General features: G+C 41.6%; 7 protein-coding genes across 10 annotated transcripts in view; 6 read left to right on the top strand and 1 right to left on the bottom strand.

Moving 5' to 3' along the window:
* The window catches only part of LOC139922566 (tumor necrosis factor receptor superfamily member 11B-like), a 29,065-nt gene extending 24,671 nt beyond the window's left edge, over positions 1-4,394 (bottom strand). Inside the window, exon 1 of the mRNA XM_071913089.2 lies at positions 4,333-4,394. Coding sequence (XP_071769190.1) covers positions 4,333-4,380 — 48 coding nt within the window. The 5' untranslated portion in view covers positions 4,381-4,394. The remainder of the gene's footprint in view (positions 1-4,332) is intronic.
* Positions 4,395-55,122: 50,728 nt separating this feature from the next.
* colec10 (collectin sub-family member 10 (C-type lectin)) lies at positions 55,123-76,454 on the top strand. Its single transcript, XM_071913067.1, has 7 exons — positions 55,123-55,244; positions 66,369-66,440; positions 70,499-70,570; positions 72,895-72,948; positions 74,001-74,096; positions 74,916-75,127; positions 76,197-76,454. Exons 1-7 carry the CDS (start codon positions 55,127-55,129, stop codon positions 76,452-76,454), a joined length of 882 nt encoding a protein of 293 aa, XP_071769168.1. The 5' UTR covers positions 55,123-55,126.
* A 28,581-nt stretch (positions 76,455-105,035) lies between these two features.
* Positions 105,036-107,405, top strand: LOC139922554 (CD209 antigen-like protein C). The gene is made up of 4 exons (XM_078287286.1): positions 105,036-105,135; positions 105,610-105,778; positions 106,132-106,250; positions 107,044-107,405. The coding sequence occupies exons 1-4, from the start codon at positions 105,036-105,038 to the stop codon at positions 107,403-107,405; spliced, it is 750 nt and encodes a 249-aa protein (XP_078143412.1).
* Positions 107,406-134,628: 27,223 nt separating this feature from the next.
* Positions 134,629-138,144, top strand: LOC139922567 (uncharacterized). Its single transcript, XM_071913091.1, has 4 exons — positions 134,629-134,785; positions 135,453-135,554; positions 136,047-136,442; positions 137,746-138,144. The coding sequence occupies exons 1-4, from the start codon at positions 134,668-134,670 to the stop codon at positions 138,132-138,134; spliced, it is 1,005 nt and encodes a 334-aa protein (XP_071769192.1). The 5' UTR covers positions 134,629-134,667; the 3' UTR covers positions 138,135-138,144.
* Positions 138,145-141,119: 2,975 nt separating this feature from the next.
* On the top strand, positions 141,120-154,746 carry mal2 (mal, T cell differentiation protein 2). The gene is made up of 4 exons (XM_071913094.2): positions 141,120-141,242; positions 143,063-143,233; positions 147,666-147,866; positions 152,751-154,746. The coding sequence occupies exons 1-4, from the start codon at positions 141,126-141,128 to the stop codon at positions 152,820-152,822; spliced, it is 561 nt and encodes a 186-aa protein (XP_071769195.2). The 5' UTR covers positions 141,120-141,125; the 3' UTR covers positions 152,823-154,746.
* A 1,827-nt stretch (positions 154,747-156,573) lies between these two features.
* On the top strand, positions 156,574-225,724 carry LOC139922559 (protein MTSS 1-like). Of its 4 annotated transcripts, none has more exons than XM_078287235.1 (16): positions 156,574-157,084; positions 159,868-159,929; positions 167,244-167,317; positions 201,484-201,568; positions 202,600-202,691; positions 202,910-202,984; positions 213,481-213,638; positions 214,066-214,173; positions 214,542-214,639; positions 216,916-217,045; positions 218,556-218,669; positions 219,065-219,331; positions 219,590-219,820; positions 220,506-220,665; positions 221,155-221,427; positions 221,669-225,724. In XM_078287235.1, exons 1-16 carry the CDS (start codon positions 157,013-157,015, stop codon positions 222,238-222,240), a joined length of 2,571 nt encoding a protein of 856 aa, XP_078143361.1. In that variant the 5' UTR covers positions 156,574-157,012; the 3' UTR covers positions 222,241-225,724. The 4 variants fall into 4 exon arrangements, with proteins under 4 accessions (XP_078143361.1, XP_078143360.1, XP_078143359.1 ...); XM_078287234.1 differs by having other exon boundaries at positions 216,784-217,045; XM_078287233.1 differs by having other exon boundaries at positions 216,781-217,045.
* Positions 225,725-233,421: 7,697 nt separating this feature from the next.
* LOC139922552 (transmembrane protein 65-like) lies at positions 233,422-282,950 on the top strand. The gene is made up of 8 exons (XM_071913065.2): positions 233,422-233,585; positions 233,876-234,193; positions 256,189-256,233; positions 260,576-260,643; positions 262,746-262,800; positions 271,628-271,670; positions 281,851-281,956; positions 282,804-282,950. The coding sequence occupies exons 2-8, from the start codon at positions 233,902-233,904 to the stop codon at positions 282,948-282,950; spliced, it is 756 nt and encodes a 251-aa protein (XP_071769166.1). The 5' UTR covers positions 233,422-233,585; positions 233,876-233,901.
* Positions 282,951-288,358: the final 5,408 nt, after the last annotated feature.

The following is a 288,358-nucleotide window of genomic DNA, read 5'->3' as shown; positions in this document are numbered from 1 at the left end:
GTCAAACATGAGAAGGACTTGGCTTATCTTATCTTGCGAGTGTGTGTACGGAGGCTGTGCGCGTTTCAAGCAAAACAAATGAAACCCACCGCAAGTCGCCGGGTTCAGCGTGCTTCAGCGTGCTTCAGCCTCGCTCTGTCTGTCCAGGACGAGCTGAGATAAACGGATCGCCCTGCAGGAATTTGCATCAGATCGCTCATGCTGTTTTTAATGTGACTCATACAGTAGCGACATCAAACAAAGACGGAGGCCTGTACTGTATATCACTGTGACACAAATACAACAGCAGGCTCTCTCTCTCTATCTGTCTCTCTCTCGCTTAATCCCCAACACACACACACACAAACACTGGATCAGTGCGTGCATGCGTGGCCATGCGCACACTCCCTCTCTCTCTCTCTCTCTCTCTCACTCACACACACACACGCAGATGTTTGCTATCAGTACTACTGTTGATGGAAAAGGGGAAGTTAGTGTGAGGAAGCAACTTTCACAATTATTCGTTGCTTTCTGAATAAACGTCTGTACCTGTCCCCCCCCCCCCCCTCCCCCCAAACCTTCCACCAGCCCCCAGACTGTGTGTGACTAACAAAATCAAATCCTGTTGATTCTGTACCAGCAGTTTTTATCTCCCCCCCCCATCTCTCTCTCTCTGTCTTTCTCTCCCTGGTTACTGGATCTCATTGTTCTGCCTCCCTCCATCCCTCTATCTCTCTCTCTCTGTTTGCTTAAAACACAAATAATGTTGATCCTGTACCTGTACACCCCCCCCCCCCCCTCTACTTCCCCTCCCTTTCTCTTTCTCCATTGTTTGTCTTGAAAAAAAAAAAAAAAGAAATCCTGTTGTTTTCTGTTTGGCCGAGTGACCTCCCCATAGCCTCTGCTTCTGTCTGCGTGTGCGCCTGCAGCGAGCTTTTAGGGAAGTTGGTGCGGCTGATGCCAACGGCCACCGCAGAGAGAGAAGGAGCGAGAGGCGTAAAGATAAAGAGAGCACAGATAATAGATAGACAGAGGCAGATAGAGCAGGTTCGTATGTAGGGATGGATGGATGGACAGATGGATGACAGGCAGGCCAGCTAACTGCCTGATAGACCGGCTGGTTGACTAACTGATGGGCAGACTAATATAAGGGGATGCTGTCAGTTACACAGAGTGGTGCAAGTAGTGTTAGTATAGAAATGAAAGGGTGGATGATTGATTTACTGGCTGCATACTGACTGTCCAGCTGGTCAAATGAGTTACTGTCTGACTGACTGACTGACTGACTGACTGTCTGACTGACTGACTGACTGCCTGACTGTCTGACTGACTGACTGACTGACTGACTAACTGCCTGCCTGACTGTCTGACTGCCTGACTGTCTGACTGCCTGACTGCCTGACTGTCTGACTGACTGACTGTCTGACTGACTGTCTGTCTGACTGACTGACTGTCTGTCTGACTGACTGACTGACTGACTGACTGCCTGTCTGACTGACTGACTGTCTGACTGACTGTCTGTCTGACTGACTGACTGCCTGCCTGACTGTCTGACTGCCTGACTGACTGACTGACTGCCTGACTGTCTGACTGACTGACTGTCTGACTGACTGTCTGTCTGACTGACTGACTAACTGACTGACTGACTGCCTGACTGTCTGACTGACTGACTGTCTGACTGACTGTCTGACTGACTGACTGTCTGACTGACTGTCTGACTGCCTGACTGACTGACTGACTGTCTGACTGCCTGACTAACTGACTGACTGCCTGACTGACTGACTGTCTGACTGCCTGACTGCCTGACTGTCTGACTGACTGATTGACTGTCTGACTGACTGTCTGACTGACTGTCTGACTGCCTGACTGTCTGACTGCCTGACTAACTGACTGACTGTCTGTCTGACTGACTGACTGACTGACTGACTGTCTGACTGACTGACTGACTGACTGACTGACTGACTGTCTGACTGACTGACTGACTGACTGACTGTCTGACTGCCTGACTAACTGACTGACTGCCTGACTGTCTGTCTGACTAACTGACTGACTGCCTGACTAACTGACTGACTAACTGACTGACTGTCTGACTGCCTGACTGACTGACTGCCTGACTGTCTGACTGACTGATTGACTGACTGATTGACTGTCTGACTGACTGTCTGACTGACTGTCTGACTGCCTGACTGTCTGACTGCCTGACTGACTGTCTGACTGACTGTCTGACTGCCTGACTGCCTGACTGTCTGACTGCCTGACTGACTGACTGACTGACTGACTGACTGCCTGACTGACTGACTGTCTGACTGTCTGACTGACTGTCTGACTGCCTGACTGCCTGACTGACTGACTGTCTGACTAACTGACTGACTAACTGACTGACTGTCTGACTGCCTGACTGACTGACTGCCTGACTGTCTGACTAACTGATTGACTGACTAACTGACTGTCTGACTGACTGATTGACTGACTGATTGACTGTCTGACTGACTGTCTGACTGACTGACTAGATAAACTCAAGAACACAGACAGATACTGGATATACAGTACTGTGACTGAGTGTTAACATAGAGTTTACTGACTGACTGGCTGTCTTACTACCTGACTGGGTGGCTGATTGCAAGGCTAGTTGACTGTCTGAATGCTTGATTGCATGGCTAACTGGCCGACTGCAGTACCGACTGTATTGAGTTAGAGGAACTACTCTATATGGATGATAGGACACACACACACACATTGATATTCCGCTGCCTAATACACCTACAGTGCACACAAATCTAGCTCCACATCTTACAAAAACAAGATTACTGACTCTGTACAGTATTAAATAGGATCTCTCTCTCTCTCTCTCTTTCTCTCTCTGACACACACACACATGCACGCACGAACACACACACACACACACACACACACACACACACACAGACCAAAAGGATAGATAGTGGCTCCAATGTTATGTTCCCACAGTGTACGGTGTGTTTCTGCCCTGATACGCATCTCTACATGAACATATGCAAAACCCGCAAAGGCCCGACACAGCGCAGCATGCAAAACACACCGAAGGAAATAACTACGCCTGCAGCCCCAGGGGCGACCACTTCAAAACACTTGAGACGAGCTGTAGTACCAATGAGTCTAATGATAGAGCTGTACTCGACATAATATGCTGGGACTTGAAAGAAAGAAAGAAAAAACACTTGGGATTCCCTTTTGAGTGTAAAAAGTTTCATCATAGGAACTCTCCAACATTTCAAAGCAATGAAAGATGACCTAATGTAACCTTTGATGCACTGGAGCAAATTGTGGAGTGCAGTGTGTTAATTGGCGGGTTATGGGTGTCCAGTTAATGCAACTCCATTTGTTGTTTTCTCTTTTTTCTTTTCTTTTTTCTTGTTTTCATTGCCTATACTTTTTTTCCCCTTTATTTTACTTAATTGTGGAACTTTCTACATCACTGTCTTTCTGTGTTTAATGATATGTAAATCACTTGGTAAACAACGTTTTTAGTGCTATACAAAAAAAATATGATTATAAGGCAAACAACCACCAATACAAACAAAAATCAATTTGCAAGAGAGCAATAATTCCTGGCTGTTTTTTTTTTTTTTTTCCTTAAAATACCCTATCCTCATATAACTATCATGCATTTAATACTTGCTATAATGTATTCTATAAATGTACCTCATAAAGATTCAGATTCAGATACCTGCTGGGAGGATAAAGCAGAAAAAAAAGTCTCCACAACCGGTTTATAACAATAAAACCCCTCTACTAATCATATTATGCAAATGCCGATTAGCAGCTGTAGTCCATTTGTAGTCTTAACGGCAATAGAGGAATGAAACCATATATGAGCTTTTTAAATGTTTCACACGTTTGCCGTTCTGAATATGATAAAGCGCTATTGGTCAAATGGCTCATATAAACTTCAAAAGTTAATATTGACTCAATTTCTGGGGCGCAATGACTGATGACTGACTAGATAATACTGTTTGGTCAGTGTGATAAAGTAGACATAGGTCACCATGCTGTCCTAATATGATGTGCTGTTCAGATATGGCTTCCAAATAGATACATTTACAGCATCTTTAATGCTCTTTGCTCTCCGTTATAATAACAACTACCGGATCACGTTTGCACTCAGGCGCGTGCCCATACCTGGACAAACCCAACCGACTCCGACTCTTATCCTCACCATCATAACAAAGCGCGTCTCGCAAAAATCATATTCCTCCGGAGCCGTCAGAAAATGACAATCCGTTCAAGTGTCCGCTGGTCCGGCGGAGCGACACGGAGCAGCGAAGCCAGCAGTCAGAACAGGCAGAACAGCTCGGGAAAATATTGGTTACTCACCACTATCAGTTTCATGGCCGGGTTGGATTTCGCTATCCGAGCGCTCATCTCTACTGCGTAAAGTGAACTGCGGTGTGATGGGGTCTCCATCAGAGATCACTACTTATACAGTACAGAGGGGGGAGAGAGAGAGAGAGAGAGAGAGAGAGAGAGAGAGAGAGAGAGAGAGAGAGAGAGAGAGAGAGAGAGAGAGAGAGGAGAGAGGGAGAGAGAGAGAGAGAGAGAGAGTTTGCCCAAGTGCCCACCCACCTCGACAGTATTTCCCATTCCTCAGCCTCTCTCTCTCCCCCTCTCTCTCTCTCTCTCTCTCTCTCCAGTCCTAAAAATAAATTGTTGCATCCTCACTACTTTTGCGTTGCGATTACGCACAAAATGTTGTTCAAAGGAAACAAGCGGAGGTTTGTTGCGCATCATATGATGTATTACACCCCCAGAAAAAGGGATTATAACGATTAAAACGCACATCTCCAGTATTCAAATATTTCCAGACAAACAGGGACTGTCAATCCCTTCCGAGAAAGAACTATAGTAATCCTATGATACATTTTAGAAGGATAGGTTACTGTGGAAATATTAAATGTCATGCAGCTACTATTGGGAAAACAAATCCCACAGAAAATCCCACAGTAAGGAGATACAATACTATAAAGTATGATAAAGTCACTATAAACTCACTATTGTGTATCACATATGAGTCCCTATAGGAATAATATAGTGATACCATAAGAGATAAAAGACGCACTATAAGACCCTATAGGAATATTATAGTGATTTTTTTTTTTGTTGGGGATATGAGTTTTCCTAATTTTGAGTGGAAGAAAACCCACATATGCATCACATTTTCCTAACTACTGAAACACTGTGGTGGAATAATAATGATGCAACACTTACAAATAATGTAACATTTTCCATATGCATGTCCTAACGTATCAAATGTTTCTCATAATGTGTATTGGACAAATATGTGCAGCAAATTTCAAAAAGAAAAAATCTCTTCCATAAAATATATAGCATAGAAATCCATGCACTAACCAAACCATAGCTTTAATCAATGTGAATAAAGGAACATTTTCCAGGATAAATATTTTTTGTCGAACTCATGAGGCCTGGTTTGACAGCACATAAATACAATGAGTGACAGCTGTTTATTTGAACCGGTCGAAGCATTTAAAAAGACTGGGTCGGCTTATTTGAACATCCATTGAAGGAATTTGGTAACAGTGCTTCAGTATGGATGGACAGCAGTATGCATGTGCAGTGTAGAATTGATTTAGGAATCTGAAGCTTGAGATGTCAGACTGTGAAGTGTGTTCTTCTCAGACTATGATAGGGGAGAGCGGGGCATGTTGTCACACTTCTTACTCATTGGTGTATTTCTCAGCAGTGCCTTACTACTGAGATTAAGGCCTTTTTACATTTTGAATAATTTACTGGAAGAAAAACGTATCATATTTATTCAGAAAAGAATGAATGTAAAGCTGTTTCTATTTTTAAAAAAAAAGGATTTGGATAGTTATGACAGCATATCCCGAAAGCAATGTGACAACATTCCCCACCCAGGCATTCTTGACAAACGTCCCTTCCCTGAGCACACAGCTTCACTAACCATTCAAATTCATTATCAGGTTATAGCTGACCCTTGCTTTTATGTGTCACAATGTATAATTGAGTGTTTTGACTTAGGCTGTTGTATTTAGAGCCCTGTACTGGCCTCAAATTTAGGCCCGAGCCCTATGGCTTATGAGAATTTTTTTTTTTTTACACATAAACCTGATGTGTTTGATCAATTTCGAATAACTTATTAAATCAACACCATACCAAACATCATACAAAACCCTTCCAAAGTATTACCAGTATTAAATGTGTCAGTTCTGGCCGAGTGCAAAGTAACACAAAGCCGGATTGGAGCCGCAACTCTGGAGATACGCAACACTTATTTTTGACAGACTACGCATCCGCCTGTTCAGTATTTTAGCCATATAAATGTATATAAATGGCAATAGTTTGCTTATTGTAGTCATTTATCACCATGTCAGTTAACAAAATAGAGGATACATGAACCAATGTCACCTAAATAAATGTTGGAGATGAAGTTATCCACGGAGAGCTGCCGAGAAGCCTTCTATTTGGCAACGGTATACCTACACTCAAAAAAGTGCCATAAGTACTCCTCTATGGTGCATTAATGTTCCTCACAGTACAACGTGAGTTGTTTATAGGACAATAAGCAAGAATGCAGGGCTCTAGTTGTATTCAACATAGGTAACCTCTTATTAAGAAAGTAAACATTTGTGTAATTGGACTTTTGGCTCTAAAATATTTCAGAAATAAAGCCACTGAGACAACTTACCCACGTGACAACTTGCCCCGCTCTCCCCTACTGTCTTTACAGGAGCGTTTCTTGAACTTGTGGGCTGTCTGGTGGGTAAAAAAGAGCTCTGGTATCTTTTAAAGAGCCTGGATCCCAGAGTTACACTGAGTTTGTTCAATACTGGGACTGTGCTGAAAACATCTGCCATAAAGTGTATTGGCAGGTATTTGTTCCACCGGACAAGATTTAAACCCTTGTTCTCTAGAAAAGCAATATTTTATTGTCGCATCAGGGCCCAGAAATGATGTTACTGGCTATTGCACAGTCGACTCCTGTAGTAAAATGAGTTGTTTTGAGGCTCCGCTCCTGCTGCCCTGCCGTGTTTGATTCATCTTATATTATATTCCAGGGACTTGGGGTGGCTTTGGGAACGTAGCGGAGCCAGAAGCTTTGGATAGCAAATCTTCCAGTGACTGACCTTTTGTGTGAGGCTCAAAATGAGCGCATTTGCATATTATTGTGTGCTAAACAAACTCTGGTGACACATCACCTGGCTGTAGTGGGAGTAGTGACATTTGGATGCAAAGGACTGTATATGACGTTTTATTTATGTTTGCATGAAGTTGAACATTGGTATGTTTATTTATGTGTATGCGTATGTGCTGAACATAATGTGACAAATCGATATGCCACCTATATATTTCTCCATCATCAGTGGACTTGGCATTCTATTGTTCCAACCGTCATTAAAATATGTATCCAAGGCAGAGGCAACAGAGGAAAAAAAATGTGTTGTGATCAGATTGGAGACCAAATTCAAGTTATTTTTCTACAAATGAATTGATATGCATCTCCATTCTCTACTGACTAGGCTTAGATCACGTTCAATGAGTGAAGAGAATGAAGGCTCCTGCAGTGGTGAATGGATTGCATTATTGAACTGGAGGTGAATTGATCTCCACTCTTCCCTGTGAATAGTACGTATACTGTAGTTTTTATGATGTCTCAGATCTTGAAAAGTGTGAGCACTCTTGACATTACCGATCAAAACATGCATTGCAACTCTTCGTTTTTCCTGAAAAGAGCAATTTTACGCACATGAATACATACCAGGGTGCCCTAGTTTATCAGTAGGCTAAACCTGCACAGTGCACTAGTGACATTGTGGGCTTGAAACCAGTTCACAATCTTTGTTGCATGTGATCCCCATTCTTTCTCTCCACTCCTTTTCCCATCACTCTCCTCTGTGTGGGTATCTTAAAAAAAAAGCATTCCAAAAGATTTGTTCACTAAAACATTTGAGTGACGTACTGCACGACGTCCCCTCACTCCATCACCATTCCCCAGCCTTTCAACTAAAAAACCAGCACTCCCACACATAGATTGAAACGCATGAGGCGGGCACCAGCCGGCTCATGCAGACGACTTGAGGTCTACTCGGCGTACTGTGAAAACACTCGACATCTGCATCACGACCTCTTCATCCTTTCAAAGCGAAAGGGCACTCCCACGCAAAGATCCGAACGCGTGTTGATACAAGGCCGCTGACGTAAGAAGATACCAAAACAAATGTGTTTCTCCATCACCGGTGTCGCGAGTTCCTCCTCTCCCTGCATTGTGCGCGGCGTGACGAACGGTCAGACGCGGCTGACGTAGAGAGGCGCAGGGCCTCGACGTGGTCAGAGAAAACACGCGCTCACCCACCTACTGCTGCGAGGCTGCAGAGGCGTGCGAGGGAAATCTGAGCGGTGAGGTCACAGCTCACCACAGGATGACCGAACACACACACACACACACACACACGCACAAACGGAGCGCAAATACACAGAAATACACCTCAGCATCGAGGTCAGGGAACACTGCAACAATGGCGGAACGGAAGCTGGAAGTGCACTCTCTCTCTCTCACTGACACACACACACACACACACACAAAAGTAAACACACACACACACACACTCTCTGACGCGTGAACCAGTCGGCAGTGAGGTCTGCAGCGTACGACTGGGGGAAACGTGGGTGTAACGAGGTGAACCAGATACTACTACAGCGTGACCGCTCCACACACACACACACACACACACACACACACACACACACACACACGCACAAGCCCAACCCACATGATCCACACACCAGAAAATAAATCAAAATAAAGCATAAGTTGCGCTGGCAGCTCGTTGATTTATTTCCATAAACTGTTGGCTGGCTTCGGCCTGTGAGCATTAAATGCTACGACTATATAGTATGAGTGTGTGTGTAGGTCTGAATGAAAAACAATTGTGATTTATTTTGGACTCCTTTCAGAATGTGAAAAGGCTACACTGACCGCTGAAAACCCAGGTCAGTGTGCAGTGAAGGTGTGTTACTTCTCCTTCTACAATGTTCTGTTATGATAAATCATTTCTTTTGATTCAGCCAGCAATTCCTCATTTAAATAAAATGCAACTGCAAAGATGTCGAGATTAGGTCCTTGCCATCTCTTGCCATCTTGTTTGCATACTACAGGAAGATAGAAGATCTCTCACTACAGTTGCCTATTATTGTTCAGCTCCCTGGTTACCTCTGTGTATGTGTGTGTGTGCGCCTGGTTGCGTGTTAACCAGAATTACCCATGTATGCATGTGTGTGTGTGTGTGTGTGTGTGTGCGCGCATGCATGTGCTGGTGTGTGTGTGTTAGCCAGCAGTGAATCCATCCAAATCCCACTCATTTCCATAACAGATCTCATAAATGCATGCATGGAAAAAGGAACCGATAACTGTTGTTGTGTTTGATGATGATGACCTGAGAGAGTGAAAGGTGAAAGAGAGAGGGAGAGAGAGAGAGATAGAGAGACAATAAGAGAGAGAAGAACGAGAGAATCCGAGCAACAAAGGATCAAGCATCACTAAGAGCCTGGAATAAACAGTAGAGATATGGACAGCAAAATGAAATAGTGGGGTAAAGTGTTTCAGTAGGAACATTGTGACATGACAGTAGCAATATATCACACAATACAATATTTTAAAAAGTTTAGGTTTTGAAAATAGTATGAAAGTAAGTAAGAAAGTATGTTTTTAAGCTCAGAAGAAGGTCAACTATCTCCATGTGCTGATGTGGCTAAGAGACTGTAGGATTTTCATTAGGTCCTTGTTGAACTGCACATGTCTGAAATACCTGTGGTAGAAACCTTTACAGGCCAGCTGATGGTTACTGCTGCTAATGTTAATTTCAGTGCAGTTGCATTGGAAGATTGTTTTTTCCATTTCACGTTTATATATAATTTCAGCATTTAGCTAGCTAGTACAAGATTCATTTCACTTTCCCTGGTTTCCTGATTAGGTAAATCGTGTCATTTGACAACATTAGAGTGTTTGATTTAGGTTTTGCATATTGTTAATCGGACTAGCCGCAAAGTCAGTTGTTAAGTTGTAATAGTGAGCTATTATCGGTGATTTCATTTCATTTTTCAGTGTGATGTTTTCATTTGCCAAGACGCCCACAGCTGTAACTGTTATGGTAGTTTTCACTTGTTAACATAAAACCCTGTGGCCATGAAGTCGTGGTCAGAGCCACAGACCGACTCTGTAGCTCCGGGCGTGGCACATTGTCTATTTTTTGCATCATTTTATTCATAAAGGGTGTGCATGATGTGAGGATGTGTGCATGTTATCCCCTCTCTCTCTTTCCTAAAGCGTGAATACCATTAAATGCCCCACCCACACCAACAACCCTATGAGTTAGACTTACAATAACTTACAATAGAGTTAGACTATGTTATTAGCTTAGTGTAACTCTCTCAACACACACCCACACACACACACACACACACACACACACACACACACACGCACTGCATGGTGTAATAATTCTAGAATTACACTAAGCTAACACACAGTAGTGCCAGTTTTTGTTGCCTATTTGAATTTAAATTGCCTATTTTGAAAGTTGGTCTCGACAAGGTCTGTGGCAACTATGGCTCAATGGTGTTCAGACATGCAACAGACTGTAAAAACCCTTTTCACTTAAGGGCAACGTAGTTCTCCTGTAAGTCAATGGGGTAAGTTGACCTTAGCGCAAAGAGGCTTTCAGGAAACCCAGGCCACACCACTTTAATCTGTGTTGTTGTACAGAATGGAGAAGAACCATGTTGCCATGTTAGGTTCTTGACCTTCTCATGTTCTCCTCTCCGCCTTCCTGCGGTCCACCTCAGAGTTCCAGTTTCAGTGTGTTTTATATCTCTCACTGCCCGGGCCCCTCAGATGTAAATCACAGTGGACAAGTCTTTATTTTACTGACTGATGAAAAAGCCTCAACAGGATACTGAAATGATCAATATGGGGCATAGATATGGAGAGAGAAGCAGGGGAAGGATGGAGTGCGAGGCAGATTAGAATGAAAGCGGAGAGAAAGCGGAAGGAGGAGGAAAGACATAGTGGTGTGTTTGATGAAGGCCAGAGAGAGTTAGAGAGAGAGAGAGAGAGGTGCAGATAGACAGAGCAGAAGCAGAGAGAAATAGAAATAGAGAGGAAGGCGTGAAAGAGGGAAGAGGGTGCCAGTCAAAGCAGTGAGTCACATGTCACCCTGAGAGAAGAAATAACAGCAGAGAGATGCCTGGACTTCCATGGCAGCTGATGTGGTCGCCTGTGTTTTCTCTTGCGGGGTTTCTGACAGCGATTTAGGGGAAACCATATGGAGAGCGACGCATGCAGTGAGGATCATTCTCAGGACGTCCTCACTGCGTGTTGCAAAAAATCTCCATCTTAACAAGTCACTCGGTCTATTATTGAGTGCTAAAATCGCACTTTTCTTAAAACAAGTGAAAACATCTGCCAATGGGGTTAGATCATTTCAATTGCTTCCAAAGAAAATCAACTTGTTTCAAGAATTTTGTAGAATCAAGTGTCATTTTCTTGATAGCAGTGCAGTGATCTGCCTTATTCTGACTTGTTTCAAGATATTGACAGTAATTTCTAGAAAATTCCTGAAACTGCATTGGAAACAAGTGGAGTTATCTCACCCCACTGAAAGAATTTTTCTCTTGTTTTAAGAAATATAATATTTGAAGGTTGAATATGAGACTAAAAGACGTTTTTTGCAGTGAACGTAATAACATGCCAAATATATCAGCATTCAAATAGAACAGCATTCTATATCACAACATATCTATTGTATATTGTCTTTCTATCTATCTATTTATCTATCTATCTACCATCACTTGTTAAGGCAGAGGGCATTAATTTGCTCTTGAATGTGATCGCAAGCAAAAATGGTGTGTTCACTGTTACGAAGCACCTTTCACAAACAAGGAAACTGGAAAAAGTTACCAATCCATACCATCCTACACAGTGAAGTCTGATAGAGTGAAGCAACAAAAAATCACAGTGAGCAGATCAGTCAGGAAAGAGGCTGTTACACTGTAAAATCATAGAACTGATGGAAAGGCCATGATAGACACTGGTAACACTGGTTATCTAGTAGAGACTGGGACTGGCAAATTAAACAAAATTCAATGTTTATCACAGAATTAGAATCACTTCATTTAATCAAATTACAACCAAGTACAATAATGTTTTGACAATGGCGGAGAGACTTATTGACAGTTTATACATACTGTAGTTCAACAGCACATTCTGACACACCTGCTACAAGGACAACAGCACCTCACATACAGTGCAAAAGGGGAACAAAAATGATGAAGCAACCACTACTGTTCATATTTTCATATTTTGTTGAAACACAGCCAATTGTGTGTTTTACAGCATAACAAGATCAGATGCTCATTTGATAGACTGTGGAATAAAGAGACAAACCCTACAATGAAAATGAGAGTGAATAAGAATTGTCAAAGCTTGGAGCAATTTAGAAATGTTTATGGAAATTGCTGGAGTTCAGCAACAAGATTCTTTTTTGACCCGTAACTTCACTGCCATGCTTCTCCTGCTTCTAGCTGACCTTGACATTCCCTGGCATGCAGCGCCGCAACTGAATTAATATGCAAAATGAGAAATATTTGAAATATCCGAAAACAGAACATTTTTAACATTCCTGCTGCTGGTTGACAAGCTAATAAAGGCTGTCTGGCAGTGCCACATATTAAACAATTGTGAGAGCCAATAATGTGTTTCAAAATGAAGTCTTATCAGGCAACAGAGAGAGAGAGAGAGAGAGAGAGAGAGAGAGAGAGAGAGAGAGAGATAGATAGAGAGAGATTACGTAATTAAAGGAGACTGAAGTTGACGTCGCTGAAACAACCCGTGTATTGTTTTGTGTGAGAAATGTGATATCGAAGCTCTTGGCCATGATAAACTTTGCTGTGAACTAGACCGTGGACTATGCACCAATAGGTATTTCGATTTAAGTTAAAACTGAAATCCAACGCAGCGGCGATATTTATGAGGTCCGTAAAGTCAAGTGCACCGTAGCATTGCAGGTCCCAGATAGAGCTGGGAGAGAGAGAGGGCTAGATTTCACCCATTTTCAAGAATGAATGAACCATTTGACAGACAATTCTTTGCCGGGAAGCTGCCGGATACTGTAATATGCATCTCAAACAAGCTCACAGCTGGATTACAAGGGACTTATTTTACAACGCTCGGGGGAAAGTCAACAGACAAGAGGCAGCCGCCTGGTTTCCGTGTTTGTCCAATTCGTTTCATGAGCGGAGCGCTGAATGTGTGTGTTTGTGCCTGATGTTTACCGTCCAAAACGAGCGCGTGGCGGAGAAGTTCCTACTCGCCGGCCACAATCTACAGTGGCCCGGGCCCAAAGTAAAGACTCGCTCACTGTACGACTACTGTACACACACTGTACGCTACAAGGCCTTCACCCCTGGAGACCTCAGCTGCACTTTAATAAAATCACTGGAGTAAAAATAAAGCGCGCACCGCAGGGAAATAGGAAATAGATTTTGGCCACGGGCCTTGAATCGCACATATCATTTTGGACACCTTCTGCCGTTGGGGGGAAATGAAAATTGCCATCATGTAAGAATGGTAAGAAATTTGCGGTTCATAATTTATTTGTTTTTCAAATTTATTTTTTTTACGTTTGCTTCTAATGACCCATGAAGGAACACTAGACTACCATGCAGGACGGTTTCCAAGACGTGTACCCTCTGTTTTAAAACATTGCACTTTTGTGTTATTGGATATTAAAGTAATAAGTGACAGGGAATACAGGAGAGAGAGAGAGAGAGGATGACATGCAACTTAGGGCTGAAACCTGGAGTCAAAGTCACAATGTACATGGAATGCAACAGGCCACTAGAAAACACGAGGCATTTTCCTTGGCAGCGTGGGAAGGCCTCTGAAACAACACTGGGACCATGTGACCATAAAACCTACCATTGAAACAAATACAGCTGCAATTGTTCTTGGCAGGCTGAGCCACCATGCAGTAAGGGGAAACACTTGGATGCACCTTACCCTGCGATGCTACGGAGGGCCCCATCTATAAACTGGGTGCACTTATAAAATATTCACCAAAAACGAGTTCATAAATGACATTGACACTGATTCTTGTCTTTTTCCATTATTATCTCAAAGCCTACTATAATGTACTTGTATTATACATGGAATGCATGACCAATGCTTATTTAAAAATGACCTGATTACCACTTGTAGACAGGCTTCTCTCAACTTTCATTTTTGCTTTGCTTTCGTTTTTTTTTATTGCTATCCGAGACCCACTATCACCCCGTTATTATATATTTAGCGTTGAGTATACTTGCTCAAAAATGACATAATCAAGACTTGACAGCGGGGTTTCCACTTGGGTCGTGCATTTTCGCTTTGTTGTCTTTTTCCGTCATTATCTCCGTGAGTATTTTCCACAGCGCTAATCTCCTGCAGTCTCTGGTTACCTTGGAAAAGATGACAAACAGGCCAGCAGCCTCTGAAACAGCAGCGTGTTTTCCTGCTCGCTCACCAGGACGCCACCGGCATGTTCGCCACTGGGCTTTCCCAGCACCGGGCATTTAGCTCTGTTACAAGGAACGGCCTGCCCGCCTGTCTGCATGCATGTGTGTGTGTGTGTGTGTGTGTAGGTGGGTGTCTGTGTCTGTGTGTGTGTTCCAAAACGAGAGCCATCAGAGAGAGTGTTGAGTTTGCATGTATGGAGTGGGAAGGGGCTACTGTGTGTGAGTATATGCATATACACTGCAAAAAATGACAAGTTTTCAAGTGATTTTATCTTGTTTCCAGACCTATCAAGCTTATTTCATGATATTTTTAGGCAAATTATCTCACTGCACTGGCAGATAATCTTGCTGGTCTCAATACATTTCACTTGATTCATGCCAACATGACTTCTTTCAAGAAATCATCATAAAACAATGAAGAAAATCTGGAAACAAGAAACTTTCTCCAAGACAGTTTCACTTGTCTTGGAGAATGTCCTGAAACAAGTTACATTATTCTGAAAAAAAGTCAAACTTGTTGAAACCGGTAAAATTATCTGCCAGAGCAGTAAGATGATTTCACAAAAAAAATCCTAAAATAAGCTTGATAAGTCTGGAGACAAGACAGAATTTTTGCAGAAAGTTTTTGCAGTGTAGAGCTGATGCACTCTTGGCCTGCAGCAGGCTGGCTCCAAAGCAAGCGTTCAAGGTGTGGCATCGCCTTTTCCTCACCTCTCTGTGTTGTCATCGTCTTCACCCCTTCACCTTCTGTCAAACTAAAATGAAATGTCAGTATATTAATAGGTAGGAGGGGGGCCGCTGAATGAAAGAAGTCTGAATTCCTCTACATCCCTTCACAATCCCTGAATAAACATTACAGTGTGTGTAACGGCATCAGGTCACACTCCAAAGCAAGTCAAAGCTCAATATTCCCATAATCACTGTGATTATGACTATGGGAGGATGTGGGGTGATGGGCTGCAGCTACTTCAGAGGTGCTTGTGCTTAAATTGCATGTAGGGCAAGTCTATACAAATCATTTGTCACACTCCAGATGTAGCCATTGTAGAAGTCTCACTTCTACTCCATGCATGCTACTTTACTGATGTACTGATGCATTGATTCAATGTTTGAGATGTATAAAATTAAAGAATGAATTGTCAGCAATTGCTACAGCAGCAATTATTCCAAACGGCTGCATGATGGGGGGCCTTCTACACTGTCTACCACTGTACAAGTAAATCGGTGAAATTCTCCTATATTTCCCACAGTGCCTGTCAGACACAGACATGTATCCGCACATTTCTGAGTCAACGACATGTGAAGTTTCATGGAAAAATTAGGAATCAGATATTGCAGCATGGAATTCCAAGAAGTGCAGCAACACAATGCACAGTTTAATCTCTGTGACTCACACTTAATAAAAACTTGGTGGAAAGTTTAATCACTTTCAAGCAATGGTGCTGACCTCATACGAATCACTTGACTCTGAATAGAGTAGGCTACCTTATTGCTCAACATGCATGAGTGTGCTTATCCATTTTGAAATAAATCTAGTTTTTACATCTTAATGACATTCAGCTGCACATCTTTGTTCTCTAATTTCTGGCTTTGGGAATGAGGTGTTCATGTTTATAAGTATTGACTGAGCTGATTGGAATAATGTGAATTATCAGATTGAGTGGTGTAACTGGAGAAAGCAAGAAAGACAGTTAACTAGCTTCCTGGTTACCGCTAGTTAGCTTAGCAGCCAATTCATCAAGCATTGTTCGGTATGCTTTACAGGCTCATAAAGCTGAACTGGAATGCTTATTTGACCAGATGGACCATCGCTTGATTGGAACTTGTATAAAGGTTAGTGTAACTGATGACAACGCTGCTAAAATGCTCAAAAGGTACTCAGTATGTCCTCAGTATCATAGGAAAGCCAGATGTTGTATAAAGGCAGGGTATCATTCCAATAGCAAAGGCTTTCATTAGAATCATCAGTAAGAGGTGGGTGGCTGGTCTGCACTCTCATGTTTGAATAAATAAATCACAGTAATATAGGACAGAGAATTTCTGCATGTTTGTGGTGTTAGAAGGTCGAATTAAAATGTATTCAAAGCGTGCAACAAGCATGCCAAATGGTATCTGGCTCTGTACTAGCTGTAAAAATAGAAGCCCCCATTTTCACTTTTTGCCACAGAGTTGGGGAGTATCAGAATACAGGATTAAAGTAGAAAGTTAATTTAACTGTAATCTTTTACCCTTAATGTAAAAAACTACAGTACTCCAATTAAATATACTTTTGAAAAATAAGTTGATTACCTGTCGGATTACTCAAAACATACTTGAAGGGGGAAAAAACATGAAGATTTTAAGATTATACTATTAAGTTGATACTGGTTGTAGATAATGATAATGATACTAGATACAGATTAGGTTACTACATTTGAGCATTCCAGTGGATACTCAAACTGTAACAGATAACATTTTGACAATATCCTCCCCATTCCTTTTGTCTGCACTGCTGTTACATTGTTCCACCCACAAGAGGAACAGTTTGGAAAATCTTGCAGTACTAATGCAGGATAGTTGCAGGATCGCGGATCTTCAGTAACTGTGTGAGTAGTAAGAAGTGAGTAGAAGTGAGCTGTATATCATTTAATCGTGTTTATGGGTAGAATATTTGTTGATATGAAATCCAACCCCTAGTCGTCTTTGACATAAAATCTACAAAAAGCAGTTAGCCTACTGCCGTTTGACTTGTAGGGCAGAATAGCTAGTGGTGTAATTTGCAGGCAATTAGCAATAATCCCCATACAAATATTTGTCTATCATATGCTATAAATGAGACCCAGACATAGTAGTCTGAGATTCAGAATATGAGGTCAAGAGGCCCACACAGAGATTCCAGTCAGCCTCTCTCTTTCACTTTACAACCAATTATCCCTGTTTGCGTTTCTTATGAGACGTACTTTAGGCCAAGGCTAATTTTACAGTGATAATGACCCATGCCCCGGTAGACACACACACACACACACATTAACAGAGCACACTACGAGATTATACTCAAATGCACAGCTGGACAGATAGACAGACACATGATTTCTTTTTTTTTTTATAACTTGTCAAACTACCGCCCAGCAAGGAGCGTGAGCTAAATCCACTGATGGATTCATTGCCAGTAAAAGGGCGTTGAAAACTATATTTGTCTGAGCCGGGGTCTGACTGACTGGAAACAGAACAGAGGAAACCGTTGAATCCTTCAGGAATGAGAAATTGATAGGTGCAAGGATGGAAATATGCCTCAAAAAAATTAGAGAGAGAGAGAAAGAGAGAGAGAGAGAATGAGGTGGGGGGAGAATAAAAGCAAGAAAAGTTCATCCGATCCGTAGATCCTCATCTCAAAGATGACGAATAAGGAAAAAAGAGACTGGTGGAGAGAGGGAATAAATAAATATCGCTGAATGCATTCCTTCGGGCCCTTCGCCACACCGTACCGTATTTGTTTAACAGAGGTTGTCAGGAGGAGAATTTTCTTAAGCTTTGCCCCATCCATCCACGGGAGGTTTTCTTTTCAGCAAGGTCTCCCTCTCTGACCACAGCAGCGGTCTGCTGACGGTCACGCTGTGGCCAAGCTCTCGGCCCGCTCAACTTTCTTGGAAGCGTCATCGCGACCACATGAAGAGAAGGAGGGAATACCAGACCGCTCTGTTAAAGGAAGAAGAGGAGGACCTGTGAGCATGTGTGCAGGGCAGGCAGACAGGCAGGGAGAAGACGTCTACACGCACACACACACACACACACACACACACGTACACACCGATCCTAAGAGGACAAATGACCTCTTACGCCAGCAACAGGAGATGAGATGGGAATCATCATGAGAACAGCTGCCTGCCAGGAATAGGATCACCACTGTGTGTGTGTGTGTGTGTGTGTGTGTGTGTGTGTGTGTGTGTGTGTGTGTGTGTGTGTGTGTCTGTCTGTCTGTCTGCGTGTGTGTGTGTGTGAGAGCGTGTGAAAAAAAGAGAGTGTATGTGTATGATTTAGTATCTCAACTGTTATCCTGTCTGTTGTTTGTCTGATTGCTGCAAATTGCTTTAATTACTTGGAGTGCTGTTGGTAATTGGTTCAATTGACAGCAGATGTGCACTTCCACTTGTTCCTGTGTGGATCCCAGGGAGGAAGAACAAGGAAAGTGTCCGGCTGGCTTTTGTTCCTCCCTGGCAGTTCATAAGCCACACCTGGGCTGATTATCAAATCCTAGAACGCCAAGTCGATACTTGTGTCCCATGGAGAACGTTCTTCCCAAGGTGTCTTGGAGAGATCTTCTCATGAAAGTAAGCCCAGAGGCGCTTCCTTCCTCATGGACTGTGTGCTTCACATCACGCGTGATTAATTAAGACACACAGCTGTTAATTTTCCCACCTGTTACAACCGGCTCTGTAGTGTAGACTACAGCGCTGCTCGGACATGATGCGTCATTCTCGCAATGAATCTTGGGACTTGGGACATTCGTTCTCGTAGGTCAAGTCACCATCCGATACATCCTCATCTGGCAAGTTAACTTCCAGGATCTTTATCCGTCCTCCGTACGTTTGTTCTTTTGTTTTGGAATCGTGGTTCGGCGGTTAGATATTATGTAAAACGCATCATGGAGGACACAAGAACGCACAAGAACGCACATGGCGGAAGAGCCGAGAGCAGGAGTCCTCAATTCCGGCCCTCTGGGCTGGTGTCCTGCAGATTTCTGTACCTCCCTGATAGTTAATGAGCGACACCTGGTGTCAGGTAGATACAGACCAGGTGTGGCTCATTAAGCACCAGGGAGGAACAGAACCTGCAGGACACAAGACCTCGAGGACTGGATACTTATGACCTTGTGGAGAAAGGGGGTCATCCCTATGTTCCCTCAGCCCTATGTTCCCTCAGCCCTATGTGTTTAGGCAAGGAGCTCATATGGTTGAGGTTAGGGGTTCCAGGGCAGATGAGGTGGTTGGGTTGAGGCATGAGGTCACTGAGGTTAAGGTTAGAGCAAGCTTGCGGTCAAGGCTGTCAGAAGGTAAGTTGGGATAGGGTTGAGGGAACATAGGGCTGAGGGAACATAGACACGCTCCCGGAGAAAGTTCTTCCCAAATTGTCTTAGAGAGAACGATCTTCTCATGAAAGTAAGCACAGAGAAGCTTCCTTACAGTTTGAGATGGACTGTGTTTCATGTCGCTCACATGATTAATTACGACACACAGCTGTTCATTTTCTCACTTGTTACAACCGACTCTGTACTGTAGACTACAGTGCTGCTTGGACAGATGTGATGTGTCATTCTCACAATGAATCTTGGGGCTTTCCATTCGTTCTCGTCGGGAAAGTCATCATCCAACGCATCCTTGGCTGGCAAGTAAACTTCTGGGATCTTTATCTGTCCTCTCATTCTTTTGTTTTGCAATTGCGCTTCGGCTGATAGATATTACGTAAAATGAGTCATGGAAAACACAAGAAGGCAAAAGAACATGAGGACTGGCATTGAAGACCAATGCACTAGAGCCTAGGTACTCAATTCTGGTCCTCGAGGTCTCATGTCCTGCAGGTTTTTGTTCCTCCGAGATAGTTCATGAGCCACACCTGGTGTCAGGTAGATACAGAAGATGAAAGGGAATTCTGGCACAATTTCACCTACTGACAAGGTCCATGGAATGGACAGGTAACACTGGAAAAGAAGGTTTTACTGGAAAAGGTTTTACTAATAAACCTTTGTTCCCAGTATTGCAAGTGTTGCTGGAATCTATTCTTTTCCAGTCAGATAGATACAGACATGGTGTAGCAATTCTCTGTGCTTACTTTCATGAGAAGAACGTTCTCCCCAAGACAACTTGGGAAGAACGTTCTCCACAAGGACACAAGTATCGACTTGGCGTTCTTGGTTTTGATAATCAGCCTAGGACACAAGACCTCAAGGACCGAAATTGAGTACCTACTCAGCCAGTGGTTCTCAGTCCTGGTCCTCAGGAGCCAGAGCACTGCTGGATTTCTGTTTTACCTGGTAGCTGATTACATTCACCGGGGCTGCGGTCGAATAGTCAAAAAAAAATACACCCTATGTTCTTTTCCTAACCACTTTTCCTTGACCTTGATGGAAAACGTCATGAGGTCAAGGAAAGATGTGAAGGAGAATTCATAAGGACTTAGGAAAAGACAACCGCGGTGCTAAGAGAATCCGACTGTACTTACATTAGGCTACATAATTATGCGACGGCGGATGTTAATGACGTGGGTCTGCTGTTGGTGAAACTACAGTGTTCCGAAGATGGACTACTAAAAGCGCATCTTAGATACTTCGCCCCGTGCGTTCTTACCGTGTTGTTTCATGCAGGCTATATAAACGTGGACAACCCGGTGAAAAATATTGCTTCATCACCAAGGTTGGAATTGAAATAAAAAAGGAATATAGGTTACCAGTCACAAAAGTGAAACGAAATGGTCACATTGAGAATGGTTGCTCACGCTCACCCTCCTGTCCACTCATATTTATCGACATGAATCCCAATTAGTATGATTGTATGAAAATAATTGTTAAATTCATGCAAGATAGGCATAACATGTTAGGCCTACAAATCTACTACTGTACATATCATTCTTAAATTTCAAACATGTTGAATTAAAAACATCATCTGGCTAAAAACGTCTCATATCCCTTTTTCTTGAAAGACAGACTTCTGTGTTATGGTTAATATGCTGATTATGATCTGATTATAAGCCTATGCATATAATAGCTTAAGAACCACCACACAACTCAGTAAACACCTTGAAATGTTGACTTGATTGTGCTTTGAAGTTGTTATGGCTGATACAGGCTGTGGATGTGTAATGTGACAAAATAGTTGATTCCCCAAAGATATTACTATCAGATAATCAAGGGCCCAACACTACTGCACTCAATGACATAAGATGGAAAATGCTTGATAAGCAACGTTAACTTACATGATGATCGTTTGTTTTCGTGAACGGCCGAATGGTGCGTCACTTTAAATGTTGCTGCCGCAAGGAATTGTGGGACGGCATTATCTTCTTTCCTTTCGTAAAGGATGGTCCAGTGTACCCTATGCTAAAGGAGATAAGAAAGGAAGCATTGAAGCACCTTTCCTTAGCATTTAGAGAATTCAACCAGCTCTTATCATGGCTGCCACTTAGATACTTCCGGGTCGTTTCACTCAGTTAGGAACCTTCCTAAGCAAAAAAGACTATTCGACCGCAGCCCTGGTGTCACAGGTCTTATTCAGCCCCTGATTACACCAGGTGAATGTAATTAACTACCAGGTAGAGTAGAAAACCAGCAGGCTTCTGGCTCCTGAGGACCAGGATTGAGAACCACTGACCATACCACTGAGCAGGGATAGGCAACCATCTACCATGGAACCTGCATGCCTCCTGGCCCCAGCCATGGCTTTACCCAAATTACTTTTTTTGGTGCATATTAATGCAGATTTTATTAATGTGCTTATTAATACACATTGATTCATGTTTGATGGCATCAGATAATCTGTTTTTCAGTGTTTCTCAACCCAGTCCTCAAGGAACCCTGTCCTGCAACTTTTGACTCCAACTCTACTCTTACACACCTGATTCAATTAAGGTGTCATGAGAATGTGTGGCCCTTAATTGAATCAGGCATGTAAGAGTAGAGTTGGAGCTAAATGTTGCAGGACAGGGGGTCCTTGAGGACTGGGTTCAGAAGCACTGTTATATCATTAATTGGGTGGTAGCCTGTCCTTAACTGACTAGATTTCCGACTGAGAGACAAAAAACTGAAATCCGTCATTATGTGTGTGATGCAATGTGTTTTCAAAATTAGTTATAGGATTTTATGCTTTTGTTCATGGATGAGGAGTTATGGCCGGGAAATCCCATGATTAGTTTGTGGGCATTCACTCAGTAAAAGTTATGCTTGTTCAAATATGTTACTCACAGCCCAGACAGACTAAAGGCTGACATGATGCCTCACTCTTGGGTCATTTTCCGAAGGGCTTTGTCAATATCCTCTTGATTTCTGGAAAGTTTGGAAGTCATGGGGGGCTTTGGAGGGTGTTTTGTGGTGCGCTTTGTCCACCATCGCTGTGCTTCCAACATGACAAAATCAGTAACCATTATTTTGACAGTAATGTCACAGTAAGTTGCGCTATAACAATAATCGATGTGCGCTAATTTGTGTTTTGAACCCAAGAGTAGAGTAATTTAGACAACATATGTATTATGTAGTCTATGTATTATTTTAAGCCCTGTTTATTTACAGTTCTGACTACAGTGATGATTTTTTTCATTTTTCCGGCTTTTTTGTGAAGTAACTAATTTGCTAAGTGGTGGATGGGTGTAAACATTTACCTTTGAGCCGGGTTCAATTTCCAAGTCATACCAAGAAGATTCCTACTGTGAAGTTTAAATTTTTGGCTAAAAGTTTTCTTATTTCACTAGGGCCAAAGCCTTTCCCTAACCTTAAACAAATTGCTTTAGTTGCCTAAGCCTAACTGTAACCTTAACCCAAACCTTAACCAAATTGTTTTAGTTACCTTGCCTTAAACAAAGTTGTTTTACTTGCCTAAATTTAACCGTTAACAAACCTTTTAATGTGATGAACACGTGAAAATGACGTGTCCAATTCGTGCTATTGTCACATAATGCAATTCGTGCTGTTGAGGAAAGTAATCTTCACATAATTTGTGTCCACATTATGTTTCAGACTTCGTGCTCATTTCACTCATTTCATTTGATGAGACCAGGTTGTTAATTTCTCAACAGAATTTATTTTAGAAATCTCTGAGGTGAGGTATATTCTCTTCAATGATTTTCTCCCCACTATACAATGGATTGTTGGAGATGGATTTAAGTCACACTGAAATGAAAACTAACTTTTTTTGCCTTTTTAGCTCATTCTAACTATCATACCACACACCTATTGACAATTTATGCCAAACAAATTATTATTATGTTCTTGTATTATGTTCTTTTCCTTCCTGAAAAATGGAAAATCTTTAGTGGTGACTTCATTGCATACCAGGAGGCGTACATAAAAATTCCAAACAATAAAACCATCACATCACCTTTGAATGATCCCTCCCTGCGTTATATCCCGCCCCAATATCCTGTTTCAACAGGAAATACATCACATTAAGGAAGCAAGATGCTCTCAAAATATGTTTCATTATGACTTTAAATCGACGACTATACAGTGGATAAACAAATAAAGAGTTGAGAATTGGCTTAAAATGTTTGTGTTCCGTTGACAAACATTTAGGTCATGGCAAATGTGTCTGAGACTTTTCTTTTCTCCAGATTTGATGGCTTGAATTAGATCAATTAGATGTGTTCAAAGGAAGTGTGGGAAGTTCTGTTTAGGTTATCACTAATTGTTAACAAATTCCCTGCTAGCTTCTCCTTGACCTAGATTGTGAAAGGAAAAATTCGCCTCCACACTGACAAGAGTTTTTTATGTTTTAAATATGAATTCCATCGAGAAAGCGGAAGAAAATTATCTGGTTTCCAAACTATTCATGTGTTGTGTTTCTGTTTGCCAAGCCATCTGATATTATTCCAATAAATTCAACCTTGCAGTAATTGTGATTGGCACAGAAATTAGTCTTTCATATTTCTTTAACACCATAAGGATAGCATACCTGAATTCAGTTTACGAGGGGATTTTCCCTTTTATCCTGAAGAAATACAATGTGCAATATTATGTTTTTTCACCCACTTGTATAATATTTATGGCTTGTGAAATGCAGTTGAGCGTAAAGAGCTTTGTTTGCAGATGGGATAAGACAATTTTCCTTAAACCTGCACCGGTCAAACAGCTGCTCTCTTCTCTTTCCAGAATGAGATTATTACTGAGACCTTGAATTACAGAGAGCTATTCAGGGTATTTCCCTAAATTTGTCCTTCTGGTTTTATAAACTTGACCAATCTGACTAAGAAAAAACTCTTTCTCAATGTACAGTAGGACACTTCATGTGGTCAATTTGAGGTTATTCTAGGCATTCCTGTTGTAGAAAATAATTGTAATCTTATTGTCTCACAATCTCTGCTGTCATCTCTCTGAACCGCATAGAGACTATGAATGAGTCTGGGAAAACACGTAGTGTTATGCACACTTGTAATATGAGCTAGTTATGAAATCCCTCTGTTCCCATTTGTCATCAATTTACTGTATGAGCTTACGGTCTATGGATGGATTTACACTGGAACAACAAAATTCAGATTTTTCTTCTTTGCGGCCCAGATGTGATCATTATGGTTGTCCAAACTGGAATGACAAGAAACAAGCAAATGAGCTTCCAACAGGTTTCATTCTATTTAGACAACCTGTCGACGATGACATGCAAACAGTTAAAAATCCGATTTTATGTTCCTGTGTAAATGCAGCCTGAGAAGCCATAATCAGCAACGCTCTGGTGATGCCTCTAAAAAGAGTTTAGCAATCCCTCTCTGGTCGGAAACTATTTATTTCCACATTCAAAAGGCAATAGGAAACATAAATGAATGTTCCCCAGTGGAATCACATAGTGGCTCTGTGCTGGGAAGGCCGTGTAGGCCAGCCAGGAGAACAGGCTGCTCATGGATTGGTGTGTGGGCAAGCCAGTGCCACTGCTGGTAATGCTAAGCAATAGGTGGTAGAGTGGTAAAGTACTTGTGTGTGAGGGGCAAATAAACAGTGTGGTCTGCTCCTGTAATGGTTATCAGAATGTAGCCAATGTCAGAGTTCACCTTTAGTCACTAAATACATCACATGGGAATTAGAATTAGACAGGAATGGAATAGCTATTGTGCAATGCATGGACATGATGGGTCTTTCTTGATAGTAAAGGAATGTGTATGGCTGGCCAGCATGATAAGCAATGGGTGGTAGAGTGGTTTAGGTAGATTAGGTGATTGATGAGTTCAGTAGGTGATCAAACTCTGTGGACTAGCTACTGTAAAGGTGATGATACATGGGCAACACTGTCCACAGCAAGGACAGGAATCTGTAAGTGGGACAAAATCATTGCATGAAAACACAGTGGTCTTTAAAGTAGTAATCCACAAGATCCTTGTTTTGTGTTTTATTGATTTTGGTGACAGTTTTGGTGCTCAGCGCTCATTTCTGTGGTGTTTCTGCACTGCACTTCCCACAGATCACCTGTCAATCAAACAGTGTGTCCAGTACTGTGATGTCTTTTTCCTTGGATTTTCTGCAGTTTGAGTTTCTGTAGGTGGCGCTCTTTTCTTTGTCTGTTCAGCCATGGTGGCTATCACTGCTCATGCTGACTACCCAGTAGCTGCTGCTGGAAAACATCACTTCATGTGGCAGAGGATTTTTCCCAGGAAAGACCTTCCAGACAGACGTTTAGAACAACAAATGTAAAAGCTTTCATGAACTGGATATAGGATGAATCACGATTGTGTTATGTCAGTCGATGATAGAGAGTAGCAAAACAGACATTTATATAAAATGTTGCGGATTATCACTTTAAGGAAAATAAGTGCCATGTTAGTCATACAGTCGTTTGCCATAATTGCCTATCTGTGCTGTCTCAAAATAAGGACAAAGTAAAATAGCATGGCAGAAAGCAGTGCAGAGTGGGCCAAAGCACAGCGTGAGCACTAGCCAGCATGATAGCTCGTAACACACAATAATGGCTGGTAGAGTTAGCTTGAGTAATAGGTGATTAAACAAGGGCTTGCTACTGTAAGAGTTGGCAGAGCTGTGTGGCCTAGCTTGTATAATGTGTGTGTGTGTGTGTGCGTGTGTGTGTGTGTGTGTGTGTGTGTGTAGGTGTGCGTGTGTGTGTGTGTGTGTGTGTGTGTGTTGGAGGGGTGGTTATGCGAAAAGACGGTCAAATTTCAGGCAAATCTCCTTTTCTTTGTAAAGTACCAATAAATGTTACTATTATGTTACAGGTTATTTGGTGTCATGGTAGACATATTAAGTCTGTGTTGATAGTAGAACAGTGTTTGGACAGTAATAACATAGAGGTTAGAGAAGCAGGCTTGTGACTGGAAGGCCACCAGTTTGAATCTCCAGACAGGCTGGGAAAATCTGGGTGGGGAAAGTGAATGAATAAGACTCCCTCTCCCTAAAGAACCACTATCAAGGCAGCCTTGAGCAAGGCACTAGGTATCGGTGGGTGGAACTGTATGAATGTGATGCAGAGCAGTGCTGAAAAAGAGCATGTGTGCTCAGCAAAACCCTTCCCTGCCTTTAGGTCAAAAGGAGGGATTATCTCCCTTGTAGGATGAGTGACTAAACTATCGGTAGAGAAACTAGTTTCAAGGCAATGGAAATGGGAAGTGTGTGAATTGCTCAATTCTAACAAAAGAGACGGAGGAGGAGGTAATGTTTTGATTTGCCCTTCCATAAAATCTGGAGTTAACAACAGGGATATTGCATATTTTAAGCTCATTTTGTGCAAGGTGGATGTCGTTTGAGTGACAACTAGAGACTGTAATGGAACCATTGCTGAGAGATGGATGATATGCTTATCAAGAAACAAAATACTTGGAGCTTTCTTTTAGTACAGCCCATAAAACATGTATTACATTAAATAAATCTGTTTCTAAAGAGAAAGTTGTACCAACACAGTGATGAAACGTAGTAGCAACGCTATGTGTTGATCTCAGGAATGACTGAGCAGTGTGTGTGTGATCATCCCATGGTCATGTGCATTGACTTGCTTGGACATACTCTCATGTGGACACTCCTCCACCAGATATGATGACAAATATCAAATATTAGCCCATCCTTGCCTGCATCCACCTACCCAGCTACCCTTTCCCAACACAATCCTGCCCTGTAATGCCCTGGCTCTGAGTCACAGCAGTTCTTTTCACGCTGGCTGCACATTTACTGTCATGTTTGCGAATGTTTTTAGGGCTAGAGTTAGGAAAACACTTCCAATAGTTGTTTTCCTCACATTTTCCCTGGGTATCTGTGGTGCATTTAGCCTATTTTTGCTAACAAGGGAGGTGCATTGACAGCGCTAATTCTTGTTTAACAAGGAGATTGCTTTCATTGAGTTTTGCGAAGAAGGTGGATGCCATCCCACATCATCACCCCGCAAATCACCTCCGGCCAAGGGGAAGCTTGACTCATGCTGCTACTGCTCGACTCTCAAGGCAGAAGTGATGCAGTATATTGTAGTGCAGCCCTTCATGAGGAGGATCAGTGTGAATTTAGACTTTTTTTTTTTGACTGCTGTGCTTTTTCTGAAAACTTACATCAGCTTTCTCCCTTTCTAGCAAGCCAGTGCCATCGCTAGAAAGATTTGTGGCTCAGAAATAAACATAATTCTGCACAGTCAGACTTTGTTGTCATTGAATTATTTATTACATCGTATCGTGGTTGTATCGAATCCTGAACCCCATATCGCCTATTGAATCGTATCGTGAGATAAGCTTATTGTCCCATCCCTACTGATTGGCTGCTTGATTGATTGCAAACACTGGCAGCTGTGACATACCCAAATAATATCAATAATTGTGACCTGTGATCACTAAATTCACATATGGAGATGCTCCAATTAAAGCAAAAACAACCTCCTCTTTCCTGACCCTAAGCTGGTAACTTTCTCAAACACAAGATGAAGCTCACACCATTTCAGCAAACTGAGCCTAGCAGAGCCAAAGTGAAGCAGGATGAGTTGCAGTGGCCCGGTTTCACTGAGGTGGGAGATCTCTCATGACATCACCATGTTAAGTCTCCACTATGTTTGTATATAGCTCATCTAACCAAGCTTGTACAAGGCCGTCAGTGTGACACAGATTCAGATCACCAGTAAAATATTTAGAATAGGTGATGTGGTGGAGGGGAGTGGTAAGTCTTCCTACTCAAACCAAAAAATTTGCAGTAACACAGCTTAGAACAGCTCATGTGTGTTAGGGTGTGGTTCTCGCAGGGTGTGAATGCCCAAATACCAGTTGACCAAGTGGTGTGAGTCAGTGGCCTAAAATCACTGAGGTAAAACTGTTCTATCTCTTCAATCAGTGGGCCAAACCAGGCAGGATATCCTTGGTGTGTGACTGGACAGAGGCACCAAATACTTATTGGGTGAATCATGTGGTTCTCTATGGTTTAGCATTTTCACACTGTGATGTTAAGTTATTCCCACTCCTATTATACTGCCCAGATGCAGTTGTGTTAACAACTGTGGGCAAGTAGCCGGACCCATCAAGCTGGGTTCAGTTTGATTCAGTTCACTTCAGTTTCCTTCTGCTCAGCTAAGCTCAGTTCACTTCACTTGTGTAAAATCAAGTGTAAAGTCTAACTTCTAATGGTGAAAAGTATGGTGCTGAACTGGCCATCTGCTATTGGCTGGTCTTTGGTGCCAGATGATTTCACCTTCTATAGAGTACAACAGGTGGTGACATCACCTGGCACCAGTTCAGTACTCTACTTTTCTCCATTGGATATCAGGCTTCAGACAGATTTGGGTTTGGGGTTTAGCTAGTCTTTCAGATTGGATCAGCTTGGTTCAGTGTGGATGAGTTTGCCTCTTTGAACAATCTTGATGTGTCTTTGTTTGAAAGATTCAATTGTTTCCAGCATATGATAAGAAAAAAGCTATTGGGAGCAGAAAACCAGCGAAGGGGGCATTCCCTGCTCTTTCTACCACTCAGCCAATGCAACCTGCCACACTACAAAGAGCCTTGCTCGGCCAAGCCTAGATCATCAGCCAGCTGCAATGGGCCTCTGAAGGCAACATCAGAGAGGAGAGTGTGGTCGCTAGTGGCTAACCAGTAACCGTATTATGAGCTGAGCTCCTAAGTCTTTCTCTAAACCTTCTGGAGGTTCAAAGCAGCGGTGAGGTTTAGGGAGAAGGCCACTCCGTCATGCTCCCATTCAGATGGCTGAGTATTGTGGTCCAGCATGAGTGGATTGGCCAGAAAACGGGTCCATAGTTTATCAATGAACATCTGCTAACTGGGTCTGTGTGTGGATGCAGGTTCAAATGGTCAGCGATGGTCTTAATTAAATCTTTTATCATCTTATTCATCTTTGTGTTCTGAGGCAGGACTCATTGAAATCGCATATCTTTGAAAAATGTCAACATGTTTTTTTACCAACCTCTTTTGGCAAAATGAAAAAAGTGCCTTTGATGTGAATTTCTGAGATTACAGTGAGAGTAACAGCTGGAATGAGGTAAGTAACTTCAAGAATTGTGCAACAGTGAGTAAGGACATCATTACGTGACAAATTAAACTCTATGTCAAGAACATTTAATACCTGTGACCCACAACAAGCTTATACTATAGGTTTGCCTTTTTATTTTTTAATAGAAATTGTGCTTTGTTATAAAAAGCTACAGGAGAGATGGAGAGAAGAGAGAGAGGATGATGTGCCAAACGTTGTGAGCTGGATTTGAACCCAAGACATCAAGAGTACATGGTATTAGCCTTGGGCTGCTGATCCAAAAGGACAACCTTATATGTTATTATTGCAGGGACATCATCAGACATCACTTTGTGCGTGTGTGTGTGTGTGTGTATGTATGAGTGTCGTGTAAGGTCATGGCGGCTTTTAAAGGTTTTAAAGCCCTTCAAACTTTAAGAAGTTTAAAAGCCCTTCAAGGTCGTCCAGAACTCCTCCCTGGGTCTTTCATGTCGTTTTCCTCCTGACCGCCGCTGCCCTCGCTTCGATTTAAACTTCCCCTCTCTCTCTTTTTCTCCGGCCAAGATTGTAATAATCATATAATCATCTTGTTAGAGTTTGTATTGTTAATACGGTTTCTGGTAAATGTAGGACACACACATCCTGGAACATCCACTGCCATGCTGTGTGTGTGCGCGCGCGTCCGTCCGCCCATGTACATGTCATGCAAACATTGTGTGTGTTCATTTTGGGGTTCTGTGCAAGCGTTTGGGTCTGTATGTGTGTTTCTATGCGTTCATGTGTGGTTGTGTGTGTGTGTGTTCCTGTCTGTGTTGTATCTGTGTGGTGTGTTTGTGTCCCTGCTACGCAGTAGATCCTTGTCCCTCCTAAAAATGCGGTTTCGATGTCCCTGATTCCTGCCACAGTCGGTCCTCTGGGTAATTTCTTTCCAAGTCTCTATTTCTGTTTTAGTAATTATCTGACTCCTCAGACTCTGTCCCTCCAAGGCACCGTAATATGATTGAAATAGCTAAACGAAGACAGAAATATTTTCTCCATTTATCCCGGTCTCTGTGTTGTATTCTCGGAAGTCAAGATGGCAGATGTGGGTTCACGATCCGCGGTGGTAGCTGCTGGTCATGGTCATGCCTGTTTATTTTAAAATACTTTAAAGTAGGCCTGAGTAGGTACACACAGAAAAATAAAGGTGCAAGCTGGAGCCAAAAATGGTTCTTTGGAGTGATGCCATAGAAGAACCATTTCCACAAAGTACCTTTCAAGAACCTTTAATATCCCAAAGAACCATGGGTTTGTTCTTTGGGATATAAAAAATACTGGATAGTGGGTGATGGCATAAATGTGGAAAATAACCAAACCCCTCCATAGTATATATTGTGCAATTGCAAATGACAACAAAGGCAGATAAACAACAACACAATGCAGGTGTCTAAGCAAATGAGTGCAGAAATGGTTCTTAAAAGAACCTTGGTTCTTTGTGGAACCAGAGATGTTTCTTCTATGGCATCACTCCGAAGAACCATTTTCGGTTCCAACCGTTTTCTGTGTGGATGAAACATAAAAGGCATCTCTAAATCAACCAGTTCCCAGATCATCCATTCCACCTACTGACTGAAAAGAGGACAAAATTTGAATTTGCCAAACAATTTCCCTTGAGGTGGTGCAGTATCGCAGCAGTAATTCACTGTTGCATGCTGACTGAGTTAGATTTGTTACCGTGGTGTTAACTGTGATTTGTTTAGTGACACATATAGCACCCAGATGACACTCCACAATTGGAAAACTGACTACAACTGTTGACAGTATAACAATTGAAGCAAAGACAGAGGGAGAGATCATGCCCCTGCAACCTCCTTGTGAGCGACACACACCCCACCCGCCCTGCACCCTGCCTGCGCAGCTGGCCAGGCCGCTTGCGAAAGAGGCGCTGCCGAAACCCCCTTTTGTTTTTCTGGCTTTCCCCTTCTTTTTAGTGGGCCATATTAAAACCGTCTATGGCCTTTCTGTGGTCACACACTGTTCCAATTTCCTCCTCCTCTCTTTAAGTCCTCCTCTCCTCTTCTCTCCTCATCTTCTCCTCTCCTCTCCTGTCCCCATCTCTCGCTTCCCTCTCCTCTTTTATCCTCCTCCCTTTTACCCCGCCGTCGCATCAAGAAGCCGCCAAATTAGACGTCTGAAGCCGGAGCTCTAATCATACCGCTGGTCCAGTTTCGTTTGGCCAGTTTTGGGAGAACGGCGTGGTTCCTCTCCTAAAGACAGTTACGGGAAATTGGAGGAAATGGAAGTCCGTGCTGGACTAAGAACGGCCTTTATGTTAGGATGGAGAGACATTGACCACAGACACATCAAGGTGTGGGTACTGGCTGGTGGCTTGCCAAGGAAACCCTCCAAAAGTAGTAGGATATTGGCTCTCACCTCGATCAAGGGCTGAAAGAAAATTGGAAGAAAATGGAGAGAGGACATTTGGGAGCTATTGATTTCCAATGATGATGATGATGATGATGATGATGATGTGGATGATAATGATAATTTCTCCCTATTTCCGTCTCATTTCTGTTGTTTCATGAAACACCACTGCATGAAGCACCGAAGAACTAAATCCAGCACTTAAAGGGGAATACCACCCATTTTATCAATTCAAGTATGTTTTTCCTGTGGCCTAGGACAGACAGTAACTCTCCAAAACCAAAACACACAACTTTTTTATTAAGGCCTGTACTCACATCCACAGGAAGTCACCCTTCACACTGTAATGTCCTTCTTTTCCAATTCCAACACTGAAACTGAAACAGCACATTTTAGAGCCAAGGATAAACTCTAGTTTCTAGCAGTAAAGGACAGTGGTGAATGCTCACTGATACAAACTGACCTTTCCGGGGACATAGAGACAAAAACACATTTGAATACTGTATTTCAGGAGTAATCCACCTTAATTTCGTTGATGGATGACTCACACCTTTATATTTAAACGAGTTTATGAATTGGGCCTTTTAAAGAGTGTTAAACTTTCCCTTCGATAGTTGCTGCAAAGTGCAGATGCCCACCACACCCATGAATAAATCGAATTCAGCCAAAAATACCAAAAAGCACAACATGACAATTAGCCAAAGCAATCCCAGGCCTCGGTGATTTAGATGGCGTGAAAACAGATCCATAATATTATATGAAGCTTTGCATGTCAGACAAGCAAAACCCAGCAGATTTATTGAAGTTACGAATTTCTTTAAGTATATGAAATGTGACAGGCCGATTCAGTGGGCCAACTGTTTTTACATGTTTCTCACAGTGTGAGTTTCAGCGCATGCTTGTGTGTGTGTGTGCGTGTGTGCGTGCGTGTGTGTGTGTGTGTATATGTGTTTGGCTGTGACAGGGGAGTTTCCAGACTCCGCAGATCCTGATGAATGGGTCACTGTGTGTGTGTGTGACTGCGTGTGTGTGTGACTGTGTGTGTGTGTGTGTGTGTGTGTGTACAGTGGGTCAACTCTAACATTTGCCCACTCTTTATCTCCTCAATGCAAAATATTCCCCCTCTCAAATCCAGCAAACATGCAGCAGACAGACATGTTCACTGTTGGATGTTGCACATTACACACGTTCATCTCATGTGAACTGTCTGATTCACATGAGCTTGTTATTTCACCTGCCAGACTTCCCTACTCCTTCTAAGCCACGGATAGTTTCTGACCCAGAGCATCATCAACCACCGGTCCGTCTGATGACTCACACCCACCGACAAGTGGCAATCCGCTCAGCCTCCAGACACGCGACCATGACTAAATATCAACAGAGTTCCAAGCTACTGTGGCGAGCCAGATTAACAGGCTAAGACAGGCACAAACCCTTAAACCCCAGTCAAATATGATGTATTGGGGATAAATACTGCCGCCTGTGAACGACGATCCTCGGTCTAAATGAAGTCCACGCATCTGGTGCGAGGGCAGGCTTTGATATGTTCCTGCCACCAGCTACCAACACTGGAAGGCTTTATTCGTCCCGGTAGCGGAGCCAAAGTTCACTCATCTGGCTGAGCGCATGACAGTGGTCAGTGAATCATCTCCTTTACATTTGAAGGGTTTCATCCCAAAACACCATACATCCAATTTAACCAGAATCAGGATCAGAATGACTTTATTCAACAAAGGTCAGCAATTTCTCTTAGTTGCATTGGTGCAACTTTCATGACACAAGTTCTATTGTGGATCAAAACTCTTATACTGATTTGATGATTTGATTTGGTTTTGTTTCTTTTTACTATTCTTACAGTTCTCATTGCTTTTATTTCCTGTTGTTTTATTACCACTGTTTTCTTCTATTACTGTTTTCTTCTTTTACTGTTCTTACAGTTGTCGTTGCTTCTATTTACTGTTTATTGCAACTGTATTGTCTTGTTTGATTTTATGCTGGTCTGTACAGCACTTTGTAAACCGTTTTTAGGAAACTGCTGTATAAATAAAGTTATTATTATTATACTAAAGCTCACCCAAAGGAAAACCATGCATACAGAGAAACATAATAGAATAGAATAGAATAGAATAGAAGGAGAGAACATAGCAGAACAAAATATAAAAGAACAGAGCAGAACAGCACTGCAAAGCAGAAAGGAGGACAGGACTAAACTTTGCTCAGCTGAACAAGATATATATCACTGGAGCAAAACGCGACTTCTCATCGGTTTCCTGAGTTCATCTTTGGTAAGGACTTTCCAACCCCTCTGTTATGCTTTTTTTTTTTTTTTTTCTTTCACTGGAGCAAAGCACTGTTTGTCCCCGGCATCCCGGGTGCATCTTGAGTGACCTTTCTGGTCTGCTTGACGACGTAATGTTTTCTTCCTAACGGTCCCTTTCTCCCAGACAACCTAACTGTAGCTCTGCCAGCACTCTGTCTGCTCCGCTCATCAGGACCAGCGAGACCAGAACACAGTCACCCTCTGTCCCCCTGGTTATATTTTAGCCGTCTGTTTATTTCTCTAACAGGAAAGTGACAGATTTAGCCCATCAGACAAGGAGCGGGAGAGACTGACAGGAGAAAGGAAAGAGGATGTGCATGCGGGACAGAGAGAGGGGGGAGTAGAATGAAACAGGGAGAGAGAGAAAGAATGAAAGAAAGAAATTGTAGCTCCTGTGGCTCCAATTTGTCCCCTGCTAGAGAAGCCAAACAGTCTTTTGTCAATGGAAATGAGGGTTAGGGTTAGTGTGTGTGTGTGTGTGTGTGTGTGTGTGTGTGTGTGTGTGTGTGTGCGTGCGTGTGTGCTGTCAGAGCGATGGTGATGATGTCAGTGGGTCCCAGTCAGAGTCTAAACAAACGAAGATGAGCAACAGCTCTACTGGGAATGGATGAGAGTATGAGAGGACAAGACTATGAGAAAAAATAAGTGTACGAAAGGAGTGGTAGATTGATACATTTGGCTTAGAACGTGGTGAAGATGGCTAGAGAGTTGGAAATTGGAGTTGTAGATGAGGGTTTGATGAACATTAATGGAAAACAAAGAGTCATAGATGAAATAAGTGTTAGGAAGGAGTGATAGATGAAGAATTAGAGAAGTAGTGGGAGATAGAGGAGGAGAGTTGTGAATGATTCAAAATTGCATCAGAGTGTAGAAAGAAAGAAAGAAAGAAAGAAAGAAAGAAAGAAAGGAGGAAAGAAAGAAAGAAAGAGAAAGAAAAAGAAAGAAAGAAAGAAAGGGAAGAAAGAAAGAAAGAAAGATAGAAGGAAGACTATCTGTCAGTCAAATTTGAGCCCAGAGGAGGTGAAGCTCCGCCTCCGACTCTCATCACTGCCTTTGTTTGAAATCTTCATCAGAACAGGGTGTGAATTTTCAACACATCACGCATGTGTTACTTCCAGTGAACAAAGAGAAGAAGAGCTTGTCTGTCTAACATTCTGAAGCAATTTAATGACAAATTTAGTGTCAACAAAGATCAATAAATGTGGAACATTTTCAAAGAGGCAGAGCCAAAACCAGTCTTGGCTCGGCGTTTCAACCTTGACAGATCTGAAAACTTTCAGCACAGCATGTGATAAAGATTTGTTTACAGCAATGGTATTAGCACATGTTGAAAAGTACCTCAACATGTACTGTCTCTCACAGGACACACAGATGTGTAAAATATGACACATCCTTTTGAGGATATGGGAATCTCTTAAATATTCAACACTTTCCAGTGTTTATGTCTTCAGGTCCATTCAAAGCTGTGTGTGTGGTGTCATGCACCAAAAACACTCTCAATCCATTTTTACACATTCATTTTCCAGCATCTCTCTGAGCCTTACCAAGAACAGGCTGTTTCTGTCGCTGTGTCTTTAAGGCTTATTAATATTAACGACCCTCTCAGGGCCGTGCACAGACATTTTGGGGGGCAGGTGCTCAAGCAAAAAAAAAGGGCACCCCTCTCATAATTATTAATAAAAAATAAAGTTACATACAGTAGCACATCTTTTACTTACTTACATATTTATTTATTTCAATACCCATACACTCATGCAGATGTTTAATACTCAACAGATTTCTACAAAATTACTGTATCAATTCACACAGAGACGATGGTCTTTAGCATTCACTATTTCTACATGACTATTTCACCATGACTGTGATGGGTTCTGTATCAGGTGGCAATACATCTCCCTCATCCTCCTTACTGCTAGATGGCCTGATCCAGGATAGAAGAGAGCTGCTACCCTGGGCTGCCTGCTGTAGCTCCCTTTCTTTCTGTTTTCTTAGCCTGTCCTTTTCTGGCATTATGCTGCAATTGGTAAATGAGCAAAATCAATGTTGTGCATGATAATTAAGGGTTAATCTCCCAAAAATAGATCAACAGTACAATATGATGTATATTTGGGTAAGACTGCTTGGTGACAGAGTCGATGCATTACAACAGTAAGCCTCACCAGACTGTAACTGTCAGTGGCCCAACTTCAAGTACCGTACCACATAGCTACTTTTTCTGCAGACAAATTTTAATGGGCTATTTGTCATTTGGCAATGTTTTAATAATATTTAAGGTAAATACATGATATAGATTACTGCAAGTGTTGTAATGTAGACCTAACTTATATAAGGTTAGTACAAAATACTAATATTCAGCTAAAGTAGCTTCATGTCTGATTTAGAATCGCCAAACCACTTTGTGTAGTTAAAATAAATTGTGGGCCTATAATAAGATTTCAATAAAATTTGATGAAGGGTTAAACTTTCAAATCTGAGCTTGTAAAGGCCCTGGACTATTGTATTGAAATGACAATAAATTGGCTTGCCTACAGTAAATTTTGTGTCACAGGAGTAAGAATCAATAATTTACTAAGCTATATCTTAAAGCTTTTGCTAATCAGTATGAGCATGTACAGTGGACGAATCATATATTTGCACATTTTCTTGTGACGGGTGACAGGTCGGCTAACATTTCTGATATCCAAATATGATTGTATAGACTATTAACCACGTAATGCATATTTATTTGTTTCAGTTGCCTGACAAAGGAACTAGCCTACCGGAGTTCACTAGTTTTCATTGACGACGCTATTTTACGCCAGACTAGCTTGCTTGTTGTTAAACTTAATGGTGGGCTATTGCCAAGGCTTAGGGCTTAGGGCAAACACTATCGTTACCTGTCTGTCACCAATGAAGGCAGGTCAGGGAGACGTGATGCTGCTCCACAGGGCGCTTGATTTGCGTGCGTTAACTGTGGTGGCTGTGACAAGGGAAGTGGAAGAGGGAGGGGCAGGGGCTCGTGCGGTCTCGCAGAATTAGAACTCAAATGCAGTTGTCGGGCATTACAACACGCTTTTAATTGAGAATTGATGCCATGGGCCAAATTTAAAAACTAAAATATAAAATTAGAAAAAGAAATAGAAAAAAAAATGTCTTGCAAAAAGGGCACTTATCTAGTCAGAGGCCAAAAGGGCAGGTGCTTGAGCACCACCTGGGGTCTATCTGTGCACGTGCCTGGACCCTCTGTTCTAACCGTTTCAAGAGTGAAACATGAGACACCGCAGCCCGGCAGCTACAGGTAGGGAAAACTCTCCGGTAAATAGACAATTGCAACCGCTCAACCACTTTGAAAAAAACACTAACTCTTATTATTTCTTACAAAAATGATAATGAGCGAACCTTTGTGACGCCACAAAGTTACGGAAGTCCAAACAGCTCGTTTAGAGGCTCGGTGACCGTGCATTTTGATACTTTCACAATGTTTAGATAGCACATTCAACTCCTTTATAATCAAATAGGCAAGGGAAATTACAAATCACAATATGGAACCTATAAAAACACATCACGGTTCACAACTCTAACCCTGCCCAGTATTTTACATATATTTTGTTCATATTTTTTCAAAGAAACACTCTTCATCATGGTAATAATATATGGGAGTAAACAGTTTGCGGTAGCAGTTCCTGTTTTTCCCACCCGAGTCTTGCTCTCAACTTAAGATGGCGCCCAGATGAATAAGGCCAACTGATGACCAATATGAATATCATGATGTTAAGTGGAACGGCAAATGCTCCAGTGCCGCAGAATCATCCAGGATCTTGACAGAAAGCAGCGTAGCCCCAAACCCAAAGCCGACAGCATGAATGAACACTTATACGACGACTCCAATGTTCCAGACAATCAATCACCCATCCAAGTCCTCTTTTCTTCTTTCCTGCCCTACCCCTCCCTTCCTGTCATTTGCCGTATCATATGTTCCACCATATTCTCCGGGGAGAGAGAATATACGTAAACTTTAATCTGTAACTGACGGGCTGTCATTGCTGTTTGGGTGTGGAGGGAGTAGAAGGAAGGAGGGAGGGAGCAAGACACAGAGAGAGAGAGAGAGCGACAGAGAGAGAATAAGTGAAACCAAGAGTCTGAGATGTCACCTCTGTTTAGGTGTGGCGGGAGACAGAGAGAGACACAAAGAGGCTGAATGAAATAAGCACATTGAGAGAGAGACAAAAAGGAGGGAGAGGTAACAGCATTCATTATTTGTTATTTAATAATAGTTAAATAATAGTATTACTTTGCCCCATAAATTTAGCATTTCATCCTCTTACCCTCAAAAATCACAATAGCTCAACTACCTCTCCTGTTTGCTTATGTGGAAATTCCGGGGAATTAAATATTGTTGACGTCCAATGTTCTTGTCATTCTTTTGCTCAGTAAAATCAAAGTAGTGAGAATACTTCCACCTGGATAAAGTAAACTTTTCGTCCAATTCTCTTCAATCTGATATTTAGAGGGGGTGATAACAAAAGTAACTTATTTCTTTGATAGGTAACTGTAACTGTGCGGGCAGAAAACCAAGCTGAGTCTCAGTGAAGAGCTCATGGTCGCCCACACAAGAGAAGTGCTCCAGTACTGGGAGTGGAGTGTCCCCAAAGTCTCTCTGGCTGGCACCGAGGTGAGGACTGGATCGAAATGGAGGGCACACACTGCAGTGAGCTGGCTGAGTCCCAGTTGTGGCATATGGTGCTAGTGGGGATAGTGGCAGAGCAGGCCTTGGCAGCGTTGCAGTGACACACTTTGACAAGGATTAAGGCAAAGACAAGCGCAAGCTAGTCCAGGAGGAAGTGCAAGCAATGGTGGAAAAAATCTGAGCCAGAAGGATGGTAGGAGTGAGACAGCAAGGAGCATGGAGGAGATGGGAGCAGGCAATGGAGCCTGAGCTTTGGAGGACGGAGCCCCAACACAATCGAGTTCAACATCCAAGCTGTCACTGACATCCTACCAAGCCCAGAAAATCTCTGGGGAAACATTGATCCATCATGCCCCTGTGCCAGAGAAGAGGAACCCTAGAGCACATCCTCAACTGTTGCCCTCAAGCCCTGGGAGGAGGGCACTTCCAGTGGCACCATGACCAGGTGCAGAAGACAATAGCTGATACCATCTGTTGTAGCATCACCAACAGCAAGTGACTCCCTGCAGGAAAATGGACCGTCCCATTCCTCAGAGAAGAGCCACAGCTGCAGCTGGAGATGCCTTCTGGGATCCTCACAATAGCCTGAGCCTGGGAGCTGAAGGTCGACCTAGGGAAACAACCGCAGTTCCCAGACGCCATCGCAGTGACCACACTTAGGCCAGACATCATCTTTGTCTCTGAAACAACTAAACGGGTGGTCATGCTGGACCTTGCTGTTCCTTGGAAAGACAGGATGGAGAAGGCCAAATGAAAGAAAGAAGGCCAAGCATGAAGACCTTGGTAAGGGAGGTGGAGAACTCGTTGTGAGCCCATTGAGGTAGGCTGCAGAGGGTTTGCTGGCCTGTCTCTCTGTAACCTGCAGCCTTGGTGTGACAGGGGTTAATAAGAGAAGCCACAGCAAGAAAATCACAGACACCGCAGAAAGAGCCTAGATGACTGTGGATCACGAGGATTGAACCGTGGACTGGTATCACTAGTTGGACACAAGCCGGGACTTGATCAAGTGTGGCTGGGCCGCCTAGGCAAGGGTGTCTGATGTCAACACCTAATGACCTCAGGTTACATCACTGAAGATGTGTCCAAGTGCAACTGAAGATGTGCTATATGATATATATATGTGTGATAAAGACGGAGAGAGACTGAGACAGATAATGAGAAGAAGACAGAGAGAGTATCAGAAGCAGTGAGATCGAGACATTTCCCTTCTGGAAGAGTGTTGAATGGAAGGAAAGGGCAACACATTCTCATAAAATTTTGCTCAAAGAGCGCAAAGTTTTTTTTTACATTACAAACATTATGTTCCTCCATCATGAAAAGATTACATGGCAATAGCACAAATGGGACAGGGCATTTCCACATGTTCATTGTGTGAAAAGGTTAGCTAATGGTCAAGTTAGACAACTAAAACAACTTCGGTTAAGGATTGGGTTAAGGATTGGGTTAAGTTTAGGCGACTTAGACAATTTGGTTATGGTTAGGGTATGGTTATAAGAACCAATTTAGCTAAAAAATAAAACTCCACTCACAGTAGAAAATTCCTTGAGACGAGTCGGGAACCTGGGTCACCAGATGTATCTGCCCATCCATCACCTAAATCTCAATGCTCTTACTTTCCATCGCGTGTTTTCAGTGTCAAACCCCAGCTGTTTTTAGTCGTGTCTCCTCCACGTAATCCCTTCGTGGTGGGGAACATTTTTCTCTCACTTAGCGCTTAGTTACATTTTCAGACGTTGTGCTCATTTCATGTAATTGCGGGAGACCAGGCTGGAAAGGGAGAACGAAGCAATACGACAGACACTATAGGAAGGAGAGGAGAGGGAGAGAGGGAGAGACAGAAAGTGAGGAGGAAGGAGATAGAGATAAAACATGAAGAGATCATTAGTGGATACAATATCTTTAGTCAATCTTGTAGCCTGTAAAAGTGTTATTTTCCCAAACAAGTTCTTAAATTACCTACTCTCCTTAAACGCTCACCATCGCTTTTTTAATTTGATCAATTCAGAGTAGGTATCACTTTTTTGAGATGGACCAGCACTCCAAAACCCCCATTTCAGAGAGAGAAACAAGTGGTCAACTAGACACAGGTGACAGACCGATCCATGTGTAACACTCTGTCACTCCTCACCTCCCTCCCTGCTCTTCAACATCCATGGGAATCTCATCCATTTTACTCCAGCTGGCACTCAACTGTGTATGTGTATGTGTGTGTATCTGAGAACGTGCATGTGGATGTCTGTGTACACACCCACAAGTGTATGTCTGAGTTTGCACATTTGTAAATCTGTGCGTGTGCATGTACGTGTGTGTGTGTGTGTGTGTGTGTGTGCGTATTAGGCGGGATTCGTTTTCTTCCACATGGGACAGCTTAATGCTGATTTATGCCATTCCTCCTCTCAGCAGTCAGGAGAAAGTTTTCCCACCTCACCAGAGAGGGAAAGAGGGAGAGAAAAATAGGGAGAGGCAGAGAGCAACAGATATTACGCAATGCAAAGCAACCTATTTGGAACAATGACAAAAACAAACTATAAGTCCAAGTAGCTTAAAGTGTTATCTGACCCTAAAAAGAGATTCAGATTATGTCCGAGCAGCTCTCTGTTGTCAGGGATAGAAAGCAGAGATGGACTCCAACCAAATACGGCGACCGCCAAAAGTCAAAGTAAGACACAGGAAATCTTTCAAACCAAAAGAAAACAGAGTTTGCGGCCGCTGTTTGACAGGTGAGTTTGAGACAAATACATTTCCTTGTAGAGAAATATACTTTTATGAGTTTGTTTCCCAAATCCCCTATTTCAGAAAGCTTTATGACTTAAAGGAACAAAAATTATACTAGGAGAGAGAAAACTGTATCCTGCCCAATATTTATTGACTTACACAACCTGTGGAACAGTGACCACACACACACACACACACACACACACTCATTTGATTCTGATCTTCTTATCATGTTAAAATATTCTAATATTCATATTCTAATCGTAAGTAATTATTAGTATTTTATTCACATTTAAATGTAATTGTTTACACAATCTCAAATCAGGGTGAAAACCCTCTGAAACAGCTTTAAGAGCATCATGGGACACTAAAACTCTCTGAAACACACACACACACACAGACACACAATATTGTTCTCAAATTCTGTGCAAGTCTCAGTTGAATTCAATCAAATCAAATAGAATAAAATTGAACTGAGCTGTGAGAGGGTGAGAGGTGGAAAAAAGAGCACAGGGCAGAGGAAGAGAAATAGGAGGAGGAAGAAAGAGAGGGAGGTGGACAAAGAGAAAAAGAAAAGATAAAGTATGGTGTTTGATAGAAAAGGAAGGAAGGAAGAGAGGGATGGACTAGCAAGAGAGAGAGAGAGAAAACATGGAAATGTACAGTACATAGTACAGTAGTTGAAAGAAAGAAATTTAGAATCAGCAATTATAGTGGCATATAGAGGCAGGGTTAGATGAGAGTTACAGATGAGAGAGGGGTAGAAAGAGAAGAGGAGAGGAGAAAGTCAGACAACAAGCAAATCATGCAGAAATATAAGAAGCAAAATAAATTGGGAAGGGGAAGGGGGCTGGCATAATGTGAGAGAAATTTCCATGTCTATGCTTTAATTATGTGGTTACCAGATCTCAGTGCTCCGTTCCTGTCTCTAGAAGACAGTCGAAGACAGAGAACCAATCAGAGATAGCTGTCACTTCCCTCTATTTTTCAGAGAGCCAATCATCTAAGTGACAGGAGTATAAACACGTCACCTACTATGCTATTGTGCTACTCACAGAACTATGCTGTATGCTGCTGTCATTCCAGTCGCTGTGTTTACCTTCGTCCCTCCTCCACCCCATCACCACCACCGTCCAGGCTGCAGAGGAACTCCCCAGGGGGGCGGGGCTTCCTAATTCCTACTTCCATCCCGGATGTACTCCTAACTTCACGAATGGGAGGAGTTCCTCCATGGAGCTTACGCCAAAGTTTCCATCATGTTTCATGTCATGAATAAAGTTTTTCATTTGAGCATTCATCCTAGTGTCTCCTGATTGAAATCAGTTTATATTAAATTCTTCAACACATAAATCATTAAATACACCCTCGGTCAATAAAGAAACACCATAAACTACCATGAAAACACCATCAATCGCAGGAAAAATACATAAAGCTGCACTAGATGAGATTTTCATGTAAAAATACCCACATCTTCACAAAGTCGGGCAGCAACAGAGAAGAGCGTTCCATCCCCTCTAATTGAGACCCTGTAAACTTTCCCTGTTTGCCCAAATGAATTTCTGGTGTTGGGTACAGTTCTCCACCACAGGAGATGACAATTCGAAACTTAAGAGTGAAATACAAACTGTAGCAGTGAGTAGTGCTCGGTCCAGAGAAAGCTGGACTCACCAACATTAGATCTTTTCCTCTCTCGTCCCTTTGGTTTTCTTTGGTATAAAGCATCAAGCGTCGGTACACATGAGCGTACTGTGTGCAGTTTACATTGAGGTGCTTAAATTTCTACCATCCCATTGGGAATCACCCGTCCAGCCTCGGTGGTGTTACTGCCATGCTCTGTCTTCTCAGCTACACCGCACCAGGTCTCTGCCGCTCCACCCTTCCTCTTGTCACAGTTTAGCAAATCGTCCATGGGTGAGATTTATAGGGTGAATATGAGAGCAGAAAACAGACTAGGCTTCTCTCGCGAACTGTCGCCGACACGGGCCCATATTTCATACAGCCTCTCAAACCACACATCCCGGTTTCAAGCCACACATCATGATCTCAGCCCACACATCATGGTACATGCTTTAATGCTGTCCATCTGCCGGTCTGCCAGCCCAGATATAGTGCGTTTCATCACTTTGATACCGAAGTCTGATATTTTTGTTGCCGGCAACACAGGGGGGAGAAAACTGTATATGTTTTTCTATGTAATTACACAGCAATCAGGAGAACAAATCTGAGCTGCATACATGAAAAAAAAAAGATTATAGCTGGTACTGTAACTCTAGTCTGAATACCAGAGAGAGAATATCAAATGTGTGCCGGAGACACACACACACACACACACACACACACACACACACACACACAGGACCATGCCTAAAGCAACACCAGTGGCTCCAACCTCAGTCTTCAAAAGCAGTTCCAGCCTTCTGTTGTCATTCCATAAGTCTTCCACCACAAATTAAATTTTCTGTGTCAGTGATTTATGCCGTGAAGAAAAAGCCATAAAAATACTAGATCTCTGTTTGAGTCCAAGGACTTCTAGTCATCTGTTCTAATATTTTTGTTTTTTCATTGTGAGAAATGAGAGAACAACTAAGTCGCTGAATTTCCAGAGGTATTTTCACAGAATCTTGTGATATCAATTGTTTTCCTGCTTGGCAGTTTTATTGCAAAGTGCTTTAATACACATTAATACAGATAAAAATCAGGAGAGAACTAACAAACCACAAATTTGTATGTGTGTGCATGCGTGTGTGTGTACCAATGACGCAACTGTAGGTACAAAGATGGGTCATGTGTATCGAAATGAAACATCCCGAATACAATCACCATGGTGAGATGCATCCATTCATGTAAAATAGGATCACAGGTTATTTAGCAATGCTCATGATGGAAAACCTTAATGCTAATACGTCTGACATGGAAAATAATCATGGGCAAACATGGGTCTGGTAGGAGCCGGACCGGCGAAAAAAATGAGTTGGGAACATTTTTGGATATTTTAAGAGAACACAAGAAGCTAATTCAACTTATTTTGCATATAATGTTTCTGTTTTTGGGGCCGTCCAAGTGTGTGGCAAGCTAAATTAACCACATCCCAAGAAGTTCAGATACTGGAAACACCATAATTGAATACATTTTGGCCATGTTCTGGTACAATATGTATATTATGAGGAGGACTTGGCATTTCCTCTTCGAAGTGACGCGCTCACCCTTCCTAAGGTCAGTCTTTTCAGATCATTGCCCCGTTTTTATCGAGGGACAGATATCAACCTTTTCTACTGTTTTTTTTTTCTATTTTCTATTTCTTTTTCAACAGATGAAACTAATCTTTAGGGGCCGTTAAGTGATCCTGTGAAATTTCATTCAAAACCCTGTTTCAACTGTATACCAAAAAAGCGCCAAATGACAGTGAGAGGTAACAGTTTGAAAAATTGAATGAAAAATTAATGAATATATGAGGTCAAAATTAGGTCTCTTCTTTGTTGCAGCCTTACTTTGTGATTTAGGCTGATGAGACTAAGTGTAAAAATTTTGCCTAGTGCAGCTTTAATGTGAGAATTATCACGCTTATTGGTAAAGTAAGTAAAAAGTAAGATTTTGTACAGTAAGTCTCACAAGCTGAGAACTCCTCTACACACAGATTGGCTGTAGGTGTGAACTGAAAGGTGAGCTGAGGTCATCCTGCAATTTTAGATTCTGAGAACATTCTGAGAAGTGTGTGTGTGTGTGTGTGTGTGTGTGTGTGTGTGTGTGTGTGTATGTGTGTGTGTGTGTCAGACACTGATGTTGAAATCAGTCACCCTCCAAAGGCCCAGTGTGAGACAAACAGGCCATGCTGCCAAGAGACCGAGGCAGGAGACCGGGAAGCATTTAAACTGGAAACGAACCAGGGAACAAGGGGAATTCTCCAAAAGACTAATTTGTCCGCAGTGACATAAAAGCACCATTTAATGTTTCCCCATCATTTTGTTTTCTGTATATTTCATGTAACTACACATGGGCTGTGTTTAACAGACTGTTAAAATGACCAACATGACTAATTATGTGAATCAAGTAACCAAAACAACCATTAGAATGAATGGATGTCCTTTGTGTTCAACCATAAAAATACTAAAATGGATATACTCATTAACTGTGTTAAAATATATTGCAAAAACATCCAAGTTTATTTTCATAAACTTAAAAAATATCTTTGTCCATGCTTGACTACACTAACTCTGTACTGATGCCAAAAATTATCACCACAGGCTCAAACAAGCAAAAATCAATGGAAAAACAGTGTGAAGGTCAGAGTAAACATTTAGAGACTACATTTACTTTTTGGGAGTTTGGCCCATTGGTCATCTTACCCAATGTGTGACAAGAGGATTGGCACCAAAATCAGCTCTGTGTCTTCGTAGATAATAGGTAGCCTAGGTAGATATCTGTGTGTGCATGCTAATGCTTCAGCTTACAGTATGCTAACTATAGCATCGTAAAAGTGAGAAAACAAGAACTTGTAGCAGCTCTCAGGCTGGATGGTCAGTTAATTTTAATAACACACGTCATTAAACACGTCACCTGCCTGGCTTGTTTAGGAGATTGGTAAAATAGAGGTAAAATTTGACAAGTGAATGCATGAATCTCTCGTCCTGCGAGACTTCCAGCACGTTTACACTGGAAGTGAGTGAAGTTAGCCAAAAAGCTAAAGTTTTTATTTTTTTAATGTCCGTATAATGAATTTTTATGTCTATTTTACCAATCCCCTAAACAAGCCTGGCAGGCTTACAGGTTTAGATATGTGTCATTAACTAACCCTCCAGCCTTAGAGCTACTACAAGTTCTCATTTACTCACTTTTAGGATATGATTACTTAGCATACGGTATGCTAAAGTGTTAGCATGCACACCGGACAGAACGAGGCTATCTACTGGAGACAATGGTCACATTTTGGGTAAGGTCAAACCCCCAAATGTCAGAGTAGTCATTATTATGCAAAAGCCCAAATATTTTTTTATAAGTGTGCCACCACAATAAACACATGTTAAACTTAATCATAATTTGGGGATGAAGCATTCTTAAATTTAGTTTAGTGGAAAGTACGCTCAACTTTTGTTGATTCCCAGTTGCCACTTGGGCTTAGTGCATGCAAAAGTTATTTCCAAACCCTTAGGTGGAGTTCAGACACACAGAGAAGGAATTTTAGGGCCTCTAGTTCAAGAAGGCTCAAGTCAAACATAGCAAAGCACTAGAACAGCAAGGATTTCTAATATTAAAGTGCAACCACAGGTCTGGATGAGGTATACTGTAAAAACAGTGTGACATCCAAAGCGGTAAGGTGGAGTCGTGAGAAATGGTAAGGACTCTAGAGGTGGTTTTCTCAACACCCGTCTGACTCATATTATTATACGTTGCCAACGACTTGCATAGGACAATTTGCGGCTTAAGGCCCTTTATTTAATCCCAACGTTTCAACGAGAGTGAGATAAAGACATTTGCGCAATTGATCTTCAGTCCAAAGAGGGCCTTTACGCCCCGAGGGGTGCTGTTGTTAAGAGAGGTTTTTAATCTCACTGAGATCAGTGTTTGATTAAAAGATTTCTAAATTTCTAATAAGGATGGATGTAGTATTGTCTGTCTGTGTGTCGATGGCATAAGACAGCATTACCACACTGTTTGTCTGTTGTTAAGGGGGTGAAAAATGTCTGATATGGTAGTGATTTGTTACTGGAATAGGTTCTTACATAGGCAGCGCTTTCACTGCATCTTATAAACTAATTTTCCTACAACAATTATGGCACAATTTTTATTACCAACCTATTTTAACAGTAGATGTAAACTATCGGACGTTCCTCAACACTCTGAAGCTGTTAGATCACACTTGATTCATGAAATATTTTCCCACCCATCTCCCAAAAGTCTGTTGTAAAACAGTTGCAGTGGAGCCAGTGAAAACACAGCCAGGAATTTCAGTGCCAGGCCTAATAGCCTAAAGGTAATAATGGCGGTGGTTAAGTTCATCATTCAGCAGTGCGCGTGCTCTCTCACTTCTAGACAGTGAGTGTTTCTGTCTGTTTATCTGTTCCTATGACTGTCTATTGTGTCTGTTTGATCATTTGTCTTTATGCCTATTTATATGTCTGTCTCTCTGAATGTCTGCTTGCCTTCCTGTCTGTCCGTCTGTCTGTCTACCGCAAACGTGCTTTATCCGTCTGCATCCGTCGCTCATAATTCCCTCTAAACCTTTACAGATAAAGTAACAGCAATGCTCCATGGAGAGTGTTGGTGCCCGCCCACTCTCCTCTAAAAATGGACACTAACTAGTTCCTTTTAGAGTCTGAAAAGAAAATTACTTAGCGTCCATTTATAGGGTTCAGGGAAGCTGGTGAAACTTCCCCCGGGGACTTTCTCCGGGAAGCTGCGGCTCAAATGATGCAAATGATGGCAAATCAGGCCTCGCATCAGCACAGTACGCTAAAATGATTTTAACATCACCCGCTGGCACACACACACACACACATTTGACATTTACATAGGCATTTGGCTGACACTCTTATCCAGAGCAACTTACAATGCAGCAGCAGTTTAAGCTGGAACTCTTAGATCACCAACATCACAAGCAATAGTAAGGAGTGCAAAGAGTCGAAACCACAACACCCAGACAGCAGATGTGAGAACAACTCTTTCATATTCATTTATTATAGTGTTTGGCAATGAAATAAATGCCATATGCACTGTCACACAAATGCAACACATAAACAAAAACAAACACGCAAAAACACATGCACAAACACAATTTTTCTCCGGGCATGACGAGGCACAATTACTACTATTGCTGCTGTTTATGATGTTCCTGGAGTGTAAATGCTGTGTCCAGAGGGTCAAAATTTTGGTTTCTAAAGATTTGGTTTGATCTGGTGCCATGGAGTAAAGAACTGAAGAGAAACACAGACACAGTCATGGACGTAAAAAAAAAGTTTCTCAGCAAAGCAAACAGATCTTGTTGTTGGGTTGCAGCCTGCCATTTTTTTAACATCTGTTGGGAAGATAAAGTTTAGATGCTTGCAAGAAAATGTAGTACATTTCTTAAAAAAGATTGTGTTTGGTGCAGTACAGCGCTTTAATGGTTTGTATAATGTGGAGTACATTGTGTATTTGAAGTATTCACAATAAGATCATGAAGCAACTGGCTTTCTTCTCGCTTCTCATTTGAATAGCTGGTCAACATTTACTATGACAACAACATTTCTTACATGAGAGTTACAGTCTCATAAAATTTTGGGAAAGCACAAACGTTTTGGCCAGGAATTATGCGAACATTACGTTCCTCCACCACAAATTGGATTATGTGACAATAAAACAAATTGACCATGCCATTTTCACCTGTTTGTCATGTGAAAATATTTTTTTTTAAGTTCAGGATTAAGGTTTGGGTTAGTTGTAGGCATCTAAAACACTTTGGTTAAGGTTAGGGTAAGGTTTCGGTCATGGCCAAATAAGAAAAACATTCGCTAGAAATGAAAACGTCACTCACAGTAGAAAACTTCCTGGCATGAGTTGGGAATTGAACCCAGGTTGCCAGAGTTGAAGGCAGATGTAAACGTCCATCCATCACCCCGACCACACAACACCCTTACTTTCCAGCATGCTGTTTTAATCTCAAGCGGCTGCCTGTTTCTAGTTGTCTCATTCACATAATCCTTTTATGGTGGGAAAACGTCTTCCTCTCAGTTTTCGGCACGGAGCACATATTTGCTTTGTAAGTCGTACGTCGGGCTCATTTCACAAACTTTTGGGAGACCAGGCTCATCTATACATGATGCTTGCCATCTAGATTCCCCCTTGACCTCCAAGACAAAATCCCTAAAACAATATTTCAAAATCTTTAAATATGCTTAGAAATTATGTGTTAGCCGTCAACCTCTGTGTTTGTGCTCACCTCCAGTGTTCAGGCTTTTTTCCTTATTTACATTTACATTTTAGGCATTTAGCCAAGGGCGACTTACAATGTGTACATCAGTTGAATAAACCTAAGTTACTATATCACTTTAAATTACAAGGAAGTCAAGGAGTGCAAGCCAGCAAACATTTGATATTGAATAGATGTTGATACTGCCTGCACCAACTTGCACCAACTACTGCACCTGTGTAAATGTGTTAAAATGAAAGTGAAATGGCTGCTAAATGCATTGTTTTGTGAAATCACGACCTAAATCTTTCTGATATCAAAACATTTTCTAAAGCAGTTTTAATATGGATTTTTACTGAGCCATGTGTCACGTTAAGAAAATTTTGCACCCGTTTGGGTTTGACGTTGAGCCTGCACGTGATGTGGGATTGGACTTGGCCACGTCTTGCACATTGGCGTCCATGAAATGCTTCCTAGGAAAAGCCAAGGCCTTAGTGGGCCTAACAAGATTCCTGTGACCGTAGAACGATCATGCTGGAGCAAGTGCTTGGAAAAGAAAAAAAAGAGAGAGAATTAGAGCTACGGAGAGAGCGGCCTGGTTTCCTGCAATTTTGTGAAAAGAGAACGATGTCTTAAACTGCAAATCTGCGCTCTGTGCATGAAAAATGAAAGAAGTATGTTTCCCCGCCACGAAAGGATTATGTGAAGGAGACTAGAAACAGCTGTGGTGGAAAGTAATAGCACAAAGGTTGGATGGTGTATGGATGGTGTTGGGTGGGTATATACATTTGCCTTAAACTCCAGTGACCCAGTGACCCAGGTTCAATTCTACTGTGAGTGTGAGTTTTCATTTTCAGCAAAAGTTTTTCTCATATAACTCATATAAAATGTTTTAGTTCCCTAACCTTAACCAAAGTTGTTGTGCCTAAACCTAACCCCAGCCTTAATCTATAACCTTAACCATAGTTGTTTTACAAGCCTGAATTGAAATGTTAGCTGCTAACTTTTCCATGTGTCCAATTTGTGCTATTGTCACATAATCCAATTTGTGGTATTGTCACGGAATCCTTTTATGGTGGCGGAACTAATCTTCGCATTATTCATGCCCACAACATGTAATCAGTGTTTCAGTTTGTGGTCATTTCACAACATCTTATGAGACTGTGTTGGAGAGTGATAGGGGTTTTTTAGAGCAATCAAGAGCGAGCGGAGAGGGGAAGTCATCCGGTGGGAAGAGGGTGACATGAGGTTTCGGTCTATGACGGAAGACAGGGAGTGAATCTGCTGATCTGACTGGAGTGAGAGGGTCTTTCCACCATTGGTCAACTGGAGACCGGCTTGAGCGATGACCGGACCGGGTGGTTGCTGGGAAGACAGAGGTAAGCAGTCGGTAGTGGTTGAACGTAGAGCCCAGCCTGGTGTGTAGGGCTGGACCCAAGGCCTGCAGGTTTGGGGGTACAAATGTGTCCCTTGTGTCTAATTTGGGTCAACGACTTGTTAAACCCAAATTACGTGTCGGTGGCACGTAAAGTGTTCAAATTCTGTGTTCCCAACACAAAGCGGTTATGTAAAGGAGGCATGACTATAAACGGGAAGTAGTCTCACACTGAAGTAGTTCAGCGGAAAGTAAGGGTGTTTTGGTCGGGGTGGTCGGCGTTTGCCTTCAGTGCCGGTGACCAGAGTTGAATTCTCAGCTTCTACAGAGGAAATCTTTATTTTTAGTTAAAGTTTTTCTTATTTAACCATGACCAAAGCCTTCCCCTAACCGTAACCAAGTTGTTTTAGTTGCCTAACCATAACCCAAACCTTAACCAAAGTTGTTTTAGTTGCCTAAACTTAACCACAACCACAATCCTACCCTAACCAAAGTTGTTTTAGTTGGCTAACCATAACCTTATTCCTAACTGTAACCAAAGTTGTTTTAGTTGCCTAACTTAACCACTTGCCAACCTTTAGCTGAAAATGCTGTGTCCAGTTTGTGCTGTTGTCGCGTAATCCAGTTGGCGTTATTGTCACAGAATTCAATTTCTGGAGGAAGAACGTAATTTTCACCCAATTCATGTCCACAGCACGTAAATTGCCTTTCAGAGTTTGTGCTCTTTTCACGACTTCTTATGAGATCAAATTGATTTTTTTCAGACGCCTGGAAGCAAAACTTAAGTAACAGCACTACTGATTACCAAGACCACCAGTGTTGATGGTTGACTGCTCAGAAACTCAACTGAGGACATTTGGCAGAAAATTAAGTGCTGAACCAAACTGAAATTTGACTTTAATTGATTCCTGGTAAGATTCATTGACGGTGAAAGTCATCTGACTCATTTGCCCAGAAAGTGAAGTCATAAAAACAAAGACACACATCACACACTGTGAGAGTTTGGTTGTCATCACTGTTTGTTGCGTGCCTCGCAGCTTTCCCAACAGAGGGCTTTGTCTTCATCCGAACCCCACAGCAAATACCAGGACACCCAGTCAGGCACTGCAGTCACTTCCACAGTCGCTGGGTCCATTACCACACTCATGTTCATAACTACTTTAAAAAACTAAAGGTAAGGGGATTATTTCATTTACTGAAGTTGCTGTAGAGTTCTGCGTCTTTGACTCACGAAGGTGGGTCGTTTATAATGCTGCTTCTGGTTTTAAAGTTTAGGTTTAAAAATACAGATGGTACTTCCACTGCTGTAAAATGAGGTTTTAACCAGCAGTGAAAACAAGGCCATTTTGTGGTCTGGTTACCACTATGGAGTCAACCCTCTCAATCCAGGAGTGTGAATCACATTCTTAATGAGAGAATGCTATCTAAACCACATGTAAACAATTAGCCTTCAGGATAGCAGGGCTGTTCCTAGCGCTGTTTTTGTGTGTGTGTGTGTGTGTGTGTGTGTGTGCGTGTGTGTGTGTGTGTGTGTGTGTAGGGTTGTACATAGACTGAGTAGGAATGCTGCACTTTCCCAGACCTCGGCAGAGAGAGAGAGTAACAGAGAAAGTCCACACAAAATGAAAAGGATGATTAATAACTGATACCACACACACACACTCTCTCTCTCTCTCTCTTTCTCCCCCTCTGTTACTATACATGTGAGCCCCTTCCATTACCCACATGTCTACATGCATTCCCTAACTATATCCCTATATCCTTATGTCTAACTCAAAGGCATACTGAGCAGGATTTTCCCCCTTGAAATAGCATAAACTCATCCAAAAATGATCCTACTCAATCATTACTTATGGCCCATTGGTAGTGTGTGACAGTGTGTGTGTCTGCAGAGAGCCTGCTGCCTTCTGCCTGGATTTTCTTATTTCTGAATGTTCAGGACGCTTCTGGGTGTCAACCTTTTGGCAGTAGGTGTGTCCGCCTGCAACCAAAACCACTGCTGAATCCTTTTATATTGAAAAGCCTCGCTGGCTACGGTAGCGGTCCTGAACTCTGATACACATCGTAACTGGAGTTCTGGTCAGAGCTAGTGTTTGTCGTGAGGTGTCAGCTAGCTACCGTTGTTAGCGTAACTTCGTTGTAGTAGAAAAGCTGATAGCTAGCTAGCTAAGCTAACCGTCACCTACCTGTCCAACAACAAACAAGCCAACTCCACGTCGCTCCTCATCCTTATTCTCTCCTCAATACTCGCCAACGGGTGAAAGCCAACCCCAGATTCACTCTCATTTTGGAACGAGCCTTGTCTGCTTGGCGTTTCGCCTCACTGTAGTTTGCGTTTTGTACCGTTCTGGCAACCGCGTTCATGGGGTGTATACTTTGTGTCTCGTTGAGCTAGGGAGGAGGGGTCAACTTTGAAAGCCACAACCGGCAAAATCCTACTCAGTATGCGTTTAACCCTTATCTAACCTAACCCTAATTTGAACTGTAAATATACTAAGCTAAGCCCTCTCTGCAGAATGGCCCCTGTTCAAAGTGAAGACCAGCCAGCTCACTTCCTCGGGGAACAACAACAGCCCGTGCCTGATTAAGACGAATCTCTCTGTTTCTTTCAATTAGCAATCTCTTGATAAGACCGGCCCCTCCCTGCACTTCAAAGGCCAGAGCGCCCTGATGTCCCTGATGACTCGTCCCACTGATGAAGAGCTTAAGACATCCCAGCAAGCATAAATCTGGGACAAGGAAACCCTCTTGGTGCCAAGACATGTGGCTCCGACCGCACTCTTTTCCTCACTTCCTATCCTTCTCTGTTCCTCTCTCTGTCTTCCTCTGTCTTATTCTTTCTCATTATCTCTCTCTCTCTCTCTCTCTTTCTGTTTCTCTCTTTTTTGTCCCCCAGGCTCCTCTAAACCCTCTAATGTATGTTTTCATCCCATAGTGACAAACCAGAGGATGCAATTATGCAAGAATCTGTGTGTGCTGCATGCATTTTTGTTCTTGTGCATGTGTCTCATGTGTGTGTATGTGGGCATTTCAATGTGTGTGTGGGTGCACATACATATATGCACGCATGTATGTATGTGTGTTTTTGTGCTTATGTTTTTCTTTGTGTGTGAGTGTGTGAGCATTCCCACTCGCTGGTTTGCGGTCAGAAGGGTGGAAGAGGAAAGGAGGAGGAGGAGAAGGGAGGAAAATTAGGGAGGCCCCAAGGCACTACTCCCTTGTTGTTGATAAGAAAACAGCTCTGTCTTTTTGTGAGTCAGGCGTGTCCAACGTTACACAGACTGTAAAATCTCCACGTAAATATTTATCATGGTTTCCAGTGGATGCGCTGAAAATGAAATGGCCAATATGTCGTCGTTAACCAGCCTCATCCTGACTATGCTAACTGTAATATGGTGTTAAAGGCTGCAAATTGCACTTTTACAACCGACATGTTACTACCACCACTAACAACTCATTTTCACTTTCCTGAATTGTATTGTACCGCCCAGCTTCACTCAAATGTACAGTTTGTGTAAAAGTGTGTACTTGTGCAGCAATCCCCAAAGTCAAAGTCCTTGTCCATCTGAAAAGGATTAAGCCACCAAATAGAATGTATGACTGACTATTACTATTCCTCCATTGATCTCCCTCTTTTGTATCTATCTAAATCATGTGGTTTTATATATTGCACACCCAATTAAACACAGTCAGAGACTCCAGAGGCAAGAGAGACTGAGGAATGAACTAATCTGGTAAGTGTTGTTTGACATCATGACAAGTGAATGATAAGACTCTGTAAACAAGTGTGTGTGTGTGTCTTTATCTAAGTGTGTGTGTGTGTGTGTGTGTGTGTTCAAGAGTGTCTGTATGTGCGTTCTATAAACAATGGCACAGCTCTGTATGCTCATTAGTGCTGCTCTCATCCAGTCCCATTACACATTTATACAATTAGACAGAGAGAGCAGAGCTAAAGCAGTGTTCCCAATGTTCTGGCTAGCACACATAGCAACCACCCGTTAAAAACAAATCAAGGAGCCGGGACCCTGTGCAGTTGGAAGGTTTTCCAAGCTCTACATGTCAGTGATTACCGTAACCTAACTGTCCCTTGTAGCTGATGCTCTGCTGGACTGGTTTGGGAGATGATGGCGGGAAGATTCAGCAGGACGGTGTTGGTATTCGGTGTGTTTTCAGCTGTGTTCAACTGCCTACACGCCTCTACAGAAGTCTGTACCAATTCTATCCTACCTGGAGCTAAAGGTAAGGCTTGTCTCTCAATGGAAAATCCCAAAGACAAAATACAAGGTGACACGAACCCATCCAATGCGATATTCACACCATGTCATTTTCTTACTATTTAACCACCACCAGTCTTAGAGGGAATGGGTTCAGGCTGTGTGTTTTCTGTTTTACATTTTAAATGAACTATATAATTTTTAATTGTATAGACCAGTCCAAGAATTGTACTATATAGATTTAAAGTAAAGTCATCAAAGTTTCTTTATTCTAGGGAAACTTAGAGGGGGGAATATTTGTTTCATCTTTTGCTATGACTTTGGCCCTTGCAGTCTTTACTATTGTTTGCTTGTAATGTCGGAGATATAGGAATTCAAGCACTTTTCATGCACAATTCATGCACTTAATTGTAAATGGATAGGAGTATCGGCTAAATGGCAAAAACACGAAGGTCAATGTAAGTGTGTAAACTACAAAGCTCTCTGAATGGAAAATCCCGTTGACAAAATACAAGATTGGGGAGGGATTAGAGAGCTGATGAAAAAGGTGCCAAGCATGTAATGTCCTGCAGTTTATTAGCCAGCACTCTACCCCACAGTCTTCTCCCGTTGGTGTGTTTTCTCTTTTACGACATCCAGTAGCTTGTTCCCCTGCTGATTCAGACAGCAATAACTGTGTTGGGACAACAGACAGACCTAATAAACTACACAGTAACCTCCATTATTTTTTTCTTTCTTTTTTTTTTTTAGTTCCATTTACATGAGTGAAATATATGGCTTTCAGATCTGGCTCAAAAGGGAGCCAAAAAGATGTGAACATGTAGAAGAAACACGGTGCAGAAAAAAGATGTACTTTAGGTACCATGGAAAGACACATTTAAGTTACCTTCATTGTATTATATTGGTGTTATTTTGGTTAAACAACCAAGTCCTGTTGTGAATAGTTTTCTCTTCTCTTCTCTTCTCTTCTCTTCTCTTCTCTTCTCTTCTCTTCTCTTCTCTTCTCTTCTCTTTTCTTTTCTTTTTTTCTCTTCTCTTCTCTTCTCTTCTCTTCTTTCCTCTGCTCTCCTCTCCACATCTCTTATCTTCCCTAACTCTTCAACTATCCTATACTATACTATACCCTATACTATAGTATACTATACTATCCCATATGCTATACTATGCTATCCTATGCTATGCTATACTATACTATCCTATCCTATACTAAACTATACCCTATACTATACTATTCTATACTATACTATACTATACTATACTATACTATACTATCCTATACTATGCTATACTATACTATACTATACTATACTATCCTATACTATGCTATACTATACTATCCTATTCTATCCTATCCTATGCTATACTATACTATACTATACTATACTATCCTATACTATGCTATACTATACTATCCTATCCTACTATGCTATACTATACTATCCTATCCTATCCTATACTAAACTATACTATACCCTATACTATACTATGCTATGCTATCCTATGCTATACTATATTACACACTATACTATACTATCCTATGCTATACTATACTATCCTATCCTATACTGCTATCCTACGCTATCCTATGCTATCCTATACTATACTATACTATACTATACTATACTATACTATACTATACTATATACTACACTATACTGTAGTAGTACTCCCTTTAAGTCCATTTGACCTGACAGGTAACCTCTGGTGGGAACACAAGCACAGAGTCAACAGTACCATCACATACTTTATACACACACTCACACACTGAACCACAAGGAGGTTTTGTTAGTTTTCCATTGGATGGAGTCAGCCCCATTGTGAATGTGTGTATTTAGACAGCTGCTACTGAACTGAACTGATTATTTATACAAGACTCATCCAAGACACTATCGGCCAGTCTGTGTGTGTGTGTGTGTGTGTGTGTGTGTGTGTGTGTGTGCAATTACGTCTGTGTGTTTGAATGTGTCGACATGCATGTTCGTATCTTTGTGTTTGATACACACAAATATCCATAATAATCACAACTACTCTAATTATTCTAAATGTTTTATCAGTAACGCTACTTTTTTGAGCATTTTAAAAAGTACTTTTACTTCTACTGTAAAATATTTACCCGTATTTTAACTTGAATAGGTTTTTTGGGTAATTACCACTGGTAAATAAGTAGGTAAATACAGAGAAACTACAGCTGAAATACTAAGAAAAACCTCCACTATTACCCATCAACTCAACTAAGTACCGTGTAGTTGTGACCGTTTTAGGTTGGTAATAACTCAGATATAATTGCATACTTCCTAGGAAAGTAGGCAACCAATTCTTAGAAACACCTCCTCTATTACCCATCAATTCAAGTTACAATTGTAGTTATCCAAGGTTTATGTTGGTAACCGCCCAAGTTTAATTATGCACTATCTAGAAATTAAAATAGTACTTTCCAATAAATTCCTTTTTCTTATATAGTTATTGTTCATGGCTACACCCATTTATAAAGGGTTTATTAGATATACCTTAGAAACTATGGAATTGTTTTTATTTAAGTTGAAAAATTACATCAATACTTACCTGGTAACAACCTCCGCAGGAACAGTTTTCCTGGTACATCTTCTTAAATACTGGATACGTTCTTGCAGATGTTTTTACAATTTACTCAGTAAGCAAGCTGAAACTGTACTGTAAAAGGAAGCCTTGTTTGTTTCCATGGTATTACCAGGCTCTTATCATATAATTTGTAATAGATTATTCCCTTTTCCATGCAATCAACACAAACTTGTACCATATATATTCCGCAACGTTACTAAGTAAAACATGACAATTTACTCAGTAAGTAAGCTGAAACTGTACTGTAAAAGGAAGCCTTGTTTGTTTCCATGGTATTACCATGTTCTTACCATATCCTTTGCAATAGAATATTCGGTAACACTTTCTATGACGCCCATGTCTATAATGCATTATAAACATACTTATAATGCGTTATAATCTGCTTATAGCACTGTATAATTATAGTTATAAGCACTCATAAATATTCATAATGCTTTATAACAATAATCATAACACATTATAAAACATTTTATAATGACTTATAAGGTCAAGTATCATAATACTTCATAATTGCTGGTCACTCACTGACATTTTTTTCGCAAGGATCATAGTGCATTATAAGTATGTTTATAATGCATTATAGACATGGGCGTCATAGACAAACTGTGAACTGTGTGAACTGTGAAGCCAGTAGTTCGCCTGAGCTCAGGCCTGAGGTCCATCCTCATCGCCAGCACCTCCAAAGCGGAACACCTGTCCCACCTTCGGACTCTCTTCAAGCGGCTCAGCCAGCACGGGCTGATCGTCAACCCAGCCAAGTGCCAGTTCGGGCTGACCACCATCGACTTCCTTGGTCACCGCATCACCAAAGATGGGACAGTCCCCCTCCCGTCGAAGGTGGACGCCGTCATGAATTTCTCGCGCCCGCTCACGATCAAGTCCCTGCAGGAGTTCCTCGGCATGGTGAACTTTACCACCGCTTTATCCCCCAAGCTGCTCGACTCATGCGACCCCTGTACAAGGCTCTGAAAGGCAAGGCCCCCAAACACGCGGTGGACTGGTCCGCGGAGAGGGACAAGGCGTTTACGGACGCTAAGACTGCTCTGGCTAACGCCGCAATGCTGGCGCACCCGTCTCCCACGGCCCCGATCGCCATCACCACGGACGCTTCGGATTATGCCGTCGGCGCGGTGCACGAGCAGTGGGTGGGCGGTGCCTGGCAACCGCTCGCTTTCTTCAGCCGCAAGTTACGCCCCAGTGAACGGAAGTACAGCACCTTCGATCGGGAGCTCCTCGGCCTCTTTCTCGCCATTTGACATTTCCGTTTCCTGCTGGAGGGCCGCCAGTTCCCGGCGTTTGTGGACCACAAACCGCTGACGTTCGCCATGGCTAAGGTGGCCGAACCGTGGTCCGCCCGCCAACAGCGGCAGCTCTCCTACATTTCGGAGTTCACCATGGACATACGGCATGTCGCTGGCAAAGCCAACCTCGTCGCCGACTGCCTCTCCCGGGCCATCGTGGGGGCCATTCACTTGGGACTTGACTACGCTCGCATGGCAGCTGATCAGGCCGCCGACCCGGACGTGCAGGCTTACAGGACGGCTGTCACAGGGCTGCAGCTGGAGGACGTGGTTTTCGACGACGCCGGCACCACACTCCTGTGCGACGTCTCCTTCCGTCGTTCCCTCTGGGTGGAGATGGCGTGTGTTTGACGCCATCCATGGCCTCTCCCACCCGGGCAAAAAGCCATCTATAAAGCCGGTTGGCAGCCAGGTTCATCTGGCGCGGGCTCAAAAAAAACGTGAGAGACTGGGCTGGCACCTGCATGGAGTGCCAGCGCTCTAAAGTGCACCGCCACACCAAAGCCCCCCTGGCGCAGTTCCCGGTGCCCGAAAGGAGGTTCGACCACGTCATCGTGGACCTGGTGGGCCCTCTTCCCCCCTCCCACGGTTTCACTTACCTCCTCACCATGGTGGACAGGACCACTCGATGGCCAGAAGCCGTCCCGCTGTCGTCGACGACGTCCACCGAGGTGGCCCGGGCGTTCATCAGGTCCTGGGTCGCCCGGTTCGGCACCCCATCTGACCTCTCCTCTGACCGAGGCCCACAGTTTACGTCCGAGCTCTGGAACGCAGTCGCAGAGGGCCTGGGGGTGAAGCTCCACCGCACCACCGCGTACCACCCACAGGCCAATGGGTTGTGCGAGCTGTTTCATCGCTCCATGAAGGCCGCTCTTCGGGCCAGCCTCAAGGACAGCAGCTGGGTCGACAGGCTCCCGTGGGTCATGCTGGGCCTCAGGACCGCCCCTAAAGAGGACCTCCAGTCCTCATCTGCCGAACTGGTTTACGGCCAGCCGCTGCGGGTCCCAGGGGATTTCATTCCTAACACCACGGCTCCCTGGTCTGCAGCCCACCAACGGGCCATGCAGTTGGAGCACAATGTAAGTTACATTGTGCTCCAACTTACATTGTGCTCCAATAGCCACTAAAGCTTCATCTGTTCACTGCTGTCCTTGTAGAAGCAATGCTGACAGCTCACTGTACTTTTCCACATCTGGAATGAACTTTATATCTTCCATCTTCTTAATTTCTCCCTTTCTTTACAAACTCCCTCATATCAAAGCAGTCACGTTTATTTGTTTGTTATCTCAGCCAGAGTCGTGACTTGTGATCAAGCAATAATTAGGAAAACCTAATCTCTCTCCCTCTCCTTCTCTCTCTCTCTCTCTCTCTCTCTCTCTCTCTCTCTCTCTCTCTCTCTCTCTCTCACTGTTTAAATGACATAGGCCTAAATAAATTAAATAGCCTATTAACAAACCTAAACATGTATCCTTGTTTACTTTTGTGGCAATTCAATAACAGACACAATTTTCAAAAGGCAAGTGATAATTCAAAACCAGATAGATCATCATCCTACAATGTGTTGCATTTAAAACTTGCATCAGTGCAGATGGATTAATCAACAACAACAGTGAAGACCCTGGTAAGTTGATCATTTAATATATTTGTGCTTCTGTGGTGATATAATGTAGATATGACCATCTATAGTGTATTTCTATGGCGTTTTCCTGTGAAATATGCGCCGCAGCACGCGGAGAAAATAGACCAGACGCTGAAACTGGCACTAGAGATTGCAAGTCCATTATGATTCCTAATGGTGAACTTGTAAGCTTGGTGCTCATTTAGCAGTCACTGTTGCCTGAGTGAGTGAATGAAAGGGTGAGTGACCCAAAATAGTGACTATTTGGATACGTCGCAGAAAAAAAATTAACAAGACACCGATTTCTGTGCCACCCCAAAGTAAATACTGGACCCAGCCTGGCCACCCCAATGAAAATTGTCTGGCTCCGCCGCTGCCTGAGCTATGATGAGCCCGGAAATCCTTCGAACCGGCCGTTCACTATCCAACACCATGGGATGGTCATTCAGTTCAGTCTGAACTCAAAACCTGGAGATGACCCTGAAACAGCCTCACACCCCCAGTCTTCAACCTTTTGCTGTAACTGTAAAGTTAGAAAGTACTCTCGAAGGAGAGAGAGAGAGGAGTCAGATGAGGACATCTAGACAATTAGAAGGGGGAGGGTGTAGCCTGTAGCCCAGGGTGAATTTTAGTTAGTTTAAAAAAAATAAGTTATATATATAGTTACTAGTCCATACCCGGGGATGCGCGCGCCACAACTACGTGCAGACTTCCGGGGATGCGCGTGCCACAACTCCGCGCAGATACCCGGGGATGCGCACGCCACAACTACGTGCAGACTGAAAATGGAAAAATCAGCTCCGTCAGTCCCTGCCTATGGCAATGCTCAGTGGCCATGTGCAGTTTCAGATTGATTGGCCAACCCATTGAGGAGCAAAATGGATGCGGACAGACGGACGGATGGACAGAGTTTTCCTCATTTATAGTAGGATAGTAGGATAAAATAATTCTAAATTGGATTGAAATTAAATTGGTTTTGCATGTGTGTAGTACAGCCTAACTCACTGATTGCCAAATGGGTAGATATTTGATATCCATTGGTGGTTAAATTGCTATCTTCCAATCGAAATTTAAGAGAGGTGGGACTTAGGTGGAAGCAGCAGAGAAAGGACTATCCGTCCTGAAAACAGCATCATAATATTCCTAACTGGGTTGATGACAGACCTGTGTGAATGCTGTTAAGGTAAAGCATGACTTTATTATTTTAAGTGTGGTACTCTAGCTAAATGTTATGGTTTAAACCTAAAGAAATGCTAATCGCGGCTAGTGTTATTAGCATAGCAATCGCTTTGGCCATTTGTTTATGTGAACGAGTATGGAGATTTTTTCCTATCTTTATTCAAGAGCGTGGTCTTTCAATTTGAGAGCATGATTTATTGATTTCACGTTCAGATTTTGTAATGCTTTCCCTCAAACCCTGCCCTCGCACTCAAATATCTCCTGCTCGCACTTAGATTTGCTCTGCTTCTGCTCAAACTGTATGCTTGCACTCAGATATAATGTTGCTTGCACACAGATTTCCTGCGCTCCAGCTTCAGCCCTTCTCCTCGCACTCAGGCTGCTTCTGTGCGCTCGTGAAACGTCTGCTCTCAGATTTCTGCTCTGCTCTCGGATTTCTGCTCTGCTCTCAGATTTTTTGTGCAACAACCCTGTCAAAATTCCCCAACCAATAGAATGCCAGGTGTAGTGTTGACCAATGAAATGATCCCTGCCTCGTTGCGGGCGCGTTCGCTTTACTTCTTACAGCGTCCCGTACGGGCGGGTACTGTTTAACCGGGTTCATCCACTCCCGCCCTCCGGGGCTTTATTAAATACGACTTTTGGAATAAAAGGACAGTTAATGTATATACCAGCGCCCGTACTTTTTCTTTTACTATAATACATACTATTACTACATAAAATAGTAGCCGTATAGCACACCGGCCTCCCGTCAGTGTGCTAGAGGAGAAAACGACGTCACCTTCATGACTCAGGAGCGGGAGTCTCGCGGATCACTGGCCAATATGGACCGCCAAAGTCAAGGACCTCAAGTAAGTTTTTTATTTTAATGGTGCTATTACTTCCTTCAAATTGAATTGGTTAAGTCATATTTGCGGCACAAGAATACATCCATGATAATATGCTTGGCTTTCAAGTGTTGTACGTAATGGGAACATTGTTGCTAGGCAACTAACAACAAAATGGAGCCGTGTTTCTTTTTTTTTTCCTGTATTTTAGTGTTTAGGAATGGGAAAAGTACCAACAGCAAAAGTAACCAGCTAACACATTAAGACAGTAGAAAACAAAAGTAAATTCAATGAGCTACTACATTTTAAAAACGCAATTGGTGTGTTGTGTATATATCCTTCTCTTCAAATGATGTTTACCTTTGCTGTGTCAAAGTCTGCTCTATCAGAAAGGTTTCACATATTGGAAATACGGTAAACACGTCCCCACTTGCAGGTATCATATTCATATCTGTAACATATCTAACGTTACAATTAAACCACGCTCTTGAATAAAGATAGGAAAAAATCTCCATAAACGAGCTATCAGATAGCCTGTAAGCTAATAATAAATTATGATACATCCTTGTGTTATGTACTTGATTTTTAGTTGGATTTTATGCATATAGGAACTGGACTGTTGTACCGCATAGGGAGAGAAAGGAGCAGGAAATCCTCCGTGGGCCAGTAGTACAACAGAACTGTTCAAGCCCTGTTTCCACATGCTTCGGGAGTACAATGTTTGCCTGTGTTTGGATCCGCCTGCAGTCGGCCTCACTCGCCGTTTTCCTGCATCGCCCTCATCAGGTCTACCCATCACAAACTCTGTCATCAAGTCATGAGTACTGTCTATGCACTTGCACTGCATTATCTTTGTTTTTGCCTTGCTCGGAGCAAGTGAAGTGGACGCAATATCATCTTCATCTTAAAGGCCTCTACGCACCCCAGCAACGACTCAGGCCTGCAACGATTATTTAATTTGGACATTTTTATTTATTTTAGTAGATCTACTATTATTCCAAAGACTGTTGTTGAGTGTGTGTGTATCCACAATTGCTGTATTTCATTTTGAGAATAAGCTAAAGAAAGTAAGATTGGTCAGTTAATTTTAAGGTACACACGTTGCCTCTGTGGAATGTAAAAGATTGATATTGGAATATCTGGGTATTTGCTTTGATAATTGGAAGTTGTTGGTTTTTATTTTCTGTTTTTATATTTCACATCTTGCTAGTTGCATAACTAAAGGCATTTGGTTTGCATTTAAAGTATCTGGTGTTGAGTTGTGGTAATTTTATACAGTCACATATTTCAAAGGGGGACATTGAGTTCAGGTTAATTGTAGTAATTGAAATTCTTAGTAGATATTGTTTAAATTCTTTAAACACTACTAAGTGGAGACACCGCCATTTATTAATTCAGAGAGATTTACTTATTTAATTTATTGTCAAATTGGAGTACTCAATTTCTCCTGCAGTTCTCCTGTTTCGGCGTACTTATTCAATAAAATGTCATGTTTTAGTTAGTAACACTATGGAACATATGGTACAAGTTTGTTTATATTGCATGGGAAAGGAAACCATCCATTTTGATGAAAGGATGTGGTAAGGACTTTGTAATACCATGGGATTAAACATTGCTTTCTTTTACAGTACAGTTTCAGTTTACTTACTCTGTAAATTGTAATGTCTTACTTAGTAACGTTGCAGAACATACATGGTAAAAGTTTATGTTTATTGCATGGAAAAGGGAATAACCAGTTACAAGGGATATGGTAAGAGCCTGGTAATACCATGGAAACAAACAAGGCTTCCTTTTACAGTACAGTTTCAGCTTACTGAGTAAATTGTCATGTTTTACTTAGTAATGTTGTGGAACATATGTGGTACAAGTTCCTGTTAACTGCATGGACAATGGAATAATCTATTACAAAGGATATGGTAAGAACATGGTAATACCATGGAAACAAACAAGGCTTCCTTTTACAGTACAGTTTCAGCTTGCTTACTGAGTAAATTGTAAAAACATCTGCAAGAACGTATCCAGTATTTAAGAAGATGTACCAGGAAAACTGTTCCTGCGGAGGTTGTTACCTTGGATAACTACAATTGTAACTTGAATTGATGGGTAATAGAGGAGGTGTTTCTAAGAATTGGTTGCCTACTTTCCTATGAAGTACGCAATTATATCTGAGTTATTACCAACCTAAAACGGTCACAACTACACGGTACTTAGTTGAGTTGATGGGTAATAGTGGAGGTTTTTCTTAGTATTTCAGCTGTAGTTTCTCTGTATTTACCTACTTATTGACCAGTGGTAATTACCCAATATACTATAATTTACCATATATTTACCGGGTAAATACTTAGTAATTAGGGGACTGTAAAAGGAAGGGTTACCAAAAATGGTTGAGTGTTTCCAATATAGGACAAAACTGATTAGTTTACTGGAATATGTAGGCTGCATTATTAGAATTTACAGGAGTTTGTTTAATGTGGACTAATCCAAATAGTTTGGATGATCATAGTCAAAAATAGATTTAATTTAAATGTTGTAATATTAAAATTGTAAATCATCTCAAATTGGCAGAAAACTTGGAATGCATGTTAACCCACTTTTTGTCCCGCACATAAATTGGTTGTTGGACTTCACACAGTTGTCCTTAGACTTATTAGCAAGTGAAATCAGCACAGGAATATCATGTGAAAACTCATGATATGCTTGCTATGTGGTCAAAAAAGCTACATCAAAAATTCATAGCCTACACAGCCTGGAGAATTGGATAATCCATTTTCCTAAGTATTCCTCCAGGTTAATATAGAGCGGCTCGTCTCAATCCTTTATTTCAAAGCCGAGACTAGATACAAAGCACTGTTGGCATCGGCGACTAGGGGCTAAATTACAGCTCTAATGGCCACTTGTTCTCTCTCTCCATTTCTTGCCAAGTGCTATTTCAGCCACATGGGCTGCATGGACCCACCAGAGGCTCTCCTCCTCCTCCTCCTCCTCCTCCTCCTCCCCCTCCTGTGCTTTTCACAGCTATAATTATGCCAATGATTTTTTGCTTGAAAGTAACCAAGATCTTGAATACTTTAAGAGAGCCCGTGCTTTTACTTTTACTTGAGTAATATTCTAGACAAATACTTATACGAGTATCCATACGTCGAAAATGATAAATATGCGTATAAATGGCACATTAAGAATCAACTCATAATCACACAAAAACTCACACCCAGATTAGCACTACAGTATTACTTACATTCTTGTAAAGCCTCACACCCAAAGCTCAGAAGTGGACCTCCACTGAAACAAACAGTCATCAAGGTTTACCTATGAAACAAGTACTGTGCAGTAACAATTCTCAGCTTACTATTGATTTGAATGGACTATCAGCACCCTTTGACACTCTATCCATACTAATAGTGTGTGGGAATGTGCAGATTTAAGCCTGAGCAAGCAGGCCAGTAGTATATATTCAGGTGCTTTACCAGCATGCTTCTGGCGAACCCCCTACTGAACTGAACTGTGCACAAAACAATGGAAAACATACGGCACTGTGCTGTTTATGGGTACATCACAGTCTACAAATCTTACACCTTGGACTCGCACACACTCAGACTCCCATTTATTGTGCCTTCTTTCCCTCTAAGGAGACCAAGGTGAGGTTGGAGACGAGGGAGAGCAGGGGAAGCTGGGGAAGAATGGACCACCAGGACCTCCAGGTATCCACAACGTCCAGCCATTGTTGCCATTGTCACTTATGCACGTTTAATTAGTAAATTGCTTTTTTCTGGTTTTCAAAAAGTAGATGATATGGTGGAAAAGAAGGAAGGTGCCTGTCTATACAGGTGGCATTGAGGTTTCAAGAAGCTGTCAGAAATCCTCCCTTAAAAACAGAAAGAACAAGAAATTTGGGTCAAATTGGTGCAAATTTGATACCACACACAGCTTACTTGAGCTCTGGACAAGTTTTTTTCCAATTTAAAGTGCATTTAATTATAAATGCGTGTAAATGTAACCCACATGAAATGTATCCCTACTAGGAATGGGAGGATTTGCTTATCTCACGATTCACGATTCAATACAACCACGATGCAATGTAATAAATAAAAGTTCAAAGACAATGAAGTCTGTGCAGAATTCTGTTTATTTCTGAGCCACAAATCTTTCTAGCGATGTCATTGGCTCGCTAGAATGTAAACAACAATTTAAAAATGTCATTACAAAGTGCAAATAATATAATTTGGATGGAGAGCTTGTGAAATTGTGATGGTCAAGTGTCTCATTTGTGATTACTACAGCAGAATAAAATGGAGCTAATATCACCATTCATTTTTCTGCCCCACAATACGTATCGTCACATTTTTGTATCGCGATATATTGAATTTCAATATATTATCCCATCCCTAATTCCTACAATCCTACACTTAGTCTCTTTATTATCATGCTTCCAACAGACATTACAAGAGCTACAACCAATTGAAAGGAGTAAGACAGAGGGATTTGATTTGCGTTTTATGTTGCACATTGAGCATGAACATTAAGTCTGATTTCATCCCTGTATGACACTTGGTTTCTGGTGTTACACGGACAAACATCAGATCTGACTCTTCCCGCCATAGACAACCAGCCTGGCTTTGTCCCGGCAGCAGGTTTTGCTTTTCCCAGCCTCAGACAGCTTGTTCTCCTTTGCTGTGTGTTAGATAGAAAAGGCCTGCTCTGTTACACACAGACAGCCAGCACTGCTGTGCTTCTCTGGAGGAAGCAGACGTGTTAATTGCTGCTGAGGAAAGCAGTGGCGTCCCGCTTCGCCATATGTGCTCCAACTGGGCTGGTAGACTAGCTGGCCGAGCAACCAGGCATATAATATACACAGATGTCTGCGCACACACACACACACACACACACACACACACACACACATTTATACACACTGAGGCATGCAGATGTACACATACACACATACACACAAATACAGGTAGATACATAGGTGTGTAAACAGACAGATACACACACACACAGTCACACACACACACACACACAAGGCAGGCAGGCATTGGTTCTTGGCTGCCCTCTTGCTCTAGGCAGATGTTTGTTTTATTCAATACGCTTCACACTGAGGTCCTCACACACACACACACACACACACACACACACACACGCATATAGACGCACATCAACAGACACGTCCTTCCTGCTCACACATAGATGCTGCACACACACACCCCATTCCACAAACACACACGTCTCTCATCAGAGTGTGAGAGAGGCAAATGCCAGGATCGGTTGAGTCAGTTCCAAAAAAGAAAAAAAAAGAAAAAAGGAAGGGGTGAAAAAAGGAAAAAAATAAATAAACCCTGGTGTCTGCTTTTTCAACTTTTCAACTTGGAGGCGACTTTTCAGCAGTACGGCGAACCTGATCATTATGGTCTGCTGCGTGTGTGTGTGTGTGTGTGCTTACCGTAGGAATGAACACAGGTTCCTATGATGTCCTCGCGCTGCATTATGTCAGCAGCTCAGCAGGGGTGACGCATGTATTCCCCGTTTTAATTCAGGCCCCTTTACAGGAACTGTCAAACAGTCGCTTAATTTAGGAATGTTATAAAATGGGAATACTTGCCTGTTAATGATGCTTCCAGAGGCACGGTGGGCAACAAAAACAGCTTCTTGCTCACAGTTCATTAATGTCAACAAGCGGTTGTCCTAGATTTGCACATTTGAAGAATTTGAACTGCTCTTAAAGTTGCAGTGGGAATTTTTAGCAGCTCATCTAGCTGTGCAATCGGCACAGCTAGATGACTGTTTCTCAATTCTTTTAAAGCTGTAGCTGTGCATTTGCAACATTGTGGTTCAAATCTGAAGGCCTTTTATTACATATTTAACCCCTTCCACAATCTTTCCTATTATATTTCACTATATACTAAGCAGAAATGGCACATAAATTATCTTAAAAAACTGTTGTTTTAACTGTCAGAGTTGTCACACCACAATGCGTATTGATTTATCTCAGCTCTGCATAATAATACTGTGTTATTGGAAATATGTCCAAATATTTCTGCCACTGTGAGTTGCATTGAAATTCCTAGAGATTTGTTTAAAATGTGCCTTGGGCTCTCTGATTAGAATGAAAAATGCTGCAGCAGCTGGAGATTCCAGACGTTACACCAGTTAAAGGGGTTGGCCAGTTTAAAGAGGAGAGTACAGTGATAGGAGGGACTGTTATCTGGAGGTTTAGATAGACGGTTAAACTGGCAGGCTCTGGGAAATCACATTAATCACTTTGTATAGACACAGAGGAAAACAGTGAGGAGGAGGGAGTCTATTGGACTCAATAGATGAAACCGGTCTAATATAACACACCCCATTTCTTCATACAGCAAAAAGCAAATACCTATAATCACAAAGTGCTCATGTTTCTCCATATGAGGTCAGTTTGTCAAAATATTCACTTATTGATGCTCAATCTCAGGCATTCAAGCAGAAAATTATGCTAAAATTGCATACAAATTACACTGAAATTGTGAAATTACCCATAAACCAGAGCTTTGCAGGGACTATAAGACCTCACACAATCCATAAGACCTCACACCTTCCGCCAACACTTCTCACAAATCAACAAGTACAAAGACAACATGAGAGAGTGGGAAATGGTAGTGAATAGGTGGCTGTGTGTGTGTGTGTGTGTGTGTGTGTGTGTGTGTGTGTGGGGCAAATCCCTCTAGCCACTGGGCTCTCCAGTGCGTCACATATTATTTCAAACGCCATCCATTTGCAGTTGAATGGTTTCCTGAGGAAATACTCATTCAGGTCCTGGCAGAACGCCTCAGTCGTCTCAGTAGTTTTCCCATACACACACACACACACACACACACACACTCTCTCCGTCTCTCCCATATTATCCCTTACACTTGCTCTGTAACATGAATGACACTGAATAATAAACAGAATGAAAATGCCTTGGTTGAGGAGTAACCGATTACAGTTTGTGATTATTTATGGATTACTAGCAGATATCACAAAAAAGCCTTTAGATTTATATCATAATTCTCCACATCTTAAAATATGGTTGATAATCAATGTGGATGATTATCAAAAAATACTCAAATTGCACTCTGTGAATTGGAATACATTGTTTGTGTGACTGCACATTCTATGCAAAATCCAAAAAATAACTAAATATGATAAGACTACATCACTGTGTTTGATATAGAAGTGTGTTACATGACTGATTACATTTTGCAGCAGGTAATCAGTAATGTGTATTGGATTACATTTAGAAAGACTGTCCAACCCTTGCAACAATGCTCACTTTCAGTCTCTCCTCAAGGCCCAAACTGGCACAACAGCACAAACTACTTTAGTTAGTGCCCGAAATAAATCATCATTTTTTCCCCCAATTTATTTACTGGCACAAAATAATAATAACAGTGTCAGTCGAGGAGCAAAACAGTGCGGGAGACGGTCGGAAGAAACCCTCGGGACCAGCGGAGAAAATCTCTAAAAGATGTTGGGAACATGTAATTGATGAGGTTTTGAAATAACAAAATAATCACAAAACGAAAGGAAAATGATGAGAAATGTCATGATAAATGGTAATAATTGTACAAATATGAAGAGCCAGAATGAGAGAAGTAACCATAAAGTGATCTTTGACAACTTTACAATGATCTCTACCATAATCACTTCGTAAGATCAGATCGATGATGAGGTTTTCTTCACCCTCTCTCTCATCTCTTCTTCCCCTCATCCTCTCCTCTCTCCTTCTCTTGTCCTATTCCAGGAGGGCCGGGAGAGACGGGGCTCCGAGGAGAAGTGGGCCACACGGGGAAGACGGGGCCTATGGGAGACAAAGGTATCACAACAATGGAAAATCGGTTGAATCCCTGGAAAGTTCATATGACCTATATGAATTTATAATGCAAACATTGTCTCTCTCTCTCTCTCGCACGAAAGTCTCCACCTCTTCCAATTAACCCTATAGTATAAACATAGGCAATGTCTATTTTCATTAGTATTAATGATTCATATACATTGTATACAGTGCAGTATACAGTAATCAACATTTCCAGTAAGGAGTGTCCTGTAAAAACCATGTATTTCCAGAAAGACAACTCTTTGTGTAAGACAGGTTAACTTTCCCATTGACATCCATATATGTTCTTTACATATATGCATGTACCACATACCTGGCTCATGAAGCATTTTCAACCTGTGGATGAGAATATCAGCTGTCAGCTATAACAAACTCACAAAAATGACAAAAGAAATGGAGGTATGAGGTTTCTGCAGGACCCTAACAACTTTCTAATTGCCTAAAATCTAAATGTAATTGTATTGACAATAGAAAGTCTGTTCAGGTAAACAAGGCATTCCCTGGAAGAGAAGCATTGTTTCCATCACTGTTCAGGTTGCCTTAGGCCTCCTCGGCTTGGACAGCTGCATAACCATCCACCCACACAGAATTAGAATAAGCAGAATGGACATTCCTGCTCAAATTTGACTGGTACACTTCAAGAGAAATTCCAACCCAAATTGGTCGTTAGGTTGTTTTTATGCTTATTAGACAGCTTCCTAAATGGTTTTTTTATTTGGTTTATGTTTTAGGAGGTGAGTTATCACTACCAAAGATAAAAGAAAACACAGTTCTGATGTCATGTAGTTGCACTGCCTGGGATTGTGGAAAGAATTTTTATCTTTTTTTTTATGGGCAGTCATATTTCCCGTACTTTTATTAAATATTTTTTTTTTAAATTCAGTAACCTCCATGTTTAATGTTTCTTTCAACCGTTTCAGGCAGCGCAAGTGATGTCACACGATTGGATTCTGCTTGGAACTTGAGAGCTCATAGCTCAAAGCTCATAAAACACCTGAAAAAAATTGTGGGACATTTTAGGGCAATGACAAGCTAAAATTCACTTTCTCTTACGCAGAACTTTTGATCATGTTGTGATCAGAAACAGTGCATGAGACGGATGCGTTACCAAAGCCAAACACTTTCTGAGGCTTTCTTATTCACATGGGAAACAATGCTCATTTTCAACATCAGCAAAATTGTTTGGTGTTCATCTGAAATGTAAAGAACATTACTGTGACACACCAAGAGGTATCTGTTCTATCTGCTCTAATTCTATACATGTACAGTTCTATACATACATCCGTTATCTATAGAGCTTCACATAGGCTTTGGCAAAAGGGATAGTGTATCTAAAACTATGAACCATAAAACTGTGTCTAATGAGTGAGCTCATATGGAAACGCAGCCAACTGACTGCAGCAGGTCTGTTTAGAGGTATTGTACTGCAAGCTGTGCCAGTAATGAGATGGACACAAACTGTCTGGCAGCATTTTATTTAATGACCTAATGAGCTACTATAATGGGAGTGTGGTAATAACTAATGTCTGAGGCCAAGAATCTCAGTGTTTTGCTTATTTGTCAATATTTAGACATTTGTGTCAGGGAAATAGGTTTTTTACATTTGGGATGCCTTGCTTGTGCCAGCTTAATATCCCAATTATCAATAAAAATAAAATGACTGTATGACGATGCTGATATGTGAATGGTGAGTTGCTGCTTGTATTCAAGTCATTCTGGCCTAAACTGTGAATGTACATTACATTACTATCAAATAAATCCCTCAGGCTGGTCAGGTTATACAGGTACAATATTTCACTCTTCTCACTCTTCCTCAAACAAAACCAACCTAAGGTGATGTTTGTACTGCAGCCCACTTCCCCTAAATTTGCAACTGCCAGTTGGGGAGGTTAAGTTCAACGGTGAGGCTGAAGTACTGACTGGTATTTCCTTACTCTGGAAAATCTACATTGCATTTACACATTGACAACATAATTAACCAAGATCTGGATTTTGCTAGTTTATGTTTTCATGTTTGATAACTGAAAAGATTAGATCTGAGTTACAAAAATCTGACCTGAGTAAATCTAGTCCAGTATAAAATGTTGTGTATCATGTATGGTGCTGCCATCTAGTAGTAATCTTTTGTAACTGCATCATCTAAGAACAAGTCTTGGCAAGAAACAGTTACTTGGTGGATATTCATTGATGCCATGATGTCAATACAATTACATTTATATTTGAGGCAGTTATAAACAAGACAAAGACAGTATATTGTCTGGATTGTGAGAATTGTCTAATAAGTGGTTTCTGTTGTACTGTAGGTGACACAGGTGATGCAGGTTTGGATGGACCTTCTGGTTTAAAAGGAAAACCAGGTGAGAGGGTTCACTTCTAGCTAAGTACATCAGTTCATTCAAATCCTATAATCCAATAAAATTATATACAATGATATACAATTTTAATAGCTTGAGACTTGACTTGATGCTTGAAGAGAAGACTTGAGACTTGACTTGGGTTCTGGTGACTTGTACTTTGATGACTTGAAAAGGTTTCTAAAGTCTTGACTTGAGATCTTGTGTTTGTGTAAATGACTTAGATTGAAAGTGATGAGATTTGTTCCACCAGACGACCCAATTTAAATTCTGTTTTCTGAATTTGTATGGAATGATTGAATTTATTGAAGTTGAAACTGATTATAGAAATCAAAGTCATGATGCTCTTACCAATTTTTATTAACTTCATCCATTAAAACCATATTGCATTGAAAAGTCCTAGATATTTGGGTTTTTTTTTAAGATTGATCCTGGACTGAATACTGTACCTCAAGACTTGAGACTGACTGATTTACATGCCTATAGAAGAATTTATTACAACAATTTTAACAACTATATGTTTTGGAGGTATATTCTATCTACCAGCAGGTATGCTGGTAGAATAAGAGGTGGGTAAAGTGTCGCTGATCACCATAAGGCAAGCAACCACAGATATAAAAGTCTGTTATATTTTCAGAAAACCATCATTTTATGCTTTTTTCCATAAAATACCCTATAAATTGCATTAATTTGAGATTATTTACTATGATGTACAGTTCATCTATAAATTTACATAATTAATGAAGATTACTATGAGCCTAAAAAGATAGGTTAACTCAAGTAAAAAGGTGGGTAAATTGAGTTTAGGTGGGTTTACCCTGCACAAAGAGACTATACAGAGCATGATTTGTACATGGTTTAACCCTGGCTGTCCAGGACTAGCTCATCACCCTGACAGTATAGAATTGCAATGATAAATCTCACATTATCATAACTGACAGAAAAGCTGGGGACAGAGCCTCGTACATGATAACCTATGTACCTATCATGAATGTGACTATTACGCCCTTTACTTTATACTATCATCCTACACTAACCCTTGTTTAATCCATCAGGCACCACATGTGACTGTGGCAGGTACAGGAAGGTGGTTGGACAACTGGACGTCAATGTAGGCAAGCTGAGGAATGCTGTCAAGTTTGTAAAGAATGGTAAGTCCTGAACGGTATGGTTTGTGTGGTTTAGCATACTCTATGTTGAGTGATAGCAGGTGACTAGCATTAGCTCAAAAGTGAGAAAATTACAGCTAGCCTAAATGGTGAGTAATTTTAAATGATATTCGGCTAAGTCTGGCAGTTTTGTATAGGAGATTGTTAAAAATGGACACAAAATATGATACACAAATAATCTACTCTTTTGAACCAGGGACTACTTTATGTGTTTTTATAGGAAGTGGTTGGGCAATGGGAGACAGTGCACAGCCAAAAATCACTGTGCGGCAGATTAACCTGTGGTTGTTCACCTGAAATAGTTTTAAAAATAAACCTAGCCACATCAGCTATATCGAGTTGATATTTCATTTTTACAATTTATGAGTTTGCAGGCCATGGAAGAAAAAAGATTTTTTATTCGGCTACTAAAGTCAGTCTTTCTACTGCTATGCTAGTCACCTACTGTCACTCAACAGTTCATGCTAAAGAGTTAGCATGTAGCACCAGAGTGAATGGGGATACATGGTTGATTTTGGTGCCTATCACTTAATGGGTAAGTTGACCAACGGGTGGTCTTCCAAAAACTTTTTTTATCTTTGTATTCCTTTAACAAATTTAAATGTAAAACCTCCTTAAATATTGACCCAAAATGAGTCACAGACCTATGGTTATGGCTCCTGGGCTGAGAAAGTTTTGTTCGTTCCTTTGTAAGAACTACATAACATAATTTGCCCCCTGAGACACAGTTTGATTAACACTGGCATCAACATACAGCCCTTCTGTCTCCATTCTCCCCTCCCTTCCCCTGTGATTCCCCAGTCATCTTAGGGCTGAGGGAGACAGAAGAGAGGTACTACCTGTTGGTGAAGGAGCCCAGGAGGTTCAGAGAGGCTTCAATGAACTGTAAGCTCCGAGGAGGCATGTTGGCCATGCCCAAGACCAGCGACACCAACCGCCTCATAGCGGACTATGTCAGTCATGCAGGACTGACCACAGTTTATATCGGGCTGCAGGCTCAGGGCAAGGACACAGTAAGTGGACACTACACACTGCAGAAGGTGGCTGTTATTGGTCTTAAAGTTGAGGGAGGTCAGCTGTGTGTTGTTTGGGGCAAACAGAATGACAGAAATGTTGAAGAATAATGAGCATGCCCAGAACAAGTGACAACAACTCATAGGAGAATATGCCAACCAGGCAGGGGGTACCAGGGTCTATAGCAGAATGCAAGCTTTCTGGATAGACACACACACATGCACACTAGGGTTGACCAGATCAAGTAACTATAGGGTCTATATGTCCACCTTCAAGATGATGAAGGTGGACATATGCTCACACACACAAGAGTGTTGGGTAGTAACATATTACTCAGTAACATATTGCAGTAATTTACTACTTCTCCCTATAATGTAATGAATTACTATTTAAAATTCCATAATGATATTCCGGTTAGTGGTTACTTTCATTATTACCCTTTCTTAATATCAGATTCAAGTTGAATTATCCTAGAAGTTTTTGACAACAGGCTTATAATATGTAATTCTATAGTAAAAGTGTACAGCTGTTATGTTTTTAGACTATGTCTATACTGTTTTCTCAAACAATATGAATTGGGAACAAGTGAGGTAATTGAGCTGTCTTTATATTGGAAGATAAGAGAAGAAGCAACTGCCAGTTTTGGAAGTGTAACAGAAGTGCAATATAACGAATCAGTAATAAGTAATGCAAGTAATTTCTGTTTTGAGTAAGCATTGACAGTTTAGAATACAGTGTTAGCATACTTTTTATACTTAAGTATACTCTAAAAGGGGAGGACAAAATTCTGTGATATCAGAGTTATTGAAGTAATTTGTCCTATCTGCCCTCTTTTCCTTTTTCCTGCTGTGATAAACTAATTTGTTGCATGGATGCAGAATCACGTTCATCATGTGTTAGCGACACCCTCTTTTTCAAAATTCCACATGAAACAAAGTGAAACACTTATCAAAGTATCAAACTAACTCGGCCTCTTTCACACCAGAACCAATTTCTGTTGAAACTTTCTTCACTAATGAGGTACATACTAAGTATTATTATTATCTCCCATCTGTGTTTTGTCCTCAGGATGGAGCAAGCGGTTATGTGTATGCAGACTCCAGCCCTCTGCGGGGGTTTGCAGCTTGGAGTCAAGGGGAGGAGCTAAACCCCAGTGTGTCTCCCAACACCAACGCCAGCTGCGTGGAGCTGCTCAGCACCGGGACTTGGGGCCGTGTCGAGTGTGAACTCACCATGTTCTTCATCTGTGAGTTTCCAAAGAGCAGGAGAAGAGGAGGAGGAGGAAGGGGAGGAGGAGGAGTGACTCCTGCCTTGCCATTGTCATAATGATTCACTGATTGATTACTGAATGATTCATTACCTTAGAATTGCATGTGAAAGTTATAAAAATATGGATGTTGTTTTGCATAACAAGAACATTTCACACATGTGTTTAAAGTATTTGATTTTCATAATCAGAATCACCTTATTTGTAGTAAGTAAAATAAATGTACAGGGATTTTTCTTTTGGCAATTTATATAGTATCACAGTACTTACTGGGACATGGATTATTTGAAAATTAATTTGTGGCAGCATCATTTTTGCTGCATTATGATTGGTTGAGGTTGTCTTGCTAAACATGGGTTTCATAGTCTACAGTCGGGGGGCAGACTATGAAATGTATTCATTGTTGAACAGACTACAAGTGAATGTACCTTTTTCTTTTCTGCTTTATATCGTGTTTCATGTTACAGTATATTTCCATTGCAACTTCATGTCTGCCACAGACAGACATTGAGTAGCTGATGAGTGAATGCACTCATACTGTACCTCTCAAATTGTATAGCTCATGAAAATAAATATTGAAATGTATTCCTATTGAATGCAATCCCATCAAGTCTACTTGTCTGACATTGACAACTCTGATATGTTAAAGCCTGTTGACACCTGTGGAATCAATCAAACTCCTCCTTTATATCACTATCACCCACCTGATTATTGACCCACACTCAGTCTGACAGTCACACACAGTCAGCTTAGATGAAGATATGGCGCAGCCTGCTGGTGGGAATATTTGTTACACTCAAAATCACAGAATCCCTGCTACAGTGTATATACTGTATCTTTCAGGACATGAAATTTCCCATTTGAACTTCAAATAATTTATGATTTGCAATTAATGATCAATTGGTCAAAACTTTGTATCAAATTAATAAATATTGTTGCACCATTGGGGCTACTACTAGGTTTCCCCCATATGAAAATACCTTTCTGGCCCTTTTGAAGTGGCATCACAGATATTTTTCCCCCAGCACTATCAATATTGTCTATCCCAGACATAAATAGATGATATACTAGAAGGGCACTCGGAGAGCGCAGACCTCCGCCAAGGTTCGTGCTATTATTGCTTGTTCGTGAGTCAGATCCGGATCCGCTCCAAAATTTAATGGGTTCTTCCTTGGCCCATGCTACACCCTTCCACGAAGTTTCATGAAAATCGGGCCAGTAGTTTTTCCGTAATCCTGCTAACAGACAAACAAACGGCACCGAAAACATAACCTCCTTGGCAGAGGTAAAAATTGAGCAGTTTGATTCACACACAGGTAAATGTTGCAGTCCAGTGCAGATGCTAAAGAGAGAGAGGGAGTCTTGCCCTACCTGGCCTATGGTAAACACATATTCCAAAATGGCAAGGGAAGTAAACAAGAAGAAGTCTTCTTTCCCCCCAGAACAACAACCAAAGTGGGCACCTTTTTGAAAGGTTAAAGGGTATTTTCACCCTCAATGCTGACCTCTATTGTTCAGCAATGTGAATAACAACAACAAATCAAAATACACACATGGCTTGGCCCCTACTCAAGCACATGCCCGCTGCAAAGGCCACCATCTGTTTGTGTTCAGCTGAGAAATCATGCACATCAAATCTTGCAAAGATCTGTTGGCTTCATTGGCATTAACAGCACCATCTTGATGACTAGTAATGCTACTAATGGGCTTCAAAGCCTGAGTGTTGCTGTCCTGCAACTGTCGCTCCGCCTTCTGCTTGCATGCATCATGAGACCACACAAAAACTGCTTTTGTGGAAGTGGAAGTGACAGTTCATTTATTCACTTGTCAATTTCAAGTAAGCATTTCTGAATATCTGAATCTGCTGGTAAACATTCTTGTTCCAGGAAGTCATAAATAAAGTCATATCTTTGTTCCATAGCACCATTAAGAACATGATGACCACACTGGTTTACTCCCTGTACACCTTTGTGCTGGTGGTGTGTTTCCAGTGAGGAGCTATTCCAGCAAAATCTCATCTACCTGCAGAACACCTTTGCTTCCCTCTGGTGTGTCACCGTTGTCATTCTCAGGTTCACTTCTGCTCACCTTGTTCCAGTTACCAAGGATGATACTGAAGTTCCTGTACCACAAGTTTAAGGCTAAACCTCAAATTCTTCATTTATTGTGTGAATCTCCACCTCATGAACAGATGCAATTTCGTGTTCATGTCTCTTCAGTCTCACAGTACAGGCTCTGTGGTCAGGCTGTATTGTGCTGTCTTCACTTTGGATTTTGGATATTCATTGCCTTTACCTGTCATTAAACGGGACATTGTATATTACATTGTTCTGTTACTCAGCTAATAAATGCAATAATAATGCCTTTTGGCAGTGCCTATTACTGTGATTCGTCATCACATGGCCATCTATGGTGAAACCTTCTCGACTTTTAATCTGGTGATGAGGAATATTGACTGGTCTGCTGCGTCTTCTCAACAGCAGAAAAATGCTTCAGATTGGTAACGTGCTGTGTTTGTCCACAAGGTGGCGATACTGGATAGTGGGACAGATGTGCTGTTAACATTTTGCAAACTACTTTCAGTAAGAAAATAAAGCCGTAATGCACTGTGCCTAATTTGTTGGAAAGTGTACGAATGCCGGCTTAAATCCATCATACAACCTTATAAATGGATTTCTTGTGTTCAAGTCTTTCTTCCGTATTTAAAAGATGCAAGAGCAGAGATGCTCCACTCCTGCCTGGGTGCCTCTCTGGTGTTGGAGTTGAAGTTTAAGTTAAAGTTTCGATAACAGTCACATACCGAAGCGCAGCTCGGCCGCCTCCAATGTAGGTCGGCCGCCTCCGAAGCTCCCCTCCTTAGCTGGTTCTCCCTATTTTGGAAACATTTTGGGAATTAAATTTTCATGTGAAACAAATAGTCGTATGTGATGGCAGGTGGAAACATGAAGAAAAATGTTAACATGTAGAAAAAAAAATTTGAAAATGTGCAACATGAAAAAAATGTTGAGATATGAAATCCAACGTGCGTCCAAAAAGCACATGTGCTTTGACTTCACGTGTGGGTTTTCCCATGTAACTTGTTTGTAAGGGCATCCCAGGTTCTCCCTGGGGGACTAGAGGCATTTTTTTTTTCTTTTTTACCAAGGTAAATTTGGTAAATTTTTGGTTTTGTCTGGGACTCTGACCTAATTAGTCATAGTTTTGTTCTTGTCTTTTTGAGCAAGACTAGTCATGACCTTGGTCTGGAATCTAATTCAAATCTACTTTGTCCTTGTCTTGTCTTGGACCCGATTGAGGTGATCCTGACTAAAGCCTTGCAGTGCACATCGGACAAGCCTTTTGGCTTGTCAACACAAACCCATGTTCATGGAATAAGATGCTGAAAATCTATGACCTCAATAAAATGAGATACCAGCCTTTTCCAATGGCAGCATTTCATATGCAGTGAACCTCTCCTGTCCAATAATTAACCACACCCCTTTTTTAAGACTCCCACCTGTTTCCAATAATCAATGAGGAAAGAAGGGACAGTTTAAAAAGAGGCAGAGTTGATCAATTGTGTTACGACCGGTCTAGTTCTGTGAGTTGCAGTTGTAGCTGAAGCCATGGGCCTTTTCCTAAGGTAACAGTTTTGAAGTACTGTTTTGTAATGCAACATGTTTAAGAAACCGTTAACTGTCATACAGTAACTTACGGCTGTGTCTTGTCAAGGGTGGTGCTGTTGTCTTTGTTTGCTGTGGGAAGTCGTCAAACAAATGGTGAGATTAATATTCTGTTGTAAAAAGCAATCTTGTCTTTTGGCTGTATGTATGAACTAACATGTTTGCTCTATAGCTTACAGTATTGGATCTAGGGCCTATGCTCAGAAACATGGCGATTCTCAAGAACCCGTTCCAGGCTACCAGTCTGTCTCCAGTGGGTCTGACACTGGAGGGACGCCGTCATGGAGCGACGAGTTACTCGCTAGTTATGGTTCAAGCTCAGTGTCTCCAAATGGTTATGTTCCTCACAATGAATTGAAACCAGCAGTTGAACCCAACTCTGGAGGTCATGGCTCCTCTGACACTGATGCCATTAAAAACAGTTACCAGCCTGAGTCTGAGAAACCAAGATACAAGTGGCAACCTGTCTCACAACCTCACTCCCAACCGAGCTATCCCCAGCAGCCTAGCTCCCAGCCCCAGGTGCCCCAGCAGCCAAGCTCGCAGAAGCTGCAGGTGCCCCAGCAGCAAGGCTCCCAGCAGCAGCCACAGGTGCCCCAGCAGCCTAGCTCCCAGGAGCCGCAGGTGCCCCAGCAGCCCATCTACTGGCTCCGGCAGCCCATCTATTGGCTCCAGCAGGTGCCCCAGCAGCCGAGCTCGCAGGTGCCCCAGCAGCCGAGCTCGCAGGTGCCCCAGCAGCCGAGCTCGCAGGTGCCCCAGCAGCCGAGCTCGCAGGTGCCCCAGCAGCCGCAGATGCCGCAGCAGCCTAGCTCCCAGCCACAGATGCCCCAGCAGCCTAGCTCCTGGCCCCAGCAGCCAAGCTCCCAGCAGCCAAGCTCACAGGTGCCCCAGCCACAGGTACCCCAGCAGCCTAGCTCCTGGCCCCAGCAGCCAAGCTCGCAGGTGCCCCAACAGCCTAGCTCCCAGCAGCCTAGCTCCTGGCCCCAGCAGCAGGTGTCCCAGAAGCCTAGCTCCTGGCCCCAGCAGCCAAGCTCCCAGCAACAGGTGCAGCAGCCTGGTTCCCGGCCCCAGCAGCCAAGCTCACAGCAGCCGCAGGGGCCCCAGCAGCCTAGCTCCTGGCCCCAGCAGCCAAGCTCCCAGCAACAGGTGCAGCAGCCTGGTTCCCGGCCCCAGCAGCCAAGCTCCCAGCAGCAGCCGCAGGTGCCCCAGCAGCCAAGCTCCCAGCCGCAGGTGCCCCAGCAGCCAAGCTCCCAGCCGCAGGTGCCCCAGCAGCCAAGCTCCCAGCAGCAGCCGCAGGTGCCCCAGCAGCCAAGCTCCCAGCAGCAGCCGCAGGTGCCCCAGCAGCAGCCGCAGGTGCCCCAGCAGCCAAGCTCCTGGCCTCAGCAGCAGGTGCCCCAGCAGCCAAGCTCCTGGCCTCAGCAGCAGGTGCCCCAGCAGCCTAGCTCCTGGCCTCAGCAGCAGGTGCCCCAGCAGCCTAGCTCCTGGCCCCAGCAGCCAAGCTCACAGGTGCCCCAGCAGCCAAGCTCGCAGCAGAAGCCGCAGGTGCCCCAGCAGCCTAGCTCCCAGCAGCCTAGCTCCTGGCCCCAGCAGCAGGTGCCCCAGCAGCCAAGCTCCCAGCAGCAGGTGCCCCAGCAGCCAAGCTCCCAGCAACAGGTGCCCCAGCAGCCTAGCTCCCAGCCACAGGTACCCCAGCAGCCTAGCTCCTGGCCCCAGCAGCCAAGCTCACAGGTACCCCAGCAGCCTAGCTCCTGGCCCCAGCAGCAGGTGCCCCAGCAGCCAAGCGCCCAGCAACAGGTGCAGCAGCCTGGTTCCCGGCCCCAGCAGCCAAGCTCACAGGTGCCCCAGCAGCCAAGCTCGCAGCAGCAGGTGCCCCAACAGCCTAGCTCCCAGCAACAGGTGCAGCAGCCTGGTTCCCGGCCCCAGCAGCCAAGCTCACAGGTGCCCCAGCAGCCAAGCGCCCAGCAACAGGTGCAGCAGCCTGGTTCCCGGCCCCAGCAGCAAAGCTCCCAGCAGCAGGTGCCCCAGCAGCCTAGCTCCTGGCCCCAGCAGCAGGTGCCCCAGCAGCCAAGCTCACAGCCACAGGTGCCCCAGCAGCCTAGCTCCCGGCCCCAGCAGCAGGTGCCCCAGAAGCCTAGCTCCCAGCAGCCACAGGTGCCCCAGCAGCCAAGCTACCGGCCCAAGCAGCCTACCCAGCGGCCGCAGGTGCCCCAGAAGCCAAGCTACCGGCCCATGCGGCCGCTGGTGCCCTGGCAGCCAAGCTACCGGCCCAAGCGGCCGCAGGGGCCCCAGCAGCCGCAGGTGCAGCAGCCAGGCTCCCAGCAGCAGCCTAGCAAATGCTCCCAGCAGCCTAGCCCCCAGCGGTCACAGGTGCCCCAGCAGCCAAGCCATCGGCCCAAGCGGCCACAGGTACCCAAGCAACCAAGCTACCGGCCCCTGCAGGTTCCCCAGCAGCCAAGCTACAAACCCCAGCAGCCACAGAGGCCGCAGGGACCCAAGCAGCCAAGCTACCGGCCCAAGTGGCGACAAAGGCCACAGCTGTCCCAGCAGCCTAGATACCATGATTAACCTGCTATTGCCTAAATGCGAGGCTTTGTTGCCCATGTGGATTCTAATGGGTGAGTGATTCTTGATACATTCCCTTATCTAAATGTGCAGCAAATGACACCTGTCACTTCATTTCTAATGGCAATCTGGTTGACTAAACGAGAAGCTCATTCCCTCACCAGGTTTGCTATTGCTGATGAATTTTATGGTTACAACCACAAGGAGAGTTGATGTGGTTTTTAATTGCCTGAATTTGCAAGATCGGCACAATTGGCAAGGTATGGAAGTAAACTTGTCAGCAATTGTCTAGCGTTCAGTTAAATTCTCTGGAAACTGATTTTTTTTTTTATTTTTTTTTATAGGAATTACAACACTGTCTCAAAGACTTTCTTCAACTGTCAGTCCTTGTATTGACTCTTGTATTGTCATTTGCAAATAAAATCATTTTGCATTGTACTTCCTGGCATGTCTGTTTTCATACTAGGCTTTTGACTGAGAATTATTCCACTCAGACTGGCTGCCTCTAGCTGTGATCAAATTAAGTAGTTTGACAAACTGGCTTCTTTGCTGTTGACTGCAACAAACTTCCACTGCATTTTCCAACTTCAGCTTTGTCCTGACTCGGTTGTTGGCTTGAGTAATAAGAGGCAGTTGAAACGATACTCTAACTGGCAACACAGTGCCAAGAGGGGTCACGGGGGTTCCTGTTGTAGGTCTAACAAGGTCTACAAAGTTATCAAGTCTATGCCATGGAGCAAAATCTAATGTTGCCAATGAAAAGAATGAGGCACATATCTTGTAAATGTTTTGACTGGGATTTTCTCATTTGGTAACATGCTTTTGGTGTTTCACTGTTAATACTGCAAGTGAGTCCGACTGAGTCTACTGAATTGATTAAATCTGGCTGCAACTATATACATGAGGTTATAGAAGTTGATGGATTGAGATTCAATTGCTGTGGTTGTCATTCCTCGTTTGTAATTGTATGCCTTAATATACATTTATGCAGTGCTGGGCAGTAGCGGTGCTACTAGTTTAACTACACTTCTCTGTAGTGTCGCTGTCTTTGAATCAAATGGCGTTTTCAGTAGCGACGCTTTTTATTTATCAAGTAGTGGGGTAGCATCCACAAAAGCTAGATTCCCAGGCATTTCTAAAGCTCAAGTGCAGCAGAGCTTTCTGTTGTGGTCTGGAATAAAACTAAGGATAGATACGTGAAGCCAGTGCCATACACGGAGGAATTGTCTGTGTAGCCAACGGAAGCACTTCCGTACGACGGTGACATCAGACCAATCCTTGGGCTGATGCCTGCGACGTCTCTGGTGCAGGGGAATACAGTTAACACGCGTCAGGTCTTTATTCTTTTGCTACTGTAGTTTGAGTTAAGAGTTTGTTAAAGTAAGTCTCCACACAGTTATCCATCAAATGTGCCCAAGTCTCCACTAGATTGAGCATACACATGCAAACAGGTGTACAGACAACACGCAAACGAACATACAGTAGATGAACATACAACAGTTTGCTTTATGTGGAGCACGTTTTTGTTGATCAGACTGTAGCAGTTATAGCCTGAAACTTCAACCTTTTAATTATAGCACCCCAGTTAGACCAATCAGTGTAATTTTGGAACACCATGTGAAAATTATTCTTCAAAATCAGACGTGTCTGAGATGTCAAATGATCTCCTATTTTACACTGAAATGAAAATAGACCACAATCACACAGCTTCCACAGCCTCCAAGAGCATCAACACAAGCCAACTGAGGAAAATAAAATTACTTTTAAAAATTCTCTTCCTGTTTTATAAGTCTTGAATAATAACTGAATAACACTTAAACATGGTTTTCGATCTTACAAAAAACACACTTAAAGTTGTAATAAGTAAGGTTTTTATTGCCCATAGCACAATATGACCACAACTATATCTGCAGTGGGTTGACAGGGTTGATGATTGAAGGCAGCTTCTCTTGCACTGCAAGAGAAAACTAGCTAGCCAATGTCAACTAGCTAATATCTCCAAATTAACCTAACATTAAGTTATCACTTGTTTGTCCTTACCCTAATAATTCACAATTTAGATTTATCTGAATAAATAACTGGCCAACATTTGTTAATATTGTAATACGGCCACAGGGTAATATTAGCAAGGCCTATGTTGCCACCACATGTAATTAGGCCGCAGGGTAACAAATGTTAGCTAGCCATTTTCAACATAAATAGCTTTAAGGCCAATTACTTAAAGGCCCTACATGTAGAATATTCACCTCGATACACCATTCTCAGATTCATTTTGATAGCATAATATAATGGCTGTAAAAAAAAAAAAGTTAGACCATCGTGGTGAAAATTGGTAATTCTGTGTGTTGCTTTTTATGCATTTATTCTATTTGTCCTAGAGTTTATTCAAGTTGAAATAAATCTGAAATGAAGTTTAAGAATTTAAGTTTGAGTTCCCACTGCCAATTTACATTTATCAGTCTAACTCCTGAATTAAAAAAATTGGCTTCAACTAACAAACAAATCATTTTCAACATTGAACTAATGACAGCTTTGTCTTTGTGGATAAATAGCTGCTGAATAGTTACAGAAAATGGGAAAAATCAATATCTTTGTTCAAACTAGAATACGTAGCTTCTAACTTCACTATCCAGAATGTTTCCTGCTGAAGTAACTTGTTTAATCTGTCACCCCCCTCTAACATTCAGCACTACTTCAGTAACCATTGCCTTTAGAGAGACAGGGCTACCCTGGCCAGCCTGTTGATGATGTATAGCCATGGGGTAACTAGGATTGACACTGCTGATGGTATTTTTTGGCAGGAGGAAGAACTGTGCACCAACTTATCTCTCAAAGTGAAAAACTAGGCATCTCAAGAAATAGGATTGACCAGTTATCTTTAATAATCTTTATTCTTAAAAGCTTGCACACTTTACTGTGTAACAAAACAGACAATCAACAATAATTTGGAGAGAGAGAGAAAAGTATTCTCTCCTACTCTGTATCAGCCTTAGCAAGGTTGTTGTTTGATCTGGAGGGAACGGATGTCAGGTGGAAGCTCTCTGAATTCCCTGACTTGGAGACTTTTCATACGTTTTCTCTTCCCATTTACAGTTGATTGCTATAGTTCATGGGATTAGCCTACATCTTGATTCCAACCACAAACCACTTCATCCTTATGAATTGCAAGTAGTTTTCCAAAGTCACAGTGAGTTCTCTTAAGCACTCCGCATGAGTTTTACTCAGGTGACCAAAGGACACTTAGGAAGGTACTGTCATGTTAGGATTGACAGGCATAGATAGATAGGCATACATCCTTCTAAATGAGGCACATATCTTTCTATCCTTTCCTAATGCTGGCTGGGATTGGTAGCAGAGTTTCCCATTTTGTAAGGCAGATAACTGGGAAGAGGATAAGGGTGGGAGATTTGAATGGTGACACAACCCCCCCCCCCCCCCCCCCCCCCCCCCCCACACACACACACACACACACACTTTTTATAGTTTTTTTATAGTTAGAGCCTAGACAGCCACCGAGTAGCTCCTCTTGTACCAGTACCAAAATTACCTCAACTTAAGTCAATTCCTTAGATCATTACATGATTGCTCACTGTTCCTTTAACCCAATGCCTACTCTAGTCAGATTTTGTTCAAATGTAAAGCCATAATCAGAATCAGTACCATCAGTTTCACTCAATTTGTTTATGTCCTTAACACATACTTGAGCCGGATCCTTCAAGGGGGCTTTGTTAAGATTCTCTCTCGATCAGCTGTTGGGATGTTCCTCTTTTGCTGGTACAGATGTTTCCTGTTTCCTGTCCGTTGGTGGTTACCACTTCTACTACTTCCTCTTCTCCTATCTCTGCGTTGGGAAGGGCAGAGAGAAGTGGACTTGTCCCCCACTGCCACTGAGGGGAAGATGTGGCATGTCCAGTCATGCCTGAAAGAGTTGGCCCAATCATTGCTGGTGCAGTCCCTCTGCTCCTTGGTGTAGGAAGTGTAGGTACAGCAAACATAGAGGATGTTGAGGGGTCCTCTCTGCTGGTGAGCTTGCCTAATCCAGCCTTGGCCTTCTGCATTTCCAAGAACACTTAAGCTTAGCGCCTGTGCAGGTTACATGAGGACATGCCGTAACCCCTACTGGTTGAGGGTATATCAACTGCATAACCCCTACTAAATGAGGGCTTATCAGCTGAAGGCAACTTTGAAAGGAATAGATGGATTTTTTTTTTAGTGACCATCAAGATGTGCACAAGCTGAGCCTACCTGAGTCTGTCCTCCCCACATCCAAACATGAGCCTTCTTGTAGTTTGGGTTGTTCTTGCTTATTAAGAATCTCTTGCCTCTGAACAGAGGCAAGAGATTCTATGCTTTCTATTCAGCATCTCTGAATAGAAAGCTTGTGCTTTTGACTCCACAGTTGAGCAGATGGTCTGGTGGCGGACCCTGAGTCTGCACTATATACCTGATCTGGAGACACAACACAAGAAAGAGAAAGTTATCATTCAAATTATTTCACCCAATAAGCAGACATTTAATTTGTTGACTGAATCCAGGATTAAATGTTTTTTTGCAGTCTTTAAAGAAACACTGACCCATGTCATATTCACATTTCACGGGGTAGAGAGGATAGCCAAAGGGGTAGACAGTAGGGGTACTGACTACCCAGGTGTCCAAACTGAGTGAGGGCAGGGACGTTGAAACGGGGGGCCCATGGGGGCCCGTTTCAACATTCTATCATGAGGCCCTTTCCTCTCCTTTCAACCCTGCCCCAGCCACTTGCCCATATAGGCCTACAGAACAGTGGAATTTGTTACCATTCACAACTGTAATTTATTTATTTATTTATGGTAACGCTTCATTTTCCGGGTCCGCAATTTCCTAATAATTTCCTAGAAAGGAACTGTACTGTATGTTCTAATTATTGGGACAACTAGCGCAGTGCCCGTTCACCTGCTGCTGCACAGAGCGCTGTTCGCTTGTTTATTCAAAGTTTATTAATATTGAACGTGTCGCGTGTCCAAATTGCACCAAATCCGACACTGCACGTCCTTGGTTCCCCAGCAATACACCCGCCAAGTGTGAAGTAGATGGTCGGACGAATGGTTCTTCACCAGTGAGACTAAACTGCGCTTGAACCATAGAAGCAGTTTACGGCCTTCCATTGGTTGATTCTGCTGCCAATCAAACGTGTCTGCGCTCATATTGGCTAGTTTTACTGCCTCCGCCTCTGTTTTTTTCTCCTGTGTGTGCTCGTTCTTCTCTCTCGGGCAGTTTAACTGAGCGGGGCGCACGCCTTTGTCCCGCTCAGCCAGTCAGAGCCCTGAAGCCCCGCCCCACTGTGATGTGACAGTGTTTATATCAAACAGCCCCCGCTGCACTCAGACACAGCTGAGTGGCTCGCTGTTCGCTTGTTTAGTCAAAGTTTATTAATATTGAAAGTGTCGCGTGTCCAAATTGCACCAAATCCAACACTGCACATCCTTGGGTCCCCAGCAATACACCCGCCAAGTGTGAAGTAGATCGGACAAATGGTTCTCGAGATATGCGAAGGACACACACACACACTCACACACTCACAGACAGAGATTCCTGGAATTAGTAGAGAGATGATAGAGAAAGAGGTCAATGAGGGAGTTGGTACCAAAAATATCATCTTCCTCAAATTTCCTACATATAATTATATGAATGACTTGGGTTACCAAATCCACCTCTGCCTCTCATTGCAGTTCTTTTCTGGAAACTATTTTAGAAATGTACAGTCCCTTATCAACTGCAAGCTGACCACTTCAATTTTCTGTATAAATACTACATCATTTCTTAGTTCTTTCTTGGAAACCCCAAAAGAAATGAGCAAGTACTGACCAACCATTGAACTCTATTTTCCCTATAATTAGAAAATTATTTTATGGTTCTTTCCAGGAGGTTTCCTGGAAAGAACCATAAAGACGTTAACAGTTCCTCTTTAGGAAATCATTAAGAAATTGTGGACCTGGAAAATTAAGTGTTACCTTATTTATTTATTGATTGATTCATTCATTCATTAGGATTTTGAAAAACAGACATTAAATGTCAACTGTGCGCGTTTCCACAGCTTTTAGAAAAAAACATGTTATAGAATAATCAAAGAGTTTCAACATATTAAAGCTGACAAAGATACAACTGTTTTCAAGTTTGAACTGCCCGCGCCTCTTACACTGTACATGCTGTGTATGTGTTGCTGTGTACTTGAATTGTTGCAGGCCTACTGACAGGTGTTTGTGGCAGGGTTGAGGGCACAGAATTTGAATGGATAGAATGGCCTTTCCCTTCCGTTGTCACCATAGCATCTAACCATAGACGCCATTTTATGGTGTACCAGCCAAAATACCATAGAAAACAGTGGAAAGACCGTTCTATCCATTCAAATTCTGTGGTTGAGGGTCTATCATACACTGGATGCGCCTATGGCTTTTTTTAGGTCATCATTTAAATAACTATAAATTCTTACTGTTTAACTTTTTCATGGGCGTTTGGGGGCCCCTTTGCTCGACGGGGCCTGTTTCATTTGAAACTGCTGAAACTGCCATGGCACGCCTGTGAGTGAGGGCCCCTAAAATGCCTTATGTGGACCTCAAGTGTATATTAATAAATATTTTACACTTTTATTTCACACTTTTCTGGTTTTGAAATGGGGTTTGGTTGAAATCTACAAAACTGCAAACAAATAAAACATTATTAAAAATTATGATACAGGAACTGTATTTCGTTATCTGAGACAAAATGAAACATGGCAGTCAGTAGAGCACAAACCTCCACCAACACTGATTTCGTTCTCCAACTTCCAAAGTTGCAGTCTGCGTAACAGTTTGTATTTGTTTTTCATCGTATTGTCTTCCAGGTTTGATTTTCCAACAAAATAGCACGTGACTGCAATGTTGTTTTAGCAGGCAACTTGGAAGTCCTGGTCCTATATCTGCTAGAATAGTCTTAATTTTTTTATTCTTCTTTTTTTTGAGAAACAGACTAGTTTTCAGATGTGGTGTTTTGGTAACAAATTGCCAGTGTTCTACAGAATACTTTCATCCCCAATTTTGTCTTTTTTGTAACTTACAGGTGACATCCCACTCCCATGTGTAGAAAATGCTTGAGGGAAAAGTTTTTCAGAAATTTTGACATTTTGGAGGCACAGGTTTTTGTCGGACACAATATCCACAATATTTTTAGTTTAATGAAGACACAACACCTCTATGCATCATGCATTATTGGAGTGTTTTTTTTTGTTTTAAATCTAGTATATGCTACAAGACCACAAATACATCACATGTCCACAAATAAATATACAATCAGACTATTTTTGCACATGAAATATTTATGTAGTCAAACATATTTTTTCACCACACTTGCTGTAACTTTCAGAGGTCATGCATTTTTTCACCCTGTGAGCTCACTATTATAATCAAAATGATGGCCCTTATGTGAAGGCTTATTCAGCAACTTTTCGGGAGGGAAAACCAGAAACCAGAAATTGGCAGAAACTGAGCTTTCTACTTTTTCTCAAAGACGCACCACCTTCTAAACCGGTGTAAGCTCCACGAGAGCCAGGTAAGAATCCAAAAATAACTGCTGACAGATTTTTTTTCAAGATAACATACTGACACCGGTATGATTATACTGTGAGCGTCTTGTTTTGAAAAACAACATTTACCATAGTTTTCAAAGACTGTCGCATGTGCCCCTAGGTTTCTATTGCAGTAGAGTGGGAGGCGGCAGCCCGGTGTTACCGGACGGGCAGAGCAGATGGCTAGCGAAGTTCTGGTTTCTACAAATAGGGATCATGACGGAAAACATGTTATTTGGGCCCAGGGTTCAAAATACTGAACTATTCCTTTAAGTAACGTTAGTGGAAGTTGGTAATTTAACCGTGTCGCAGTGCTTCAGTGCATAGAATTGAACACATGCGCCGTGGGTCTGTACAGGATCTGTGCTTGTTCATTATCTTAAAGCCATTTTGATCTAAAGGCTTATAGACAAATATAAATAGTGAAGTTGATGCCTATGTATGAATTTCTTTCCATTAAGTCAAAGGGCGGCTACTTTAAAGAATCTAAAATATAAGATATTATGATTTGTTCAACACTTTTTTGGTCACTGTATAATTCCATTTGTGTTATTTCATAGTTTTGATGTCTTTACTATTATTCTAAAATGTGGAAAATAGTGTCTAAACTTTTGACTGGTAGTGTACATACCCACAACTGATCTCGGAGCAGTGCTTTAAATAGTTCTTCTCAGTGTTTTTTTTTCCAACCAAGGCGTTGTATTTCCTAAATAAACAATTTCTCCCAGAGGTTTGCGTTAGCTGTTTCAGCAAATCACTGAGTCTTACTAAGAAATGTTTGATGCAACACTCAGGGAAACTCCCGCTCAGTCCTTAATCCTGCTGCAAATAAAAGACAGAACATGAAATCACAGAACATTAAAACATTAAGGGGAGGGTGGCAGAAGCACTGACCACAGACCTGAAAGATGTCAGTGGCGTACAACGGCAACTCAGACGAGGTCAGAGGAAATTATTTGAATAGGATGGCTGTTGATGACGATCTCAGAATTCGATCAGCAAATGGAGGGGCATCTCAAAGTTCAGGTAAGAAAGCACGCCTAACCACATACCCACAAAACCTACAGTGTGCAGTTTACAACACTGTGAAATAGTAGTTGTAACAATTATAAGCTATATTGGATATGATGTACATGAGGCAATACAGATTGGAATTGGTAAAGGGACAAATTCAATGTCGATATCATACTATAGTGGGGTAGAAGGAACAAACATATAATGACTAAATACTATTGCTGACAAAATTGCCCATCTGCATTGCCTCAACATGTTGCCTGTGTACACGGCTTTAAAGGCCCCCTGCTGATAATGTGTGACTCAGTGTGTGTTCAGTGGAGAAAGAGATGGACTGGAGCTGCTGCAGTGTGTCTGGGGCTGCTGTGTCTTCTCCTGCTGGCTGGGATCTTAGGCCTGGTGATCCACTGTGAGTACAGCACTGTCTAATGAAAAAAGTTAAAAAAAAAAAAAAAGCAACTCTGAGAGTGTAAAAATCAACTTAAGGGTTTCTGTAAGTCCACACTTACCAGAGTTAATTAAACACATCATTTTGACCAGCTGCCACAGAGCCATATCAGCTGAGTGGACAAACAACTCTCCAATCAACACTTGTCAACTCCAATAATTGTCACTGAAACACTTATGAACACTGGAAAATTTGCTGGTGTAGGGACTGTTCACACTAAAATTGTTACACTCTGATTCTAATCCACATGTCGTTGCAGACTCAAATGTTGCTGGTCATTATGAAGCTGAAATGCAAGACATGCAGACCAAATGCGGAAACTTGATTAATCAGTGGAGCCAGGTACAGAGCAGCTACAACACCCTGACTGGAGAGAGAGACCAGTTACAGACCATCTACGACACCCTGACTGGAGAGAGAGACCAGGTACAGAGCAGGTACAACTCGCTGACTGTAGAGAAAGACAAGTTACAGACCATCTACAACAGCCTGACTGGAGAGAGAGACCAGTTACAGACCAGGTACAACTCCCTGACTGCAGAGAGAGACCAGTTACAGACCAGCTACAACACCCTGACTGGAGAGAGAGACCAGTTACAGACCAGCTACAACACCCTGACTGGAGAGAGAGACCAGGTACAGAGCAAGTACAACTCGCTGACTGTAGAGAAAGACAAGTTACAGACCATCTACAACACCCTGACTGGAGAGAGAGACCAGTTACAGACCAGCTACAACACCCTGACTGGAGAGAGAGACGCCCTGAGGAACGAGAGAAACCAACTGAAGAGCAACTCCAGCAACTTGGCTAAAGAGAAAGCAGAGTTACAGGAGGAGGTCAACAGGCTCGCTCTCAACATGATGGGTGAGCACATTTATTTAACTGAACCTTACATTAGAATAGAGTAGAATGGACAAGATACAACAAATGCATAATCAAACCCCACAACACACAGTGGCGTCATATCAGAGCTTCAAGTGAAGTATTAAACAGAAAGGTCAGGATTTATAGAGAAATGGGATTTGAATCCATTTCTCTCAAAATTACATGCAGATCATGCCAAATTGTGCTATTACTTATTCTTAACAACAGCTTATGGAACTGCATGGAATGGCTACATGCAATATGAAGGATGTTTGGACTGTTTTGCATCGGTCTGTCTGACACACACGCAGAGGGGAAGTGGATGTGGGTGGATGGGACTTTCCTGGTAGGTGCAGGATCCTGGCAAAAGGGGGAGCCCAACGATAATAATGGAGAGGACTGTGTGGAGGTGAGGCATAATGGATGGAACGACCTGCGTTGTAGTGAGCGTTTATCTTGGGCTTGTGAGGAATCAGGTCCAATGGGTTGAAGTCGTTCATCCCATCTCACAGTGCAACACCATCCAGCATTTATTGTTTCTGAACTGCCGAGAGCCAGTTTGACCTGTAGACACTTTGTCATTTACCATTTTAATCCAGATTATTCTCGCTGCTTTTGTGAATGTATGAGCTGGTAGACAGTTACACTTGTTTTTGTCAAACAAAAAAAACCTCTACCATCTTTGTTGTGCTCCTATTTCATACAATCACTAATAAATTCTAAGTCCCTAGTAAATCCTTTAAATACACTGTAATCTCACACATCACATGTTTAAAATCCTGAATATTCTCTCTTTACATGTTCTTTATAAAAGTTTAACTTTTTTTTACTAACATTATGGATGATTACTTGTGAAAGTTAACCTTTGCTATTCATTTCTTTTATGTGACATACAATGCAAGGTGATACAATGAAATATTGACAGTTTCCTTTGGTCTTGAGACTCTTGCTTATTAACATTTGTTCCTGCTTTCGCCAATAATGTGTAATAATTCAGAATATTGATGTAAAATGTATTGTTGAACAAATTACATATGACATTTGACAATTCAGCCAACCAATGACTAGCGTATTGTACAATACTGTTGCCTCTGGATCCACACTGGCTGTCACATAATTGGGAATATTGAAAACATTTTTACTGATTGGCAGTATTTGATAGCAACCATGTTCGAACATGGTTCAACTTAAGTGTTTTAATGCCATTTTAGAGCAGTAGATTCACAGATTAATCTACTGCTCTATCATCAGTGTTTTGTTAGTCTGTTCGACCATGGTTTCTATCAAATTTTACCTATCAGTAACAATTTTTTCAATATTCCCAATTATTTGACAGCCTGTGTGGATCCTGGTGGCCTCCTGTAAAGGTCGTTATACACAGGCCAACTTTGGAAATAATGGAAATAGGTAATACTCATTATAATCATTGTTGATGTCAAGTCTGCACTGTCATGAAATGTTTTGTGTGTACCATGCCCTTTAACAGCCTGCTATAGGCCTTAATAAATAAATAAATATAATACATACCAATATTACACCTTGTGGTTTCCTCTAGTGTGCCATAAACTGTTCATAAGACGATTCCTGTAAATATACTCACCTGTTAACTGACAACATATGAATGGATCCAGGCAGACTCTGCCATAAGCATTGGTAAACTGAATTTCCCAGATATACAATCAAACTCATACTGCCTTTTAGGGGCGATATCCCAAATTTAATATTGCGATGCGACTAGCCTCTGTACATTACTCAGGCTACTAAATATGAACAGTAATAGCTGATAACTGTACCCAGGCTGTGATGTAGAGGCTGGTACTTGACCTTACTAGAAATAACATGGCAAGTTTACTAGATTTTAAAGGAATAGTTCACCCAAAAATGAAAATTCAGTCATTAGTCAGTCATTTAAGCTGGCATGGGGGTGAGTAGATAATGGGAATTTTAATTTTTGGGTATAGTTTGTGGCATGCTTCGTCTTTGTCAGCAAGGCAGCAACTGCGGGAGAACTGCGCGAGACTGAAAGTGAAAGCATGACTTCTTTAATAACGATTTACATCCACACCGGGTATTATCGCCACCTAGTGTTCATTAGTTCTTTATCTTAAAATAAGTTAGACTTTCTGAGCAAGTTCACTTAATATTATTCTGTGAACTGGTGCTACCTTTATTTTCACAACAATTAACCACTGATAGTAAACTCAACATTTTTGTTAAAGGAATAGTTCACCCAAAAATGAAAATTCAGTCATTATCTACTCACCCCCATGCCAGCTGAAACTCGGGTGAACTTTGTTAGTCCATACAGAGCCCTGAGCTCCACAGTGGAAGGGCGTAGAAGCCTTCTCCAAAACAACTGAAGTTGCTGGGGACCTGACTTGACTTGACTTCACGGTGAAAAAAATAATGGAAAATAACCATAAAATGGCTCCATGCAGCTCGTCCAGCATAATGCAAGTCTCCGGAAGCCAAACGATCCCAAGGTGACTTGACAAGCCCGACATTTACACCATTATTTAGCTGAAATCGCCACTAGCTGTTAAAAAGTTCACGTTTGCACGCACCCGAGATACGAGAACGAGAACTACATGTGTGACTCTTCCTCGAATTACCAGAAACAAGACTTCCGGTTTGGCTGTTTAGCCTTCAAAATAAAAGCGCGAGATTTGAAAATAGGTAGAAATAGTTTTAAACCAATTACTTTGTATTTAATCGTCAAATCCAATAAGTCAGCACCGATATTAATGTTTGATGTCAAAATAACAATGAAAAATGCCATAAAATGTGCCATTTTTAACTATAAACACTGCATGTATTACACTGTGCAGAATAGGCTACATACAGAACAGAGACTTAAGTGGACATCAAACATTAATATATGGGTGCTGACTTATTAAATTTGACGATTAAATACAAAGTAATTGGTTTAAAGCTACACTAATCGATTTTTTCTGACCACTACAGGATGACAGTGTAATGGGTTGAGAAAATGGACATTTAGAGAGATTCAAAAGTAAAGGAAAAAAAAGAGAACCCCTATTTTTTGATTTTTCATGGTTATCTTGTTAATTAAATAGTTTGTACAGCTGCATTCATTTTGTTCAGGGTGCAAGTCTTACACATCCAGGTCACTAGAGGACGTTTTGCACCTGAGGAATGATAGCGATACAGAGGCAAGCACCGCAGAACAATAAAGCCTGCAGTGACAGTGAAAAGAAGCTGATCTTCTCTGCCTCTTTATTTCAAACCACAGGTTCGTAAATATTCCTCAAAATAACAGACAAATGTGATATTCTAAGAGTTAACTATGAACTTTGACATTTAGAAGTGGTTGTAAACTGGTAATGTGTAAGTTAGCATCATGGCGACTGCCTTGTGTCTGCATTAGTTAAGTCCATAAACGATAACTGGTTTAGTTCCAACCAAAGGGAACAAAGCAGCATGCACATGAATGAGTTTCACTTTTATGCAAGCTTTGTTTATTTGTAGTTACACTGAATAATATTAATGACTGGATGAATATTGAGATGTCAAGTATTTGAAATACGGTAATTCAAGTGTCTAGTCTTAAATGGTTTGTACTGAAGTATGGAGAAAGTATTCTGAAGTGTTAATGTTTTCTAAATGTGTGTTGTTGTTTTTTTTAAATAACCGGTATAGAGTTAAGCACTAAGCCTACATTTCTTAAAGGTAAATTCTGCCATTGCATATTAAGAATATTTTGTAGTTTACTGACAGGAATAGGAAAAGTATTTTGATGATTTGATTTTACTGTCAGTGAAGATGTATTTCAGTGGTTTATACATTGCAGAGGAGAAACCATTTCACAGTACATGAGTCTCTTGGTTATGGGTCATTTGTTAAAAGGACATTGTAGGCCAGTTTTAAGTTGAAAGTCTGTCATCACTACATTGTTGAGCATCAATGAAAATAGCTTTATTTGAATTAAGGCTGTATAGTCTTATGCCTATATGTTTTAAAGTAAAGGCAGAACAATAAAGCCTGAAGCTGAAGTCGCGGTGGTGAAGTTATAGGAGCATCGATGACTCCGGGATTTTTGGAGGAAGCTGCCTGAGCACTGAACGGGTGTTGCTGTTCGGGATTGAAAAGGATTCTGCGGTGGTTGCTTGGTCCAGTGCAGGGATTTCGGCAGTGAGAGTTGCACGTTGCATCACAGGAGATACACCAGAGATCGAAGTCATCAGAACTATTTACAAGGCGAGAGATTCCCCTGCCATTCACACAACTTTCTCCCAGCAACTTATCTCACCTCATCTTGTCGTGAGTCATCTCAACAGACTGGTTGGTTATTATTCATTATTCTATACCAGAGATGGAGGTATGTCTAAGTTTTATCATTTATTGAACTGGACAATGGAAAATTGACTGATACGTGATCACAGTTAAAAGTTAAATTTCTTCTATTGTGTCAGTTATTATATTTGTTTATTCAAAGAGTGTGAAGACTTCTTTGAAATTCAGAGATAATCTGATGTTCTTATTACTGACCACTTTGTGAAGTGGGAAAAGTATTTAAGTTAAAATATTGAAGACTTAATGTGAAGTTAGAATATTTTGTTTTGACATTAAGCTTTAAGAGTGTTCATTGATTTCACTGCAAAGTGTAGTGTTTATTGTAAAGATAGGAAATATTGGGCATATATCATTTTCTTGTCATTTTGATGATTTCGGTGAGTCTACTGACAATTCATATTAGACCTAAATACAAAAGAAGGGAATAATTAATACAATCTGATTAAATAAATGTCCTCCATTAATCAATGTTAACTAAGTTTCCAGTTCATGTTATTGAGTTTAGGCTCACCTTGGAGTAGGGGCGTCTCACCCATCCTGTTGAATATGGGGAGGGAGGGTGCTAAGTCTTAATCAGAGTAAGCAAGTGCACATTTTGCAGTTCAGGTAGCTGCCGTGTGAGAGAGAAATCCTGAAACCCACATATTTTGTAGTATTCATACTGGCTACGTTATTGAGCAGGATAGGTATAAACATAGTTGCACGCGTGAGTACTGCGACTAATTGTATTGGGGGTGGGGACTCAGATCCTTCCACTATCACAATCGGCCAAGGTAGGAACACACTAGTTATACCCCTACAAAGCGGTGGCTCAAACCAACGGACAATATCTCACACACCTTCACCCTGGAAAAATGCAACGACTTCCTGTCATTCTTTCATTTCAAAATTGAAAATATACACAATCAGCTAGCCACCTCCTCTCCCATCTCCCCCGACCCTGAGCCTGTCCCTCCCCAACAGACCATAGCCTTTCGCACTTCTCCCCCATCTGACCTCACTAAAGTACTCACCGGCATCAAATCCTCCACCTGCCCCCTGGACCCCATTCCCTCCGCCCTTGTCAAAGCCTGTCTCCCTTCTCTTACCCTACTCATCACTCAGATAATAAACTCCTCCCTCACCTCTGGCACAGTACCCTCTCCCCTTAAGCTTGCTGCCATCACACCCATCCTCAAGAAGCCTGGCCTGGACTCGGATAACCCCAACAACTTCAGACCCATTTCAAACCTACAATTTCTCTCAAAAATACTGGAACGTGTCGTCGCTACTCAAGTCAAACAATATCTCCACACCAACCAGCTATATGAAACATTCCAATCAGGCTTTCGAACACACCACAGTACAGAAACTGGTCTTCTTAAAGTCACCAACGACCTCCTACTCTCCTCTGATTCCGGCTCCCTCAACATCCTCCTCCTCCTCGACCTCGAGTGCAGCCTTCGACACCATCAACCACTCCATCCTCCTCAGTCGCCTGCAATCCTGCATCGGCATAACTGGTTCAGCGCTCACATGGTTCATATCCTACCTTTCCAATAGATTTCACTACATCTCCATCAATAACTGTAAATCCACCACCACCCCAGTCACCCATGGTGTTCCCCAAGGCTCGGTGCTTGGTCCCCTCCTCTTCATCCTCTGCATGCTCCCCCTAGGTCACATCATATGCCGCCACGGACTACAGTTTCACTGCTAAGCTGACGACACCCAGCTCTACATCTCCACCAAAACCATCACTCCTGCCATTCTCTCCACCCTCACGAACTGCCTCACTGAAATAAAAACCTGGATGAACAGCAACTTCCTCAAGCTCAACTGCATTAAATCGGAAATCATCATCATCGGCCCCAAATCCCTCCTCCCCTCCTCCCAGGACTTCTCACTCAACATTGATGGTCACACAGTCACAGCTTCCCCCCTGGTCCGTAACCTTGGCGTCACTCTGGATCCCACCGTCTCTTTCAAGCCACACATCAACCACATCACCAAAACATCCTTTTTCCATCTCCGCAACATTGCTCGACTCCGACCCACCCTCTCCTTCTCAGCTGCTGAAACTCTCATCCACGCATTCGTAACTTCCGGACTGAACTACTGTAACAGCATCCTATATGGCCTCCCTTCCACCCTCCTCCAAAAATTACAATACATTCAGAACTCAGCTGCCCAGTTGCTCACCCACTCCCGCTCCAGAGAACACATAACACCCATCCTTCAACACCTTCACTGGCTCCCAATACAGCACCAAATCCACTTCAAGATTCTCCTCATCACATACAAAGCTCTCAATAATCTTGCTCCCTCATACCTGACAGACCTTCTCCATCGCCACACCCCCACCCGCCACCTCAGACCAACCTCTTGACCCCCATCACCAGGACCAAGCACCGCACCTTGGGGGACAGAGCCTTTGCCATTGCTGCCCCGACCCTCTGGAACTCCCTCCCTCCACACATCAGAAACTCGGACTCACTACCTTCATTCAAAAAGAAACTCAAAACCCACCTCTTCAAAACTGCCTACAATACTTGACCCCCACTGCCTCTCCTAAAAGAACAAACCGTCAACACTGTTTTCTTTCTCTGTCTTAATACTTTATTTTTATTATGATCATTTACTTATCATCATCACTTTTGTACCATTTGCTTTATATATTTTTAATATTTTATTCTCTTTATCCCTTCGCTGTAAATTGTCTTTGAGTGCCATGTTTTAGTTATTGTTCAATTCATCGTTCTTCGCCAGCTAAAGCCCAGCACACATTAGCTATCTAAGATAGCAACTCTTAGTTCTTAGTTTTCAGTTGATTTTGATAACCCCAAGGATTTGCCTACACTCACCCTGAAGCTAGAGTAAGTAGCTGGTGAATGTTGTTGCCTGTCTTATGGTGCTGTAGATTTATGACGGTGTAGCCTGATGTTTTCTATGGTAGGCTACTCATTGGTATGGTAGTATATCATTCTGTTAAACTCTGAATATACTCTATATGAATGCTCACCTTGGATTATGGCACAAGGGATATTAACATCATATCCGGTGTATTGATAAATAATAATGAAAATGCAAAGGAGGCATTGCATCTCCATTTGAATTTTGGCAGGGTAGATGGGTGACCACAAGAAAATGATAATATAAAGGGCGCCAGTGCCATTGAATTTGATTTATGTCACCCTCGTGTCTCAAACACTACACAAAAACATGAAAAACATGTTAAATGGCGCATTGAAGTATGGTTTCCTTTTTGTCATGGATCATGCAAATAAACTGCTATTTCAAATTATGTTTTTTCATTTTCATGTAAATAATGACTTCATAGAGGGCGAGAAAATTAAGTGTGAAATGGACTTTGCCGTTGCATTTTAATACTGGCAGACAATATGCATACCTAAACTTGAAAATGAAAATGCAAACTGGGCTTTTGCATTTGAATTTAGTCATGATTTTTGCACACATCCACGCCGCACTAAGGTAATGTGGATCACATAATACAATGCATTAATAAGTGGGCTTATTGAAAATCTATATTATGTATTGAGTATTTAGACTTGGAATAAACATCAAAATTGTAGTAATTCTGCCTTTTCAGCCAACAAAAGCTGATAACAGATCTCAGTGGAATCTCAATGGATTTTAGGATGTAGGATGAATTCAAATTCAGAAAACCTGAGTCAATGTTGAATGGGAGGGTCACTTATGAATGGCTTTGGGGTCCCAGGTCTTAAAGTTTCAAAGAAAAATTAAAGCTGCAAGCAGCGATGATCGGGCCCTCGCACTTTGCGCACGTAGGGGTGTGCTGCAGCCGCCGCATTGTTACTGGACACTGACCGATGGACGCAGCTCAGAATTTTCACTATAGAACGTGTCATTTCCTGTGTTGCCAGTAGGTGGCGCTATGACTATAACTGAATATTGGCATGTAGGTGTCTTCAGGCCGGGACTGTCATCAAACATGTGAAGTTTGGGGCAGATTTGACCACGTACAGCCGAGTTACAAACCACTTCCTGTGTTGGCAGTAGGTGGCGCTATGACTATAACTGAATATTGGCATGTAGATGTCTTCAGGCCGGGACTATCATCAAACATGTGAAGTTTGGGGCAGATTTGACCATGTACAGTTGAGTTACAAACCACTTCCTGTGTTGCCAGTAGGTGGCGCTATGACCATAAGTAAATATTGGCCTGTAGTTGTGTTCAGGCCGGGACTGGCATCAAACATGTGACGTTTGGGGCAGATTTGACCACGTACAGCCGAGTTACAAACCAGTTCCTGTTTTGCCAGTAGGTGGCGCTATGACTGTAACGGAATATTGGCCTGTAGATGTGCTCAGGCTGGGACACTTATCAAACATGTGAAGTTTGGGGCAGATGTGACCATGTACAGCCGAGTTCCAAACCACTTCCTGTGTTGCCAGTAGGTGGCGCTATGACTGTACCGGAATATTGGCCTGTAGATGTGCTCAGGCCGGGACTCTCATCAAACATGTGATGTTTGGGGCAGATTTGACCATGTACAGTGGAGTTACAAACCACTTCCTGTTTTGCCAGTAGGTGGCGCTATGACTATAACTGAATATTGCCATGTCGATGTCTTGAGGCCATGACATTTATCAAACATGTGAAGTTTGGGGCAGATTTGACCATGTACAGTGGAGTTACAAACCACTTCCTGTTTTGCCAGTAGGTGGCGCTATGACTATAACTGAATATTGCCATGTCGATGTCTTGAGGCCATGACACTTATCAAACGTGAAGTTTGGGGCAGATTTGACCATGTACAGTCGAGTTACATAGCACTTCCTGTTTCGTGGCGAAACATGGAAATTCGACGCCTCGCCACACCCACGCCGTTGGACGAAAACTCAAGCTTATATTAACTTTTAATCGTCAAGGTCTGTTATATACGCTGAGCAAGTTTGAGGTGGATCCGATTAACCTCCTAGGAGGAGTTCGTTAAAGTATGACCCCTGTAAATGGCCAAAAATGCCACAATAAATGCAAAATGGCTGACTTCCTGTTGGGTTTAGGTCATGGCACCCAGTGACCTTTTTTTTAAGTCTGGACATGATACATGTGCCTGGCAAATTTCGTACATGTAGGTGAAACGTAGCGCGACGGGTATTTATTTGAAATTTTGTAGGGGGCGCTATTGAGCCATTTTGCCACACCCATGTGCAAGACCCATAAAATATAAAAATTTTCAGCACTTGTGAGGCATGTGCAAAGTTTCGCAACTATCCGAGCACCTTTAGCCCCTTAAAAATGCGATTCATTGGAGGGAAATATAATAATAATTCCTTGCATTTCAATAGGGCTTCGCACCGGTCGGTGCTCGGGCCCTAAATAAAGTAAAAACATAACAAAAATGTAGCCGCATGTGGAAATGAACGCAGTCCAAGCACAATGTGCTAAATTGTCCAAAGATGAGAAACCTAATTATTCATGCGAGCTTACAGAGAATAGTGCTCTTATGTGACCAAGTGTCTCAAGACTTGGCAAGTCTCTCCTATCCTTGGACACAGTGACGTTCATTTTATGGGAATATAATACTTTTCACATTCATTAGCTCTAACACAGTCACAGTTCACAAAGCCAATGTCCATGTCACTTGAACTGACAGTGACGTTCATTTTATATGAATATACGCACCTTTTTATGCTCATTAGCATTACAGTGACATAGAACTAATTAGGATGTAAAATTGCGAACATTGCAAGTTCACAGAGTGACACTTCGACCATTGGTCATTTGAGCACCTCAGGTACAATGGAAGTGAATTATATAATTATTTTTGCTGCGCCCACCTGGGGTTTGAACTCATGACCCTTGCCTCCAAAGGTAGTTCACATACACACTGAAGGCGCTTTCACACCGCAAAGTCGCTACAACACCGAGCAAGGTAGATTCGGAAACTCTCTGTAATTTGGCTAAAAACAACCCAAACAACCCGCTGTGAAAGAGCAAATCATTACACACATGTTGTAATTTCCTGTGTTTGGTTCGGACTTTATCAAAGTTGCTTTCACACCAAAATGATTCGCATCACGGTCCGAATGGAAGAGGACCGAGACCGCTGATTTTTGGCGAACCTTTTGCAAGATTTTGGTCCGCACCTGAGTCCGCATGGTGTGTTCACACCTGTCAAAATGATCCGAACTTAGCAAAAAGGTCCTAAAGTCAGGACCAAACGATGCTGGTGTGAAAGCCACCAATGACACCATTATTGCATTTCTCACAGTATGACTTTACGAGTGCTCTTAATGTCCAATGGTCTTAATATCCAAGATTATCTTTTGCCTCTGTTATCATGGAATCTGCTTGAACAAAGGATGCAGTGGAAAAACTTTACAATTAAATTGAACTAATTTTGTGGTAGCCTGCAATATAATTTACTACTAACTCATTTGCATCTGTAAGCATAGGGAAAAAATGCAGGTTATACGCAGAAAGGGCTGGGGCAGAGATACCAACCCAGAACCCTTGTCACTGTGAGAGGACAGTGCTGATGACAGGATTTGAACTCACAATCTCATGCACTGTAGCCCTGTGCCTCAACCACTAGGCCACTGGTGTTGGTATTGCACTGTGGGGAAACAAGACAAAGGGACACCAATGTTGAAAGTCAACTGAATGTGACTAAGCCAGTGTGTTGTGGCCATTTAAAGTTAGAATATTGCTATAGCATCAACTATGGACTATGAGGACCTTCACCTCGTACTACTGCCTTAGTGTTACAAAATGTCTGATATATGAAAGTTAAAGCTGTTACTAATTTATAAACAATTATTAAAAATCCCCTTATGTGAAAATGAATGGTGATTTTGTTTTTTCTTTGAACGCAATAAGCAGATGGCGTAAGTTGACACTTTCCCTCCCTGTTACACCAACAGAAACCTCATGACCATCCTTCATGAACCCAGGCAGCTTGAGACCCATAAGTCCCTTACACATCTATTTTCTTTTGTTATTTCATAAAAAGAATTCTGTCATGTGTGCTAGAATAGTCTTCATTTTTTAATTCTTCATTCAATATTCCACTTAGTTCTAACATGGGGGTTATTTGGCACTTGACCACCATGACAACCAGAATATAAACTAATCACCATGATCGGATGCAGCTGGACGAGTTTGTAGCGTTCGGACTTTTACTTCCCATTCATTTGCCTGAGGCCACGAAAATAGACTGAAAACTGACATTTAACAGATTCAACAACAGATCCCGCTTTTAAGACAATAAAGCAAATTGGTTTACACTAAAATTTGTATTTAAAAATAAAAGTACATCCGGTCTCCCACACAGGAACTATCTCTCCACTATTCCAAAATGCCCGACCAAAGGTCCATTAAAAATCACAGCAGCAGGATCTGTTGTTGAATCTGTTCACCAACGTGTTAAATGTCGGTTTTCAGGCTATTTTCGTGGCCTCATTTAAATGAATGGGAAGTAAAAGTCCGAACGCCACAAACTCGTCCAGCTGCATCCGATCTTGGTGATTAGTTTATATTCTGGTTGTCATGGCAGTCAAGTGCCAAATAACCCCCATGTTAAAACTAAGTGGAATATTGCTTTAATCCTGCTGCAAATAAAAGACAGAACATGAAATCACAGAACATTAAATGCATGGCATTGCATTATCTGCTTGATTACCGGTTTATACAAAGACTAACAGGATACAACAGTGAAGTACAACTTGTAAATGAAACTGTAGAATTTCAAAGTAAATGAATATTCTTAAAGCCATTTTGATCTAAAGGCTTATGCTTAAATGCTTGAAATGTGTTTCTTAGACAAATATAAATAGTGAAGTTGATCCTATGTATGAATTTCTTTCCAAAGCCTTTGCCTTTCCGTCAAGGCAAAGGGCGGGTACTTTAAACTCCATTTGTGTTATTTCATAGTTTTGATGTCTTTATTGTTATTCTAAAATGTGGAAAATTGTAAAATTTTTTGACTGGTAGTGTACGTACCCACAGCTGATCTCGGAGCAGTGCTTTAAATAGTTCTTCTCTGTGTCTTTTTCTTTTTTCAAACCCAAGGCATTGAATTTCCTAAATAAACAAGGGGTTTCCATTAGCTGTGTCAGCAAATCATTGAGTATTATTAAGAAATGTTTGATGCAACACCCGGGGAAACGAGTATAAAAGTGTAGGGCAGACCAGGAGGGCGGCAGAAGCACTGACCACAGAGCTGAAAGATGTCAGCGGCGTTCAACAGCAACTCAGGCGAGGCTGGAGAAGGTGTTGAGGACGATCTCAAAATTCAATCAGAAAATGAAGAGGGATCTCAAAGTTCTGGTAAGAATGCACGCCCCCTCACTTCCAACACTCACCCCACTTCATTCCCGTTTTTTTTTTTAGTTGTTTTTGGTTCACATTATTTTGGTTTTGTATTTGTTATTTTCTGGTTTCTTTTGAGTAGGCCTACTCTTTTTTGAAAGTACACTTATGTCTCAGCTACTGTATAGTAAGACTGATTGGCCTTCACAGCAGTCAACCCTTTAACATGAATGCATGCCTAACCACATTCCCACAAAACCTACAGTGTGTAGTTTACAACATTGTGAAATAGTAGTTGTAACAATTATGAGCTATAAAGGCTATGATGTACATGAGGCAATACAGATGGGGATTGACAAAGGGACAAATTCAATGTCGATATCATACTATAGTGGGGTAGAAGGAACAAACATGTAATGACTAAATACTATTGCTGACAAAATTGCCCATCTGCATTGCCTCAACATGTTGCCTGTGTACATGGCTTTAAAGGTGATTCAGTGTGTGTTCAGTGGAGAAAGAGATGGACTGGAGCTGCTGCAGTGTGTCTGGGGCTGCTGTGTCTTCTCCTGCTGGCTCTGATCATAGGCCTGGCGGTCCACAGTGAGTACAGCGCTGTCTCGCTAATGAGCAAATGCACACAGCAAAAAAAAAAAAAAAAGCAACTCTGAGAGTGTAAAGATTAACTTAAGGGTTTCTGTAAGTCCACACCCATCAGAGCTAATTAAACACATCATTTTGACCAGCTGCCACAGAGCCATATCAGTTGAGTGGACAAACAACTCTCCAATCAACACTTGTCAATTCTAAATAATTGTCACTGAAAAATCAACACTTATGAAAACTGGAAAATTTGCTGGTGTAGGGACTGTTCACTCTAGAATTCTTACACTCTGATTCTAATCCACATGCCGTTGCAGACGCAAATGTCGCTGGTCATCATGATGCTGAGATGCAAGACATGCAGACCAAATATGAAAACCTGACTAATCAGTGGAGCCAGGTACAGAGCAGCTACAACTCCCTGACTGCAGAGAGAGACACCCTGAGGAACGAGAGAAACCAACTGAAGAACAACTCCAGCAACTTGGCTAAAGAGAAAGCAGAGTTACAGGAGGAGGTCAACGTGAGAAGTGAGCACATTCATTGAACTCAACTTTACATTAGAATAGAATAGAATCTTCCCTGTTCATGTGGAAATTTGCCTTTGGATTCACTGTGGTAGAAATAAGAGTGGACAACATACAACAAATGCATAATCAAACCCCACAACACACAGTGGTGTCATAACAGAGCTTCAGGTACATATACCATTACACAGAAAGGTCAGGATTTTTAGAGGCTTAATGTAATTACTACTAACGAAGCCTCCTTTCAGGACATCCATGAAAATTTGTCTTCTTGCTTTTGAGAAATTGGATACCAGCCTGCTGCTGAAAGCAATGCACGTGAAAGGAAATGGGATTTGGTTCCACTTCTCTCAAAATTACATGCAGATCATGCCAAATAGTGCTATTACTTACTGTTTTGATGCCCTGAAAAGAGGCTTGGTTAGTGAGAAATCCAATAGGTCTCTTTAAAGTTACACTGATGTATGCCTCTAAGCAACATAAAAGCCATGTATCCAAACAGCAACTCTAATAGCAGATGAAAAAGTAGCTGTAGAATTCCAACTATCCTCAACTTTCTGAATAGTTGTGCTTGTTCTATATTAGTTTCACTTTCTTCTGTGAGCAGGGGTTAAAGTGGAAAGTTGAAGATAGGGGATCCGTGTTGTTTATGATAGTTTATGATAGTGATGAATTTAGCCAGGTAGCAACCTAGACCTTAGCTCTTGAAACTTGTCATCTACTGGCCCCCATCCACCTAAAACCTATGAACTGTGTCAAAGTTTTAATGACTAAAATACACACTTACAATCTCTAGGAAAACCCTGCCGCCCAGGATGGATAAAGTTCAACATCAGCTGCTACTATATCTCCACTGAGAGTAAAGACTGGTTGAAGAGCAGACAGGACTGTCGAGACAAAGGAGCTGACCTGGCCATTATAAACAGCAAAGAGGAGCAGAATTTTCTCACCGGATTTCACGACAGAACCTGGATCGGTCTGTCTAACATACCTACAGTAGGGAGGTGGATGTGGGTGGATGGGACTTTCCTGGTAGGTGCAGGATCCTGGAGAAAGGGGGAGCCCAACAGTGCAAATGAGGACTGTGTGGAGGTGACGCGTGATGGATGGAACGACCAGACTTGTGATACCAGTTTATTTTGGGCTTGCAAGGAATAACGTCCACTGGGTTGACGTCATTCAGTCCCTCTCATCCCATCTCACAGTGCAACACCATCCAGCATTTACTGTTTCCGAACTGCCGAGAGCCAGTTTGACCTGTAGACACTTTGTCATTTATCATTTTAATACAAATGATTCTTGCTGCTTTTGTGAATGTATGAGTTGGTAGACAGTTACACTTGTTTTTTTCAAACAAGTCTGATAAAAAAACAAAAAACATCTTTGTTGTGCTCCTATAAATATTGTTCCCTAGTAAATCCTTTAAATACACTGTAATCTCACTCGTCACGTTTAAAATCCTGAATATTCTCTCTTTACATTCTTCATAACAAAGTTAAATTATACTTTTTTACTAACATTATGGATGATTACCTGTGAAAGTTGACCTTTGACATTCATTTATTTTATGTGACATACAATGCAAGGGGATACAATGAAATATTAACAGTTTCCTTTGGTCTTCACAACGCCTGAAATATAACTTCTTTAAAGTTCAATAGCATATTCTTAAGTGTTTTAATGTAATTTTAGATCAGTAGATTTACAGATGAATCTACTGCTCTGTCATCAAGTATTTGTTAGTCTGTTCAACCATGCTTTCTATCAAATTTGTCCTATCAGTAACAATTTTTTCAATATTCCCAATTATTTGACAGCCTGTGTGGATCCTGGTGGCCTCCTGTAAAGGTCATTATACACAGGCCAACTTTGGAGATAATGGAAATAGGTAATACTGCTATTAGCAGGGGGACAAAATCAATGTGGATAGCATAGTGTGTTATAAGGAACATGACTGTACTAATATCAATCATAAAATACTATAATCATTGCTGATGTCAAGTCTGCACTGTCATCCAAGTTTTGTGTGTACCCTTTAACAGCCTGCTACAGGCCTTAATAAATATAATACATACCAATATTACACCTTGTGGCTTCCTCTAGTGTGCCATAAACTGTTCATAAGACGATTCCTGTAAATATACTCACCTGTTAACTGACAACATATGAATGGATCCAGGCAGACTCTGCCATAAGCATTGGTAAACTGAATTTCCCAGATATACAATCAAATTAAAACGGCCTTTTAGGCTTGGGCAATATCCAAAATTTTATATCGCAATGCGACTAGCCTGTGTACATTACTCAGGTTACTAAATATGAACAGTAATAGCTGATAACTGTACCCAAGCTGTGAGATAGAAGCTGGTACTTGACCTTACTAGAAAGATAAAGAAATAAACACTAGGTGGCGATAATACCCGGTGTGGATGTAAATCGCCATTAAAGAAGAAGTCATGCTTTCACTTTCAGTCTCGCGCAGTTCTCCCACAGTTTTTGCCGCTGTTCAGCTGTTGCTGACAAAGACGAAGCGCGCCAGAAAGAAGAGGATCTCAGACATTAATATCAAGGTAATCTCTTATTATATATATATTATTTGCAGAACGTTTAACTTTTGCTTCATTTGTTTTAGTTATTGTTCAATTCATCGTACTTCGCTAGCTAAGGCCCAGCAAACATTAGCTATCTAAGATTGTAACGATAGTTAAGTATTGTAACTCTAGTTCTATGATCACAGGCAGAGCCCTCTAATGGGCTCTATTGGCTTAGCCACTCATCTAGTCGCCTCAGCGCACTGAAATTTGCATGCACATGCTCAGCCAATCAGGATGAGCCTATACACCCTCTATGGGGCCTCGCACTATAAATGGCGAGCAGCCCCTCATTCAGCATCCACTAAGTCTTCAGCAACTCATGGAGCAGCAGGGCGAGCTGTTAGAGGGCTCCGCCTGTGATCATAGAACTAGAGTTACAATACTTAACTATCGTTCTATTTCACACAGGCTTCGCCCTCTAACGGGCTCTGTTGGCTTAGGGGGCGGAGCCCGATGACTTCACTCCCTGCCGAGACACTAACACGAACAACATGCTGTGTCATAGCCTGGATTGACTGTAACAATGCAATAGGTCAGCCAGATATGGTTCTGCTCACACCCATGTCTATAGAATGGGGGGCATGAAAAACCACCGCTGCACTTAATCATGTTGACAAACAGTAAGGTGTAACGCTGGCCAACGCAGTGGCCGGTCTCCATCGAGCTTCAACACGAGAGACTCAGGCCTAGTAGGTAATTTCTTCACAGGTCTCGTGTACCAGTACTGAGTACAGAACCGGAGAAAGACCCAGACACATCCAACAGATAGAACCTGATGAATGGACAGGGCGTCGACCAGGATGCCGCTGTGCAGATCTCCTCTACACCTGTTCCACTGAACAGTGCCGTCGACGCAGCCACACTCCGTGTTGAGTGCGCGCGGATGACTGCAGGCGGGTCCCTACCCGCCAGCACATAAGCCTGTGATATTCCCTCACAGAGCCAGTGGGCGAGTCTCTGCTTTGACAGGGGCTTGCCAGCCACACTGTCTGCATAGCACACAAAAAGCTGCTGTGTGCGCCTCACCATGGCTGTGCGTTCCACATAACATGCAAACGCACACACGGGGCATAAACAGTGCAGCCTCTCCTCTCTCTCTTCACCATGAGGAGGAGGATAGAAAGCCTCCAGCTGAATCGTCCTAGACCGAAAAGAACTATTGATGTTCTTGGGTGCAAAAGGCGGATTCTGTCTGAGCAAACAGCTGGGACGGACCCAGGGGCGGAAATCACGGGTGGGACAGGGGGGTCCGGCCCCCCCCTACCTGGGACTAACAGAGAGTTGTCCCCCTCAATATATCATTGTAAACATAACTATATAATTTTAAATAATATAATAATATGCATTGAAAGCACTTGTGCTAATTATAGACGCAAAACAATGCGTTTTTAAGTTTCGAAAGATTGAGTCCCTCTCTCATATGCCTCACAGTGGTTTGGTCCACTGCCTACCTGCCTCCCCGAACCCCCACACACACACATTAGCCCTCGGTACGAGTGTGTGTGGAGGATCTCTGGAAGTGTGTCAGTGGTGGCAGACCTCCAGTAAGTAGCTGAGGTTAACTTAAAACAAAGGATGTGTCAGACATTTTTCTTTACTTCTACCACTCAATAGAATAAAACACATTTACAATTGTAATCAGACTACATTTTGTTCCGTTACCTCGCGGTTGAATCTTGTGCGTCAGCGTGTTGGTACGGAGCCGCGTCTCCTCATGCATGTGTGTGTATGGAGGCAGGAGGTCTGTCCACAATTAAAATCCTCATAACTCGCTGAATTTTCGACCGATTTTCAAGCGGTTTGGTTTGTTACAAATGCCAGACATGTATTTATGATACAGGATAGTTGGTTAAATTAAAATGCGGGATTTCATACCAAAATACTTTATCTTTTGTAGATGGTAACAGTAATATTTCTATAATATAATATTTAAGATTAACTTACCCTATGTAATTAGGTTCTAAGTATATTATTTTTTTCTTACTGCATGTAAAATGGCTGCCACTATGTTATTTTGTTCATAATTTTGGAAATAAATGAAGACTTAATTAATAAAAAAGACATAATTACAACAAACATTATGTTAAATATAAGTAAGTTTCTGGCAGGCTTCATAGCGTTCTGGACTTTTACACATTGACAGCAAAACATTAGAGATCTGCTTTTTCGGGAAAACAAAATCTAATTAGGCATATATTAGCTTTAGTTCAGTTAATGGGTGTTGCATCTCACCTACTACTGTAAATAACCTGCATGCTGTGTGTGTGTGTGTGTGTGTGTGTGTGTGTGTGTGTGTGTGTGTGTCTATTTGTCAGCCAGCCAGGTCAGTTAAAATAGCAGAGAAAAGAAAAACAGACATCCGATCATTTTTCAGTGCACCGAAACGCCAAGTAGAAAGACCCCAGTAATATCAAAGGCAATTTGATAAAATCTTCATAAGAAAGGAATGAAGTGCTTATGGAAATGTTTCATAATGGACCTCTATATACATTTAATACAACAGTACTTTTGGCGGCACCTTTGGTGTCCCCTTCAGGAATTGCTCTTGAGAAATTTTTCTGTTTATTGTCCCCCCCAACAGTGAAATGAAATATCCGCCCTTGGACGGACCGAAAGAGCGCACAAGTCACTCACTCTCTTAGCTGAGGTCAAAGCAAGCAGCAGAGCCGTCTTGACCGACAACAGCTTAAGAGAAGTCTGCCTAATCGGTTCAAAAGGCCTTAGACAGATCCTTAGACAGAGCCTCCAAGACCAAAGGCAGTTCCCACTGGGGGGCGGTGGAACGCACCACTGGGTGTTTTCTCCTAGCCCCCTGCAAAAAACGCTTCATGAAGGGGTGGCCGAAAACCGACCTCTCTCCAAACCCCTCATGGCAGGAAGAGATTGCCAACGCATACACTTTAATAGTGGAGTGCGCCAGCCCCCTTTCCAGCAGGCACTGGAGGAAAGAGAGAACAGATCCTATTGAACAGTTCAAAGGATCGATGTTCCGCTCCCCACACCATTTCTGAAAGCCCAACCATTTAGCCTTGTAGCTATTAATGGTGGATTGAGCCCTCGCGCCCTGGATGGTCTGCACCACATCCACAGCCAGTCCAGCGCGCATCAGTCTGTCCCTCTCAGGAACCAAACCCTGAGAGGCTGTCCCAGGGTGGGCATTGCGCCTATCGCTCCATTCACCTGAGACAATGCCCCCGAAAACTGGGGAACTGTCCGGGGCGGAGCCACCAGCAGCTGTCTCATCTCCGCGTACCATGGTGCCGTTGTGCGGGGCCACCAGAATGAGCGACAGTCTCTCCACTCTCACTCTCGCCAGCAGGGGAGGAATGAGACAGAAGAGAGCATAAGCATACAGCAGCTTTCCTGGCCATGGCGCGTGTCCGAACGCGTCCACCCCCAATGGGGGAGCGTCTCGTCTCTGCTGGCATTAGAATCAGCAGACGACGTTCTCGCCATAGACTTTGACGTCCGCTATTCGCTTCGAGGCTGAGTAGGCGGCGGAGAGGGAAAACGGCGCTGTCTTTCACGCTGTGTGAGAAAGACTGTCCTCACACACGTCCGCTTGCCTCTGAGGGGAGGCAACGATGACGTCAGCAGAATGGTCCAATGAGCAAGGGAGCGGAGTATTTTGAAAACTCCTCCACTCTCGCTCCGTATACACTGGCCGGCGTCTAGGAGAAATCAAGCCCGCCGTCGGAGACGAGAGGCGGGGGGGCGACCTCTCGTTCGAGCCAGGTGGGCGACTGATTCCCCATGCTTCACGAAGGATCTGCCGTCTGGAGCTCATCCGCTGGCCGAAATGGTTGAGAGGCCGCTCTGCTGTCATTGAGTCCGCATTCTTGTGGACGAGTGAGGCGGGCCGAAGAAACGGCGTGCCGGTCTGTTGTTCATCCCCCGTTCTTTCATGGAAAAAAGGTGGAGAGTTGGGAGCGAATCCCGTCGCCCCGAAGCACGATCGGGTGGGTTAACGTTGCCGATACCAGCCTCCAACTCATGCCGACTCACGAGACCGGAGAGCGTGGAGTGGTTACGCAACGTATCAGTCGCCCGCCGCTCTGCTGCGTTTTCCTTGTGGAAGACAGGCAGAGCGGTAAAAGCCTTCCGGCTTCCTTCCTGTTGTCCCGTGGGACAGCAGGGTGGGTTGGTGATACTGAGACCATCAGCCGTCCCATTTCAGCCCGAAGACCGGGGGGGGGAGGGGGTTACCGCACCACCGAACCGATCGCTGTTCCGCCGTGCTTCCCATGTGGGAAGAGAGCAGAGAGCAAAATGATGACTGCGATCGCCGCTCTGGCCGGTGTCCCTTGTGGGAGGAGGACAGAGAGCAATCGGCAGTCAGGGTGGGAGGAATAGGCTCTTTATGGAAGAAGTAATTTGTTTTATTACAAACAAAAACATCATTCACACAAGGCGCAATGGGAACATATCCAGGAACATTGTGGGGGGATGCGCGGACAACGCCACTAACACACGGCTGGGGCTGAACAGAAGCCTCGCAAGCCGGGTCGGTTCCCCCCTCCGGCAGTCAGTATCGCTTCTTGCTGGGCGGCTGGTTCCCAGCCTTCCAGGAACAAGCCAGCGGTTGACGGGAGCCCCGGGGTCCTCTCTGGGAGGAGGAGCGTCGCCGTCGGAGCGAGCCAGTGGCGGGGCGGACGGCGGGAGGAGGATGTAGCGGAAGAGGAAGCCACATTACGCCGTCCACCCCTCTTGGACGCCGCCATACGCCATTCCCTTGGGAAGTCTTCTGCTTGGCGGAAGAAGACGCCAACGGCAGATGGCGGCACAACTGAGCCTTTTCCTCCTCTAAGTGTTGGAAACGCTGCGTAGCCAAGGTGACGGATGCACCGAAGAGCCCATCAGGTGACAGCGGAGCACCAAGCAGGTCTTCCTTGTTCTTCTTCTGAAGGTCTGTCAGACCGAGCCACACGTGCCGAGTACCGACGGTAGCCAGAGCCATGGCGCATCCAGCGGCGGTGGCGATTCCCCTGGTTAAATTGTTCATCTGTCCCACAATATGGGATACATGATCCAATTCAGAAGCGGAGAGGGAGGCTTTCCCAGTCGACACAGTGGATAGGGACACCCCTAGCAGCCCCAAGTTGCTGGCCATGGCTGCCATCTGGGCCGCCAGGTGGAAAAACTTGCCATAAAATTCCACCGTCTCCTTGTCTCTGGGTTGAGGAGGAACATGTCTCCTGCTGCCAGACCAGCTGGTTGAGCCAGGAGAAAAATGAGAAGCCAGCGCGTCATTGAGTGGGGGAACACCAGAGCGACAGAAAGTGCTTTTCCCATGGACATTGGAAAAATCAGAGAGGCCGGAGATAGGAGCCTTGCAGCGGAGCGGCTCCTTCCAGGATGCTTCCACAGCCGGGGCGACGAAGACCGGCTTGGTCTCTGCTGCCTGCCAATAGACTCCCTGGGCCAGGCGATCAGCGGCGCGAGTGGGTCTGGGGGGCGGAAGCGGGATCCCGGCGTTCTCTGCGGCCGTCCTCATCACGTTGGGGAAGTCTAGTTTCAACGATGGATGAGGTAGAGCGGCGGAGGTGAAGGATGCAGCCATGACGGAGACGGAGGAGATGTTGTCATCGCTGTCCCCCAGCGGCATCCCTTCTTCATCCTCCGCCACCAGGGGAGGAGCCGGCAGCAGAAGCGCTGTGACAGGGGCAGAGAAGCAGGGCTTGGGCGAGCCGCCGCCGGCCTCTGCCTCGCTGTCATCACAGCGGAGCTCGATTTCAGGGGAATGCTGAAGCTGATAGCGTTCGAAATGAGCCCAACGCTGCCGGCGTCTCACCCTGGAGAGAGCCCTGCTGCAGTCCGGCGAGTCGGAGACACCGTCCGCGGCGTGTTCCGGGCCGAGGCACTCGAAACACGCCTCATGCGGATCTGTCGTCGCGAGCAGCCCAGACACTCTTTAGCGATGTTGGTCTCAGACGATGCCATCCTAGGCAAACTTGTTCGTCAGGCGCATCCTGATTGGCTGAGCACATGCATGCAAATTTCAGTGCGCTGAGGCGACTAGATGAGTGGCTAAGCCTATGTGAAATAGAACTCTTAGTTCTTAGTTTTTAGTTGATTTTAAAAATGAAAATGCAAAGGAGGCACTGCATTTACATTTGAATTTTGTCAGGATAGATGCATGACCACGAGAAAATGATAATATAAAGGGCGCCAATGCCATTGAATTTGATTTATGTCACCCTCGTGTCACAAACACTACACAAAAACATAAAAATAAAAATGTTAAATGGTGAATTGAAGTATGGTTTCCTTTTTGTCATCGATCATGCAAATAAACTGCAATTTCAAATTATGTTTGTCATTCATTCATTAACTAATGTTAACTAATGCATTTACTAACATGAATTAAACATAAATAACAACATTAACAAAGATTAGTTATTGTTAAATTCACATGAACTGCATTAATTGATGTTGTACATGTTTGTTAATAATGTTAACTAATGTGTTTACTAACATGAATTAAACATGAATAACATTTACAAAGATTAGTTAATGTTAAATTCACATGAACAACTGAATTCATTAATGTTATTATACATGTTTGTTAATAATGTTAACTAATGTAACAACGATCTGCTTATCTCACGATACGATTTGTTACACGATATGAGGTTCACGATTCAATACAACCACCATACAATGTAATAAATAAAAGTTCAATGACAACAAAGTATGACTGTGCAGAATTATGTTTATTTCTCATCCATAAATCTTGGCATTGGTTTGCTAGAATGTAAACAACAATGTAAAAATGTCATTACAAAGTGCAGACAGTTTGGATGGAGAACATTGTGAAATTGTGATGGCCAAGCCGTCTCATTTGTGATTACTACAGCAGAATAAAATGGAGCTAATATCACAGTTCATTTTTCTGCCCCATAATACGTATTGTCACATTTTTGTATTGTGATATATTGAATTTCAACATATCGTCCCATCCCTAGTGTTTACTAACATGAATTAAGCATGAACAGTGACATTAACAAAGACGAGTTCATATTAAATGCACAATAAACAACTGCATTAAGTAATGTTGATCTACTAGGCCTCCAATTTTAAGCTGTTTTACCAAAATTACAGATGCAGAACTCTGTAAGATTGTATCACAAACCAGCTCTTCCACATGTGTTCTTGATCCAGTCCCTAGTAACTTTTTCAAAAACATTTATGAAAGTCTGTCTTCCTCTCTTTTAAGGATAATTAACACCTCAGTGGAAACTGGAATTTTTCCTACTGCCTTTAAGACTGCGGTAGTAAAACCATTATTAACAAAAATCAAACTTAGATAATAATATTAGTAATTACAGGCCTATTTCTAACCTACCTTTCATTAGCAAGATACTTGAGAAAGTGGTGTTTAATCAACTCAATACCTTTCTCAATGAAAACAATATCCTAGAGAAATTCCAATCAGGTTTTAGATCCAATCACAGAAACAGCTCTTGTAAAAATAATAAATGATCTCAGACTTGCTGTTGATTCAAAGTGTCAATCCTCATCCTTTTAGATTTAAGAGCAGCTTTCAACACTATCGACCATAATATTTTAATAAACCGTCTGGAAAATTGGGTCGGTCTCTCAGAAAGTGCTCTGAACTGGTTTCGATCCTACATCACAGGGAGAACATTTTATTTTGGTCTTGGTATTTATATGTCCAAGAAATATGACATACAATTTGGCGTGGCACAAGGAAGCTGTCTTGGTCCACTTCTATTTTCATTGTACAAGCTCCCATTAGGTCATATCATTAGTCAACAAAATGTCAGCTTTCATAATTATGCAGATGACACTCAGTTATACATTTCTGTTGACCCAACCAACCCAAATGCCTTATATTCCTTGACCAACTGCTTGGCTTATCAATCAATGGATGAGCGACAACTTTTTAAAATTGAATGAGGAAAAGACAGAGATACTTTTAATTGCACACAAATTCAAAAGGGACAATCTTTTTAACAGACTTGGAGACCTCGCTCACCAGACTAAATCAGACGTAAAAAGTCTTGGTGTAACTTTAGATTCTGATTTAAGTTTTAATGCCCACATCACCAAAGTCCCAGGACACCCAGGACAGCTTTCTTTCACCTGAGAAACATTGCCATTTTTAACGCAACATGATGCTGAAAAATTAATTCATGCTTTTATTTCCAGTTAGATTATTGCAATGCCCTACTCACTGGTCTTCCAAAAAAGTCAATTCAGCAACTTCAACTTATTCAGAACCTCTGCTGCAAGACTCGTGGCAAAAACCAGGAAGAGAGAGCATATTACTCCTATTTTAGCTTCCCTTCACTGGCTCCCTGTTTCTTTTAGAATTGATTTTAAGGTCCTTTTACTCGTCTACAAAGCCCAATGCCCTATGCCCCAAAACTCTGGAACACTCTGCCCAAGGACATTAGACATGCGAGCTCTCTGGGCATTTTTAAAAGCCTACTGAAAACCTACCTATTCAGGTTGGCTTTTAGATAATTTATTTATTATAACTACTTGTTATATTGTTATTATTATTATTATTATTATTATTATTATTATTATTATTTTATTACTACTTATTTGCACTGTTTTATCCCTCTTTCAATGTATAGCCATTGTATAGCCTCTTTCAATGTTTCAATTGTTTCTGTTGTTTTTATTAAATTGTTTTATGCCTTTCTCTTTAGTGCTAAATTGTAAAGCACTTTGAGTTGCATTTTATGTATGAAAGGTGCTATACAAATAAAGTTTATTATTATTATTATTATTATTATTACATGTTTGTTAATGCCAATGTATTGTCTAAACTGAAACCCTAACTCTTCAAAGTATGACTTAAATGTATCCTGGCATTAACTAAAGTGAGTAAGTCATAACAACCATCACCTAACGTGAATAATCTGCGGCAACATATTTGAATGTTCACTTTCAAAATACAAATGTTGGGGTTTTTTTGCAGTTCTTTGACATCTGATGAACCAAATCTGAAGCTTTGCTCCATAGCATTTCCAGCCATAGGCTATTTTTAGTTCTTTCTATTTATTTTCATTTGATCTTATCTGTGTTGTGAAGGGATTTATGGCCAAAGTAAAACGTCAAAACCTTTTTTATGAGAATTATTTTGTACACGAGAGGATGATTTACAAATGATTGTTAATAAACTCTTGTTAAAGGTTGTTAGACTTTGTGATTGCTTACCCACTGAAAGTGGGGTTAGAACATATTCTAACATGTTCAGCTTACTTTTGCCTCACTTTATCCAATTAACCATAGCTTGAATTTTCAGATCAAACACATGTTGAGATAAATACATTTAGGAAATTCACATTACTTAGTAAAGTACAGTTCTTACAGCATGACGCTAACACACACGCTTGCGTACAAAAACACGCCTGCACACATGCCCACACACACATGCACACACACACATAAACACACACGTGCTCATAGACATCCTGTCATTTTCACACAGGAAGTACAGGCAGAGAGTTGTGCTGACTGTCCTGAAACTGGCACCTTTAAAGGCTCAGTCCTTAATCCTGCAGCAAATAAAAGACAGAACATGAAATCACAGAACATTAAAACGCACGGCATTACATCATCTATTTGATTACCGGTTTATACAAAGACTAACAGGATACAACAGTGAAGTACGACTTGTAAATGTAAATGAAACTAACATTTTAAATTTAATGAATACATTTTGGAATGAAAGGCTTCAAATATACATATAACTGATGTAAAATCTCGGAGCGGTGCTTTAAATAGTTCTTCTCAGTGTCGTTTTTTTTTTTCAAACCCAAGGCATTGTATTTCCTAAAAACAATTTCTTCCAGAGGTTTGCGTGAGCTGTGTCAGCAAATCATTGAGTCTTACTAAGAAATGTTTGATGCAACCCCCGGGGAAATTCAGTATAAGGGGCAGACCAGGAGGGCGGCAGAAGCACCGACCACAGACCTGAAAGATGTCAGTGGCGTTCAACAGCAACTCAGGCGAGGCCGGAGGAGAATATTTGAATCTGATGGATGTTGATGATGATCTCAGAATTCAATCAAAATATGGAGGGGAGTCTCAAAGTTCAGGTAAGAATGCACTCCTTAATCACATTCCCAAGGATGTTGTTCTCCTTTTGCCCTCCTATTTATTTATTTATTACTTCTGAAACTCATCTGCCCATCCATCATGTTTTTCTTTTTTTTGTGAATATGTATGTATGTGTGTGTGTGTGTGTGTGTGTGTGTGTGTGTGTGTGTGTGTGAGAGAGAGAGTATTTGTATGTATGCGTATATCTATGTATGTGTATATATACATACAGTATGTGTATGTATACAAATATGTATATGTACTGTATATATGTATGTATGTGTGTGTGTGTGTGTGTATATATATATATTTATATATATTAACCTGTTGTACAGTATGTTATCTCAGTATTTTACATTTACTTTGTTTTTTACACAAATTAGCATTTCATTATTGCAATGCATTCTGTGTATTGCACATATATATGAAAAAACAAAGAATGAGAGTAGTTTACAACACTGTGAAATAGTAGTTGTAACAATTATAAACTATAAAGGCTATGATGTACATGAGGCAATACAGATGGGGATTGGCAAAGGGACAAATTCAATGCAGTGGGAATAGAAGGAACATATACAGTATATATGAACAAACATATAATGACAAAGTACTGTACAAAATTGCCCATCTGCATTGCCTCAACATGTTGCCTGTGTACACGGCTTTAAAGGCCCCCTGCTGATAATGTGTGATTCAGTGTGTGTTCAGTGGAGAAAGAGATGGACTGGAGCTGCTGCAGTGTGTCTGGGGCTGCTGTGTCTTCTCCTGCTGGCTCTGATCATAGGCCTGGCGGTCCACAGTGAGTACAGCACTGTCTAATGAAAAAAGTTTTTAAAAAAAATAATTAAAAAAAGCAACTCCGAGAGTGTAAAAATCAACTTAGGGTTTCTGTAAGTCCACACCCATCAGAGTTAATTAAATACATCATTTTGAACAGCCATATCAGCTCTATGAGTGGACAAGCAACTCCAATCAGCACTTGTCAATTCTAAATAATTGGCACTGAAAAATCAACACTTATGAACATAGCCAGCTAACAACATTAACAAAGATTAGTTAATGTTAAATTCACATGAACTGCATTAATTAATGTTGTTGTACATGTTTGTTAATAATGTTAACTAATGCATTTATTAACATGCATTAAACATGAATAACAACATTAACAAAGATTAGTTAATGTTAAATTCACATGAACAACTGCATTAATTAATGCTGTTGGCCATGTTTGTTAATAATGTAACTGATGTAACTAGGGCTGGAAAGATCTGCTTATCTCACAATACGATTTGTTACAAGATATAGGATTCACAATTTTGTATCGCGATATATTGAATTTCAATATATCGTCCCATGAATTAAGCATGAACAGTGACATCAACAAAGACAAGTTCATATTAAATGCACAATAAACAACTGCATTAAGTAATGTTGTTATGTTAATGTCATGGGCAAAAAAAGGGTAATTCTTGCCTATTTAACCAGTGTAAAAAAACAGCTCTTTATCTCAAAAACTATAAATGGTACAAGTATGGTTCAAAGTTTTTTTTTTAAGTAGAGAAGTGCACCATATTGACCAAGCAGTCAGAGTTCACAGAAATTCAACTAGTGTGCAAAAAAAAAAAAAAAAACGGACAACTAAAATCAAGTTATGGATTGTTTTCCTGATGAGCCACAACAGATATGGAGGAAATTACTCTTGTTCCTGGTTCCTGAATGTCCTGATTACCTTTGGTAAAGATTTGGTGTAAATATCTCAAAGCATTCCAATTCTACAGTGTTTTTGTCAGGATAGCCCTTTTTGGTCTCCAAACTGTGCAAAATTGTGCCACAAGATTCCCTAAAACAGCCCTGCTGAATCAAATAAAGCACATCCTTTCTTTTCATGAGAGCTTGAGACAAACTGTTGCAATGCCAAAACCAACCACTAAGGATCATATAAATTATTAACAGCGATATTGAAACTTTTCAATCGGATTTTCTTGAAGCCTAAATGGATATGGATTTTTCCAAACCCAAGTTTTGTGGAATTACAATCAAGTGGAATCTTTTACCAGATGTTTGTTTATGGTGAGACAGCAAGCTGCAATAGAGGTGAGTGAATAGAATCTTAGCATCTTAAAAACAGCTATAAATGGGCATTTTGGCATCAACAACCACTTTGCCAGAAAGAATGCATTCATCTAAGATATATTTCATGAAAATATTGATGCGATCGGTTGATACATATTATTAAATTAGTTAAATATCATAAATTATTAACTTCCGCCACGCCAGCGTTACCGCTAGGGGGCGCTAGTGGGCGTTAGGGGAAAACAGGTTAAATAACATGAGGTCAGGCCAGATTAGACCAGAGAATGTGGAGGGAACCAGCTTCAGACCAATTTTTCACCCCTTTTCCCTCACCACATAGGGACAAACTTGGAATAACTAGATAGCAAATATCTTCTAGTTTCATCTGGGTTGATGCTATCATATAGATGGAATTATTAACCTTTAAAGCCACCTGTGATGCACCACATTCTGCGCATTTTGTGAATGATATAGCGCCAAGAGGTGGGGGGGCTAAAGCATCCTTACAGCCCTATCTGTGTACATGCCTGCCCACATTCAGACACAATCACAATCTTTCCACACACACACACACACACACACACACTCAATGTGGTACAATCACATTATTCACCCCAGGCTCCATAAGCTGACACCAACAAGTCCTCCAACCCATACGACCCCATAGGTCGTTTGTTCCTATCCTCTAATACGACCCACAGGAGCGTTTCCTAAATTAGCGCCTCTACCGGCGGCAGGAGATGGCTACGTTGGTCTGCGTCCACGTCAAGTTTCTCTCTGCGGCGAAAAACAAAAATGGCTGACATTCCCTTTATTCTCAGTGGAAAATGCAATATTTTAAGATAGTTTCGGCATTAAAATGCGCTTTGATAACATTTCTAGCGAGAAATGTGCATTTTATTTTCATAATCTTTGTTCAGTGAATGTATATGATGTTTAGTTTGTTAGTTATTACGAAGATTCATTCAGGCTTTCTATCGTTGCTATGGTGGTTGCTATGGACGCTGCTATCGCTGAAACCACGCAGTTGCATGTTGTTTGAGTCTTTGCGTTGTGTAGTTCTCTGAGCTGTTATTTGTGTTAGCAGATGTTATCCGATAACACCATATGATCATAAGTTTGGTTCCTGTCAGAACGCTTTTTTGTCAATGGCTCTGGCTCATGTGAAGGACGGTCAACAGGCAACAGCAAACTGCTTCCCCACCTTTTAAACTAAAACAACTCAGTCGCCAGAATAAAATGTTGGCACACACACACACACACACACGTTGGATGACGTGGCTTACGGAAGGGCTGTTGTGGGTGGACTTGCCGCGTTCGACTCCTGTTTTGGCTAAAATATCTGAAATAAACCAACATCTTTACTTTTTCTTAACATAGATCATCTAGATGCAGTGTAATTACTAGTTCGGCTGTACTTGATATTTGATATATTCAGTAGATATATCTTTTTACAACCCTACTTTGCAAACCGGAAGAACTACAACTGTGGTGCTGATTTGTATCAAGCTGCATGGCGCGGCTCTAGGGAATTGTAGTTTTTAAAAAATATTAGCATTTTTCCTACAATTGGAAGTTGTAAATACTGAATTGAGAGTACACTGAGGAGTTTAAGGGGATGGTAAACACATTTGTGTAATCAGATTTTAAATATCTAATTGTTAAATGGGTGAAAATTAATTTTACCCATATTTGACAGCGCCCCCAGTTGTTGACTATACTCACATGATAGCTGAGGTCAAGAGCTCTCTATAACAGTTGGTCCCATGTCTGTAACCCCTTTTGTTGCTGAATTATAAGCCTTCAAACATACACCGAGGTCAAGGTTCAAAGGTCAGTATTTCAAAGCAGGAGCCATGTAGAATCTTCATACTGACATATGTTACTCTCCAGGTCGAGACCTTTCCAGACGTATTTGGTTTAGCTCTACGACAAAGTTTTAATTTTCTCATTTCAGGGACACAAGCCATATCAGGCCTAGTTTCAGAGAGGACTTTGACGCAAGGGCGGATATTTCATTTCACTGTTGGGGGGGACAATAAACAGAAAAATTTCTCAAGAGCAATTCCTGAAGGGGACACCAAAGGTGCCGCCAAAAGTACTGTTGTATTAAATGTATATAGAGGTCCATTATGAAACATTTCCATAAGCACTTCATTCCTTTCTTATGAAGATTTTATCAAATTGCCTTTGATATTACTGGGGTCTTTCTACTTGGCGTTTCGGTGCACTGAAAAATGATCGGATGTCTGTTTTTCTTTTCTCTGCTATTTTAACTGACCTAGCTTTTTGTTTGTTTGTTTGTTTGTTTGTTTGTTTGTTTTTTCAGAGATTACAATACTGCTGACAATCTAGGGCATTACTACAGGCTTGGAGGAAGGCCTGAAGTTCTTGGGTTAGGGTTAGGGTTAAGGCTGAAAAGACCATAGGCTACTATTTACACAACCCTGGAGATTTTTTGTATCTTTATGATTCTTGGTTTTGGGATTTTATGTCAGTATGACATAGCCCATTCAATCAGAATCTGTTTTATTAGCCAATGCAAGCATACAAAGAATGTGTCTTGGCGTTTGCTCCCAAAAAACGCAACACAGAAGAATAAAAATAGACAAAAGTAAGTATATAATAATAAATAATAATAATAATGAAATAAACAAAGTAATATTAAAATCAAATTGAAATTTTAAAATCTATTTACAGAATGGAATAGTAATAGTTTTGAAATGGGATATAAAACTTGAAATTAAATATTGACTGTACAAAGGAAATGGACTGTAGATGAAGGTGACAAGCAAAAATTAAATAATAATTAAATTATGTAACAGTGGAGGTTGAATGCAATGCACAATCTAAAGTCCAGTTTGATGAAATATATGAAAGTGACAAGTGCAGGGATTAAATGAGGGATGTGAAATGTCCAGTTTGATAACCCCGTCTTCATCCCGTTTATATGGCCATGGTACAAGATTTGACACACACCCACACACACACAAAGTTGGAGTGCTTTATTGGATGACGTGGCTCAATATTAATTGAGGAAGACTATGTTTTAAGAAAGATGATTTCATATTAAATATCCTCAGCCACATATTCTTTATTGTATATGTAAAATGAAATGAGCAACTTCACATTTTACAATCACAGGCTATAAAACGCCTTTTCTTAACAGAGATAGTGGCGTTTGGCTTCGGGTTGCGGCCAACCGGCGGGAGTTTGAAATGGAATGAAGCCCACTGATGGCAGACAACCCAAAACAGGAGTCGAACGCGTCCATAGCAGCATCCATAGCAGCGTCCATAGCAGCGTCCATAGCAACCACCATAGCAATGATAGAAAGCCTGAATGAATCTTCGTAATAACTAACAAACTAAACATACATTCACTGAACGAAGATTATGAAAATAAAATGCACATTTCTCGCTAGAAATGTTATCAAAACACATTTTAATGCCGAAACTATCTTAAAATATTGCATTTTCCGCTGAGAATAAAAGGAATGTCAGCCATTTTTTTTTTCGCCGCAGAGAGAAACTTGACAGTCACGTGACGTGGACGCAGACCAACGTAGCCATCTCCTGCTGCCGGTAGGGGCGCTAATTTAGGAAACGCTCCTGTGGGTCGTATTAGAGGGTAGGAACAAACGACCTATGGGGTCGTTTTTTGGGGGAGGACAGTCTCACTGACACATACTCACATCTCCTCCGCCCCTTTCTTCCTCTCTCAGCAGAAACATGGCTGGGGTGATGAGATGTGAGCAGCGATGGTTTCTCTGGCTCGGATGGGCCCGGCCTCCCCCACAGTCAAAACCCCAGCCAAACTGGAACTGGACCTGATTCAGATCCCAGCTCAGCCTGCTCAGCTCGACAAGTCCTGAATGTATCTGGGCACCGAGGATCAATGTATCACTTAAGATAAGCCTTGTAGGAAGTCAGTCCTTTCTAAACAGCGCTGCATGATGTGCGATTAAAGACACTGGATGTGTACCTGCATCCAAATTTAAAAGGTTGTTAGGCTTCTCTAAGGTCTTGAACGTTTTGGGATATATTAGGGAGCGACAAAGACTAATTTATGAGTAGCTACTGTGCAGCCTTATGGAGAAATCCTCACAGTGAGAGAAGCAGCCTCCCCTGAGTCCTTTAGATAAGTGCAGCTAAAAAGGTCACACCCAAATCGGGGTTTAATGTCCCTAACAGTGTTATACAGCATGAGCTGTCCAAATCCCAATGACATGGAGCTGCATCAAGAGATTAGATAGCAGCTACACAAAACAAACAATTTCGGCAAAATAAGTAAACAGTGACAGAAAAAAAGAGGAAGATTACATGTGTACACAGAGGACGACGGGCCAGGATGGCTGAATTAGTGGCGTTTCTCTGTATAAAGTTCACATGCATTTATCATAACCCAGAAGACACTTGTCATATATGACCAGGGGCACAAGATCGACCCCTGAGAGTTACAATATGTTCAGGTAATGTAGCGGTCCCAAGCTGTCAGTGCATTTCGGCATGTAGTCCCCCTTGGTTACACTCACACTTCATGCTCAATTCACAACTGCTGCTCATATCTGTTTTTTTGGGTGACTGTTCATATCTATTCTAGGATGTAACCCATATCCCATACTAATGACAACTGACAGTGATATCAAAAAGACACAACAAAAGAGTCACATCCGTTTTTGTTTCAACACATTTTGGTTACGTTATGAGCACAGAACTTGAATGGATAGAACGGTCCCTCCACTGTTTGTCATGGTAATCTGGCTAGCACAGCATAAAATGCCGACTATGGAATTTTAAGAGTTAATTGCTATGGTGACAACGGAAGTCTGGGCATTAAGGCCGTAAAGTGTGTCACCAACCCGTTCTCATTCCCAACTCGTCCTATGTTAACTCTATGTGGAGTGATAGTAGGCTCCATGCTAACACTCCATGCATACGCTATGATAAGTGATATTTAATCTCAAAAGTCAGATTTTAATTAAAATCTGACTTGATGAAAAGGACAAGGTACAATTCACTATAGGCTGTAAAGAGTGGCACACCTTGCCATACCCACTTCCTACCAATGGCAATTGATATGGTCCAGCAGTGTAAACCTATCTATGGAATTTATGCAGAACTGCTCAAACAATAACAATAATAATAATAATAATAATAATAATAATAATAATGTTTAATAATATTCTTTTCGGGCTGATATTTCGATATCTCCAGTCTATTGTAATAATAATGTGTCCAGGCAGAGACCTGCAGCACGCGCCGCCACAGCCCCGTTCATCACTATGTTCCCTGCGTTTTCTTCGCTTTCGCCTGCAAACGGCGGAGATGTAAAGTGGATGAGGGTTAAATAGCCAGTGTAACGTGAGGGATTTGAATCGCTTTTTTTATTTTTTTAGCCGGGCTGCTTTTATTCACCGCATCGCTTTGTGTGTGCGTGTGTGTATGTGTGTGTGCGCGCGTGTGTGTTTTTTTCTTCCTCTCGTGCAGCTCCTCTCTGCTGGGATCCTGGTCTGCCAGGGGCTGCAGAGCCGTGCTAGTCGACTCATTCAGAACCAAATGCGTGTGTGACAGACTGTCCACCTTCGCCATTTTAGCACGGCTAAATCCCGACATGGTAAATCCGACAACCTCCCTTGACTTCGTTGGTCGTTAATGCCACTACAACCATCACCTAACGTGAATAATCTGCGGCAACATATTTGAATGTTCACTTTCAAAATACAAATGTTATTTTGCAGTTCTTTGACATCTGATGAACCAAATCTGAAGCTTTGCTCCATAGAATTTCCAGCCATAGGCTATTTTTTGTTCTTTTTATTTATTTTCATTTGGTCTTATCTGTGTTTTAAATGGCTTTATGGCCAAAGTAAAGTGTCAAAACTTTTTGGTAACAGTTTAAAATAATTTATAAGCCCTTAATAAACAATGAATTATTGATGAATTAATGATGAGTTAATGTGGATGTAAAGCATCAATTTATTATCATCAAATTATTATCAATGATTTATCAATTATATCTTAATAACGAATTAATACATCATTAGTAATGACATTAATTAAATCTTTGTATTTGATTTATAAGTCAAGAATACTTTTGCTAATACATAATTTGTAAAACATTACCTAATGTAGTGTATATGTAACTTCCTAGGGAGCATGTGAAATCATTCTTGTTCTTAAGAAATGATGAACAAATACTTTGTTGCTCTTAACAGATGATATCTAAATGCTCGACAAAGTATTTACACAGGTTTTATTGTTGTTTTGCAGCCCCCAATCTAAAGTTGCAGCAAATAACATTCATTAAAAATGAAATTAAATTTGCTATTAATTTCTTTCATTTGACATAAAATGCAAGGTGATTCAATGAAATACTGACAGTTTCCTTTGGTCTTCACACTCTTGCTTATTAACATTTGTTCCTGCTTTTGCCAATAATGTGTAATAATTCAGAATATTGAGGTAAAATGTATTGTTGAACAAATTACATATGACATTTGACAATTCAGCCAACCAATGACTAGCGTATTGCACAATGCTGTTGACTCTGGATCCACACTGGCTGTCAAATAATTGGGAATATTGAAAAAAATGTTACTGATAGGCTCTGTTCAAAGATGTAACCATAAACCTTGATGGCTGCTTAATTTCCCAAAGGCAGACAGTCAAGAATCTAGGAGTAGTCTTTGATCCCTCTCTATCCTTTGAACCACACATTAAAAACATCACTAAATCTGCCTTCTTCCACCTATGCAATTTAGCTAGGATTCGCCCAATTCTGTCATTGGCGGATGCTGAAACCCTAGTACATGCATTCATAACATCAAGAATAGATTACTGCAATGCACTCTTCTCCGGCCTACCTTCAACCACAACAAAGGGTCTTCAATTAGTCCAGACTGCAGAAGCTAGAGTCCTAACCAGAGCAAGGAAGTTTGACCATATAACACCAACACTTATATCCCTGCATTGGTTGCCGATACAGGCCAGAGCTGATTTTAAGGTGCTCCACCTTATTCGGCCTTGAATGGATTGGCACCGTCTTACATATCTGATTTGATTAAACCATATATTCCAGGACGGCCTTTACACTCTCTAGGTGCTGGTTATCTGACAGTCTCCAGGTTTAACAAAAAAACAGTTGGGAGCAGAGCATTTATACATTGCACCCCTTCTCTCTGGAATACCCTTCCCTCGACTGTAAGAGAAGCGGACTCTGTTGAAATTTTTAAATCTAGGCTTAAAACCCATCTTTTCTCTCTACACTACGGCTCTCCCTAGTTTCACTGGCTAGGTAAACATACTATCACTTAGTAACAACTTATCAATGTTTTACTATTGTTACTATTATTGTTATTACTACATCTACTATTTCCCCTCGGTCATCTTCGTCACAAGTATGTGTATCCATGTGGATTTTAATTTTAAATTGAATTTTGTCATGTGTATGTATCCATGTTCGGTATAATCCCTGCCATGTCATGTATCCATGTGGGTATGTCTCTATGTGGGCATATCTGTGCAAATGTTTGTGTGGTTATGCATGTGTGTGTGCATACATTCTTAAATGCTTTTATTTTGTTGTGAAGTGTGCAGAGACCCCTTGGGGTGATGTTACACTATAAATCAATAAAAACTGAACTGAAACTGAACTTTGCCAGCTAAGGCCCAGTGTCATGGACTTTATATCATTTATATATCATTTATTATAATAAATGTGCTTCAGTTCATTTATAATGTTGGAAACTGAAGCTAAACCGTGAGGTTATTACTAAATGGATGGTACAGCTTTATTTAAATGTCATAAGCATAAGGCCATGTAGTCATGTCATGGACTTTATATCATTTCTTTCTGTGTGATACTGCCCCCTGCTGACGCTAATTGACATTCCATCTTCTGGGTCTTTATTCTTTATTCTTTATTCTTTATTTGGATCCCCATTAGCTTCCACAAAGTGGTCGCTAGTCTTCCTGAGGTCCACACAAAAACAACAACAATAAAAAGACAATTTGAAATCACACAGTATCAACAAGAGAAAGCCATATAAGCCAAATATAAAGATCAGAAAATAAATGAAATGACTCTACACATAAAACAATAAATAGCAGTAACCTATTGTGCTTTAGAATGGGTTTACAATCGGTTTCAGTTGGTGCTGGCAGTCAAAGGTAGATGCTTCCGTTGTGCTTTGCATTGGGATTATTTTAACGGCTGTTCCCCCTTGTTAATGAGGACCATGCTCGTAAGTACGTTAGGAAATCGTTATGTTTGATAATCATTTATCGTTGTAATTAATTGTAAACTGCTGGTTATTCATTACTTTTTTCTTCCTCTGTGTAATTGTTGCCAAAAGGTGTCTTTTCTGTTGGTAACGTTAGCTACATTCTACACATACACACACATATTAAACTACATATTAGATTAAGCTAATGAGCCATTACTTACTAATAAGCCGCTACAATTTACCTGTTACAGTGATCTATTTATACCCTTTATACCTCCCGTGATTTATAGTCATACTTACCGTAGGATGTTGATAATTAGCTATATATATCTTGTTATATACTTACCTTTGTGATACCTGTAATTACTTACTTTGTAACCTTCCCAGAAACTTACTATTAACGTTACTTCTACAAATACTTAGTTACCTTTGTTATCGGGCAATGATAATATATTGTGTAATGTAGTCTTATACTTATCATTTGTTTACTTACCTTAGCGCATTAATAATTCATTGTAAATTGATTTTATTAAGCTTGAATATGAAAAGATGAGAGTGTTTTTATCAGAATGTTTATTGATGTGTAGGCTATTTTGTCACTTTCTGTTCCAGTTTCACACTTCTATGCAGTAAACTTGATGACAACGATCTGCCGGTCTGAGAGTTCTTGTATTGAAGAGTTGAACTAGCGTTACTGTAGCTGGATCTTTTTCATGGATCTTGCAAATAAACTGCTATTTCAAATTATGTTTTTCATTTTCATTTAAATAATGATTTCATAGAGGGCGAGGAAATTAAGTGTGAAATGGACTCTGCCGTTGCATTTTAATACTGGCAGACAATATGCATACCTAAACTTGAAAATGAAAATGCAAACTGGGCTTTTGCATTTTAATTTTGTCATGATTTTTGCACACATCCACACCGCACTAAGGTAAAGTGGATCACATAATACAGTGCATTAGTAAGTGGGGTTATTGAAAATCTATATTATGTATTGAGTATTTAGAATTGGAATAAACATCAAAATTGTTGTAATTCTGCCTTTTCAGCCAGCAGAAGCTGATAACAGATCTCAGTGGAATCTCAATGGATTTTAGGATGTATGAATTCAAATTCAGACAACTTGAGTCAATGTTGAATGGGAGGGTCACTTATAAATGGCAAAAACATAACAGTAGGTAAGTAAGTAAAAACATAACAAAATAGGAATAAATGCATAAAAAACAAAATGTAGCCAATTTGGGTGTTCACTGGAGTCTGTCCTGTTCAGTATCTATGAAGATAAACTCCAATGAAAGTCTTTCAGGGACTTTCATTTTAAAACCATTTTGTACAGTAGGACAACAACGTTTTTACAGCATTCTACAAAATGATGAGAGATAGGATAGAGGAATAGGATATAAGTATAGGCTAGTATATTATTGTAGTGTGTATATATAGTACTATGCACAATGTGCACATACATATATGTAATTTACATATAGCTACACACTGCATTATGTGATCATGTTTGGCTTACGCTGCTGTTGTGGCACTCCTATATGCTAAGAGTCGTTCTTGTACACAGGTCAGGGGCGGAAATTACGGGGGGGACAGGGGGTCCGGACCCCCCCTTCCTGGGACTAACAGAGAGTTGTCCCCCTCAATATATCATTGTAAACATAACTATATAATTTTAAATAATATAATAATATGCATTGAAAGCACTTGTGCTAATTATAGACGCAAAACAATGCGTTTTTAAGTTTCGAAAGATTGCGTCCCCCCTCATACGCCTCACAGTGGTTTGGTCCACTGCCGACCTGCCTCCCCGAACCCCCACACACACACATGAACCCCCCCCACACACACACACATTAGCCCTCGGTACGAGTGTGTGTGGAGGATCTCTGGGAGTGTGTCAGTGGTGGCAGACCTCCAGTAAGAAGCTACTTTGCAAAGGTTAACTTAAAACAAAGGATGTGTCAGACATTTTTCTTTACTTATACCACTCAATAGAATAAAACACATTCACAATTGTAATCAGACTACATTTTGTTCCGTTACCTCGCGGTTGAATCTCGTGCGTCAGCGTGTTGGCACGAGCCGCGTCTCCTAATGCATGTGTGTGTATGGAGGCAGGAGGTCTGTCCACAATTAAAATCATCATAACTCACTGAATTTTCGACCGATTTTCAAGCGGTTTGGTTTGTTACAAATGCCAGACATGTATTTATGATACAGGATACTTGGTTAAATTAAAATGCGGGTTTTCATACCAAAATACTTTATCTTTTGTAGATGGTAACAGTAATATTTCTATAATATAATATTTAAGATTAACTTACCCTATGTAATTAGGTTCTAAGTCTATTATTTTTTTCTTACTGCATGTAAAATGGCTGCCACTATGTTATTTTGTTCATAATTTTGGAAATAAATGAAGACTTAATTAATAAAAAAGACATAATTACAACAAACATTATGTTAAAATATAAGTAAGTTTCTGGCAGGCTTCATAGCGTTCTGGACTTTTACACATTGACAGCAAAACATTAGAGATCTGCTTTTTCGGGAAAACTAAATCTAATTAGGCATATATTAGCTTTAGTTCAGTTAATGGGTGTTGCATCTCACCTACTACTGTAAATAACCTGCATGCTGTGTGTGTGTGTGGGGTGTGTGTGTGTGCGTGTGTGTGTGTGTGTGTGTGTGTGTGTGTCTATTTGTCAGCCAGCCAGGTCAGTTAAAATAGCAGAGAAAAGAAAAACAGACATCCGATCATTTTTCAGTGCACCGAAACGCCAAGTAGAAAGACCCCAGTAATATCAAAGGCAATTTGATAAAATCTTCATAAGAAAGGAATGAAGTGCTTATGGAAATGTTTCATAATGGACCTCTATATACATTTAATACAACAGTACTTTTGGCGGCACCTTTGGTGTCCCCTTCAGAAATTGCTCTTGAGAAATTTTTCTGTTTATTGTCCCCCCCAACAGTGAAATGAAATATCCGCCCTTGGCACAGGTGTAAGCATATTTAAGTAACAAGACTTTACTTGTGATTCATGCTGATCATGCTGATGAAGGCTGGAGGCCAAAGCACATCCATGAACGGTGCAATAAATATTGAAAAGTTACAATAGTGTGCTAAGATTGGTGACCAGGCGCATTAAGGATATATAACTGAGTTTTCTTTTGTTTGTTTTTAGGCTGAAGATGTTGGCTAGATGCTGACTTCAGCCATGTTGCAGTTGGAGTGCTCACAGTCAACCCTGAACAAAAACTAGGCCTGACTCCAAACTCCCTACATTTTGAATCTGAAAGAGCGATCATTCTGAAGGGGCGGATTGTCGTCGATGATCTGCGAGACCTGCCAAAAACTGTATGTCTCTTGTTTGGGTTGATGGAAGCTCTGAACTTGGACTATCCACACACACACACACACACACACACACAGTCAACATAGTGCTATTTTGCAGTTATTATTTTGACATCTGATAAACCGGTTACTAGGGATGGGATGATATATCGTAGTACGATAATTCGTGATGTAAAATCATGACGATGTACTTAGTGGAATATAACCATGTGCATCGGACATACACCCTGTGAGCTACGTTGTCTGCCGCTTACTGTAATCTGCCTGCCTCTGCCCGTACTTGCTTCCTTCTCCTTCTCCACCCAGTACACAGTTTGCTCTGATGAGCCCAGACATCCGATCAAATGCGAGAGACTGCGGTTACATGATCCATATTTTTTCATTCTGAATGAAATCATTCCGATTCTGCCCCACGATACGTATCGTCACATTTTTGTATTGCAATATATTGAATTTCAACATATTGTCCCATATCTAGTGTTTACTAACATGAATTAAGCATAAACAGTGACATTAACAAAGACAAGTTCATATTAAATGCACAATAAACAACTGCATTAAGTAATGCTGTTATACATGTTTGTTAATGCCAATGTATTGTCTAAATTGAAACCCTAACACTTCAATGTATGACTTAAATGTATCCTGGCATTAACTAAAGTGAGTAAGTCATAACAACCATCACCTAACGTGAATAATCTGCGGCAACATATTTGAATGTTCACTTTCAAAATACAAATGTTGTTTTTTTGCAGTTCTTTGACATCTGATGAACCAAATCTGAAGCTTTGCTCCATAGCATTTCCAGTCATAGGCTATTTTTAGTTCTTTTTATTTATTTTCATTTGGTCTTATCTGTGTTTTGAATGGCTTTATGGCCAAAGTAAAATGTCAAAACTTTTTTTATGAGAATTATTTTTGTACACGAGAGGATGATTTACAAATGATTGTTAATAAACTCTTGTTAAAGGTTGTTAGACTTTGTGATTGCTTACCCACTGAAAGTTAAAGCTAATTGTGGCAACATATTCTAACATGTTCAGTTTACTTGAAAAAAGTTTGGAAACCGGTTGCTTCACTTTATCCAATTAACCATAGCTTGAATTTTCAGATCAAACACATGTTGAGAAAAATACATTTAGGAAATTCACATTACTTGGTATAACAAAGTTATTTAAATTGAAGTAATGGCGTAATAATACTTACAAGTATTATAAGTCTTATAAGTCTTTAGTAAGATAATAGGTCCAATAGTAAATTTACTTAGAATCATTCAAGAATCTTACTTGAAATCTATCTCATACTTACACTTCACCTAACTTTCAGTTGATTATTAAGTTAACTTTAATTTGGCTTTTAAGTTTGCTGGGTAATAGTGAGGCAATCAGTTTCTAAACTTTTTTCAAGTAAACTGAACATGTTAGAATTTAATAGGGAAGGCTTCCTCTGGAGTCAAAAGTAGTCAAAAGCACAACGCTAACACACACTTGTGTACAAACACAGTACACACGCACCTGCACACATGCCCACACACACACACACACACACATGAACACACACGTGCTCATAGACATCCTGTCATTTTCACACAGGAAGTACAGGCAGAGAGTTGTGCTGACTGTCCTGAAACTGGCACCTTTAAAGGCTCAGTCCTTAATCCTGCAGCAAATAAAAGACAGAACATGAAATCACAGAACATTAAAACGCATGGCATTGCATCATCTACTTGATTACTGGTTTATACAAAGACTAACAGGATACAACAGTGAAGTACGACTTGTAAATGTAAATGAAACTGTAACATTTTAAATTTAATGAATACATTTTGGAATGAAAGGCTTCAAATATACATATAACTGATGTAAAATCTCGGAGCGGTGCTTTAAATAGTTCTTCTCAGTGTCGTTTTTTTTTTTCAAACCCAAGGCATTGTATTTCCTAAAAACAATTTCTTCCAGAGGTTTGCGTGAGCTGTGTCAGCAAATCATTGAGTCTTACTAAGAAATGTTTGATGCAACCCCCGGGGAAATTCAGTATAAGGGGCAGACCAGGAGGGCGGCAGAAGCACCGACCACAGACCTGAAAGATGTCAGTGGCGTTCAACAGCAACTCAGGCGAGGCCGGAGGAGAATATTTGAATCTGATGGATGTTGATGATGATCTCAGAATTCAATCAAAATATGGAGGGGAGTCTCAAAGTTCAGGTAAGAATGCACTCCTTAATCACATTCCCAAGGATGTTGTTCTCCTTTTGCCCTCCTATTTATTTATTTATTACTTCTGAAACTCATCTGCCCATCCATCATGTTTTTCTTTTTTTTGTGAATATGTATGTATGTATGTATGTATGTATGTGTGTGTGTGTGTGTGTGTGTGTGTGTGTGTGAGTATTTGTATGTATGCGTATATGTATGTAAGTATATGTATATGTGTATATATGTGTATATATACATACAGTATGTGTATGTATACATACAGTATATGTATGTATATGTACTGTATATTTATATATATTAACCTGTTGTACAGTATGTTATGTCAGTATTTTACTTTTACTTTACGTTTTTGTTTTTTACACAAATTAGCATTTCATTATTGCAATGCATTCTGTGTATTGTACATATATGACAAATTAAGTAGTTGTAACAATTATAAACTATAAAGGCTGTGATGTACATGAGGCAATACAGATGGGGATTGGCAAAGGGACAAATTCAATGCAGTGAGTGAGGAAGTAGAAGGAACATATACAGTATATATGAACAAACATATAATGACAAAGTACTGTACAAAATTGCCCATCTGCATTGCCTCAACATGTTGCCTGTATACACGGCTTTAAAGGCCCCCTGCTGATAATGTGTGATTCAGTGTGTGTTCAGTGGAGAAAGAGATGGACTGGAGCTGCTGCAGTGTGTCTGGGGCTGCTGTGTCTTCTCCTGCTGGCTCTGATCATAGGCCTGGCGGTCCACAGTGAGTACAGCGCTGTCTAATGAAAAGCAAAAAAAAAAAAAAAAAGAAACTCTGAGAGTGTAAAAATCAAGTTGTAAGTCCACATCCATCAGACTTAATTAAATATACAGTATCATTTTGCACAGCCATATCAGCTCCAATCAGCACTTGTCTATTCTAACTAATTGTCACTGAAAAATCAACACTTATGAACATAGATGGCACTCCCTATATGCGAATTGGCAAATGCCTTGGGCCTCACAAATCCTTGAATTAATTTTTTTCTACTTAAAAAATAACAAAACATGAATAAATAAATGTGTTTTACTCAGTCTTTATTGCTTGGTGGTGGGTGGGATTTGTCTCAAAAGGGGGCCTCCACAGAAAAGTTTGCCTAGGGCCTCCAGCAGTTTAGAGCCGGCCCTGCTTATGAACACTGGAGATTTGCTATAGTGTAGGGACTTTTCACTCTACAATTCTTGTGCTCTGATTCTAACCAACATCCTGCTGCAGACACAACTGCTGCTGGTCATCATGATGTTGAAATGCAAGACATGCAGACCAAATACGGAAACTTGACTAATCAGTGGAGCCAGTTACAGAGCAGCTGCAACACCCTGACTGCAGAGAGAGACCAGTTACAGACTAGGTACAACTCCCTCACTGGAGAGAGAGACCAGCTACAGACCAGGTACAACTCCCTGACTGCAGAGAGAGACCAGTTACAGAGCAGGTACAACTCCCTGACTGGAGAGAGAGACGCCCTGAGGAAGGAGAGAAACCAACTGAAGAGCAACTCCAGCAACTTGGCTAAAGAGAAAGCAGAGTTACAGAGCCGATACGACACTGTGGCTGCAAGTCGAGATGAGTTACAGGAGGAGGTCAACAGGCTCGCTCTCAACATGACAGGTGAGCACATTTATTTAACTGAACCTTACATTACAATAGAATAGAATCTTCCCTGTTCACTAGTGGAAATTTGCCTTTGGATTCACTGTGGTAGAAATAAGAATGGACAAGATACAACAAATGCATAATCAAACCCCACAACACACAGTGGCGTCATAACAGAGCTTCAAGTACATACAGGTCCTGCCTAGTACTGCTATTACCCGTATTTCCTCTAATATTGGCCCGGGCCTTTATTTACCTCAACTGCAGAGGGTACCAGGCCTTTATTGGAAGCAGGCTTATATTAGAGACAGGCCTTTATTTCTAATTCCCTCTGTTTGATAAGTATATTTTCTCCTATTTTAGTACGAAGCCTCCTTGTTTTCTGATCTGCTTCTGTTACGGTACGTTAGGTAGACGTTTTTTTGTTACTGCAATGCATTACGATAATTACGGTAATCGACGACGGCATGCTCCAGAGACTTCCGCCGGCCGAGCCATCTTGTGGCACTTGTACGTTACTACAAACTACAGTTACAAACAGGCACCAGGAGTTTACCGGTATCCACCGTTGTTTGCATGTAAGCTGAAGCTAACTGAAGCTAACTGAACCTGGGCACCAATGTGTTCCCGGTGATCCGGCCGAGATTTCGGCGGGGGTCCGGGTCTTGGATCGGGAGGATCAATGCGGGCCGTGGGCGCAGTGGAGAGGCAGTGGCGGAGAGAGGAGACGGACACGGTCCAGCCATGTACTAGGTTTTGACCTAGTTTTTTCCCCCGGCCTGTATTTGAGGCCGGCCTTTATTTGTTCGTGTCGACCACGGCCCCGGCCATTATCGGAGACCCGGCTTTTAATTGACTACAGGCCACTATTAGAGGAAATACGGTACTTATTCTTAACAACAGCTTATGGAACTGCATGTAATGGCTACATGCAATCTGAAGGATGTTTGGACTGTTTTGATGCCCTGAAAAGAGGCTTGGTTAGTGACAAATACATCTCACTGAGGTATGCCTCTAAGCAACACAAAAATCATGTATCCAAACAGCAAGTCTAATACTCAAAGTTTTGCAAACAGCATGCTTTCTGCAACACAGATTAAAAAGTATTAACTGTGTAGCTGTAGAATTCCAACTATCCTAAACTTTCTGAATAGTTGTGCTTATTCCATATTCCATAGTTTCACTTTCTTGATTAGTGAGCAGGGGTTAAAGTGGAAAGTTGAAGATAGGGGATCCCTGTTGTTTATGATAGTTTATGATAGTGATGAATTTTGTCAATTACTTTTCAATGACTAAAATACACACTTACAATCTCTAGGAAAACCCTGCCGCCAAGGATGGATAAAGTTCAACAGCAGCTGCTACTATATCGCCTCTGAGAGTAAAAACTGGGACAAGAGCAGACAGGACTGTCGAGACAGAGGAGCTGACCTGGCCATTATAAACAGCAAAGAGGAGCAGAATTTTCTCACCAGATTTCACGACAGAACCTGGATCGGTCTGTCTGACAAACACGCAGAGGGGAAGTGGATGTGGGTGGATGGGACTTTTCTGGTAGGTGCAGGATTCTGGCAAGACGGGGAGCCCAACGATCACTCCGGTGTAGAGGACTGTGTGGAGGTGTCACGTGGGGGAGATGGATGGAACGACCTGCGTTGTAGTGAGCGTTTATCTTGGGCTTGTGAGGAATCAGGTCCAATGGGTTGAAGTCGTTCATCCCATCTCACAGTGCAACACCATCCAGCATTTACTGTTTCCGAACTGCCGAGAGCCAGTTTAACCTGTAGACACTTGGCCCATTTGTCACTTTGATCCAAATTATTCTCGCTGGTCCTGTGAATATGTGAGCTGGTAGACAGTTTTCAAACAAGTCTGCCAACTTTTTTGTGCTCCTATAAAGATTTTATAAAATCACTAAAAAAATCGAAAACCTTTGTAAATCCTTTAAATACATTGTAATCTCACACGTCACATGTTTAAAATCCTGAATATTCTCTCTTTACATGTTCTTTATAACAAAATTGTACTTTTTTACCAACATTATGGATGATTACTTGTGAAAATTGACCTTTGACGTTGCCATTTATTTCTTTTATGTGACATACAATGTAAGGTAAATATCTAAATATACAATGAAATAAGTTAACTACCTATTGACAGTTTCCTTTGGTCTTCACACACTTGCCTATTAACATTTGTTCCTGCTTTCGCCGTTAATGGGTAATAATTCAGAACACTTGAGGCAAAATGTGTTGAATAAATGATGTATGACATTTGACAATTGAGCGAACCAATGACCAGCATGTTGCACAATGCTGTTGTTTCTGAATTTCTATTTGCCACTGCTTTTAAAGATAGCCAATAAACAAAAGGATAAAAGGACGATGGATTGATTGATTTTTATACTTTACAAATCACAGTTTATTTCACACTTACAGAGTCAGTAGTTTGCTGCATGAAGTAAAATATAAGATTCACCAGTTTAGTTCAGGGGAAGGTTTTTTTCTCGCAGTTCCACAGCTGAAAGCAACGCCCACAGAGATCCACAGTGCTAAGGTTTTTCCATGTAGAGGAAAAGAGGGTAAAATCTGTCACATGGACCAAGGACCCTGCAGCACAGTGAGTCCTCTAGGTGACAACCCCCTTGCCCTTTCTCACCCACTTCCTCCATGCTTCAAAAACAGCAGCTCTGAAAACGATTTCCGATCCCGCGAAATCCCATGTGTCACGATCCAATCCTCTTTTTTATTGATTCTATCTACAGTGGCTCTACTACTAGCCACACTCAGCTTAGCTAAACTCAACGCTGCAGCTGCCCTTTGAGAGGTTATGTCAACATTAGCACATATAAGCCAAATCCCAGCTAAACATTAACAGTGGTTTGGCACCAGAAACTGCTTTTAGCAAATGATCTCATAACAATTTCACTTAAGCATTTTTATATATAGGCCCTACTGTATATATTTGAATGCAGCAAATAGCCTAAATTATACTAGGAGCCTACTTTATAGGATGTTGATTGGAGGTGAATCCCATTTGTTTGGGTTAAAGAGTAATTCCTGTTATTTTCAAGTGATGTTCATATGGTTCTTTAGTCTAAGAACCAGGTGAAAATGAAATGCCTGACTTGGTTCTCTGGTAGGAGCCACACAAATATCAGCAACAAGCCACTGTTAAGGCTAAATGAATGGGAGCCAAAGCAAACATGACATGCAATACAATTCTGGGTGAAATCACCTTAAATAATCTTTAATCAGAGACAGTTTGTTAAATGTTAAATTGTAAGGATTTGGCCCAAAATTTGAAGCATATCAGGGTCTCCTATACCTTATATCTACTACTATGAGAACAAAACCATGCTTTCCAATTTCACCTGGTTCTTACACTATTCTCAAGCCAAAGAACCATCTGAACATCACATGAAAATATCAGGACTTGTCCTTTAAAATTTGAGTCTTCGGTTGAACAGGCCTATACCCGGACAGTGAATGTAGGCTAGCTGTGCTGGTTTGGGAATCAGTAGTGTGCGCTCTCCCCTTGGCAATTCCTTTCACCGTTAAGCTAATATTTACTTTTAAAACTCCTCTCTGCTGCGTGTGAAGGTTAATCAGTACACCTGCCATTGTTATTCAGCCCTCATTTCTTTCCTAACAGTGTAGAAGGAAGAAGGAAGGCCTAGTCTCAATCGTGACTCAACAATTTGATTTTCCCTCTCACTACATTCAAATGCCTGCTGTTCCTGAGCTGTGGCCTCTGCTGTTGGCTGCTCCCCTCCCACACAGAGGAAAGTGCTCCAACGGACTGATAAAGATTTTTTTTAAAAAAGAAGAAAAAAAAATCGGAGAGAAAGTATTGTTGCCTTCAAGTTTGTCAGAATTACCATAATTACAAGCTAAGCCTAACAAAGTGGTAAATAGGCTACAGCTGGGATAGAGAGACCCTGAAAAGGAGTAAGCGGGTAAAGAGAATGAATGAATCAATCAATCAATCAATCAATCAATCAATCGATCAATCAATGAACCAATGAATGAATGACAAAATTAATGAGCTAATGAATAAATGAATGTTATTAGCCTATTTAAGAGTCTGTGTAAATAATTGGTACTGTTTATACATGTATGTATTTTCTATTTTCACTCTTTGTTGAAAACAACTTTTAGCTAATAAATTAATTAAAAGACAAATTACATGCCTGATATAGGCTGCATTTTCTTCTCTCTATTCTGCTACTGCAGCACAAAGTAGCTTTGCACCAAATGATTTCTAAAGTAAAACAACTGATGAAGGCCTGATAGTACACTAAAATATTTTTTATTGTACTTTGCACATGAAACTATGGTTTATGGGCTTGTGAATACTTTTATTTCCTTTAGGAGTGCGGATCACCCAGCACAAGGATAAACGGTGAAGTGAGTCACCATCAACTTTCCGTGCTTGGATGTCGGAGCTTACGTGAGGCACCTAAAGGCAGCATCAGTTTCCAGGGAGTGGCCCCTTGCACCTGTCCGACCTGTTTAGGGGACACATGACTCCGGAGGAATTTCCCCGCTGCTCCCGTCCTTTGTTGAACTGAGCCCTCTGTGTCTTTCAGAGAGGGAGACGGAGGGAGAGAGCTAGAAGAGAGCGGGGGAGAAAGAGAGAAGAGAGAGAGAGAGAGAGAGAGAGAGAGAGAGAGAGAGAGAGAGAAGAAGAAGAGAGATGTCGGAACCAGCCACTAATCCCGCTGCCACCTCTTTCCCGGCGCCAACTATTTCTCTACCTTTGGGACTGGAAATATTGCGGACCTACTCTGGAGCGCTTATCTGTTTAGAGATAGTAAGTTGCTTTTTAGACCAAGTTTATTGCTGATGTTTATCTGCAGGTGACTCTAAGAAATACATCAAGTAGCGCCATGCAGAAGCACTATTCTATATTTCTTTGTTTACCATTGAAAAGGCTAATGACCTTTAGTTCTTCATGCCTAGTTAGACGTTATCTCGTAATAACACACAGACTGTGTATGCCCCCTAATGATGGTGCAGGCTACTCAGTGTTTTCAGTCAATGCATTGATTGTCATAGTGATTGCACTATAGGCTGCGTGTATTGCTTACAGTTTGACAGCCGTAAAAAAGTCACATGTAACAAATGCAACTTTGGCTGGACATGGGGATCAAGACACATACTGTTTCTTATAGTACAGGAAAAAAATGTATTTAACCCAATGTGTCATCATCTCCTTTCCTAATATTAAAAATTAATTAATAGCTCAGCCTAGTCAGTAGATCTGTTCTATATCAGCAGGTTTATTTTCTCTCTCTTCTTTCCAATAATTTGGTGCATGACCTTTAACCCTGCAAGGTGACCTCCACAGTGCCCCATCAAAGCTACCAGTAGTCACCAATATGACTACTTATCTATAGGCCTGTTTCCAGCTGTTTGAAGGACTGGATGGATAGGGGTGGCCTCGTTTTAAGGAGCCATTTTTAATGCCATGAAGTTAGTGATGTGACATATGCTTTTCTCACAATATGATTCGATACTGATATGGGGTTCACGATTCAATATAATCACGATACGATGTAATAAATAAAAGTTCAATGACAACAAAGTCTGACTGTGCAGAATTATGTTTATTTCTGAGACACAAATCTTTCTAGCGATGCATTGGCTTGCTAGAATGTAAACAACAATTTAAAAAATGTCTCATTTGTGATTACTACAGCAGAATAAAATGGAGCTAATATCGCGATTCATTTTTCTGCACAACGATATGTATTGTTGCATTTTTGTATTGCGATATTGAATTTTGATATATCGTCACATCCCTACCATGCAGTATAGGCATTATCGAAACAGCATGTTGCTAATGTTAAGGTATTTTCTCCTTCTTCTAAGGAACATGACTATATTAATATCGATCATAAAATACTATTAATCATTGCTGATGTCAAGTCTGCACTGTCATAAAATGTTTTGTGTGCACCATGCCCTTTAACAGCCTGCTACAGGCCTTAATAAATATAATACATATCAATATTACACCTTGTGGTTTCCTCCAGTGTGCCATAAACTGTTCATAAGACGATTCCTGTAAATATACTCACCTGTTAACTGACAACATATGAATGGATCCAGGCAGACTCTGCCATAAGCATTGGTAAACTGAATTTCCCCTATACAATCAAACTCATACTGCCTTTTAGGCTTGGGCGATATCCAAAATGTAATATTGCGATGGGGGGGTGTCTTTTCCATTTTTTTCCATTTCTTTTTGTATTTTATTTTATTTCTTCTAAATTACATACAATTTCTAGGCTATTAATAATAATAATAATGATAATAATAATCATTCTTAGTATTATTATTATTAATAGCCTAAGAAATTGGATTGCATTTATTAGATTGCAGAAACAATGGCCATTTGATGTAATTTGCTCATTCCATTAAATGACACATTTTTCACTACAACTATAATTATTTTTGTTTTTTATTATCCTACCAGTAGTAGATTATAGGTTTATACGTTAAAAAAATTGCACAATTGTGATCTCCCACTCAAATATTGTGGAAAATATTGCGATATTCGATATTATCGAATATCGGCCCAAGCCTACTGCCCTTGTGACCGATATGAATGTTTCTCTGCATCCCCAGTTATTCGGCGGTCTGGTATGGATCCTGGTGGCGTCCTCCAACGTGCCGGTGCCTCTGCTGCAGGGCTGGGTGATGTTCGTCTCCGTCACCACCTTCTTCCTCTCCTCCGCCTACCTCGCTCTCTTCATCACCGGCCTGGCTGACCGCATCAACACCGACTGGAACTTCCTGGTAGGCTTTTGACGAAAGAGCTAATCCATCTGTCCATAAACCGCTCAGGTCTATCTATCTATCTATCTATCTATCTATCTATCTATCTATCTATCTATCCATCTATGACAAAACTAACTAAAGTATGACAGTGGCAGTATATGAACAAAACAATGTGCAGGGAAGGTAAAAAGAAATCCTCCCTTTGAAGGAAAAGAAAGAAAAAAACACAGTTCAGACATGACATGGATTATAACCAAAATAGAGGGAGTTATCCATTAAAAAGCTTGCAACAGGTTAATCCTTACCCAGGAAAGATCCTTTGTGTACTTCAACAATGTGCAGGGAGTTCAGCATGGGTGTGTGTGTGTGTGTGTGTGTGTGTGTGTGTGTGTGTGTGTGTGTGTGTGTGTGTGTGTGTGCATCCCGACCCAAGTCACAGACAAAAGAAGTTTAATAGACTGAATGGGAATTTCCTTTCAAATTAAAATTATAGCATGATAATTTAGCTGGGGAAAAAAAAGCACAAACCTGAAAAAAGAGGCAACCAAGCGCACTGCTATTCCTGCTACTTGACTGTAATATGTTCCAGTATGATAGTTCATCAGGGCAAACACTTAAGATGGCTGCCGGAGTGTTTGATAACGTTGTCGTGGCAACGGGCATTGTTTGGTGTACGAGGCTCGGAGACGTGGTTCAGTGGCAACGGCATGAATTGACTAAATATTCCAGCGGCATTTTCTGAGTGTTATGAACTGTCCAGTGTCCACACATGAAACAATGACAGCATTATGAAAATTCAAAGCCGGCCATCTTGTGTGTGTGTATCAAAGGACATTACTGTGATCCATCAGGAAGTTCTCTATCAAGCTAGGCCATAATCCATATAGATGATGGCAGGTGTTTGACCTTATCTACCTTATTCCTCCTGATGTGGGAAAAGTAAATAACAGTTTCTGTCAAGCTGATTGCTGCTCGACTATTTTAAAGTCGGATTTTTGGCACGACTGCTATGATACGCTAATGGATATTCCACAAAAGAATAGCCTTACTCCGGATCACACCCACAACATGGCTCTTATCCAAATGTGTGTGTGTAGCAAGTTACAGTGCTAATCATCGTAGAAGTCACCCTGAGTTCACTCTACATTAATGCTGCAGGAATTTTCAAACAGCAGTGCAGCAGCATGATCTGATAGCTGTTGATTAGCTAATAAGGAGTGCTGCTTGTTGAAAGATAGGTTCTTACATTTACTTCACTAAAATGATCACACTTAGACGCTCAACAGCTCATTTATTTACCAGCATTCTTGTATGATCATACAAAGCTTTGTGTGACTTTTTTTTTGTGTGTCTTCCTTGGAATTAACTTATTTAAATAATGACCTCACCACCAAAACACTGTCAAACAATGATATGGTTGCACCGTTACAGCCTTACACCTAGCTGATAAGCAGTGACACTTCCCCATCCCAGCCAAACTGAAACATCTTAACTATGTAAATTGAACCAGCCACATCTCCTGGTGACGTCTGTGGCCATGTATGACTCAATACCACTGTAGACCTCAGCCAGGCTGTCACTGTGACAGACGTTAGTGACCGCTTTAATACACATTAACTACTAAAAGGGGTGTGTTCAAGGTGACTTGAAGGTCTTCGAAACCTGGTAATGGTGATTCAGAGAGGGAACACCGGGATAGCAGCCCTGGTCCATGAGTCCAGTGGGCCAAAAAAAGGCCGGACAATTATCATAAGTAGAGTCATAATAATCAGAGTCATAAGTAGGTTCCATAAAGTCAGGATTTGTTCTGGGACCTGGGAATACATCATCAATCAGAGTCTATACAGGGATAAAAAAAAATTCCATGGGGCAGAAAAATGAATCGTGATATTAGCTCCATTTTATTCTGAAAGCAGCATCACAGTACAATCTCCTGCTACGTCTTTGCAGAGGATTCTACTATAAAGCCGAGGGCGTGCAGACATAGCTGTAACCCTATATGAGAGAAATGCTGTGTTGCGTCATTGTGGAGGACTCTGCTGCTGGGTCTGGGCTCTCAGACAGAGGCTGCAGGCCCCGCTCCCAGGGGCAGCCGGGCATGTGGTGTTGTTTGTTTTCGGCCGAACAATGAGTGACATGGATGATGAGCTCACGGCAAAGCCCAACAAAGGCCCGCCTGTAGGCCCGCCTGTAGCCCCGCCAGGCCCGCAGAGTCCACAACGCAGACTCTCATCAACCTGCTTTCTGACACTCCTCCTCTCCCTCCTCTCTCTCTCTCTCTCTCTCTCTCCTTCTTTCTGTCTCTCTCCACGGTGCTTTCACTCCACATTTCTCCCTTCTCCTACTTTTTCTCCTTGATTCTCTCTTATTCTACGTATGGATGCGTGCGTGTGTGTGTGTGTGTGTGTGTGTGTGTGTGAGAGAGAGAGAGAGAGAGAGAGAGAGAGAGAGAGAGCAAGATGGCGGACGTGACCACGTGAGTGGGACGTCTCGCGAGAGTTCAAGATGGCGGCTGTGACCGCGCAGTTTGAACAAAGGGGGTTTTGGAACCAAGATGGAGTTGGAGTTAGGCAGCTAAACCAACACCATCTAATTCTTAGGTAGCAATGAATGTGTAGTGAGATGTGGGTGTGTGTGTGTGTGTGTGTGGGTTAGTAAGGGAGAGAGAGAGAGAGAGAGAGAAAGGGGGAAACACTCAGGGTAAACCTAGAGGTTCTACTCGCCGTCTAGAGACACAACAATAGCTTTTACCACACAGGAACTCGGGGTACGACTTGGAAATAGTACGCCGGGTTACTGGTCTTTGAACTGGTAAAAGGCAGTATATTGGCTTTATACAGTGGCTACTAACATGGATGCAAGCTCAGCGGCATGCAATTGAACACAAATCAGCTTCACATCAACACAATCAAATTAAGCAGCAAGCATAATGATTGAGGTATTATTCATACAGCATAATATGGACGCGGCGGTCCGATGCGCTTCCCAATACGCACAAATACAGCTTCTGATCAGTAAGCTTAATTAACACACCTATTCTAGTCTCTGCCCAGAACCAAAGCCTCTTACTTGGGAATCACTCTCGAGTGATTGGTGTGTGGTTGAGTCCGTCTTATCGATCCGGGGTTTTCCCAGGATATCTGCGGGACCGTTATCTCTCCGTGCATGGAACAACGGCCAGCTGGCTTTCCTCGTAGGCAGCGAAGATGTCTGCCAGGAGTCGACTTGGTTGACGAAACGTATCCTTACGTTGTCTTCTTGGAGGGAAGGAGTGTCCTTAGCTGTATTCTCTTCCAGTCCACTTCTGCAGGTCTGCTACCCACGGCAGTGCGTGTAAGGAGTTAGATGCACAAACAGCTAATCTAATCCTTCTGGATCCAACAGTGTTATGGTTAACGCTAAACAGTCTGGTCTCGTCCCGCGAGTTGAAGACTGCGCCTCGGCTAAACAAAAGAATAGTTCGAACGTTTCAGGTACCACCTTGTTCAGCAACGGGGTCGCAATAAGGGGCGATGAGGAAAGGTATCTCTGGAATTTATACTCTTGGTGACGTCATGGGGACATCCCGGGGTTCTCCCGAGTCTCGTCCAATGAGAGACCAGAGGTTGGGTTTCAGCCATTTGCACCTAGGTGTGAACTTCAGGGCCTGTTGGAATTTTGGCGCTGCTTTCCTTTGTTTAAGGTCCTAGCCCAGCGGGTGGGCTAGAGTTCAGGTTTCTGATTCCCTTGTTAGGCCGGTGTTTTAGGCTTTCAATCTTACATGTAGGCCTTTCCTTTGTTTGACCACATGGCCTGGCCCAACACTACCTTTTCCCATGTTTGCTATATCTGCCATGTTATGCTTTGCTATTCATTTAGAACGGTGGTTCTCAACATGGGGTCCAGGGACCACCAGGGGTCCTTAAGGGGGTTCCAGGGGGTCCACAGCAAATGGATGAATTCATTTACAAGACATTAACACAATTAGAGAATGTAGAAGAATGACTGTTTTGATCATAGTTTCTCTGTTATCTCTTTACCTACAATACAGATAGTCATGGAATTCTGGATAAAATTGTATCTAACAATAAAAATATTCTCAGATTAGGGTCTCATTTGGGTCTGTGGCCCTAATGTGGACTAAATTAGGGGTCCTTGATATGAAAAAGGTTGAGAATCACTGATTTAGAAGAGTCAGTCTTCATTATATGAATGCTGAAGTACAGATGCATTCTTTGTAGAAGTCCTACATCTGTGCTGCATTATGATAACGACACAATAGGATAAAACTGATATATTGGTCATTCCTTGTTCCCCAGCTACTGAAAGGAGAACAAAACAAGTCCCAACAGTTTGTCTGGGGTGGTGGAGAAGTGGAACTTGCACAGTGCCGGCGTTCCGCGCTCGCAACCTGAAACCCTTGAACTTTCTTATTTATTTCTTTTAATCCATTCTCTCTCCTTTTCCCCAGGATCTGGTGTACCATTTCGCAGCCTTGCTTTTCTACTTTGCCGCCTTCGTGTTGGAGGCGGCCACCACAGCGGCTAATGGAGGAGCCCACATCAAGCCGACCCCTAACAGCACTGAAACGGTCATGTGTATAACCTACCCCCGGGGCAATATATTCACCGTGCTAGACGAGAGGCAATACAGTATTAATGTGGCAGCTACGGTGAGTGCTGTAGATCTTTTTTAAATTGGGAAGTTATTGCACACTATATTACCTATATGTTAGGGGTGTAACGGTACACGTATTCGTACCGGACCGTTTCGGTACAGGACTTTCGGTACGGTGCAGATGTGTACCGAATGCAATCTTAGTAGGCTTGTTTTGCGTGCGGAACATACTTCAAATCAGAGTTCCCACACGAACATATTAAGTGGCGGACCGGACGTTTGTTTAGTCTCCGCCTCGCACTTTGAGCGCACTACACAGACAGCACGCTTAGCTTAGCTTAGCCTAGCCTAGCCTCTGGCTAGCGAACGTCATGACCAATGCAAACGATAAGCCAGAGCTTGAAGACCCTCCCTTACCGTTAAGGTCTCCTTTGTTCAGTAGTGATCGGGTATGTTTCTGGCAACACGTCAAAACTTGATAACTCATTTGAAACGGCACCACGCGAATGTGAATATCACTGCTGCAAGGAAAAAAACGAGCGTAGTGCAAACGCTGCTCCCTTCGCCATTTAAACAGCCTTTCGCTGGTAATTCAGATCGGGCCAAAGCAATAACAAATGCTGCACTTTAGTCAATGTGGAAAAGTTCATTTCCTAAAAAAAGAAAAGATTATTCTAGTTATTTATATTTTTTATTATATTTTATATATTTCTTATTATATTTTATATTTTGTTTAATTTATTTGAGAATATTTTATTTATTGGAGAACTTATTAGTAGTAGTTTGCAGCAGTATTCTATTTTTTATTCTATTTTATTTTTATATATTTTATTTTTTATTGTTTCATTTAAAATTTTATAAAAAAAAATTATAAACTGTTGATGTTTACAAAAGTTCATAATAAACGACAAGCAATTTTATGTTTTGCATTTTTTCCCCTTACTGTACCGAAAATGAACCAAACCGTGACTTCAAAACCGAGGTACGTACCGAACCGTGATTTTTGTGTACCGTTACACCCCTACTATATGTACATTCAGACCACCTCAGATTTGAGGACCTGCCTTGTGTTTTTTTTATTTTTTTATTTTTTTTATTTTGCACAATAAAACAAAGCAGCAAAAACACAACAACAAAAGAGAAGAAGCAAATTGTGCAGGTGAGATTTAGAAAACCCCTAGAGGCTTATAGAAGGAATCTCACCTCAATACGCATTATAAGCAAATACAAAAGTCATGTAATCCAACAAAAATAATCAAACAAGCAACCATAAGATCAAAAAGCAAACATAAAGTAGGCAGGATAAAACAAGAAAAGACAAAAATACAATATAATAATAAAAATGATGTAATGAGGGTGTGGGTGCTTTGGCGTATGTGTGCGTACTGAAGCACACTTGTGTTCAGACAACTCCTTACAAAAGAGAGAGAGAGAGAGAGAAAGATAGTCAAAGATAGATAGTCAGATATGATCAGTTCGGATAGTTAAGTTTGGTTCATTAGACGGGTCTTAAGCCTATATTTGAAATTCTTGAGAGAAGTAGACTGAAATGCAATTTGAATATAACTGTTCCATAGCTGAGCCCCCCTATATCTAATAGAGAATTGACAGAGCCCAGTACGGAACATTGGGAGGTGTAACCATTTGGCATGTCTCGTATTAAAGTTGTGTACATCACCGTTCGGCTGGAAAAATGCTTTACAAGGCAAGGGAAGCGAAGCAGACTGATGCAAAATTTTGAAAATAAAAACACAAGTTTGGTATTTATTTATGTTAAAAAATTGATAGGATCTTGAGCTGATTGAAGAGAGGGGCTGAGTGGTCAGCCCTACTGCTGAATGTGGCAATTCTGCAAAACTTTTTTTGCAAAATATAAAGCTTATGAAGGTGGGTGGGATAAGTAGCTCCCCAAATGATATTGCAATATATGAGGTACGGATAAATTAAGCTATAATAAAGAGTTAATAGACACTTCTGATGAACCAAACTTCGAAATTTGCCGATGATGCCAAAAGATTTGGACATTTTATTGCAAACAAAACGAATATGACTCTTCCAGCTTAGAGTTTCATCAATCAGGACTCCAAGGAAACTTGTGGATGAGACCTGGGTAATTGGGTTATTTCCAATGGAGAGACAAGAGTTAGATTTACAATATTTTTTATTTTTTGATGTAAATATGATAAAATTGGATTTTTTGACATAATTTGTTTAATTTGAACCATTTGGAAATATTTCCTAAATCAGAATTAGCTTTGGCCATAAGTACAGAGAAATTAGTATGTGAGAGAAATAAATTGGTATCATCGGCAAAAAGTACTGGGAATAAGGAGGACAAAGCTGCAGCCAGGTCATTAATATAAATAAGGAATAGGAGTGGTCCTAGAATAGATCCCTGTGGGATCCCACATGTTAAAATGGCACTATCCGATGACCATCCATTAATAACAAACTGTTGTTGATTATGAATATAATTGTAAAACCATTTATAAGTGATTCCAGTAAAACCATAGTGTAACAGTTTTTGGAGTAAGATGTCATGATTAACAGTGTCAAAAGCTTTAGATAAGTCAAGAAATATTCCTAAAGCATATTCATTGTTATTCAAAGCAGTATGAATTTTGTCAACCAGTTGAAGCACAGCCATTTCTGTAGAATAATTTTTCCTAAATCCATATTGGTGTTCATACAGGACGTTCCACTCCTGCAGATGTTTCATCATTCTATTGTAAACCAACTTCTCCAAAATCTTTGAGAAACATGGAAGGACAGAAATAGGGCGGTAATTATTAAATGAACTTCGGTCTCCAGATTTAAACACAGGAACTACTTTAGCAATTTTAAGGTCATTAGGTATTATTCCAGTTTCTAGAGATTTGGTAAAGATATAGGTCAATGGCTTGATAATTGAGGAACTAATTTTGATGATCAAACATGACCTGACCTCATCATGACCAGCTGCCGAATCTCTCATATTGGCAATGATGTCCATGATTTCATGGACATCATTGTTCATTTGTATTATGCATTTGTGCCTCAGTGTATTGGATTGGTGTCCATACACTGACATCTACAGACAAGTTTAAAGGCAATAGTGATGGGACAATATATTGAAATTCAATATATTGCGATATATATATATATATATATATACATATTGCGATATATATATATATATATTGCGATAGATTGTTGACAGTACGTATCGTGGGGCAGAAAAATGAATGGTGATATTAGCTCCATTTTATTCTGCTGTAGTAATCACAAATGAGACGCTTGACCATCACAGTTTCACAAGCTTTCCATCCAAATTATATTATTTACACTTTGTAATGACATTTTTAAATTGTTGTTTATATTCTAGCAGCCAATGCCATCGCTAGAAAGATTTGTGGCTCAGAAATAAACATAACTCTGCACAGTCAGACTGTGTTGTCATTGAACTTTTATTTATTACATCGTATCATGGTTGTATGTAATCGTGAACCCCATATCGCGTATTGAATCATATTGTGAGATAAACATATCGTCCCATCCCTAAAAGGCAATAATGTATGGTCACAGAATAGAGAGGAAGAGGCAAAAAGGAGAAGACATTGACATCCGTAATGCTTTTAAAGGCAATTTCTGAATCTTTTCATACAAAATAGGAATGAAATGCAAGTGTGTTTGTGTATGTAGCCCCATGTCTAATTCCTGTGACTTTAGTGGCGAAGTGATTGATGAAGGAGAACATCTCATAGAATCTCAGTTTGCATTAGAATCCACACCATTTCAAAATAGGAGTGCTAATTTAGGATCACTGTCCAGGCCCCATTGACCGTTCTAATTCACTGTATTCAGAAAGGTAAATTCATTGTAATCAGAAAGGTAAAACTGATTCGACATCAGCGCTCTCTCGCTCAGAGGCTATCAATAAGTACTATTGAAGAACCAGCTCAGTGGGTTTAGCTGTTTACATGCATCATCAATCAAATCAATCAACAGAATAGTCTGAAAAAGAGGTCCCCAAAAAATGAAACCACAGAAACCAGTTTAATACAGAAGTAAGCCAGGCATCTTAACCAGGTTTCTCATAATCAGAATATGAGCCTAGCTGTGTTATTGTAAAGCAGTTATGACGTTTACATGCGTAAGTGGGTTAATAACAGAATTCTCTGTGTATGTAAACGTAGCCAATAAGGATTTCAGCAGAAGACCATGGGATCCTTCAGTTGAAGTTAAAACATGTAAATCACCAAAATTGAAGTTATGATGTTTTCACCCGACAGTGATATGTAGGTTACACAGGATGGCAGAGTCGCAATAGAGCAGAGGAAAGTAACTAAGTACATTTATTCAAGTACTGGCACTTTACTCAAGTATTTCCATTTTGTGAGACTTTCTACTTTTCCTCCACTACATTTCAGAGGGAAATCTTGTACTTCTTCCTCCACTACATTTATCTGACAGCTGGAGTTACTAGTTACTTTACAGAATAAGGTTTTACATGCAAAACATATGATAAGCTCATAAAATATGTTGCATTTTTTAGAGTTTAAACTCCCAACAGTATATGGAGCAGTTAGACGACAACATTAAAATACTTCTTACAGGTTAATGCATCAATAATTTAACACTCTGACAGAATGACGACTTTTACTTTTGATACTTCAGTACATTTTACTGCTAATACTTCTATACTATTACTTAAGTAAACTTTTGAATGCAGGACTTTTATTTTTAATGGAGCATTTTTCCATTACAGAATAGAGTGTACCCTTCTCTTTAACTACACCACTGGATTATGCTTAGTCCTTGTCTTCTAATGAAGATCTCTTGAATGAAATCTTGTAGTCAAAGACTAGGCTTCAAAACAAGTCAGTGACATAAGACATTACAAGCTCAGCGACTAACTACTTGACTGTTATTAACACTCTCTCCTTGTCTTCTTTCTCAGATATTTGCCTTTGTGGTGACGCTATGCTACGCCTGCAGTATGTTCATGGGCTTCAAGAGGTGGAGGATGTAACCCAGCAGCACCAACTATCCACATCGACTCATTTTGCAACTGCTTCATAATGTTGTTCATCATGTATTACACCATCCGCCACACTGTCCAGAGCTCTTACTCATAGAGAGCACTTCCACACTACTGTGCAGTTCAGTTCAGGTCAGTTAAAGCTTTATTTCTTGAGAGGAAACTGATGTCAGCAAGCAGTTGCATAAAACACACACCGCAAAAGAACATATGACAAAACTGCTGCCTCAGTCAAAAAAATCATTGAAGATTTCTGGACAATATGAGCAGATTCAAGAATGTTCTCTTAGGACTCTGACTATTGAAACATCCTTATGACTAATGGATTTTGGTTGGTTTCAAAATAAAGTAAGATCAGACTGGATTCTTAAAGGTCTTTTAAAACAGAGTGTAAGAATAGCCGTTTTTTCTTTTTTTACAACATTTTGCAGCAATGTAGATGGGTCATTTTGTCAACTCTTACATTGTTTCATTATGGTTTTGTTCCTTTTATCCCCTTTGTTATCCACACAGACATTGCCCAATATTTCCCATTTCCACTACAACAAAAAATTGCTCATGTATGACTGACTAAAGGTTATGAACAGCAATCCAATGTGATGGCGCCACTTGCTGGAAAGACCCTGAAAAGCAATGAGATGAAGTTTTCACTATCCTCCAGTTACCTTGGTGCTTAGATCTATTCAGACTCACCCTAGATTTAATACGATCATGTGTGTTATTACATTCTTTTTTTTTAATGTTCATTATTTAAAATGTGACTTGATATTTGAATTTCAAAGTTTCTCATTTCTTATTGTGAGCACTTTTTATCCGTCTAATACTGGCAATGTTTTCTCTGTACACCCAACACGGTTGTTAGGCATGATGTCACTATTTTACATTCTGAATGAGTATTTGTCACTTTGTGATGTTTGTATACCTGAGGAAGCAGTCGGGTTAGAAGCTAGATGCAAATTAGTCTTTGCATTTGTTTTAAGCTGCTTTGTGGGGCCAAATGGGTGGAGTTCACCACCTCAGGACAGATCAGGTTGTAGGTCAGTGGTTCTCAACGTGGGGTCCGAGGACCACCAGGGGTCCTTGAGGGGGTTCCAGGAGGTCCCCAGCAAACTGATGAATTGTTAAACTTCACCATTATTTCATTTACAAGAAGTTAACACCATTAGAGAATGTAGAAGAATGACTGTTTTGATCATAGTTTCACTGTTATCTCTCTACCTACAATACAGATAGTCATGGAATTCTGGACAAAATCATATCTAACAACAAAAATATTCTCAGATTTGGGTCTGAGAGACAAAATCTCATCAAATGGGGGTCTGTGGCTCTTGATATGAAAAAGGTTGAGAATCACTGTTGTAGATTACAGAAAAGTATACTAAGTTGACTGAAAAAAGTGTTATGGGACTCATTGTGTTGTCCTGTGTGGCTAACCCCACCCATCTGGCATTTATTGTATGTAGGCTTAAACAAACCAACAAATTCTTTACAAATATTACTTATTATTACTTATAAAAATCCCTGTTCCACCACTAACTAATGTTTTAATATGATAATGAAAAATGGGCCTTTTATCCCCCAAAGCTCTGCTACTGTGATATGCCATGCCATTGTCACCTACTGATTTATTTCAAATATTTATCATTATTTACTGACTGATCATTTAAGTAGAGGACATTTAGTGTGTGATCCTTCTTGTGAAATAACTGAGGCATCATAAAATTGCCCAAATCAGTAACAATCTTAAACTGGCTACACGTACATGATTCCTAGATGCATTTATACTCTTGTATGCATTAGGCTATTAAGTTATGTTAATATTAATTTAAAATATTTTGTAAAAAAGGCGGTTTGAGGAAGATGTTTTGATTTTTTGCTGTTGTTGACATTTTAAATGCATTGTAGACGTACAGAAATAAAGGTTTTGAAGAAAACAAAAGCACTTGTGTTTGCATCATGATGGAATTTATTAACTGTGTTAACCATAATTTTTCAACAATGCAGATGCATTGAAAAAAAAAAACTACATTGAATCAGACGTATGGACAACCTGTTCCTTCACAATAGTTCTTAACGTGAAAAGTGTTTTGACGTGGTTTTATGGTATTCTTATCTTCTATTCTATAGTTCACACAGTTGTCTAAACTCTTTTGAATTGTGCTGAACTAATGATAATCTAATGAAACTGTTTCCTTGTTTTCACACAAATTAGAAAACTGCAGTGCATATATCATAAATACTCTAGCCTGACAGAAACAAAAGGCTTGATGAGGAATAAAGTCATTGGTTACAGCAGTAAACTTGTGGATTCATCATGTTCATATGACGTCACCAAAGTGGGAGCCTATCCTCTGGACAAAACACACACGCTCACATTCACACCTGGGCAATGGGCAATTTAGCGTCTCCTCCAGTTCACTCGCCCCCATGTTTAATTAACACATCAAAAATCATTTTCCTGCAGTGATTTTGTTGTGTTGTCATTCTGATTTTAGCCACTAGATGGCACCAGTTACATATAAACGCTCAATTTTGTTGAATGGGATTTCCAGAAAGACAATTTCTCTGATGTTTACAAATAAATAGCAAACGTTGACGTCAACAAAAATGCTTTAATGAGGAGGTGCCTTAAAATATTGTGTTTTTAATATGCACACTAACAGACAAAACATATAGGCTAAGGAAGACTTTTCTACTCACTTTCTATGCACTACACTGTTATTGCAGCACAAAGTAAAACACAATCTGTTCATTTAGACTATTTTTTTTTTTTTTACAAAGTTTGCTCTTTTAACCTTGTCGAGTAGCCTAGCCTAAATGCTGAAAAATGAAATGTGCACATCAAAGCAAGTCGTGAACGCGCTTTACTTCCTCCGCGCTCGCCCGCGCTGCTCACCTCTACCTCGCTTGGCTACGTCAAGCTAGACAGAATACCGGAATTTATGTGATTTTTCCTTCAAATTAAAAGACTGAAAGTTTGACTTGACCTGTGGGAAATTTTGGCAGGACTATACTGTATAAGGAAAGCGCAGGGCATTACGGTGGTGGCCCATTCTAGTGGAGTAGGACATTCTGCCACTGCTATGGGTTAACATGGACTGCAGACAACTAGAGACTCCTACAAAAGCTCAGAGATGGGGAAAAATACATAAAAATTACAAATAATTGCTTATCAAATGTATAAAATACATTGGTTTCAAGATGTATGTAGTGAAAATATATTGTATTTTCAAAATACAAAATAAATAAATAAATACAATAAAGAAAGTGTAAACATCCCCTTTAACTTCCAAAACAATTTCATCTGGACCAGTAAGTCTGGCTACCAGGGCTAATATTTGGAAATTTGTAATGTTATTTTCACGCAATACTCAATCGAACAGATGCTAGCACTACAATAAGTTCACTGAACAGTGCCATACTGCGGGGTGGGTATTGGGTATTGTAATTTAAGTATTTTAATATCATTATTATTATTTTGAATAATACAAAAACGCTGTTTCCAAAGTATCTTGATACAATTACATCTTTTTTTTTTTTAACTTCAGCCTAATGCAAATGACAAACTACGCAAAAGTACTACGTATTACACATACACTGATATCTAGTAGCCTAGACTCAAAAAACTCACACGTTCGTTCGAGTTTTATTTTGAAAAAATTGACCGGAAATCGTATATTTTATTCTGGCTGGCTTGGCAGTTGTCTCTCCTCTCCTTTCAGTCAGTGTAGCGAAGGCAGTGAGAGGAACCGTGTGTGTCGGAATTTACCTTTCAAGATACAGGATAACGTTACCCGCTAAACGTTGTGGATTAATACTAGTTTCGAATATCAGGCTGCAACAGAAATTCGCCATGGTCTCAGTTGTCGAGCCATGGACAGGAACGGAGCGGCGTGGAGGAGAGAGGGGGATTTAAATTTCTCTTTCGTCCGAAAAACGGCTTCTTTTGATTTGAAGTGAACGGTGGACTAGAGTAGTAGAGCCGCGCTGTGTTGTTTTTTTTTTACCCTTTTGACTGAGTCAAAAGTTGCATATCGGTTTGAGAAGAGCTAAAATTATCACACACGACCTCGTATTTTTTTGTTGTTCATCCAGATATTTTTGGTTTTCCTGGAGAGCGGAGCTGGCGAGCTGAAAGCGGCAGACTGTGTCGGGACTGACCGTTGGAGTTGGTCCTGAAAATGGAGGCTGTTATCGAGAAGGAATGCGGTGCGCTCGGAGGACTCTTCCAAACTGTTATCGGAGACATGAAAGTAAGCCAAATAAACTTAATAAAGTTGTGTTATCCAAGAACCATTAAACAACTTCCAGAAAGCTAAACCAGCTGGCTAGCTTCCCAACTCAAGTAATTCATAGTAGTTGACTTGGGTACACATAAACAAGAGGTAGAAGAAAGCAAGAAAGTTAGGTTAAGTTTAGCTGGCACCGTACTTCTGAACTCACCCAAGTGTGTAAAGTCTCACTTCTGTGACTACTTAGGTACTTAGAACTAGAGATATAGAATTGAACTGACTGAACTGAACTCTTGTTTCCTATCGATCTGTCTGATAATCCTGGTTGCACAGTGTTTCTATTTTTTCCAGGGTTCCCACGGGCATTGAAAATCCTTGAAAGTTTGTGGATTTGACAAAAATGAAATATGGCCTTGAAAGTTTTTGAAAATGAATAGATGGCCTTGAAAGTTCTTGATTTTCTTTTCTTTTTTATTAAATGATAGCACCCAAGTTCATCATTATGCCGCAGCTCTCTCCGTCCGAGGATGAGCACTTCTCATTCTGCTGATCTACTACCTGACTTTGATGTCTCATGTCTTAGCCCAAAACACGACAATTTTGAATCATGGAACATAACTCAACAAATGAGAATGTCATAAAAAAAGTCCTTGGATTTGATGTTCAAGTTAGTAGGGGAACCCTGTTTTCTCTTCATTTCTATTATATTTTACTTTATTTTATAGTATTTCATTCCATTATATTCGCTTCGGTTCTATCGCATCTATTGGCGTTCTATTCTATTCTATTCTATTCTAATGGGAAAGATCAATCCAAATTAATGTTATTTTATTCCAGTTTGGCCTGGATGCAGCCAGCCCAAAAGAGGTAAAGGCTAAATAGGCCAATGAGTCACAAAAGTAGGACATGTCATTTTGACGTTATTTTTGACAGAGCTTGGCTGATGAGACAATTAGCAGATCTCACAGCTGTCGTACTGTCTGAAGGAATGCTGGGAATGTAGCTAGCAGGGTAGAAAATGACCTGCAGGATCTGAAGGCTTTGACATGTCCGGGTCAAATGGCCAGCCATCAGGTCTACCAATGTCACAAAGTTTGTTGTGAATGCTCCTCAGAGATTCAGCACTTCCCAGCGTCCTGCTTCTCACTTGACTAGGTATTTTTAAGGTCCCCCCTGTCTATTGACTAACTAACTGAGCAGTCAGACTACCAGAATGAAAATGTGCAAATGCTCTGTATATTTGTCTTTTCTTTATGCATTCAAATGAGCTCCAGTGCTGCCCTTTTCTCACATAGGGCCTCTGACTGGGCTCCTACAGTCTTATGCTTGCTCTTAAAAGTTGTTGTCAGCCTCCCTGTCACTTGACAAAACCAAATGCACTTGTTACCACAAATGCCTCTTTAAAATCCAAGGATAACACTGTTTTCAAACTCAGGGCCTTTTTTTGTGGGTTAGTACATCATTCTTTTGACATCTAAATTGGGCTTCTGTATGAATGCTCACCTTGGATTATGGCACATACATTTGCAACATCAAATCCTGTGTGTTGGTAAAGCACTTTCTGAGATCACAGGCAGTAACAGTCTACCAAGACATTTTGACAACTCACTTTGAACTGCGGCGTGTGTCACTTCGGTGGTAACCTGTATTTGAGCCTAATAAGTGAACAGCAACAGCAAATGAGAGGTAGAATGCAGAGCCGTCTTATATGGCACAGCGCTGCGGTGTTTGATATCTGTGTTAGTCGTGCTGAAGCTAGGGCAGAGCAGATGGTGGCCTCTTCAGAGAGCGTGGGGTGAGGGAGCAAAGAGAGGGATGCAAGAGAAAGATATAGAGGCTGAGGGAGAGAGGAGACCGAGATTGAGAGAGAGAGAGAGACAGAGATTGTAAGGTGAAATGGAGAGATTGAGCGACAAAGAGAGTGGAAGAGAGGCTTAGAGAGATAGGTACAGAGTTGAGCTTGCTGTTGGGTGTTATGTTCCACAGCATGAGATGACATTCCTTAGGCCACTGACACTAGTAGCACATCAGCGACAAACATTCCCACGTAGTAGATTCATCCCTCAGTTTGCGGGTCCTCCTAGTGCCATTGTTCATCCTCATAGTTTCCAAGGCCCTTCTTGTTACATTAGGCCACTTGTTCTCTCTGATCGCTTTAGATAAAAGGCTCTTCAACTATTTTCAGCCCAGGACCCAAATTAAGTGAATTTAGTGTCCCCTCGGGACCCAGGCTCATTATAACATATTAGTACTCTTGTTGTGTGGGGATCCTTCTGAAAGAGGCCTGTGACCCATTTTGTGGCCCAACACATGCAGGGCGCTACAATGACATCTTTTCTCCCATGAACATGAGATACTAAATGGAAAAATATGGAGCACAGGAAAAAAAAATGTAGGAGCATGGCATATGAAAATGATTGGAAGTTAGTTGATAGTAGATAGTTGAAAGTTGTTAGTTTGTCTCACTACTTACTCATCTCATCATGTACTCATCTCAGACCTCTTAACCCAGCGTAACTATTTTTCCAAATTTTTCAACAAGTTTAAATTCAGACTCCATTAGGTCTGTTGTCAACAAGATGGGAAAAACATTTTTTTGAGGTGACAGTAAGTGACATAGAGAAGCTTCAGCCTTGGCTAGTCCTGTTTAGGCCCGCAGTGGAAACCAGGTTACTGGAGGTGAGGTGTCAATATGTCCTCACTTTGGTAGTTCTGCTGAACTGTTACGTAACTCTGGGGATAGTGACATTTTATTCTGATGACGAGGGTGTGTCAACCATGCTTCTGTCTATGTGTTCCCACAGAGCAGCTACCCTATTTGGGAGGACTTTATCACCAAGGCCGGCAAGCTGCAGTCACAGCTCAGGTGAGTGTGTGTGTCTGTGTCTGTGTGTGCATGTGTGTCTATATGTTACGGCTTTATTTCTGTGTGTCCTATTTCTGATAGAACTGAAAATGAAAATAGCTTACTGTACATTGACAAAGGTGAAATCAAAATTCAACGTCAACATCAAGTCCCATGATTTCATTCATGAGTTGATTTAAGCTGATTCAGATACAGATACACATACTGTTTCTATTGTACAAAGCATCATAGATTGTATAGTACAAACTACAAGTGCCCACATGATTGTTGTATAACATCATTGACATCCCATATTGCGCCCCAGTATACTCAGAATTCTCACTGGGTCTACCGTCCTTGTGCTCTTGCTGGGCTTGTACAATGGATGTCAGTGTCAATTCCCTTTCCAAGCAGTTTTAAGTGGACACGTGTCCATAGACAAACCAGCAGTGACAGTTTACATAAAAGCCTAATGTCTTAACAATACTGTCCAGAGGTCATTCTGTGTCCTTTTCCCCCATTTAGTCTTCATTAAGGCGGATTTAATTTCCCCCATTATGAAGGGGTTTGTCTGTCCAATGCTGTAAATTTGCACACCTCCTGCCAAAATTATTCCAAGTCTTCTGCGAACAATGGATGTCAATCCCAGCCACCTTTCCTAGTTGGTTTTAAGTGGCCACGTGTCTGTAGACAAACTACCTCTGACAGCCCACATAAAAGCTCATTGTCCCGCAGGTACTGTAAATATGCATGCCCTATAGTCTAAATTATTGTTTGGTTAACAATGCACGGCAGTTTTCTAGTTGTTTTTAAGTGTCCACGTGTCCACAGACAGACAAATACTGACAGTCGTATAAAGGCCCAGGGTCTTAACAATACTTTCCAGAGGCCACTCGGTGTCCCAGTCTTCCATTTTCTCAGTATTAAGGCTGATTAATAGTGATATGTTATTCAAGTGTCTCCATCATTCAGGGGTTAAATATGTGACCCGGCAGTGCTATTACTCAGAGGGGTATTTGTACCCTTGTTGCTAATGACTGGCTGTTTGGCAGTAGGGTGTCTGTGTGTCTGGACAACCTGTGCACTGGTAAGGTTACCGTACAGTATGTCAGTCTGTCAGAAAAAAGTAATTGATCAGACTAAAAGAACAAACCCATTAGTGATGCCTTTTGCAGGTGAAAAGGTGAGTTGGCAAGCGAACACCCGTCAGTGAGTGATGTTATTATGCAGGTTTCTATATTTGTGCCAGAGCTAATGACACAATGTCTGTTAGTAGAGTGTCTGTCTGGCCGTTGAGTCGAGTACACATCGAAGAAACCAAGTCTGCCTTGTGAGTAGTCAATGTGAGCAGGGCAGTGAATTCACCAGATATCAGAGTCAAAAATATAATAGCACAGTATAGGGAATGTGTAGTGTGTGCTTGATGACTGTGGTGCTAACTTACCTGTTCCCACTGGTAGCACATGAAAAGATTTCATTGCGGCAGCATAGGCTCTGCCTTCTGTCCAACATATTAAACTGTTCTAATCTATGATCATAGGCTGCGAAATTCAAAACACAACTGAACTGCCAGTGGCAGATGGACGACATGTCTACACTACGTTCTGCTGACTGCCGCAAATTGGCTCAGACTTTTTAGAACATACTGTACGTTTGACCACTTTCCTGATCCGGCAGTTGGATCTTTTTTTTTTTTTTAATCTGGCAGTTGAAACGGTGATCGATGCGCCCCAAGAAAAGATCAATTCCATCTTTGTGGGATCAATTGGGTATCATTCATAGATAGATGACTATATTTTGGTATTTCAAACCAGCTGTAGCCTCTGTAAACTCCAGGCAGCAGGAGTTGCAGCATATGGCTGGCTGTAACGATGGCCTTTCTGCTGAAGCACTAATAAGAGTGTCTTATCTGGGCCTAACCATGGTGACCTACAAATAAGGCTTTTTGTGTCTACTTGAAGACCAATCTCCAGCCACTTCAAATTTGGCCAAACTAGCCCTTTCAACTACAGAATAACCCCCCCGCCCAGGACTTCTGTAATCTGTTTTGGGACTGGGGTAGATAGAAGGGCACAAATGCACACACACAAAACAAAATACAAACACACCCACCTTTCTTCCTTGGTCTAGCCAGCAGCGTAGCAGCATATGTCTGTCTGTGTATGTGTGTGTGTAATGACGTCCTAAGGCAGACTACTCTGTAATTTAGCCCCTCTGCTCCCCTCTCTCAAAGCAACTAGGAAATAAACCAATTACAGTCTTGGGGCTGTTCTGTCATTTTTGGGTCCAAATATGGTCTTTTTCTGCTGCCCATACTGGCTTTTAGCAACCAACACACACACACACACACACACACACAGAGCTTTGAGGAAAGAGGGCAGGGTGGAATATAGGCTAGCTGATTTCTAATCACAATCTCCTTTTAACTTGTCAGTGTTTGGTGTGTTTGGTGGCTCATGGTTGATGCAGCTGTGTCAGGGCTAGGCTTACAAATAGGCCTCCCTCCTTCCCTCCTTCTGGTTTGAAGTTCATTTTCAGAAGAAACAGGCCACTTCAAAACTGATCAAATCCAGCCTATGAATCTTAGATAGATACATAGATAGATACATAGATAGAAAGAAAGAAATTTGCTTTAACCTTACTTCTGCCGTGAATTTTGATATCTTGCCTCTGAAAGAAGCGGCATCGAACCCAAACACAGAACCTCCCTCTGCCAGGCCGCTTTACTACAGCAACATTCCAGTTGCTGTTGAACTAAGAATAGATGGGGATAGTGGGGCTGAATGTATCATTGTCAGATGGAGCACTGAGCTGTACCGTGCCTGTGCCGATGGGGAGTCTAGATTGGCTTGGCCGAGGCCTTGTGGAATAGATTTGTTGAAGTCATTTGTCTTGACTCCATGACGGGGGCATTTGCAGATGTTAAAGCCAATGGCAGCAGTCATGTTATGGTTACAATGCTGCGCAGAGCTAAGGGCTTGCAGCAGCAATCTCATTGAAATTCTGATGGAAAGGATTGAGGCTTGAAGGTGGGAGCCATGCAGGATAGCTTGAAACTGGGTAAAATGGCTTGTCCATAGAGTTGTTGTTTTAAGTAATAGGCCTACATAAAATTGATTAATTAACTTTTCTGATTACAATAGATTACCACGGCTTGGATTACTTCTGCAATGTGTTTCAGTACACTTGTGCCTATATTGCTTGTGGAAGCCAATGTTGCTTCATGCTTGTTCCTTAGTGCAAGTTTCTGTGAAACCACTTACCACGCAAACCTGTTTTTGGTGAACTAGACTTTTGTTGCAGGTGTTTGTAAAATGTAATCCACAGACCAATGAACAATCGTGTACATGGTATAAATTAGTGGAGGCAGATATCAGTCGAGGTTGCCCTGGTGCTTACTGGGCTTTAAATAGAAAGGAATGTGTGTGCGCGTGCGTGTGTGAATGTTTCTTTTTCCGTTCGCAGGACACACCCATGTGTCTTCTGGTCAGCCCCGAAACAACACAATACGTATTAGCCCTTAGTGCATTACGGGAGTGATGAAGGAACCGATTGTGCTCTCATTTTCTGACTGCTGTGGATCAGCAGTCAGAAACTGTCTGTAAACAGGCTGGCTGTAAGCAGGCTGTAACAACAGTATATTTAGGCCTGTAACTTAGTCAGTTCATTAAATGACGTATCTTAGATCACGGTTATGCTATTTCTCGGCTGACCAGTTGAGTGCTGCGTTTTCGCAGTCTATCAAGTTCGTAGGAGGCCCATCTGAAATGTTAATTTTGAACACCCTAATGAATTAAAAATTTGGATTTTATAGCGTTCAGGCAATTGAGATAAGGTGTTTTTTTTTTGTTTTTTTTTTATCTCACATTGGTTATTAAGAGTGCCATTAATGGGTCCTCTGATTGGGTTCCAATAACTTTTTATGGTTGTTCCTGAAGGTTGTGCTCTTGAAAAGCTGTCACCCCCTTATTCCTGTGCAAAACTGACAATATTGACAAAATTACCAAAGTATCTTTAAAAGTCTGTCAGATCACTGTAGCTGCTGTGAAAACATCACATGTTAGAATCTGGTAAAGCATTTAGTTTATTATGGAAATCTAACTTAATAAAGCATTCAGGCAAGTGGTTAGGTAACACTTAACTACATCGCCTAACTTAATTAAGTAGGAGTTAAGTTAGACTAGGGTTGTTTGTTCGTATCCAGATTGTGTCCAGACATTGGGAAATTTAGGAATTGGGAAATTTAGGAATTAGGAAATGCTTGTAAATATTGAGTCAGTATTGCCCTTTGCATTTGTGTGTGAGAGAGAAAGAGAGAGAGAAATTGCCTCCTTACAGCTGCCACAAGTGGTTGCTTTTCTTTGGCCAGGTACAAGTCACAGCACTGTATGTGCCTTCAAATGGGGGTTCTTACGCTGGCTGACGGGTGCAAACACACTACAAGGGCCCAAAGCAATTGCATTAACTTCAGAAACGATGCAAATTCAAAAACACGTAAAAAAAATCCAAATACAAAGCAAATGCAACAACAGAAACGTGCTGCAGAATGCCAAAGCAAATACATTAACGGGAAATGCGCTGCAAATTCCAAAACGCAGGTATTTCTGCCAAGAGTCACTTCTAAACTCTGCACTGTGTCTCCATTGAGTCCCATAATATTTACAGTCGCCTATATCAGTGTGGATGGCAGTTATGTGACCTCTCCTCCTCTACTGTTTAGTCAAAATATGTATGTGAAGTTTATTCCTGTGATGATATACCAAACAGAGGTCTAGAATTACAGCTCTGTTCCAGGCTATGAAGAAAATGTTGTCAGTACTTTGACTTCCAGTGAGAGCCAAACATCAATTCATACATTACTGAAGTACAGGATTAGTGTTTTATACCAAGGCCTAAAAAAATGCTTGATTCCTTTAAGCCGGAGGGTGTCTATTAAATTAATTTAACAAATATTATAACCGGATAGTTTGATTACTGTTCTAAATTCCTATACTAGCAAGATCTGAGCATTGCATTTGACCCCTAAACTGGCATATAATCAATCGCTTGAATAAATGGATTTTCAGGTTGTTGACAGAATGACAAAATGATTTAAGTCGGCAATCAATGCTCATGGAAACGCACAAGAAAAGTGTTAGTCTTGAGATCACAGTGTAACCAGGACGCCATAATCTTCCCACCCTGGCATCAAGACGCTCAAATCTGCTGACCTGCCGGACACTGTGCCACAGTCATATGAAACCATGACTGCAGTAGCTAAATATATGTGTGGAAATTTTTTTTTTTTTTTTCAAGCAATTATCTTAGTTACAACAACAGAGAGAAGTTTTGTAATGTGTGTGATATTTAATCTGTTTCTGAGGTGCCCACCAAGCATTTGGGCTGGAAAGCATCATTGGTTGGAAGGCTTAAAGAAGCAGCAGTTGTGTGCGCATTGCTAAGCAGTAACAGAAAGTTGCAAAAGATAAAGCAGAGTATTATCTTACCCAGTATTCAGTGTTCTCTGTCAGTGTGAAAGGCCCACCTGGAGGAACAGCTGTGGGTCAGTCCATGGACAAACACACACTTTTCTCAGAATGCACTACTGCACTACATAAAACAACAGTGGGTAAGTTAGAAAAGTCTTGGAAAACGGCACAATGTAAAAGAAAAGCAATAACTTAAAATACAACAGCATTAAAGGACAAAAATGAAATAGGCTTGGGTCTCACAGATGAGGCGTAAAATAGTTTTTACATATTGGAAAGACTTGAGGTGCTTTTTATTTTTTTTAACTGGTCAGATATAACAACCTTACTAGTCGGAAAAGTCACTTGGAAGATCAAATAAATCAAACACTGTGTTCTTTTAGATACCTGAAACATATTGTAAAACTTTTTTAAGTCATTATTTTTAAGTAATTTCTGACATTAGTCATAGTTTACAGAGTAGAGTGACAGGAGAGACAGAGGATGATGACAGATTATGTTACGAGTCAGACCTGAACCCTCAACATCTTGAGTGCATGGTATGTGCCTGAGCCTGCTGAGTCACCAGGCATCCCATACCGAACTATTGTTTTGCCCGGTTGTGAAAGCTATACCTATCTGAAGTGCTTATGGAAATTCACAGGTTGCGTTTAGGAGGTTTTCTGTTGGCCTGTGGAAGGTAACAAGTGCTTCTGACTCAAGGTACTCAAGGTTAGGACAAACAAGCTTTTGTGGCTTTGTTTGCCCTGGAAAATTTCTGGACATTGTGCTTAGATGAATGCCCCCCATGGTTTCTTTTTGCAGCATGCATAGCTGATGCTGTTGACTAGATCAGATATCACACACACACAGTCTTTCATCTCCATACCTGTGATCTTAATTACAAGTGGTCTGTTGATTCTTAAATAGGCCAGTCAGTAAGTTGCCAGTTAACAAGCCAGCCAGACAGACAGGCAATCAGTTGGTAAGCCAGCCAGTTGGTGTCCACAGATCCCATAATGCAATCTTCCACCAAGAGGGTATGAGATGCGACAGCAGGCTAAGAGCTGGACTCAAACTCGTGATGTTGCGAGCGCATGGTATTCGCCCCAGCTCTCTGAGCCACAGCACCCCCCTCTACTTAAAGACTGGAGAGGGTAGATCCCACAGTCCTCATTTCATTGACCTGTAAGTGTGCCAGACTCAGCCAAAGAGCTGCTCTGTCTGATGAGCTGGACAGATTCCAGCGGTCTCTAAGCAGTCACATAGACATTCCTCGCACAGCAGGACGGGAACACATTTAGACTACACACACACACACACATATATATATATGTATATATTTACACACATACTATTCCTTTTTTCCTCTCATTTTCAAATGCACAGGGTTGACAAATCAGAATTGTAATCTTAAAAAAGTATGGTCTCATATTTCAGTAGGACACATAAACACACAGGGATGCACGTAGATGTGCAAAGGCAGAATTTGTTCCACTCTCGCTCGCTCTCTCACACACAAACACAAACACAAACACACACACACACACACACACACACTGGCCTATGCCCTTGCAGAACAAAAGAAGATCAGATAAGTTGTTCTTTCTTAGTCTGACCAGTCTATGCCTTTGGCCGACAGCACCTGTATGTTATTACTGCAGTTAACCAGCCATGAAAGCCGTGCTGTGACCTTTTGTGTGTATGTGCGTGTGTGTGTGTGCGTGTGGGCAACTGTGTTTGTATAACTGTCTTTGATCGATTTGAACTACTGTTTGTGCCATCTTTTTCTCTGGGATTTTTACTTTTTTTTGCATCATTTGTTTCATGCTGATAAAGTTTCATTATTTTTTAAAACTTTTGTTCTTTCTTTCTTTTTTTGTGGCAGGGCGACGGTGGTTGCTGTGGCTGCCTTCCTGGATGCCTTTCAGAAAGTGGCCGACCTGGCTACCAACTCACGAGGTAGGAATACGGACACAAGTATAAGGCTGTGTGTGTTTGTGTGTGCGTGAGCAATGATAGCCACTGGCAAACCCATTCCTCATCAGTCGTCACTTGCAGGAAGCAATGTCATCTTCAATCTTGATGGATTTCAGCCACTGTAGACCTGTGTGTCAGCACATGTGCGTGTGTTTGTCTGTCTCTACTGTTCAGTCTTTCCCCCTGCTGTGCTGAGAAGCTCTGTTGGTTTTTTGCTTTTTTGTCTGGTTAGTAAATCTATCAAGGTGCTGTTTGAAGCTCTGCCACTGGCTTTGTCTTCACCCACCACCCCCTTTCCCCCTGCTCTCTGCTATCTTTCTGTTTTTCGGCGTTTCTGTGTGCGTGTGCGTGTGCGTGTGTGTGTGAGAGAGAGAGAGAGATCTCATCCCTCCCTAGCTTTGACACCTCCAGCCCTGCTCTGTTCTATTAATAGGAGCTGAGACAGACACACACATTCATCACCACACACACTGCAGAGAGGGATGGAGGGGGGTGGTCATCGTTTCAGTTCTCTCTCTCTCCCTCTCTCTCTCTCTCTCTCTCTCTCTCCCTGTCACACATACAGTGTAAATGTTTGCCATGGTTGAGTCAGATTCAGTCAGCTGTACAACGTTGCGTCATCTTTCAACTCCTCTTCCATCACTTCTCTCTCTCTCTCTCTCTCTCTCTCTCTCTCTCTCTCTCTCTCTCTCTCTCTCTCTCATATCTCATATCACATAACACTCTTTTTCATAACTCATTCATTTCTTTGTGCTGCTGCTCAGGTTCCACTGTATGCCTGAGCTCTCCAGAATAGAGACGAGCATGAATTATAATGCATTGTTGCCTGACATGCTGTTATCTGTATCAGAGGCAGATAACTTGTCCACACGACAGCAGTAGCAAGATGTTATAATGAGCCTAGTTTCCAGGACAGCAGACCAGATTTCCTATTTGGGTCCCAGGTTTATAGGTTTATATACTCCTAAATGGTTTATGAGAACCGCTATGCTCTAGTTTGGTGGGACTGACTCTGAGGCACCATGTTTTCACACTACCATAACATAAGTCTTCAGGATATTGACATTGTCTTCTTCTTTATTTCTATTAACTTTTAAATATTGGATGTAAAAACTAATCTCCAGGCTAGTTCGGGTTTATAAACTCCCTACAGTCCACTTTTTTCTTTGTAGTAGCCAGAAGTATTGGAAAAACACTGACTTGGGCTACTGTTTTGATAGAAACAGTAACCTAACTGCAGTTCCATGACACACACACATACACACACACGCACACACACACACACACACACACACACACACACACCCTTTATCTAAGTAATGGTTGTCTTCCTGCAGATAGGGGTGTTTGATTTTCCATAGCGATTAAAGACTTTTTGAATCAGGCACGCTTCAGAGAGCTCTGATGCTCTGTGTCTTAATGGCCACCATGTGTTGGAGAGAGAGAGACTAGCATCAGTGCTGTTAAATAAAAATGTTTTTTATGTTTTTATTTATTTATTTGTTTGTTTACTTGCTGTTTTTACTTGAATTGAAAGTTTACAAGGTCCTGGACATGCTGAGCTGAACCACAAAGCCCTGAACTATTTGCAAGACACATTGTACAATTGCTAGAAGGCATAAGCGTCAATCTCAAAAGTTAAATTATTTCATTGAAACCAGCAGCGGTGTGTTTGCTGAGTGGGGGCCACAGGTGTTTAGTAGCTCAGAGGCCTGAAGTACTGGGCACATTTTGTTAGGTCAGCCCCCACAACATTAGTTTGGGTCCCAAGAAGAAAAACTTAGTCCCGGGAGTAGATGTTTGGAAGCCGCTGACCGAGGACTCATTTATCACCAAACCAATGTGCAGTGTAGGAATCTATCTACAAAGCAGGCCGCGTAGCTGTTATACATATAATGGACTTCTAGGAGTGCCTAGGGTAACTTTCTACCTTATGAAGATATCATCTTACTGTATTGTTCTCCTACAAAGTACAAGAGCAAAGTATATCTTCTAAAAGACATGACGCTGTGTGTGCGTGTGTGTGTGTGTGTGTTTGTGTGTGTGCGCGTATACAGTAGCTTTGATATTGAAGAGCACCTGCATGGCTTGTATAGATATCAGATACAGTACAGTACAGATACACACATACACACACACACACATTCACACACACACTGTTCTGTGTGTTTGCTCGTCATATTTAGCCAGAGGCTGCCTAGGCCGTGTTATCCATTAACTAGGTGCTGACTTTCCCCTCTTTTCTCCTGTCCTTGTCTATGTCTCTTTCTTTCTCTCTCTTTCCATCTCTCTCTCTCTCTCTCTGTCTCTCTCTCGCTTGCTCGCTCGCTCTCGCTCTCTATCCACCCCCCCTCCTTCTCCTTCTCTCTTTCCTGTGTGTCTCCAAGCCCTAACCTGCTTGCTAGAGCCATCACCATGGTAACGGCATGGAAATCAAGTGTTCTGGGATGAAGGAGGTGTGTGTGTGTGTATGTTGGGGTTGGGGGTGGGGGTGGGGGTGGAGATGGTAAAAAAGAAGAGGCAAGAGGTGAAAGAAGGAGAAGGATCTGAGGGATGGGGAGGATGGGCGGAGGGTGTTAACCCTTCTTCTGCCAGCACCACACCATATCAGACAAATAACAGTATGCTGTTGTTAGCATAATAATGATGATTATATGACAACAGTGATAATGCACAAGTAAACAGTAGACAAGTATAAAAGTAACCAGAGGGCATTATGCCAGTGCATATATTAAAGTTCAGTTCACCCTGCCCTTGTTGTTCATGCAAACAAAAGCTTCAACCCCCTTTGTAGATTGTTGTTGTATATTGTAGATTGACTGTTGTATAGCCTTTCAGATACTGGCACTGATTAAGGCAGCCCATAAAGATTTATTGGTTGGTCTATAGTCCCGGCAGGTCTATAGTCCTGGATATCTGGCAGCAGTAGTTAGGCTATAGCTGTTTATATGAAAGTTACACAGAGACTCATTTATCAGTGCTTTTGATAGCGGCACGATCACACTGAAAAGAGACCAGACCACTAATCAAAAACTTGGAACATGCAAGCCAAAGTTTTGCAAAGGTTGTTTTATTTACAGCTACATCTTTGTGTTTGTGTATGTGTGTGGGTGTGTTTGTAAAAATGTGTGAAATACACATGCTGAATGTCCTCATCTGCTGCTAAGGGTTTTTAAATCTTTTTTCATATTGCAGTCACGTTTGTGGTCAGTCCACTTAGTTCATTCAATTCCAAATTTAAATCAAACCTGCAGATCATTAACAACTGACAAAACATTTGTTTGCAGTTATAAAATAGGTAACTCCAAGCCGTCTTTCTGATTGGCCAAGAGGAGGCTCCACATTGATGTTCTTGTATGACAACACACAGATTTGTCACACCTGTCTTGATACCAACAAGACTCTAAACTTTTCCACTGCAGTCCTAGAAAATGTTTCCAGTCATCCTGAATACAATCAATCAATTCTCTGTTTATTCCACGCTATAAAAGTGTCAATCAGGCATATCAAAGAGTCCTGTCACAGTATCAGAATGTTTATGTTTTGGCTCAAGAACAAAGTCTAACAAAAAAGGTAATTTCCCTGACTGGCCCAAAAATTCCCCAAAGAATAATTCTGAATGCATTTGTTCTCCCCAGGATGTCAAGACAGTAACCCACTGCCTCTCCAATGTAATTCTTTAATTGTTTCATCGTAGGTTGGAAAGGATGAATTGATTTCAGTATGTTCAGGACATTAAAACACCTTAAGCATGGATGCTGATCCTTTGCAAAGAAAGTCTTTTTTTGAAGCTAAATTATCTTTGATTGCATAGCCTGTGGCCTATTCACAGCTCTTTCCATTCCAACATGTTCCTTGCAAGATCAATTATTCCCAGTGTATTCAAATGAGATTATAAGTCACACAATATCATTACTAATGTTGACAGGCTGTTACATTACATCATGATATCATTGAGATATGAACCGCGTCATCTGTTGATTCAGATGTAGCTAATTGAGAATGTCTTTTGAATTTGACCTAGGTTTAAAACATTACGCAAAATGAGTTGCAGAATTTTTATTTGGAATTCACAGCTGTAGGGATCATTTCAGGACAGAAGTGAACCCAGATACATTTTATCCAGATGAGATATTGGCCTACTGGGCTGTCCTGGTAGCTTAGCAGACTGAAGTATGTACCACACACTTGTCATCATGTCTATACAATCTCTCCTTTAACTCTCCACTGTGTACTAACTAATGAAGTAGAAATGCCATAAACTAATCATCATTATAATCTTATTACCAATACCACAAATGTCTTTTTAAATAAATATGTTGCTCGTTTGTAGTTGGAAAACCCTGTTAGTAGCAGTATAGCCACAATCTCTGTGCCCATAATGAGCAATTGTTGTAAAATATGTTAGACCATTAAAAGCAAACAGTCACTGTAATGCAAACAGACTATAGCTGTAAACATCAATAAAAGCTAATAGCAGTTTTGCTCTAATCAAGGTGGTGCAATAAAAATTTACAATTTAATGAAAAAATACTGTAAATGGTCTAATAAAAGAATGTAGACTTTATCAGCTCTTTCTTGTTGTTTATGCGTTTCTGCGTTTGTGTGTGCATGTTCTTGGGTTTATAGATATATGTGAACCAGATGTTTTCACAAGGATGAAAAGAAGTGGAAAATCGTACAAACTTAAGGATATTTGGCCAGTTTTCACATGTTATGGGTCAGGTTTAAAGGGCAGAATTAGGATTTGGTTAGATTTAGGCATTTAATGAGGGTTAAGGTTAAGGAATGAATGCATATCACCAGAATGTACTCCCGAGGGTAGATGTGTGTGTGTGTGTGTGTTCCTTTTTATTGTCGCAAAGAATAATAAAAGTTAGTTCCCGCATGCTACTTTACAGTTCGGTGAAATTAAATGGTTGGAATGCCAAGTGGAGAAAGTTTGAATAAAAGAGAGAAAGAAAGACTTAAGTTTCCAGACAAAGCCTTTCTATCCCTCTATTGTGCTCCATTATCCAGAGTCTATTGGAGTTGACTGTGGACACGTACTCAGCAAAGACTGGATCTGCTTTGGTAGAATGCACACACACACACACTGCACTTGCACAGCCAGACAGATGCATACACACCTGCACACATACAAATGTGCGCGTTTACAAGCATATATACACACACACAGACACACACAAACACACACACACACACACACGCAGAGGATTAGCAGAAACCACCTGTTAAGTTGTGCTCTGTTTTGTTCTGTTCAGATTTGGACTTTCTCCAAGTACAGAGAGCTCTCTTTGCTTTGTTGTCTCAGTCTGATAAAGCACATTGAAGTGCGCTTTTGGTTTTGGCATCTCCACATAGCCTCTCGTCTCCACTCATTCTTCAACTACCTTCTGCACTTCTGCACACCGTCTCTGCATGGTTTTTATTCTTTCTATACGGTTCAGCGAAATGATTTTTCAGGCCTCTCATTGTTTCCTGCTTTTCTGACCACTTGTATCTTTGTGTAGTTTCTTTTTTTTTTTATCCAGTTGTTTTTCTATCCAGTTGTTTTTCTATCCAGTTGTTTTTCTGTCTGCTGCTTGTGTCTTTGCAGCTCTGTTTGTTTTAGCAGTAGGTGCAGAGTGTGGACAGCCTAGCTAAGGCCGTTCCATGTGTTTTCCAAATGGACCGGACTGTTTTCACAGCATGGTCTCAAACCCTGGCTGGCTGGCCCTAGCTGTCAACAGAGCGTTTGTCAAGTGACCTGACATCACTTCCATCTGCCTATTGACACTGTACAACAGGAATGGTAGATCATTTAACAACATTTTTGACAATATTTATCAGTTTCCAGTTTGTACTGTTAAGCTGAAAATACACAACACAAAATCACCTTAAATACTCTACTACTACTAAATACTTTTCTAATAAATAGAAAAGCTGATGTATTTTTTTGTACTTTTTATAGTTGAATGCCATGGGATGGGATAGACCTTGTCATGACTAGAGAGAGGGAACTTGTTTATGTTAGATATGTTGAGCGCTGTGTGTCATCACATCATGTCAGCAACAGATTTCACCAAAATGTTTAAACAACAACTCATGTTTTTTGCACTATGAGACCTGGCTGAATTTTCATACTAAATTACATGTTCAGAGTTGTTCCACCTGTGGCAATTCTGGTGACAGCAGATTAACCCAAATTCTTATGCATGTTCAAATTCTAGACTGTTTTGCTCTCTTCACACTAATCCACTCACTCGTCGACTGAGGATCTGAACACCAAAACATCACTTTCTTTGTCTGTCTTAGTTGCTTTTTCTCTCTTTCTCTTTTTTAGTCTCTATTGCACTTTCTATCCATCGTTTTCCCATGTTCATTTGCTCCCTCTCTTGCTTTTTTGCTCTTGTGTCTCTGCCTCTTGACCTTATTTGCTCTCTCTGTGCCTCTCTGTTTTTCTTACTTTTTTCCTGCCTCTCTTCAAAACACGCACCTTGAAGTTACCCACAGACAGGATCGCAAACATAGTTTACATGCACACATACGCTTGCACCCATGCACAGTTGACGCACACACACACACAAACACACACTGAGTCACTTTTACCTGGAAGCAGCGTGACAGCGTTTGTCTCTAATAAGTTCTATTTGATTTGAGCTCATGTGACATTAACAATTAAATGTGCTTGGGGTCTGAGTTGAGAGAGGCAGTCAGATGTTCGGCCTCATGCAACAGCGTCCGGTTAAGGCTGAAAAACATGCTGTTACCAAGCAGTGTCTGTGAATTAGTATCACAATAATACTGTATGAACAGAGGCAGAATGGAAAAACTGGGGGGGTCTGGCATCCCCATGCAACACAAAAGATGTAATGAAATGTCATGCATACACTGTGAACAGTATTCTGAGTGTAGAAAATATTAGGAACACTGTTTCTATGAAGAAAAAAAAACAGGTGAATCCAGGTGGAGGCTACAACCCCGTCTTGATTTCACCTATTAAATCCACTTCAGTCAGCAAGGTGACACATAAACCAGGTTAAAGAAGTATTTTTAAGCCTCAGGACAATTGAGGCGCTGATTGAGCCAAAGGGATTGCAACTCAATATTAGGAAGGTAATCCAAACATTTTGTACAATCATTGTATAAAGCCAGAGAAAGGGCCTTGGAACGTAGCCTGATTTGCTGTGATCTTCATTTAGGCCTAGTAGCAGATAATATAGGATGGCTTATTTCTCAGGGCTGTTGGCCCAGACCAAACCAGGCAATCTGAACCGCATTCCCTCCTTCTGAAAACTTGAAACAGCATCGGGCATCGGTAAAGAATGACACTAGACCCCATTGAACCCGTGGAGAGAGAGAGAAAAAGGAGAGATGAGGGGAGAGAGGAGAAGAAACAAGGAGAAGAACAGAGGCTTGTCTGGAAAATAATCTTTCTCTTGTTTCAGTTCATAAAGCGTTGGTTCATTTTTTCCATGTAGATACCTCTGTTTTGAATCAGATCATAGTTTCCTTCTCAATGTATAAAGGGCCTGTTTGTGCATGTGTGTGTGTGTATTATGACTGCGTTTGTGTGCATGCCTTTTATATTTATGTATGTCTGTGTGCCTTCCATTCATCGCATGTGTGTGTCTATGTTTGCGTGTGTGTTCATGTGTGCCTGTGCTACTTCATCATGGTATCCTATTCACCGAGTGACCGTGAGAGTGACAGAGTGTGTGTGTTAGTGAGGTTGAACCCAGTCGGCCACAGTGGCATATAGCTGGCAGCAGCCTGGCTGTACGGAGAGATGAGGTCACTTCACTAGTAAATTGAGCATACTGGACTAGGCAGGACACTGGGGTGGGGGGGTATGAGAAGAGGATTGGGGGAATTATGGGAAAATTCACAGCTAAGGAGCGAAGACTCATAATTTTAGTGAAATTGAGCAGCTTGAATTGAAGTGAATTTGGCTGTTGATGCTCACAGCGCTGTGGGGGAAAAGAGCGAGGGAAGCAGGGAGAGAGGGATAGATGGAGAGAGAGAAGGAGGGAAGAGGTATGGAAGAGAGGCAAGGGTGACAGAATAAATGACAGAGGGGGAAAGAAAGAGGTTTTCTTTTCTAACCCAGATCCTTCAGTCATACCAGCTCACCCAAATGTAAGAGTGAATATGATTCTGAATATGTTCTTAAAATTGATTCTAGTTCTTCAAGCCAGCCAAATCTGATGTGTGGAAGCCAATAAGACAAAAACAAAGTTACTAGTCTACAATATATTATTCACCCCCCTTGCTTTTCATGGACTTGGCATCATAGCAGAGCCAGTAGATTTATAGAAAGCAAGAACTGACATTCAGCTGTTTTACCGATTTCTGAGACATAATTAGAGGACTTGTTTAAATCTTCCCTTGACCCATCTCTGAGTCCCAGAGTCAGACTTCGAAAACCACTGCCCTTGGAAAAAAAAACAAGGAGTTGAGTTGTGTGTCACACAGAGCTGGTAGTCTGAGCACGGTCAATCTTCTGAATAACTATATAATATATAATGTATGGGAAACTATGAAGATTGGTAAATTGTTCTAGCGGTCGGCGGTTTCCAGATGGCTGCTCCGCAGCGGCTCAAACTTTCACCCTTCCTCCTAGGCCTTAGTATCCTGTTAGCGGTTCCATCAAAGTTCCAATAAAGTCAAAGTTTCGTTTTTCCAAAACACAGCATTCAGGAGCTCGGAGCTAAAGATAATACTAGCTCACTGATGATGTTGATTCCACACTCCCATGCTCACAGCACAGGCAGTCCTTCACAATAATAGTTCCTCTGCAATCTACGAAAATACGTGGGAGACAAGGGGTGCGCACGATACTTTGGGGGTTAAGAAGCAACGACACAAAAGTTTGTTTGTGTAAAACACTATTTTTAATCCGCAAAGTATCGTACGCACCCCTTCTCTCACATGTTTTCGTAGACTGCCAAGAGACTTCTACTGTGAATTTTTGATATGAAGTATCAAACTTTATGCAACTATGAGGACTTGAATAATTCAAGATGAAGATCATATAAAAAAGTTTTGTTTGCTTTCTGATGTTTAATGAGAATGACTGAAAATGACACGAGCGCAGAAAATCCTCTGTTTTTCTTCTTTAAAAAAGAAGAAATCCTACACAAAACGGGAAGGTTATCATGATATGAAAAAGTGATATTGTTGCACCCCTAGTGCGCACACACACACACAAATAGACACGCACACACAATTGCTCACACCACCCATAGCATAATAGTTTGTTCAGTTTTCAAAATAGCCAGGGCTATGTCGCATGTGTGTTGACAGCTGTCAAGACACTGTCTGTACATGTACAGTGTGTATGTATCTGCTTGTGTGTATGTGTGTGTGCATGTGTGTGTTAATCCCAGTGGACCTGTCGGCAGCTCCAGTGTTGGGTCTGTCTGGACACGTCTGACTCTGTAGAGACAAAATAGACACCCACCACAGAGCTAGCATGTGGAAGCTTGTTAGAATTATTTGGACCCAAGGAGATTATAGAGATGTGAGAACTGATAATTCTTTGCTTCCTCTAATCATATCCAATTATTGTGTTATGAGTGTATGAGTGTTTTGTACAAGTCAAATGAATCATTAATAATTGCTTACATTGCATCACATTCAGCGGCTTAAATTACCTAAAAATTGTATATGCTTTATTACAGATCATTTTAAAAATCATTTTTATTAAAAGGGATGCATTTTGTTCTCATTCTAGCTGCAATGAGCTGTTAAAAAGTGCATGAACATTAATTGGTAGTATTTGGTTTTGCTTTCTTGACAACAAAGAGCAAAAGTCAACTGCAAGACTCTTCAATGATTCTTTAAACAATTGGCTATTCTAGCACATCCCTAGAGATTAAAAGATACATTAGTAGAGTTTACCATGCTGTACCTGTACTTGGTACTATAGGTATGTTTTTTTTAAATGTTTCTGATTTGGATATCAGATTTAGAGAAATTTAAGATCCCTTTGCCTATAGAATAGCCCACTGTATAGTCAACAGGAATATTCCTTGACACGACAGCCCCTGTCTTTCTCCAACTTTCAAGTCAAGTATCTTATTGTCCTGATGCAATTGTCTATTGTAATATTGTTTCATCATTCTGAATAGGATAAACCGGTTCTTACACACATCCTGTCTGGAAGAACGCCAGCTATTGTTAGGGTCCTGTTGTCATTATTGTTGTGCTAATCCAAGCATAGGCCTACTTCAAAATATTGGGCTATGTTGTTCAGCCACCAAAACTAATAATGTAATGAGACATTTGCATAAGAAGAATAGAAAAACATGGACTCTTGAGTATTGTTTTCTCATGGTGTTGTTCAGTCCAGGTAGATGATAAGCCTGTTCGAACCAACAGAGCCACCTGTGTCAAATTTTGGTCCCACTGTGTAATTGCACTATAGTAATGGAAAATAGTCATGTGTTTGCGATGATTAGACAGATGGGAGATGATTAGACTGCCTTAAGAGGGCAGACTGAAGACGATCAGGGGCCCTAGTGAGGGTAGATACTACATTCACTGTACTCTCCTACTGTCTACACTAACATACTTATGGTAAACAAGCCGGGCCTATTTGACAACTCACAGTGCTACTTGGAGCCTCTGCTAATGGTAGGGGTTGAGCACCACAAATTTGTGAAGCTTTAGCCTTATTAAAGTCATCCCACACATATGTAGAAGATTAAGTTACATAATTCCACATCATACCTTTTCTCAGAGCATTTTCAATAAACCTAACATAAAATAGGGGAGAGAAAGCATGTACTTCAACATCAGATGTCTTTGGTTTTGCTAACACGCAAATAGGGCAAAAATAACAGTGTTCTTACATTGCATGTATAGTTAGGACACACACATTGAAGGAAATGCTTTTTGGTTAATCATGCCTTCATTAGAGCATTCCGCAAGAAATCTTCTAGTGTCTATCCCCCTTAGCTAGAGTCCTTCCAGCTAATTCACAGTAACTCCAGAAATGCAGTGCTAGCCGCCCTTTTCCCCAGGACCGCTGGAGAAAAACAAAACAGCAAGCACACACAAACTTCGATAGCATGTTGACTGGAAGCAGCCCATTTTGTCTGAGTAAGCTGCTGCCTTTATGAAAGTTTAATGATTGTTTCGTCCCACAGTAGATATGGAGAGGCAGAGGGAGGGGGGTTATGGAGTTGAGCTGCTGTAGGCGTGAAGCATTGGCTGCAATGTTATATCCCAGCTTGGAAGCTGCAGTATCGAGAAAGCTGTACCTATTTGTACTATGCCAAATGAAATGTCTTTGTGGAGGTCTCTTCCGAAATTCAAAAGACATGTTCAACAATGTAAACAGTCAAGCCTGTAATTCGTAGCCAACTCTGAAGCTAAGGGTGTTTCATAGGAAACAATTCCAGTGGTAATCTGGTGATATTGGTGATGCTGTTTTTATTTAGCTGACCAGACGACCAGGCCAAGTTTCCTCATCACTCCATACTGGCCATCTCGCATCTGGACGTGATTAAGTGGCAGCACTACATCTCTCTGACCTCTATACACTGCCTTGCATACCTAGCATCAGTCTATTGTCTGACCTCTTGTTAACATCAGTGCTGCTGTCCCTCCTTAAGGAAAGGCTTAGTTCCACTGAGGCCCTCATGTGCATATAATGAGTTCAGCACCTGACAGTAACATCCCATTTAGAAGCATGTCTGCTGGTCTTTTGAACTATCTATGGTGTATTTGTTATACATTTTAAAATAAAATGATTTGGAAACTTTAGAACAATAGATCACTTGCATACCATTGGTAACATGTGAGTTGAAGACTTGGTAGCCTGCAGAAATATCTGCATGCTTTTTTATTTGAAGTTAAAAAAGAGACAGTCTCTGGAAGTCTCCTGTGAAGTCTCACATTTTGCAGATGTTTTTGTAGTGTTTTTGGTGGCCTCAGTGGTAGCGTGACCTAAGTGTGGCTGTACAGCCCAGATGTCTCAAGACTTAACCTTCTCCTCCTTCCAGTCATCTGGTAATACACTTGAGGCCTCCTAAGGTTCCCATAATTTTGACTAACATGGGGCAGAAGCTCTCACTGCTGTTATCTGTTATCTACGCCTGTCACTATTAAGTGTACCTTGAAACCACTGTTTTTACTGGCTAAATCTTTATGATTCATGCCTTAAGAGTGATTGTGTTTAACAGTAAAATAAACAACAGCCCAGTGCTGTGTACTGATCTATATTGATCAGGGAAAGGTTTCCAAAAGAATCATGGAGTGAAAATCCTTGCATTTCCACATCAAGGCAACAGGGTTCTCTCCAGCAGTGACAAGTGGCCCCATTCATTCTTTTCGTTGTTCACTTTCATACAACTGGTGCGTCTCTGTAGGACCCTTGGGTTGCTGTCAGTGAATGTTTGCTTTCCGTCAACCCACTGGTCAGTGTCCACATGAAGCTTGCATGTAGGAAAAACAAGATCAGTGAATGTTCACATGAATCAAAGATGCCAAATAGCGTGCATGGGAAAAATTAAGGTTCATTAGTGTGCACATGAAGCCGAGGGGTCAGTGGATGTGTAACAGCGGGGTCCCGAAAGTCTACATGGGAGAGAGCGGGGTTACTAATGAGTGTACACATGAACTAGATAGATCTGTGGAGTCTGTGAGCGTGCACGAGTCCGAGGGGCCCAATGGCTGCACATTAGTAAGGGCGCATGTCAGCACGAGCGTGAGCAAGCAATGTGTGTAAATACTGATGTGTGTAAGCACAAGCGTTTGAGTTTGAGTACATGTATGTGTGTGTATGTGCATACAAACAAGCACGTGTTGAAATGTATGTCTGCGAGCATGTGTGTGTGTGTGTGTGTGTGTATATGTATGGCCTAGTTGTTTCTCAATGAGGCCTCTGTTTACTCTCATCCCTCTCTCACTGTGAGACGCTGACCTATATAATTACTGTAAGCGCTACACTTCCAGTCTATCACAATCAAAGTAAAGAAACGTTTCAGTAGCAGTGTTTGAAATGAGCCTCAACGCAATATTTCACCTTGGTGGAACACACTGAGGTTTTAGCACGGCCTTTCCCCTCTGCCCTGCACATGGTGGCTCTAGATAAGCCAATAAGCTTTCCCTGGATGTAGAGACAAAATGCGTTTTCCATACCCAAATTGGAATGCACTCAACTCCAGATTTTTGTAGAACAGACTTGGGTCTAATTCTATCCAGATTTTTGTAGAACAGACTTGGGTCTAATTCTATCTCACTCACTGAGCGCGCTCTGTGCTCTCTGCTCTCTGCTGCGGACAGACCCCCATACAACTCCAGAGAAAAAAAACACTCTCTCCAACAGAACAGGCCCTTTCCTCTCTGCCCCTCTCGGTTCACGGCCTGGCCTCTGTTACAGAGCGGCCCCAGATCCTGAACTAACCCACTGTCTCAATGCCCTCTCTGAAAGGGCCCTGTCCTCTTTTTTTTACCGATGTCAATCCAAGACCGAGTCCAGCCTGGCGGTTTACATTCCCCCATCCTCTCTCCATCCCAGACTCAGATCCTGTCCCCTGGATCAGCTCCCTGCCTCTCAATCCCCTCTCTGTTCTCTTCTGTTCTGTTCTAGCCTCATCCTGGGAATCGCACAGATCACTGGAACCAGCAATTAAAGCAGTTAATGGGTCAGACACACAGGCTCACGCATAGACTCATAGACTCACGCAAGCTTGCACACACACACCCACACACACACACACACACACACACATATTCGCAGCGCATATGCAGATACAAGCATACAGACAGAAATGCACATGCACAAAATCAAATGCAAACAATATGCTTTCTTTTTTTCTTCTGTCTCTCACTCACACACACACACACACACACACACACACACACACACACACACACAATAGATTGCTCAGACTGATTTAGCACTGTTCTCTGGTCTTTCTCTCTGTTGGTTGAGGATTTATGGGTCCGTGTCTTTTGTTGGGTCTCATGGTAGATTCAGAGCCTAGCCATTTAGTTTGCACTATAAAACACATTAACATAGAAATAAACCAAGGAATATCTTTAAAAACCACAACCATCTGCCCTTTGGTACTAAAAATTCAAAGTGAGACTCCAAACTGCCCTTGAAGACTTAATAGACATGTCATGGAGGAGCAGGACAAAAAGAAATGTGTGTATGTGTGACAAGAAATGGATAACAGAGGCGAACAGTTGTGTTCAAAAGAAAGGAGAGCAGTCTGGGTACACTTGACTTTGTGTGAGCCAGAGAGAAAATCTTCTGTGCACTTGACTGTGTGTGTGTGTGTGTGTGTGTGTGTGTGTGTGTGTGTGTGTGTGTGTGTGTGTGTGTGTGTGTGTCTGCGTCTGCACAAGTGCTTGTTGGTGTTAGTGCTGTTTGCGCTCTGTTTTTGTTTAAACATGGACCCGGTTAGACCAGTAAGCTTTGGATTCTGCTCTCTGCTCCAGCAACAACATCTGACATGCATGCAAAGCCTGATTCAAAACACACATTTCTCTGGCAAATGAACTTCTGACTTATGCTGCAATGAGTTGGTGTGGTAGACATGGATTAAGCAGAGTTGCACAGAGTTAAACACTATTGAACTCTATTGAAAGATGCACTGAGAAAAAAAATGTGTATTAAAAAGTATTTCTATAGCAGAGAAAAGGTGAAAGAGAGAGAGAGAGACAAAGGGGATGATGTGATAAATTGGACTCTGAGCCAAATTTGAATGGATAACAAATGCAGTCCATTTGTTTTAGACCCCTGAGACCCCAGAACACCCCCTTGAGAGAGCTTTCTTAGTCTATTGCCAGACTTGGGCTAATCTGTGAAACCTGACCTTAGCGGCCTTGATAAAGTTCATATTTTCATTATTGTGTCATTGTTACTTTCACAATGAACAAAGACAACAGTAATGAATCAGGCTCATGTTGTGTTTGCCCACCCATTAAGCCCAGTAACCTTTTTAATAGGCTGATTTCATTCTCAGTTGTTGACATTTCCTCGAATGTTCACCACTTAATGTGGAGTGATAAGGAAGCGCGGGCTGATAAAATCTGGTGTATGTGTGTGTGTGTCTGTGTGTGTTCAAGACAGGCCGACAGCCAGCCAGCTAGTCTCTTCTATGTCTAGACAAGAATTCCCTTTAGTCGTAGTATGTGTGTGGTTCTGTCTGTAAGTACTTGTCTGCCGTGTGTGTGCGCACGTGCGTGAGCCTGTGTGCATACTAATTTGTTTGTCTTTAAGTGCTGGCTTGTGTGCGCATGTGTTTTTGTGCCTAGCTCATTTATGTGTATGCGTTTGCGGGTTGTGTGTGCACGTTTTAGGTTTCTCTCTCTTTAGCGGTTAACATGGAACACTCATTACCACAGGACCTCAGCCCAGCAGCCAGTCTTCGACCCAACACAGGCCGCCTTTGTTCTATACTGCCAGGCGCACACTGATAGACTAACACTGGGTTTGATAAACACGGGTAAGCCTACAGCCACAGCACTGCTCTCCAAAGCCTGGGTCAGGACCCAAGTATGAGTCGCAGGAAGATTAACCTGGGCCCTCCAAATTATTCGGGAGAATTTGGTGTCTAAATCCACTGACTTTCATATGTTGATAAAGACTTGGCCTGTCCCTGCAGTGTAAGGTAGACTAAGGGAAATGTTGTAACCTAAAAACAGACATTTTACAAGAGCAGGATTTGCCTACATCAAGCCTACATTGGATATGTCCAGTGATATGACACGTTCATCAGAAGTTGTATAACACAAGTAGGTGTTTTCATTAACGCATTTCCCCTTCAGTAAATATTTGACCTCAAATGCATGGCTACTTTTCCCAAGAAGCAGTGCCATTTGAGGTCGCCTCTTTGTTTATCTCTCTCTCTCCCTCCTTTCTTCTTTCTCCTTCTATCTCTCACCATCCCTCCCACCTCTCTCTGTTGTTCCCTCCTTTCTTTCTCTCTCTTCCCCTCTGTCCCTACATCATCTCCTCCTCGGCCTCTTTCTCTCTGTCCTGGCTGGAGGCCCTTTAGACCAGGTGTGTACACAGCCGGTCCGTGACAACAGCACAACAACACCAAAACCTGTTCTGTTTATCACCAGGAACTTTCTGCTCAGTTGAAACCCGCTCAAGGACAGAGAGAGAGATGGGAAGGAGGGGGCGAAGTGTGAGAGAAAGAGATACAGGAAGAGTTGGGTATTAATGGGAAATAACAAAGCAGAAAAGGTGTGTGTGTGTGTGTGTGTGTGTGTGTGTATGTGTGTACACGTGTGGTGGGCTCAGTGTCCAGTCTTTGAAAGGTTGTACTTGGGAACAGATTGCACTCCATACACAATGGTGTAAAGACACACACACACACGCACACACACAAACACACAGTAGGATACCATCAGCCCATTCCTGTGTGCCTGGGCAGATGAGCCATCTGCTGTAGAGAACAGTGTGTGTGTTAAAGGTGAACTTGGATAAAGTGTCAGCTCATTCACTCCTACCAGTCAGGGGGAAAAAAACAGTAATCCCACTGTTCTTAAGAAATCGTATATAATTGTAAATATTTGAGTGAATTATGAGTGTCTGTATGAAATATTAGTCCGTTTAAGCGTAATAGTGATAACTGTTTAAATCTCATTTAATTTTATGAAATTCATTATGAATCATTAGGCTAACGCAACAATAACATTTTGTTAAAGTGTTGCAAAATGCATTGAGGAAGTATGTCATAAGTCATTCTTAAGATAGAGATTCGATAGATGTGAGTTCAACATTGAGTGTGTGAGATAATACACAGCCATTGTATTGGTTGATAGATGGATAAATAGTGGTTGAGTTCAGTTCATCCTAGTTACCCAGTCAGTTGTTTGACTCACTGAGTTTTCTGTGTCCCCTGTGTTCCCGCTCTTCCCATAGACATGCTGACTCTTCATAAAACACTCTGAATGAATGATGTGTTTGTGGGGAGTGTGTGTGTTGTGTGGGTGGGTGGGAAAAGGGGTGTCGTCGGGGTGGAGAATGAGCCCTTCACTAGCTCTCTGACAATATAGGGGGTTCTTACACGTACACAAACACATACACACACATATAGGCACGCAACAGCACACACTCACACACAGAGTAGATGTGATCTGGTGGTCATTATTGTGAACAAGGCAGTGTTGTGTGGTTCTGACAGACAGTCCAGTCTCTCTAGTGTATCTCTGGTTCAAATTATCACCAGTGTCTCCCAGACTAGAGGCCTTTCAGCCTCTCACAGCACAGAGAGAAAGCAAGACCATGCACATTCAGAAACTAAGTGCAGAAGCTGGGGAGTAGAACATTGTAGAATTTAGAACATTTTGGTTCCCTGTTTGCTGATTCTCTTGCTTTCATATTTGTTATTAACCATAGACTACAGTCTTGTTTCTAACTTTGGGAAGGACTTGTTAGTCTTCAGAAATCTAGGCTGACCTGCCCAAATCACAGGGCCTTTGTGAATTGTGTTTCAGCTTTCCCCTTCGACAACCAAAGTAGGGCTCAGTTTGTCACACTGCTGAAAGTCACTTTCAGTAAAGGTCATCTCCCCATTGCCAAAAGACAATTTTTAGCATATTTCTTCATCACTTTGCTGTCTAAACCAAGCACTAGGCCTGTAGCCAAGTTTGTGTTCTGCCCTATAGTTTCAGAAACACTGGAAAGATTCTTTCACCATCCACAAAGGTTAAGCCCTTGTTAAGTTAAGCCTATGTGTTGACCACTTCCCTGTCTGTTTTAAACTAAGGCTGATATTGACCGTCTCCCCTATCAGCAATTCTAATGATGTAACGTTTTACCTCTGCCTCCTGCTGTCCTTTCCACATGCTGATAAACCTAAATATTGATTGTTTAAGTGCTCTAATGGAATTGATGATTGGATTACTGTAATATGTGCTACCTGTCAACAGTGTTATATCTATATTTGACTGAGCTGCAGTGTGAACAGATGTTTTTCTGTCTTATGTCATTTCCTCCTGTCCACAAACTGCAGCTGATAGTAGATAGTGAATGAAAACTGCTAACAATGGCTCAGTAACAGATGTCCCATCTCTGTTTGACAGTGGTTCAGTGTCATGTTTTTTTTTCATTGCTACACACGTCATTTAGTGACGATAGTAGAATTGAAGTAGAAAGTGTTCTGGGCGGTAATGATAATTCAATTAGGCTGCTACTTTACCATTTTGACATATTAGTGTAGTGAAAGTTGCATGTAGAATAGCATAGACACACATGATCTGTGTGTACTTGTACAAGCCAGCTAACTCGCTAGTGGTGCTACCAAATTCTCTATGTATGTTAGCATTACAAAGTTATCACTCTTTATCATTTTATAGTATGCTATCTCTGCTGTAAAAGCTGACCTGACCTAGCTATCATGACATGCTAACAGAAATGCAAAATAGATGTTAGGCTTTGGTTCACCGACTATAGAGATGGTTATAAAAGTTGACGTAGCTATCATGATAAGCAATGAGGTCTATATATCTGCAAGCTATATGGTCTATCTACCAATTTATATCAACATGTGAGAATAAAGCCATTACATTACAATGCAGGCACCACCTGCTACCTCACTGCTTTAATACATCTAATTGTCACATACCTTCAGTAATACCTTTTATTACAGATAGTAGGTGAAGATAGGTACAGTTAACTTAAATGTTTCTACTGTTATCACTGCTGCAGGTTTGACTAGGGCACAGTTTGAAAGCTTTGGCTGGGTTGGGCTGCCTTTTGTCATCTTTATTGACACACAGGTGATTTTGACACACAGGCGCAAAGGAAGAATTTTTCATTAGAGTACTCATTGGGAGAACACAAATGAAAACATGCACATTGACTTAATAAATTTATGCCTGCCTGCACACGCTCACATAGTATAAAAATCATAGAAAGTTCATCAGCAGAATGTCCACACCCTGTTTATACCCTATTTAATTGAATTACCGTTTTAATATTGACACACAGATCAACTATGACTCAGATGTGCATGTTGCAACAGCGTTTCCTATCTCTGTCCTGTTCACCTTGTAAAAACCTACAGTAGTTGCAATCTAAACTGAATGTGAGCGCAGCGCAGGTCCTGTGACTCAGAGGAACACCTTTTGCCTCTCCACCTTTCCCACTGAAACTGTGCCTGTCCTGTTCTGTCACACTGTAGCTGCGACTCTAACCTTGCACACAGGCGAACGTGACTCAGACCCTGTGACTCAGACCTCAGTAGGTTGTAACACTTCTGTACAGTTTCGCACAGGGAAGATGGACCTCTGCCCTCTTCACTGTAAATTATTAACCGTGACACTGGGCTTCTTGCAGTATCTGATCATAAGCAGACGTGACTCGGGTCTGCTCGTACCACCATATAGTACCGCAGTTGTCCAATAAATACGGAGAAGGAGGCCTTTATGCTGATAGAGCTTTACGGCCTGATTGTTTTAAGTTGTTCAATAACGTGACTTAAAGCAGTGCCGCTTGCTACAGTCATATCATTGCCACTGCTTCTCAGTCCATCACTTAAGTGCTCTCTTGTAAAACAAGGAGTGCATGTGGTTCATTGGTAGTGGTCCGAGTAATCCTGTCTGCCTGACTATCTGTCTGTCTTGCTGCGGAATGTGTGTCAGACAGGGAAGATTAGAGAAAAAGTGGGACACCAGAGCCCAGAAAAGACCAAGAGTGGGCTCTGGGGTAATCTATCCTCTCTCTCTCTCTCTCTCTCTCTCTCTCTCTCTCTCTCTCTCTCTCTCTCTCTCTCTCTCTCTCTCTCTCTCTCTCTCTCGCTCTCTCTCTCTCGCTCTCTCTCTCTCTCTCTCTCTCGCTCTCTCTCTCTCTCTCTCTCTCTCTCTCTCTCTCGCTCTCTCTCTGCACACCCCCCCTCATTGGTGTGTATAATCGGTTAGATTTGGGGCAGGGAGTGCTAAATTGGGGATTGATATTGGGGGTATGCCAGAGATTGGGCATTTTGCCCATATACCATGCATGCACAGGGGCCATGGCACACATTGCCGATCGTTTCACCCTAGATTCAAACCCATCACCATTGTAGTCCCAGTATTAACACACCCTACACACACAGACAGACAGAGTGAAAGTGAGCGTGTCCCTATCATGGATCTCTCAGGACCCGAGGTTTGATCAGATGTTAACTACCTGATCAAATGTCAAGTGAACTATGGAACTATGCAGGTTATTTTTTTTTATCAAGATGAGTGCTGTTTGTCATTAAAGTCATGGACTGTTTTGGTTAAAATGCTAGCTTTTTTGTCAAGTTTCAATCATGCTGTTCATCATTATCTTCATTCATCGCTGTTTCACAGTGTTCAGCGTTCAGCCAGTGGAGACGTTTTTTGCAAAGATGTACCAAAATGTTGTATTTCCTTGAGACATTCTCCTTCTCTCTGTGAACCTTCCTTTTTTTGTCCTGACTTTGACCTCTCATTGAACTGGCTAACTGCTTATTGGCTGGATTAACCCGGGCACCATGCAACATTATGGTAGTCAATTTAGAGAGACATCAGAGAGAAGGGGAGGGAGCAGAGAACTAAACTAACCACGGAGAGAGTGGAGTGCATGATAGAAAACTAGATCAGAGAAAGCTGCTTTAGAGAGAGAGATCAGAGGGAGGAATATGACAGAAAAAAGGGAAAGGGGGGGCAGGGTATGAAATTCCTCTCTGGCCTACATATGTGCTGCGATCCTCAGTCGATATCAACATCTGCAGTTACGATATAGCACTGTAACTGTACAGTAAGCCAATTACAGTAAGCATAAATTAGCATATCAACTCTGCCTGGAGACTGTTTGCAGGCAGGGGAATTGTGTCTAGAGACCACACTCATACTGTAATCCTGTACTCCCGCTGTGCAGTACAGCATGTGAATTCTGCCTAGAGATCAGACTAGCATACTCCACTCTTCTGCTCTGCTGTACAGTACACAGTTTTGAGTCCAGGCAGAAGTGGCATGCTGTTTCTCTCTGACCTGAATATTTTCTTCATTAGACTCATATGTTTAACTTATTTGTGGCTGCAAATCAAGACCCAGTCTACCTGCGATGTATCAGCTAGCAGTGGGTCTAAAAAAGAATGGATATTTGAAAACATAGCCTAATAACTGTACCCACCTAAGCAAATTAATATTTTAACAGTATCTACTTTTAACAGCCTTGACCAGACACATATCTGAGTATAAGAACAGTTGAATTCCTACAGTATGGCCCCTTTAAACTGCAGCAGTCCAATAGGAGACACACAAACACCTGGAACAGAAATTCTGCATAAGATTTTGATGGCATATCGGCTTTCTGCAAGGCTCCATAAGCGCTCTCAGTAAGACATACCGTACATGCTAGCTGTGCTGGCATCATCTGCCTGTGTTATTGTTCCCATGATAGATACCAGATGCAGAATAATAATAGTTTTAATGATGATGAATTGCACATGTGAAGCACTTTTTCCCCTGTAATAAGGACTGGATATGCAACAAAGGTGCAAGATGAGAAATAATGTGGACCACACAGCACACAGCCAAATATGACAGGAGGATGGTGGCATTTTGTAGACAAGAGCAATGCATTCTTGTTATCTTAACTGGTTCCTTCCTATTACGTTAGCATCCATTCATACCCCGGCACTGTGTGAGGGAGAGAGGGGGGAAGATGGAGGGGGGAGGGAGATAGAGGGTGGAAGAGAGAGCCCTGTAAGCATTTGAATGAGAAAGAGAGGGGCACAAAGAGACAGAGAGAGAGATGGGTGCAGCAGTCAGCTCGCTCTTCTTGTTTATCCTCGGCCTCAAGGCCTCGTTAGCATTCACACTGCAGAACCACACAGAGGTGGCACGCTGTCACACATGCTCTGTGAAATTACTCGCCTCCTCTCCTCGCCCTCGCCTCTCCTCTCCTCTGCCCTGCACTTCTCTTCTCTTTTCCTCTTTACTCCTCTCTCCTTTCTCTTTTGCCTCTCCTCTCCTTTAACTTCTCTGCTCTCCTCAGCTCCTCAATGCCCCCCCCACTCACAAGCTCAAGTTACCTCCCTTCTCCTCCTCTCCTCTCTCTTCCCTCCTCTTTTACAGTAACCTGTAGCTAAACAGTAAAAAAATGAGATGACATACACAGAGCCTTTTATTAGTATTCATACTCCCTCTTCTCTCTTGCCCTCCCTTCCTCTTCTCTCTGACACACTTTTCTGTTTCTCGTCTCTCTACTTTACAGTAAGCACTATGTAAACACAGTAAAATGTGTGAGATTTGCACACACCGTGCATTAGTATTCAGGCTGCAGCACTGCGGTGGCACACTGACACACATAACCAGCCTCGGCTCCTCTTAATGGGAGTCCAAAACTCTTTGGTTGTCTCAGTTGTACTTTTCTAACTCAATTCTGCAGACTCGGCATACAATTCAGGGCTGGGGTCAGTTCAGTCAATAGAAACAGCAGTTCATTAGCTAATGATAATACATTTTGTCAGTATTTGAATTTTGAACGAAATCCTTTTTCATGAATCGATTGAATTAAAACTAAATTGAAGGTGAATGGTGTGTTCAGTCATTTGTGCCAGTGATTAATATTTTACTCGTCCTTGTCTCCTCTCTGATGATGAAAATGAGAGAAGTGAGTAGAGGAGGTAAGGAAGGAAACGAAAAGGGGGTAGAGAGGTAAAGTGAGTAAAGGAGGAAGAGAGCGAAAAGAAGAGGTGAGAAGAATAGAGGAATTTATTGGAGAACGGGGGGAGAAAAAAGAGATGAAGCAGGGTGAGAAGGAGAAAAAGAGATGAAGCAGGGTGAAATAGAGAAAAAGAGATGAAGCAGGGTGAGAAGGAGAGAGGAGATCAGGGGAGGAAGGGAGAGAAAAACAATCAGTTAACAAGTTGAGGAAAAAAGAAGAGAGCAGGGGAGGAAAGTGTAGACTTAAGGAGAGGAGAGCAGTGTAAAGGAGAGAACGTTAATGGGAGTTTTATGCATTAGTATTCAGGCTGCATTGCACTGCATTGCAGTGGCACACTGACACACATACACAGCTCCAGTTTACAACCAGCCTTGGTGGTTACTTTTAAAGATTACACATTATGGATAGCTTTGTAGAACTGCAATCAGTCATATAATCCACTACATAACACACACATCAGTAGCATGATTCCTGTATATCACTTCATTATGTCGTATTTTAACATCTAACCCAGTCAAAGCTTATGCATGCAGGTGAGGAGAGAGAGAGAGACAGAAAGAGAGAGAGAGACAGTCAGCTGGCCCATTGCCGGGGTTGATGAATATTGTCCAGCATCCAGCTATCACTCACTATCTGCTTAGAGGCAGATAAACACTAAATCCCCTGCCTGGGGTCATTCTGGTGCCTCATCAGAGTCCTGTCAGTCTTCAGTGTATATGGCACCTACTGTCTAATAAGGCAAAATGCTGTTGAATAAATCTTGACAGACATACAATTGTTCCGTCGGTAAATCTCCTACCATGAAAAAGTCAAATTTTACTGGTTAGTAGTTTACAGTCCTCAAACATGGGCTTTTCGATGCCTTCTGAGACCTTTTAAAGCCTTAAAATTCACCAAATTCATTGGTGTGGCACCAATAGCTATTGATTTATCAATAGCCAGCCCTACTGAGGCTACATAGACGTTAACTAAAGTATGTGCCGGTATCGGAAAAAAAAAAATCTTTTTCCTTCGTGTACAGAGTTAAGTTAATGTCCAGGTTGATAATGCCTTCACAGCATTTTTACCTGGAAGTAGTGTGCATAGTACTAGACACGACAGGAAGCATCCTCATCATTTTCTCACAGTTCTCAGGACAGTTCTCATCTCCTCTTCCTCCTTCTTCCTTCTTCTGTCTTTTGGATGGCAGCTGTCAGGAGCTGTAGTCAGACAGTCCTGAGTTGTCTGTGTCAGCACTGGTCACACTGCAGCAGGTGTGTGCTTGTGTGTGTGTGTGTGTGTGTGTGTGTGTGTGTGCGTGCGTGCGTGCATGTGTATGTGTTTGCTTGCCCACACTTGTGCATGTGTTGGGGTGCAGTGAGGCTAGACTTGCTGACTGTAAAGTGTGTGTGTATGTGTGTGTGGGTAGTCTGACTAGCTGACTTCCTGTCAGCAGCTATTGATAGATGAAGAGATGAGCTTGGTTCCCAAGGAAACACACCAGGCCTACTAACAGAGCAGAATATGAAAGCCCTTGACCTTGGAGACCATGGAGTATGTGAGCCATACACCTCTCCTCACTTGACCCCTTACACTTAATGTTGGAATGAATTAGCAGATTGATTGATTGGCTCATTCATTCATTCACTCATTCATTCAAGGGGTCACATACGTTTATCAGCTCAGGAGTTCCTCACAAGTTAAGGAATTTAGTTAAGCACTGAAATAAAAACAATCACAATCCTTAAAACATGTGATTCATTCACTGAAAGAATCAGTGACTGAGTTATCTGATTGATTATGATCGTTATTTGAAAAAATGAATTGTAGAATCTGAGCAAACAAATGAATCCATGAATGAAGTGCTGGGCCTGGGTTTGTGCAGTGTGGGTGGCTCCTTCACGGCATGCCAACTGCTCAGCTGTGGTTTTAGCTATGTCTGTCCGTCTGTGTCTGTCTCTCTGAGTGTGTTTGTGTGTGTGTGTGTCATTTGTCATATGCATTTCCAACAGGCATCAGTGGAATGTAAAGCAGCTCTGTTGAACAGAAGCACTGCAGATTCAGAGCTCTGTGACTTTACCCTGTTTCATATAGATTGGATTGATATAGAAATAGTCTGTGGAAAGGAAAGGGTGGTGGTATTTTCAGAAATCCCTTTTTTACCATGCACTTGCTGCAAGAAATTGGTACAGTATAGTGTAGTGGGTGCTGCATTTGTAAGGGAAGATAGGTAAAGTAAAGATGGGGAACTTTTATTATAATGGCACCTACTATAGATTGGTTTTTCGCTGTCTGCCTGTGTGTGTTTGTGGCTCTCTCATCTTAGTGTTTTCTCCAGCTCTCTAATTAGCTAGTGAACAGATCGCCTTGCCCCTGTCCAGCTGTGTGTGTGTATGTGTGTGTGTGTGTGTGTGTGTGTGTGTCCAGCTGTACAGTCTCCAGTCTCTTATCAGCGTAACCACTAGGCCCTAGTTAACACCGACCATCTGGTGCCCATACACAGTGTTGGGTTTAGCTAGCCAGCCTCTCTGATCCACATGTCAAAACCACCCAGCCACCACCTCACTGTCTCGCTGTCTTTCTCCCCCCCTCTCTCTTTTTCTATCCCCTCTTCCTTTTATTATTTCTCCTCCTTCCCCCTCTCTTTTTCTTCCTTCTTCCCTCCATTTTCTCTCTTATGTCTAAGTCTCCCTCCCTCCCATCCTCTCTGTAATGACAAGGCAGAATCTCTTTAAAGGTCCAGTCTGATAGTATTGGCTTTGTAAAGGTTTGGCCTATAGCCTAAATGTATACTGGAACCCTTATTTTAGAGCAGATACTATTCTGGCCATGTCTCCACTGTCTTCCTTCCCCCCTCTTTCTCCCTTCGCTCACTCCTCCTTCCTCTTATGCTTCCTCTCCCTCCTCTCTCTCTTGCTCTCCCTCCCCCTCTCTAATGACAAGCTGAGATCAGTGTAAAGATGCAGACCCTCCTAGCTCTAATGTGTAGCAGATGCGTCCCTGAGTGGGTTTACCAGAAATAAACCATCAATCTTATTTTTAGGAAGGGCACACCATTCAAACTACATTTACATTAGTACTTTTTAGATACTCGTGTTTTTTAAATAGATGAAGCCCTATTATAAACTCAGCAGGTTGAGAGGGCGAGGGTTGCAGTAGGATGACAGGTCAGAAGTTTGAGGCCAGAGAGCTGGGATTTTGGACCACAAACAGAGGGATGGAAAATGCACTGTGGCACCAAGGGCATTCATTCACTAAACCCCAAGGTATGGTGAAGTCCCTGTATCTAATATCCCTTACCACCAAACCTGCTTATATTGACTGAATTTCTGGGGGCAAGTGGAGCAATGGCTGATGATTAGATCTTACTATTTGGTCAGTGTGATAAAGTATTTGATGTAGGTCACCAAAGGTACACAACTTGGAGGGAATGAAAGTACATTGCAATTTTTTTTTTTCTTAATGCAAATTGAGATGTAAGCGAAAGCCTACTAGAACTGAGAGGATGGGCGCCCCGGTGGCTCACCGAGTGGAGCGCGTACCATATAAGGCTCAGTCCTTCCCGCAGCGACCCGGGTTCGAATCCGGCCTGCGGTCATTTGCTGCATGTCTTCCCCTCTCTCTCTCCCATGCCTTCCTGTCTCTCTCTCACACTATATCTGTCAAATAAAGCATAAAAAATAAAAATAAAATAAAGAACTGAGAGGATCATATCATGTTGCTGGTATCATATGGGCCTGCTGCCATACTGATGCCTTATCGATGGTTTCAAATGACATCATATCGCGAGTATCACATTCTCATAGCACCCTGAAATGTAATCCTGTTATATAAGTACATTCAATAGCAGGAAATGTGTCCCTACACATTTATTTAATGTCAAGGAAAGGATGATTTACACAGCCTGCTGCCCTAGGGAAAATAGACTAGTAGCTAGCAGTTTTTAGCATGTGAATTTGTTGTGAGATCAGCTCAACCAAAATGCAGATTGGTAATAATTGACTGTCAGGATGCTGCTGTAGCCCACAAATATCCAAATACAGTATGTGTAGTAATGATAGATAATTATAGCAGTACTGTCAGTAGAGTGTAGGCCTATTTTTCTATCATGTTTCTAATACATCTATGTTAACTTAAATCCTAGTTTAAAAGTTCTCAGACTTGGTTACAAAGTGTGTGTACACACACACATATACTTTGTCCCTGTCAGCAGAGTGTGACATTCCAAGGAGCAGTTGGAGCGGGGCTGAGGACAGAGACACAGACTTGGCACCTCAATAGCAAATGGCCTTACACTCTCTTTCTCACACACACACACACACACACACACACACACACACACACAGAAAAAAACTGTCACCTCAGTCACAAATGTCCCTGGAGACTAGTGATGAAATGCCACTTTCAGGACAGAGCACAAGTCTCCACAGAAAACTGAAATGTTACTGACACCAAAGTTTCAGATTCAGATGACATATAGACCAAACTTCCATAGGAATACACTAAAAGTAGTGGTTTTTAAGATTACATCCTTCTAAGCATTTCAGGGACTGGGTTTTTGCACATACAACTCCCATTCCAATAGAAAATTACTGTTTTCTTTGCCCCACTCACATGCTAGTAGTTGTTTGAAGGAAGCGAATGATTAAAATGACAGACAATAGCTGTAGTAAATGATTGGTAACAATTGTAAGACAATCCAATGACTTGAGATACTGTCCACTGTGGGACATAATGTTGCAATTTTAGGACCAAGGCTGCTTACTGATGGTTTGGCACCAACGTTTGGGTGCTTTTTTGGCACCAACCAAATCATGCCAGCATTGCGGACTACTAAAATATGTGAAAACATTCGGTGCCAAAGTTTGTTACTTTAATTGTACATCGCCTTTCATCCAGTCACTATACCTGTTCTTGTGACTGCTGATTGGCTTGCTAACTACTTGCCACAGCCAGGAAAAACAAACTTGTCCAGGCATCGCTGCACCTTCATCTCATCGACACAGATGCACCAAAGAGTGTAGCTTATAATGTGTGTGTGTGTGTGTGTGTGTTCGACTGGTTAAGTGTCGGTGGTGCAGGGATAATTACAAGCCTTCTAAACAACCACGTCACACACAGCAGCTATTTCTACTGACAGCCAGCTATGCCACTCCACACACACACACACACACACCCACACACCCACACATACAGCAAGCACCAGCTACCTCACTGCCAAACCAGACCGTGTGTGTGTGTGTGTGTGTGTGTGTGTGTGTGTGTGGGGCAGGCAACTGGAGCTGCCAATGGAGCTATTTTTATCCAGGGGTCACTGGGTGTTAGACAGACTAGAAGACGTGTAGCTCTGTGTTAGCAGCCACTTCATCCTGAGAGCAGCAAAACAACACTCAACAAACAGTTGGCCAGATTGTTTTATGTACTGTAAATGGATAGAATATAGTTTCGGCCTGATATCCACAGCAAGAAAACAAAAACTTTAGGCCAAGGTCCCAATACTTACACTTTAGACTGTGTGTAATGTGCTAGCTTGTACTGACTGTTAACATTGGTAGGCCTATCTGTGTGAAGGAGTTGAAGAAAGGAATCATGAAATATAATACTCTTGGTCGTAATTGTTGCTGTGAGTATCATAGCATTAATAATACAGATATAGCTGCAGATATTTAAATGGCTCATTAATATATACTTTTCTACATCACATCATAGAGCAACAACCTGCTGTTTTGTGTCACAGGCTGCCCTGCTGTGCTGTGCATGTTATTGGATTGCATGTGCAGGCTAAGATGTGTATTGTGCTTCCCAAAGAGCATGACTGTCAGTTACTTTACACACAGCAGCGAACAGAAGGTTCCTAACCCAGCAACACTGTAGGAGCCCAAGTCAAGCCATCGTACACACACCCACACACACACACACACACACACACACACACACACACTGTTTCCACGGTAACTGGCAGTCATGGCAGAGGCCACACTAGACTACCTCCCTGCTGTGAGAGAGAGAGAAGGATAGATACAAGTCTCTTTCGCACATGGAATATGTGACATTGGTGAATTATCTTAACTCAGGAAAGGACTGCTTTTGTCATTTTTTTTTTTTTTTTATCTTTATTCCAAGGTAAAGGACTTCAGTTTGCAAGGCTCATGTATCTGGAATTTTGCCCAGATGCTGAGGAGCTCTCTTATGTCAGCAACAGTCCAATTTAACGACATTTTGCCAACTGATAGAACATTTTAAATACTCAAATTATGTGTGATTGATCTGTCAAAGTAATGGCTTTATTCCATACAGTATGTCAATATGGAACTTTTAATGTTGAAATTTTACTAGGTTTTAACATGGCAATTGCAAGCCAATACACTCTCATTCACACATGACCCCTAAACAGAAAAGTTGTAGAAAAGCTGCATGTGCGAAAGGCGTTACAGATACACACACACACATACACACACATACATATGACAGAGAGACAGACAGACATGTAAACAAGGAAAAGAAGGTACTGCAAGAGAGTGAGATAGACAACATAATCTTTCTAACACACCTATAATGCCCACATGCATGTAGCCAAGATCAGATTTTGTATCTCCTTTTGTATCAAATCCAGAAATTCGGGTGGGGCGGTGGCAAATGTAATCAGCTGAAACCAAACTCTTCCCCTGATAGCTTAGGCCTGGGCTCTTCAATTACTTTCTTATGGGGAACTTCTACCAACACACACTCTCTCTCTCTGTAATGGTATGAGTGGGGGTCACTGTTTTTCAAATGTTGCCAGAATTTGATTGCCCTTTTTTGTATTCTGATCAGTAATAGATATTGGCCTAATTCTGCCCTGCATGCGTTGTTTGTTGTTTTCCTCTGGACATGTAATCTTACAGAACTCTGCATGCAGGGTCTCAATTAGATGTTTGTCCCAGTTGCTAAATTCTTGATTTGTGATTGGACCCCACACTTCGTGAAGGGCTCTCTCTCTCTCTCTCTCTCTCTCTCTCTCTCTCTCTCTCTCTCTCTCTCTCTCTCTCTCTCTCTCTCTCTCTCTCTCTCTCTCTCTCTCTCTCTCTCTCTCTCTCTCTCTCTCTCTCTCTCATACCTGTCTAGTTTCATGAAAAGTGTTACTGCGCCTTAGACTTTAGTGTGAATGATGCACCTCACCCTAAACATAATCCTCCCCCCTTCTGATCAGAAATGGAAGGCTCCTTTATTTAGCATGGACTAGACCACCTCAAGCAGAGGGGAGGGGTGTGAAAGTTTTTGTTTTTTCTGTGGTCTGCGAAATAGAGAGAGGCCTCCTATGGCGTCTACCAACCACACCCTCTGGAATAACAAGCAGGCATAGTAAGGCAGAGATGGATGGATGGATGGATGGATGGATGGATAGAGGGATAAAACAAGTCAGTGAAGGACTGAATGAGCATTATATGGTGTTATACGACAGAAAGGCCTCTTATGGCATGTACCAGCCACACCCTCTGCAATAACAAGCCCTAACAGTAAAAGAGGAATGGATGAATGGATGGATAGAGGGAAAGAATTGAAGCCATGAATGGGCCTCAATGGGACTAACACTAAATCATGAGGAGCTGAAGGGGAAGGGAACGTTTTAATCTTCCCATTAGAATAGCCTCATTCACTGTCTCTGTAAGTTGTGTGTCTCTGCGTTTTGCCTCTTTGCCTGCTGTGCAGTCAATAGCACGCCTTGTGCTAAATGAGCCAAAGTTGGTCTTTTTGCAAAGGACTTATAACCACAAGCTGACAGGTCCATTCATTCATACTCATCTGTTGATATGAAATGCATTACACTGTAAGCATTTCAACAACAATAAAAGTCTTGCTCACTCTCCCAGTACTTGCACTATTGACTGCATGTCTCTTTCTCTTATTCTCACTATTATGACTTTCCCCTCTCCTTTATCGCTCTCCCTCTCTGACTCATAACTACTGTTAGGTTAGGAGAGGCATACAGAGAGGGAGATTGCATCTCTCTCTCTGACTCATAACTACTGTTAGGTTAGGGAAGGCATACAGGGAGGGAGATTGAGAGAGACAGACGCAGATTGTCTGAAAACCAGTTCTTATACGCATTGCTTATGTAAGATCCAGTGCTTTTCCACAGTGACTGAGACGAAAACTACAGATCCTATTCAACTAGTCGAGCTTATGGGATAGAAACAAGGGAGATGTTTAGTCACATTGACTGCACTGTACGTATCCTCTCACACATTATCCATGTTGGGTTAGACAGGCAAGCATTCACAGTTCAGGGAGAGAGAGGGGGAGATTGACTGAACACAAGACCTCTTACATAGTACTGTTTTCCGCCAAAAACTGTGCATCCATTTAACTTGTTCTAAATCAAGGATACAGGAAAGAGAACCATTTATTCTCATTACCTCTTACATATCCTCACACATTATCCTGGGGAATTTCCAGGCATAATGCAGCAGTTTCACTTTTTCACTTTTCAATGGGAACTTTTGCTTTGACTATCATGGTAGTAGTTCAGTTCATTGGAGCCACTCACTGCCAGTATTAAGCTAGTAAAGGGAGATGATTTGGCAGTTTGTCCCTGGCCACATCAATATTCAATATTTATATGAATTGCATTTCAACTCAATATTTTTTATTTATAGTAGTGTTATTTATAGCCTGTTCTTTACTGCCGCAATGAGCCAATTTCCGCTTGAGGATCAATGAGGTTCATCTCATTTCTTTCTAATAAACATTGCTGTCCTGCTGCTTTCTCAGCAGTGTTTCCTGCTTTTTATGTTGCCGTGATCACACACTTGATAGTGGTAAAGGGGCAGTGTTTGGCAAATTGGGGTTGCAGTTTGTGTTTTTTTTCAGATCAAAGATCCTCCAAACACCATGGGAAGTGTTGTAGTGCAACCCAAATCAACCGCCTATCTCCTTTGTTAGTGTCCTGCCTCTTACAAGCTTGTGTGTGTGTGTGTGTGTGTGTGTGTGTGTGTGTGTGTGTGTGAGTCAGAGAGAGAGACCGAGAGAGAGAGACAGTTTGGTTGTAATGATTTGATGCGAAGTGTGAATCCTCTCCAACAGAGCAATCCATTCTGCTGTCAACACAGTCCTTGCTGCATGCAGAGACACATACACAGAACTGTCACTCACTCCCCCTGACACACACAGCTCACACACACACTCAGGCACACTGAGAGCCTATCGCTCTCTTTCTCATACATTGAACAGAATGTCACAGAAACTCCACGCACTCTCACACTGGATCTCTATGCCCCCCCTCTCCTCTCCTTGCTCTCTCTCTCACGTGCACACACACACACACACACACAGCAGTGTATCAGTCCCACAGAGAAACAGGCCAGTCATACTGAGCAGCCAGACAATAGTTCTGTCAATCAGCGTCAAGTCTCTGCTTAGCTGTCCAGCCAGAGGCCTTCTAGTGGCTAGTTAGCTTATGGGGAGAGAACTTAGCCTCCAGCACATTTTCTAGGCTCTGGCTCCAACTTCTTGTCACTTCTCTTGAGACTGAAATATATGTACAAATGGTAACACACTGTTTCCCACAGATTGTCAGTTTACTTCGCCAGTGGCAAGAGGAGAGATTATTGATGACTTGTTATTGACATTTCGTTTAGCGAGCCCAGTACCTCACTTTTTTCTGGCACTTAAGTCTCTCAATCTAGTATAAGCTAACGACATTGTAACATTAGCTGACTATTATACTTCCATCTGATAATCAAACTGTCTCTCCATTCAGTTTGTGTCGGCACAGACACACCGCAACTCGAAGGAGCACAGAAGCATAGATGCAATGAATTATGGTCATTGTAGTTCACTTACACGCTTTCGCCGCTTGGCAGCATTCAATTTTGATTGTTTGAAAAGTACTTCAGCGAGAATCGTCAGCTTCATGCATCTTGGTACCCAAAGTGAAGTGAGTTCAAAACAAAAATGGTCACACTTTATTTGAGTAGTCCAATGTTGATACTCAACTTCCTATCAAGAGACTGTAATGTGTCACTAAAAAGTCTACTGAGTTTGAAGTGATTAATTAATTAAGTAGGGTTAATCTTTGGGTTGGGGTTAATGTTAGAAATGGGGTCAAGGTTAGGTGAGGACAGCATGGCAAGTGACACTTTGTTAAACATCTACTTTGATAGTTGAGTATCAGCATTGGACTATCCAAATAAAGTGTTATCCAAAAAGTAACTTGGCGGGCTGTCAGTTTACCTGGGCGGGCTGCCCAAATGTTAACGGACAAATCCACCCAAAACTAGCTATTGGCAATGCACCTTGCACCCCTCGGTCCATTTTATTGTTCAGTGGTGTAGTCTTCTTATTTCCATGGATAATTGGCCAAACGTAAATGACACCAACTGAACCACCAGGACGCCCCAAGTCCTAATGTTTAATTAAGATAAGATGAGATAGCACTTTATTGATCCCCTTGGGGAAATTCAGGAATTAATGACTGAATATTGTTTTAAAGCTGCACCAGGCAAATGTTTTTATGTAAAAATACGCCTGTTATCAGCCTGAACCTTGAAGTGGGGCTGCAACAGAGAAGAGCATCGTCCCCCCTATTGACGTGCTGTGGATTTCGCTCTTTTTCTGCCAAAAATATTATTATTATTTTGCTGTCAGGAATGGTCACTGGTGACAGATCGAAACTTAACTGAGTGAAATACAAAACCTGTTCCTAAACAGTAGTGAGCAAGCACTCCGTCAGAGAAAGCTGGACTCACCAACAATAAAAAAGAAAAAGAAAAAATAGGACATTGAAATAACCACCTCAAAAGCCAAACTTCAGCATTTCAGCTCTGTACCAAGGATTTCCTCCAATTGCCTTTTGAAATGATCCTGCTACCATCCTGTAGCAGTGGCGCTTTAGTACACTTCAAACTACGTCTTCACCACAAAAAGAGCCTCAGCGGCTATAGCGAGGTGTGCTACTGTAGGAAGCTAATTAAAGTAACCAGTCATATCTGTCTGTGTTTGCTCTCAGTGAGCTCAGTGCAACTTGGCACAAAGTTGAGACATGTTTCTTACAATGGAAATCACTGTGTGAAATACCACATTTGACCTCCGGCGTTCCTCTCTTTCCTTCCTCGCCTCTAGCCTCCCTTTTTTGTCACAGCTGTCGTTGTGCTGTGATATCGTCTGAGGAATATTCTCATGTGGACGTTCTGACCTCCACAGAAGTTTTCTGTGTGTCCTCTCTAGCTGTTTCCCTCTTGCCACTGAGTAGTATCTCTCCTTGCTCTCTACACTTCCCCCATTGTGCCACTCTGCTGTAGTATGTGAACATTTGGCACACAAAGCAACTCATTCAGTGATGCTGATTTATATCTGATGGATGGATGCATGGCTGGATGGATTATTGTAATGACCCACATGTATATGAAAGGCTTGTGTTGTTTATTGTTTGTCTACTATGCCATATATCACATTTCTCATAGTTTGTATATTAACAACATTTTTATGTCTTTCAGTTTATTTTTATGTCTTTCAGTTTAATAACAAGCTGTTGTTTTTGTTTAATATGTTTCAGGAGGGACCAGAGATATTGGCTCAGCATTGACCAGGATGTGTATGAGACATCGCAGCATAGAGGCCAAACTCAAACAGTTCTCCATGTAAGGATTACAGTATTACATTAAGTCTGCACTGTTTTTTTTTTTGTTTGCTTGTGTTGTGTGTTTCCATCTTCTGTCCTCTCCTCTACTCCTCTCAAGCACAATACATTGACATTTACCAACACACAGGATCTGATGTAATGTATCCCTTGTCTAATTTGGATGAGCACCTAGCTTGGATATAAGAGGAGGTGGGGTCATCATGTCCACCTTCTAGTGGAATGCTGGGAAAGAGACGATTTGTCTGGCTAGCTGACATTCTGCACAAGCATCTATAATGTTTCACTGAAATCACACATTCTCTCTCACACAAGCGCGCGCACACACTGCACAGAAGGGGGGCTCTCTAATTTCGGATGGCATTTTAGTAGAGATTCCTCTTGGATCTCCATAGCAGGGGTAGTACACAGGGGGGCTGTGGTCTCTCTCACACACACACACACACACACACGCTCCCACACGCTCCTTGGAGAAATGTCTGCGGGAGGGTGAAGTCTAATTTTAGTTTCCTTCTCTTAAGCCTGCAGCTGCCCAACTCTCACACTCACAAGCCCTTAGACACACACACACACACACATCTTGGAAAATGGGCACAGTTGGGTAATGATTGACAGACATGACTGCACGGGTCTCTTACTTCCCTCTGTGACGCACAGTCAAAGACATGCACGCTCTTTTTTTTTCTCTGATTTTATATGTCTCCTTTTCTCTCTCTCTGCCAATAATTGACAGACAAGGCTGTAAACTGAACAGACAAACAAAAGGGCAAACCTGACCTAATGCTGTGTGTGTCTACTAATTAGATCAGGAGACACATAAAGTCTATGGAGTGAGCCTGTATGACATGAATAAACTAAAAACACAGTCAAAAGTTGGTAGTTGGCTTATTACATTTCCTCCATGTTTACAACCTGTGTGTGGTGCGGGTGTTTTAGCCAGAAGATGATCAGTAAGCGGCTAGAACCATGTCAGAGACAGCATGCAACATACCCAACATCTTAAACCTTCTTATGTTGTTGCTGTTCTCGCAGGGCCTTCCTGGACTGTCTCATCAACCCTCTACAGGAACAGATGGAGGAGTGGAAGAGAGGGGTCAACACTTTGGACAAGGACCATGCTAAAGGTAGGACACACACACATACACACACACACATACAACTTAGGGTGACACTCATAGGTTCCCATTCCCTTCCTGGAAATATTATTTCTGACTTTTCTCTGTTTGCCTTTTTCTTCTCTCTCACACCCACACACCGTGTCACTCTCTGTCTGTTAAACTGTGTCTGAACACTAGGCTTCCCCACAGTTAGTTGACTTTTTCACCATGTCTGTCCGATCCAGAGTACAAGAGAGCTCGGCAGGAGATTAAAAAGAAGTCCTCCGACACTCTGAAACTGCAGAAGAAAGCAAAGAAAGGTAAACTAACTCATCTTTTATCTTTGGTTCAAAACCAAGGCTTGGGGCAATTCACACACATTCAAATGAAACTAGGAAGTGCAGTTCATTTGCCAGTGATAGATGCGTTCATTCTCAGTTATAGAGGTTGGATAAGACAATCTTCTCATGTCAAACATTTTTCACTATTTGAATTCACTTTTGAAACTGATTTGAAGTGAAAGTGAATCAAATCCAGTCCTCACATACTCTCTTGATTCTTATTTGCTCATTTTGCAAAAAAGTAAGCTCCCATATAGTGTTACTAGGCCACAAGATTCAGATGTTCCTATGAGAATATTTATTTCAAACACTGCGTGATTTCCAAAGTGTATCCATCTATAGGTAGATAACATCACTAGATTAGATAAACAGCTAAGGTTTTAGGATTTTTGTGTGAGATGAGTGGTAGTCCCTCTTAGTTTTACATGCAACTTTTAAAATCTTGGACTGCCTACAGACTCATTCATTTTTAACACAGAGTATGAACACAGAAAGCATATCACACTACACAACAGACTTCAGCAGATTTCTAGTATCTCTGACCTAAAAAGTGACTAGGTAGGGATAGCAATCTACACCAATTGTCTGTGATGGAGATCATCCAGATTTGTCCAGATTCAAGTCTTGGAAAATGAAACAAGTTTGAAATACTTTTGGTGGCACCCAACTGATCTGCAACTTGATCGGGAACTTGACTGACTCCTTAACCCCTCTCACACAACAAGATCAGCTATGCCAAGCAAAGTCAGGAAAGACTCAGTCCGATCTTGAAATCCAATCAGGATGGCAAAGCCAGTCCTTAGAGCCAGCCATAGTTTTGCATTGCATGCTGAATGCTTTCCCTAGGCTGTCTCATTTCCTGTCATCCTCAGTCTACTGGCCAGATGTTGGTAGGGTGCAGTCTGCGTGGATCTCATTGTGATTCTTGTATTCACTGGATTCTTGGAGCCCAGCAGGACTAAACTGAGCTGGGTGTGGCAGCGAGTGTACATCAGGACAACTTGTAGACAAGTTTTGTTCAGTGTCTGTTATGTAACACATTGAATCCCTGTCAGGGTCCTCTGCATGTCATGTCCTCTATAGAGATGGATCCGTCTAAACAAGGTCTGGAAGGATGTAAGGGAAAGGAAACACACTTCATTCAAGTTTTCTGGATTAATCTTGGTCTCCATTTGATTCTTTTAGGGTTGAAATCAAGAGAATATGTGAATGCTGAAGATATTTTGATCATATTCGACATGATTGAGCCATAGAAATTACTATATGAAAACAAGTTTTACTGTATCATTACTGTGATTACTGTGTCATTTCATAGCTGGGAAGGCAAAGGAGAAAAAAAACAAAAAAACATTTCAATTTTGTGCCATTACTATCATACAACTGTATTGTTGACTGATGAGAGAGACTGCTTTTTGGATGGCTTATGTAAGATTTTGTGTAATTGAAATGTCAATATGACAACAGTACATTGGACAAACAAGCTGGCTGAACACTGAGATGGAAGTCACTGAAGCTACTAAGGATATAGGAAACAATGCTGTTATCCTAGTTTATTGTTTATAAAGAGATTTGACAGTGTTTTGGTTTGAAGCGGTCTGATGCATGATCTTTTTCAGCCTTCGTCAAAGTCATTTTTGAAGAAAAACAAGGCAATTGCAATGGCTGAAAAGCCTGTGTCCACACATACAGAATATATATTCTCATAGATGCCCTTATGCAAATCAGATGGTATTACATTGTATTTAATCCAAGCTTTCCAGTCTTCAAGAAGACAACCTCCATTCCTCCATTGTAGTGTATGACCCTAGGGGCCATGAAATCCATTCAAAGCACAGTTTCTAATTGCAAATTGCATTGTTAATTACAGTGAACGTCCAACAGCAGCAAATGGTAGTTTATATACTTCAGCATTATGTTATATATCATTTCCATTTTCAAGCTAATCTGACAGCATCTCTCAAGTGTTGAAAAACAACACATCTGTGTTGAAAATGACACGTAAGAGTGCACTTAGTCTTAATGCTCCAATGTGTGCACCCAGGGTTTTAATACTTGGGAGTGTGATGTTCATATTCTCATTAAAAAGAACCAGACAGCTGCTTTCAGCTTGATTACGCCACGATGCTGTAGTTTGTTTTACTTGAACAGCGTGCACCTGGGCTTTGCTAGTACTTAGTTTTATTAGCGCTGTATTGGATATTGTTGTTGTTGGATGAAAAGCCCCTATCTGCAAGCAGTCAGCTATCAGGAATAAAGAAAAAAACTCTGATTTTCCATTTGATTATTGAAATCGCAGAACGTGTCTTTGAAGGGGTTGATCCCAGTCCACGTGAAGAAAAATGTCAACTTTCAGTTCAGGAAAGGAAAATGGAAAAGCTGAAAAATTGGAGATATGAGGTTTTCATCTGACGGCAGCAATAAGCATAGAAGAAGTGTGTCCAGACTGATTAGTCATCTGCAGGTCTAGTGAGGCTAAACATTACCTTACTTGGTAAACACTTACTCGGAGGGCTGCGGCTTTTCCCTTTGCGATCCTCTTGGCTCATATGCATTCACCTACCTAGAAAACATACCATACACAGAAGAGGAATCAGATGAATATGCTTCCAGTGTGTTTTAGGATGTTGACAGTTCCAGGTTTGAATCAGTTCATGTCTCACATTCCTAAAGTCGAGAGATGTTCAGAAGAGGTGCAAGAAGACATTTTTAAGCCAAGGGTTCTTCTAACTCCTATGCAGTAGAGTTGTTGACATAGGCATATTTTCCAACTTGTACATAGGTTTTGAATATTAATACCGCTCCGCAAGGCCACTGTTTTGCCTACAACCATAGTCAACACAATATTAGTTTAGACTGTCGGTCACAAACAGGTTTTTCTGCTCTGAACTGAGGATAATTATGAGCTTCTGACTGACGCTGACGTTTCTACAGTACAATTATTCTATATGTCTGCTTTTTTTTAATTCTGCAGGACATAACATTGACACAATATTGTTTTTGTTTGAAAATTATGGTCAAATTTAGTCAAATCTCAAGGAATCTGAACTCACCGTCCGATACATCAGTGCAGCTCAGTGCACCGTAGAACCACTGGGTTAATTAATGCCATGTTTCAGACATTTCATCAGTTGAATTATTAGGCCTCTATGTTTTTCTTCAGGAACTAAAGCATGCATGCAGATAAACAAGGCTGCACCTGTAGGTCATAGCTTAGTGCTTAGTGCTGGCAGTCTTTCAATTGACGTGGATCTTTCTCCTCTCCCTGCCTCAATGTGGTTTTGATTCCACCCTTCTCCTTATGCTGCACTGCAGCTGACACTGTAGGTAAGTCCGTCTGTGGGATAGACCCTCTATCCAGGTTGTTGCTCGTGCTATAATGCATAACCAAGCGCTTTGATTGCATTGTGAAGAAGCCACCATAGATATAGATTTTTATGTAAATGAAGAATAGACACTGGGAAGTAATGGCATGCTCAAGTTATTCTTTTCCAAGCCACTACAGATATGACAAAAGTTCTATACTGTCTATGGTTGCATACATTTACATATTTAATCAAAGTCTGCACATCGTAATTCATAGCCTGCCTAGTTCATGAATGTGTTGTTCCCTACAGGTTTTTATCTATGGGTAACAGAAAGCCAGGGTTCATCCTTTTTATTGTGGCTTCCTTCGTTGTCTCCTTCCTAGTTTGTTTTATGTCTAATCTCATTCATTGTCTGTAGTTAAGCAGCAGGGTGGCCTAGTGATTAGAGAAACTGTCCTTCAACCAGAGGAATCTGGGCCCAAGGCCCCATGTTGGCAAGCATCTGCCCTGCTGAAGTGTCCTTGAACAAGACACTGAATATGTAACATTATAGTAATAGTATTAATACGCTGTGGTCCAAGGAAGGAAGAGAAGAGAGGAGAGGAGGTAATGGGAAAGCAGAAGAGGTGAGAGGGGAGGAAAGGAGGTGGAGTGGAGATACACCCGTCTGTCTGGTCCAGTAGGTGGCTGCTTCTGCTTCACTGGTCCACTTCTGTTTTCTTTCCACGAGTTGTCTTTCTGTTTTTGTTCGGTTCTGTTGTGTCCACCTTGTGTGTGGTCCAAGCTGGCAATTCTCTCTGCCTCTGCTGCTTTGTGCTTGTTTTTGAAAACTCTCTCTAACACACACACACACTAAACTGGCCATTAGGGGAGCCCAGAGTGCTGATTTCTCATCCCACTCCCACGCCGGGCTTGCCTAATGAGTTTGTAAACTCACTGACCTCTATATCACAAACACACACACACACAAATATGCAAATATTTAGCTTTTAATACCTGTAGGCAGAATTAGTCCAAAATCAAATTTGGGAACAAGTTACCGGTACTCCTCGTATTCATACATGCACATATACACTCAGATTTCACACAAGATACCTCGTCTGTACCTGTATTCTTGAGTGTGTGTGTGTGTGTGTGTGTGTGTGTGTGTGTGTGTGTGATTGTGGTTGACGTGTCTTGTGAGGGTGTTTTTCTGACCTGAGACCCCAGCCTCATTAAGAAACAGCCTGTGACCGCACCTAATGTAATCACTGGTCATGTGAAAGCTGGAGGAGCTAATCTCATTTGCACGCTTGTGCGTGTGTGCTTGTGCACGTGTCTATATTGCGCGCACACAGTGGGCCAGTTCGACCTCCACCATATCCATCTTGGCTCAGTCATTGCATTTCTGGCAATTTACATTTGGTAGAAACATCTATGGAATGTCAGTGAGATTCCTGAAACTTTTGGTCGATTTGTTTTGTTTCAGCCTAAATCCTGATGCATCCCAGTGTTGCACAAAACAACAAAGCTAGCAAAAGGAAAGAATTAAACTAGTCAAACTACTGAACATCTACCGTTTGTTTACAGCCGCAACATCATCATTCCTCTGTGCGTAACATTTCAAATCTTCAAATGGAGTCTCTCTCTCTCTCTCTCTCTCTCTCTCTCTCTCTCTCTCTCTCTCACTCATACACACACACGTTCCCTCTCTGTTCACCCACATCTGATGCACATATCAGAAGACTCGTTCTCCTCCTTGCTGCCCCAGTTGCTGTTTTTGAAGTGCGGATGAACTAATTAGCCAGTCATATTAGCCAAAGGAATCTAACTAATAAGGAGATACTGCTTATCTGAATTTGCTGACCTATATCTTCCAGCCATACACATGTACATCAGGACGTGTGTTTGTGCAATGGACAGACACACACAGGACATCTATCATAGTGCTTTGCTGTCCCATGAGTGTAGCGCAGTAAGACAGTGATATACACTTGCTCTTTTAGAGTCAGGCTTTACATGTAGGGTTGTGTCATCAACATACCTCATTCTGCACAGCACTGTTTCCACTGTACTGGGAGTAACTAATGTGGTGGTTGGGATGGGGGCCAAAAGAACGACCAAGACCGGATGATTGATGCCTTTTTATTATTTTCATAACACTATCAATAGAGGGTGAATTTCCAGCAATAGGGAGGCACCACTGCTATGTGAATGTAGTGAAAACACTGCTGTACTCAAACACTACTGGCACTCAAAGGCCTCCAAGATACCCTCATCACCCTGTTCTTCTGAAATCAGTTAAGGTCAAAAAGCGATACAGGATTATCTCCACTGCTCACACACCCTGTCACATTGTGGTAGCAGTGTACAGCAACAAAAGTGGATGAGGGGGAAGCAGTTTTGAGGGGGAAGCAATGTTTTGATTGGTGATAATTAGCTGCGACTCCCAGCTTGCTTTGTTAATTAATTATTTGCTTGTTGTCCAATTACTGATGCACTCACTGCAGGGAGAGTTTTAATTTATCCCATTGATGCGGTGCAAGAAGCAGGGCTAACTCTTTAATGTAGCCGTTTCTCTTCGCTGGTTAAAACAACAACAATCTCAAATTTAACTTCAGAGGGAAAGCTGTTTTTTAGTCGGCGTAGCAAAGCAAAGCCAAAAACCACCCTAGAGAGTAAATGTTGTTTTTAGTTGCTCCAGCAAGCAACTGTAAAACCCTACATTAAAGTGGAAATCCAACCTAAAACAGAATTGACTATGCTTAAATGAGTGACTGACTTTGTGGATACTGTTACAGTGCCTAGGACAATCTTTCTGTTGAAACAGTCATATTTTCTGGGTTGTTTATATTAACAGTGCTTATAAATGAAGGTCATTTGGGTATGCAAACTCAAAGAAATATTCTGTGAGGCCTCAAAATCAGTCTCCAGTGCCTTACAAATGGATCGTCTCTAGGAAGTAAAGTGTGTCTTGACGGCGTCACAGACTAAAGTCTTGACTGTCTGGTTTCTGTCACCAGTTGTTCCTGCTCACAAGCACTAATTGACCTGTCCAAGATCATTGAAACAGCTTGTGCATTCTGTTTCAGGGTGGATTTTTCCTTTTAAGAGACGATGCAGTCAATGAGCACTGCATTTTGACCCTGAAGCGAACCTCGGAGTGTTTGTCTGTGGTTAAAGAGAAAGAGGAAGTAGCAATCTGGGCCTTGTCATTCACATAGTCACACACACACACACACACACATACACACACACGTTGTGACACACAGACCAGGAATGTGTGCACAAACCTACGAACACCCCATAGCAAAGACAGACAAAGTCGTAATGTAACAGTAGCTTAAGTGCAGCCCTAACAGCCCCTCTGCTTGCCACAGGCTGTCATTTCATGCCAGGAAGGCCCTGTATTGTCTGTAATGACTACAGTACACAAAATAATATGGGCTCCCTGGTGGGGATTGAATTCTGAGGCTTCTATGGGTCAAATATAATGTCAACCATTTGAACTAAGAGGAGCTCCTCAATACTCAGATCCAGTATTTAGATGTATTTAGACTGTAACAAGTGCCCTTGAGCAAGGCACTGTGTTTCACACAGTAGTTCACGTGTGTGTGTGTGTGTGTGTGTGTGTGTGTGTGTGTGTGTGTGTGTGTGTGTGTGTGAGAGTGACCCTACCCGCCCCTGCAGTTACTCCATCAAGCTACTGCTCTGAGTCAGCGTTACAGCTAAGATTATTATTATTTATTCACGGCAGCTGGGAATCTGTGTCAAGGATTGACTGTCGATAACTGTCACCAAGCTGGTTGAATGCTGAAAATGGTATGTGGTTAAACATTGAAAATGTTTTTTTACGCTTTTTGTGTGGTCAGTTAAGAGATGACTTTTCTCCATGAGTGCTATGAGTATCATAGCACTCATGTACTCAATGCCACATTTATGGCATTGGTGGCCCGAGTGGTAATTCACTTTAACAGGTACTCAAAAAACTCAAAAATCTATCAATTATTTGCTTGTGACTTGTGGAAAAGATTAAAACTAATTCATGCAGTTTAATGAGTGAAGGGTTAGCTGAGCAGTGGACCAAAGTGATAATTTACTGTTTGAATGGACCATCATTCAACAGAGATGGATGTGACAGTAATGTGATGGTGACAGTGATGATTGTAAGCACTTTGGAAGGTACCCGTGGACACTGTGCAAATAAGCAACAAAGAAAATGATATTTGACGTTCCCTCGGTCTCAGACAAAGTACCTCATCTTACAGTAGTGCCGTTCCAAAACCACCTTGGTTATGTTGAGAATACAGTCCCTCTGCCAAGCCTTGAACTAGTGGGAGAAAAACCAGAATGCAGAATGCTCCCTCATTTTACTGCGTGCCAGGGAGACACCACAGCATTGCTGGCTTTAGGACTTCAAAAGCTGTATTTCTACAGCGAGGACAACTGAGGCTTAAAGCCCATAAAAGATTTTTAACCATGTTAAAACAGAGATGCTGTATGAAAACTTGGGTGAGAATATTTCAGTGTTGCTCCATCATGAGCACTTAAACAGTATAACATGATACTGATCACTGAATTTACAGAATCTTCATGGTTCAATTTGACTATGCAGTGCAATACATTCACTCAAACTCTGATTCTAAGATGTCATCGCAGGTATTCAACATTTTGACATTAATAGTTGAAATTCTATAGTTGTACAATGTGAAGTTGATGTACTGGATACATGATTTCTGCATTACTGGGAGGTTGGCCTGTGTCAGGACACCTTTGACAGGCTAGAGGCCAGCTAAGAATGTTTACAACTAGCAATCAAAACACCATTTGAAACTTCAGCCCAGCTTACAAATGATTTCTGCAGGCAACAAGATGGAAAAAAGATCATAGCAATGTTGCTCGGAGTGAAATTGAGTGACATGAGTAATGAGTAAGTTTGGTCCTGCAATGGAAACCAGGCTAATGAGCGAGCCCTGGCCAGCTCCGTTAGGTCCGGTAGTGGAGACCAGCCTTTTATAACTTAAATGTCCTCCGCCACTCTCTACAGCCAGCTCTCCCACAAACCTCATACGGTCTAATTGTATACTTGTCTGCTCGAAAAGCTGCCTTTGGATCTCATTACATCCTAAGTAGCCTACAGAGAGGAACCGAAACTATACGCTGCAATTTGGACTTTCCAGTCTGGCTTCTACGGCCCATCTCCTCCATCATATTCTCCATATTGTTTTATAGAAAGAAACTGCCATAAACACACACATAACTCACATTCCTGAGAGTTCACTGGCTACAGACAAAACCAAACTCGCGAAATGTTTGGATTCCCTAGATGTGGAAACTCATTTTGTTCTATTTTGTCAACAACCAAGTAGGCCTAAGCTCTGTCTGCATGGGACAAGCACCGCCTAGAGCCACTAATGATCATTAATTTTAAACCTATGCAAATCTGCCCCATCTGTAATCTTTTATGTAAAATTTGCACCGCTACAAAGAGTCTCTAATACTTGTCCACTGTAAATAATAACATCAGTAATAATAATAATAATATTGACTCAGAAAGAGTGACAATTTACAGTATTTTACAGACAAACTATAATAAATAAACCCATTAATATTAACAATAAAATATCCCCCCCCCCCCCTAGATTGTCAAAGTGATTTAATTGATTGTAAAACCTTTTAACGTTTTATTTTTGCTTGCAGACACTGCAGTTGTTGTCAAATGGAACCTCAAAAGAGTTCCTATCAGCCACCAGACATGTTAGGACATTCATTTAGAATCAAATATGTGTGTGTCAAGTTCAATCTCCAGACACCCCAATGAAAATCTATCCCGTCCAAATCCCCTGGAACAGAGTTTGCGGGTATTTTTGATTTCCTTGTGAACCCCGCGTAATACCATCCATGTGCAAATGGCACTCTTGTTTTTAAAAAATGCGTCAGATTTCATAAATGTCAACTATGCATGCTGCTTGTGAAAATGACAGCAATATTTTCCATTTGGTGTGCTATTTTTCTTTTCCATCAACTTTGCGTGCGTGTGTGTGTATGCTGGCGGCCCATTGTCCATTGTCATTGTTACGTGGGCTGGTAGACTGAGACAGATCAAGCAGTGGCAACAGAGCTTCCCACATGCTGAATCGTATAGAATGTATTGTATATAGATTGTATGGACAGAAACGGCAATGGCATTTCCTCAAGATGTGGATGTGTATTTTTAAACTGTGAGGTGAGCATGATTTGCCTGTGTAACTGTATCTGTGTGTGTTTCTTCGCTCCTAATTTGCACTGTAAAGGGCCTCGTGTCAAACCTCAGTGTGAGAAGCCATTGTCTTTCTCCAGACACCAGAGCAGACAGACAGGCCACAGAGATCTGCACTGTGGATTTAACCTTGGTGTATCAAAGTCAAGACTGTGTGTGTGTGTGTGTGTAAGTGTAGTGTGAGTGGTTAGATAATGCCTTTGAGGCTGGCTGTATGTCATCCTGGGCAGTCGCCAGCCTTCTTGCCACCATAGAGGACCCAAGAGGACTAGATATAGCTTCAGGGTATTCTCTCTTAACATCACACACACACACATACACCTACAAACATGCATACAGTACAAAGACACACACAACTGAATGACAGGATAACCTTGGGATTGTCTTTTTGTCTTTAAGTGTGTCTGGATTCACATATACATATTCAAAAACACACACACACATCCACAGTACAAGGAGCAGATGGTCTTGGAGTTACCTCTCGCTCTTACCATCCTTGGAAACACACACATACCCTCTTACCATTTCTAGACACACCCTGGACCTGAAAGTGTTAAACAAAGAATAGTGGAGATAGTCAAAGGAGCTTCTACCTTTTGGAAGGCAGAGTAACGGCGATAGTCAAAAGGCACCAGTGGAGAGAAGTCATGATAGTCAAGAAGACTTAATGTCTAAAAAGCCACCGTGTCATCATGTGTTCTCCATGATCATGTTGTTGGTGATTGTCCATGGCTGTAATAGTAGCATTACTCTATTCCTTCTATCATTTGTGTGGCAAAGGATGTTATGTGGTCAAGTTCTTCTTGTGTGCCTCATTTCTCAACTTTGGCAATGCTGTAGATTAGCAAATAGACCAATCTTGTGTTTCCTTGTGCGTGAATGAAACTGCAATAATGTATATATATTGCGTGTGTGTGTGTGTGTTTCCCCAGGCCGTGGCGATATCCAGCCGCAGTTGGACAGCGCCATGCAGGATGTCAGTGATAAATACCTTCTGCTGGAGGAGACAGAGAAACAGGCCCTGAGGAAGGCGCTTATAGAGGAGAGGCAGAGGTTCTGCTGGTTCGTAGCCATGCTGCGGCCTGTAGTGGTGAGTACTGAAAGAGAGAGAGGGAGAAATGAGCCTTTAGAAAAGCACTCAGAGGAGCAACAGATTCTGCTGTGTGTAGTCGAGCTGCAGCTTGTGGTTTTTCCCTTTTACAACTAAAGAGAGAGAGAGAGGGGGGGGGGGGGAAGTGGGGGAAGTGATAGCACTAAAGAAAGCACTAAAGTTCTAATAGATGGGAGACAGACATTATGGCATTCAAAGTATGGATTGAATGTATAAACTGGTGAGTGTTGGTTTTTAAAAACTCATGTAATTTAAGCTCTTATATGCTATCACTCATGTAAAGAAATATTTATCTCTGTTTTCACTGTCCTTTATTCTCTTAGGATGAGGAGATCTCATCTCCCTACCTCCTCGCTAAAACTCCCCTACGTTATCACTCTGTTCTTTCTGTCATGTATTCTTTTAGGATGAGGAGATTTCTATGTTGGGAGAGGTCACCCATCTCCAGGCCATCTCTGATGACCTCAAAGCCCTGACCTCTGACCCCCACAAACTTCCCCCTGCCAGTGAACAGGTGAGGAAAAACTTCAATGGGGAAACACTCTTAGGACAACAAGCTAACGTTTGTCTCTTTTTGCAGTTGATGCACCTGTAGGATAATATGGATTTCATATCATTAGGAGGCATAATTGTATGTCCTTAGTGGCTTCCATGGTAAACCATTTTAAACCAAAAAACTGACCTTCAGCTCACTGTCACAATACATTTCCTTTTGACTGTATATTCTTGATTTTGTCGCTCTCACAGACTCCGTTGTCTAAATCTAGGCCTGTTCAGCTCTTGTGACTTGTCCTGTTCACCAATACTGAGGGAGCATCAGCCATCCGCTCTCCTTTTAAAACACTATAAATAGACTGTGACTGATGTTTTCTTCCCTGTCAGGTGATCTTGGACCTGAAGGGCTCAGACTACCATTGGTCATATCAGACTCCGCCCTCTTCCCCCAGCACCACCATGTCCAGGAAGTCCAGCATGTGCAGGTAAGCCCCCACAGCCAATCACAAGGCTCAGAACAACAAATCAGCCAAACACACTCTTTATTAGTCAAATACATGTATATATACATACTGTATCTCTATCACATTTTTGTGATCCAGTGTTCTTCTCAATTATGGCCTGGCAGCCACTTAGGCTGCGTTCACATTACAGAAGTGGCCCAAATCTGATTGTTTTTGCCTACATGTGAGACAGATCAGATTTCATAACAGTGTGAACACCAAAAAACACATGGAATCTGATCTTTTTAATTCTGATTTGGGCCACATTCATATGTGGTCCGATCCATATCTGATACACGGCAATGTGACCTCAGTGTGACCAGTCAGATAGGAATTTGTGTGATTTTTACCTCACACATTGCGCAGATCACTGTCGTCACTCTGCATTGGTGCTTGAGTAGCTGAACCCCATCAGTGCTTTTGAATCCTCTTGGGGCAAGAGCTCACATCAGTCTAGAGGGGCAGAGAACTGGGACAGAGAGAGGAACTTTTCATTGTTTGGCCTGATCTATGTCTGCCACCCAGTGGTGAATATGAGCTAGTGCAGGTTGCAAATACTGTATCAGTTTCTCTGTACTTCTGTTTCATTTCTTGCTGTTCTTGTTAGCTGTAAATCAACTCACCTTGCTGAGAAACCCAGTTACAGTGGTTAAAAAAAGAACCCTACTCTGTCGGAGCAGAGGGGCCCTGGGGTTAATTTCAGATCTTGAACATAATGAGTACTTCAAAGGCTCCTTCATGACGTACATGTCCAAGTTAATCAAATATAACTTTAATGGGATTATTAGATGCGTTATCATACAAAGGAAATGGCCTATTTTTGTCACAGGCCTGCTTAATGACTATTATTTCAAAATAAAGGAACAAAGAAGAGCATTGTTTTCTGAAAATAAACATTTGCAGTGCAGTTCATTTTATGTGTTAAGTGAAATCTCTATCAGTTTTCTCATTTTAAGTGAACGTCAATACTGTAGTCTGGGCCAGTGGTTTACAAAAAAAATTTCTGGATACCAACATTTTTATGTCTGTATTTCTCTAGAATAATCAGGAAACTTATGACTCTGTGACTCATTATAGTTCCCATGCTTCTTTGGGTCTCGACCCAGTCTTTGAAGAACCCTGGTCTATGCTGTCTTTATGAACACCAGAAATAGGAGCTGTAGCGTACTGTTCTGTAACCTGTTCAGACCAAGTCTTCACCCTCTGTCCTCCCTGCTCAATGTGTTTCTCCCAGTCATTGCACCTGAACTGTTTTGGTTTGGGGGAAAAAATATTTAATGCCTGGGTTGTGTTTTGCTTTGCTTCTGTCATGTGAAAACATTTTAACCCCAATTCTGGGGGTTTTCTTTTCTTTTTGTGATCTGAAAACAAAAAAAAAATCTTAATTCCAGTATAGGTGACTTTTTGGAGGTGCAATGTTTTCACCTGACAGTGCATTGCTTATGGCTTGTTATGTTGTTGTCAAGCCATCACATTTGAGCTTCACAAATCATTGCTAGAATGTTACTTTTGTGATTTGGTGCATTGCAATTTAAAATGACATATTTTGACATATTTTGTGACTTGGCTAATAGGCACACATGTTGTTTGTGCATGATAGAGTAGTGTGCTGCCGGTCTAAACTAGGTATGGTTTTGCCAGTTTGATACATTATTTTTAGTTTGCCTTGTATTTGTGTATTTTGCACAATAAGGTGCCAATTATGTATATTTTGTCAGAATTTACTGCTAAAAGGTTTTGGTTTTTTTTACCATTTTCAACTCATACTCTACATTTTTTTTACAACATCTACCTCAGATGTTTTAATTGTTGCTTTCTGACTGTGATTAAGTGTCATTATGATTTCATGCCTGTTATGTTGGTGTGTTTTGTTCTTTTGACTGGCTTGGTCTCAGTCACTGCCTGCTGCATCTTGGTGTGCTGTGTTAATTGTTTCCCACCCTGTCTCCTCCACACTGCCCCCAATCCTCTCCCTTCATCTCCTCCCTACTATTCTCTTCTTTCCCCCATCTGCACCTTCCTTCCTTCAATCTACATCTTCCGGCGCACTTGATTCTCTTCGCCCCGCCTCTCTTGTCTCCCCTCTTCCCCACCCTCGCCCCTCACTCCTTCCCCTCCCGCAGTAGTCTGAACAGCGTTAACAGTAGTGACTCCAGGGGCTCCAGCGGCTCTCACTCTCATTCTCCTTCCTCCTCCTCTTCCTCCTCTTCCTCCCACCACCTCTTCCACCACCATCCCCACCGCCACCGGTACCGTAGCTCCACGCTACCCCAGCAGACCCCGGCTCGCCTCTCCAGCATCTCCTCCCACGACTCGGGCTTCATTTCTTCCTCGCAGGACCAGTACGTCCCGTCCAAGTCGCCCTCACCTATGCCGGCTGAAACTAAGGTAAGAGGAAACTCTCAACTACCCACGCTGCACCATGATTTAGGATCCAAGCTTGTACACACATGGTGTGACAAGACTATTAAATCAAGTATTCTCTTTGATTTGCAATTAAGTCATAATTAGCAGCACCTGCGTAGCCACAAGTTAGACTGAAGTTACTACACTGTATAATGTGATATGAGTCTAACTGTCATTATGGTTTATAGCTACTCCAGTCCTGCTCACCCACGGCAGTAGAGATAGAAGTAGTAAAGATTAAACAAAATAAATCTTGCTTCCACTGGCGAGATGGAGAGAAAAGAGAGAGAGAGAACCCAAGATCAGCAAATTCACACAACTAGCCCTAACCCTATAACTCCCTAGCCACTGTGAAAGGCAGCTAGCTGGCAGCAGTGAGTGTATGTGATCATTGTGAAGTCATTTCGCTGCGATTATTATAGCATAAATGCCCAGGAAATTAGTCTGCCTCCATTCTGGCCCAGGGCAATACAGGTCAACCCCAGCCTGCTATTTAAGAGGCGACCGCTGTGACAGGCTGCGGTTCAGTCAAACCTGCAGAGCCTTAAATATGCTGCGTGTTGGATTCTATCACAGTCAAATGAAATATCACAACGTCAACATTGCGTTTTACAGGCAACCGAGAGCGGTTTTCTATCAGCAGGTCTCATTCTGTCACTTTTATCTGCCATCTCAGAATATCTAGAAACAGTTTCTCAGATAATTATCAATGAGTTGGTCAAGGGGATTTTTCTGTCTGCGTTGTGGTTTGTGGTTTGAGCTCAACCATGAGGCTGGGTGCAGTAGTTGATGTTTTGTTACTAGGCCAGTAACCAGAGTTCCCCCGTCCAGAATACATTCATACAGTTAGATGTCCAACTTTTTATGATGCAGTGGATGTGGTTTGGCAAGGTAGCGCCTGACCCATTTACAGTACAGTCTCCTCATAGCCTCGCTCTTGGTGTAGTTACAGTAGTTGAGGTTTGTAAGGGGGGGAGCAAGAATAGCCTTGTTTCCATTAAAGGGCTTACCTGGCTTACTCATTAGCCTTGTTTCCACTACAGGGCCAAAGAGGTCAAGCCTACACTTATACTTTGTAATTGTCTCTCTTAATATCTCCCAAAATAATAAGGTAGGGTAGCCTAGGAATGAGATCTTTTCCTGTGCCTTCCTTGAACAAGGATCCAATGCCTCTAACATAACACCGCTGATCTCTTTGCAATTAACGCTGGTATGACTCCCAGCGCACCTCTCTATACAGCCCCTATACTCACTTGGCTGTACTCCTAACTAACTGTGCTGAGAACTGTGGAAATGTTGCTTCTGCTCTCTAACAAACTGCTTCTCTCTACTTTTTTATCCCCTTGGTCTACCTGCTGATCTGTCATTCTTTGCAATTCTTCCCCTCTGTGCACCCACCCCACCCCTCTCTCTCTCTCTCTCTCTCTCTCTCCCTCTCTCTCTCTCTTTCTCTTTATCCCTGCTTGCGGCTGCCCTCGCTGTTCGTCTCCAGCCTTGTCCCAGTTCCAGCTCCTCTGAGGCGTCAGAGACTGGTCAGCCTCACAGTGACTGCAGCTCCCCTTCCTCTCTAGCTACTGCTACTACACCTCAGCATTCTACTGACAAGGTGAAACACTCACTAACCCACTATGCACTTTACCCCTCTCTCGCTTATTAGCAGTTATCTTCTCGTGCTGCTTCACACCAAGATCAAGGCGAGCTCCAAACTCCCTGGCATATGCATCAGCTTCTCCAGTCATCATTCAATTCAACATGTTTGGGGCCCATCTCGTTTTTCCCAAAATGTTGACCCATTTAATTTGTGTTTTGGTTTGATATTATCAATATGCATTTCTTATTGTTTCATTTGAATCATTTCTCCTCAGTGATGTGTGTTGTTTTTGATTTTGCACTGTTTGCACCTGTGTTGCTACCCTATCATTTAAATAATTATGTTTGTCCCTATATTTGTCTGTTTCTTTTGATGTCATCCCTCCTCCCACCGACCCACACACACCCCAGCTGTCCAATGGTTTTGACCACTACAGCCCAGCTGATCCCCCCTACCTGCTTAGCAACGGGGGGAGTTTGGGTTCAGGGTCAGGGACTGCCTTCCCCTTCTTCCCTCCCTCCTCCCCCTCCCCTTCCCCCTCCTCCTCCACCACCACCTCCTCCTCCTGCCCCACTCGCTCCTGGTCCCGTCCTATCTCAGCCCTGCTGCCAGACTTCCCCCACTACTGCACGCTGAGCTCCAACATGGTGCCTTCTTCACGAGTCCCCAGCTGGAAGGTTGGTTCATCATCTTCATCGTCAACTTGTTCCCCTCCTCCTGGTCCACAGTTTGTTCAGCATTCAAGCCCTATTCAGATTTTCATTGTTCATTTTCATTGTGTAAATAAGTTGGAATGAGTGAATTAACTTGTTTGTACTTAACTTTGTAAAAGGAGAGAGAGGTGAGTGATTTGGACAAACATCACAGGCAAAGATGAAAGTGAGAAGTGAGGAGTCAACATGAAAGATTACAATAAATGTCTTGTTGCTTCACAGGACTGGGCTAAGCCAGGGCCTTATGACCAGCCTATGGTCAACACGCTGAGGAGAAGGAAAGATAAGGAGCCTCCAGCTGTAGTGGATAGTAACGGTAGTAGCAGCAGTGACGGCAGCCCTCCCTCAGCCCCAGCCTCCATCCCCACCTCAGCACCAGCTCCAGCTGCAGCACAAACAACCCCAACAACCTCAGAGGAGGAGAAGAGCAGGACTGTGGCTGCCCCTCCCAAGGTCAGCTTCAGTCTGTGTCTTATACTGTTTGTATGCGTTACAAAATGCTCCCATAAGAGAGTATGCATTTTCTGATTAATTACTCTTCCTGTGAATTAACTCAGTCTGTCAGTCAGGCTTTCAGCCAAGCAGCCATAGTTCATAGTTTAGCAATCACTCAGCAAGTTGATAATGCATATTCTACCCATTGAGTGTATGTTATACTGTCTTTCTGTCTTTCTTATTCTTTACCTACCTTCATTACTTTCTTCTTATCTTCCTTTTATACTGATCCATTCAACATTCAACAACTCTGAAATCAAACAGAGATTCCAGTGGTGTCACCATTCACACCATTTTCACTCACTCCTTTATTTATGTGAGCTCTATGCTTTTTAGAGCCGTTGCTAATGGCGATAAAATTCAGCACCGTTTTGTGGTCTCCATCAATCTTTGATTCATTAACGCCTGATTCATGCTGCTCGCTCTTCTCATGGCAACCGCACACCTGAAAACTCAAGCACTTTACTGAGGCTGATGGAAAATTCACTTCTCCACATCCCCAACAAATTGAATCACTTATCCATTCATTCATTCATTATGTGAGGAGTTGAACCTGGCTTTATCCAGACAGTTTCAGTAATGACCGATGATCTTTTACTAAATCCTGTTTTTTCATTGGTTGGTTGTGTGTGTCCTCCTCCAGGCTGGTGATATTGAGGCCCACGAGGAGCTGGCCCTGGCCTTATCCAGAGGTCTGCAGCTGGACACCCAGAGGTCCAGCAGAGACTCTATCCAGTGCTCCAGTGGTTACAGCACCCAGACCAACACACCCTGCTGCTCTGAAGACACTATACCTTCACAAGGTAACACACACACACACACACCTTTGCAGATAATCACACAACCAGACATACACATAGATATACACACACATAGGTGGTTACAATACTCAGACCAACACACTCTGCAGCTCTGAGATGCATGCACACTCAAACAAACTCTCCACTCACAAACACTCTCCTTTCTTTTTTCTCTCTTTATTAGATCTTTATTGCTTTCTTTCTTGCTTGCTTTCTTTCTTGCTTTCATTCTTGGTCGCTTTCTTTCTTTCCTTCCTTTTTCTTTCTTTTTTTGGACTACTGTCTTCATGGCTGAAGATGTATAACTAAAGTGAATGTCTTCTCTTCATAGTATTTGACTAGCAATATGTTGTAACTCTACCTGCCTCCCTCTTTCCTCCTACAATCGGACTATGTTACCATGTATAAAGTACATTGGCAACCCTCTTCTCTTTCTTCCTCTGGTATCAGACTATCTCTTGATGTATATGCACTCTCTATCTTCCACTCTAGTATCGGACTACGACTATTTCTCCATGGCCGGGGACCAGGAGTCTGACCAGCAGCAGTCTGACTTTGACAAGTCCTCCACCATCCCCAGGAACAGTGACATCAGCCAGTCCTACCGGCGCATGTTCCAGGCCAAGCGCCCAGCCTCCACAGCCGGCCTGCCCAGCACACAGGGCCCCTACCCCGGGCAGGGGGCCTACCCCACAGGGCCCTACCCCGCAGGGCCCTACCCCTCCACACCCATCCACACCGGGGCTTATCCATCTACACCTACAGGTGAGCACACTGATAGGATCACAGATGTGTGAATGTTATGTAAAATGGAATACTTTTAGTCCATCTTATGTCTTCCTCTCCCTCTTTCTCTTTCTTTTTATTCTTCCTCTTTATCCTCTCCTTCATCTTCGTCTTCTTATTATTATTGCAGAAAAGCTTCATATACTGTACACTATGATACATTATTTAAGCTTATATTGCTCTTATTGATGGTATCATTATTCCTATTCTATTATTCCAGGCTCCTCCTATTCAGGCCAAGGGGTTTATTCAGGATCCAGCTCCTATTCTGCCTCTGGCTCATACTCTACAGGCCAGGGTCCGGTTATAGTCACCCCCGGGGTCGCCACCATCCGCCGGACCCCCTCCACCAAACCCTCCACCCGCCGCTCAGGCTCTGTTCTGGGCACAGGCCCCATCCCCATCCGTACGCCCGTTATCCCGGTAAAAATCCCCACCGTGCCGGATATGCCGGGGGCAATTAACGGGAGCAGGAGCGGAGAAGAGATGGGAGGAGGAGGAGGAGAGGAGACCCCGGACTCTCCGACACTCGCGGGAGGAGAGGAGGTCGGCGTGCTGCCCGTGGCGTCCTGGAGTGGTCAAGCATCAACCAACCCTCCCACCATCACCCCGCCCCACCAGCTGACCCAGCAGCCCCCTCCGTATGAGGGAGGGCAGGAGGAGGAAGGAGAGGAGGAGGGAGAAGAAGGGCTGGAAGGACAGACGGATGGCAACATGCTGGTGGCCATCCGCAGGGGGGTGAAGCTGAAGAGAACCCTCACCAACGACCGCTCCGCGCCACGCATCGCGTGATGACGTCATCACGAGCCGCCAAGAGACAGGGCGGCAAGTAATGCGTGACCTCATCGAAAGGCACAGAAGTGAGGCTCCTCCCCCTCATCGTATTCCTAAAAGGGGATGGAAGGCTTCACAAAAACAGCAGATAGAAATGTGATGTACAGAGTCAAAAGGCTTCCTGCGCTAATATGTCAACACACACCTATTCTACACCATGCCTTTCCCATTCTGTAAGGCTTCACCTCCTCAGAGCATGCCCCACTGCAGCTGCCCCTTATAACCACACAGGCGGACATACACACCAGTATTCAGGTGCTGGATTCCCACCAAGCGTTTTAGCACTAAGACCACATTTGTGCATTTGGCTTACAATGCATCACAAATAATGTAAAGCCTGGTTCTTTAACATGTGCTTGGACCCAAAGTGGATCACAGGCCTGCTCCTGGTAGGTCCCTATATGGCAACATGAGTCATTTTATGAGCTTGGGTCCCAGGATGAGACTCAGTTTCTCATGTGGGTCCCAGAATAAAAGACTGAGGAACGCTTACCCAAAGCACTAAGATGTTGTAGGGAAGTGTCTTAATCTTGTTGATTCACAGGACAGAAGAGAAATATCCTAGACACCTTTACTCAGTATTCTTCTTGAAGTAGAGGGTTGTTCAAGGACAGTGTGTATGCCTCCTACCACAGAGAAAACACAGTGTGTGTTATATGTGTGGACACTCATGGTACCATTGTCGGACAGATAGGGCGTCCTAACTGCCCAGTGGCTTGACAGGAGTGCAATAACCAAGGACAGATCATTCAAACAACAACACAGCGTCGGCATCAAGGGAGCAACATTGGAGCGCACTGGGATGTTATGGCTCCAATGGTTGCAATAGTGAGACTTCAGTGACTAAAGCATCACACGGTTGATGCTGTGAGGTTAAGAGATAAGACTTCTTCTTGGTTTTAGTTCTTCGTTTAGTATTTACATGATTTGTAAATAATCCTGCACGTCTCTGAGGAGTTTGTCCCGTCCTCGCTCTCTGGTCCAACACCTTTCTCTCCCTTCCCCCTGTTCCTCCAGGGTGCCAAAATGGGATGTTTTTTGATTTCATACAGTGATCGCTGTTGAGTTTTTGTTGTGAAACAAACTGTCCCACGTAGGGATATCAATTGATTTTATTTTGTCATAATCTTTTCCTGTATGAGTTTAATCTGCAATAACTACACGCTGAGCTTTTTGTAGAGTTATTAAATGGTTTATGTTTAAACATTATCCCTCTTATCTTTCAGTAGCATTTATTAGCCATACCGCCACTCATAACAGTACTATAAATTGTCAAAGTGTAGATATGTGCCATGTTAAAGCTCAACATTAATTCAAATTTATAAATATAATTAAACGACATTTTATTAAAGATAAGGTCCACTTATTGAGCTTTGACAGTGTTTTATGTTGCAAAAATTATGTTTTGAAAGTTATGAGTTATAAGCTGCAATTGATAATGCCATACTATTTTTATTGTTCTATCAGGTTGCTGTTATACTGTATATTGAACATTTCTGTTGTCTTCTATAAAACGCATGAAGCCTTACCTCTGCTAGTTGCTTATTTCTTCTGATTAAGTCGTTGTTGTTGTTTTTTACATCTGTCTTCTGAAATCCTCCCAACTCCAACTTTGGCCTTTTTGAATTTTTTTTTTTAAAGTGACAATGTCCATTATGTACAAGTTTCATCACCTTAGGGCCTAAGAAACCTATTCAAAACCCATTGTATAATTTAAGCAATGCATAGTTGTCAATCTGAAAATGACTTTTTCTTTCCTTAAATGTGGAAAATAGGACTTTTTTGGAGATATGAGGCTTTTCCTCTGACTGCAGTGTTTTAACACAATAGGCTGAAAGCAGTTAGTGTCAATGAGCTCTAGCCTGTATGTATTGTCATTTGATATGTATTTCAGTTGAAGCACTGTGAGACCACGGCTAATCTATATAAGATGTATGAAACTGTAAATATTACTCGACTGTACTAGTTAGTCCAGGAACTCACACCTTTTTAATTTATTTTCTCTCTGTCTCTCTCTAAATCTCTTTCTCTCTCTCTCTATTTTTATACTCATCAGATTATCAGAGTAATAGAGTGGTTTCCTCTCTCCATGCATGTACTGTCCCATAATGTTGGACATCAGTTTGTTTTCAGTGTCACTTAAGTGTTTATGACTTCTCTGCTATGATTCATTTGAAGTTCCTTGTGCCAGGCATTGTCGTCAACCCAACACACACACACACACACACACACACACACACACACACACACACACACACACACCTCAGGACCACATGAACTGAAAAGTACCAATGCCCACATAAAGCTGGCCAGTTTCACAGTAGAGGGCAGCTATAGTAAAACGTGTGTCTATCTTCTCAGCACCAACACAATAAGCACATGGGATCAAATACAGAAGCTGAAAATATTTTTTTAGTTTCAGAACGGAGGGAAACTTTGATCAGTGTCATGAGTTAGAAGCTAAAGGCAGAAAGCGTTGGATCCAGTTCGGTTTCAGTTCAGTCAAGGAAGTGGATTTTCTTGAGAATTCAAATACTGAAAGACTTTTGGCATCAGAAGGCGCCAAAAGCCTTTCAGTATTTGAATAATCAACCTATCATGATTCCTAATTTCTGATTTTGAGTTGAAAGTGAATTGACGACATGAAGTATGCTGGAACAAGCGGGAACATCCACCTATTGAACTAGAGCGTCTTTTGAGTGGAAATGCAGCTGAAATCAAGTGCATCCCAACTATTTACTACAGATCTGAGGTCAGATGTGATGGAAACATACAGTTTATCTGCTAAACCACCTTTGTGCTTGTGAGTTTTTACATCTGGCCTAATCTGACCTGGGTTTCCCTGAACTGTTTTAGCGTGAAAATCCCCTTTGTACCATTCTATTCTATTCTATTCTATTCTAAGATTTCTTTCATGGCATTTTGAATTCAATAATCCAGTGGAAAGTGACAGGAAAGATGAACAACTGGAACCCATAATGTGAGAACGTTGCTCAGTCTCACTGTTGAGATGTTTTGGGAGACCCAGCATTCACTTCTACATAATATTGACAACTGATTTTATTGTTTTTCATGTCCGTCCACCTGTATTAAACTTCAAATCTGATATTATCAACCTGTAATTTCCATTTACAGACATCCAGATATTTAAATTGATAGCATATATATATATATTATTTGGAAGTTGCCAAATGTCAGTATACCCTATGAATAAGAAGTTTATAGTTTGTGAGGGTTTGGCAGTATGTTTAAACCTGCTTTCTAGTTGTTTAGTTGGTAATTTGTGAGGAGAGTTGACCTCTCTCTCTCTCTCTCTCTCTCTCTCTCTCTCTCTCTCTCTCTCTCTCTCTTCCCTGTACAGTTCAACAGGATATGATGCAATCTGTTTCAGGAAGTAAAAGGTTGATATTTTCTGTGTAATGACTGCTTTAGCAATATAATAAAAGCATCAGTTTTGCTTTGGCTCTCTGACTTGCTGATTGGCTCGTTGTGCGAAATGACATGTGTGACTGAAGTGGATTTAATAGACGGAGGAAATAAGGGATGATAGCTTTGAACTGGACGGAGAAAGCATATGATCCTAATACGGTACTTTATATATTCAGTGTTTCAGGTGTAGATAGACTGATGAGGATATTGGGATAAAGGTTTACACTATCCTGGTTTTAAAAGTAAACAGAAACACTGATAGTCAGTGGAGGCACAGCAATACACACACACACACACACACACACACACACACACACACTGTTTAACTGTCTGAATCGTCAGGAATTCCTCTGGTGCCTGATAGAGCAGTGAACAGCAGTGTTTCAGCATCCAGCAGCAGTCATGCTCCCAGCAGATGAATCAAACAGCTCAGTACCTCCAAAAATGTTGGATAGCTCTGCTGTGGAGTCGGGTAGCGCGCGCGCGCGCGCGCGCGCGCGCTATCCATTTGGATAGCTCTGCTCTATCAGGCTCGGCCGCGCGCGCAGGCCAATTGGGTGGAGCGCGCCGTAGTTGTGTTTTGAATAGGTAGTTTGCTCAGGGAAGAAGACAGAGAACTGCGCATGTCCAAGTTCAATGATTCACTCCCGCCTTCTCAAACTAGACGCAAGTTTGCCGACATGTCAGGAATGGCTAGAAATAATTATTGAGATGATCCTAAATAACGACATCTTAACATTAATAGACACAGTGTTATCATCATCATCATTATCATCATCAGTCTCATCACCACCAACCACTTCTATTAGGACTATACTACAAAAACCAGAATAAACGTCAGGCACATATTTAATAGAACACCAAGGCAAGCATAGTAAATCTTACTAACACGTGTATAGGTTCATAGTGTCTCCGCTTTCATAAAGTAGTAAGGAAAATAACAGATAGTGTCCCCCATAAGTTTTGGGCCAAAGAAAACTGTAAATTTGTTCTGTATTCTCCAGACATTTAAAATATGAGGTACAGTAGTGAACTTACAGAATGACACAAAACCATTTCACTACTGTTCCAAATCCAATGGATCGCAGTTTACAGTATATGAAATGGACTGGACAATTTCTTTAATAGCCTCATGACAGACAGACTGCAGATATTTTGGCTTTTCATTAAACAACAAATATTAGACTTTCTCTTTCCATGGAGAAGTGGATGCTACCAGATAAAAAGAAGTGTAACCACCAGATACAACTTTGTACTCATCTAACATCCAATAAAAATACTCATTTATTGTACATTTCAACATGTTACAGTACATCCGAAGCAATATTTATTCACTTAAAGTGGCATTTCTCTCACCATTCCTTTCATTTTATTGTAGTTTGTCTGTGCTCTGGGTCAAAAGTCTCCCTCTCCTACCTCGGTTGTGCGCTACCGAGTTGGGCGGCGCGCGGTGTCCAACTAGATAGCTACCTATTTATTTCATAATTGTTTCTAAATAATAAGACACGTTTATTATACTTATTAATTAGGCTGTTTATTGAGAAAATTACTTCACCCCCACCAAAACAGTAATCCAACTCCTGATCAACAGGGTTTCCAGCAATACTATTCCTACATTTTTTACATAGAATATGCAGCGCAGTTCCCGATGGTCCGTTACTACCCACGCGGACTTTGCCTCACTCAATCCGGGCTCTCCTCGTTCGCCTGTCCGCCCTCCCTTCAGATCCCCGTTTAAACACATTTAAATCTGTGGAATCTTCCCAAACTGTCTTCGAACGTTTGGCGCCTGCGCTGCTATGCGCGCCATGGCCATTATAACGTAGTTGGAACCAAATGGAATAAAACTGAGCAGCACGCACAAGAGAAGCACAGGTGGAGAAGACAAGCGGTAGAGACAGACGGTTACCAGAGACAGACTCTTTTGATACAAACTTTCATTTGATACACACTGTTACTACAGACAGACTGATACTGATTTGATACAGACTATAGAGAACTTTTTTTGATATAGACTGTTATTTGATACAGAGGAGGAGCTGACAGGGCTCCAGACAGACATGGCCTTGATGGCCAAGGGGCTGGGCATCAAACGCAATGCCTCTGAGGAGTTGAATGAAGCCATCCACCAACAAGTGGAGGAGATGATTCAAGACCTGAAGAACAAGAAGGAGAAGGCTGCCCTCAGCCAAGCGAACGAGGCCCTCTGCCAAGAATTGTTCCACAGGGAGAGGGCTTTGAGCACCCAGGTACAGGTGCAGGCCAACCAGCTCAAGGCCTATGAGCAGGAGAATGAATCTCTCCGCCAAAAGATTGAGGAGCTAGAAGAAATGCTTCGGAGAGAGAGGGCCTTGAGCACCCAGGAGAAGGAGCAGCAGCAGGCCAAAATGCTCAAGGCCCATGAGGAGGTGCAGGGCACCTTTCTCATGGTGCAGGAAATGAAAAGGTTTCGGACAGGAGGAAAGAACTTGAGGATTAATCTCCTGAAGAGCAATTCTGTTAAAGCCTTCCAACAAAAAGTGGAGGAGGAACAGGACATGAAAAGGCTTCAGACAGGGGAGGACTTGAGAATCCAAAAGCTGGTCAACAAGCAGTCTGACTATGAGAAGGAGAACCTTTCCCTGCACCAAGAGAAGGATGCCCTCTGCCGGGATTTGGAGGAGCAGAAAATGCTCCACAGGGGAACGGACTTGAGGATTCAAGACCTGAAGAAGAAGCTTGTCGACTGTAACAAGGACAAGACCGCCCTCCGCCAAGGGAACGAGGCCCTCTACCAAGAAATGATCTGCACTGAGAGGGCCTTGAGCACCCAGATGCAGGAGCAGGCCAACAAGCTCAAAGTCTGTGAGCAGCAGAAGGAGGCCCTCTGCCAGGATCTGATGAAACTGAAAATACTCAACAGAGGAAAGGACTTGAGGATTAATCTCCTGAAGAACAATTCTGTTAAAGCCTTCCACCAACAAGCGGAGGACATGAAAGAGGAGCGCTTGAGAATCCAAGAGCTGGTCAACAAGCTCTCTGACTGTGAGAAGGAGAACTGTTCCCTGCACCAAGAGAAGGAGGCCCTCTGCCGGGATATGGAGGAGCAGAAAATGCTCAACAGAGGACAGGACTTGAGGATTCAAGACCTGAAGAAGAAGCTTGTCATCTGTAAGAAGGAGAAGGCCGCCCCCCGCCAAGGGAACAAGACTCTCTACCAGCAGGAGCAGGCCAACAAGCTCAAGGCCTGTGAGCAGGAGAACAAGCCTTTCTGCCAACAAATGGTGGAGCTGGAAGAAGTCATCTGCCTACCGTGACTCCTTCCTCAAGAACCTTACACACCCCTACCCCCTTTTTAAACCACCCTGACTGTCCCACCCCCATTCCCTTTTTTCCCTCAATAAAAGATATCAGCAATGATATCTCCAAAATAATGTACCGCCCTGTATAGCTTTGTTTCTATAGGTGGTTTGTACATGGCACTACAACATTGTACACACTGTAAAAGCTGTGTTGGATCTTAAGTTGTTGTTACATTTGTTTCTAAAGTATCAAGTGTTTGTGTGGTTTTGCAATTGGTAATGTTTTTGTTCAAAATAGCCTTCTCTCTCCTAAACGATTTATAAGGTTCCATCTGACATTTCAGTCAGAAAAAAGTTATTAATATAATGCAATGGGTATATGGGTTTTGCAATAGGCGATGGGATGTGAGAACCTGAAATCTCACTACTCACTCTCACAACAACTTTGAATGCAGATGAAGTGCCACATGAAAGAGTAACTAAACCCCAAACACAAATCTGTGTAAAGCCTGACATCTAATGGTAAAAAGCATGCTATTGAAACTGCCATCTTCTATTGGCTGATCTTTGTGGTGACATCACCTGCCACCAAAGATCAGCTAATAGCAGATGGCATGAAAATGATTGAGGTTAATGTGGTTTAATTACCTAAAACTGATGGAAAAAAAATCTAATTTAAAGAAAAATCCTAATTAATTACTACCATCAAAAGAAAAACACTAGGTAAAAAACAGAAATACTTGTAATAAAATAATAATGCAGTAAATGCCCCCAAACCATTAAATATGACAGCTTAACGTGGTTTAATGACCTAAAGGTGTAGTCTAATAGATTTTATAGTTATAAGTGCACTTGGTCATAAAATGTCTTATATGTGGGCATAGAAATGGATGTATTGAAAAGAATTCCATTGGATTCCTCAACTTATTATAGAAAATAGTTTTTTTTATGAAAAGTCAAAGATGATTGGACTTTTACTGGAGTGGAAACCACACCCCTCACCCCTTGCCTTATACAGTCCCCCATAATACCTAGAGAACAGGAAATTGAGAGCATAAGTATTCATGACTTGCTTTTAATATCAAGGGAACAGTCAGTAAAGCAATGCACCGCTCAGTCAACCTGTAGCCTAGTGTGTGGGGTGAAGATCTCTTGCTCTGCTGTACCGCTGCAGCTTCAGGCTGGTTTTGGTTTTGGGGCTCCACAGCGCCTCCTGCCTCATCACATCAGCGCAGGACCTGGGGAGGCTGTACAGAGCCTGGAGAGTGGCGTTCAACAAGCAGGTGTTCAACAAGCAGGTGTTCCCAACGTTTGGCAACCTGGGAGGAAATTCACATCAGTAAAAATAAAATAACTTCATAATGTGTTCTGTTGCCCAAGGTGCTTTTAATGAACCTAGAGCAATTCTTTGTGAAAACCGTATTTGATCTGACTGAAACTATGCACAACACCTGATGAAAATTCATGATTTGTAATGGCAGTGATGAGACTAAGTTGATCAGATCAGCCTTATTTCTCTGAACCTCAGATATCCAAACTGTCCAGTCTACCAAATGGGCATAATGAACTAAACAGGCAGCGATGAGAAAATAAACTCTGCCAAGTCTTAGAGATATTTGCTAAGCATCCAACTGCAATTAGAATAATTACAGTTCTCCTGCTTGGACTTAAGTCTGCCTTTTACTAATTAAACAGGAATTGAATGAAGAGTCAGTGTTGAAGTGTTATTGGAAGTGAAGCAAACTGGTAACTAGCTGGCTACTTTCCTGTGTAAAGTGAAAGCAGATACCTAAAAAGACACCGGCTTCACATGAAATATGTCAATTTAGTTGTTTTGAAATGCAAATGGTGCAAATTGTGGAAAAACTGCTGAGCTGAATTTTTTTGAAACTGAGCATTATATGAGATATGAGATTATCCTACATCCTAATAGTGATTCACCAAGGTAGATCCAGGGATACAATTTCATTTTTGTCTCATAGCCCAACTTCTTCTTCCGGCCTTTCTGGGTCTTGCTCCTACTGAACAACCTCCGCTCCTGTTTCTTCCTCCTGCTCTTCCCCCTCCACCACCATCTCTTCCTCTGCCACCGTCTGCCCCTTGGACTGTCTGCGCATGTGTGATTGACAGGCAGGGGCGGGAGGCCTCCTTGCAGAAGAGCTGTCCTGATTGGTTGTCCCTCTCCAGTCATCCTGAGACTTTGGAGTGGCTGATTACGAGGCCTGGGACAGCCTGACACAGCCACAGAGACCGGATTTATTGATTTATGGATGGCTGTCAGGATGTAAAGAGAATTTCAACAAATATAACCAAAATGGTTCTAAAGGAAATTGCCTACCCTAGCTTTAAAACAGGTAGTAGTAGCCTGTTGTGAAACATTTTCCTACCTACAAGTGCACTCCTCTTCTCGTGTCCTATGGATGTAGCAGCTTTTCCTCCCAGTTGTGGACTCAGCAGCTACAACACTGCTGTCTCGCTGGAATATGGAAAATAAAGGAAATATGATTTTGAGAAGATAGGTAGAATATGCCCAGAGTTCAACCATCTGCCTGATCCTCTCAAACTTCCATATCTATGTGGGCAGAAAAGTCAGTGTGCAGTATTAGCTGCAAAATGTGTTGATTGTTGTCACACTTTAAGGGAACGAGACAGCTGGATGACAAATATGAAGAATGTGTATTAATGTATATGAAAAGCTCTTTTTTTAATGGCTAATTTTATATTTTGCTGCTTTATTATTCTGCATTATTGGATTCATATTTTCCAGCAGAGGGGTCTGTGAATATCCTGGTGTTTTTGACACTTTATTAGGATGCCATGATTGTTTTTCCATCTTAAACTGTCTCAGTGAAGAATACACGACTAAAAGCCATCAAATGTGACTGAGCAGCGGGATGTTAGGATAAAGACAGATGAAGTGCTTGCTTTTCGCCACCAGAAGTCACTGTTGCCTAAATCTTTATTAAGATGAATGTTCAGATTTTTACTTCGATCATCACTCCTCCCATCCTTTCTTTGTGCCCTAGAAGGCTGAACAGTCGTCTAATAAATAAAAGTACAACCAAAGCTATCATGAATGTGTCTCTCTCACCACTGATGTTCAGAGATTAATAAAGCATTAAATAATGAGTAGAAAATGACATTTCTACCCAGTTCCTGGCCGAAAATAGGCTTGGTTTGCCCACGTCCACTGTTCTTGTAGAAAATAACAGAAAATAACTTCCACATGTTGTCATATTTGCTCGGGGTGTGTGTGTGTGTGTGTGTGTGTGTGTGTGTGTGTGTGTGTGTGTGTGTGTGTGCTCTGCTTGAATAGCTCACATGCCTCACATGCATGAGAGCCAAGGGAAGGATGGGAACACGCCCAGCAGACACACACCCTCCTCCCTTATCTCACTGCAACAAGCTCCACTGCCCACTACTGTCCTGAAGAGAAATCACTGTAATATTCCTAAAGGGGCTTGTAGCGTGTCTGCAGGACCCAGTAGTGAGTTTATAGTGACATTATCATACGTAATGGTATTTTTTATCTCTATTGTATCACATTAATATTCGCTCCTTACAGGGACTTATAGAGTGATTTATAGTGAATTTATCATAGGCTACTTTATGGTGTTTTTATTTCCTACGGTGTCACTAAAACGTTTCTATTTTGGGCATAACAGATTAGAACACGTTTCATAACAGTAAAGCACCAACAATATATCAAAAAGAACACAAGATGTTGATTTGACTACATACTACTGACCCTTTCCACAGTGAACAATAATAAGCCGATAATACATTTTATAAGAATAGCCTACCATAAAAATCTATAACTCCATAAGAATATTATAGGGATGTTATAGTGATACCATAGAAGATAAATAAAAACATGCCATAAAGCAAGATACGGTCAATAAACCCACTACTGAGTAGAGCCTACCTAGTGTATAATCCCTATACGAATATTATATTGATATTTAGCGATACTACGAGAGATTAAAACACAAGACAAAAAGCACAGACACACTGTCAGTCCCTATAGAAATATTATCGATACCATAGGGAATCAAAAATTCCACAAAAATCATAAAGTCACTGTCAGTCGCTATAGGAATACTACTGGAGTCATTTTCCGTCACGGTAGCACGTTGGCCTATATAGCATGAGCGTACAGTAAGACTTTTCCTATCCAGTGTCCATATGCATTTACGTCTGGCAGCGCCGTCAGAGTTACGCACAGCGGAAAGCAGCGCTGCCATTGGAAAATATTTCGGGGGCTGAGCGGACTGACCTGCCCTCCCATCCGCCTCGCGCTCACTCCATCCTGCCGACCGCAGCTCACACCAGTCGGGGCTACGCTCGCAAAAATGTGATTTTGTACGCTACGGCAGCCAGTTCGCTCTTTCATGTGTGTTGTGTATAGCTAAAAAAATAATTTAAAAAAAAGGACACAGAGCAGATAAAGAAGAAGCGTATGCGTCGAGAGCAGCGGCTGTATTGTAACGGCTACTGGAGGTTGTCGGACGGGACAGCAGCATCGACTGAGGTGCGTCCTAAGCCAAGTTGCTGTTTGATTTTGGACAGCTATCGCACCCTATCCTGCCTCAGGTAGGTTATCCCAGTTATCTTGAAGACAAAGGTGGGTAGAATAGGCTTGAGTCGAGCCGGTCGTAACTCGTGTAATTGCTACTACCAGGCCCGCGTTTTGCCCTTAAATAACCCAGGCTCTCTCCAGAGATGCAGACGCGATTTATTGGTTGTTTTCAAAATGCGACCGTTAAGGCGAATATTTCAAATCGCAGGGAAAAGCTAGCATTTGAAACGGTATCTCGTGTGTTGCTGGCACAAAGTGGAGATATATCAGGCCTATAACATTGCCCTTCTCTACTCTCCATCAGGCACTGCTCTACCCCCCATCCCAGAGATGCTGCCCTGCCTGCGGAGAGTCCTGCGGCCCGCCCTCTCCCTCAGAGCCGGGACCGCGCTGGCCAGAGCCGGCCTCAGCAGCCACCACGCGGCCCCCGTAGCGTCCCCGGGCCGGTTCACCTCCGTGTTGGTGCAGAGGTGTAACCTGGGCACACACCCTATGAAGGAGCCGATGGAGCCGCTCAACTCGCCCCGGGGAGCCAAGGAGTTTATTTATAGCCTTCACCCCTCGGAGCGCACCTGTCTGCTGCGGGAGCTGCACAGGTTCGAGTCCATAGCCATAGCGCAAGGTAGGATAAGTGGGATATTATATCCGTGCATGAACTGTCTGTGCATTGAGTGGAAATTCAGTTCAGCCGCCTTTTTATTTGAGGAATGGAGTTTACACACAATTTCAGGCTGACATAACTCATCATAAATCAGTCATACATTCAGTGTATACATCATCAAACTGACGTAGCCTACTCTAAGTTATATGAGGATAGGGTCTTTTAATGGAAAAAATACACTGCATCCCTACCAGCTCCAGGTTTCACTGTTATATAACTGACCCTGACCTCTGACCTCCCTATCCCTCCCTATATCAACAGTACAAAGACACGCAACTCAGGTGGCTTGGAGACTCTAAATTTCCCATAGGTGTGAGTGATTGGCTGTCAGTCTGTGTTACCTATGATGGACAGGCAGCCTGTCCAGGCTGTTCCCCTGCCTTGCACACAATGCATGCTGGGATAGGTTCCATCCCCCATGACCCTGAATAAGAATAGGCTAAGGGTAAGGAAAATTAATGAGTCTACACTGAGGAAAAAAAATACTTGCCTACCTGAAGTTTCTCATTCAATCTCTCTACAGTGTAAGTGTATATTACCCACTATATTTTAAAACATACCACAATTCGTTTTAAGTTTGTGCTGTCAATCATTCTGTAAGAGTGGGTGTCACTTTTGCCAAATAGTAGATATCTTATTTTGGAATTAATCTCCTCAAATGATTTTTCCTCTAACTCAAAACCTATTTGATATGCAGATCTCACCAAAATATACCTTGTTTTTAGGCCAAGATTCAACAGCGCTACAGTATTTCATTCCACCTACCTTATATTATTTGGATTTAGAAATACTAATACTACACAGCAGATTATTGTAAATTTTCCAGAATAATTTGGCGATGCATTTTTGTAATCCTGCTCTATCCAATCCTGACCAAGTCTTTGTGAACCAGCCTACCTGTAATAACTTGCTGTACGGCCTGGTTGGAAAGTCATTGACCTGAATAGCCTATGAACTGTGCAGTGGGTGGAGACAAGCAATACAAACAGCAGTGTAGCTGAGTTGAGTATACCACCTCTTAGGATAATAGGGAATCATTTCGATATTAATAGGCCATGACATGCATGAAATATGCCAGGAGCGTTATAGAATTTAGACATATTTCCTGAGGTTGGAGTTAACAGTTTTGTCTTCTGTCCATAGAGATGGGGGAATTTGTGGAATTCACTTGCCTCTTTTACTGTTTAATCATAATGATTATCTGCCTAGGAGTAATTTACTAGCTTTGGCTGGTGGCAAGTGTTAATTTTACACTCGGTAGGTAGTGTGAGATTGTGTAAGTGCTGCTGGGTAAAAAAATAAATAGCATGGTAATAAACAGTAACAGCAGTAGGTTTACAGTCAGCTCTATAGTACAGGGTGGTGAAAAGGAGAGTCCTGCATTATTTAGACTAGTAGATCTGTAGGGTGACCTGCTTCTAATATGCTTACTGGTAGGTTTACAGTGGAAATGATAAGGAACCAGCAATTATTTATTACATCATATTGTGATTGTATTTAATCTTGAACCCCATATCACGTATCGAATCGTATATGCATATCGTCCAATCCCTACAAAACAGTTTTTTTTTCTCTTGGGAAAAGTTAAGAGATTGAATGAGAGACAGACAGACAGATGCAAGTAAGAGCTTTTGTCAAACGTAAGAATGGGAGTGAAATGAGAGTATGAGAGAAAGAGCAGAGTACAGCGGATGACCCACAGCGACAGAGACAGAGAGAGAGAAATAAAAAGTTTGTCGATCGATTGAGCGAAAGAAGAGAAGAGGGAGGAGAGAGAGAAGAGCAGTGATGAAGAGGATGTTTATGAGGCTCTCAGGGAGTGTTCAGGGCTGAAGTGCTGCTCTGCTCTTCTGTCACTTTTCATTGGTCGCTGCTATATATTTCTCTTCAGTAGTACAGTGCAGAGAGGAGCGGCTCAAGTGCTGCTTTGTATGCCGTGATGCAAGTTGAAGCAGGCAGACAGCATCAAAACATTGTGATGATAATATATTGTTTAAAATAATAATCATGTTTTTATACAGAGTTTCCAATGTGAAACTAGTAGTAAGTAAGCTGTGTTAAATTTTGTTGCATTTCATTACTACCTTATTATATTGGATGATATATTTCAGTGAACAATACGAGGAAATGATCAAAATAATTAAAAAAGGAAACCATGATAAAAAATAAGTAAACATTGGCAGATTAATCATTCATCTGTAACTTTGTTCCTTAAAATATTGATACTAGTACCCAGGGTTGGGATTAAACGTACTAAATAAAAGAAAAATGTAACTGTTTTCTGTTACGTTACCTAAATAATGTATTCTGATTACTGATGAGATAACTAGTAACTGTAATGTAACTGTAACTGTAATGTTAACTACATTGTTAATATAACCTACCTAACCATGCTGGCATCAGACCGAAACATGCTGTACAGGCTGAGGTTAGAAGAAGAAGCCCTGGGGCTTTATCCCTGTAGTGGGCTGTGGGGCTGTATCAGGAGTTTTCAGTACAGCCTTGATTACAGTAATTAGTATCATGACGGACAAATGATTCCCACCCTGTGCTTTGGTCACCCGGGGAAGACTTCAAACATCTCTGGCCTCAGGGGATCTGAGGCAAAGTCAATAATCCCTACAATCTCTGGACTCCTCTTCACCAATATAGAACTGTATGTAAACTGTATTACTGTCACTATTCACTGCCTTGCTATTTAGTTTTATCCAAGCAATATTCACACCATCTTGTATTACTACAATGTCGAGGGATGGGACGATATGACACTTAAACTGTAGGAATGCAGGTTTTCCCACTGCGAATGATTTAACTCATGTAACTCATTCTATTCAGAACAACTTCCTCATGGTTCACTGAACCAATGCACTACAGGACCGCCACTGCATTTCCCTCTACAGCTGCATACTGTACGCCGTGCTGCTTGATAGCACATATCAATAGACTGTTAAATGTTGAAGGTGTATGTGAAGTCCTATGTATAGTCTACTGTCTGCAGTTAAGTATGTCTCACACTGTCTCTCTGCACTGTATGTGATTCCCTGTTGTCCTGGTGAGATGAATTCCTGTACATTTTTGTATCTGGCAACCAAAATGTTACGAATTGTCATTCTCATAGTGCAGATATACTAAGAACTTAAACTGAGCAGCTAGTTGCATTCAAGAAATTTGTTTCTACTGATTTGAGTGTCATATGATTGTCATATGCCATTAAATCCTGCTTTGCATGACATATCAGCCTGAATAAAAGTGACCATGTGTCTAAAGCACATGAACAACCCCACTGCCCAGACTGTCACAGCTACTATAGGCGTGCCTCTGTGACTAGAGGAGCCAACACTGTGCCGACAAGAATTTCATTTGTATCGGTCACAATGCGAGATTTCAGTGTCGCATGGTCTCTAAATGCTGTTTCAAAAGCCTTTCTACCCCACCTAAAGGAGTCTGAGTTGAATTGGTGTTTTACCTTACAACCTGTCACCCCATTTTCTAGTCTAAAATGCCTAAAATGTCCCTGGGGAGGGGAAGGCTACCTCTGACCTCTGTGTAAGACTGTATTGATTCTTTACAGTATTGATTGGAGCGTAGCAGACATTCTGTCACCTCTCACTGGACCGGTTAGGCTTCTGCCGGAGGGAAATAAACTGGGTAAGGGTGCTCTGATCAGGATTTTTGGGGCCGATCACCGATCACTGGAAGCAGTATCGGCCGATACCGATCACCAATCACTGATCACGGGGTCTATTTGAAACCTTCTATTCATCGTGTAGCATTATTTATTTATTTAACTATTCTTAACAACATTGTATATTAAGTATTAAAATTAAGAGATGAGAAAGTATCATGAATTGACAACTGTTTATTGGCAGGCAACATGTGCAACATATTCCACTCTCTCTCTTAGAGACACAACTTAAACCATAGCAGCCTACGCTTGGTTATTGGGAGCAGCTTAGAGCTTAACAAATATAGCTTTCCTGTAGAATAAAATAAATACAATTTTATAAAATAAAAATTAGAATAAAAGCTAAATGTGCACAACACACCAAGTTAGAACAATAAAATATATATAGGCCTACTGAGGCAACAAAAATCAATTCCAATAGACAGAAAACACCGGGCCTTTATCAATTTACTCCAAATTTAGAGACTATGAAAACTGCAACATAACAAAATATTTTCCAATATTAATCTGGATTGAGGGAGCAAACATTCAGAGTCAGAGTTAAAAAGTAAATATTAACGTTTTCAGTCCACTCAGTGGATACTGACTAGTACCTACAGTAGCCTATATACAGCTAATCTGCTAGTCTCGGAAACCCAGCTGTATTCCGAATAACGTTAATAACCCTTAGTTCTTCTTTTTGGGATTTCAGCCGGTCGTCTTCTTGGCATGGAAAAAAAAATATCCCTCACGCCCGCCTGTGCAATGGGAGGCGAACAGACGGGTCCGGGGAGAGACAGAGCGAGAGAGAGCGCGACACACACACACACACACACACACACACACACACACAGAGAGAGAGAGGGAGAGAGACCGCACAAAGAGACTACTTCTGTTTGGATCTCTTCCCAACTCGTCTCTCCCTAACATTTTTGCAAATGTATTGTCTTTTTCAGACACCTGGTAGAACTGCCAGACCGGTGAAGCCATTTTAGCGGCGCAAATTGTCTCGCGTGTTTTGCGTCATCTGATCGGCCTTTATAGAGACCACCGATCAAACTATTTAGAACGAATATCGGCCGATAACGATCGGTGGCCGATCGATCGGAGCACCCTTAAAACTGGGTTTTGGTGGGTGTGGTGATAATAGTGGCTGTGTGTTAATGCTGATAGCGGTGATTACAATGGTGGTGGTGATGGCATCGATGATTTCATTTCATTTCATTTATTCATTTATTTGACAGGGACAGTGCACATTAGAAGAGGAAAATGTGCCAGAGTTAGCCAGAGGATAATTTTCATCTGTAGTTCCATGATGATGATGATGATGATGATGATGGATGATGATGATGATGATGATGGTGGTGGCGATGTGATGATGAGTTAAACATAGTTAATTTGACAGTGTCCTCTAGAGATATTAATAGTCATTTTGCTCATTAGATAATGCAATGATTTATTGACAAGAGCAAATATTATTGTTCAATGCTCACACTGCAGGGGTAATTATCGCTCTATCATGATTAGCCTCTTTTCGATCCCTGCCTGGTCCCTCCAGGAATCAATTCCTTTTCCCAAAACACACAGAGCAAATTAACTTGTTTGAAAAAAACAAACAAAAGCACAGTTCATTTGTCTGATGATTGCCTGTCTCGGTGTATGTCTCCTCTCCTATCCCATCCTCCTTTCCTTTCCTTTCCTTTCCTTTCCTTTCCTTTCCTTTCCTTTCCTACTGTATCCAGACTTTGGGGAATTGTCATATTAATGGTTTGACGAGAAACATTGACCTGTCACCATGAGGCGTTTCAATCCGATGTTCCAGGCTCACCGATCCTGATAGTACATCATTATTTTCCTGTCGCTGGTGCCTGATTGCATCCCGACCGCATGCTGTGCTCTTTTCTTTCGGGGCCACAAATATCTTGCAATATCAAGGCTGAGCAATCGGCGCCAAATCCCACAAGAGCTTCATGGTGGAGGTTTTTATGGTCCTGGTTGAAATTGCTGGATTTGGAATAGGTATCACACACTGAGGTCTCCAAAAGCAAAGTACCACAGTTGTCCTGGGCCATTTCAGTATGTCCTTGTAGCACGTACTGGCCAGAAATGCATGATTCAAGATCAATGTGACCATTTCAATCATTCAGACAGAATTGGTTCATCTTTTGCCATGGTGCTTGCATGGCTGGATTGGTTATTGCAGTATCAGGAAAAGGTGGCCCCAAATTAGCAAATAAGAGTGCTTTACTTTTCAAAGCTTATTTTTTAAAAAGCAGATAGTGCTTTTTAGATAGTGACATCAAAGTTGAGAGATGGTATGACATACAGCAGACTCAAAACTCCCATTCCATCCTGCCAATGCACCAGGAGGCCTTGAGGAGTGTTGAAAGAAAAACAATATGTTGCTTTCATTTGTGTCAAACCCAAGCCAAAGGATTGATAATTGCCAGGTCGGTTCACAATCTACAGTATTAGCTCTTACGATTCAGAGCTAGCGCAGATGGGCCCTCTCAGCTGAAGATATGGTTGAGAATAAGGTGACTCAGTGTAGCGAAGTGACAGCCACGAGGGCCCTTTTCTCTCCCATGAGGCCTGCCTGGCTGGAGTGTTGCTGACACACTCACCTTCACGCTGTGAAAACCTTCAGGGATTCTCTTACCTACTGTACATGCAGGCGAACAGTCTTGCTCACTTACTGCCTGGTTGGCTCACTGGCTGACTGGTTGACTCAGTGATTGCTGGACGGGATGGCTGGCTGACTGATTGATTTTTTTGACAGTCGTATCACCGTCCATCTTCATTCTCAAGCCAGCTGAAGTTTTCACCTTCACAGCAAAACTCCTATGTTACTAAAGTCTATATGCAGGTTAGCTGACTGCTGGGATAATGTACTGTATGAAGGCTGGCTGGCTAGCTTACTGTCTCTTTGCCAGACCGGCCATTAGAGGCCGACTGCTTGGATGAGTGGCGGAAGCCTGCTGGCACATTCACCTTCATATTAAATAGTCCTCAGAGATAATGTTACATCCCGGATGCAGGCTGATCAGCGTACTGACTGGCCGGCTGGTTGCCTTGTTACTTTACAATGTTTTGAGTTTGCGATAGAAAACCTAGAGGTCAGTATAACTCGAGGACATCTATAATAGGAGCATTCCTATTTCTCACTGTCACTGCTCTCTGTAGCCTGAGTCCTGCAGGCTCACTCACCTTCACTGTAAAGCGTCTCTGTATAGCTCATTATGCGAACATGCTGGTTGCCTAGCTGGTGAACTAACTGACTCATTCATTTATGGTCTGGCCGGCTGCCCGGGTGAAGGGACACTTCCACCTTCGTACAGGATGGCCCTCTTAGGTTTCAGCTGCATAGGCAGGCTGGCTGACTGGTTTACTGAGCTCATTCACCTTCATTCAGGATTGCCATTTTAGGATTCAGTTACACACTATAATGCTGGCTGCCTGGTTTACTTACTGATGACCTGGCTGACTGACAGGACATACTGGTTGGTTGGCTGGCTGGCTCTTGGCTGTTATTTTGAACTGCAACACACTTCATGTTGTGATTTTCCAAAGAATTTTCTTACATACATGACATACCACTGGTTAGCTCATTGGCTGAGTGGTACGGCAAAAGAGATGAGGCAGGAAAAGGGAGGAAATCAATACTGTTATCTTAAGAGTTAGACAGATAATACAGTTTCCATTTTAAAGAGGCATTAAGTAATCCATGACTTTAATCTACCTCTATGGCAGCCACAGTTTACAGTGGCCTGTCATTGAAATAATAGTCAGATTGGAGATGATTAAGCTAGCTCATTACAGCAGACATCCAACAGAAAAGTCTAGTGAAGAGGTAATATATCACAATGCAAAATACTGTAATAATATTACTGCCTTGTCGCTCGTGGCACCGTCCTCCAACATTGAGGAGTTGAAAAAGCAGACAATAAGTTCTGAAAGCCAGAAAACTCAACACATGCTAAGTAATTGTTGAGTCATTGTTATTGATCAACAACCCTATCAAACCCCTGCAGATATATTGTGGTAATTTTGTGCTATGGGACAGTAAAAAATCTATTGGTGGGCCAAATTATTTGTATTATTATTGCCATCTCAATCTACTGGTGAAACCACAAAATGTTGCCAAACACTGCCTACCTATTGGTACATATAATCAGAGAGAAAAATCATTTTCCATATGCTTTACTTTTCCCTGAGGAAAAGTTGAAAACTTTTTGAAACTTCTGAAAACTTGTTCTGGTCTGCAGACGAAGGTCCACTGAACATTTTAGGGGCAGAGGGTAAAAGCCTATTTCCTCTCAAAAATAGGGCCATCACAGAAAAGAAGAGGAAGAGGCGGTAAGTATCATTCAGAGACACCTGAATGATACTTACTGAGGGAGGGAAAAGGGTAGCATCGTTCACCTCCCTCATCCAGGCTGGCACGGCTGGTGCAAGGATTTAAACTGGTGACCTTCTGGTCACAAACTCATCTCTCTTACCGTTAGAAATCTCGGAGAAGTAAGAGGAGAGAAGTCAAAGTAACAAGGGACAAAGTAGGGAAGAAGAGAGAGGTCAAGTAGGGGCGCGGAGAGGGTGGGAGGAGAGGGGGAAGCAGTCACTCATGAAGGAGAAATCAGAACAATGAGGGATGACTCTCTAATAACTAAGGGACATGTCGTTCTAATGTGACTCAGAGATACTTAAGGAGAATACCAATAGCAATTCCGTTGTTTTAGGACACTCCAACCAATATTTGTTAATTTGAACAAGACTCTCCTAAAGCCAGAGACCAGAAAACTAAAATTTGAGTCCATGATATCATCAAAATTTAACATCTAGTGGTGCTGTTTTATGATTCACAAGTGATGACAGTACTGTAGAATAAAGCTCATTTGGGTACAAAAAGACAAATATTCTGTAGGTTCATAAAAAAATACATAAAACTGACATCCCTGGTTCAGGTTTTAATTCTCTAGTTTCTGGCATTGGCAGAGTTAGTTGTTTTATGTTCTCAAACACTGATTAGACTGTCCGAGGCCAGATGAATAATGCTTGTGATATCAGACAATCCTTTCCCTGGCAGAGAATTGCCTTTTGATTGGTGGGTGGCTGAAGCAAAATATAAATATTCAGAATCTCCAACCAACAACAGTGACTGAGATACTCATGCCAGATGAAAAGTGGTTGGGAGAAATGAGAGAATGCTCTAGTGAGTGATTGAGACTCTTTTGTTCTGGTAGTAATCTGCACTTTTTAATGAGAGATACTGGAGTTAAAGTGGCCCTATTATAGGAATTCAATTTTTTCTCTATTCATATATGATCAAAGATGTTTAATGAAGACATTGTTCAAATTTGATTTTGTTTGAGGAGTCAAATTGAAAGTTTGAAAGCATTGTCAAAAATCCATATTTTATTACAGCCCATTTTGGCCTAACTCCAGTGAATGCATCACAATTGGACTTGGTCTTGATTGGCTCAAAAATAATGATTAAATTCTTTCCAATCAGGCCAGTTTGCAGCATCTGAACTGGAAAGCCTCCATGCAGGCTTACCTCATTTGAATTAGAGGAGCTGCTGTTGTCGGCCAATCAGGATCCAGTATCGTAACTGTTCTGCCTGTGAGGAATTAGTCTTCAAATTCATTCATTCAATACCATTTTAACGAAACTACATTTACTTGCATTTTTTGCATATTTATCATAAAGAAAATTATTCTTTTCCCAAGTCATTGTATATTTTAAAATGAAATCATGAAAACAATAATCGGGAACCTTTAAATGGATGCATTGCCGTTTGAATATTAATTGCACTATTAGTGCTGTTAGCTGTAAGATAGCTGATAATCTTGCCATTGAAAGAACCCATTGGTCTTAGTGAGGAATACTGAGAATGCTAATGAGCTGTTTTAGGATAGTTGGACAAATGCTGAAACTTATTTACCATAATCTGACACCAGCCTGGTCACAAAAAATGACTAAAACAGGCTTTACTGCCTATCCTATGAATCCCCCTTCACAGTTAACCTCTCTCTCTCTCTATCCTTGAAGGACTACCCTTCACTTTTTGGGAGTTTGACCCATTGGTCACCTTACCCCATATGTGACGAGAGGATTGGCACTAAAAATATCTCCGCAGATAACACTGTCCGGTGCCCATGCTAATGCTTTAGCATACAGTATGCTAAGTAATCACAGGCGATTAGCATTATCTTAAATGTGTTTGTTTGTTTAGGGGATTGATTAAAATAGACAAAAGAATGCACTCTTTGGAACTACTTTCAATGGCAGAAGATCTTTCTTCCTGTTTAGTTTACACAGGAAGTGAGTGCAGATAGCAAGACAGCTAAAGTTTTTGCGCTGTTGATTCATAATGGACTACGATAATGATAAAGATTGAGATTTTGTTTTCATAAGTTATGAATCTACAGACCATAGAATAAAAAACAATTCTAATTTTGGATTACTTAAAGGTCTATCTTCATACTTTGGATAATGCCAGTCACCCATGCCTAGATGACCAATGGGACAAACTCCCAAAAAGTCAGTGTTGTCCTAGTTCAACCTTCTTATCGTAAACCTTCAAAGTAAGAGATGGGTGTAGGGAGTAAAGCAGGGAGAAGGAGTGGGGGAGAAGGGAAGAAGAGATAAGAATGAGTGAAAGATACACCAGGGATCCGCCTGTCCACCTGGACCCATGTGATCAGCATTCAGGCAAGTCGCCGAGAGAGCGAGTGACATTCACTATGCTAAGCTGGCTTCTCACAAGCCTGGGGAAAAGGAAGAGAACGTGAGAGATCGACACTCAGAGAAGGCAGAGGAAGAGGGAAAGTTAATTGGAAAGGGCAAAGGAGGGGAGAGAGGAGGAAGAGGAAGGAAAGTTGTCTAGACATTGTTTATGACCTTGTTTTGTTTAGCACTTCAGTAGCACCCCAAGGCTGCACTCAGCGTACAAGATATTCGGGGCACCATCCAAAAAAATAAGTCGCACTCCCTTTTGTACAACCCATGCTCCATTTGTCTCAAGGTTTAAAAATTCCTCTGTTTCCTGCCTCTTTTACTTCATCTGCATCTCACCTCTGCCCATGACTGATGTGGATTTAATCAGTAAAATGAATCAGGGATCAAAGCTTTCATTTGGTTCCCCAGGTCGGTCTATTTCATAGAAAGACCAGCATTTCTAATATTTTCTACACTCCATATATTGTTCACATAGTGCATCCGTGATATTTCATTACATCTTTTGTGTTGAAACAGAAAGCCATATCCTCTCACCACCATTCAGATCACTGCTTGCTTGCCTGGAATAGCATACAATGAATTATACCTTTTAATTTCTCCATTCTGTCTCTGTTCATGCAGTATTATTGTGCTGCTGAGTCATAGACACTGCTGCACACTAATAGTGTCTATGGTGGCATTCTACCTGACTTGCCCCGTGTACAAACAAAAGTATCTTTATTCAGCGTTTTCACAGTGAATTCCTTTAACAAAAGTGATTTTCCTCTGACGAAAGTATAGTAAAATGTATACAAGTCAGGATTATGTCATATTAATAGTGTCATCACACACATTACAACACTGTGATTATTTATTGAGTGCATCTTGCTGCCAACATCAGAGTAGCCCTTAATAGCAAATCAGTCTTGTTGCTCACTCAGTGTGCCAACTAGATTGCTGGCTAAGTACCTCTCTGGAAACATTAACATATTGCAACAGTGGTTATTTGGCTTGCAACCCTCAAATAAAGTGATGCCTGTCACCCCCTGTGATTGGCGTAAAATGCCCAGAATGGTGAACTTTGGCACCAAAAGATTACTTTTGTTTTTCCTTTTCATGCTATTTTATTTGATTGATTTTTGAAAGAAGCCTAGAGGGTGCCTATATTCAATATTTTACAAAAGAAAATATCACAAAGATACAAAATGGGATGAATATGTATACTATATATTTTGTGACCCCTCCAAATTCATCTTGTGACCTCCTGGGGGGTCTGGACCTCCAGATTGAGAACCAGCTTATGACAACAACAGATATTGTTGCTGTTAGAGGATAAAACTCCAAAAACTTGAAACTAAGAAGTCTTATTTTCAGATTGACATCCATAAAGTTACTTTTCTTACCTTTGAAGCTACGCACGGGGAAAAACAAGGCCAAGTTAAACGGCAAAAGTAAAACACAAGCCTTGTTTGGAATGAAGTTCTGTAGCCTAGCTTCTGTCCCAATTTGCATTTTAGCTCCAATTAAAGTTTTGTAATCAGAGGGCTTGAAAGTGGGAAATAATCACGGCACTCAGTCTTTCATTCTCCAAAACCCAGACAGATGGACCAAGTCATGAATCAAATTACTCAGGCACCACAGAAGCCCAGGTAATATTATTATGCGCTGCAGGACGCGTTTGATATTCAAGGTGGTGTTTGTTTTTGTGAGTGTGTGTCCATTCAATGAGTAAGTCATGAGGTTCATGGCGTAAGAGACGGGGACGGATCCTTTCTTTTTTCAAGGGGCAATGTGACCTGTGAAAACAACACACAGACAAAGACACACGCACATATGCACTTCTTTTTCTCTTTCATCTTTCTCTAATTCTGTCCCCCTCTCTCACACATACACACATACAAGGTAGACCACACGACATGTAACCTCTCCCTGTCCTCTCCTTGGTTTGTACCTCAGCTCCTCAGAGGCATCTGTAAGCGACCTTGCTACATATTCACCATGGCTGCTGATCCACTACAGGACTTGGACAAAGTGCTGCCTGCAGCCCCACGAGGCTGCAGCAGTCAGCACTTCAAAGTGGACGGAAATGTTAATGTGTCTCTGCCCTGTTGCAACAGCTTGGAAATGTATTCTAGGTTTAGCATTTGGAAAATACTGACTGGCTGGTTTGAAGGCTTTCTGACTGGTTGCCTGGCTGGCAACTTGACTAGCTTCTTTGTTGGCTGGTATCGTTCGTGCTAGCATTTTTCAAAATGAAGACCACATTTCCCATAAACCCCATTGCTTCCTAATGCAAAGATGATGTTACTATTTATCTGTTTGCACTGGAGGAGCATCCCTCTTTCTGTGTTGTGCCATGAAGCAATGTCCCTTTGTACCGCAAGGCAATCCAGAAGATTCCCCATAAAATCTGACCTGGTGGCACACAATGTAAAAGTGTAGAGGCTGGTAGATGCCAATCTTCTCAGCGATGGTCTCGTTTGTTTACGCTAATTATGCTAATATCTTAAAATGCTGCACATAGCACCTTTAACATTTTGAGAATCTTTTGTCTCTTTGTTGAGTAAAGTCAAGGCTTTAGGTTGCTGTTTCTGGAGAAAAGGTTATAGATACATAGTGTTCTGTAACTGTTGGAGTGAAATTGTTTCTAAACTAGCTTGCTACTGTAGCCTACTCCCAGTGGTCAGATGCTGTTAGCATGCTGACATGCTAACTATTAGCTTCCCTGCATTATCTGCACCGACTGTAACATCTCCTGGCAAGATTTGAGAAAAACCCATTAAATTCACGCAGCTGTTCACATAAATAATGGCCGGTTTTCATGATCTCTGTTGAAAAATTCACGTGATGGAAATTTGAAAAATCGTGAATGTTGAATAGTACAGCTGCCTGAAGAAGTGCCTGAAGTAGGCCTAAAAGTTCAGATTTCAATGACAGTATGTCATTCTTTTCATAACTATATCTTCGCATTGTGTCTACTATGAAGTGCAGGTGAACTATAAACCTTCTTTGAGTCTCATTGGTGAGTTATTTTGAGCAGCGCAATACAGAGTTAAAAAAAAATATTCCCTTCAAATACCTATGGCCTTCTGCTTATTTAGTTGCTTTTTCTCATCCTCATTACTTGCTTTCTAATGTTCGTGTTGGCTGAGTGCCTGCTGTAAGACAGGAAACCATGCTACTTCCTTGCTTACTGTCTTTTGTGGTTTGCTATTTGTTAGGTGGGCTATCTCAAGGATTTGTGTTTGTTTATTTGTGTGTTTATCTGTTTTGTTTCAGTCCCTTGCCCACCCGCCTAATTGGCACTGGGGGAATAGACTGGTGTGTTTATTTGTCTACCTTCCATATCCAATTCAGTAAACTCTCTCACTCAGAAAATAGTCCATTGCTGAAATTTCACTACGCCATTAGGCTCCAGGTTTGCGGGGTGTCACGCTCCGGTGCTTTGTATTTTCTTTTCACAGGCATAAAAATGGTTATTTCCGCACTTCATGGAAATCGTTACGCTTTAGTTGTTGCACCGTGACATTCACAAGTCCCCAGGCAGAAATCGCAAGGGGTTGGTAAAGGGCAGCAAATAGAAACGTGAAACCCAACTAAATAAGAGACGAGCGTTCATTCACATCCGCTTTTTTTATGCAAATCACCACCATAAGGTGTTGTCTCGTTCATTACTTGGTGAGACGTGTCCTTTTGTCCGGAACAAGGACGATTCTCCAGCAAACATGGTATCATTCACATTATTAAAACCTCTTGCTTCCACGTTCTAATTCAAGATTCCTCTATTGGTTTCATTTCACTAATAATACTCTCATCTAAACTTGAGGACATCTAAACTAAACTGGTTTGGTTTTCAGTATGTTCTGTATTTCCTGATATTTTTATGTACACTTTGCAAAATCTAATCCCCTATTCTGGGCCCAATAGAGCTGAACCTTGACCCTCATGCATTTTCAAAACTTGTTGCTAAGAAATATTTTTTGGGCAGAATTTGCTCTCATTATTTTCACTCTTGTAATAATGATTGTCTTCGCCGACCTGGCCCACATTCTGTGTGCAGTGTAATTTCCTGTTCATCCAGTCTCATAAATCATAAGAGAATAGAGCAGAACTGTGCAGCTGATGAATGGCTGAAGCCTTCTATTGTTGCTGAACTCTATTGATCTCGGACACACGCACACACACACACACACACACACACACACACATACACAAATACACAGACAGATAACACATTCAGACAAGCATATGCATACACAAAATGCAAATAACCTGACATAGATTCACACCCGTACACATGCATACACACAGACACACATGCTTACACTCACACACCCTGCCCATGCACACAGTGGTCAGTCTATTTACAGAGCTAGATCACTCAGTGTATCACAAGGGGCTAGAAATCACACTCTCATAATGAGAATCCCTTCCCTGTGTGAGGAGCTGTGTGACTCAAAATCAATAAAATCCTTGGGAAACACAAGGTTGTTATTTAGTCTACATTTGCTAGATACACACACACACACACACACACACACACACACACAGCATTGCGCTGCTTTGTAATTCCCTGGTTTCTGGCAATGTACAACAACTGCATTTTCTGAAATTTGCAGAAATTGTTAGTGCTTCTACTTGTATTTGTCATCTTTACTGGAGAGAATGAAACTCAGAATGGACCAATCAGACAGTTATTGATCATAACTGAGGGATGCTGAGAGAGAACATGGCATTTGGCTTCCTTCACAGACTTGTCTCCCATGTCCAAAGCTCTCTTCACACTTCAATTTCACGCTGCACCAGGCCCAGGAGAAAAGTCTGGAATACGCCATTTGTCAAGGCAAGAGAATGTTTTTTTTACTTCTCTAAAGCTGGGGTGGGCAAGTTTCTTTTTGTATTATTTGGCGAGAATTCCATAACTCCCTGTCAGCTATGAGTAATTCAAATGGTCTGAGAGAAGATCTGGACTCTGTGAAGCCCCTGCCTCTGTTTTCAGGCTCTCCAAAATCTCACCGCTCCCGGTAGGGCTCAACCAATCAGGTGAGCTCTCTGTGAGGAGGCGTACCTATTGTCTGTCAATCACCCGCACACATAGGTCAGTCTAGTCCTGACTTTGCAACTTGCAAACTGCAACTGAGAGAAAACAAATACTATAGGAGCAGAGAGGGAGGGGGGATTTTTTTGTTGTATACTTTCAAATTCTTGCTCATTTCTCCAAAGTTGCCCACAGCAGCTTTAACCAATCACAGCAATCGGTAACAAAGGTGTTAACGGTTGCTTCTGTAATGATTGTTACCTGAAGTTTGTTATTGCTGTTGCATCCATGTGGAACATAAATCATTTCAGGGAAGATGAACAAGGAGCAAGTTGTTGATACAGCAAAGGATCTGGAGTAAAAACCATCACCCACCCCAGTGAACAAAAATATAAATTAGATAACAGAGTATTATTTCTGGCCCAGATCTCTGGTTGGCTGCATCATTCATTGGAGAAAATGAAAGCTAATTCTAAATCTGAATTAGCATATTTAGATTCCTGTCTTTAAAAAAACCCTGACTAATGAATCTTGTAGGGAGAAGCACATTTCAAATGAGATGTTCTCAAATGGAGCCTTTGTAAGTGACATCTAGCTGGCTGAATCCAGAATAGTGTTTCATCTTTGTCAATAAGAGGATTTACTGAGCATAAAGTACAGACTGTCAGAGAAGACACAATTTGTATACTGATAGAATTGAGAGCTGTTTGTTCAGCATTGCCTTAACAAGAGCTTCCTTTCACTTGTGCCATTTTGTGTCCCCAAATGAATTAAACCAAATGCTTACTGGAAGGGATGCAAAATGGATTCTACAAAGTGGCCACAAATGGGAGCTGTACCAAGTGAAAATAAAGGATAAATATAAAAACTAATTTATAAAACATATTTCCACTGTGGTAATTGGTGTATTTCACATAGCCAATTCAACAGTTGTTTGATATAACACTTTTGTGGACACCTTTCTTGTGGGCACATTCCATTTCATCAGTCATGATTTGTTTGTTACCACCCTCTTGTAATGAATAGCCCTGTTAAATGACATTCAAAGACCAGATAACAGTCTTGTTAGGATCTTAGATATTTGGTAGGGTTTTGTATTCTCCATTAGAAACCTGCACCATAAGAATAGGCTAGAGAGGATTTTCCAGGCTGACGCAGCAATGAAAAGATCAGATCTGGGCCACAAGTTGTCAAATATCATGCTTTCCGTTTATGTGTAAACACAGCCTTTGTCAGATGCCAGATGCACACTGTATGGCTGAATCTGCATTAGGAAGATACAAGATAAGAAAAGGCTTGAGAGGAACCACATGTTCCTTTTTGGTTTGGTTTGGGTTTTATTCATGCTGACAGGGGCATCAAGGGTCTAGTTAGCTACTTATCACTGCCCCTTAAATGTTTTTCACTGTTCCCATCTGTCGAAATTGAATTCTCCTAAATCGCCAGCTCAGGGGATTTAGGACACCATGCAATCAATACTCAATACCAGAACAGTGCTTTGGGCAACAGGCAGCCATGTCGGCTACCACAACCTTAATAGATGCCTGGATGAGGCCCAGCGGATTGGGAGAGAGAAATCTTCAAGGGATGATTTGTCTCTGTAATGGATTTTTTTCATGTGACTAGTGACTAGACAGTGACTCAGTTGCATTTTTCTGATGAAAAAGAAGGGGAGTAGAAACAGGTGTCTGATTTTGGGCCAGTATGATGTATTGCCTAGTTATTTCCAACGTAGTAAGGTGGGACAGCTTAGAACTTTTTACCAGATTGATCATAGGCCTATATTTTAGCCTCAACAGCGTATGGTCATAGTACTTACTGCCTGATCCTTTTATTATCCTATTTTTTTTTATATTTCCATCATAGTAAAGTGGGCCAAATAAGAACTTCTGATAAGACAAATTATATTTTAACTCCTTCCCTCAGCAATGCATTATCTTTTGAGACATAATTTCAAAAATGTTACAATTTCAACTCAGGTTTCCTAACAAGTGAAGTATCGTTGTGATCTCTTCAGGATGTGTCAATGTCAATGTAGAGAAAAGCAAACACAAAATTGCTACCCTTATATTCTTGCAGCGAACAAATCGGATTTTCTTCAACATGAAAACAAATGTGGATCACACAAGGTATAAAAGTTTTTTAGAGCACTTAAATATGTCAGATGTGCTGACAGTTGCCATAGCAACCTATACTTTTAATTGCCGGCTATTCCTACTTTCTATGCTTTTGACTGCATTACCCTAGACTCTGGTAAATGACTAATTTGCCTCACTTTCAAAAGTTTTATTTATGTGAGATTCACCCATCTGAAATTATTTGAAGCTCATTAGGAACCAACATGAAAAGGAATCACTATATTTCTATATTTGGCTGTCAAGTATATTGAGTTTTATCAAAGATATGTTTTTGAAAGATAGACTTCTCCAAAGATCTTTGTAGATTTTTGGATTATAAATTAGATAGAGACATTAGATTGGTGCTATGTGTTTTCCTAAAGCCAAGTCAGTTGCTAAAGAAAAGAACGTAATCACATCCAGGTGTAGTGAATGAGAAGTTGTAGCCTGCTAATCCCTCTACAGAAAGAGATTTATAAAGTCAAACTGAATGGGGAAATGATTAATTCCTAATCCATTGTGCTTATTAGTATGATAAACCCTACAAGTACCTCATGGAGTGGATATTTATAACATTTGTACCTCGAGACGTGAAATTATACCTCTGCCTTACCTGTGTTTCTGACATGCATATACCGTACATAGAAATTTTTTATGGACTGACATACTGTAACTGCTATGACAAGCAAGCAGGTGTTTAGCTAATGTTAGATGGTTTTCAGTACCCATCTCTGGAGTAGGTTGGTACACAAATACATGGGGTGCTGTAGGTGTTCTTGCTCAGGGGCATTTCACCATTTCACTAGGTGGCTTTCCTAACCAACCTGCCAAACTGTAGCAGGATGTAATAACAGTAACAGTAGTAACAGGATGCCAGTCATCACAGGAATCTGCAAACGAGGGCATTTCAAGATCACCCTCATTGCCTGCACACAGATGTACAAAATCTACAGGCTCTCATTTTTAGGTGTGTCTGTATCACAGAACTTGAATGGAATGTTGAAATCTGTGTTTGCCATGGTAATTTGGCTAGTACAGCATAAAATGGCATATAGAATTTTTTAGGGTTAATTGACAATGCAAGTCTGGGCATTAAGGCCGTGAAGTGTGTCACACTTGCTTGAGAACTGTGCAGATGTGTCTGTTGCACGAGTGCTTAGCAAACTCAACTGAAAGCTGATGTTAGCTAGATTGTACTTCTCTCTCTAGCTCTTCTAGTCAACATTAGCATGTTAGCAATCCATGGTGGCAAGGAGACAGAGAAGCTGCTTTGGTTCTTGCTGCAAAACCTCTCACCTCAGCGACTTGCTGTAAGTCGAGTCCAACGGTACACATAAAAATGGTTGCCACTCCGACCATCCAGGAATGTTGATTTGAATGGGAATGATTGTTCTATCCATTCAAGTTCTGTGGTCTGTATACAGATTAATAAAAAAAGAGTATATTAACATAAAAAAGAAAATGCACATATTAAATGAATGCACAAAGCACAAAATAAACAAATAACAGGGATATTATAAAAGCGCAGAAGCATAGAAGAATTTTAGAACAGTTCTGAACAGGTTTATCAGATCTTAAAAAGCTTGGATGGGTGGACCTGAATCAATTTGACTCCACAAACTCATGTAGAAGCTTCCCACCACATGAGGCAAAATATAGCCTATACTGTTGGAGAATACATGCAGTCTAGGCCAATCTATATACTGAAGTAACCTTAACTGATGTCCCAGACTAAATACTTATCACTGTTAACTGCATGTGAGCTAATAGTGCAGTTGTTCGCTAATGTCTTTATTGACCATCATTGATCGAGCCTTCCTTACCTTCCCTGTTGTACCCCTGAGGTGTCGTACCGATGTATTGATTTGGTCACTTCAAGACAATCTATATGCACAGTGCACAACCAACATACCATAATGACTGACCTCCAATAACTGTGTTGACACTGCTAATATTCATAGCAGAGCATGTAAATGATGCAGAGGAACACAAGAAAAAGGGTAGTGAGGGAGTGAAATGATTTTCAAAATGATTCCTGGGGAAATTGGTATCAAAACAAACTAGAATTGCAATACTTTCCATAGCTTTCCCAAATGTACGGCTGAATAAAATACTCTAGGTTTGTAAGCTATTGGCTAATTAGGCTAAATTCTGTGATATTAACACACAAAAATAGACCACAAAATCAGTTTTGCTTCTACTGGAAATGCAGTAATCACTGCAGTAAGAGGAAATCTGTGTATACTTTCTGTTCGTCAGCTGTCCTCTATAAAGCCCAGTAGTGGCGTTTAATTCCATAGGGGTTGGCATGTGATCTGGTTTCCAGTACCCAGACTAGACATTATACTCTAATGAGATGACAACTGAGAATAATTCAGCAGCAGCATCCACTCTGTATTGTGGCTGTTCTGGGGTTAGTGTCAGCCACTCCCGCCTTTTGCATTCAGAGGCCAGCTGCGGTGATAAAGTTGATGTTAATAGCACTTGCAGCAGTTAGTCTGATAGTGTTAGCTCATTGATGTGCACAGGAGAACCATTAAGAGCCTTTAATTAAATCCTAAAACAACCCCTAAAAGAATGATAAACGGAGATGAACTTGTTGTGTTGCTTCATTGCTCATGCTTTCCATCTTCGCCAGTTAGTATCTTCATCTTTGCCAATTAGGATCTTCCCCGTCCCATAGCTGGATGGCTGATTGTGCTGTAGCCAAGAGGCTTTCTGTGTTTTAAGCCAACACTAGTCAAGCAAGATAAGATCAAACTTTAATGATCCCCACGGCGAAATGGGAAGCAGAGAATAGTAAAAACCGAACACTACAAGAATGTTGATAAGAGTCTTTATCAATGGTTCAGATGTTTATTTCCATAGTGGCCGCTTTTGTTATCTGTTTCATTATGTCCTGCAAATGCACAAGGTCAAGCTGTCCGGCAGATGCTGGAGGCAATGAGAGCTGTGCATGTATGTGTGTGTGTGTGTGTACAGTATGTGTGTGTAGTGTGCATGTATTGATGTATCTATGTGTGTGGGCCTGTACTGTATGTGTGAATTTGATGTTTAACCTATGTGTGTAGTGTGGGTGTGTCTTTTATTTCTCTGCAAATGTGTCAGCAGTATTTCTACTGTAGCGCTGATGAAAAGGCCCTCATTGAGGTGAACAATCGGCCCTTGTTGTGTCAGCAACATGAGACAGAGGCCGGGCTGAAGACTGTAGTAGGAAGCTGGTAATGTGACACTGAGTCCTGAGAGAAAAGGAGGGAGGGAGGGGAAGATGGAACAGGGTGGGGGAAGTGGACAGGATAGCAGAAAGAAGGCTGTGGGTGTGTCTTGTGTTGAGTATGTGTGTCTACATGCATTGTATACAGAAAGTACTAGGGATGGGACGATATATTGAAATTCAATATATTGCGATACAAAAATGTGATAATATGTATCGTGGGGCAGAAAAATGAATCGCGATATTAGCTCCATTTTATTCTGCTGTAGTAATTCCCATTCTAACTTGCAGATTTGCACAAGCTTGGTCGGGGAGTTGGATGGGGAGCGTTTGTGAACAGCTACTGTATGTGTGTATGGGTGTGTGTGTGTGAATGCAAGTCTGTGTGTCCAGTTGTCTTTGAATAGTAGTAGTGGAGACAGCTTTTCAATTGCCTTCCCCATCAGTGAGTGTAGATTGTTCCAGATTGGCCCGGAGTGAAGTAATAACACCTGTAGCTGTGGAGAAGACTTCATTATGTGGCTGTAACACTTCCACCGACCTCACTAAAACAAATCCAACTCCACAGAGGCTGCAGAGGAAATTACCTTTCCTGGTGTCGTCACTCTTAAAAACCAACTAGACGCTGAAAACTGACACTTTTTTTTACTTTTACTCTTTTACTTCTCATCCCAGATACAAATCGTGCCTCTTTCGCTTCATCATTTCACTGTCACTTTCATCATGCGATATCACTATGATCAGATGGCTCGGTAAAAGCGCTATCAGGGTTTTTCTCCATCTCTGTCATGATGAACGCTAAGTATTCTGGGGTCAGATGCTAAAAGAAATCTCTCTCACACTCTCTTCTCTGTCACCCTCTCTCACACACAGTCAGTCTCTCATACTATCTCTTTTTCTCACTTTCTCTGTGCCTGTTTCTCACTCTTCACACACACACACACACACATACACACTAATTCCGATCAGTGGGCTGGCAGGGCTCCTCTGAGGCCTGATTGGCTATACTTTTCTCTCTCTTCTCTTCTCTTCTCTTTTCACTCTCTCTTCTTCCCTTTTCTCTCTGCGTCCAAAAGGTCCTGACTGATAGGCTTTGCCATTTTAGAACTGGCTGACATTTACGCTGACTTTTCCCCCTCCCATAGAAAGGCAGGCCAGGCCAGAAATATGGTTTCTAATAAATTCTGTCTCTTCTTCTGTTCCAGGCCAGCTGGAAATGGCACCACCAACCCCAGCACAGTTAAGATATGGTAAGATTTTTGTATTTGTATTCATCTTTCCTACTGACATTTTCGGTGGCTGTTCTTTCATTGTTCATTCTTTGTTTGTATCTGTGTGTGTTTTACTCTTTCTGTTTATGTAGAGATGACACATGGTGTGTCCAGAATGAGAGGTAACGAGTCCATTGATTAAAACAAAACAAAAATAATCTGATCATGGGCCCTTTTGCTGCCCTGGTGGCATAGTTGTCTATTTTGTCAATGCTTATTAATCTTATACCACTGGATTGATCTGTTATTTAACCTACAATCAACCAGGAAGGTTAATGAAAAGGATCAATCTATATTATCATTAATGGGCAGGTAATTGTGGTTCCTCGTTGATTCTATGCTGAATCTCTCATCTTCGGTCCCTGTCTCGTTTCACTTTTCCACTGTCATAAAAAACAAAAACATGGTTCCCATGGAGACTGAGTCCCACGGCACAGGAAGAGGCCCTGTATGGAACTGGCCAATAGTGATACAGTTAACTTAATAAATGAACAACAGGGTCATTCATTGATCTTTTTCAAGCAACTCTGACCACAGGCTCAACAGAATGTCTCATGGTAGGGATGTAACAATATATTCTCACACAGTTTATCAGTTTCTGCATTATTGAGCAGATAAGTGTGTCACAATATGAGACTGAGCCATAATCTGATGACTACTAGGAATGGGACGATATATCGAAATTCAATATATTGCAATAGAAACGCTACGATACGTATCATGGGGCAGAAAATTGAATTGTGATATTAGCTCCATTTTATTCTGCTGACAGTCACTGCAAACAGACAGTCACACACACACACAAACAGACACACTCACTCGTACTCCTCGCAGCATACACACCTCTGAGTGCATAGGCATACTTCATACTTCTAAGTTGATCAGTCACTGAAATGACCTCCATTTTCTCTCTTCTCTCCTCCTGCTGGAAGGTTGGAAAGTTCATAAGTGGGAAAAGGGCAAAGCCTAGGTTAACGCAACAAAGTTAATATTACCATTAGTTTATGTGTTAGTTGGCCTTTCTGTCTCTCTCACAGTATATATATTTAACATGGAGAGGCAGACACCACTCCCACCCCACAGTCTTACAAAGCCTGACTGGAGCGAGACAGAGCCATCATCTGAGAAAGCTCTCCTGTCCTCTGCAGCTCTCTGTTGCTCTCATTGTGTTGAAATGCTGTTTTTCCTGCTTTGGCTCTACACTAAAGAAAACATGGTTGGGTCGAGTGTTGAGGGAAACATCTACACAGTCAACTTATATGGGAGTAACAGTTCAGAGCACAGCAGTGAGCATGATTGTCCTCAAGACGACAAGTGTGTGTGTTGTGTGTATTGTTGCCTGTCGGTAATAGATTTCTCCTCCCTCCCCGTCCGCTCACAGTCCCACGTGTTGATGACTCCCAGGGAAAAGAATGTCATGCTCACGCCTGACTTTACAAATGGATCTATTCACCTCTTACTGTAACATGAGTCATAACCCCATGCCTTAACTGACATTTCTTGAAACCGGGTATTATCTACCAGTACAGAAAGATAATTTCCCCACCAAATCTTGATAAACTTGATAACTCTGACTTAAAGCTGAAATCAGTTGCAAATCTTCTCCCTTTTTGCAGATTACATCATGTGGACGGGAATGCACCCTTAAAGCTGCTACTTGTAACATTTTAACATCAGTAAATCATTACCACACTGATACCTATGCATGTAACAGAGTTGGTCAAACTGTTAAATATCAATAATAAGTGAAACAGAGAAAAAGGGGGTATATGATGTCCCCCAAAACAAATATAGCTGAATAGGCATATCGACAAAGCAAGATGTAATTAAGCAAAACTAAACAGATGATTATGATTATGATTATGAATTCTCCCCCAACACTGGAACCAGAAAACAAAGACTCTACAGACAAGGAGCTAGAGCTGGATTTTCCTAAAATACCCTTGATGTGGGTACAAAAAAGCTCATGGGTAAATAGGATAGAAAATGGAAAAGAGGTAAAGCTTACTGTAAACGGTAAAAGGAGTAATAACAGTGTCTTTTTTTAATCCAGGTTTTTGATTAAAATTGTCCCACAAACGCTGAAAAATCCCAGAAGTAAATCATTTCAGAATCAGAATCACTTTATTTGGCAAGTACAATAAATGCATAATAATTGGTACAGCAATTCACATGGGCAGAAGAGCCCCCTATTAAAAAGGTTAATTTCTTCCTCTGACCTGTGACATGTTTTGTAAAAAGAGAAGGCCCACATGTGTGAAACAGGTTAATCTAGCCTGGACTGGCCACCCAGACGGGTCGGCGGGTTGCTTTGTGGGAAATTGGAATCTGCTGATCCCTTATTAAGAGCTGTGTGGGCAGCTTTGGGGTTTTGGCTTTTGGGTCCGTGGTACGATCACCATGCATAATTTATCAAAAGATAAGACAAGTTCAGCTGAAAGTGCAATGCTTGAGAGACATGTTCGACTTTATTGTGAAGGTGATCATTATGTAAATTCTTATATAGACAGAGGGTTATAGCACCTTCATGATTCATACAACAAAATGATGGCAACATCTGCATCAGAATGGAGAAAAGATGCAATGCTTTTTTCTGTGTAGGAGACAAATAGAGAATCAAAGTGATTTCATTTTCGAGGTTGCTTCTATCCTGATACATTAGTTTTAGGTTTGAACGAGAGGGGAAAAGATCTAATGTTGAGTCCAGCTTTCTCTGGCCGCAGCTCTCTTACGCTGCTGTTTAGGAGACGGTTTGTATTTCTCTCTGAAGTTTTGATTCATCACTTCTTGTGGTGGCGAAGGTCCATACCAGACACCAGAATTTCATTTGCAAATAGGGCAAATCTTTGGGGTCTCAATTAGGGGGGATGGCACTCTCTTCTTCTATTGCAGGCTTTATTTTTACATGAAAACCGTCCCTAGTGTAGCTTTAAATGATATGTTGGGACATAATGAGTCGGGTAGCTGTTTCTGGTGCATCCCCACATCACAGGACCACTGTGGACTCTTTGTGTTGTCAACAGCCTGGCTCACAGAGCGAGACTGAATATGCTCAGTATGTGCTGAAGTATAAGCATTATGCAAAAGAAAACACTGGCATTTAGCAATAATAATAGTGTACGCTTCACTGATTTCAGCAAAGACTTTTCTGTATCAGTCAATCTGTTTAAGTCCATTTTCACTGGTGCTGTACATCTGTGTGAGGTCTCAGAATTAAGTGGCACAAACCTTTCTCTCTTGTTTTTGGCTTAGGGAGACAATAGTGAATGTCAACTGTCCTAAGGCTGTGACTAGCATTTAAAAGCTGAAATTAACTTTCACAGTTACCAATATTTTGTCAACTCTGTAGTGTAATGGACACACACATTGTATTTCAATTCAATTCAATTCGAATTACTTTATTTTCCGTGAGGAACAGACAAATAGGACAATCACAAAACAATCATGACACAGTCATCAACATAATAGATAGTCCTTATCTGCAACCATAATTAAAAACAAAAAATACTAAAAGAAACTAAGAATAAAATACACAATACTACTACAATCCTAGGGGCAGTAATAGTGCAGTAGTGGTAGTGTCTGGGTGGGCAGTCTGGATGATTTATGTATGCATGTGCATGCACACAGGCACAAACAAACATTAAAGACTGGTTATAACAAGACATATATGCATTCTGATATCCTTTTTGATGTGAAATAGAGCTGCTTGGTATGCATGACAAAATGTACAGAAAGGTTAGTCTTTTTGTTTCAAAGGAGAAATCCATTGTAATGTTTCAGTTTAGGAAAAGGCCTCAACATATAATATGTATATCTTGTCGAACACAGAAAAAACAGATCAAATAGCGCAAGCACAGTTCCTGTTTTCAGGTGGTTCTTATGATGGTGGCAAATTTTTCTGATTTCCCGTAATATTGAGGATTTGGACTTCAAGCTCGTTCTTGAGTACTGAGTAGGGGTCCCTCAACCAGAGAACCCGGGTTCAACCCTGAATCCCTACCAGCTTCTTGGACACTGTGCTGTAGATGACCTCTGACCTCCATAACAAGCAAAAAGGGAATTCAAGGATCAATGAAGAATCACATTCTTATGATTAAAAGATGTCTTTTTTTGCAGAATGTCAAACTAATAGTTAATTTTGTCTGAATTCCTCATCTTCAACAATAATCATTCTCTCTAGCTTCTCTTGGCAGCTGTGCTTCATTGTATTCATTCTCCGTAGCACATACATAGCACAGAAGTGTTCTGTTTATAAAATGCCAAACCACTACTATTAACCGGTGTGCTTCTGTCTGTGTTTCTGCTTGTTCTTTTCCAGTTCTGCTGCACAACGCAATCCCTTTCATTGGATTTGGATTCCTGGACAATGCCATCATGATTGTTGCTGTAAGTCTGTCAACATTATACAGCGCTGTGGTCCAGTGGGTAGAGCATGGCATTAATACTGCCAGTGTCAGAGTTGATTTTCACTGGGGTCACCATGCTAAAAAATACATGTAATCATATAGTTTTGGATAAAAGCATCAACAAAATGTTATTTATTTTTCCTGTTTCTCCCTCTGTCTCTCCTCTTTCTCTTTCTGTCTCCATCTTGTATCTATCTATCTCTCAATGACTTTTCCCTCCCATTTTCTCTCTCCTTCTCTCTTTCACTCTCTCTTTTTCTATACGTTTTAAGAAATTTGACTGCCATATCCATATCAGCCTATTGTTATGTCTTTCTGAAGTTGTTCGAAGGATCATTACAAAGCAAAACAATGATTCATCGCACTCTAAACACAGTGGGACTGAATGGGACTGAGCTCAGAGAACAAAGTTTGAAGATGAATATGTTTGATGTCAAATTTAATTCAAAGCTTGCATGCTCAGTGGGGTTCTTTTAATACAGAGATGATGAGTTCTTATGAGCCTTGAACAGGGAGGTAGAGATAGACACAGAGAACAGAAAACAATAAAGTGAAATAGAATGAACGTAAATAGAATACAATGAAATGGCATAAATTTGGCTAAAGCAATATAACATGATGAACAAAAAGGAAGAAAACGGTGTACAAAATATTCAATATTATCACATTGCTGTTATTGCATCATACCCCCTTTTAGCACTTTTGTATCACACCCGCTTTACTTAGGGGGCGATCACACCGAGAAGCGTCGCTACAGGTGCAGCCGCGTCAAAAACGCCTAGGCAGACCGCTGTCGGGCAAAACAGCTTGGTGCGCCTGTGGAGCAGGGCTGCGTGTGCGACCGGGTTAAAGACCGCTAATATCAGCTTTTCATCTGTGTTTTCCTCTGTCCCACCGTTCCCACCACATCAAACCGCATAAAAACAGGAAGGAAAGCCCACCTTCTGCTTGATTTGATTGGCTACCTGGCCCAAATGTGACATTGACGAGCGGTGCGACTCCGCGCCTTGCGCTGAAAAGTTGAGAATATTTTAACTTTTATGCGCGCCTAAAAACCGCCAGAAAAACACGACGCACGTCGCAAGAGACGAGCGCGCCCCTGGCGCACCGTACCATAGGAAAACAATGGTTTTGGTGGCGACGCGTTTTGGTGGCGAAGCGTTTCTAGCGACGCTTCTTGGTGTGATTGTCCCCTTATAAAGCCTACTTTCTTTAAAAAGCATGAAAAGTGAAATCAATAAGCAATCTCAGTTTTCACCTGGATTCACCTGTTCAGTCTATTTCATGAAAGGAACTGGAAATCCTAATATCACATACATTCAGTGAAAGTGCATTTTCAAGTGAGAAACTATAAACTTTTATAACTTATAACTCGGGTCTTCCAGAGCCTGGAGGTCCTAATGGAAAAGTCCCGATTGCCTTTAGTGTTTCAGTCACTGTGAAGGGGCCTAATGGACCCGGCCTGAGGCTCTCAGGCTGCACTCCAGCTGGTATGGGATTAAGAGGTCTGCCATGAAAAAACAAGACTACGAATCGTTAAAATCAGTTAAAAAAAAACCTTGCTATAGAATTTTTGGATAAGTTAGAGAGTAAAGAGTAGAGAGAGGTGCAGTCATTTTAATGAGACAAAATAAAAGCAAACCAATGGCTCACTAAAGACCTGTTTGCTAGATGGAGAAAGCATGACTAGAGAACTGGTTTGAGATTCAAACTATAAGCTGGTTCAAAATTCATCCCTAGATTCTTAGCACTACACTTGACATTAGCAGATTGATCAAAATTGTCCCACTGCAGGCTTTTCACACTGTAGTCCAGAACTGATTTAGCCTCTTTTCACACACTGAGATACAGTTAAAGAAGTACTTTCTGCCTTTCTTTCTATATATCTATTAGAAACAGTGAAGGAGAGATGCATGTGATATGTCATATGTCATACAATATACTGATGATTTATATTACATAGGAAGGAAATTGATCGAGCTTCATTATACAATAAACTAACTTGTGTAACCTGTGTAACCTGTGTGTGTGTGTGTGTGTGTGTATGTGTGTGTGTGTATTGTTGTTGTTTATATTCCCCAGGGCACACAGATTGAGTTATCCATAGGAGTGATCCTAGGCATTTCAACTATGGCAGGTAAGAGAATCACATGATTTCACTGCAACTGAATAGCTAATATAAGAAATATAATATAATTTTATGGGCCCTTAGGGTCAGGAAAGCTATTCAGCTCGTAAAAGACCATGTACTGTACATTTTTATTTTAAGTAAAAATAAAATTCAATGAAAAACAAAAAAGTGATGGGGTTTTTATACAACAGCATGATATCCAGTAGTGTTGCTATTACATGATCAGTACATGAAAAGCACCAATCTGGAGTTACGTGGTTTTCACACAGCAGCAGTAATACCTTTGCTGGCAACATAGGAAACATCTGTGGGTTGTATGCTCCATAATAAAGTCTGTTCAGCTGTCAAAGCACATATTCATGTGCAGGTTACATGTCTGTATCTGGGGCTCTTTAGCTGTGTATCTTATGATATGAACATATGTGCAGAATGATTTCCCAGGTTACCAGTTTCCATCTGGTCGAAGTTCCCTCTCTGTGTTTGCTTCCAGTTTTATTTGCTAACCAGGGTATGGCCAAATTTCTCACTTAATTGCTGAGGTTACAGCCAGGTTTGGGTTCAAAAACACCATTGAAGCAAAGTTTTATAAGTGAAAGTTTAAGTTGGCAAAGAACTACTCTCACAGCGCTCAGAAATACATTTTGCTGGCCCAGACTGCAAATCTTCAGTCAGGCTCCCCTATCTGCTTCCTAATTCGAGTGATGATATGCCAAACCATAGTGGACTCCCCACTCTCACTTTAAAAAGAAATAAGCCTTTAAAATGTATCTTCCTTATAGCCTTATATTGAAGCTCTAATGATAAGCTCACAATTTGACCACTGCTGTGACACTGAGCCAAAAAAAGACAGACAGTGAGACAGAGAGAGAGAGGGAGGGAAACAAAGAGAGAGGGATTGGAGGAGATAATGATAATTTCATAAAAACTGTATAGTAATCCTGCTCTCCTGCAGACTGAATGGCTCCAGTAATATCCATTTAGCTTAAAGAGGAACATTTGCATTTTAATGTTATCGCTCATCTCTATTGAAAGTATCGGGTAGAAACACAGAAGTTATTATGTTACATTATACTGGATATGAATGGGAATGGGAGCTTTGATAAGAGGAGCACAATGGTGCATATCAACGTGTTCGTCCCAGTTTAGGTTCTAAAATGTAATGGTCTCTAATAGACAACATATTGAGGGACGGAATAGAGTAGGATGGTGAGTTTAAGTGCAATGGCTATTCCCACTTCTTTCCTGCCTTACTTTTTTTACTTCAATTCTTTTCACATCGAACAGATTCCGTAAAATTATCTGTTGAAAAGACGTAAAGGAGTCAATGCCAAAGTAACACAGGTGGGAGAGGCATGAAGCTTTTTATTCCACTTCACTAGGAATAGGAGAGCTGAGAAAAACTAGACTAGATTAAAGCAGAGAGAGACGGATCTAGCAAGGATATAGAGAGGAGGCGTGTGAATCTTCTCTGAGAGGCACTTGATATGTCAAACAAGCTTTCTGCTTGATCCAGCTCATGCAGATTGTCAATCAAAACCTCTTTTTCAAGTTAAAACAATCTAGACACATGGGCATTTGCTCATTTTCTTTTGGACGTGTTACCGGAATGGATGATTGTCAAGTTTGTTGCTGGGATTCTGATAAAGCCGAAGGAGCAATTACAGGCTGGAGAGGTTTAAAGAGGGGCTGGCTACTTGCCACTGGAGTGCCAAGGGTTGCAAACTCAGGGAAATATGAATGTGGAATTCCTTTACAGGGAGGCTAATAGCTATTTGACAGGCTGAGGTTGTTATCTCTGTGCCGAGGCTCACAGACATCAGCCAGTCCAGGGTTAACGAAGGGCTCTAGCTGCAGAAATCCTCCTCGAATTTAATGATGCGAAAAAATGCATGAAACGACCCAGGATGCCACACTGCCACCGATATACATGAGAAATAGAAGCAGCCTCTTGTTCTTTTCCAAAGCGCAGCCTCAAGACAATTTTCGTCACCGTACCTCCGTTGTTTTCGCAGCAATTGCACCGGAGCTCGTTCCCACCGCTGCGGTGACATTTGGGGTATGCAAATCAAGAGCCTGTGGTGAGCTCCAGCAGCGCGGAGTCATTTAACACTGGAGTCAAGCCTCCACCAATCAAACATATTCTAACACAAGAGGCCATTCTTGCTCCGCTGGCTTGGAGGCCGTCCCATTACATTATGCTCTACTGCCGATTTCGGACAATTGGATTTTTTAAAGAGTGCGTCGACACACTGTTTTCAGCCAGTCTCCCTCGAGTACCCAATTTTGAAAGATGCGAAAAAGCGAATATGGGGTTGTGTCTGTGGTCACCCATCTCTACTTGGGGGTGGGAACAATTTTGTGATCGCAAAGGTGAAATACCTGCCTTGACATCACTGATTGAGGTGTGGCCAGAAGTGCAACACAGTTGACAGTTTCAGCCTTATAGAGAGCAACAACAATTTCTTGCCCCCGGAATTAATTGGAAAAATTTTGAAATTGAGTGCAGGATTAATGCTATTCCCTATATAGAAGCCATATAAGCATGTTTACAGCTACATTTAGTGCTGACTTGCTCTTTAGTTGAGGTAATGGCGCGTAAAATCCCAAATAGGATTAAATCTATTAAAAATCACAACTGAGGTGATTAACTCACTAAATTATGCTTTTTCTGGCATTAGAGTTGAGTTAATGTGTGTTGGATTTGGCCACTACAGCAACAATCCTCCACTATGTCAACATGTCACACTGAAATCACTGAAAAGCAGTTTGCAAATTGGAACTTTTTCCTTCAATTGTCATGAATAAATTACATGAATATATTCTTAGTAGATCTCTCTCAACAGGATCCTGCATGTCCAGGAGAAGTCTGTTCCTTAATTTGGATTAAACGCCTTCCTGTTGGTTTTCTCCACATCTTATCTCTTGATCCCTGGTTGTCTAATCCAAGACCAGTTTCCATACCCATCTAATATGCCTGAAGCCTTTTTACTGCTGCTACGCCTGCAACACTCACATACAAACACACAAGTAGGCATGCATGAATACACACGCATAAACATACCACCTACACAGGCATGTACAGTCAAACCGAGGCACACACATGCTCAGAACTCGTACGTAGTGCTACACACACACACACACACACACACACACACTCCAAACCACAGAGACAGTACATCTCTGCCTGCTGCAGACAAAAGTAAGAGAAGCCAGTGAAAGCTTCCACTATCTCTCACTATGTGGTATTTTGCAGTGTTTCACGGCTCATTTATACAACATTTAACTGTATGGAGCATCAGTAGTCATTGGTGGATGATCCATATGTAGACAGTATCTCTCTTTGCTACAGGCAGTGAAGATGATGGAAAGTTCCAGAAAGTTCTATTTTCCACTTCTGGTTTTGCCCATTTCCTTATTCATTCATGGATGTTTTCATGGTTTCCCATTTTCATTTAGTTCGTTTTTTTCATTGATGTTATGTAATGTTGTTTATGTCATTATTTTTGATGGAGGTTTTCATCTTTTAATGCTAATGTCTTTGCTGTGTTAGACAAAATAGATAAGCAGGAATTCTTATTGTATGTTGTTGTGCCAGCTGAACATCGCTGCACACAGTTCTGTAGTGCTGTAAGATGAGCCAGCCACAGCAAACTGCATTCAATGGATTTCTCCGCTGAAAAAAGACTTGAGGCTTAACATGAAATGACTTTTGTGTACATTTTGTCCTCATCACATCAAAAAGGCTATTGGAATGCAAATATGTCTATATAACCAGTCCCTAATGTTTGTTTGTGCCTGTATATGAATGTTTGGGTTTATTTGTGTATTTTCTGTGGGGTTTTGTGTGTGTGTGTGTGTGTGTGTGTGTGTGTGTGTGTCTCTAGAGGCAGGTCGAAAATGCCAGGGTAGATTGGCTGTGGAAACACAATGTTAGCGTGACTCGGTACAAGGAGCTCTGGGGGAAATAGATCCTGTCAGTGTGAGGTGTGTTAGTGTGTGTGTGTGTGTGTGTGTGTGTGTGTGTGTGTGTGTGTTGCCTACGTTTTTACTATCTTTTTACTATCTTTTGAGGTCCACATTGTACCACAACAATGGGAAAAACACAGAGGCATGGTGACTTGTGAGGACCATTTTTCTGATTAGAATTTTCTCATTAGATCTCATTAGGAAAAGGCTTATTTTTAAGACAGGGAAAATATTTGTTACAATGGATGGATGGATGGATGGATGGACAGAAAAGGAAGGAAGGAAGCACAGGATAAAGGGAATGAAGATAGGAAGGAAGGAAATTTTGTATTTCCTTGCAAGGAATTCAAAAGGTATTCAGTTGTCTCCTTGTTAATTTAATATTTACCAATCCTTCTATATGTGTTTGCTAAAAGGCTTCATAGTTTACTTTGTCCCAGAAATGAAACCTATCAACGTCAACACAGGGATTTATACTCTGCCTCCCCTGTTGCTCACTCTCTGAACTACTCAGTTTCTCTCTCTTTTTTAATCAATCCTTTTCTCTCTCTTACTGTCTCACCGTCACCCCAACTCACCCCATACTCTCTTTTCTGAATTACTCCCTCTGTCTTTGATGTTCTCTCTGTGTCTCTGTCTCTCAGTCTGATTAGTGAGAGTGATGGATAGAGTGCAAAGCTTTTATTCAATAAACTTTGTGAAAGTGTCTGGTCCACATTACGTCTAGACTTGGAAAACTTCCTCCAAACACTTCAATCACCTCTGCGCTGTGTGTGGGTGTGCCTGTTTGCTTGTTTATGTCCTTATTTGTGTGTACACTTGCATCGATGTGTGATTGCATTTCTCACCAACTTGTGGACTTTGATTGAATCAGACGTAGAGCAGCAGACAGAGCGGTGAGTTAAAGGCAGACAGCCGACCTTGGTTAGGTGTAATTACATCTGAGCAGCTTGTCCACATAATCGAGCCTGACCGGCCTCTCCATTAGGTCTATCTCCTATGGGTCTTGTCCGGCAGTATAATGTTACACTGAGGAAGGTGGGACATTTTATTAATACACCTGCTCTGTTGTAATTAGCCCTTGTGCTATAATCTAAGGAGAGTGCGTATGTTGTTCAGGTTAAAGTTGCAACACCAAACTGTGGGAGCTGCAGAGTGTGTGCAACATAGGCGTAATTTTCATTTCAACTTTAGGGGACACATCAGTACTGAGAACTGCTCAAGCCACTACAATTATAGTCTTACACCAACATGAGTGGTAACTTCTTAATGGGATACTATTCTGTGACCTCTCACTGCCTTCTTGCACACACACACACACACACACACACACACACACACACACACACTTCCAAATTAAGGAGCTGTAGCTAGGTATAAGTTAGTTATTAGCCTGCTAACGTTAGCTAGCTAGCACCCTGAGATAGATTTTTTTCATGCTGTATGCTAGCCAGAATAATGTTAGTTAGCCATCTAAGTTAACTTAGCTAATAAGTTACAGAAGTTTTACAGTGCATGGCAAATGGCTAAACTCAGTTAACTACCACCACATCTGGCAAGTAAGTTTTTTTCTAACTACAATTTTAGTAGTTAGAAAATGTTTGCTAGCAACTGTGATAGGTTTCAGCCGGTTTCAGCAAGTTGGACGACATTTCACCAGAAAAGAGGGAGAGGGGTGGGATTCTGGTGGGCGCTTTTGTGCTTGAAATCTCTGACTTTTAAGAGATGTCAGTAGCTTTGCCTCCAAAAAATAAGAACAGAAAACTAGATTGATTTATTATTTTGAGGGGAACAAATAATCTCTATGAAAATAATGGGGGTGACACATCTCCCTGTCTCCCCCCATAATGACGGCTATTATATGGTGTGCAACAAGATCTAAAGTGTTCTGCTTGTGATCTTTATTTAACCAGTCAAGCTGACTAAGACCACGTTTTTATTTACAGAACTTAGTTCCAATCAGACTGGGGTCCTGTCCAGTACAACCACAGTTTTCCATAGTTGGTCACTGAGCAGCCTGGTAACTCTTTGGTATTAAGGGAAGAAAGTGTTTCTTACTCATTTCCCCCGTTCAGATTTTCCAAGCCAGTCATGGGATTTGAGCCAGCGGTCATCCAGTTACAAGCCTGCTTCACTGACCTTCCCCACGTTTTAGTGTGAATTTTCACTATAGAACCAGATGCAAACTGTGTTTTAGCATTTATGCTGACATTCATAAAGCATTAGGCTGCTTGTATTTGCTCAGCAAATGTCCCTGAGGGGGGCACTCTAACTAAAGGACCAGGCAGATTGTTTACAGAATGGAGTTTGAGGACAGAAGTGATTGAAATCACTCAAGGTTAGCTCTCCTTTGAGAAAAGGGGTAATTACTAATTTTTTCTACAACCATTTTTTTTCTCATACAACTGAGAAAAAAGAGCACTCCCCTGGGCACCTAGAGCAACGGCTGAAGCTCAAAGGACTTACTCTCTCCTTTACATATTACAGTGTTTGTTCCTATTATCTCTAGAGGAATACAATGAGGAATATGCTGGCTCAGGAACAGAGGACTCTCTTTGAGACTCTTGTTGCTGAATGCCACGCAGTAGATCAGCACATATACTTAACAAAGGAATTGTAAAAAGAAATGGTTTCCTTATGCTGTATGTACTTTTACCACTGTTACTTTGGATTCTACTTTAGTGATCAAGGTCTGGAAAACACCCTTTGCTCCAAAAATATGTATGTCATGAAAATGGTTGAGTAAAAGAAACATTTATTTTACTTCAAGTGACTTCATCTTATTTAGGGGATGGTAGCAGGTTATATGGGTAGGAGCGTGTTTGGTTATTTAAATCCTCTGTTAGTATCACTCGACTCTCTGTGTAGTCATGTTGCTATGGCAACCATCAATTGGCGCCGATTGATCGGCCAAGACTCCCAATCTCGCACCCTCTCGTTCCTCTCTCCATCCATTTTCAAGTAGTCATAAACTAAACGAAAGAGCTTCCCAGACTGCACCGAGCTAATATCCCTCATTAGATCCAAATAACAAGCCAGCAGCTTATTAACATTGATGCTTTGTTCCAGGAGGCAGTGAAGTCTCTCTTGAACAAGGTCAGGGTCAGGGTCCTGGTGAGACACACAGTAAACAAAACACTCCTAGATCTCAGCGCACATTGACTACACTAATTAGACTGAGACTCTTTCAAGTCTTACTGCAGTACCTTGGATCTTTGCTGATTAATTAGGGTGCAGGTCCTGTGAGTGATTTCTTCACATTTAACAATGCAGACTGTGAGTAGGCGGAAAGTCACTGTAGATGTTTGTTTGGGTATTTGTTGTTTCCAACCTTGCTGCTACAGTAGCTAGGAGACCATCACACTGAAGAACTCAAGAATTTAGTTTGATGGAGAGTTTGCCCTCGCTGAGATGACATCGCTGCTTTGTCTGTGTTCCCCCCTGGGTTTCAGTACAACTGTGGCAACTTCACTAATACTGTGTGAATTCAGGATCACGGACAACGGGGAGAATGCAAGTACAGACATTATATGTCCTTATGGGAGCTGCTGCCAATGTATGAGCAACAATACAAACAGGCTCTTCGGCAGCACTTCAATTAGTGATGGGACGATATATCAAAATTCAATATATCGCGATACAAAAATGTGACAATACGTATCGTGGGTCAGAAAAATGAATGGTGATATTAGCTCCATTTTATTCTGCTGTAGTAATCACAAATGAGACGCTTGACCATCAGTTTCACAAACTCACTATCCAAATTATATTATTTGCACTTAAATTTGTTTACATTTTAGCAAGCCAATGCCTTTGCTAGAATGATTTGTGGTATAGCTATACTTTGTTGTAATTGAACTTTTATTTATTACATTGTATCATGGTTGTATCAAATCCTATATCGCGTATTGAATATTGTGAGATAAGCAGATCGTCCCATCCCTATCTTCAATGCAATGGTTCTCCCAGCTCCTCGTCTTGTCTCTCCTCCACCTACTGACAAACAGCAGGACATATCAGGGGGAAGAGTTAATGGTGTCCAGGTCTGTTCCTTGCCCCCGTTTCATTAGTCATTTCAACCTGCCCTGGTCGACTTCCCCTCTGCACTTTCCCCCGGGGGAATCCCTGCCGCTATCTTAAGTGCCGTTCCATTGCTCTGATAACTCAAGTGAACTTTCTGCGAGAGGCAGAGGGAGCGAGTCAATAACTCTGCAGAAGGAGGACCTGTTAAATAACTGATGAAATGGGTCTCTCCAGTTCTGACCAGCCTTACACATAAGTTGTGCCACTAGCTCCGTCTCCCTGGGAGAGGGGGGTGTCTCGAAGAGATATGGGAGATTTAGGGAAGTGACTTCAGAAGTGCATCATCACCACAGTCGAAAAGTTGAAAAGTCACACTCGCTTCCATCACTGATCCAACTACACTCATCCACATTCTGCCTCCTGGTAACTTTTTTGCCTGTTTTTACAACAAACTTACCTTATTAAAGGTTGTCAAACATTCTTCCTGGAATGTAGATAAGGCCTGATGGAATTCTTCAATGAAGTCAAATTTGTATGTTGGTCCGACTGTGCTCTCTATTCTCCATTCCATCCCACTTCAGTTGATGATAACATTTTAGAGAAGGTAAATATTTTTCCTAAAATGTAATGTGTAATGTAAATGAATTTAATAATTTGTTAGTATGGATACTGGAGAAAGATAGAGGACACTTTTTTATATTCCTTGTGTGGTGAAAAACTGAATTTCCAGATGAAAGACAATATGTGTCTCGTGCTTTTTGGCATCCCTCTACACAAACCACAGCCTCGTGATTCATTTTGTAATCTTCTTTGTCTCTGTCTCTTTCTCTCACATTTTCTCCAGCTGCTGCCCTGGGCAACCTGGTATCTGATCTGGCAGGACTAGGGTAAGAATGACACACACTCACACACCCGTACACACACAAACACACATTTGTGTGATTTTTACAGCCAAGCACATAGTAAAGTGTAATATATCCGGTTGGCCCTGTAGTTTTGTGAGTTCAGTGACAGTTTAAAGCAACCCAGTTGACCCAGCCTATTCCTTTCTCTTTAGTGAAGGCTAAGTATTAAATCAAATCCAGAGATAGATCAGCGTGAGCAGCAAGGGACTCTGAGAAAATGAAATACAGCCAGCCAAGGAAATAAGCTTTCGGTCGTGCAAAGAATAAAAACCCATATTATCATAAACAAAAACGACTACAGGTATAAAAACCTGCGTACGTATGCTGCAGATTGCTTTGAATGAATCAAGACAGGTCAAAACAATTCACAGCCTGAAATTAATGAAGAATACAAACATAATGTAGGCATCATGTAGCCCTTCTTACAGAACAATACTGGAAAGTCTGTAAGTTTGTAAGTCAAGTAACTTGAAAGCTATAGAACAACATTCTGTGTAGATCAAAATATTCATATAAAAATTGATCAGTTATTGACAGACATAAAGACTATGCATCATGTTGCCCTTCCCACAGAACATTTTTTTGTACAACGGTGCATTGAGGGTTCTTATTACTTTCAGAAATACTCTATTTTGACATAGACTGAATATTTACCTCCGCCAAGGAGGTTATGTTTTCGGTGCCGTTTGTCTGTTTGTTTGTCTGTTAGCAGGATTATGGAAAAAGTACTGGCCCGATTTTCATGAAACTTTGTGGAAGGGTGTAGCATGGGCCAAGGATGAACCCATTAAATTTTGGAGCGGATCCGGATCCGACTCACGAACAAGCAATAATAGCACGAACCTTGGCGGAGGTCTGCGCTCTCCGAGTGCCCTTCTAGTTAATCGATGCATTGCTTTCTGTTTTTCTCCTCTTTCATTTTCTTCATTTTTGTTTTGTTTTTACAGATGAGGGATGTCTCTCTGACATATTGCATTTGTGAAAGCATGCAGCAGTTACACTGCACTGTGTGGAGACTGATTTTTTTTTCCTACCTCCAAAACCATGAAGTGAAAATTAATCATTCCAATCACTGGTTGTCAGTCCCAGTTTGCCACCACTGGTGTGTGTAGCACGTTGTCAGGCTTGATCAGTGAAAGCATAGCGATCCATGAGAATGAAAACTGTTTTTTTTTTTGTAGCTGTAAAAGGATGATCTAGTTCATGACCATTATCCACTGCAGGGCCTCCTAGTGGCCACAGGGGCCCTAAGCAGAAGCTGAACTTGCTTAATGGGCTTGACCATCCACGCTACTACTAGGGATGGGACTGGATTTGTAAATTGTTGTTTACATTCTAGCAAGCCAATGCCATCGCTAGAATGATTTGTGGCTCAGAAATAAACATAATTCTGCAGTCATACTTTTCTATATACATCATATCGTGGCGTATCGAATCCGTAAAATCAGCTGCTATAGTGTTTGGCTGGACTGAATGCTATATACTGTACATGTAGTGTCCTTATTGTACTTTTCAGCCGGAAAAAATGAAATTAAGCAAACTCTGTTCCACCAGTAGAAACACAGACAAAGAGACAGACAGTCAGACAGATAACTATACAGATACATAACAACTAGGGCTGGGCAATATGGTTGAAATCAATATCACGATAATCATAAGGATATTTTTCAATATCGATATATATCACGATATGGCTCAAGTATCCAAAATCGCATGTTACATAATCAAATTAATGGTCATCCCATTGAACCGAATGGTAATGTTAGGTGTGATGTCAAGCAAAACTACCTACCTACCATACCTCATTTTGTCAGAGTTTTTAAATAAAATGTGCTTGTTCTCATCGATTTAGACAGCAGAATTGTGCGTCATGATATCCCAAAATCAATATTGAATGGAATTGAATAATATTGAATTATCGCCCAGCCCTAATAACAACTAGCCACAGGCATACAGACCAGGAGAGACAGATAGGCAGCCTGACAGACTGGCAGAGTGGAAAGGCGTCAGTTCCCTCCTGCATCGTTGTTGTCACATCGTTTTAGCAGAAGACTGATGAGGCAAGCTGTTCTGGCCTTTGTAAACACTCTCAGTGGGCAGGCTCCCAGTTGTGCCTGTGGGTGTGTATGTGTGTGTGTGTGAGTGTGCATGTATGTGTGTGGAAGAGTGTGTGACTTGTGTGATTTGTTCACCTCAAACACTGTCAATGAGGTGTCTGGACCCAAATTGTGTGCGTGTGTGTGCGTGTGTGTGTGTGTGTGTGTGTGTGTGTGTGTGTATGCAAGCATAGGCAAGCAGGTGCGTGTGTGTTTGTGTGTGTCTGTGTGTGTCTGTGTTTGCCATTTTATCATAATTGGACAGCAGAGCCCTAGTGGCAGCTTTTCAGGGTTAGACTTGACCAGACTAGACTCGACTAGAGAGAGGACTTTTATTGTGACAGATTTACACTGGTGAGTGTGAAGGCTGTTTATCTCCCACTGAGTCTCAGTGTACCGGGCTCCTGGAAGTGTCCTTCACTGCAAAACTTGTGTGTCATTCATTTCAAACAGGGAAGACTTAAGGGCACTAATATACATATAAACCCAGTGTTTTAGACTGCACTGATAGTGTAGTAGTTGTTGAGAGGCTGAGTCAGCAGCTGAGGAGGCGGTACAGTAAACCAAGTAACTCCACCATCACACCTACTTTTCATTTTCTTTGGTCTGAACCGTAATGGAAAAGCTGACTTTGTTGCATTTTTGTATTTGGCAGCAGGGGGAGTCAAAGCAAATCTGATTTCAGTCCCTGTAACTTTAGTTAAACATGCTGGACTTGTCTGCCTTCTTTGCCATAATTTACCTTATACCAGTTAAGAGAAAGAAATAGAGAAGTGAAGTGAAGAAATAGCTATGTATGAGCATTTCCTTATACCCATAAAACTGCACATTTTTTGGGTTGTTTCCTTGGTTCAGATTACGTTCTCATTCCTAATGAACCGCACTGCAGTTCTCTTGAAAGAGGACAGTGACCTGCATTTTCAGCCGGCCTTGCTGTGGTTATTTCTGAGTTTGAATTGTCCTCACCTGCCCAAATACACCAAACTAAAGGAGTAAATGCTCCAGTTAGATGCATGCTTAGTGTGAACCTGCGCTTAGTTTCCATTCTCTGGAAAGATTCACTAACACTCCTGTCACTGATATTCACTGTTGGTCCTACAACGTGTCTGTCAGAGGATTTAGCTCTCATTCAGTCAAATAGTGGGACTAGTTTTGATACAGAAACCCTACACTATAGGTGCAAATGTTCAGTGGCAGTGTACAATAGCTGTTGTGAAAGAGATGATCATGCTTTGACATAACCATACAGAATAAGCCAATGTTAACTGGTCCGGGTATTTTATATTTCTATGAAAGCCAACCATTTTTTGTCGTAGTGCCTTCACTTGGCATTCTTTCAGTCAAATGTGAGATTTTATACAGAGTTAGACTGTAATTTGTGACATTTCTGTTTCTTTATTTGAGAGTACATGATGGAGAGAGACAGGAATCATGAGCAGTGCCATGCAGCAAAAGATGTGAGATAGGCTCACACCCTGCCTGCTGATCCACCAGGACTCCCACTGACAGAGTTGCCTGCCGCTTTTCAGAAGCGTGATTTTCTCAGTCATGTAATCAGGCGACACCAATACATCTATCTGTCACCTCTAGAGTCTCTTTGGTCAATATTGCAGTGACTACGTTTTAGGAATGTTTGTAAATCCTCCCACTCACTGTCTGCTCTGCTCCACCAAGAGACAGTGACAGAGTCCTGCTGGTCTGCCTCTCTGCTCTTCTGTAGTATTTCCCAGATGTGTGTGTGACTTACATGCATGCATTTGTGTGTGTACATATTCATGCGTTTGTGTTCATACCTACATGCTTTAGTGAGTTCACATGTTTTTTCTCTCTGTGTGTGTGCGTGTTTTGACAGATGTAGGAAACCAGTCTTGCTGCAGTCTATGATTTACCTTATGAGTCATTCTGGCCGTTTAGCCAGTCACTACTGGGGCTCCTGCCCAGCTTAGTCTCAGCTGCTGTTTGCTTCTCTTGGGGCCCGTGATACATCAGTGGCTTTCTGGGGCAAAGTAGATGACCAATAATCCAATATCACATTCAGCCAAGATGGGGCAAGTGGGACAAAAACTCAGTAGTGGCACACAGTACTGGGCTGTAGGAGAATTGCTGGTGGGCAGCTGTGGCTCGGTGTTAGCCGTCCCTTTCTGTGTGGAGTTTACCCTGGAGAAGAGGTTCCATAGTGTAGTGGTTATCACGTCTGCTTTACGCAGAAGGTCCTGGGTTCAAACCCCAGTGGAACCATCGGTTTAGGACAGGAGAGCTGGTCCTGTGCTCTGATCACAACAGTTACAGCTTCTCTAAGTGTCCTTGAGCAAGACATCGTATTCAGATTTATATTTAAGAAAAGGCTAAAGACCCAGCTCTTTCGCGAACACCTTCTCACCTGATGGACTGTGTAAAAAAAAAAGAGTTGTGTTGTATTAAATGTATGTTCTCTCTGTGTTTGTCGGGATTTCCTCCCACAGTCCAAAAACATGCAAGTCAGGTGGATTAGAGACTCTAAATTGCCCATAGATGTGACTGAGTGTGAGTGATTGCCTGTCTTTCTGTGTGATGGACTTCTGCCTAGTGCATGCTGGGATAGGCTCCAGCCCTCTATGACACTGCATAGGAATAAGCATGTAAAGAGAATGAATGAATAATTGTTGACAAAATTGCCCCGATTGTTGCCTGTATATCATGTCTTTTAGGGTTAACAATAACAATGCGATACTTTATTGATCCCCTTAGGGAAATTCTGTTTTTGCTTGCCTTCCTCCAAAGAGAGCAGAGCCCAGGGTCTGTAACAGAGGGATGCTAGGGATTCAGGGTCTTACTCAAGGACACTTCAAGGACAGATGCTTGTTGACGCAGGGGCTTAATCCTGTGTCGTCCGGTTGAAGGACGCTCTCTCTAACCACTCTCCACCTCTTCAACCACTCATTGTGATACACAACATAATCCTAAAACAACTGTCACTCAGTCATTTTTTATAACGTTTTTTTTTCCTTATATTCCACCATTGACCATTGTGGTTTTGCTCCATATCCGAAGACCCATCCCTGTTAAAGTGAAATTGAAATGACTTAAGATCCAATCCAGCACAACACAGTTCTATATTGTCCAGGCTTTGGGAATTTGTTGATTATGTGGACAGATTTTGAGCCTCCAGTTTGTTCCACAGAGGGAACACGAACCATACAAATGTAGGTGATTTTGATTTCAGCGAACGTCACTTCCAGATGGTAAAATAGTTTTGAGTTCTCACTGCTCCCGGTGCTGCCAGGCTCAGTTTAACCTGCTGTCTGCTTCTTTCCCACCGGCGAACTTCCTCATCATGCTGAGTTATGATCCTAGGCCTTAGCTGATGCTGCTTTCAGTAAATTTCATCATTTCTGCTGCACAGAAAAATAGTTTTTGCAATATTTTCGATGTTGCAATGTTTGATTTCTGACACCGACCTGGTTTCTTTTTCCTTCTGTTGTTGCAATGTATGAAATGTTTTGACTGAATTTGAACTAAAGGTGGAAGAGAGACTGTTTGATTGTGCAGTTGCAAATATGAAAGCTCTATATGCATATCTATGTGGTGCAGTATTTGGATCGGTGATGATTCATGACATGTTATGTCTCGTAGAAACAGTCAAGAAACCTGTCTAAACGATGTAACATGCTGACATATGGCACATTGTCTCACCATCTACCCCACTTTTTTCTGCATTTTAGCAATAGAATAGAATTACAATAGAATTCAGTACAATGCAACACATATAGATCATTTCTCTGAAGCCAGAGAAAGAGACTCACTTCTGCCCCCTGTTGCCACCTTACAGCTCTTACACCGACAACACAATTCATCTATCACAATGCAGTCAATGCAAATGAAGTACAAATGATTAATGTCCATTGCTATCTTTGTAATTATTGCCTGAGTTATAGTGATCACGGTCATTGATGTTAATTAGTTTCGACTGATGTAGTCCATCATCTGTTGTGATGAAAAATAAGTTCTGTTTGTGCTCTACTTTGCTGAAAGTCTCTGAACATCACAGACACACACACACACACACACACTCTCACACACTCTCACACACATACACACACACACACACACACACACACACTCTCACACACTCTCACACACATACACACACACACACACACACGCACACACACACCCCTAGCTCCAGCTCCAGTCAAACATACCATATCACACTATTTTGTGCAGGATAGTCTCACTCTCTCTCTCTCGCTCTCTCTCTCTCTCTCTCTCTCTCTCTCTCTCTCTCTCACCCACACTCACCCACTCATTTGCTTTCACTCTCCACTTCTCTCTTAAACACACACACACTTCAACACACGTATACACACCGGCTTTCTCTCCTTGTCTCCTTATCTTTTCCTCCTGTATACTACTTACAGCCCAGCTGCTCCAGCAGCAGCTTATTTGTGTGTGCAGTCAACTGTGGATCCATTAGTGCCAATGACTATCTCTGCGCCTGAACCAGTCCTGGGTCAGAATATTGCCTCGAATTTCATTTCTCACATTGGAACTGCTTGACCTGCAGTATATTTATCTGCTTCAGCAGCCTCACAGCGTAAAGCATTGAAAAATTACTATCAAGCAGTCAACATAACATTCAATTATTATTTTGCCCATCTCTCTGTTACAGTATTTTCTGACTGCTTTGGTTCACAGTTTCCACAGCAAAGTTTCAAACAGAGTGAAAGTGATTGTAAAATACTGTATGAGGCTGTCTACCCCAAGATGAATTTTCTACCTGTGGCTCTCTAGACTCTTTCCTCTGCTCCTCTCTGGTCTACTCCGAGATAATTGAAACGGAGAGAAGAAAGGAGAGAGAGAGAAGCTATCATCACTGTAATTGCAGCTGGACCGGCACTCTACCCAAAACGAGACTCCCAGCATCTGCCGCTGTGGGATAATGAGATCTGGGCTCGAATCTGCTTGGAAGGAAGCTGCTATTTTTATGGATGTTTATATATAATGAATTTTAAATCGGCCTTCTAGAGCTTTGAGGTCTTTCAGGCTTTCAGTTTAAATATACCCTTGTGCTCTGTCCTTATTTATATTCTTTTTTTTTTCTGAATCCTGTTGCTACAGTGTCCCAAGTTCCCCGCGGAGATCATTAAATTTTCATCCTATCTTAGCCTATCTTAGGAATTTTGAGGCAAACTAACCAGTTTACGATCCACATCCACGTTGAAGGCAATATTGCCCCATACCTCTAAAAGATACCCATGTGTCAATGATTTAATATCTCTGGGGCATTTTTGGGGGGGGATTTAATCCTCTTTAATCCTCTTATGACCCATCTTTGAACCCTAATCACAGTCACTGATGAACCTGCTCACCGGCTCTTCAGGTTATCAGGATGTTAGAATCACAGTAAAGTGATTCTTCTTTTGCTGCATTTGTCACATATATCTGTAAAGGACAAAAAAATTATTGTATCTCAGTCATTTTTGTCCAGTGCCCCAAAAAGAATTATCTGTATTGTTCAGGGCTTCATATCAGGAAATACTAGTGCAGATCTATCCATCCACCGCACACACACACACACACACACACATATACACGCTTGTTCATTCATTTGCTTTCTATCTCCGTTTATCTCTTAGAGATACAAACTTATACATATACACACTGGTTTTCTATCCTTGCCTCATCTTTTTCTCGCATATACTACTTAAACACTATCTCTCTCTCACTCACTCTCTCTCTCTCTCTCACTCTCTCTCTCTGATATCTGACATCTCGGTGCGTTACGACAGATGGCAGCGACGAGGAACAGATTGGAACATTAATTTAGTCATTTATTTTGCTGTTTGTTTTCTGTTATTAGTCATGACTGCGCTTGTTTACTTTGCTGCGCATGGCGGGGAAGTGCTACTCCGCCGGCGGTTTGATGGATCACAGTGTGTAATATCCAATCCATTTACAGTGTACAGCCCAGGAGGGGGGAATTATGGGAAATTGCGGTCGTAATGCTCGTCTCTATATGAGTGTTATATTAAAACACCCATGGGGATGCTGTCGGAGTTAGGGTTGGGGTTGGGGTTCAATAGCATTTTATCGAATCTGAATCCAGTATCGAATCTGCTTATCGAATCCGAATCCTTTCGAATCCCTTATCGAATCTTTGTAGGTAATTTGCATAGCTCGAAAGTAACTTCTTTCACCACCGTCCCAGAAACCTATTTTTAAGCAACCAAAAGTACACATTGACCATCCCCAAATATATATTTGACATTGTTCTTATACATTACATTATCATTATATTATAACTAGAAGGGCACTCGGAGAGCGCAGACCTCCGCCAAGGTTTGTGCTATTATTGCTTGTTCGTGAGTCGGATCCGGATCCGCTCCAAATGTTAATGGGTTCTTCCTTGGCCCATGCTACACCCTTCCACGAAGTTTCATGAAAATCGGGCCAGTACTTTTTCCGTAATCCTGCTAACAGACAAACAAACAAACAAACAAACGGCACCGAAAAAAACATAACCTCCTTGGCGGAGGTAATTATCATAATTAGTGTGTCACCATGGTGCTTCCCTCCTCAACCCTCATACCGGTTATACCGCCTTTCGCCACTAGATGGGCTATCGAAGTCAGTCACAAAAACAGAAGTGAAACTTAACGGTATTTGTAAACAGTAACACTTTTTAATCGGAGATGTGTAAAACGGCCTAACACTAAGAGAGTTAACATGGGTGCAGTGCAAAGACTGACATGTTGCCCCTGCTTATATTGGATTCTACTGGACACTGCTGTCACTGTAGATAAGGACAATTCATCCTATTGAAATTAACCCCCACCAACGACCACCGTCATATTAGTGATCAGTATGTTGTTAGTATGTCTGTTTATCATTTAGCCAAACTTGAACATGGAAGCTCTGAATATGTGCTTTTATTTTATTAATTACAAAATAACTGTGTTCCCGGTGTGGGGTAGTAAGATGTTTAAGCATGGGCCTTGTAGTCTCCCCCTTCATCGCGAGGACCTTGCCGCAAATATTGTATTTCGCCATTTGTTCATTGATTTTGTTGAAGTGTGCCCACACTTTCGAACATCTGAGGCGATCTGCCATGTTCAGTCAGTCCAGTAAACAAAGAGTTAGTATTGTGTCATCAGTTGCAGATGGCAGTTGTAGAAGAGGAAGGAAAAAAGGAGGAGGAAAAAAGAATCGATAAGAGATTCGTTAGACTCTGAGCTTAACGAATCCGGATATTTTACCAACTTGGAACCGGTTCCCAAATGAAACCGGCTAACGGAACCCAACCCTAGTCGGAGTGTCGCAGTGTGTGTGTGTGTGTGTGTGTGTGTGTGTGTGTGTGTGTGCCACGTGTGTGAGTGATTTCTTTCCATAGTTTAATATGGTATAATGATGGTATAACTCAATGATTCTCAACATTTTCAATGCCCCAACTTATGCAATTCACACAAATCTATGGCTCACACATTTATTAACTGTTTGCCACATATAACCCTAAATGACAAAACACAAGTTTGACAATGACTGATATATTTTAACATGGAGGAACTTTGTGTGATCATAAGTCAATTTGGTTACATATAAATGATGCTAATGATATTTTCTTTGATTTTCTTTTTCTTGACATTTGAAGAAATTCTAAAGCTTAGTATGAGTTGAGAAGCTCTTATTTAACTATTTACATAAGGCTTGATTAAATGGATCCGGTTTGGATAATGCAACCCGCACATGTCTGGAAACATTCACACACATACTGAGTCTCTGCTCTGTCATTGGCTCATGTGCTTCTATTCCTGACCTTTGTGTCCATCATGTCTCTCTGTCTCCTCTCCTCCAAGACAACCTCCCATCTCAATAAATGTCAAAATGAAAGAGAAATTGTTCACTTGGCGAGATAAAACTCTAATGTGTCTTTATCTGTTTCTCACAGCTCCTTTATGGGTCGCTGAATAGGAGTGAAACCCTTCTGTAGCTGTCCTTGACAGCATGATAGAAAGTTTGATTTTTGTGTCTCCACTCACTCTGCACTCTCCCTTTGTTCTTCCTCTTTGTCTCTCTCTCCCTCTCTCCAGGCTGGCAGGTTATGTGGAGGCCTTGGCGTGTCGGCTGGGGATGCAGATTCCCGACCTGAGCCCCAAACAGGCCGACATGTGGCAGACCAGAGTCAGCTCTCACTCGGTGAGAACCATTGTACCACCACAAATCCCCCAATTAAATGTCTGAGTCACTACTGGTCTGAAGGGACCTGCCTGATTAGATAAAGCTAAAAAAAAACAGAACATATCTGCATCTCAGTTTGCAATTCGTAATTGTGTGTGTGTGAGGTGGCAAAGAGAGGGATGACGTGCTACCAGAGTATCACATATGAACCCATGGTGTCACACTTACATAGTAGCCTATAGTCGGGGCTTTCTACAGCGGCAGCAGCAACACAGTGACACAAGTCTCTGTGACGTGCCCTTTTGATCACTTGCTCATTATGCAAGAAAAGTAGAACTGACTGATTTGTAATATGTTGCGACTGCTGAAGTGTGAAATGTAATTAGCTTCAGTAATTAGAATAGCCTCAAAAGGCATTTGGCTGTTGAAAGGTCACGCCAATTACTTTGCCGCGTTGGGAAATACCCATTATGTCTTCTTGCATAACCGTATAGAATATGTGTCAAAGTATGAAGTGAAATCGATGTCTCAATCTGTATTCAGCAAAGTTGTATAGAGGTAGACCGTTCTCAATAGGCCACTTCATTTAGCCAAAGCCATTCCTTAGCATTTCCAGATAAGGAATGTCCTTGGGGATTATTGTTCGCTCTGTTAAAAACAAGACAGTGTGTAATCTACAGTCATTGTTTGAAGTACAATGGAGTTGTCAAATGTCAAAAGCTTGCTGGAAATCTTAAGCACAAAGCTGCTAAGTTGAAATCTGTCATTTGAATTTCTTGTTGTTTGCTGCTTTTGTCAGCGGCAGCCCTTTTGTCTCAGACTCTACTTTGTCATGACTATGTTCTCTCCATTCTCCCGTGCGCAGGGCAAAGCGATCGGCGTGGGCATCGGCTGCATCCTCGGCATGTTCCCCCTCCTGTTCTTCAAGGACGACGACGACAAGAAAGAAGGGCAGGCGGAGGGGAAGGAGAAGACGCAAACACCTGCTGCGGAAGAGAGCGGCAAAAACTGAGGGCGGGGGTGGGGGTGTGGGGGGGGGTTTGTTTGCCGTCACCTCGCCGGGGGAACGAATACTATTTGAAAATCCATTAGAATACTTTCACCTGGGATTGATTGGCCTCGCCTGGTGGAGCGGAGCGTATGGAAACGTGGCGGCGGCGCGTCGTCTTAACCATCTGGCACTTCGGCGTGGCTCCATCAGACCGTTGAAGGTATTCTGAAGAGGATTTTAGATATTATTCGATTCCAGACTCTGAACTCGAGCACAGGGACCTGGCCTTTCTCCTGAAGGGACAGGACACTGATCAATCATTGGACTGCTGCTGCTGCTAATCCACAGGCCAACTGTTGCACCGTAACCTCATTTTAAAAATTTTTATTTTTTTTTTGTGACTGACCGACACCGGGGCTGAAACTCATTCATCTAAAACACACTCCAGTGCCACCTTTTTCTCTCCTCTGCTCTGAGACTGCTGAATGGGACAGATAGGAGCCTCTCTCTGGTTTTTGTGTCACATAACAAACTTTATGTGCAAAGTCAAAGCTATCGGAACCCATGCGGAGGCAGTGATGCAAGGAAAAGACACTGTCGGAGCTCATTCAGAGGACAAAGAAAAGATTATCTTACATAGCATCTTGGGGCTTACATTATCATTTAGGCTGTCAAAACCCTGATAGCAGATAGGGGAAGGGGATTGAATGGAGAGAATGAGGAGCCATGCCAGCATAGCACAGCACAGCACAGCACGGCTCAGTACAGTACAACTGGGCTTGGTTCAGCAGTGTTGAAAACCACATTTTCCGTTGGACTCTCTCCATATTGTTTCAACCTCTCCTGTGTCTCCTGCTCAGCGTGGGTGAGGCAGAGGAGACGAGGGAAGGGGCTGACTCTTGCATATTGGGATGCACCCCTCTATGTCATTACCTACTCTTCAATGTAACAAGCATGTCTACCTTTTCACGATGTCAAAGTCTTAAAAAAGTCCGACCTGGCTGCCTCATCCAAGCTCTAAGACAACAGTCGTTATTAGTGGGACTGCAAGTGGACAAATCTGTAAAACCTGCTAGCTGCTTCTTTTGGATTTTATTGTTTTTGTTGGTAATGAAGAGGCTTTAAATGGAAATGTGCCGAACCAGTCAGGTGTCCCAAAGGTCAAAGTTTAAGTCTCTCTCTGATGGAAGGAGATATAGTGGCTCAGAAAGTTCTGATACTGCATATGATATGCAACTGGAAGGCTGCACTTCTGCAAAATCTAAAAATGTAAAGACACAGTCAGCTACTTTCGCCGGAACAAATGAGAGGGAGAGAGAGGGAAGGACAGTGACGGACAGAGTGAGAGGAGAGAGAGAGACTTCTCAGAGTGTGACAGACAGATATGAGAGTATCACCGAGGCTACTCACCCGTCAGTAATGGCTGCAGCGGCACTGACCTACTGGCTCCGGTCCTGCATGTTAAACCTCCTGCAGCTCTACAACACAGCTCTGACACGGCAGCTCTCATCATGGTGACACAGCAGCAGGCCACCACTCCATTTTCCACACATACTCTCCATTTATCTCACTCATTTTTAACCCCTTTTCCATACCGTGGAATAGTGGTTACTGCTGTTTCAGCACTATAGCACAATCACATTTTGGTTTCATTCATTTGGATCGGATTGTCTCTGCTCTACTGCCCTCCGCTGGTTGGATTTATTGTCGCTTTCTTTCTAGAATTGCTCCCACTGTTACACACTGCATCTTATAACTCATCACTTAACTTGCTTGTTCTGTTTGGTATTCCCAACCCCCTCCATGTCTAGCTGCTATGCATCTCTAGCTATAATTTATCACCTCACTTGTTTAATGTGTTTTTAATCATTGCTCTCATTTGGATATACAAAGCCAAGGCTAAGATCAATCGTAGGCATCTGACAGCTATGAAGCAGCAAGGCACTTATGATAGTCGGGATGATAAGACTCCACCATCCATCCAAGTCTTAATTGTACTACTTCGTTGTTTGCATAATTTATCTTTTGAAGGGTTTTCAAGTTAAGCACAGGAGGCTCAAAAAAAGTCTGAATCTGTTTTGAAGTTGAATGGAAAGCAAGCAACTATCTGTCACCAGATGTAATTTTCTGTTGGAAAATGTATTTATTTTTGTTCTAATATTTATTCTTATGTATGTTCTTACTGTATATTCATGTTATCTCAAAGGCAGATGCCAAGAACAGACTGAATATTTGTCAGCACAAGAACAGCGTTCGTGAGTATATTTTGGACAGCAACAGGAAGGACTTTGCAGCCAATCGCTCACGTTGTATGCGGTTATTCAAGTTATTTATTTATCACATGGGTATCAGTGATCCTAAACACTGCTAAAAATTAAGAAAAATGTCGAAAGAATAGAAAATATTTATGTAGTTAGGCTTCTTTGATCCGATATGCTTGATCTCTACTTTGCATGCACTGCTTCTAATTAAAAAAAAAACCTCTACATGTCTGCTTTGTAAAGTCAACTGTGCATTAGAGCAGCGTACAAAAGCAACTTTGTGCTGAAGGTGATCAGATTTTTGACCTGTTCTCATACAAATCTGATCTTTTTATGGCTGTCTAAACAGTAAGAAACCACAAAGAATCTGGTGTTTTTCCCTGTTAAGATAGCCATGGAAAAATCACATCATAGTTGTTGATAGTTCAAACTAGATTTAGTAGTTCTTGTGTAAATGCGGCCTTATTGAGGCTTTGCAAATTGGCAATATAGACTGAAGATGGGGACTGGCAAATGCAGGAGCAAAAGCAGTATTACAAAATGCTGTTGACAAAATGTGTTGTAGTAGCCTTGCATCAAATATTTTCCCATGTGTCAAAGCTTTAAGATCGTCTTTACTGCATTGCTAGACTGTTAGTAGTCAAATATGATCCCAGTGTGAAGATCATTTGGGAGACCAGCCCAGGTAGAGGTGCATATCCTTTGCCTGGATTCACTTGCATTGCTAATATAAAGCTTTCTGTTCAAATTGGATACAGTATCTTAATTGTCATGCTGATTGAACAGTATTTTTGCCTTGGGAAAACACATAGCTGGCACATAACGTCAATGATGACTGAAAGAGCTCATCAAAATATTCTTGTAGGGTACAAGGTTGTATGGAAGCAATAAAAGGTGTGTTACACATGTTGCAGGTGCATGTACCGCATACTTTACAACAGTTGCACCTTTATTATTTTGGCTTTGCAGTTACAAAACTTTGTGTTACATTTATCATATGTCTTGTGAGTTGAAATACCCTTGTTTTAAGCTGGCTGCCTACATTCATTTTGCTGCTACAGGTGCACATGATGAAGTCTGGAGTTATTGTTTTGAAAAAGATTTATGAAAAATATTTTTACCTGGTTTTATTTCTATGTATTTGATCCACGCTACACTAAAGAAGCAGCTCGATCTGGGAAGACTTTGAAAGCTTCATGGTTGGAGATTTGGAAAGGCGGGAGTCATTGGCAGGAGGCATTCCAATATATTTAGACATTACTGTCCCACAGCTCTGTTCCAATATGTAATATGACATATGTAACATGAACAAGCCATCAGATCTGATCAGGCTGTCCATACGCAGATAAAACAAACATGGAACCCTATTTTTCCAATTTAGAAATTCATGAAAAGGTTGGTTGCTGTTTTGACCACCATGGTGTGCTGTGAACTGGGTCTCCACTGCTCAAAATGGCCCTTTTGCTGCACTTATAAAGGAGCAGTAAGTCACTGCTGTTGTGTGAAAACCTCATATCTCCAAAGCAATCACAGTTTGCCTCAACCCACTGAGGAGCATGTAATTCATCAAGTGAAATGAAAACATGAAAATCACAAAGTTATGACTTTTTCACACAGCAGAAGCAAAATCTGATTTATTGTAACTGATTTTATTTTTAGCAGAGATTTGATCTTTTCTCTGCGGTCTAAACAGGGACAAATCCTGTTCCAGGTGGTTTCTCCCTCTGTAGAAAGTGATGAGAGGATCACATCTGAACAAAAACGGGTTCAAAAAGAATCCATTACCCAGTATTGTCAGCGCTATGCTTATCCATTTTACACTGACAGGTTGTTCCAAAGTGTATATGCTCTGTACATGTATGAAAAATTGTAAAAAAAAAAAAAAAAAAAATGAGAAATTTAACTTACTAGAAAATCAACCACAGTGGATTGGAGTGAAGAATGAATAACAACATCCATGTCAATAAGAGTGAGTTTCTGTGTTTCACCATATACAATCAACAGCTTATACAGAAATCTATACACAGGTTAGACATCAGTATATAGTGAATTTGCTTATGTGTATGGCAAATATGATTGACTCTTGCTTTATCCCATGAATATCATATATAAAATGATTCTAATCGTGTGTTAAAAAAAAAGCCACATACCTTGATTTAGCACATTGGATCCAGGATATCGCTTTTTAATCAAATTAGATTTCTGATTACTACAGTATTTTTGTCTTACCAAATTAACCAAATCAAACCAACAACATTAAATACACCTGACTTCACTGATAGTATATAAAATGCTCGATCCAGCACTTTTTTGTGGCTGCCTGCATCTTAACATTTGAAGGTCCTAGATAGCTTCTCACATATTATTACAACTTCACTTCTCTACTAACTGCAAGGGAACATTTTTGGGTGAATTTGTGCTATTCTGCCCTGTTTCCAGAGACTGCTTTTGAGATAAAGGTGTACTATGTGATTCTATGTCAGTCAACACATTCTCATCAAGGTTTACTGAATTAAAATAAAGAGATGGTCAGATACACAGTCAATCCTGATCAATCATGATATACTGCAGTGGGCCTGTTGGATCAGCCGTTTGGTAGGGAAAATATTGACACCAAATGACAATGGTACACATATTGAAAAATGTGAAAATTATTGTTCTAATATACACATAATGTGATTATTATGTGCATGTGTTACCACTATTTTTTCCCCTGTATGTACTTTTAAGTTACTCACAGAAAGTGATATCATTTATTTGGTGAAGAGCAGGAATCCACTGAAGCTATTATTGCCTTATAGCAATATAACCTCCTGCAGGGCTAGGGAATAGCAAATGCAAATTGAATGTGGATAGCATTCTACAAGGAGCAATAACATTATCACTATCTCCCTCTTCCAAATATAGAACAGCACCATCAGATACATCCTCATACCAATCACCAGAATCATAATCAAATATATTCATCATTTTCTGGTCGTTCTTATACAAACCTGTGCCCGTCTTATTTGAGGGTGTTTTACCGCAGGTCTGAAGTCTGAAGGAAAGAGTCTGAAGTGGACTCCTCTCACTGGAGCTGGGAAGACCTGTATCTACAGAGAGACACAGAGTTTAGTTATGTATGTACAGTCATAGCCAGTGTTCCTGTGACTCAGCAGCAGAGTAGGC

Source organism: Centroberyx gerrardi, chromosome 12, assembly GCF_048128805.1.
Source record: "Centroberyx gerrardi isolate f3 chromosome 12, fCenGer3.hap1.cur.20231027, whole genome shotgun sequence".
Lineage (NCBI taxonomy): Eukaryota > Metazoa > Chordata > Actinopteri > Beryciformes > Berycidae > Centroberyx > Centroberyx gerrardi.
The sequence above is the reverse complement of the archived record's forward strand: the minus strand, read 5'-3'. Positions and strand labels throughout refer to the sequence as shown.

Coding starts and splice junctions, on each gene's coding strand:
- colec10 (XM_071913067.1), top strand. CDS start 55,127: ATGATGGCGGGAAGATTCAGCAGGACGGTGTTGGTATTCGGTGTGTTT. Junction 66,441..70,498: donor TGGACCACCAGGACCTCCAG/GTATCCACAACG, acceptor GTCCTATTCCAG/GAGGGCCGGGAGAGACGGGG. Junction 74,097..74,915: donor TGTCAAGTTTGTAAAGAATG/GTAAGTCCTGAA, acceptor GTGATTCCCCAG/TCATCTTAGGGCTGAGGGAG.
- LOC139922559 (XM_078287233.1), top strand. CDS start 157,013: ATGGAGGCTGTTATCGAGAAGGAATGCGGTGCGCTCGGAGGACTCTTC. Junction 201,569..202,599: donor AAACTCAAACAGTTCTCCAT/GTAAGGATTACA, acceptor CTGTTCTCGCAG/GGCCTTCCTGGACTGTCTCA. Junction 217,046..218,555: donor CTATGCCGGCTGAAACTAAG/GTAAGAGGAAAC, acceptor GTTCGTCTCCAG/CCTTGTCCCAGTTCCAGCTC.
- LOC139922554 (XM_078287286.1), top strand. CDS start 105,036: ATGTCAGCGGCGTTCAACAGCAACTCAGGCGAGGCTGGAGAAGGTGTT. Junction 105,136..105,609: donor AGAGGGATCTCAAAGTTCTG/GTAAGAATGCAC, acceptor ATGGCTTTAAAG/GTGATTCAGTGTGTGTTCAG. Junction 106,251..107,043: donor GGAGGAGGTCAACGTGAGAA/GTGAGCACATTC, acceptor TACAATCTCTAG/GAAAACCCTGCCGCCCAGGA.
- mal2 (XM_071913094.2), top strand. CDS start 141,126: ATGTCGGAACCAGCCACTAATCCCGCTGCCACCTCTTTCCCGGCGCCA. Junction 141,243..143,062: donor CGCTTATCTGTTTAGAGATA/GTAAGTTGCTTT, acceptor CTGCATCCCCAG/TTATTCGGCGGTCTGGTATG. Junction 143,234..147,665: donor ACACCGACTGGAACTTCCTG/GTAGGCTTTTGA, acceptor CCTTTTCCCCAG/GATCTGGTGTACCATTTCGC.
- LOC139922567 (XM_071913091.1), top strand. CDS start 134,668: ATGTCAGTGGCGTTCAACAGCAACTCAGGCGAGGCCGGAGGAGAATAT. Junction 134,786..135,452: donor AGGGGAGTCTCAAAGTTCAG/GTAAGAATGCAC, acceptor TGTGTGATTCAG/TGTGTGTTCAGTGGAGAAAG. Junction 136,443..137,745: donor GCTCGCTCTCAACATGACAG/GTGAGCACATTT, acceptor TACAATCTCTAG/GAAAACCCTGCCGCCAAGGA.
- LOC139922552 (XM_071913065.2), top strand. CDS start 233,902: ATGCTGCCCTGCCTGCGGAGAGTCCTGCGGCCCGCCCTCTCCCTCAGA. Junction 256,234..260,575: donor CCCAGCACAGTTAAGATATG/GTAAGATTTTTG, acceptor GTTCTTTTCCAG/TTCTGCTGCACAACGCAATC. Junction 281,957..282,803: donor CCAGAGTCAGCTCTCACTCG/GTGAGAACCATT, acceptor TCCCGTGCGCAG/GGCAAAGCGATCGGCGTGGG.